We start from the raw sequence: 288,358 nt of genomic DNA on the forward strand, positions 1-288,358 counted from the left end.
GGAGTCTATAATGTTAGTATATATCATGAGTAAAATAAAACTGCTTATATTTTGTTGGGGCTTTAATTATCTCAGTAACTTGGCTGTGTCCTTCTTGACTGGCAGGATGGGGATCTCTAGGCAGCTGTGTCTCAGCCTGATGTATCTGGTGTGCAAAAAACCCTTTTGTTCTAAGTTAAACATCAAAAGGGAAGTTCTAGACTAAGCTTAATTTGCACAAGAAACAAAGCTATGTACCTAATTTCTGCCTTAACTAAGCAGTGTCTCCGTATGGATATTTACCTTAATTCAGGAGATCAGCAGTTGGTCTGAAATGCTTATGCTGTCTGCCATTTTGGCCTTGGATGCTTGAGAGTTATTTCAGATAAAATACACTGTTAGAAGTTCTTGGGGAAGTTATGAGAGCACATATGAAATTCATAGCAGGAAACAGCTGATATATTAATATATTAATAATTAATCTCCCTGAGATTTGACTTCCTCCAGAAGAATTCCTTGATTCTTCCAGGTACAGCTTTATCATAGTCGGCTGAATTCTTACTACATTGCTACAGCTTGTAGCAACAGGCCATTGTCAGTGCTATTGGCTAACCTCTAGAACTTGATACCAGGTATGAGTTGCTTCTTTTGGGGACATTGGAGGATGAAGTCATTTAGATTCCCCACGCCTTATAGGCTATTGCCTGTGCTCTTGGTTACCTACCAGAACTTGACAGCAAGACCATATTTCTGAAGATGTCATATGCTTGAGTCATAGAACATGGAGAAATCAAGCTGGTCTTCACTTGGAAATTTCATTCCTACTGACTGGCTTTTGTAGTGCTGCAAAGTGCTATGCATGCTATGGGAAGATTAAAAGCAATCACTATTCTTACCTATCTGTGAATAACACAAACTAAAATAATGGTTTGCCTGGCAAGACATGCCTGGTGATGCAATAGTGGCATGAATGTCATGGGAGTAACCAAACACTTTTTGAATGGATTTAAATCTTACTCCACAAAATAAAACCTATACCTGATACCATTATCAGGCCAAGAATCTGTGTCTAGAGTTATCATAGACCCTAGGGGAGAAACTACTTCTATTTTTTCTGACAAATGGATAGGGTATTAAACCAACTCCTAATGACTTATTATATCCTTAGATTAATACATCTCTTAACCCTCAACAAGGCTCAGGAGTCATTGTAGGAAAGGGGGTGGCCAGACTGTACGAGCATGGATGAATGACTACAGGGAAACAGTGCTTTCAGGGTGCAGCAGGGCAGCTGTACTTACGAATTCACACAGGTTGTGCCAATATGTATTTGATCCTTGCAAGCCCAAGCCAGACCAAATCTTAGCATGCTTTGGGGAGATGGGCATGAAGTTCCACCCCTAACTGAGGAGCTGTTGACAGCTGATAGCTGCTGGGAGAGGGAGAATAAGTTTTGCTTAAGCATGTAGCTCCCTGGGTGCTGACTGTACTTCAGTTGAAGGCCACACACCTGGGAATATGTAGGCAGCACAAATTGAACTTGATAGGTTAAAAGAGTTATTTTTTGAGATACCAAGTTGTATGAATAGGGAAGGGGGAGTGGATGGGGAGAAGCTGGGGGAGGGTCATGAATGTCGTACACATTGTACAAAATTCACAGATAATTAATAAAAAAACGAGGAAAAAAAAAAAAACCTCACCAGAATCCAAGTAATGGGAAGGAGGCTATAGTGAGAAGAGAGATGAGGCTTGTTCTGTGTCTTCCCTTAGGGGTTACCATGTGTGGATAAAGAGCCTGGAGCAGAGGTGTGCCAGGAGCCTGGCTGTCTGCTCCGTACAGAACAGGTTGATGGCTAGGGAGGGGATGAGAAGCGTGTGCACTTAGCTGGAGGGGAGGAGGAGGGTTGGAAGGAGCGCATGTGCTCAGCTTCCTCAGGTCTTTGTCTCCATCCATTGTTACTGCAATGTCATTCACTTCAACAGGAGCCTGGTGGCTTCCAGGAAGGCCAGTATGACAGACTTTGCAGAGCCCTAGCCTATAAGCCAGCAGGGTTTAGAATCCCTTTTCCTTTCTAACCTTTCCCTTAAAACTCCTGGGGCAATGCGGACCTGCCATGTGTCTACAAAGTCAGCTTTCTTCTTCCTGCCTATACCTAGGTTACCTAGTGACCTATGCTGGGATTTCCCCTGTTACTTTGTAGTTTCTCACCAAATATCCTTTCTAGAACTTTGCATTAGTAAATCAGTAGAACGCTGTGAGCATAGCTGACTGGCCACTCTAGTAGGAGCCTGGAAAACAGTTGTGCTGAAAGTAAGAGGATTGATGTAAAGCCAGCTCAAGAGATTTCAGAGGGGAACAGTATCAGCAACTGGGCTAGAGCCCATGCTTGTGATAATTTGGAAGAGAATCTGGTTGCCTTCTACCAGTATCCTAAGAACTTGACTGAGACTAAATAGAAAATTAATGGACTAGTTTTCTTGGCTACTTGGGCTGTCTTCAGGACAAGACTCTCCTCCCACACTACCCTTCTTACTGTGTTGGTTTCTAACATCATACATCTTCCTTTGCAAAAACCAACCTCATCAGATTCTTCACAGCAAGACCCTACTCTCTGGTACTTACTTTTGTGTTAGTTACTTTTCTGTTGCTATGCTAAAATGACATGTCCAAGATGGCTTATAAATGAAAAAGTTTACTTTGGCTTACCCTTCCAGAGGGATAAGAGCGTATCATGGTGTGGGGAAGCATGACAGCAGGCAGCTGGCGCAGGAAACTATGTAATCACATCTTCAACGACAAGCAGGAGACAAAAAACCAGAAGTAGCATGAGTCTATGACCTCTTAAAGCCCACGCCTAATGATGGACTTCCTTAGCAAGGCTATACCATCACCCCAGACAGTGCCAATCAACTGGTAACCATGTGTTCAGATACCCTACACTCTAACCACCACAGTGGAGGCTGTGATAAGAATATCCAGAAATACTTCTCTTCTCTTGAAACAAACAAACCAAAAAATAAATAAATAAATAAATAAATAAATAAATAAATAAATAAATAAATAAATAAAATGCAGTCATATGAGCCCATCCCAACTCTGAAGAAGTATAGGCATTTCCAGGGCATTGTGGGAACCTTTTTTTGGGCCATGAGTGACAAGGGATGATGCCCATGTGAGTGCATTCTTCCCATTTTGGCAGCTAATGGGGTTGTGAGAACTCCTCTTTACAAGTTCTTCCAAACTAAGAGAGCTGCCAAGATTTTTCAGCTCCTCTCCCACCGCCCACAGCTAACTCCTGCCAGGAAACAGCAGAGAAACCTATAAAGGCTATCCAGGGATCCCATGCACTTCCTACCAGCTAAGCCACAAGCCTGGTCCTCAGGTTTCAGCCTCCGTGGGTGGTGGCAGGGGTGGTTTTTTGGTTTTGTTTTGTTTTCTGCAGGATCCCTGAAGTCAGCTCTGGAAAACTGAAGACAGTGGTGCATTCAGAATGCTTCGGTGGATTTTTTTTTTTCTCACAGACAACTGGAACCTTGGGAGCCAAAGGAGATTGTGGAGCGGATGTGAGCAGATGGCCACTGAGGATAGCTGACCGGGTGGGCTAGAACACAGGCCAGGAACTGCCACCTGAGGATTGTGCTTGGGATGTCCAGATGATACGTGAGCAGCCACATAGGGAGCCTTGTTCTGTTGAAAATCATAAAGTTGAAAATGAAAAGAGATAAAGACATAAACACAGAAGAATATTTGTCTTTTGTGAAAAGGGTGACTTTTAAAGATTTATTCTCTTTTTTTTAATTATGTGTTTGTGTGTGGGTATGTACATTTAAGTTCAAGTGCCCAGAGGTCAGAGGCAACAGATCTCTTAGAGTTGGGACCTGAGAGCTGCCCAATGAGGACTCTAACTAATGTCTTCTGTAGGAGCAGAGTGTACTCTGGACTGCACAACCATCTCTCCAGCTCAAGTAGGACTTTTAAAAAAAATGATGTGATATTTTAAAAGTTAACTCTTCATTATAGACACTAGAAATAACATTTACAATGTATATAATGCATGTGCTTATAAAGTTAGATGTGACAATATTAAGTTTATAATGAACTTTTATAAGTCAGATAAAAGGCATGGGCACCCCAGTAGGAAAAAAGGCCATTAAAGTAACTAAGATGGGAGTGGGTGGAAGAAAGTGTATATTTAATTTTTATAATTTTTATGTTGTCTATAAAGTAACTGAAGTTTTACACAGAAAAGATGTTTATTCTCACTCAGAAAATGTACAAACCAAGACAAAGCAAAGAGGCTCCACCGAACAGGCACTATTTTAAAATTCTGGTGACAACAATTGGCAAGGAGGTGAAGAAGTGATACCTCTATATTTTTCTGGCAATCTGACAGAAGCTTCTTAAGTTATAACACTCCCACACCATTTTCCAAAGCCAACCCTCATCATAGAACCCCCAAGGCGGAAGATAGTAATTGTAATATTGTTTATAGTATTGCAAGTCTGGGAACAAACCGTCAACAGGGAGGCAATTGCTTTAGAGTATTTTATAATCACACTATGGAATATTTGGAAAGCATTACCCAGGATTTTGTGCTTTGTTGTTGTGGTTTTTTGAGGCAAGGTTTCTCTGTGTAGCCCTGGCTGTCCTGGAACTCGCTCTGTAGACCAGGTTGGCCTCAAGCTCACAGAGATCCACCTGCCTCTGCCTCCTGAGTGCACGGTATGTGGCTGATGTGTTTTGTGCTTCAATAGAGTTCTCCAAGATGTTTTGCTGAGGGAGAAGAATTATAAACAGAGTAACTATCTTTGTTATTGAATATGATCTAAGACCTTCTGTAGCTGAAGTTATCCTGTTCCTGCCCGGCTCCTGCAGCCCTGTGGCCGCTTGGACCCAAGTAAACACACAGAGGCTTATATTAATTAAAATTGTTTGGCCATTGGCTCAGGATAACTATTGACTAGCTCTCATACTTAAATTAACCCATAATTCTTATTTATGTTTAGCCACGTGGCTTGGTACCTTTTCCTAGTTCTGCCTTCACATCTTGCTTCTCATGGTGGTGGCTGGCAGTGTCTCCTGACTCAGCCTTCCTGTTCCCAGAATTTGCCTCTCTGCTTATCCCACCTATACCATACTTCCTGCCTGGCTACTGGCCAATCAGCATTTTATTTATCAACCAAATCAGAGCAACACATATTCACAGCATACAGAAAGACATCTCTAGCAACCTTCTATAATGATTTACTTTAAAAAATACAAAGATGTATTAATGTATAACTATATTGTATGAATCTAGATATTAAAGACTTTATATAAATATTGCAACACTTATAAAAAACTAGATGTGGGGAGAAAGAAGAGCCATTGCAATGTGGAGGGGATGGAGTGTGAGTGAGTGGGGCACTCCTGACACAGGCTACTCCCCTGAGACACGCAGAAGAACCTCTCTTGGAAAGAGTTCCCAGTGGGCTGTTGCTGGTCCTTTCAATCTGCAGAGACACCTCTCTTTGGTCACTGACAAATTAATTTCATAATTGAAGAAAAAGTCACTGTGGGTGCTATCTCATCCTGGATCTAAATGGAAGGACTGACTGCTAATGAGACAGGAAGGGACCGCAGGGATACCCTGGAGTGCCTGTGTCCTCAGCCCTTCCCCTTAGCCTTTATTGAGCACTCACTATGTGCCAATGACTGTTCTGGGCACCAGAAACAGTGACTAAAGTGATATAATCTGATATAATCTTTGATTCTAAGGTGCCTTTCATCACAGGGGAAAATGCACATAATAAAATTTTCAATATTAGTGTACACATGGGGGATACAGTTATGAAAGCTTTGTAAAGGACCACTATTCATTACACCCATTCAGACTGAGGGTGTCTCCAAAGAAAAGAGGAAGGCAAGACATTGCTAGCTTTGTTCCAGTGGAGTCTAACACAATTCTGACCCATTGCAGGTACTCAGAAGTATTCCTGGAGAGAAATAATAATGGGCTGACTGGATTAAAGCCCCCAGGAACAAGGTATGAACACGTAGTTTTAACCTGGCTGACATTCCAAAGGAGTATTTGAGAAAATGAAACCAAACAAAATAAAACAGAATGGACACTTGAAAGCTATGTTTGGAAAACAAGGAATTGTCACTTGTGGATGGGCACAAAAACATAAACACGCACCTCCCGAATAACCTCTCCACAGTTCTGTACTGAAGGTAAAGGTTATGCAGAAGTCAGATGGTCTGGGGCGAGCAGAGTGAAGGCGTTGTACACACTTTTGCCGTGGGTCCCAAAGGAATGTGACCTGTGCAGTAGAGGCTTCAGGCCACACCTCTGGGTCAGGATAGAGACTGGAGTGGGCTTCTCTGAAGTCATATCTACACAGGCTTCATCTTACACCATGGATGGATAGAATTCTGTCTTGAAAAAGAATGCTTAATGTGGGATATTTCATGTGTCATTTCCTCTATTGTCTATCAGTCAGACCAAATTACATGGACCTGCTCAATTCCTTGTCAGAGAAGTAAAATCCTCTTATATGACAAGAAGGGCAGGGAGAAAACTGGGTAAGGTGTTGTTCTAGAAGTATCTACTGGCAGTACAATTTTTTTTTGTTTAAAATACACTGTTTTCTTTTAAGGATATTAAAAAGCACCTTTGTCAGAGTACCAGGAAAATGGAAAGGAAAGCACAGAGATGCCCCAGGTACCCCTTGTCCCTACTCATGCACAGACTTCTTGACTATTGACATTCCCATCAGAGACGTATATCTGCTACAAGTACCTGAGCAGCATTGACACATAATCATCACCCAGAGCCCCTAGCTGATATCAGGGTTCATCCCTCAGACTGTGCGTTCTCTGTGTTTGGACAAGTGTATAATGGTGGACATTCACTGTTGCATTGCATGCAGCACAGCTGCCCTGCCCTCCCAATTATTTGTGCTCCATCTACACACCCCTTCCTCCCACTGACGTGATAATGGGTTGAGAATGGCTTCAGGACATGCTGTTTGAAATGTCCTCAAAATTATTCTGTTCAAATTCACTTTTAAAAACAAATTGCAGGGGCTGGAGAGATGCCCCAAAAGTTAAAAGCACTGTTGTTCTTGCAGAAGACCCAGGTTTTGTTTCCAGCACCTGCCTTTCAGCTCACAATCATCTGTAACTCCAGTTCCAGGGGATCAGATGTCCTCTGGCTGGGCACCGGTTACCCACATGGTACACATACATACACATTAGGCAAAACACTCATCTATAGAAAAAAAAAGATTAAAAATTCCAAGTCTCAATAATGATGGTGGTCTGTAGCAAGTACACTTAAACTTTATTTCCTAACTTCTAAAATGTGACACACTGAAACTTTAAGCCCCAGTAGCTAAGACTGAGATTAGTACTTTGTTCAAAGAAACATGATCCAAACAGAAATTCTATGCTATATCTGAATGTCATTTAAATGATGGAGTACATACACTCTTTTAAAATGTATTTCATTTCCCCCTAATTTCTTGCACATTAGGTAAAACAAAAATGCCTGTCTACACAGACTGAATATTTGTGTTTTTCCAAAATACTTGTTGAAGTCCTAATATCCCAAGTAATGATAAGTGAGAATGAAACTTTTGTGAAGTAAATGAGGTCATGATGGTGGACTCCTCAGGATGAGGTTAATGTCTTTGTAACAGGGGACAATAGAAAACATCTGCTCTCTCTCTCTTTTCCTAAGTCTGCACACAAACACAAAAGCTCTTGCAAATTGAAGAAGGGAATGTTCACCACTCAGTGAATTAGACAACACCTTGATTTTGGATGTTCGTCCCCAGCACTGAGAAAAATAGCTGCCGTGAGAACTGCCTGGTTGTTAAGGCAGCCCAAGTTGACTATGAAATTCCCACTTTCAAGGGTCTTTGTCATCTTATGTCTACCTGTTCTATTTTTGCTCATCTCAAGAACTTGGGCATTGTGCTCTCTACCCTCTTGATCCCTTTAGATGAATTCTTTTTCAGTGGTGGTTTAGTGTTAGAGACACTGCCCTTAGGACCTCACTCTGAGGAGAGAGAGACCAGAAGAGAAAATTAAGAATTTGAAGATAAGACACAGTAAGCTCTTATGTTTCAAAGTATAAGGTCTGTAGATAAACTCATCAAACCAGGGGAGATCTCTGATGGGAAGTAGGGAAGAGAGTTGAGATTCTGAGTTCAGCTGGAAGCCTTCTCCACTGTAGCCTGTCCACTTGCCAAATAGAACTGCCTGGGAGAGATAAGCAGGAACATCAAGGGAAGTCCTGGTCTCAGTCACCAGACCTGCAGGACCAGAAGAAGCTACGATGGAGTGTAAGCATCCAGGAGCCACCAGAAAAGGACTCACATGTCTGAACAGCTCTCCTTTGCCCCTCCTGCACACAGAACCACCTGAAACTGGTTAGAGTCAGAGGGATCTGAGGACTTCACTTTTCAACTACACAATGACTACACCCAAGTCCTACATCAACACTGCAAATATGTCAACTGAAAGCATATAGTCAATAACAATGTAAATCAAGCAAAGATATAACACCAGTTGTACAAATGCCAAAGGAGTAACAGAAGAAACACATGAAAAACAAGGTAACTACTCCTACAAAAAATGTGAATCCTACAATAACAGCGTCTAGTGAGAATGAATTAGGTGCAATCCCAGAGAAATCCAAAGAATGGTCAAAGAAATCAAAGAAGTGAGTTGAACGAAAGTAAAGTACATCCAAATTTGTGAAAGAAATCCAAACAGAAAGAAGTTGCTGATCAAGAACACAAATGATGGAATGAAATAAGAAAGTGGGGCAAGATATGAAAGAGGAATTCATTAGAGAGACAGAAATGCTCAAGGCAAACCAATCTAAAATTCAAAAAGTGAAAAACATGAGTCAAGTACATAAGCTCTGTGGAAAGTCTCACCAGTAGAAGAACTCAAGGAGGGACAGACTATGTAAGCTTGAAGAGAAGGTGGAGGAAACGGAACAATTAAATATGCGCAAGGATAAAATAATAAGAAGGTGCCAGTGGGAAGTACAGGAAGTAAGTGCCACACTGAGAAATGAAATCTCTGGATAACAAGCACAGAAGAAGGAAAAGAATTTAATTCTAGAAGCACAGAAAACATTTTCCCTCCCAAACAATTGTAGGGGAAAAATTTCTGGAGGATGAAAAGAAATGACACTCAGATACATGAGGCATTCAGAGTACCAAACAGACAAGACCAGATCATCAAGACCCTGCATCGTGTTACTTTTTAAGGCAGTGACTATTCAAGACATACAAAGTGAACTAAAAGCAGAAAGAAAGAAATATTAAGCCACATATGAAGGCAGGCCCAGCAAAATAATAGTGGATTATTCGGCTGAAGCTTTAAAAGCCAGGAGGTAGGACAGACATGCTTCAGGTTCTGAAAGGCAACAACCACCAACTTAGACTACTATACCCAGCAAAACTGTCTGTTATAGTTGAAGGAAAAATAAAAAATTTCCATGATAAGAACAAACTAAAGGAATTTATGATTCCTTTAGCCAAACCAGCTCTAAATCACTTAAACCATCTCTGTAGAAAAGAAATCAATGAAGTATGTTGAATCTTTCAGGATGAAGAGAAAAATAAACCCATTCATGAGGCCATGCAAAGCCACAAACCATGCCAGAGTCATAGGTTAAAAAAAGGAAGAGGGAAAAAACAAATACTACAAAATCAACAACATGGCAGGAATCAAAATATACCTTTCAATAATAGTTCTGAATATTAAGGATCTCAACTGCCCAGGGAAAAGGCACAGGCTAGTATACTGGATAAAAGAACATCAACTATTTGTTGCCTCCAAGAAATGTGCCTTACCACAAATGAGAGATACTACTTACGGTGAAATGATGGAAAATATACTTTTAAAAATGAATGTAAGAAGCAAGCTGAGGTCACTGTCCTAACATCTGACAAAACAGACTGCAAACCAAAACTAGAGAGAGAAGATGAAAGGACCATTTCAGACTGATTAAGGGAACAATGCCTGAGGAGGACATCACCATTCTAAACATATATGCTCCTAACACAGGTGCACTGAATTTTATTTTTTTAAATACTATTCAAGGTAAAGCCATAAATTAACTCCAGCATAATGGCAGTGGGAGATTTCAATATCCCACTCTCATGAACTGACACGTCTTCTTCCCAACAAAAAAAATAAATAAAAAGAGAAATATGCGAATTAAATGGTATCATAGATCAAACGGATTTTACAGAAATCTACAGAGCATAATTCATCCAAATACACGTTCTTCTCAGCAGCTCTTGGAATTTTCTTAAAAATGTGTGGCAAAAAGGCATTATCATTTTGTTTTGGGTGGCATTTTGATTGCTAGTAAGGTTGAACATATATCATAAGCATATTTTCCATTAATTATCCCTTAATAAACTGAAACTTTTAGTTGAGAGTGTTTGAACTTTTATTGTGGGTTCATTGGAATTCTTCACATTTTAGGATGCTAGCTGTTCACATATCTCAAAGTTTTTCCCCTCAGACACATCTTAACCTTTTTACTGTGTTTAGCTATTTTTTTTTTTTTTGTTACTTAGAAACTAAGAAAATTAGAAGGACAAGGTGGTAATCTTTTTTTTAATGACTTTGGAGTTTGTTGTTAGCCATTTAGAGAGAGCTTCTATCCTGAGATTAAAAGCAAGACCATGAATGTTCTACCCAATACTTCTTTTTGCTTTTGTTTGGTCTTCAGCCTATCTGGAATTTGTTTTTGAGTAACCTATGAAATAGGCTTCTAAATTTTAAATGTGTAGAAAATTTATCCAAAGCCATTTTTAGACAATCTCTTCTTCCTCTGGATATCTGGAAATACTGTTTTTTATTAGATGCTACATTCCCATGTATATGTGTCTGCTTCATAATTTGCATTTTTCTATTCATTATTTTTCTGACTACATTTGCATTACATAACTTTAATTATTAGTTGTATGGTGTATTTTTATAGCATTTCTATTTCTACTCAATTGTTTTCCAAATATTGTTGGCTATTATGGCAAATTTTCTGTTTTTGATTCCAAGTTCTAAAACTCATGTTTCCCAAAATAACCATTGAAAATTCCCTTTGAATAGCGTTGAATTTGTGTAATATTTAGGGATAATTGGGATCTTTATAATATTCTTTCACTTATGAATGCAATATACCTTTTCAAGTTTCTTTTACGCCTGATCAAACTTTTATAGCTTTTATGTTTCATTCTTGAAGTTTATGTGTGTATTTTAAAATTTTTGTCTTATTTTATTTTATGTGTCTGAGTTCTCTGCCTGCATGTATGTCTGCAGCACATATGTGTATGGTGTACACAGAAGCCAAAAGAGGGCTTTGCATGTTCTGGAACTGGGGCTACAGGTGGGTGTGGACTGCCTTGTGCGTGCTGGGAACCAAACCTAGGTTTTCTGGAGGAGAAACAAGTGCTCTTCACCACTGAGCCATTTCTCCAGCCTCTGCACATTATGTTTATTCTATCAACTTGGTTATTTAATGGTTATTTTATTTTAAAAGTATTTATTTTACCTGTGGGTATAAGATAACTATTTAGAAATTATGTTTGTTTAGGAAAATGTCAATAGTGAGTTCTCCTTAAGGTCCATGACCTTTCTAGCATGGGTAGTTGGCTAGGTTTACTGTACCAGGCATGAATTCCCCTCTATTGAATGGGACTTAAATCCAATTAGATAGCTGTTGGTTACCCTAAAAATGAAAATGCCACTATTGCACCACTGTGGGTGGTTGAGCATGCTGATCATTATTGTGGTTTGGAGGTGTGACAACAAGGTAGGACTAATGATTGCTATTCTACTTTCAAAGCTTGCATAGCACCTACAGATACTATGAAAACTAGTCCTCAGGGAGAAGCCTTCTAGATCACTTCTAGCTCAATTCTTCCAAGTCTGGTGTCTGAAGTGTGTGACATCTACAGCAATAGGGTCTTACTGTCAAGTTCTGGGAGGCAATAAAGGCTCACCCCTCATTAAAGAAACTCCTTTTTGTAGCACATGGAAACTATTATAGGACATGATTGGTCAAAATGCAGAGAATAACTAACCATGGCATGCCCAATTCCAATTGATACATCTACAACACAGTTCTGACACTTAAGGCTCAAGGGAAAATTGCAAAAGCGGGGGTGGAAAGATTGCAAGCCAGAGGACCAGCACACTTGTTGTGAGGCAGTACAGGCGTCACAGGGAAGCTGCTGCCGTGAAATCTCAATCATATGGTTGCTTACCGACCTGCATAAATGACACCCCCCACTAGTGTGCCATGGGGACGGAATAAGTTTCTCAAGTCCCCACTCCTAGATGAAGCCATCAATGGCTGCTGAGAGAGAGAACTGGTTTCTTCAGGCCAAGCTCCCTGACATGTTATCTATCCAATGTTAAGTGGTTATCTATAAACACTTGTATGTATACATATGTAACAATAATAATTCAAGAAGTAGAGGTCATGAATTTGAGAGGAAGTGAGAGAAGGCATGGGAGGAGTTGAAGAGGGAAGGGAGAAAGGGTGTAAATGACGTAAATACAATAATCATATGTTAAATTCTCAAAATAATAAAAATTAAATAAAGGTCCTCTGCAACACTATATGCTCTTATGTGCTCTTAGCTGCCAAGTCATCTCTTCAGTTTCTAGTTACTATTTGCAATGGAATTCCTTCCCACTATATTGTTTAGATTTGCCATTATCTAAACAATATAGGGAAAGCTGTTGATTACGTTTGCATGTGCTAGCCCTACTGATTCTTCTTCTTCGTTTGCATGTGCTAGCCCTACTGATTCTTCTTCTTCTTCTTCTTCTTCTTCTTCTTCTTCTTCTTCTTCTTCTTCTTCTTCTTCTTCTTCTCCTTCTCCTTCTCCTTCTCCTTCTCCTTCTCCTTCTCCTTCTCCTCCATCTCCTTCTCCTTCTTCCCCTTCCCCTTCCTCTCCTCCTCCTCCTCTTCATCCTCCTCTTCTTCCTCTTCCCCCTCCTCTTTTTCCTCCTGCTCCTCTTCCTCATTCTCCTTCTTCTTTTTCTTCTAAGCAAGTTCTTTCGGGGTGAACAATCTTTTCCTGTAAAGGGCCAGATAGAAATTAGTTTGGGCTTTGCAGGCCATAGGATCTCTTTTTTCAGTTACTGAACCCTGTTGTTGTAGTTAAAAAGCAGGACAGTCATTAAAACTATTTATACAACCAGGCTGCTGTCTGGATTTTGTCACACACATGTCTTTTGCTCACTATATTCTAAACATGCAAATACATGGTAATGTGTTTTTCTTGTTGCCAAAGTCCCACTTATCTATTATGTGGTGTGAAGTGTGTGTTAAAGACTCGTGTCTAGGGTGGTGTGATTGGGGTGGGGTGCATTCTTTTAGGGAGATTATGCTCCCTGCCTTTCTCCCTCTTACTCCCTTTTCTCACCCCACTTTCATTCCATCCTCTTTCTTTTATTCTCCTTTCCTTCCCCCTCTCTCTCCTTTATCCTTCTCCATCTTCTTTCTCCCTCCAGGCTGGATATTTCAGCTCTGCCATGATGTTCTACCTAATCAGGCACACAGCAGACAGACCACTTTTTCACTGTCCAAAGTGGCTCAAACCGCAAGCCAAGAAAGTACTGTTCTTTCGCCAAGTAATTTATCTTGGGTGTGGTTTTTTTTTTTTTTTTTTTGTGGTGACAGAAAGCTAAGCTGCTTAAACACCGAATGTCTGAACAGTTTCGAGTAGTTGAAATGGTAATCATGAATCCTGTCTGGTTCCTATACAAGGTGTCAGGTTTTTTGGCAGGCATATTTATCTACTTAAAAGATGCTGTCATCCATTCCTAAGTTATCAAGTCATTAAGTGTGATTGTGTTTTATGGAATGGTATGTGAGCATCTGCCAGTACCTTCCTAATCAACTGCCTTCTGTAAATAAGCAGAATGCCTGTTTCGAGCTTCCCTAAAGTTTCTGGAATAAATGATTCAACTTCCTGTATCTCATTTAGAAGACTACATCTATATCACCAAATGACTCTTTTTGCCATATTTCTTTCTTCCTTCCTTCCTTCCTTCCTTCCTTCCTTCCTCCCCCTCCCTCTCTCCTTCCTTTCTTTCTTTCTTTCTTTCTTTCTTTCTTTCTTTCTTTCTTTCTTTCTTTCTTTCTTTCTGCTATTTCTCTTTGTAGATTGAATTGGGAAAAACCTCATCTTTTTCTATATTCTAAAACACTTCAATAATATTATTTGAAACTTTACCAGGTCATATTTGGAGGGCTTAGTAGGCAAGCACATTTTCTGTGCAAATATAAGGACTTGAGTTCAAATCCTTAGCACCCAGGTAAAAAGCCAGGTGTGGCCACGTGCTTGTTACTCCAGTGCTGTGGAATGATGGAGACAAAAGCATTGCTGTGTCTTGTGGCTCTTATTGTAGGGAAAAGGGTCAGCCAAAGAAACCCACCCTGACCCTGAAAGAAGAACTAAAGAAATCCACCCTGACCCTGAGACCTGATTCCGTGAAAGGAACATTTTAGCCCTGAACCCAGAACCTATGAAACATGCCCTGATCCCAAAACCAGTGCCAAAGAAACACACTTTGTCCCTAGAATCAGAGCCAGTGAAAGAAACATGCCCTGGCCCTAAAATTAGAGCCAAAAGGCTAAAAAGGACCAGAGAAAGAAACACAGTTTGGCCCTAAAATCAGAGCCATCTCTGCCCCTGACCAACAAAACTAACCAATTCTTCAGCAAGAAAACTAACCAATCCCTGAGCAGAAAATTGCCCTGGAGAAACTCCACCTCTAAGAAGCCCTATATAAGCCCCTCTGCCTGCTCAGTTGTTGATTGTCCTTTCTCACTCTGGCAGAGGCAGCCACTCTCCTGGACTCCTCCTTCCCAAATAAATCTCTCTCTCAAAAGAGTCTTGGGTGAAGATCTTCATTTGCTGGTGCAGAGTAGACATCCTTGCTGAGATGTCCCTTAGGGGACTGAGCAGGAAAAATCATGCAGAGATGTTCCCTTAGTGGAGCTGAGCAAGGCAGAGCAGAAAAAAAGTACCAACTTTTCCCAGGAACCAGAGGATATTGCTACATTTCTGTAGGGGTTTTCCCTTTAGCAAAAGAAGCAACATCTTGGTCCGGAGAGAAGAAACAGAGCTCTGCTGGGAAGCCCCCTTAAGTGGGGGCAGAGCTCAGCTGTATTGGCTCTCTCTAGGAGAGGAGCAGGATTACTATATCCTGCGGGAAGACCATCTTCCACTGAATCCCAGCTTCAGGTATTGCCTGACTTCCTGACAAGTCAGGATACCTTTCCCTCCAGAGCTGAGCTGTCCTATTGTGACTCTAGGTATATCCTGGCTTCCTGACAAGTCAGGATACATTTCCCTCCAGAGCTGAGCTGTCCTTTTGTGACTCTAGGTATAGTCTGGCTTCCTGACAAGTCAGGATACCTTTCCCTCCAGAGCTGAGCTGTCCTATTGTGACTCTAGGTATAGTCTGACTTCCTGACAAGTCAGGATACCTTTCCCTCCAGAGCTGTAGCACTCACAATTATACTGGATCCAGTTTCAGTGAGAGACCATATCTCAAGGAAATAAAACATATAGTAATAAAGCAAGAGATCCAGTGGTGTCCTTTGGCCTCTGCACTCACACATAAGTACACACACACACCCACACACACACACACACACAAATACTTTCAAATAATAGTGAAAAGTTCCATCTAGTAGATAGTTCCAGTGATGGACCATGAAAGCCCCACCTACTTTCACAAATCACCTCATTCTGTTCTCGACTCTCAGAGCCTGTCTTGGGTCACTTCTTACATTTGCCCATGCAGGAACAGTTCAGCTGAGTGAGAACATGAGGGCATAGGAAGCTCTGTCGCAGCTTAAACTATCCCTGGTGGCCCCTCGTTCCTCTTCTGCTCGGGTTCAGTGAAGGCTGTTATACAGTGAAGGTAAAATGGGGGAGGGTTCTGGGAAAATGGAAACCTACAAGGCAATGGCCTCCATCAAAATACAAGCAGCAGTTAAGGAGTGGGCTCGTACAGTCTTGGAGAAGCAGGAGGATGGCTGTTCCTTCCTCAGCCACAACTGCTGCTTAGATCATTACTGCCTCGCTGCTCCAGGAAAGGACCTGTGTGTGTAGAATACTGAATGAGCCTTCTGCCCTGGAGACTTTATATTTTGGTGACCAGGCACCTTGGGCTGTACCACCTTCAGTTCCAAGCAGTGGGGACCCTTTTGTTCTCTACAAGACCTCTCCCATCCGTAAACTGCATCCTTCCCTGGGAGTGGGAAGCTGGAGTAAAGAATCAACCACCTGGCACCTGCCCATACTGTGTGAGTCATGATTGGTGGCTGGGACCTGGGGATTCCTATTAAAGCCTATAGGATACAGACCTCTAGACTCAGGGTACAGACTCAGTCGAGCCATACTTGAAAGATGAGAGCCGGACACTACAGACTCCACTTTTACTCTGGCTGCAGATACTCATGTAGTGTTCTGGGTCTGAAATGAGGAATACCTCTTGTTTGGGATCAGCGGGGGAAACTTCTGGGATTGGAATCACAGCCATGTTTCTGGTTCCTTTAGGACTTAGCGTCTAAGCTACCTAGCTGGTGACCAGATCTGGAGTTGGGAACACAAGACAGAAGCTGTGTCAGGATCTCAAGGCTTGGCCCAGATATCCACACAGGATTTGTGTCTCCAGGAACTTTCAGTGTCATTGATGAGCAACAGGATGGAGGGTCCCTAGGGTCACACAATAGCAATTAACAAATGGATGTCCACAGGGTCCTATCGCGTTGTATTCACCGTGAGACTGGGGTAAAGAGCTCATGTATTCTCACTGCTTCTTCCTCCAAGTTCGTCAGGGTTCTGATTTTCAAGGGACAGAAAGGCCTTGGTGGCTGGAGGGGGTTGAGGATATCGTGAAGGCCTGATCGTGGGGAGCACAGGGGCAAAGCATGTAGAGCAAGCTGTTCCTCTCTCCTATACTTTCATATGTGGGAATCTTCTTTTGTAAAGAGAGTTAAAGGTAAGGGATTATTGCCCCAAAGGCCAACTCTCTTTAGGCTGAAACTGCCTACACGTTGGCTGCAGGGAGATTTTGGTACCAGAGATTTAACCAGAGGTTAAGGTTGTGCACCTGGAATTGTAGTCGTGACTTTCACTTAAGGGGCAGAGAGAAGTCTAGGGCCCTAGAACATCCTACCTTTACATTGTTTGCTGTAAATTGTTCTTCTCTGTAGAGACGCTAAACTCTTTTATTCTAACACATTCAAGTGTGCTCTGGAGGCTTCCAGAGCTTTCTTTCCCAGAGGCCCACATGTAGAGGATGGGGATATAGCCAATCAGTAGGTGGAAGTCAGGAAGCAGGGAGAGTGGGAAAGCCCTACATTGGGTTCTAGGCCCAGAGCCAAGGCTGGGCAGCTCCTCATTTTCTTATTGTACACGGACCTAGCTGTCTTGGAGATCTCATTCTCCATGGACTAACCCCACACTTTTAAATGACTGATAGTGTCTAGAATGAAAAACACAGAGATAAATCAGTGGCTTCCCTGGAAATGATTCCCAGCGAGCCCTGATGGAGGGCTGTTGGAGCCCCAGAGCCCAGCTTCCTGTGCTCAGTCTTCCTGTGTAAAAGAAACAAGGTAGAGCATTGTGTGGGAACAGCTGCTGGAGGGAAAGTGGTGGAATGAAGTGCTTGGCTTATTCTCTGGAGTCAACCTACTGGAGAGTCAAGAACTTAAAGCCCCAGAGACCACTCAGTGGGCCGGGGACACTGACTTGGCAGCTGTCCCCAGCCAGCTGAGGAGCGAGCCTCCCCTTCATGCCCTGTGCTTGCCAACCTAGGTCCTCAGTGCTGCTCAGTCCTTGGGTCTGGGTTTCTGGAAGTGGTTCTCTTCCATGGCACAGTTCGTTTCATCGGTAGGATGCCTTTCCTTTTCCTTTGTTTTTGTGGTATGTCTACCCGTCGGTCAGGAATATGAAAGTCTGGAAAGGACCACATTGTATCTGAAGAGCTGCAAAAGAATCTAGGAAATGAGTCCAGTTGTACCAGGGATGTCTCTGAAGTGGCTTGTAGGTTTTATCCTACAGTTATTCGGCTACTACAGTAAGGGTGGGTATAATAAAGAGGGCGTATGTGTGGCGACAGGAGGGACATGGGAGTTTCATGCACTTTCTTTTCTATTTTGCTATGATTCTAAATCTTCTCTGAAAGTAAGGTTTATTATTTTTTTTTTTTAAAAAAGTTTTCAGTTGGGGTGGGGATACAGCTTATTTGAGGTCCACACAGCACCACAAAATCCGCAAGTTATAAAGTGAAAATAACTTTGAAAACAGGAAAAAGTCAGGAATGAATGTCTATAGTCAGATATGAATAATAACAGAAGCCAGCCCGACAGTGTTAAGAGAGAACGCAAAGTTATTAAGTTCTGAGGAACAGCAAACAATGAAGACGACACACTGGGTTTTCAATGCTTAGTGTACAATCAACATGTTCCAATCGACAGCATGTCAGAGACCCTGCTTTCCATTTGTACAGATACTGCTTCCATCGTTGTAGAACTTTACAAAGTTAAGATGCACCGTAGAAGAAGCTGTAGAGCGATGGCGTGAATGAAACGGACATGAAATGACTGCTGTCTGGTGTGAATCAGTCCTGTCATCACTTCTAGAAACCGTCATCGTATCCTGGGATGTCTTACTTCTACGCCATTGTAGTGTATAGCAACCATACTTTGTACCCAAATCAAGAGAGTGGAGAATTACATTTTCCAAATAAAAAGTGCATCGAAGACATACAAACCTAAATCCTTTGTTACATTTTTCTGATGTTGTTGGGGGTAATGACTCTTAGCAATTTTGTTGGTAATTCAGGCAAGACAGGCTTAGACCTCAGAGGATCACTGTGCATATGTACATGGCAGAAAAGTCTGGATTAGCTGCTTCAGTGTATTTGCGTGTGTGCGTGTGCATGTGTGTATGTGTGTGTGTGTGTTTCTTAATGCAAAATTCCTGTTCTTGGAACTTTATTCCTATGAAGGCCACCCAAGTATTTGCTAATTGTCTTAAAGTATGCCCTTTGCAGTCAAATTGTAGGTTGAGATTTTCACTTTGGGAAATGGAGGTTGGGGGGCTGCAGCAGGCTGGTGGGTTGCCAACGATGTTGGATGCACAAGCAGCCTAATACCTTTGCTTTACTGCCACCCATTCTGATTAGAGTTTGCTTTGGCAGCACAAAAATGGTGGTGGGGGTGTCTGTGCAACACTTCCTCTGCTTCTGTCCCATTGGCTAGCCACTTTACCCTCTAATACCTGGACAACTTCCGCGGGAATCCCGCCTAGGTTCCTGACACGACACCCCATCTCCCAGAAAGATACTGATAAGCAGGCTTAGGGGTCTCTGGGTCTGGACATCATCTGCCTCTGCAGAGTCACCTGCAAGTCTAGGGCTAATCCCTGAGCCTGTGATTTGTAGCCTTGTCTCTACATTAGAAGGGACCTAGGATTTTTGTAAGAAGTAAAAATTCCCAGGTTTTACCCCATGGAAATTCATATTTGATTACTCTTGGATATGGCTGAGTTTCAACAGTTTTAAAACCAACCTAGGCAATTTTATACTGCATGCCTGAGAAAGTCTTCTCTAGAGTGACCGTCTGCCCTTGATAGACTTCAAGAATATATTGAGTAACCCAAACAGCGTACATATTATTATGGCTTTCCAGACATGTCCTAGTACATAGTAGTAAGTGAATGACATTTGTAAATATAAAAACAAAATAATTGGCGTTAATGTCGTATCAGAATATGTAAACCAACAAAGTGTTGTGTTATCGAACCTCTTACGTTTACAAGGTCATGTTAGCAGATGATCTGAGAAGGACACACATTTAAATTCTTCTAGCAGTGATGAGCAGGCAGCAATTCCTGTGTGAACACTGGCTCAGAATCCACAGCTCCTGCTCAGACCAGCACAGCACTAAGTTTGTGTGCTTTCCATCTTTTCTGCCTGGAAGGATTCTGAGAGGACCCTCCTCCCATTCACTGTGGCAGTGACCCGCCCAGCTTAGCTCAGCAATGAGGCTGCATACTCATCTAAGAGAGAAGAGGCTTCTCCCCTCACCGCTGCTGAACCGTTTTTAAGCAAAGATTTCAATTTCAAATTTTGATTCTATTGCAGTTTTTCTAAAGCATACAGTTTTTTTAGTTAAAAAATGAGTTTCCTAAAAAAATATACTTTACAAAGTTCAGTGCTACATAAAAAAGAGAAAATACTGAAAAAAAGTTACAAAACTACATTTACATTTACAAATTCTATCTAAATGTGGCTTTAACAGTACAAAGATGTTTGTCTCTGGAATGGCAGGTGTGGCTGGGAAAAGGAGGCAGGGTTTCTGCTCAGTTAAGGTTTTACAGCCTCCAAGCAAGGAAATGTAAACAGATCATTATGTGACAATACAAATACATGCTTATCAAAAGAAAGTGGAGATTAAGCAAAATTTTAACATCTGCTTCTTGAGTGGGAACAGCTCATGCAGTGTGGGGGGTGGGAGGAGGTTGTTGGTTTTTATAACTTGTTTCTTAGATAACACAAAATGTCCCAGGACTTTAGTAAGATGTCCCAGAACTTTAGCAAGGCTCAGATTTAGATATTTGCCATTTTCAGGATGAAACAGGTTGTACTGAAAAAAAAAAAAAAAGAAAAAAAAGAAAGGAGGGGAGAGCTGGATTTTGGAAAGGCCACATTTGTGGCCAAGTCACAGGCAAAGTGGTGACTGCCAATTTTCCGTCCCATGTGCCAAGGAGTCTCTTCCCTACCCAGACTTTTATTCAGCTCTGACTTTGGCAGGGTAGAGACAGTGGCAGACGTGTAGACATGACGAAGGTGATGCAGATGAGGACTTCACCCCAGGCTCTCTTAGAATCAACAGTGGGGTGCGTCTCTGGGATTCTAACTGGATTAGACTGTAAGGTCTCGGGAAATCTTTCTAAGCTCTTCAGGGAATTCTCATTGGCAGTGAGGGTAGAAGTAGGTACATGAGCATCATGTACTGGCTTTGTCTAATACAAGTGCAACCGGAGGACCAAAATGAATGACTGCAGATGGGCAGCCATTAGTGAGGGCTGAGGGTCCTTTTCTCAAGTCTTCACTTTTTTCTACAACAGTGGTTCTTGAAACTTTGGTATTTATTGGATATCCTGGGGGTACTCTGAAAAGTCCATGGGCTTAAGAAGAATCAAACTGAAACTCTACTGGCTGGAAATGTCTCATGGTAGCATAGCTCAAGACCCAGTCCTTTAGCGCTTATACAGTCCAAGGCTCTTTTATGTCTGCAGTTTGGGGATGGGATGGGATTCTAAGGCACAAAACAGTGTTCAACAAATGCCTAAACTGTGTTATCATTAGCTAGAAATGCAATTTGGTCTCCCCCCACAACAGTCCTTCTATCTAGAAAGTTCATGGCAGCAGGATTAACAGAAAATCTAGGATTTAAGAGATTATCATTTCCCATCATGAGGTAAAAAGTAATTTTCATAGGGTATCATGATAGGGGCTCCTTGTAGATCATATGTATAATGTCCGTGCCCATTTTAAGTGTTAGTTCCATATATTTATTTTCCCCTGAACTACCCAAGAGCTAGGGTGGGGCCGGGGTATAGGGCAAGTTCATCTAAGATTGGATGGAGACAATTAGTAGGAAGATGTCCTGGGAGATATATGAGTCTGGTTATGTAACGGAAAAGTAAAGCCGAGATAGGCTGACGGGGATGTAACAGAATGATGGACCCAGGATGGTGCCTCCTCTCTCTGTACTTTATTTTACACCAATGGCTGTTAAGGTCCCTTTAAAGCAGTGGTTCTCAACCTTCCTAACGACCTTGAACACAATTCTTCATGTTGTGGTGACCCCCGAACATAAAATTATTTTCGTTGCTACTTATAATTGTAATTTTGCTACTGTTATGAATTGTAATGTAAATATCTGGGTTTTCTGATGTTCTTAGGTGACCCCTGTGAAAGAGTCATTTGACCACCCCCAGAGGGGTCATGACCCATAGGTTGAGAACCACTGCTTTAAAGGGTCTGCCTTGCAGCTCTCACAGCCCCGTGTCTCCCACACAGAAACAGTGAGGACACGTTGGCAAACAAAACCTTAACCCTGACAACAACTAAACTTTAGGCAGAATATTTAAATAAGAAGAAAAGCAATTTTGAATAGTTTTTGCTACTTTATTTTGTTATAAGAAAAGTGTTTCAAAGTACAAAAATACTAAGATTTCATTGCTACAGTTTGACTGGCTTTCTACTGCTTTCCCTCACCAATCACCTGCCCCGACAAGTGACAGGGTCATTTTGAATTCCAATTTTGAACAAACACCTGCCTAAATGTTTCCTCTGCATTCTCGGTGGATAAACGATCAATGCGACGTTTCCTGGCAATGGCTTGGAATTTCAATCTCCAGAAATGTTGCTTAATTTTCTAACTTCTTATTTTTGTAGATGACAGCCTGACATTGCCAGAAGTGGACAACAGTTAGGAAACTCAGAGGCTGCTGCAAGCCTCATGACCAGGCTTGACGGAGCAGCAGGATGACTGACTTGGCCTTGCACCCGACTTACTAGTAGAGTTCTCCGTCATTGCTCTCTCGGTTGAATTCTCTAAGGAAACATACTTTCCATTCCCTGATGTTTAAGACCTTTTTAATTTCAGAGGACAATGGGCAATATTATTTCCTTTGTGAACTTTCTAGATCGTCCCTGCTCTGTGCTCTTGGTGACTGGCTGATATAACGCACTTGGCATTCACTATTTTGCCTTATGGTTAGTGTTTATAAGTCCATTTCTACCCACCTCTTGATAAATGGGAAGGGATGGATACCAGGAGCATTAAAATATTGTTTTACCAAAGACAGCTCATTGGGCTGCAAGGATGAGCAAAATAAGAAGAAGCACTGAGACCTTGAGTAGCCGGAGGCACCGATGACAGTGGGGTTACTTGGGGGTGATTTCTTCCGAAAAGCATCCATGGAAGCATTGTCGTTACTTCCCAACTCAGGTTGCATGCTTGTGACCTGAGTCCCACTCGATTCTCAACATCCTTTCTCTTGGAACTTGCATATGGTGCTTACTACGGGCTGTCACTTATTACACAGTAGCCCAGATCATTTTCTCTCAAAGGGAAAGAAAATTTTGGTGGCAGCTTACCAGGGAGGAAAATATATCTCCAGTAAACGCTTATAAAAATGAACCAAAGATTATTCTCCACAAGGTGGTTTATACTAATTTTGAGGTCTAGAGGGGGTGAAGACAAAGCGGATTTGAAGAGCTGCATCACTTTTGTGGTCTCCTGATCCATGCCTCAACAGACACGATGCCGAGACTAAAATTTTGGGTTATATTCCTCTGAACTTTTGCATTGTCACCACATCTTGATTAAAGGCTTTTGGGTAGAACACTGATGGTTCAAATGTGGCATCATGGTTGTTCTTTGATAATACTGTTTTTTTTTTTTTTTTTTTTTTTTTTGCTGACTTTATGACATCAAGACGGGAAAGCATATTACAACTCAAAACAATGAAACGGAAAACATACAAGGAATTCTAAGAGTCAGAAAACACTGGTAAGTAAAGAGTGTGGCTTGAGTACCAGGGACATGTTTGTACAAAAGTAAGTCTGAGGGAAACTCTACCCCTTCATCCTTCTTCTCCCAGCCCCGCCCGGTGAGTAACAGAGTGGCTTATCCTATCGTACCAGCCATGGTTTCACGCTGTACACGTGTGGCCTGCTCAGGGCACGCAGGGCTTTTAGTGTAGTTAGTTGTCTTGCCACAGAAGTGTCTTGAAGCAGAGCTGGTGGAACCAACTGTCTGATCACAGTTGGCCCCAGGCAACTCTGTGTAATACATACCGCAAACAAGCTTCTTCCTTCTTGGAAGAACCCACGAATCAAATTGGTAAAGAAAATAAAAACCCAATGCAGGTCCCTATGCAGCAAATCTCCTTACGTGTGTTTTTTCCCCCATGCACCTCACCATGAGGTAAACTTCTGTTCCAATGGACAACATTCTTGATGGATGCCTTTTTTTTTTTTTTGTAGACTCTTCCCAGTTTGAAGATCAAAAAATGTACCTTCAACTTCCCAGAGTATGTCAGAGGAGGCACTCACGTCTTGGGTCAAAGGCAAAGCCCATCAAAGCTACAGTTTTAAGCCAGTCTGAGGGCCTGACGTTTGGCACAAGATGGGCATGGCTGTCGGGAATGGAGGTGCTGCCGCGGCTTGGTCCTGGGCTGCTGCAAAGTCTGGAAATTTTATAGCTGGTATGACATCCCTCCGCGTCAGGCTCCGATAAACTCGCTGCTCGGTGGTGCTGCCCGTAGGTATTCTGCATTTTCAGCTGTGGGACCCTTAAAGATGCCGTTTGGCTTGGCTTCCTGGGGAAAGAAGTCCTGTTGGTAATCGGGGTTGTCCAGGCTCATTTGGTGGCTGCCTTTTGGAGCCCAGAGGGCAGTGCTGGCAAAGCCACCGCTGACACAGGGAGGCTGGGCAGTGTTGAGATACTCAGGGTTGCCCACTGCATTGCTATGGGGATTTTGATAATGCAGGTCTCTGCCAGCAGCTGGATGCAGGGGCTGATTGTGATAGACAGGGTTCTGCACAGAGCCTGCTGGCCTTTTGGGGACAGATTGGTTTATATATTCTGAAAAGAAAAAGAAAGCACATGTGAATTAGTAAAGCTTCATCCCAAGATTCCCAAAGCAGAACTTCATGGCTCTGAAATTTCTGGGAACTCTGCAAACCTCTTCAGTGAGACAACTGACGTCAGAGGGCAAGGAAGTTCTGGGAGTACTATGGAGATGACCAATAAACTGTGATATTTTCTGTTCTTCTCAAAGCAATGTGCACATGTGGTTTTTTGCAAATTTAATGGAAGATGTGTAGGGTGTGTGTGAAAGAGAGAGAGAGAAAAGACACATATATCCATCTTTTGTATGTAGATGAATACATACATGGACACTTTCTCTACTCGCTTCCAACCCAACAAATCTGCAGAAAACCCAGCTGTAACTTGCCTTTGACACAGGCATGCTCACTTTCCCGTTTCTTTTTACTCCCTTCACCATATCTACAGATATGCCAGTCTCCACCTCTGGATGACTTGGAAAGAAACAACCGACTCGTGCCAGAGGAAATGAAGGCAGACGGCAAGGCCAATGACTATTTCCCGAGCAAGCTACTCACCAGGCACAGGGAGGAAAGTGTCGTCTATGCTGTCCTCATTTAAGGCACCAGTTGGGTCAGAGCTGTACCGCTGCAAGAAGCTGTCTTCCTTGAGACGACAGCTCTGCTGGAGAAAGAAGCCAGTGAGGATTACTCAGACTTTGTTATAGATTAACTCCACCTGTGGTCTCATTAAAATGCACATTCACGCTGGCTACGGTGGCATGTGCTTCTGACTTCAGAGCTCTAGAGGCTGAGACATGAGGATCATGAGTTCAAGGCCAGCTGGGCTACATAGACTCCATCACAAAAACAGACAAAGTAGACTGGATGGAGTCTGGGTCTGGGAAAGCTGATTTCTGACAAGCTGCAAAGTGATGCCTGTTCCATTGGGTTAGAGACCGGCAATGTCTTGATCAGTACATCTAACAGAATGTCCTGAAGGGATGGCGATGCCTTCTAATCTGTGTTGCATAATAAGGCCATCACATGCCACACGTGGCTACTGAACACTCGGGATGTGTGACGAGTTGAATTTTATATTTTATTTTATGCTATTTAAAACTGAATTAGTGGTGTGGTGGCTTCTGCACTGCACTTCATTATGTTCTGTGTGACTTGGAAGGCTCATGCCAACACTAGTGGCACCCCTACAGATCCTGCTGGTAGATCTGCTGGAGACCTGAACATCTTCATTTCTAACAGCTTTAGGGGATGCTGATGCAGTCTACCTGTGAACTACACTTCCTGTGGTCGTGCGATAAGTAATCACTTTGACGGCCTTAGGATTCCGGTCAAAGAAGCCATGGTGTGGAAAAGAATGTGCAGCAAGGCACGTCAGCAGATGTGGACAGAGATGGGCACTTTCCCTGTGTAACAGGACTTGGAAACCAGCTTATTTGATGCTGGTTTGTAACATGTTCATACATACCCCATTTCTGTTAATGCAAGCCACAGTGGAACTGTTGCTGTTTGCACTCTGGAAAAAAAAAAAAAAAAAAGAAAACAATGTTGCTCAGGTACACTGGTACATTCTCACCCATTTCTAGCAGATGCAGGAGGTAGGTCTCACTGAGTAGAAATATTTCAAGGTGTTTAATGTTTTGGATGGAAGCAAATTTTTTTTGGAGAGAAGATTTTTGTCTTGAATTACAGCTTTAGGAAAACTAGGCAACAAAATAAATAACTGTTGATTATGATGCTAGGTTCTGTTTTGTTAGAATTTACTTCTTTTTCTCCAAGTATAATCTAGAAAATGGCAATTAATCAATATAAACCATGGGAGGAGGGAGCGAGAGAGCGAGAGAGCGAGAGCGAGGGACAGAGAGAGAGAGAGAGAGAGAGAGAGAGAGAGAGAGAGAGAGAGAGAGCATACCAGAGAACTCAAGAGGGGAGTCCGAGATGTGGATGGGCTGCTGAAGAAGCCTTGCTGTGGGATCAGATACTCGTCAGCATCAACCACGTCTTCCATGTCCTCTTCATCCATCAGGGCTCGGTAAAAGTTGGAGTCTGTAGGGCTCGGCAAATGCATTCTTTCATCCCCCTGGGGCAGAGATTTTGAGACCATTAGAAAGGGCAACGGAGCTGCTCTTCTGCTTCCTGGCCACAGAGTGAGAGTCTCTATCAACAGGTGTCTGCAGGCTTGTCAGTTTAATTATCATGTGACCTCCGTGGCTCTCAGATACACGGCCCTTGGCATACTAACGTGTGGATGCTTTGCAAGGTAATAAAAGACACAAATCTGGTTCTGACAGCCTGCATATGAAAAACCGCTTAAGAGGAAGGAGAAGAAGAAGCAATGGGGGGACATTTACTGTCCTCTACACAATGTTACACAAGGAGTTTTGCATATATTATTTTACTGAAGCTTAAAATCCACAAAGTCAAATGATCTTGGTTTTGTTACTTCAGAAATAGATGAGGAAATGGGCTGATTGGTTGTACCAGGTGGCACAGGGATGAATACAGAGTCAAGGATGGAAGCCATGTAGGTTGCCAGTGAAGTCTCGCTTCTCTGTTTAGCCAAGCCAGGGCTCTAATGAGCCAAAATGTAAGATGACTGACATGTGAACCTGAGGAACAGGTTGGGTCCAGGTAGGACTGCTCAAATGACAGGGTGACTTTGGAGCTGGGTGGAACCCACCGCTTATCCCCATGTAGTTCAGAATCATTGTGTTGTAACTGAGGCAGCTCCAATACACAAAAGGATTTATTAACAAGAAAATGTCCCACAGGTTGTGTTGACCCAGCACAGTGGTATCAGAAACTGTTGGAAGGATTTTGACGATGGAAGTACAAACTGTAGCCCGGTACCTGGATAACAAGGTAGCGCTGGGGGTCTCGGGCCATTTTGGAGAATTCAACAATCAACTCCCGGAACTTTGGGCGGCTATCGGCATCTATCATCCAGCCTGAGAAAAGAATGAAGAAAAGTAGAGCAATTAGAGCCTGCAAGAAATGGTCAAGAGGGCGTCACTTAGAGAGAGCACTTATGCTACGAGCTTTCTAGGCAAATGAATGATGAAGACACAGAATCTTTGGGGCCGACTTCGCAACCTCGGCACAAGAGCTGACACTGGTTGGTTCTCAAAGTCCATGAGAAGTTGCTGTTGCCTTTAAGGGATCGAACCCAGGGACTTGTGCATCCATTCCCAGCCCTACACAATACCCTTAAGTCAGAGCAACAATAAGATACTTTCATGTTCTTACACCTGTTCTTCCTTAGTCATCATTGTTACACTGTGGTCTTCAATGACCACAGAGCAGTGCTGTGTAGCAGTCACTACAGGACTGCTCTGACTTCGGTGTGCCTCCACACTGTCATTGGCCCCACTTCATAGCCTTCCAGACTGGAAACCAGATTAAATTCAGAGAAATACCAAAGCCTTTTACAATCAGTTACCATCCATACACAAGACAAGGCTACATCCATGTCCTATTATTTATTTATTTTTCCCGTGCTGGGGACTGACCCTAGAGCCTCATAAAGCTATTACCTTCTGTGTGAAGATATATTTAGCAGCCACGTTGGTGCACGGGATTGCACAATGATCTAAATATAGATTCAGTGATGGGGAGGATAAACTGCGGACTTGAAATCACTGTGCCTCTTGGGGATTCACATTTATTTTGTTTCAACTGGATGTCAAACTATTTTAGGCCAAATTGCTATGTGACCTTAGACATATATCATGTAACCTTTCTGGGCCTCAGCTTCCTCAATCCAAACCAAAGCAGTGAGAAAAGATCAACTCTCTGGTCTAAAGTTCAGAGATACATTGTTATTTATATTAACCCAGCTGTGCTCTGGTTAGTTTGTGTCTACTTGAAATAAGCTAGAGTCATCTGGGAAGAGGAAACTTCAATTGAGGAAATGCCTCCATTAGATTGCCCTGTCAGCAAGTCCACGGGCCTTTTCTTGATTAATGAGTCATGTGGGAGGGTCCAGCCCACGGTAGGTGGTGCCACCCCTAGGCTGGTGGTTTTCAGGTGTGTAAGAAAGCAGGCTGAGGGAACCAGGGAGAGCAAGTCAGTAAGTAGCATTCTTCCATGGTCTCTGCTTCAGAACCTACTTCCGGGTTCCTGAGTTGAGCGCTTGCCCTGGCTTTCCTTGACGATGGACAGACAGTAGGCTGTTAAGCCTAATAAACACACTCCTCTCCAAGCTGCTTTTGGTCAGTGTTTTATCACCACAACAGAAAACAAACTGAGGGAGCCCGTGCCTCTGCCATATTCCTGTGCTATGCTTTGATGCCAAGGTTCTCACATGTGCAATGTTACTTTCAGAGCTGAGCACACTTGTGATTTGTGTGGAATAAGAGCACTGATCCAAATGCACACTCCTGTTGGGATTAAAATGATTAACTGCTATACTACAGGAGACCTCACGTAAACCCACTGTTTGAAAGGTTTAAGCCGGAGCAGAAATGTTGATTCCATCCAGTTCCCATGGTTACTCATCGTTAGGCATTTTGAAAACATTAAGTCTCTCTGGCAACAGGTCTCAAAATGTAAGGCAACTTTGTAAGGTCATTGGACAACTCAGAGAATAGAATACTTTGGAATAATGGATTATGAAAGACTTTAGTTTATTTGCTTGCAAATATGGGAAAATATGAGGTCAGGATGAGTCAAGCAAGTGATTCCTAAAGAATGTTTGCAGGAGGTGTTTATGACGTTTCTGGAATTGTGTGCCTGCCTTAAAGACTGATGATGTTTCTTCAGGGAAATGAAGGCCTTGTATATTTGGCTAAGAGTAGTTAAGTCCTTCCAGACCCATCTCCGTGAGTATGGATGGTCACCCCAGTCACTCACACTTGACCATGATCATGTAGACATCGATGGTGCAGATAGGTGGCTGTGGAAGGCGCTCTCCTTTCTCTAGGATGGACGAGATCTCACTTGCAGGGATTCCATCATAAGGCTTGGACCCAAAGGTCATCAGTTCCCACACAGTGACTCCTGAGCAGACAAAGCGGGCAAGGAAAGTTATTGCTTCATGAGTTAATGGGCAACACACCACTTAATCTTTAGTCATTGTTGTTGCTAAGTATTTAAAAACTTATGTTCCCATAGCCTTGAGCCATTGGTTTCACTACTGATACCTTTGGTTTGCCTATCAGGTAGGATAATACCTTCTGTTTCGTAGCATGGCTTCAAGGATCTAGTAAGGTCTTATACATAAAATGTTTAGCTTATTGTGAGGCATATAGCTGCTGACTGATAAGTGGAATGGTTCAGTAATAACCGTAAGATAAGGACAACTGTGGAGTAAGAGTTTGCCACAGAACAAGGTCCGTCCACTTACCCAGCTGTCCTGAGTGCCTTATACTCACAGTAGTGGACATAAGGACTGCACGAATATGGTTGTAAACTGCAAAGCATTTGACATAGAATGTTCTTTGTCCTAGAGCTAGTATAATCTGATATATCTGCTTCCATGGGAAATGTTCAGGGTAGCCTGAGTTTGTGCTTCTTGCTGATGACCACCCATGTCTGGGTCAGAATAAACTACCCCTGATTCCCTTTGAGGTTGTATTTCATAATGGCAGTATTTTCCAACCTTTCCATGAACGGCTGGGAGAAATTCAAGGACCAAGCACCAGACACAGCAACCAAGGGCATTACTGGTGAGGCCACAATAGGCTCAAGATAAGAGAAGAGCATGCAAGGCAGGCTTAGCAAGAGTGGCCGTCCTGTGCACAGGAAGCAGAGTCCTGTGCACGGCTATGCTGTGTTGAGAAGAACTGGGCCCTGGAGAGGTGGTTCTTTCTTGAGCAACAAGTAGCAACTGTTTTCCTGTTCTTATTTACTTCCTACAGTTATCCTCATGGGTCACCCTTGTCAAGCTGCTCTCTTTGACACGGAGATATTAAATCAAGTACCAGATGAAACAACCATCTTGGCCGTTTCATGAGAAAGCATCGTTTCTCTATCAGAAATGCTTCCCCCATGAAACCTCATTTGTTGTTTTTCCTTGGTTCCCTTCAAGTTCAAAGCAAGAGCTTACGTCTGTTTGACTTCTGTAGGCAGAGGCTTAGCCCACATCCTGGCCCTCTTCCCTCTACGACCTCCCTTGAAGCCTGAGTTCATGGCTGTCTCTATTGATACTTGATGTGGTAGTTAGGCTTCATTTCCTTTGTCAGATTCTCTTAGTGCAGTAGACAGACACAGCAACTCCATTATTAATGCTCACTGTCTTGAAAGGTAACACTTGCATGTCAGAGCACATAATGTCAATTAACAAATAATAAGAACCAGCTTAGCCCTAGTACAATTTCATTAGCGTCAGAGTTTTGACTCACCATAGCTCCAGACATCACTTTGGTGTGTATAAATTCGGTGTAAAATTGATTCCAAAGCCATCCATTTGATAGGTACCTTGGGACGATGGGAAATAAAGCAGCAAGAAGACTATTAGCTTATAGCTGAAAAATCTAGTCGCTCTAGGTGTAATTACAAATGACTAATGTGGAAAGCCAGTTGACCTCCCTGCCAGGCTTTGGGTTTTCCTCTCAGTAGGGGTTTTTAAATATCCCAGAGAGCAGATGGTCCCAGAGCCACTTCATGAAAGCTGTAGCTGAGAGCATTTTGGGAGATGGACTATTTTGCCGAACTAAGGCTGTGGTATTTCCCTGCAGCCCTAGCTCCCAGACTTTGGGTTATGTTTTCAATAACCAAGTTCATGGGGTTGATGGTGCTATTTAGGGCCATGCTGTCAGCATGACAAGAGGGCTGTAGCTGGGGATGGCTGGGGGTCATCTAGGGGGTCTGGCAGGGCTGTGCACTCCTCACTGCTGTGCTGAGGCCTTGAAGGAACTAAAAACAATACAGAGGGAAGATAGCCAGCCCCCTCACTACCAGTCCCCAGCGTGAGTCACACAGACTCACCGGAACTCCCAGAACAACACAGCTTATTCAATATGAGTCTCAAGAGAGGGTATTACTAAATTAGCTGTGATATTTCCCAGCTGGTCTTTTGAAGGGTGTTTTCCTCCTGGAGGAGGGAGTTGAACTCAACAGTTGCTAATGTCACCTGGAGTTGGGAGCTTGCTCTCTTTAGCCTCAGGGGTGGGGGGTGGGGGGTGGGAGGTGGGGGGCTGTCTCCCTCTTCACTACCTCTCCCACCAAACTCCATTCACAAGGTAGGACATGACCCTGACTAGACCCCAGGTCATGGTGGCAGCTCCTGTGACCTCACTCAGAATGTTTGACAAATGCTGCCCACAGCTGACAGGTAGGGGGATGGGTCTGGATGCCAGGGAGATGCTTCCTGATCTACTATTAGGTCCTTACTTTGCCTCCCTCTGCATGGTATTCTTTCTCTTCAGCACCAAGCAGTTTGGCCAACCCAAAATCTGTGATCTTGACATGCTGTGGTGTCTTCACCAGCACATTCCTAGCTGCCAAGTCACGGTGCACCAAGCGCCGATCTTCCAGGTAGTTCATGCCCTGAAACACAGAGGGCCCTGAAGTGAGAGAGTGGACCATCCAGAGGCTCCCCAGTGTCTTTTGAAGGTGGGTGCTCATGCACCTGAACTCAAGGTTAAGTCCGAAAGAATCCCTGGGCTGCTCCACACCAGGGGACATAGTGTTAGCCTTCATACTCTGTAACTCGAAGTTGGTAAACATTAGTAATTATCTGAATAAATAGGGGGTGGGATGGGGGTAGGTGGGGGAAGCGAGGGAAGAGGAGGGTGAGGGAAAAAGGGTTGGTATGTAAAAGGAAAGAAAATCTTTTTTTTTAATAATAAAAACTACACACACACACACACACACACACACACACACACACACACACACACACACGTAGAGGAGACCAGTGGTAGATAGAGTAAGACTCAAAGGTTGGGTGCAGACCTAAGGTGGCTGCTTCCCCTACAACTTGCTACCTGGAGCCTCTATGAGGCCTCAGGCATCAGCTCTCTCTTTATCTTAAGGGGGCTAGTGCAAATCTCACTAGACTATGGCAAAGCAGGGTTCCTTGGTGGATTTCAGGCATCCTTTTGTCATTTTCCTTGGGCTGTCTTCTGTGAATCACTACCAACAAAGAAGACTTTGCCCAGTGTTGAGTATGTTTTACAAGACACCATTCTTTACCACCTCCATGGCTGCTCCACAATTCTGCTGCAACTGGAATCACCGATACAATAGCAATAAAGAGGTAATGCTTGAAATGTAGTCGGCACACTGGTGCACAGTGAATTCCCAGAAACACTCCCTTTGAACTGCTGTCTTTGCTTAAACCTTCTGGCATCCCTGTCACAGGCAGTTTTCCTCCTGCTGGCTGACGGGCATCACGTTTGGCTTCTACTCCTTCTCTGGTGTGGGATCAGCTGAGCTGGGCTCCCCTGGAGTTTACCTTGATTTGGATACTAGCTTACCAGCAATGCCTTCTCTATGCAGGGCCAGGCTCGTCCGGAGGGACACGTGAGAAGGAGTCAAGTGTGCTGAAGTCTTGTGTGTTTTGTTCTACTCTCTCCTCTATTTGCAAATACACCTGTCCTCTCTGGCCAGGAGGGTGGGCTCCATCGCCTACTTCCTATCAGACTAATACTTTATGAACTCTCCTGTACAGAGCTGACCTAGAGCAAGGCTTGCTGAGGACACCCTGGAAATGTGAGACTTGAACCAACTCTTCTTGTCAAAGTGTTTTCATGATGGTGGATGCAACTCCACTTTAGTGCATTGTCAGAGTAGACCTATAGACAAGGATCATCCCCTAAACTTCTGGGCAAACTGCTTGTTTTTGCACAGATTCTCACATAAAAGATTATTGTTGACTTAGCCTATGAGAATGAAATAACGTTCTTTTTGAGCACAGAACCAGCCATCTCAAGAGAGTAGATTTCCAGGAGGCTGCTATCAAAACTCAGCTTTGAGTTGTATTTTGGAAACCCTTGATGTCTTTCTTTCCTCGGAAAATAAATCACTGTCCACATCTCTTGTGAACAAGAACTATCCCCCTCTCTATCATATTATTTAGGAAGTGCCTATGTATTTTAGATGCTGTTCAGGTTATGTGTTTCTTTTTGAAGATTTGCATGCTCAAGGAAATAAAAGTAAAGAGGAAACCGGCAGTGTCTTTTCTGGACTAGCACTTCCAAGTTAGAAATCACTGATGGGGAGCGAAAGGACAGGAAGGAGCAGAAGCCAGAGAAACAGTTCCAAACACGAGACTCCCTCTCTCTGCCCCTTTCTCTTGTGTGATGGCACTTCAGAGGGTGCTCCTTCCTCAGCTCCAGCCACCTCTCTGATTTATGGAACTGTAACTGTTCTGGTCTTTGGTGCCCTTGTGTCTTCTAAGAGTAAGGACTCTATATACTAAATATGATAAACTTTTCCCCACTAGAAAAGGGGGTGATAACACTTGGCCTTCTGCCTGGGTAGAATGTCCTCACTGGTTCTCCCCTCCACTCTCCCCCTTCCCTCTCTCTCCCTCCCTGCCCCCCTTTTCTTCTCTCCTCTCCCCTCATCCTTACCCTCTCACCCTTGCTATCTTCTATTACTGTCCAGCATGTCTTTCTTTCATTCATTCTTCACATTGGGAACTACTGTGGGGATGTTGCACAGGCTTAAAGTGACAAGTCTCTATGCAGAGGACCAGTCACCCTCTCTCTCCTTCTGCCTTTATCTAAAGCTTCTTGTCTTTTGTCCACTTATTAAATTCACAAGGAGATCTTGAGAGGGCATTTCAAACTCCACGCAACTACCTGTATTGACTTTTATTTCGCTGCTTTAAATGTTTAACAGAGACCCAGGTGTGGTGGTGCACTGCTGTAGTCAGATTTTCAGTGGTAGCTCCAGGAGGATTGGGGGATCAAGGCTACCCTTGAATCCAGTCTGGGCTCTATGAGACACTGTCTGAAACAACAATAAAATGCTCAACACAGATGTGGTTCATGGGACACATTTTGAGCATTTGTTAAACGACGAATAATTTAATGAATGACAGCAGCAATGCTAAGTACTGAGGATGTACCAGTGACCACCACAGTGCAGCAGCCTCTCTGTTTAGGTACCTACAGGGCCAACTTGTTAGAGACCTGGAGCAACCCGCTTCTCAGACAAGTTCTCAGTCTCCAGACACCATGGGGATTAATCCTAATTTCCCCTGCTGTGGCCTGTGAATGAAACTTGCTGGCTGGGCCAACACTGCTTGTGCTATCAAAATCAAAACAACAAAAATCTAGTACTTGGTGGTGTGTCAAGAACTCCCTGTCATTGTGCGAGCCTGATAAACCCATGGAGCCCTGCTGGCTCATCACACCCACAGGCTCAGGGCTTTCAAGGAGCATCATGGCTTTACTATAAACACAGGTTTCCTCAGAAAAGGCTTGGAAAAGCCAGAGGGGAGTGCCCACATGCTCTGAGGTACACAGCTCAGCAAGGGTCTTAAGTAAACTGGGGACAGAGAGATTAGATCCATTGTAGACACATGTCCATCCACTTCGCTCTGCCACACACTTTCAAGGCAGTTTGAGAGGCCATCTCAGAATCCAACAGGGTTATATTTTAACAGGTCACTAAAGATAAGAGCTGTGATATTGCTTATGAACTCTCAGAATCTAAACAGTAATATCAGCACTGGCTCCTGTAGGGCCCCTTGGGAGGCTCATTTCCTGATTCCTCTTACTTTAATTGAGCTTAACATATTTATTTTTGTTTAATTGCTATAGGACAGCGAGAATGGTTTTTGAAAAGCTGAAGTTAAGAAGGGAACTTAAGGAGCCACACTGGAACTTCTGTTGAAAAGGGCTGGCCTAGTTGTGTGTCTCACAGGGATATCAAAGGTCTTTCTGGCACGTTACCCTGCTGCAGAACAAGAAAGGGCTGAGAGTAGAGAGTGACATTTAAAGGCCAATTTCCCAAGGGTTGTACATCCCACATGTCTTGGGCAAAGTTCAGAGAGGCTAGAGCAGGATCCATTTCTGTTCTGCCCTAGAAATCCCGATAAGGATAATCCCAGACTTAGTGGCCCCCACACTTTCCTGTGCAAGGAGGGAGAGGAGCAGGGAGACAGCTGGGGAGTGTTTCTGTGCTCCAGCATCAAGTGCAGGACAAGAATGTCAACATACGAGCAAGTGTACATGCTGCTAAATGCTCACTCTATACCTGCTGGATTTTGGTGAACATGCTTTTTATGTTTATATTTTCAAGGGTTCAGCTTATGTTGACTGCTTATACTTAACTATAACTTTTTTCATGATGAAGGATGAAAGAAAAAAATTTAAAATAATTACAATAAAGCAAATATTTGGTCCTTCTAGTATGGGTACTGTTGTATTGTGCAGTTATTTATGAGGGGTGTGTGTGTGTGTGTTTTGAAGGCAAACGAATCTTATAAGCCCTTCCTTCTGTGGGCAGGAGCAGTGAGTGCCTTGCATCACTCTCCACTTTGGTGTTCTCTGTCACTGAGATGGGAGGTCCACCCAAATGGGAATGTGCAGTCCTGCCCTGAAGCCTGCAGAAGCCATGGTTGAGGGAGCAGATGTGAGTGGTAAAGACCAGCGTCCAGCTGGCACCGGAGTAGGAAGCTGCATATTTGATGGTATACAGAGCAAGTGGGAGCCTCTCTTCTCCCACACGTATCTGCGCAGACAGTAGCTCCTGTTTCAGCTCTTACCCACTCGCCTTCCCATCCTCTCCTCTCCTCTACGATGACAGAACTGCGTTGCTGTAGCTTTTCTTACAGGACTTTCGGCTTCCAAGGCTTCCATTAATTAGCCTGATAACCTACACTCCAAAAATATTAATTCACAGCTCCAGAAATAAACCATTCTTAATTTTTATTGTGGGAACCTAAAACCAAGACTGACTTAAATGTAGTTCGGTGCTCACAGAGTTGTGGTCTCCCATAAACGCCCATAAACCAGTCTTCCTGAGATTCCCTGCCTCAGACAGCGGTCTTGAATATTCCACAAAATCCTGGTCCTAGAACCGTGCACAGGTGTTGGAGTCAGTCAGATGTTTGTCTGAAAGTGCAAATCTGTGAGATCTCAATCCCAGTGACAAGCAAAGCTCTGGTGTCCAGAGTCTGGGGAAAGGACTAGCTCATGCAACTTTGTTTATTGTAGGGTTCTGCGATAATGTGTGCTCACATGAGTTAAGGGTACGGACAGGAGTGGTGTTTGCCAAGGTGAATGGATATTTCATGACCTTAACTTTGAAGTGATATAGTTTTGGGTTTATCAGTTTTATATTCCAAGAGGAATGTACATACTTAAGGAGCTCATTCTAGTAAGTGGAAGCTTGTGGTAAACTTTGAAGTGAGGTGGTTGGGAGACTCCCTAACCCTTCCTAACTTAGGTCTCCTGAGGCTCCTCAGGTTATATGTACAGAAGAGAATCATTTTTTGCCATAAATGGTAAGGAGAGTATAATTCTCTTACAGTCTCTCAATCCTCTACTGGTTTCTTCCCTAAACTGCCTCCCATCTCTCTCCATGTTTCTTCCCCTCCTTCCCCTCCATTTTCAAGCTTCTTAGCAGGTTAGCTCAGACAATGGACTTGTATAACCACCAATGTCTAGAAAACTTTTGAAGCTGGTCAATGCTTTTGTGGGTCAAGGAAGGTATTTGTGAGTCAATAGATCCTACTTTGAAATCCTAGGACTTGAGTTTGTGCTCAGCCACTAAATGTCTGGGAAGTTTTTCTTTGCTCTTGGAAAAGGAAAACTGTAATAATGAGATAAGTTGCCACTAATGCAGGAGCAAAGTTTTCTCCTGTGCACCCGGGAAAACATCATGCTCCTCCCCGTCAGGGGTGTACACTCCACCACTTGGCTGGTTCAATCCAGCACAGTAAGGTTTCCTTGTGAATTCCCGAGCAGGCATACCACAGGCAAAGAGTGAACTGCTCCAATCAAAATAATATACACAAGACTTCCAATCAAAATAATATACACAAAGTACAGCAGCACAACAGTGGCCCCAAATAAGAGGCAGAAATTATGATTAACATTATGTAGAAAACTATCTTAAGAGACAGTCAAACCTCAGAAACACTGGCAGCTCATGCTTGAACGGCACCCACACTATACAGATGCGGTCTGTGGTGGGCACTATCATGCTTTCAGAGGGGTGGTTTAGAAGTCACTCAAACTTCCGATGTGAATGTTAAGATAAAGGGGAGAGGGAGAAAAAAGACTCAAAACCAGACACAGGAAAACATGGGCTAGAAGATGCTACTTTCAAATAAAGTCAAAGTGATAGACATCTAGATCCAAGCAACACGTCAAGCTAGAGCTAGACTGACTTTGACCACTGCTGACCTTGTTTAGCCAGAGAGAAAAGAGAAGAAAGGAGGCAACAGTCAGCAGAAAATGTACTCTGGAACCCAAGGCAGGTGACGGGCTGACTGTTCTCTGCCTTACCATGTAAAAAGACAGGTGGCAGAACACATGAGTGCTCAGCAGCTGAAGAAGACTGAGCAGCTTGCCCAGCTTGCCCAACCCGTGAACACCAGAATCAAGATCTGAATTTACAGTTCACTGAAATGGTGAGCCTATTTTGGTTTGGGCGAAACTCACAGAGACTCTCTGTCTGTCAAGGCAAAAGGATGATATTATTATTACAGCTTGATTGGTCTACCTGCCAACCTTGAGAGAGAGAGAGAGAGAGAGAGAGAGAGAGAGAGAGAGAGAGAGAGAGAGAGAGAGAGAGAAAGAGTAAATGTGTGACAGGAATGGAATCCAGAGTCTTGCATATGTTAGGTAGGCATTCCACGCTGAGCTGTGCCCCATCCTTAAGAGGATTCACTTTTGTGGAACCTGAGATGCTAAGTCTCCTGGAACCTCTGGTGAACTGGGCATCAGAAGTAGTCATGCATGAGAAGCTCGCCCTAGGAAATGTAGGGTTCTGGTAGCCCTTCCCCATTCTGGGATTGAAGTTTGGGAAAGTGGTCACAAACTCAAGAATAAACCATGTCTTCTGAGTGATTGGCATGTAGGAATAAAGGAAGCAGAGTAAACTATGAGGCCGCTTGAAAAAGGAGAGCATCATGTCTCCCTCATGACGAGGGAATCTTGGAGGAAAATGCAAGGGAGAATTCCAGGGTTCAGGAGTGAGGACTTGGGTAGGTCTTCAGAAACCTTTCTATATCTAGTGAAAGTTGTTCTGGATTAGCTAGAGTTCAGCTACGAAGTAGGTGGAATAGTGTCCCCCCAAATTTCACATCTTTCTAGAACTACAGAATGGAACTTTATTTGGAAATAGGATTATGAAAATTTAATTACTTAAAGATCTTGAGGTGTACCAACCTGAATTTAAGATGAGCCCTAAGTCCAATGATTGGCACCTCTTTTCTGTGTATATTTATGGGTTGCAACTTGATGTGTCTGTGAGTGTTCCTGATATGGAGAAAATGAGACAAAGCTAAACAGCATAGCCATGACCTCATCTCTTTGTGGTGAGGGTACTGAAAATCTGCTCTCAGTGTTTTCAAGTCCAGTGATAGCACCTGCATGGGAAAATAAAGGGCACCTGGACAAAGAGACAGGGAAAAGCTAGACGAAGAGCACAGAGAGTTCAGTGAGGCTGGCAGAGGCTAAGGAGTGCTGAGGACCCCGGAGGCTCAGAGAAGCAAGCAATGAGCCTCCCAAGAGACTTTGAAGCCAGTGTCTCGCAGACATCCTGAGGTTGGACTGTTGGCTTCCAGAAATATGAGGGGATAAGCTTTGACTCTGATAAGACACCAAATCTGTAGGACTTCATCATGGTAGTACCAAGAAACAACTACATACGAGCAATAAGCATTTAGCAGCAACAGGAATCCACAGCAACTCAGGCACATGCGGCCCTATTTGAGGACTATTCTGTAACAGTCATTGCTTAACTCTGATATTCTGTGCAGAGCATCAAGACTGGACAACGGCAGCAGCTGAAACCCACGGTTAGACTAGCTGGAGAGGAGTGAGTAGTGAGTGATCCCGATTTTCCAGGTTGCAGCTGAGACATCTTCTCAGATGCCACAGGCATATAAAGAACACGCTGCGGTCTGGATCACTGGGGAGGGGGCTGATGTTTTCCCAGCATGGTCCAGAGTTTCACACTAAGAATCAGGCCTCATCCTATGCCACAGCTCTCAGAAAGAGGTGGTTTGGTCATGTCACATGTGCATGCATCTATGTGTCCGTAGAGATGGGTGAGGCAAGTTCAGCACACACCTTCCTACATGCCAGGAGCAACTGCCACCATGGGCAGAGCCTGTCGACGGGAAGAAATGGCCCAGATCCGGGAGCTCATTTGCCTCTGCTCCTGTGGTCCCTTGCACCTCCTTCAACAACTTAGTCAACTGTCTGAAGAGGATGGAAGTGATGACACGTACTTAGAGACCAGGCTTTACCACAAATTCCTTTAATTTAACCATGTAAAAATGTGCCATTACAGTGAGAAAATAAATCAAACTTTCCAAGTTTGGTGCCAAAATATGATGCAGGGCTGAGGTTGAGATGGGAGAAATTTGAGATGAAAGTCTGAGTCCTTCAGAGTGCCATGGGCAGTTAAATGTTTGGTCTATTTCTCTGTGCTCATCCTCAGCCCACGGGGGTGGAGGGGATTTGTGCTCCCTCAGCCGCTCTCTGGCTTTGGAATATTTCTGTGATGGGAGACACTGAAGTAGCCCTTCCATCGGCCTCTCCAGATATGCACATCAGGCTTTATGCTAGTCCTGGCTCTGCCAACATGTCCAAACCATCTCCATCTTTTTTTGTTTTTGTTTTTTGTTTTTTGTTTTTCGAGACAAGGTTTCTCTGTGTAGCTTTGCGCCTTTCCTGGAACTTACTTGGTAGCCCAGGCTGGCCTTGAACTCACAGAGATCCGCCTGGCTCTGCCTCCTGAGTGCTGGGATTAAAGGCGTGCGTCACCACTGCCAGGCTTTTATTTTTTTGGTTTTTAGAGACAGAGTTTCTCTGTGAAACAGTCCTGGAACTCACTCTGTAGACCAGGCTGGGCTCAAACTCACAGAGATTCCCCTCCCTCTGCCTCCTGAGTGCTGGGAATAGAGTAGTGTGCCACCACTGCCCAGCCATCTCCATCTTCTTAATCCTCCTTCTTCTGATCTCACCCTGTTTTGCTGACCTTACTATGAAGTCCCAACTGAATTAAACCACCATACTGTGCCACAAATCACAACAGTGTTCACCAAGAAGAACTCCAGAGAAAAAAGGACAACATCCAACAGCATCGAACCAGTACCAAGGTATGTGGGCATTGGTTCTGTGCCCAAGCCAAGCAACTGAACTTAATCTAAAATAAAGACACAAACATGCATACATCTTCTCAGTGAGCCCAGTTGCCCAGACTGCCTTTCCACGTGCTCTTACAAATGATCGCATCTTACAAATGGTCTCCTGGAAGACCAAGGCAGAGTACAGCAAGTCAAGGTGCCTTGTACTACACAGAAACATTGCTCCTGCCTCCCAAAGCAGCCACTGGCTCCTCGTGTACCCCAGTGGGCAGAGCTCCTCTTGTGCTCACCTTTGCGATCTGCACACACCAGTTGAGTAGGTACTGAGAGCCGATGTTGTCCTTGTGCTCTCGGACATAGTCCAGGAGGCAGCCATAGGGCATCAGCTGTGTGATGAGCTGGACGGTGGAGGTCAGGCAGATGCCCAGGAGGCGGCAGACATGGGGGTTGTCCACACTGGCCATCACATAGGCTTCCTACAAGGCAAGGACAACAGATGTATTATGATTGCTCCCTGGCAGCGGCCGATGGGAGAGACACATGGATCCCTTTCCAGGTAAAAAGGGATGATTTTGTTCTGAGTTTCAAAGTACATACTCTGTACACAGTGTCAGGGACATTTATGTGAGACTATGAAATACCGATATACTGTGGGATGTGGCCTCTCTTTAGGTGTTGTTGAAGGTCTGCTTGACAGGAAAAGACCCAAATAGAATATGCTATTAGTAAAAGCTTTGATGAAAGGGACCTGAGTCACCCTGATATTTCAGAGTTTAGGAAATGCTAGTATCTTCCTTGAGATGATCCTCCACCCTCCACCTCAAGGCTAATGATGATGCTGTTAGGCCTTTGTGGGGTCTGAGTCTGGATCTCAGGATGTCCTGGACAGTGACTTGCTCACTTCATGAGAAGCCCTGGTCACAGGTACTGTAGACACCCTATTTACAGGAGAGTTCTCTGGGCCATCAGGCAGTCTAGAGGAAGATCTCCCTTCTCAAAACAGCAGGCTTGATTCAGACTGAATGGTGGGAAAGCATTTGGGTCACGAAGCCTGCCCACAACAGCCCTGCAAAGATCATCTGGAGAAGTGCTCTCAGCATACGAGTTCCAGCCTCTGAAATGGATATTCATGCATATGAGACACTCATACACACGTTCACACATGCTCACATACGTACACTCACATACATACACTGAAACATCACACACACCCCCCCACACTCACACACGTATGCTGCAGTATATAAATCTGTTTTACATTCTCTTTCCATTGCCTAGCCTAAATTTAAACTGGAAAGTATATGGAAAAATTATTAGGCCGTGGGATTGCCAGTAAAGCACAAATCACGTCTCTCCTCTGGGTCTGGGAAGCTGTACAATCATAACAGCAAAGAAATCCTCTGGCTGGGCCTATTTTCTCAAGATGTGTTTGAGATTTGGGCACATATTGTATTCATTTTAGAGGGGGAGAAAAACCATCTGCAAATTGGAGCAGTTTGAGACGCTTAACTGCCATAGGCTGATGATGACTGGGACAGGAACAGAGCAGGGGTTGTGGGTGTCAGGCCACACAGAGCCTGGAACTTTGCCAGTTGGTCCTACTAAACTATGATAGACAAACAGAACTGGGCTGTCACTTCCTGCCCACACCCAGCACAATGGGAGTGTTGTGTAGTCGTGTGCGAACGTTCAAGTGAGCTTTGTTCTCCCCTGTTTATGTTGGAAGTGGGGAAGGTGCATTGTGACCCGCAGCAAATATACCTAGTATCCCACAACAATCTCCGAACCAGCTGCAAGCAGGCAGCACTCACAGGGGAGACCCTGGTGGCTTCTGTCCCAGGCTCACTGCAGGGCGGTCTGTCCCTGGGGCTTTGGTGACCCTGAAAAGCCATATTTGTTACGATTGCTGATATGGGTTTTGGATCCTTGCTTGCTGTTTCGCCCAACTCTGAATTATTTGTGTTATGAATGAGGGCAAAGGGTTCCAGGAGATGCTAAATTCCTGGAGAGGCATAAAAATGAGTGGTAGTGGATCAGTGAGCTGGTTCAGTGTGTAATGGTGCTTGCTGTGGAAGCCTGATGGCCTGTGATCCCTGGAGCCCTCAGCCTGTGTAGGGAGGTAAGGAGAGAATCAAGTTTACAAGTCATCTTTTGACCGCTGCACATGTGTCGTGAAACACACATCTCAGGGCAATCCCTTATCATGTACACTTGGATATGAGCTCATGAGTGTGCATGTGTGCCTCATACACACACACACACACACACACACACACACACACACACACATGCATGCACGCACACAAACACACAACTATTTTTAAGACAAGTGAAAGGGTAGGGATTCCTGACATTTAAACATGTTTACCAGTTAATTAAATCACTAAAAATCATATGACAGGGAGCTAGACCACAGGGTAACTGGAACCATTTACAAGCGCATGCCAGTATTTAAAAAGCACATTCGCTGTGGGCTGTTCTTGTGGCAATGTCGATTGATGTTCTACTAAGCCCCTGTTGAAATTGGCCTTAGAACCACAGGCCTTGCTTCCTTCAGCAGAAACCAGTTCCTCAGTGCCCTCGCCCCCACTGAGCCTGCCAGGAACAGCACATAGTCCTACACAGAAGACGTTCTGAGTGCCTGGCAAACCCAGCCTCGTGACAAGCAACCCAGAAGCCCTCAAGGTCATTGTCCACTAGCCACCATAGCCATGATGGCCGACACATGAGGAGAAAACCGACGAGAATGAAGGCAGAGGGAGAATGAGCAACAGAGAGAGGAAGGGGCAAAGGAGCAAGAGTGGGGAGGGGCCTTCAGATGGGGGTGCACTTGACTTTGATTCATTTACTGTAGTCACTTCCAAGCCCCCAAAAGCAGATCTCTTGCCTCCTTTCTGGGGCATAGCTATCATTCAGCATATTTCCAAACTTCAAACTGTCCTTATATTGTTACCTTATAAACATGGCTCAAGTCCACATTACTGGGTGTAATTTATTAGGGCATGCATAATGAATTAAAATGCTAACTAAGGAATCAAGGTTGGCTAAATGATTTTCCTTTTAACAAGTATAAGTGATGGACTGTAAGTAAAACGTCTTCTCAAGCCCCTGTCTGCTTCCCCCCCCCCCCCCCCCCCGGGTATATGAATAAGATTTGGCATTGATTCGCAAGCTTTAAAATGAAAGATGATTTTGCTTGACAAGTGTATTGCCAGCATGCATGACTTTCTATGACACTGCACTCGTGTGTCATCTTTCATAGGAATGGGCAGTGTGGGTTTCCCTTAGCTTCCCTCTCTTCTCTTCAACCTTCTGTCTCAGGATAAGAGTAGTTTTCAACATCTTATTGGAAGCCCTGACAGATACTGAAGTGGGCTCTATCCAGTTCCAAGACGGTCTCTTTGCATTAGCCTCTTCATAGTTGAGTTCAGCCTCTTCATGAGCTAAGAAGGTTAGGAGAAGTAGGAGAAAATTCAGTAGAATTCAAAGCAAGAAGATGCTCTCATGAACATCGTAAACGCTCCAGAAAGTAGCGGTCATCAACATAGGAGATGATGTGTCCATTAACTAGGAGGGGTTCAGAAGGTGGGGCAACAGTCTAGTAGGCTTCACGCTGTTGATCTCTGGCACCTTTAAAAAAAGCCATTGCAAAGACAAGCTAATTCAGCAAAGAAAAATGAATGCTCATTTCAGAAATTGTGATGTACTTCAGACCTCAGCTATAGAAATCTGAGCAGTTTGGGCCTCCATCCCCTCATCTGGAAAACCTGTGCTGGGGAGCATCCTTCGGTCACTATGGTAACACATGCTAAGAAATTAGCATCAAGACTGGCCCTGGGAAACGTATGGCAATTCTGAGCTTTCATTCTTCGGGGTGGAGGGGTAGAGTGATTCTTGGAGAGAACTGTACTTTATCAGGAAGGACGAGAAGAGATGAAAACTGAGTGTTTATGATGTGGTGATGAAAATTATTTAAAATCGAACATTGTGATGGCAGGAAGCAGAGCAGGTGCTTTCTGAGATCCAGAAACTGTGGGCAGCTCGACAGGAAAAGAAACTCACGTCAAGGATTTCCTTGTTGGCTTTTGGAGATGTGGCTTCTCTTAACTCCTTGATGGCCACAGGAATTTTGACTTTCTCACCTTCTGGAATCCAGAGACCCTGGGAAGAAGAAGAAAGCTGACGTTAACCCGAAATCATCATGCCAGGCATCTTGTTACCTTGTGAGATGGATGAGTTTTTTTATTAATGACTCCAGTCCTCAAGGCTCTGCATCGCAAAGCCCACAGTTCTGGGACTCATTATATCTTAGAGGCTCTTCACTACCAGGCTCTAAGAATCTGAATACTTCTTTGCATGAAAACAAACAAATACCACTCTATATCAGAGAAGCCTCTCTTTATGGCAAATGGAGACCATCACAGAAAACCACAACTGGATACAATACAGAGATCAACTGGGAATATTTCAGAGGAGGAGCCAGAAAGATTGTTAAAAGCCAGAATACCAGAGAGTCTGATGTGAAACAGTTTTTCCTAGAAATGGCTGCATAAACAAGTCAAGAACATTGCAATATCAGTGGACATGCTAAGATGGAAGGGTGAAAAACTCATGGGATTCCAGCCCCAGAAAAAGAGCCATAGGTGACTAATGCTTTCTGGGAGAAGGAGAATTAGTTCTCCCAGAGATGAGCCTCCTTATCAGTTGTCCAATGCAGAGAGGTCAGCTCTGAAACCGTATACACACAAACAACAAAAATGGACTTAGCCAGTTGTATTTATGTATTTGTGCATGTATATGCATATATACATATATGTGTATATTTAACAATAATAATGAAAAAGGAGCTATCAACTTGAGAGTAGGAGTCACGAGAGAGGGTTGATGAAGGATACCTGGGAGGGGCAGAGGAAGAAATGGGAGGGGAGAGAGTGATGTAATTATATTCCAGTTAATTATTTAAAACAAACATTCATATAAAACTTCCAAGGGGTTTAATGGCCCACATCTGTAATCCCGGTACTTGACACCATTGCAAGATGATTGAATTTAAGGTCAATCTGGGATACATAGTAAGAGCCTGTCTCAAACAAATCAGGACAAAGCAAAACAAAAAACTATGCTTGAGCTGGTTTGAATGAGAAATGTCCTGAGTGGTCTGTGATTTTTGAATCCTTGGTTCCCAGCTGCTGCCACTGTTTGGAGGATTGTAGGTAGGGCACCTTTTCTGGAGCAAGCACATCACTGCAGGTATGATACGAGATTAAAATTCTCACGCCATTTCCAGTTTGTTCTCACTGCTTTGTGCTTGCATTTGAAGATGTGAGCACTCATCTCCCTGTTCCTGCCACCAGACCTGTAGCCCACTGCCACGCTTCCCTGCCATTATGAACTCTAACCCTCTGGAACTGTAAGTTAAAATAAAGTCTGCTTTAAGTCACCTTGGTCATGGTGTTTTATCATAGCGATAGAGAAGCAACTAATAATACAGCTAATTATAAAGACAGTGTGGATCATTCTAACTGGAATCAGACATTATGAAAAAAATAGACCTAGAAGAAGTACATTGAGATGTCCATTATATGATTTATTCTGACAGTTCAAAAAAAGCAGCCCCTATGTCTCTACCTGCTACATTCCCAATGAGTGCCTCTATTGAGGGCAATGTCATCTATGAAAATGCTTTGGATCTCACAGTGCTAACAAAGAAAATTCCTTTCAATAACCGGGGGTAACACTGCAATTCCTACATCTTCAGCAAAACAGACAGATGTTGATAAAATCACCAAAATGCTGTGGCATCTGATTTACCCACACAGGGCTGAAGAGCATGGCAAACACTGGTTCCCAGGGCCTCATGCAGAACTGTCTCCAGGCATGTTACCTTATATACTGTGCCAAATGCTCCAGAACCCAGAACTTTGATCTTTTTGAATTCCGTTTCCTTCAAGATCCTCAGGAGGGCTTGGTTGGGAGCTTCTCCACTGGGTGTGAGAGGTTCCACAAGCTGTGAGGGAGAAGGAAGCAGACCTGAGATGCTCGCTCTGCATTCCACAATATGTGACATGGATAGTAGATGTACTCAGAGCAAGAGTGGCCAGCAGCTGACAGCATGTGGCCATGCCTTAGTACAAAGCACTCAACACACATGTTCAAAAGGAGAAATGCATACCTTTTCTTCAGGACTTAATAACACACAAGAGAAACCCAGATTCTCTGATACAGGTGTTTAACAAAGCAGCTGCATTTGAGGGCTGTACTTTCCATGTCTGTTTCTGTGTTTTAGTTGACATATAATAGCAAGAAAAATGTTATACCGTAACTGTTGGGGTCATTTCTGTTTATCAAGGACAATGGCTTCTAATGCAGTGCCAGACACAGGGCTAAAGGCTAATGGCTTAACACCCATTCTATAGAGAAGTCACAAAGGAGCAGCCACTTGTGTGGGTGGTGGCATTTTCCCTCCAAAACAACATCTCAATCATGGGGTCATCATAAGATTTCAATGTCTCTCTTCTTGATTACTTTCCTATATACACACACAGGAGCTACCCTTTAGGCAGGCATCAACTCGGCTTTGAATTTTGAAAGACAATGCCTAAAACACGAATGTTTTGTTGAATGGAGATATTGAAATATAACTAATTGTGTATAATTGGACATTTTTTTCCTGGTTCTTCCATCACAGCAAATAATTCATAGCGGCAATTATGTATATGCTATGGTTTGGGCAAATGTCTTCCAAAAACTCATGTGTTAAAAATGGACCATGATGCCATTAGGAAATAGTGGGGTCTTTATAAATGGGGGGGGGCATTAGCTCCCTTTCCCTGCCGTGTGGTGAGTTAATGTGCTCCAACACACACTCCTGCCCCAGGCCCAAAACAATGTTGCTAACCCTGACCTCTTAAAACCATGAGCCGAATTAAAATCTCCTCTTTATACATGGATCATCCTGAGTGTTTGTTACAGGGATAGCAAGCTAAAACAGTGTCTGCTCTATAAAATCCATGCTGCAAGTTCTCAAAGGGAGGCCTTCTCTGCTCTGCCGCAGCTGAGGGTCATGAGGACGGTACTGATCCAAAGGCAGCCAGCCTCACCACTCACCTCTGCCGCAGCTGAGGGTCATGAGGACGGTACTGATCCAAAGGCAGCCAGCCTCACCACTCACCTCTCTTTCCTGGAGCAGGCGGCGGAGAGTACGTTTTCGGACAATGTGGCGCCTTCGCATGAACAGGCCAATCCCAAGGGCCACCACCACTATGAAGAGGAGGCCACCCACAATCCCCGTGGCAATGGATGGGATCCTGGGCCTGGAATGAGGTTGAGAGACAAGAGAATGTAACGGCATTTCACCCATGTCCTGCACCTTTTGATACATAGATAACATTTAAAATGATCTCAGACGCTGGGATACTGTGTGACTTCTAGAGGGCAAAGGACTGGGGGCTGAGTTCCAAGACAGAGTTTCCAGCATTCTTAGCTTCTTTGCCCCAAGTCAGCTCCCTTTCCTGCATGTAAAAAGTTGAGGTCTCCATAGGGCCTGGCATTTGTGGCACACGCCTTTGAAACCAGCACTTGAGGCAGAGGCAGGCAGATTTCTGTGAGTTCAAGGCCAGCCTGGTCTTCATAGTGAGTTCCAGGACACCCAGGGCTACCTAAATAATGAGACCCTTTCTATAAATAAATAAATAAATGAATAGATAAATAAATAAAATAAAAAGATTGGGGTCTCTTTGAACTTCTTTCATAATGATAACTTTTTGTAATCTATTGATGAAGAAAATATATAATATAGAATTCAAAAACAATCCAGACATCAGTAAACTTTTTATTTTTTTTTATTTTTTTGAAAATTTCATACATGAGTACTGTATTTACATCATCGTTGCTTCTCCCATTTTCCCTCCAACTCCCCCCATGTCCCTCCATTCCCTCTCAAGTTCATTATTTCTTCTTTAATTGTTGACACACACACACACACACACACACACACACACACTCATATATAATACAACCAGCTGAGTCCAGTTAGTGTTGCTCATAGTCTCGTATGTTTATGCATTTAGGGATGGTCACAGAAACTGGATAACCTATGGGGACTTGTCTCTGGAGGGATTGATTCTCAGTGTCTTAGCAGCCACTAATTGTCTGTAGCTTTTTATCTAGGGCTGGGGCTTTGTGAGAGTCCACATCCATGTTGGCATGTCAGAGGCACTGTCATTGTGCAGGCCCTGTTTAGACAACTATATTTTTACAAATTCATGAGTGCAGCTTCCTTTCCTATATGGAAGACTCTCTCACAGCAGATATCCTGGTGCTCTGGTTCTTATAATCTTTCTGCTTGCTCTTCCATGATACTCCCTGGACCTGAGGTGTAGGGTTGTGTTGTATAAGTAAGCACTGCTTTTTATATAAATTTGCATCTTGTCCTTTCTAAGAGAACATATATATGATTGAAAAAAATACTAGATATTTTCCTGTGGCCGTGTTGGGAGAACTTCTAGACACATTGAGATCTCTCATAGGGTCCTCTACTTTTGTTATTATGCTCATGTGAACGAACTCAGTGGAAGTAAAAACTGATATGATTTAGACATAAAAAGTATCATTGTTGCTGTAAGTAATGCCCTGGCGAATCCTCAAACCCAGGAATGCATTCACTGCTCTGTCTCACCAAGACCAAATCTAACCTCAGAAAGATGAAAAATCAGAAGTTATGTCTTTAAGCTCACTAAGGATTATCTGAATTAATATTACTAACTCTGAATTTGGAATTTATTTTAAGGTTTATTTTTCATTTCTTTTATGGTGGTGCTAGGTTGAAAGTTTATTGTCCTTAAGAATCTACTTCAATTTGAGTTCCTGATAAATATATTCTTATTTTCAGGGAGACATGTTAATGAATAGCAAAGATTTGCTATCAGTGTTATTTACATATAGATAAGGTACCAAAGTCCTCACGGACCTGTCTTAATTGAACCAACTGTACATCATGAGATGTACATTTCCTTCTCAGGAAGTACAAGTCATCTCTGGAGCTATAGACTAAACCCCCCAACTAATAAAAATTAATGAGTTTTCACTCATTAATTAATTAATGTTCAATAAAAATGAACATTGGGATATACCAGGGATAATTTGTTTCAGAGCATGTATTAAATGAGAAGCCACAGTAGCAAAGGCAGGTAACTGGTTTAGAAGATAAACCAGTTAATAAAAATATGATTATAAAAAAATGGTCATTGTTTTCAAGGAGGGGATTGTATGGAAAACCATATAAGACCATCATGGAGGCTGCCTAGGAAGACGGGGGAGCTCTGTTGGGGCAGGAACCTTGGAAGCTCAGAAAGGAGATGGGATTCAGAAGGGTCTCATCACTGAGACAAGGCTTTATTTTATTTTACTGTTTCAGCTGATGGTAGAAGGGACCAACTACCATAGAAAGAAGCCAAGGAAAAGATGGTAAGGGAAGGGATATTTTAAACATGTCCACAACTGAGAGATAAGCTTGAGCACCAAGCAGGTATTTTTGTAGGCAGTCTCAATTCTTCACTAGATTCTGTTGGCTGATGATAATCACTTTCGCATGATGGCTCTGAATAGAAATTCATAATTTTACTTTTCTCAGGGTAACATTTCAGTTAATAGTGGAAACTGATCAGAAACAAAATGTTGAAAGAAGTTCATTGCCTTTGCTGGACAATATGATTCAAGAAGGAAGAAAAGGGAAAATGCCCCCAAGATGGACCTTTGCCATTTGACAAAAACAGTTATTCACACCATGATTGTGATATGACCACCTGGTCTACTTAGAAGAAAGAGGAGACCTTCAGAAAAGATAAGACTTAAGTGAAGCTGCTGTGTCCTCAAGTCGAGAAACAGATACATAGAATCGGTTGGTCCGAGTGTCAACTTCTTAGATAGTTGGCACTCGCATTTTCTATCATATATGCCCTCCACTGACCAACAAAATGGACACAGGGCAAGAAGGGAGAACTGGGGATGTGTGGCTGGCCCAGAGGATTTGGAAGAAACTGAAAGGTTGGAGGGAAATCAGAAACGGTTCCTGGTCATAGATCCAAAAAGTCTACCAGCTTCAAAGTCATGGTACATACCTTGTTGAACATCCTTGAAGACCTGGTCCAGCACATCTGCAGGAAAAAAAAAAACACTCATCTTTTTCATTCTACTTCATTGGCATTTGTTTGATAATTTTCCACATTAAGTCATAAAGCAATTGTGTTAGATTACTCTTTTATAGATATAAACACAGTGATCTCAAAATTGGGTAGTTACTAACATATTTTATACATTAATTCTGTTATATATAATAATTAATACATGTGTTTATTTAGGCAGAAGATTTTTTGAGTGGCATGATTGTTATAACCTTCATTAAAGCAGCCAGGTCATTAATGAAATATAACACAGTGTATAGTTGCCACACAGCTGGCACCAAATATCTGGATGGACAGGGGAGCAGTATGACAAAGACTGTATTTGGAGACTCCACCCTAAACACTGTCTCTATTACTCAGGACAAGAATTGGTTCTAATCTCTACCTTCTGCTTTTCTTGGATTTTGAGAGTTTGAATCTCTGAGTTCTTGCTGTCAGATAAAGCCGTGTGCAATGCCTTTGGCCCTTCATTCATAAAGCAAACTTTGCTGGCATTGCATCTATAAGCAGCAGGATACACCAGGAGGCCCGGTTGTTTCCTTCTAGACACACAAAAGATAGTCAAAGCAAGACAGGAAGCATTCTCTAGTGTCAGTTAGACTCTCCTTCAAACACGACGTCTGGTGGTCTGTTTACTGTTGAACGTTAAACACCGGGAGTCCATGCCTGCTGAGGGGATTGACAGTTTGGACAAGCTGCTGGGTTTCCTACAGCCCTTGAAAGCTACCCTGGACAATTGCCATTGACTGTCAACAAGAAGCTGAGATCAGTGAGCTCAGAGGGAAAGATAAACCAGTTCACATGTAACAGGATGACCTATGGGGACAGTGACAGTGCGGATGCTGCCGAAGGGAAGGACCGGGCCATCACAAGAGTAAGGGATCAGTGGGAAAGCGGACAACGTGTTCTCTTGTCCTCTGACTCTTGGTGGGAAGTCCAAGAGGTCATATCATCTCCTTCTGTATATTCTGTCTCCCCCTCTCTCTCTCTCTCTCTCTTTTTGGTTTTTCAAGACAGGGTTTCTCTGTGCAGCTTTGCGCCTGTCCTGGAACTCACTCTGTAGACCAGGCTGGCCTCGAACTCAAAGAGATCCGCCTGGCTCTGCCTCTCGAGTGCTGCGATTAAAGGCATGCACATCACCGCCAGGCTCAATTTCCCTCTTTCATTGCAAGAAATTTATTATTACAGTTGTAACAAATGCATTGGGACATACAACTAAAATGAGCAAATGCTTGTGGAATTTTGTTTATCAAGGTAAAAATGTCAAGAAAATACCTCTTTTTTAATATAAAAATAAAGTTCAATTTAAAGATGCATGTGCCCCAAGTGTCCCTACAAATGCTGAGGTGGCCACAGCCGTGGCTCTGGGAGTCACACAGGTTCCTTATGTGTAATCTAGCTTCTAACATGACTGGTTCATAAATTGTGAGGATTGCTGAGTGTATACATTTATATATATATATATATATAACACAAATATATATAACATTTATATATATATTTTTATATATATATATTTGAAAACTCTGATTCTGATCTTGTTACTGGGTGTAATCTGATTCCATTGTTAATTTATAGTATTCCAGCAAATCAAATGTATAGAATCAGAGCACTTCTGCTAATTCTAGTCAAATCAGCTTGAATTCATATTGTCACAGCTAAACAATCAAGCAGATTTTACAAAGGTGCTTTGGAGCAACATTTCAGGAAGAACTACTGTGTGTGTGTGTGTGTGTGTGTGTGTGTGTGTGTGTGTGTGTGTACATGTGCATTGATTGTGTGAAGCCTAGAAGTCAGCATCAGATGTTATTCCACAAACACAACTGCTCCTTTTTTTTCCTGAGTCAGAGTCTCTCAGTGAACTGAAGTTCACCAACCATTTGTCTAGAATCGATTGCCAGAAAGCCCCGGGGCTCTTCCTGCCTCTGTCTTTCCAGTACTGGGGTTACAGATGTGTACTGTCATTACTCCTGGCTTTTTCTTTTTCTTTTTCTTTTTCTTTTTCTTTTTCTTTTCTTTTTTTGGTTTTTTGAGACAGGGTTTCTCTATGTAGCTTTGCTCCTTTTCTGGAACTCACTTTGGAGACCAGGCTGGCCTCGAACTCACAGAGATCCACCTGCCTCTGCCTCCCGAGTGCTGGGATTAAAGGCGTGCACCACCACTGCCCGGCAACTCCTGGCTTTTTCTACATGGGTGCTGGGGATCAAACTAAGGTTCTCATGCTTGAATGAAAGGATGTTACTGATTGAGCCAACTCCCCAGGTCCTTCCCTACTCCCAGCCCATACCATCCCCATTCCAACCCTGTTTATACAGAGGGGGAAGAGGTGACAGTTTGGCAGTTGTACCCATCACTCTTTCCTATTGGCACATGCAGTGCCAAGGAACCAAGACTACCTGAGACAGACATCCTGCCAGGCAGCGTGATATTCTTACCAGTCTGAGATCTGCCCACTGGCACATGACTGCTGTCATCACAACCCCAGAGTTGAAACATCTTAGGGCCCTGGCTAGAATACAAGCCTATATAACCTACTGCCTAAAATTTGGTAGACATTTCCAGTGTACAAATTTTCATATGACTTTGCTACACTTACCCATAGGTACAGTTTGGATGGCAGAGGTGGCAGACGTTACCGGCATCTGCATACTTCCAGACCAGGGTGTTGTTCTCCCCCAGGATCCCAGCTGGGCAGGTCTTGACACAATGCGGACCATCAATGTAGTGGGCACACTTAATGCAATTGTCTGGCCCCTGAACCAAGGCACAGAAAAGGTTATGGACTTTTCATTGCCCTTTTAAAAGTGGAAATAACTTTCTACTTATAATATATACTGTGGGAAGACAGAAGCCAATAATATAGACATTATATTATTATTATTATTATTATTATTATTATTATTATTATTATTGTTATTGTTATTATTGAATATGTGCATGCACATCTGTGCACAACTGGTTTGCCTGGCGCTCCTAGAAGCCAAAAGAGGGCACCACATCCCCTGAAACTGGAGTTACAGGTGGCTGTGAGCTGCCATGTTGGTGCTGAGAATCAAACCTGGGTCCTCTAGAAGAGCAGTCAATGCTCTTGATCACTGAGGCATCTCTCCATTCCCCAGTGCAGAAGTTCTTAAAATATATGACAAGTTCCGTGATTAATTTTGCCCGCTATGCCAACGATAACTAGTACATTTTCCTGACTGTTCCTGAAACATATTTACTTTCCTTTAGTACGTTTCAAATAAATTAATTAATTATGTAATTACATGTATGTGTGGATGAAACTGTGGAGATGAGTGGACAGCCTGTGAGCGCTCTCCTTCCACCATGTGAGTTTCAGGGATGGAACTAAAGCCATCAGGCTTGGCAGCGAGGCCCTCCACCATCTCTCTGGCCCTCAGATACACTTTCTGCTAACTCTGATTAGCTATGCAAAACAATTTTATTTGTTAAGAAAGGATAGTTGTTGTTTCCCATTCTCAGCCATTCTAGTACAGCAAAGTTGTATAAAGCACATAAAGATATTCACAGAAAAAGCAAATGCATTATTATGTCCAAACATAAGCCACATTCTTCACTGTATTTTTAGAAGTATTTTAAGGTATTGTGGGCATAGTCCTTGTCAAAATCATCTTGATTGGTCTACATGTATTTTATATCCTTATCTTTCTTGCCTATCACATGTGAAGTTAAAATGAAGTGCTGAGGGAGGCCAGACTTTGACTTGCTGAGGCACATGGAGGAAAATCCCCCTTTGTGCTTCTCCAGAGAAAGGAAGGTGGCACATGGCGGTGCTGGCTGCAGAATGGACTGTGACTGTGCGGTGTTAGAGTCTGTCTATAAAACGTGGAATGTCCTTGTAAAATCCTCTGAAAGGAAGGCGGAGGGACTGCCTAGGCTGTGCGCTTCACACTTCCCCAGAGGACTGAAATAAAGCTGTTAGGCAAGCCTGTTTTCCCTTGGCTCCGCTAACGGTTCAGCTTTGTCTGCTCAGAAGCTGAACACACTCAAAGCCAGAGCAGCTGGAACCCTCCAGCAAAGCAGCAATTATTTCACTGTAGCAATGAAAATTCAGTCCAATGCCGTGTAAGCCTGTAGACCAAGGGCTCACTTTGTAACCAGTCGTGCTGACGGTCTAGCTTTCCTAACTCAGTTCTGTTACACTCTGCTTGATTGATGGACAACTTCTGAAACACATTTCAATGAGGAGATTTAGGTTCTGCTGCTGGAACTCACACTGAAACAGAGCCCCGACTATGCCCAGTATCAGTATTAACAGCATATTCATGTCAGAGCAACCTGAATTCCCACTTACATCCCTTATGAGTTTGCTACTGTGTATGTAGAAAAGCAACTGATTTAAAAAAAATTGCTGGTATTTCTTTAAAAAATAGTGTAACTTGAATTTGTTAATACTTTGGTGGTGTTCAACTAAAATGAGGAGGTGATGGCGGATGGTAGAAGCTGTGAAAGCTGCCTGGCAGTATCCAAGGCCAGTACAGGATGTCCTGTGGAACAGTGGGGGAATGGCCCTGGTGAAGTGAGTGGGGTACTGGACAGGCAGGTGGGAGGCACCTTTACTCGGCATAGCCACTTTAAGGAGCAGATCCTGAGCATCTCTTCCCTGGAAAGGGCTTGCACGGACGGCTTTCTCACTGGGGGTGGCTTGGATCATTGATGTTCCCGCTGCTGCTGCTGTGAAGGAGAGACAACTGAGCAGAGCTCCTTACCCGGCCTGTACAGGTGATGTTCATGTCCTGGGGCAGACATTCTGGATGGCACTGGATGCACTCGGATTTCTCCACAAACTCCCTTGGCTCCCTGGGAGAAGAACACAGTGAACTTTGAGTGCCATATCACAAGTGGCTGTGACTATTTCAAGTAACACAACTGACCTATCCCAGAAATTCGAAAGTGTCTTAAGGGCAAAGGGTCAGAATGTTGGCGCTGACCTGAAATATAATATGCTGAGGTCACTAACAGAACCTTAGGCCACCTCACAGACAGCTTCATTTCTAATCAGAGTGCTTTCCTGACATTTTCCTATAGGCATAGTTTTTGAATGTCAGGTAAGAAAGCCAAATATGAAAAATATCTTTATGAGCCACCCCTTCCCTCTAAGACCAAATTTGTGGACATTTAAGGTGGAAAAAAATGGTTACTAAGTAAGACTAAGGGATAGGAAAGGAATGTTCATGCTCGTTCACTTCTGGAGCCCTTCTGTGTCCTGCCTCTCCTGGTATTGCAACATCAGATACACTAATCCAGTAACAGACTCCTCGCAGGTGGCCTTTCCTTTGCCTACTTTTAGTAGTTCAAACTGAACTGGCAGCATCTAGAAAGAAGCAGTAGAGACGGAGTGATGGAAGAGGCCACGGAACAGCAGTGAAAGAGAGCCGCCATCAGGTTGGGCTGCAGAAGTAGCACATGGCCAGCTGCTTGGTGGGTGAAGAAGAGGCGCCTGAACAGGGGGAGGCAGAAGCAGAGAGGATGGAGAGCTGAGGCCGAAGGATGGATGACTGCACAGAGCAGGTCCTGCTTGCGGAAAGCGTTCCAGAGTACTGCCAAGATTTTAGAGCCAAGGGTCCCCAACATCCCGGGCCCAAGAACGGTAACAGTAACCACCATCAAGGATTGAGGAACCCATTACTCCATCCCCTCCTGAAGCTGCACCAACTGCACTATGGGAATCCCAGTGTTTTCGGCCTACACACATGCTGTAACTCCTTAGAGTCCCACACTGAAGGCCTAAGAACTCTAAGACTTGTAGAGCTGAGGGTCCCAGTAATCAAGTAACAGACAAGGGCTGGAACAGTAGAGGGTGCATGTGTACCTGTGCCCGCCTGCCTGTCGCCACTGCTCACTGCTGACAAACTGTGGAGTGTAACAAAGAAGCCAATGACCAGCACTGGAATCTTTCCCCTCGTCGCTCCACTGTTCCTATGTTGGCCGAACAAAGGGACCACAGCCAACTGACCAGCAGTGAAAAAGACCCACAGTGGCAATTTTCCAAGCTTTGTCTCTGTGTCACTTTGTCCCTGCACAAGGGTCCCGGCTTGAACAGTGGTGAGGCGATGCAGGGCGTCAGGCATCTCACACTAAGAGCCCTGGGCCTCTGGGTATGGTGAAGAGATTTCAAAGTGGAAAATACGAATGTCTGTTTGTAACAGGAAGGACTACGCTGGAGCTTCATATGTGACATTCAAACAGCAGTTGTAACAGTTGTCCTAAGCCCATTAAGAAATTCTTACACAATCAAAACCGTCTTTCCATCTAGTTCTGGAATATTTCTGGATACAAACTGTGGTCCACACCCTGTTAGCGAAACAGGATGGAAGATTTCCCAGCACTAACTGTAACTCATATGTCTCTTCTCCACCATAGCTTTCCCTAGTCCCTTCAATTAAAAAAATGCCCCTTTCTATCTTCCAATTTAATTTTCCAAGTAATTTATTTTAATCATTACCAGTATTCACTTAAACCTTTACACCAATATTGAAATTGTCATTGCATACATACATTGTACTATTAATTGATTACTATTAAATTAAGCAAATATATGAATTACTTCTTTGTCCCTGGTTGCATTAAAAATAATTTGCACCACTGAATGATCAGTGTGTGTGAGGGGTACATCAAACTGAAATTAATTAGGAAATATTCTGTGTTGATAAATTTTAATATAATGTGAAAAGTGGATTGAAAAGGCCAAATGCCCAAACTTTCTTGAATATATTAACCACTGTGTCTATTCAATACTGTCTCAAGAATTCTTGAGAAATTCTTGCAAAATGAAAATTTAAAGTATTTTCAGGAAAAGGGACATGATAGATTACCAGATGAACTGAACAATAATGAAAAACTTACTTGCTAATGTGATGAACTTTTTTTTTTAAAAAAAGAACATAAACAAAGATCATATCAAGAACAAGACAAAAAGAAAAAATTAACTTGGATAATAGCAAAGCTGTAAAAGCAGCATGGTGGCTTATTTCTTAGCTAGACAAAGGCTGAAAGGACAGTGTCTCACCCCTCCAGGATGTTGCACTTCTCCACGCACTCTCTGCCCCTGCTGACGTTCTGGCAGGAGACACAGTCCCTGGGTGAAGGGCCCCAGCAGCCTTCCGAGGAGCATAAAGGATTACAGACGTGGCCTGTGTCCTCTGAGAAGACAGTGAATCGTAGGGTCAGTTATAGAATAGTAACAGGAGGGATTAAAAGAGGTGACACCCTGCGGAGGGGCTGTGTGCTCTTCACAGACACAACGGGGTTCTGAAACGAGTAGGGTACCATGGCCTCTGTTCTCTGTGTTGCGCAGGGCAGCTTGGACCTGACTCTGGGGAGGCTTTGATGATGGATGTCACAGCTGACAGAAATGGCAGGAAAGGTTGTAGCTGCTTGCTGTGTGCTGGATACCATGCCAAGAGCTTCACATGAAGGATGCCGTGTCACTGAGGAGCACCGCGGTACTGGAATCATCACTATGTGTGAATGGGGAAGCCAAAGCCAAACGGGATTAAAATCAACAGGGCAAGTTCTCAAAGCCCAACTGGGCCAGAGGACATTTGGTACTTAGCGTCACCTCTGCCGGTGTTTAGAGTCCTGCCACAAATCCAGGGGCATTGGCCAGTTTCAAAAGCTAATTCAAGTTACTATTTTAAAACCAGAGTCGGGAATGTCACTGTGAAATGTCATATGTCCTTTGATGCATACGTGTGTTTACGTACTTGGCTATAGTGATCTAAGACCGAAGTGAACACAGAGCTACCTTTAGTTAAAATGTAGTATGATAAAGACCACCAACTTTGTGTTCTTTAAATTACAGATATTTAGTAGCCAAACCTCAGTGCATATATTACGTTACTCATTGATATGACCACACATCTAACAAGAAGCAGCTGAGGGAGGAAGGTTTTACTTTGTCCGTCACAGTGGCAGAAGCATGAGGCCAAGTATTAAAACACACAAGCCTTCTGGAAACATACTGAAGCCACTTTATCCCCCTCACTTCCCACCCCTGCTCCCAGACCACATAGGATTCTGAACATCTTATAATGCAAAATGTGTTCATTCCATCATCTTAAATCGTTCTAAAAATCTACGTTATCTTTTTATTTTGTGTTGAGGATGTGTATGTGCACGCCATCGTGTGTGTGTGTGTGTGTGTGTGTGTGTGTGTGTGTGTGTGTGTGTGTGTGTTTATGTGTGTGTATATGTGTGTGTGTGTGTGTGTGATCAGTTTGTGGGAGTTGGCTCTCTCCTTCCTCCCTATGAGTCCTGGGAACAGAACTCAGGTTGCCAGGCCTGGCAGTAATGCTCTTTTCTGCTGAGTCATCTCACTTGCCCTTGGTAATAAGTCTTTAACAGTATCAGTATTGCTCAAAGGTCTCAAGTCTATTTTTTCTTGAGACTCAAGGCAATCTCTTCACTGTTGGCCTCGGTGCAATCAGAAAGTAAATTACAAACTTCCCACCCACAATGACACATAGGAAACATTCCTATTTCAAAGAGGTGGGATGGGGGCACAGCAAAGAAAGAGGGAACCAGAGCAAGACTGAAAACCAGGAGAACTACCCAAGTTCTTGAGAGCCTGAGTAATTTCATCAGGTTTTCCAGATTCTGGAAATAAGGTGCTCTCAAGAACTTGGGTAGCTCTGCCCTGAGTCTGCCCCCCCTGCAGTGTGCAAAAGTTCCCCATTTGGCCTGCCCTATTCCAAGCCTGCAGCTTTTTTTTTCTTTATAGCAGACACCCCATCATACTGATATCTCTAAAGTCCTGGAGTGTCTTTATGGGTGTGCACGGTGGCCTCTCCAGGCCTCCTTTTAGGGACTTCAATCCTGCTTCATATCGGCCTGCTTGACTGGATTTCTGTCACCTTGGCACCGGCTTCCATGCCCCCTTCAATCTTGTATCTTTCATGTATACAAAACCAGTAGCATGTGGATGACGCTGCCCATTTCAGTGGCCAGCTGAAGATGGATGTAGCCTAGCCTCCAGAAGCAGGCAATCTCTTCAACAGAATTCTCAGTTTTGGCTCTCTTCTTTCAAATGAATGTACATCTCCAAGATGAACCCTTCGGTGGGTGGGGCCTGCCCTCAGTACCCTTCTCCTAGTGTCCCAGTGTAGAGGACAACGCATCCCTTTAAGGGCGCTCATCTCTTTGCAGTTAATGATTGCATTCTCAGCACCTGGCTTACTTGCAACTTTAAATTCTCTCCTTTCCCCACAGGACTGCACATTTTTCATATCCCTGTGTCCACTATTTGCTCCAGCACACTGTGGTCCTGGATAAGAGCAGTGAGCAGGAGCCACAGACCTCTTCAGCCTTCCTTCTAACAATAAATCCCCTCCAGAAACTATCTGCGCAGGTGAGTCGGGAGCAGCTACTTACTGCAGTCATTCTCTGCTCTGTTGTTCATGATTTTGGTTTTCTGGTTGGAAGTCCCAAAGAGTTTTTTCCAGTTTATTGTATTTGCATAGCACAAATTTTGGTTTCCAGAAATAATCACATCCCCATCACTTATTTCCTTGAGGGAGCGCAGTCCTAGTGATGTTATGTTCAGGCCAACAACCGCAAGAGAAAATTGACCACTAAATGGGGAGAAGAAAAATAGCGTTGTACATGATAGTGAAAACACCATGCTACCCTCAAATTTTGTTTTTATGGGCCACTTAGGTTTCCTGAAAAGTGTGTTCCAATTATTACTAGTCATTCTGTGAAAAACATGAATCACAACTTTCAAAAAATGCAAGTGGTTTTTTTGAGTTTCTTCAAGGAAAAGATGGTTTCTCATCCATTTATTATCTTTAGCCTTGGATATACTGGAGGCCTGAGTCAGTGGCCTCATGCCATTTCATTTACTATATTTGTAGTTTCCTAGAAACCAAGAACACCAAAATGTACTTTAAGCAAATTTGTCTGTCCGTCCATCTACCCATCTACCCATCTATCCATCTATCCAGTGTCATCTGGTCATGTTTATTGAGTGAATATCTGTGGTACCACTTGACAAATACGATATAGGTTAAATATGTGTCTCTTTTACTTGGGGAACCTGTCTGCAGGTGATATAATCATACAGGCAGATTTTTACTTGTTTGTTTTTGCATTCCTACCACAGTTTCCCCTCCTCCCAGCACTGCCCCCATCCACTCCTTCTCTCTTTCTCTTCAGAAAAGTGCAGGCCTCCCATGGATATCAGCCAGCCATGGTCTATCATGCTACAGTGAGACTAGGCACCTCCCCTCATATTAAGGCTGGATGAGGCAATCCAGTAGGAGGAAAGGGTCCCCAAAGCAGTCAATAGAGTCAGAAATAGCCCCTGTTCCCAATGTTAGGACTCCCACAAAAAGACCAGGCTACACAACTGTAACATATATGCAGAGTGCCTAGGTCAGTCCCATGCAGGATCCTTGGTTGTCAGTTTGGTCTCTGTGAGTCTCTATGGGACCAAGTTAGTTGATTCAGGCAGAGTTTTTTAAGTCCAGAGAAATGAATGCAGCTTTAGGGAACACTGTTAGTCAAGAATGGGAACTCAAGTAGCTCTATGAAGGAATGGTATAGAAGGATGACTTTCTTCAAGCCGTGATGTCTCATATCTGAGACCTGGAGAGCAGAGCCAAGTAAGGTACTACAAGGTCTGTTCCCAGTGGATGACTGGATTAAAGTTAACCAGACGAAAGGAAATGGAATCCCTAACCCCACTTGGAGGAACAAGATTATGCAGGATGTCTGCAAGTGTCCAGAGCTGGAAGAGGGGCCTGAGGATGGTGGGAAGTCAGAGCACAGGTTTAGGCCCCTGCTGGGGGAGTTTGGGTTGTCACAGGCAACTGACGGAAAAGCACATAGAAGCAGAGTGTATTTGTAGGAAGCTGCTTTGACACCAGCGTCAGGAATGGGTTGATTGAGACAGGACAAAAGGAGGAAAATGAAATTTAAGAGGTTAAATGACAAAGGTTTAAAGCATTATTTGGCAGCCCCCTCTTCCTGCTTACACTTCTCCCCATTTCCCTGACTCATGTACCCCCCCCCCCCCCCCGGGCCTGTTTCCAGAGAGGTCGGGGGTCCTGGGTAGGAGACCCACAACCACCATTTACTGGGAATTCTCCCCCAGCATAAGCCCAGAGAAGCCAAGGAGTCAGGGTCTGGCTGGGGTCTTTCCTGCAGGTCAAGTCCTAGCTTTTTGTGAGTCATACCAGGAACTAATGGTCATCCCAGAGCTTAAACCCTTAAAACTAAGCAGAAGGCTACAAGGCCGCCACTCAAAACGCCCGTGCTAAAGCTCATCCCTGTGCTGGCCCCAGCCAAAGAACATCCCTGAGAGTTTCAGAGCAAAGGCAGGAAGCAAGAGTAGCTGTGTGCTTAGCATCAGAAGTGTCTGACTAACGGAGTTTCTGGAAAGTGGTGTTACTCTGTATATATGGTGCTTTGACTGGTTAAATAGTCCGTGGTGCTGTGTGAGGTCAGTGGTCGTGAATTTCAGAAAAAGTTGTCATAATCAGAAAGTTTCCAAGGCAGTTTGAGCTACAGATTTCCAAATTTCCATCACCACAGATTTTAGGATTTCTCTTATTCTGTTAACGATCTCCTTTATCCCTCTCTCCTTCCCTCCCTTTCTCTCTGTCTCCCTGTCTCTGTCTGTCTGTCTGTCTGTGTCTCTCTCTGTGTGTGTATCATTTTTCTCACTCTGTGCACACATTTCCTTATCGTAGCTGCAAGAGTGGTCATTATAGGTACCCAAACCATTTCATGTTAAAACATTACTTAGGTCCCCTTGTGTGATAATGTTATATCATTCATTATCAACTGCATTATTATCAAATATTAGCCAAATGCAAATAAGGAGACATTCTATAAAACACCTGGTCATACTTTCCCAGAGTGTCAAGACAATGAAACTGGGCAAAGACATAGGAGCTAGGGAAGGTTGAAACACACTGAGAAGACATTAGAAGTCACTGCAATGTGGGATTCTGGAGAGGACAGGGAAAGAACAAATGCATTCACGGAAAATCTGGTGAACTCAGAATAAAGCATGTGGCCGATTGAACAGCGCTGTACAGTGTCAACATCTTTATCTCAGTCCTCATATTGACTCATGTAAGTGGTTTACATTCGGGGAAGCTGAGTGAGTGATCATCTTTGTACTGTTTCTGTACCCCTCCTTTACGGCCAATTTCAAAATAAAAAGCAAAAAGAATCTACCAGACTTTGGTTATGGCTGACTTACTGTTGCTTTGTTCTGCCACGTATTATTTCTAGGTTCTCAAAAGCATGGAGGTCTGTCCAGTTTTCAGGCCAAGCCTGAATCAGCAAAAACCCTAGAGGGAGGAAGAAAGGCTTAGACACATGGTGCTAGAAATTTCTTTGCTTTGTAGGAAGCATGTTCTAGGATTCACAGTATCTGGAGGACAGCGCCAGTAGATTCTCCTGTCCTCTCCAGTAAGGATGACAGTGTACGTACAGACACAAGTCCAGATGATATTTTTTTAAAAAATTGAAATCCTACTCTCTCCGTGGAACTTTGAATCCTGACTGCACCTCTCTCAACGCCCAGGCCAATGCCCAACCAGAAAGCTGACCATGTGCTCTGGCTCTGATACCCTTGAAGGATATCAGCTCATACACTTGATTCCTTCTCTGACTGTTTTCACGTTGCTGCTTACTTAGGTCTCATTTTAAATACTTTCCTCATTTAACTCTGATCTCCATATCAGTCTTGTTTTTCAGATCAAATGATCCCTTTTCAAAGATGAAGAAAATGGAGGGCAGGCGGGCAGTCAGTCGTGGATCCCAGACTCCCCAGTGGGCAATCGTTTGAAATCTAGTTTATGAAACCGAGACTCTGTACTGCGCGTCTTTATTCTCTCTGGAGTTTGGGGTTTGTGAGGAGGGTGGCCTGTCTGAGCTGGGAAGCACTGTTCCATGTGTTCACATGAAGTCTAGCATGGCTGCAGCCTTGGCTTAAAATGCTTTCAGCTTGCACCAAGGGAAACTGGAAGTTTACAAAGTCTCAAAGAATTAATCATCATGGTAGAACTTTAGACACCACATTTTTGTGCCAGGGAAGAAGCGGGGCATGTCTGACGGTTTCTGTAAAATTTAATTTGCTGTATATGCTCCCGGATACTCCAGCACGAACCTGTTATTTCCTTTACTGTTCTTAGAATATCTAGTTCTCGTGGGTCTAGAGGCGGAGTACGTGTGTAGGAATCCCTGAAACAAACAGCAACATGATTATTGATCATTCTCCATGCTTTAAAAAAAAAAAAAAAAAAAAAACCAGTAGATTTTGCTGCTCTCTGTCTAGGTCCCTCAGCTGTTACTTACCCCTTAAAGGCCACTGGCAGGATGTGAAGGTCCCCACTGATGGAAGTGCAGTATTTGAAGTGTTTGATGTTTGTAGCATTTATGGAGAGCGTGTCTTTAAATTCACCAATGCCTATGCCGTTACAAACTGTTAAGAGAGATAGTGGTTCCATTTACCTTTGATGAATTAAGAAGGCTGTACCTACACAGGCAGAAGCGTGAACCCCTGAGCCACACATTGTTAACTCATTCCACTCTGAGGGGGCCCTCCACGTGCCTGGACCCCTGGCAGACTTTGGTGTTCTGGTCACTGGAGTGGGGCTTGGGATTGTCCTTGTCACAGATCTCTGTTGGCATTGAATTCTCCCCGTTGTTTTCTACCTGGACTGAATCGAGTTACTCATTAAGTCATTGGCTCCTCCCCTTTCTGTCCAAGACAGTTCACCTACCTGGGCTGCAGGTGGCGCCTCTGTACCTGGTTCACGAGAACGTCCCCCACCTCTTCCACCTTTGTAACTTGGCCTTGCAAGTTTATCTTTTACTTTACAGACAAAAATGCACGTTTTCTTTTTCTTTTTTTAAATTAAAAAAGTAAGATGTGTTTGTTTGGAGGTGGACATAAGAGGCCAGCACAAAGGTCAATAAAAAGGCTTGTCCACACTGGTAGGCTCCTTACCTTTGCGACAGGGCCCGTCACACTTTTTACACTTGCGGGCGCCATCTTCTTCCACTTCGTAGTAGTCAGGACCACAGGCCCGGACACACGAGCCATGATCTGTCACCACATAGTTTCCTGAGGAAGAGGCAATGAAAAGAAGGTGTTGAAGGCCACAGCAGGTGCGCCTAACCTTCCGCAAACATCCTCATGTCCTGCTCCACATGGGCCACCGAGAAAGGTCCCTAATGGTTTGGTTGACTTTACTTTGAGGGGAGAGACTGATGGTTTCAACTAGAAAAGGAATCAAGCCTGAGTTTAATGATTTTCCTGATGGTAATGTGGAGGAACACAGGTATTTGATCACAGGCATGGGACAGCAGTGGGGGAACATCACCATGCATGCTCACTGACTGAAAGCCCCTCTTTGAACATTAGTGTCCTTGGTCAGATCTGTGTTTAGAGCTTACAGGTAAACTTGAGTACACAGGAGACACCCATTAATGCTTATCCGACAGACCGTGTCCCATTGAGGTGGCGATAGTGTGTTCTTTCCCACCCGCCGTGTGCTCCTTTGGTGGAACAGTGAGGGATCAGTTTGTTCTGCTTCCCAGACAGGTATCCCAATCTGTCTCTCCACCTCCCCTCATCTCTATGTAGTCCATCTCATTTAATACTTAGGATTATAGCACGTATTAGAAACCCTATGCTCCTGTTTTGAGTTTCCCAAACAGACCCTCAAAGATTTGGGCATTGATAGTATATCTGCGAGTCATGTGCTATTTTTATCTTAGGTTTTGAGTGTTTCCTGTGGATTTAAACCTCCGTTTACTAAATCTTCACACAAAGAGAGTATCTATGGCATGGCTGTGCTGAGTTTTCCTTCATCTTAGCTTTCATTTGCTTTGCAGTGGCTTAGTATTCTATTTGTCTTCTTCTTCTTCTTCTTCTTCTTCTTCTTCTTCTTCTTCTTCTTCTTCTTCTTCTTCTTCTTCTTCTCCTTCTCCTCCTCCTCCTCCTCCTCCTCCTTCTCCTTCTTCTCCTTCTCCTCCTCCTCCTTCTTCTTCCTCTTCTTCTCCTCCTTCTCCTTCTCTTCCTCCTCCTTCTTCTTCCTCTTCCTCCTCCTTCCTCTTCTTCTTCTCCTTCCTCTTCCTCCTCCTCCTTCCTCCTCCTTTTCTCCTCCTCCTTCTTCCTCTTTTTTTCCTAAATAGACTTTCATCACCTAAATCTAGGTAGGCAAAAATCTCACCCTCATAGTTTCTCTTTTACATTTTTTGTCTCAATTTTCTTTCTAGTAGTCATGATCAGTTTTACAGCTCTTTATCCATTGCCTCGCTTCCTCTGTTTGAGAGTGATCCATGTTGCCATTTCCCTGCAGGCCCCAGTAGGGAACAATCATACACAAACAAAGCCTGAACCCAAATGAGTAAATCAAAACAAAACTAAAACTACAGTACTCCAAGATTCTAACCTTAACCAGAAATTTTTCTACTCAAGAAGGTGGATCTGCTGCTCTCTCTAATTTAGGTCTGCTAAATACAAGAATAATACAGAGTCAAACATGATTGGCCCAGAGGGTCGTGATTCTGTGTTAGTCAGTTCCAGGACACCCCAAGTTACTATAGCTGGCCCTCAGTCTTAGCATGAAGCAATAGGTGCCTTTTCTTATGAAGTCTGGCCACCAGCCACACTAGGAGCAGCACTGGTGAAGCCCACCCTTGGAGGAGAGGAGCCCACATGCTGCAGGCTGTCTGCCTCTGTCCCTCAGCACTGAGCTGACTTCTCACCTTTGTATCTAGCTGGGCATGCACTAACTCACCCAGCAACAAGGCAAGCCCCCAAACTACCCAAGACTCCGGCGTAAGACCAACGGGGACATGGACAGTGGGGGTGAGTCAAAGGTGAGCAACTCACGGGGGCATTTCTTCACACAGGTGGCACCAAAGCTGTACTTCCCCTCAGGGTTGACATCCATCTGATACGTGGTGGGGTTGTAGAGCATCAGTGGTGGGCAGGTGTCTTTGCATGTGGCTTCGTCTCGGAACCTGTGGCAGACCTGTCACAGGAGGGACAACATGTCTGGTCAAGGATGTGGAGCCCAAACGAAAGGCCAGTGGCGCCCTCAGGGCTCATGTGTTCAATTAGAGAGGAAAAAAAGCCAGTAAGCCTTTCCAGGGGAGGCAGAAACACCTTCCTCTTGCAAGTAATAAGTGCTATTTGTAAGTATACTGACTGTCCCAGTTGCTATAATATAGGGTTGGTGGTTAGAAAAAACAAATACATCTCTATTGATTACAGGCAATGAAGAAATCTAAACATGACATGGTAAGAATGGTGTAGCACTATTTTTAAACCCAGGCTACACTGGGTTAGTCTTATAAAGAGCGCTTTAGAAAACATTTTAGAATTTATTGTTGAAGTGCAGGAATTGTAGCAGGAACGTTCCATGCAGAAAGTGCCAGGCCAAAGATGCTGGCTCTTACTAAGAACTCCATGTACAGCCTTTCCCCTAGGCTGCTCATTAGATCCAGTCCAGACTGCCCAAGCCAAAAAAAAAAAAAAAAAAAATCCCTGTGGCCAGCTCTGGTTTCTGGGACTTAAGAATCTTCTGTTTCCAGAAACCACAGAATATTCTAGACTCTAGCTTAGGATGAACTTCCTCTTCTGGAGCCTGACAGGGCCTTGCTTGGCTGTATACTAACCCCAGGAGTCACATTCACCTGCCCTGGTGCCTGCCAAACTTCACACTAGAACTTTGACCAGAGCTTCGGTCGTGACAGAGGAAACAACGCCAGGGGATGGTGTGGGATAGAGACGCAGCCTCAGAGGAAGTATGGTGGGCAAAGCACAACGGTGAGGCTAAGATGATTCCAATGCCCTACTGCCCAAAGGTCTGTGTAGCTGGCCACATCTCCGGGGGTCTTACAGAAGCTGCTCTCTGCATCTGTCACAATGCTGCTGCTGTTGGCCCGGACAGCACTTATTTACAGTGTGGCCCCACAGGAAGGCTCCTGTCATGGTGTGAGGGGAACAAATGCAGAGCCCTGCAGCCTACCTCCCCAATGCCTTACCAGACAGAGCCTTACCAGACAGTCGCTCTCTCGGGGCCCTGTACACCCAGCGGCACACTGGTTGTGGCAGCAGTCACTGGGGGACCTGCCACGGCAACGCCGGGAACATTGCTGGGCACAGATGATTTTGGTCACTGGAAAAGAAAGATCACCAATGAGCTGCATCTAAGCGGCGGCAACTCATGCTCTAGGGGTAAAGAGGAATACTTGCATGCAGTAGAAAGAAACAAATGGGGAGTCGGGTGGATTTCCTGACTGTGGAATAGGCTTCTAGGCGTCCCCATTCAGCCAAATTGAGTATGATCCCAGCCTCCCTCTTGGTATATTTTTCTTATCATTTATTTCAAATCACTTAGGAAAACTTATCAAAGCAAGTCTGATTAGGTCTTTCGAATAAGTAGATATTAGCTGGGAATTCTTGACAATACAGAAAGCACACAAGCCAGAAGAGCACCTGACCAGATGTAGTGTTTAAAGGAACGTAATAGTTGTGTCACAAAGACAACGAACTATGGTCAGTTTTGAAGCTGGCACACTCCTGGGTTCTTTGTGTGAACCAGCAACCACACTGGAGTCAATTTGACTTTTTTAAAAAGTAAGATTCACACATAAGCTCCCTGGAGAAACACTGTCAAACTTTTATATCGGTTGGTACTAGGAAAGGGGGTATGGGAGCAGGGAGCAGGGCATCTGCGTGACCTGGGAACTTGGGTAGCTGGCTTTTTGGCATTTTATGACAGGCTGAAGTATCCCGAATAGTCAGCCGTAGATAGCTGCGTGCAGTGAGGTTGGCAAGACCGACGGTCATGAAAGAGTTAACACCGGGTCCTTTGCCAAGCTCCTGTACTTGTCCAGTTACCAAAGGGCAGGAGAGGAGGGCCACACACCGTGTGGACTCTGCTCACAGGGGCGCGTTTCTCAGGCCCCAACGCTGTGTCCACTTACATTTCTGGCAGTTCTCTTCTCCTCCTCCCCAGCAACTTCCGTTGGGACAGCTCGGATCACATTTTTGGCCTGAAATAAAAATCTAGTAGTTAAATGTGTACTTCGATAAAAATGAACAAATGACGTGGAACCAATGATGCCTCTGCCGAGGTCCTAGAGAATGTTCTGGAAACAAGGAACAGTTTGGAAACTTTGTATTCGTGGTTGGCTCGGATGCTTTGTAGGATGAACTAAAAGACAGGAAGAACTTTGAGCCGTGGGCTGCTTTTGTTTGTGCTTCGGCTGTGGAAACTGAGAGAGAGTACTTCGTGACTTGTCACAGCCACACAAATGACAAATCTGAATGAATCCAGGGTCTGAGAGGTGCCACCTGCTTCCTGCTTCTCCAACCAGATTGGCTCTGTGTATACTCACTCACCTTGCTGTATCCATTCCCACCGACTGGTGTGCAATCACCAGTGGGTTTAGGGGTGTTAAACCACGGCTGGTAAATAAGCACCCTTCTCCTCCAAGCCACGGAGTCGTGTGGAGCATGCCACAGGAAGTGAACGTTCTTACTCTGTGAGTCACTTGGCCAATTACCTAAAATTTCAGTTCATAGTTGGCATGCTACTGTCTAGAGATCTTTGTAATTCATAAATTTTTATGTTTTTATACTTGGTCAATATCAAATTGCAGCTACAAAGGTTTTCAATCTCTTTCATTCTATTCTGCAATTAATCATACTGAGAAATGTGAGGATCAAAGTGTTAGCCAACAAGTTTGTTGAAAAGTTCTACGGAGCAGATTTATTTTTCTTGCCTTTGACTTTTGTGGTTCTGGATAGTTAACGTTTCCCTTAGGCTTTTAAAGACCACTCTACTTAGTTCTAAAGCCCTCTTTGGGGCAATCAGTTATCATATAATGTGACTTTATTTCACACGGAAGCTTATTTGATGGTGTCTGAATTTGGCTTTTCAACTTGCTATTATAATATTCATCCTCATGTTCCCTTCTAGGGCTTAAATATATATTAATATTTTATCACATATGCTTAGTACGTATTTGGAGTAGCTGATGAATTTATTCATTTTCTTTCATGTAAATCCACTCTCACAACCTCAAATTCTAAACTTTATCAACAATAATATACACTGGTCACAGTGGGCCGCCCTTTTGAATCTCAGATGCCTCATTTATATAACAGTTAAAGATCACCTCATAATACTGTTTTTGTTGTTGTGAAAGAGGAAACACAAACTTCTCCAAAGGATTGTGTGTCTGCAAAGCACTGGTCAGTGGAGGAGAGCGGAAGGTAGGAGACAGAGGAGACAGATTTCCGGTCTTCTATTATGTGTAACTCTTATGTCCTTACTTGATTTTTCACAACTCTGCTATGGCTCTGATTCTTTAGCTGTTTGTCCCTCAATCACTGTCATTACACAACAATTTATTGAATGATTTCTTACTTGAAATGCCACTCATTTGTGCAATTTTGATTTAGTTAGGCTTATTCTCATGACTAGTGCTACAGTTTGGATATATAATGACCCCTAGAGGCTCATATGTTAAAGGATTTGTGTCACAGAGAGATGATGGAAACTCTAAGAGATGGAACGAATGACTGCCCTGGCAAGATGTGTCCATGGGTGCAACAGGGACATGAGCGTGATGGGGGAAGCCAACCATTCTTTAGTAGGACTTATGATCCACCCCACAGGAGGAAACATGTGCCTGCTACTGTAAATCTGGCCAAGAACTCATGGCTGGGGATCCCCTAAGCCCTAGAAAGAACTTACTACTATTATTTTGCTAAACAGACATAGCATCCAACTTCCTTCAAAATACTTATCTCTATACCATAGAATAGCGCTCAGTCCTCATCAGAAAGACTTTTTCTTTGTGTAGTAAATGATGATTTCTACAAAGACTCATAATTGGTCAAAGTGCAGAGACTAAGTGTCTGTGGAGTCCTCAACCATAAATCAGACATCTGTGTCACACCTAAGGCTCTAGGAACATCACAGAAAAGAGGGTAGGAAGATTAAAGAGGCAGAGTTCAGGGAGGACTGCTGTGACACAGCATCTTCTGGATAAAACAGGGCTGCTGTACTCTCGACGTCACAGAAGCTGTGGCCACCTGCCCAAGAGCTGCAGAAGACCAAGCCAATCAACATTCCAGCATGGGTGGGGGACGGGACCATGAGAACCTATCCCTGGCTGCTGGGGGAGGCAGAGCCATATTTTCAGGGGTGTGGCCCCTGGTTGGTTAGGCATGCTCCAGAGGCTATCCCACCTCTGCATGTGTGTGCAGCACTAATTGTCTTCAGTGGGTTATTAAAAAGATATGAAGGTGGGAGGAAGGCATGGGAGCAGAGGAGGCAGAAGAATAGTAGAGGGGTCAAATACGATCACATTTCACTGTGTACGCATATGCAATTGTCAAGTAATAAATTCAAAACGCTGTATTAAAAAAAAAGAGGTGGAAGCATTGGAAGCTCAGTCATCGAAGTCAGTGTCTTTGAAGGGACAAGAGGATCCTGACCCCTTCTCTCCTTTCTTTCACACTGACAGTGCCACGAGGTGAGCATGGACGGTGGTTGGGGCTTCACAACAACACGGACAGACGCACAATGACAAAGATGACAGTTTTCCTAAGTTTTTCACCCTAACTATTTTAATCAATGCACCAATAAAGCAACTAAGCAAAAAAAAAAAAAAAAAAAAGAAAAGAAAAAAAAAAAGAAAAAAGAGTTTAGTTGATTTTTTTTAAGGATTCATGTAGGCTCCACTGGATGTCCAAACCCAACCCATATGTAGTGCAGTTGCAGGAAAAGGAGAATGGGAAATGGGGCCATGCCTTATCTTATACCGTGGAAAGATTAGCACTATTAAGAAGAAGAACTGGCTTGGTTGAGTTTGGTAAGTGAAAACATGACGTTCCAGAGTTTCCTACACAGTGTTAGTGAAGCTCACGGGTTTAGCCCCCCAAGCTTAGTTCTGCTCCTCTGCAAGGCCCTCATTTGTAGGGGGCTGCCGGAGGAGTGGGGCATGGATGAGTTGAGAGCATTCAGGAAAACATAGACAAATCTCCTTTCTGTGGTTCTGTGTATACACTGATGAGCAGAGCCCACAGGCTCAGGATGACCTGAGTGCCAGTGTGAGAATCAGGAACAAGGCAGAAACACACGTGACTGGTCAATGCCCATGAGGCAGAAGGAGAGACACCCTGTACCATGACTGCCCCTGCAACCTGTATCCTGGAGAAAGGTCTCTCTGTTCAGTGGCCTCACAAAAGCTCTGCCACCCTGAGAGTGATGGGTGTTGCCTTGTATGATGAAAATTTTCTTATCTTACTGTCTTGAATAAAACTCCTCTAATGGTAAGACCATTCGTTTACTTCTTATTTTTGTTGTATGCTGATTAATTTGATCTAAAGTTAACATTCTCTCTCCCACCCCAACACTGTCCACTTCAACCCCTCAGAGGATCCGAAGCTAATGGAAGGTGAATGACGCACTTACAGCTTCTCGGATGGTTCTGTAAGTCCATTGACATGTTGCTCAGAAAGTCATTGTGGACGATGTCCTTCCACTGGATAGTCTCCATGTAGCAGAGGATGGGGTTGTTGCTGAATCGCACAGCACCAGTCAGGATTTCTGCATGAATGGAACCACAGTAACCAAACTCTTTGACTCCTATTAACTCACAAAATGCACGCACTCATTTCTTTATATTGCTAATGTTCTACTTAATGTTTCCAGTGTGCAAATCTGAAGTCCCCAAGGTCAGCCCTAACAAAGATCTGCTAGGGATATATGAAGATATACTTCACAATGATAGGAAAGATGTAGGAGTTTTTAAGGATTGAGCTGTGGATTTTAGAAATGCAGAAGGGAGGAAGAGAAGGCCTATTCCGTATGTATGGCAGGAAGGACAGATAGATGTACAGTGACTTGTAGGTCTAGGGCTGTATCACGCAGACTGGAATGACTGGATGGTGTGGAGGGGCAGTCAGTGCAGAAGGACAAGGTGGAAGTCATAAGCATTTGCACTGTGAAGACCAGGACTGTCACCAGGTGACTGTCACCAGGTATACTCTCGGGTACCACTAGCGGATTTCCACTGAAGAAGGAAAGCGTGTGAGTGTGATATCAAATAAGAATTTTACGTGTGAAGAAGAAGCAAATAAGCACTAGTGATACAATGAGAGGACTTTACAAAGTCAGGGTTGAAAAAGTCAAACTTGTACAAAGGGAGAGGGCTACATTAGTAACATTAGACATAAACAGGGATGGAATAAATGTGTATACAAAATTTATGTATACAAAAAAAAGGATGCTTTGGTCTGCAAAGATGAATTTGACTTGTGGGCTTCTCCCCGAGAACTGAAATGCACAGATATGTCACAGCCAGGTCTAGAGGAGACAGGACTTGAGAATTGAGCTAGTTGATGTAGAGGTATTACCTCCAATGATCCTCAGCAAGATCCAAAGACTATCATTTAAATACGGGAAAAAGTCTGGAGAGATGGCTTACACTGCCCTTCTAGGGAACCTGAGTTTGGTTCCTAGCACCCATAGTGGGTGGTTCACAATTGCCTGTAACTCCAGTGCCAGTGCACCCAATGTTTTTGGCCTCCATGGGCACCTATACCTGTGTGCACACCCCACTTCCGCACCTATGTATATAATTAAAAGTGAAAATTAAACAATATATAAATGTGGAAAAGCCCAACTATAGATACAAAAGTGGTCTCCGCACTGCGCAGGCAGGGAATGGGAGCACCTGTCGGCACGGATTGCCGACGTGGAAAAGGAGGGGTTCCCTGGTGAAGCTTGCAGGGGCTGCTGGGTGACAAGGAGAGGGGATCTGCACATGTGCAGGAGCGGAGTTTAGAGGAAAGGGAAGCTGGAAGTGCTGGAGGCTTCCAGCAGACCAAGATGCAAAGCGGAACTGCAGATCTGGGGCAGGAGACAGTTTTCTCAACAGATGACAGGGGGTAAAAGAACTTTAAAAGGCAGGCAGGCAGGCCAGAAAGGGCTGAGATGTGGAGCGCTGCCTGGAAACTAGAGGTGACAGCAGTATGACAGAAAGAGACAAGAGGAGCTAGGAGTGTGAGGTCAAACCTAGCGACATAAGACAGGCACATTAAGGTCGCAGTGGCAACCACATGAAGAGACAGGGAGAGCCAACAATAGGTAACTATAATAATTACTTGAGGGTGGGGTTGGATTCAATAGCCTCCCCCTTCCAACTGAACAGAGCAAAGCAATGAGTAGAATGTCAAATCTATTGTTTTCATTTCAAAATCCAAGAAATTCTCAATTGTCGCAGTAGTCCTCTATTAAATAAGCGGGACCTGTACAACTATAAACTTGCATTAATTATAAAAATAGGGGTAGTCTGGGGTAGAGCATGCACACACGGGCACATACACACAACAACAACAACAACAACAACAACAACAACAGACTAGGAACTCAAGTAGCTGATGCATGCTTTGCCTGCAGTAACAGGGCTGATTTTATCAACACAGAGGGAGTGCGTTACCGAGTGTGTGTACTACATTTTTGACGCGAGGGCACTGAGATACAGAGAAAGACCTAGGTGAAGGAATATCTGCAGTGTCATTTAGCTGATGAGTGATGGAGCTGGGGCTGGATCACAGACAGCCTGGCTCCAGGAGCTAGACTCACACCCACTGGCTTCCTCACATGTATGAGGCAAGATAGGCAGAGCAAGGCACGCCGCAAGTACCGAACAGGCCACTTCATGCAATGTGTGTACGGGGGAGATGAGCGCTACCACAAATTCAGAAACATGCGTGGGTGCGCAGAGCAGTTAAAGTGGTGGGTGGGAATCTTGAAGGCAGTGTATAGGATGGTGAACCAGGGAGCTGGGGAAGGAAGTGTCTGGCTGGCTGCATGGCCACCTCCTAGCTCCACACACTGATAGGTTCCTACTCTCTGTACTCTTTCTTTTCATCCCGTCCCCTTCCCACTTCCCACTGCTTCCCCATCAGAACTGCAGGGCATGCAGAGATGACAGAACCAGGCAGAGGGTAAGGGGCTTTGGGAGAGTTATCTTATCGCCATGCCTTTATCTGTAAAATGACAGTGTACGGCACCTGCTCTTAAGGAAGGCTGTGGCATTAAGTGAGGTTACTGACTTGAGAAACAGTCCGTGAACTGGAGGAAGAATTGCTTCTCATCCTTTCAACCATCTTTTCCAGGTTCCTCAACCTTAAAACCTTCTCTTCTCTCCCCAACTTAAGCCTGAGTTTCCACATAACAATATTGAACTGCGTCTCAAACGTGACAGGATATTGAGTACATTAGACCCCTCTCCCATGAGTGGTTTTATTGTCTCTGGGTTCAACCGCTTTGGGTCCACTTTGGGAGAAATATCAAGTGACCAAATTCACAAGCTTTTGTTGCAGCACACTAACTGTTCTGTTATTTTTCACTGTTGTTGTTAATGTTTTGCTATACCTAATCAATGAACTGAATGATGAGAGGCATATAGATAGAGGAGAAAACATGGCATGTATGCCTTGGGATACTTGATGTTTCCGACATCCAATTTTGCCTAGGAATGTGTCTATGCAAGATGAGGGAGTGACTGCATGTCCTTTCTGCCTCTGGTCCAAGTTTACTTCTAACACAAACTCTCACTCACCAAGGTTGAGTACCCAGAGAACTTGGTCATTTATTACTATCTCTGGGTATTATTCCTCATCTATGGAAGAACTGATTTCTACTTGGCTGAAATCTCTTTCCATCTCATTACCTACTGTCTACATAACTGCTACCCACTGAATCCTGCAAACAGCATTCAGTACATGTGTTTGACAAACATGTCTTCTCTGAGTTAGAATTAACTGAAGTGACAGATTTGCCACATGCCGTCAGAATACCTCTCTGCCTTGGTGTCCCACCTCTTACCCTGTAAGTTCCGCATGGGCAGTTCTCTAAGGCCAGTTTTGTTTGTCCCATAGTTGGACAGGACAGCTAAGGCATAGGTGTTTTCATAGAGAGTGTTTCCCCTGATGATCTGCAGGTTCTCCAGAGGGATCTTCTCCACAGTGTTCAGGGCAATGAGCACATAGCCAGCCACCTCCTGGATGGTCTGAGAGGAAAAACAAAGCCTATTAAAGTGGGTCCAGGAGCACCATTGAACTTCACAATGACACATTCGTGTGGCAGAGAAATCTAAGACACACAGACAATTGCACTTGGGTAAAGGGTGTGGTAGGGTTTGCAAGGATTCTTTCACATTTGCATTTGAAGTTTGCATTAGAGAACAGCACATCATTTGACATGTTGCAATTCCCACTTTAACTAAAATGAAAGTGGAAGTGAACATAGTGAGATAATAAATCTCATGATTTCTTTTTTTTTTCTTTTTTTTTTTGGTTTTTCGAGACAGGGTTTCTCTGTGTAGCTTTGCGCCTTTCCTGGGACTCACTTGGTAGCCCAGGCTGGCCTCGAACTCACAGAGATCCGCCTGGCTCTGCCTCCCGAGTGCTGGGATTAAAGGTGTGCGCCACTACCGCCCGGCGAATCTCATGATTACTTGCGGAAGGAACAAGTGAGGGAGTAGGGGGAGAAAAAAACGAAAAAGAAGTAAAGGCAAAGTAAACCCAACCGAAGTCCGAGTATCAGCAAAGCAGACTTTGAAGCCTTCAGAGTTGGCTCCTAATGGCTCACTAGGAATATTTAGGAATTTTGTGAACCAGTTATAAGTTCCTGGTAGCTTGAAATCAGCTATGGTGTCAGTGCTGATGCCAAGTATATAGGTACACACCACAAGACAGTGCTCTTTAAAGTTATTGTTAGTACTATTTGAAAAGCTGGTGTGTCAACACTATCTGGCTGAGGCAATGGCCGACCATCAGTGTTAATGCCTATGAGGACTGGAACATCAGAAGTGTTTCTGTCCCATTTCCTTTTCCACAAATAACTTGACCTTAGCTGGCAGAGTGGACTTCTCATAACATTCACCCATAGTCCCTTGGACTTGTGGCTTCCATAAGATGAAGTATCCATGCCTCAAGCCAAATTCGGCTGAGGCTTCTCTTTGTTCGTGTTTCTTTCTATAGTGTTTGAGTAGGACAACCAAATTCAATGAACTAACCTTTAAGAAGGAAAGGTCATAATTTCTTTGCACGTAGGTAATTTCCAGGTTCCCAAGGACCACTTCACAGTTGTTGAACATCCTCTGCAGGCTCAGAAAATGGTCTTCAAAAGTGCCCAGTTGAGTGAGCCTGTTACTTGTGCCTTGGCAAACTAGAATAAAAGGGAAAGAGGTTTCTCAGAAGGTGCTGAGTAAGGTAGCAAACCACAACAAAACAATATTCGTCAGCTTTCTGAGCCACAGTGACTAACAATCATCTTTGATCAAAGCCACCACAACGCTGATGTGGTAAGAGATGTTTAAGTTTACACAGCTGTAATCCATAGTAAGACAAAACTCATCCCTGTGATACATGCAATCATGTGATATTAAGGATATAGAGAAAGTAAAGCATTAAAAATTCAAGGTGGGGGAGATGGACATTTTATAGAGTTTTTTTGTTATTGTTTGTTTTTTGTTTTTGTTTTTTCGAGACAGGGTTTCTCTGTGTAGCTTTGCACCTTTGCTGGAACTCACTCTGTAGCCCAGGCTGGCCTTGAACTCACAGAGATCCGCCTGGCTCTGCCTCCTGAGTGCTGGGATTAAAGGCATGTGCCACCACCGCCCGGCTTTCAGAGGTTTTGTATTAGTTACTTATCTTGTTTCTGGAGCAATACCAGACAAAAGTCCCTTAAGGAGGGAAGGGTTTATTTCAACTTACAGTTCTAGGGAAGACAGTCAACTATGGTGAAAAATGAACGGCAACCAAAGTGTGAAAGAGCTGGCCACATTGCACCCACAGTCAGGGGGCAGAGAGAGGTGAATACCACTCAGCTCTCTTTCTCCTTTTTATTGAGTTTGAGGACCCCATCCATGGAATGGTGCTGCACACCTACAGGATAGAACTTCCCACATCAATGAACCTAATCTAGACAATTGTTCACAGGTATGCCCAGATATCTGTTTCTATGGTGATTCTAAATCTTGTTAAATTGACCATCAAGATTAACCACAGTAGTCTCTAAAACAGGATAGAATTAAGAACGCTGTAGAGAAAGCTATCCATCAAATCCATGTGGATGATATAGTTGCAAGGTGAGTTAATAACAATGCAATGAACATTTTACTTCTCAGAAAATAAGTGTGCTACATTGTTGTATATATAAAGAGTCTCCAAAAACACAACACACAATAGGTAATGTTTTCTAACCACATATTCTGTATACCTAAAGTCAATGAAAACAATGGATTTTTAAAAGTCAACTGTTAGAAACTAAAAATACTCCTTAGAATAATCAAAGGAAAAAAATCAAAGTTCTGATTATAGAATACTCAAAGTTTTTTTTATCTTTTATTTATTTATTTTAGTGAAAAGACAACACTTTAAATCAGTAGGATAGTAAGAGACCAACATGCCCTTTTGTCTTTTTCACATTGTGTTAATACAACCAATACGGGTGTCCATATGTTTGCCCTGCATTCGCTGCCAATATACAGCGTGTCAAGACACAGACTTAAACCAAGAAAACATGCAAAACTTAGGGGCCCAAGTTAGACCACAGAAATGCACTCAGTAGTCTACATTTAGAAGCAAAGGAGAGGGTAATAAAATGATATTTACAACCTGGCTTTGGGGGAGACATGTTTAGGCAAGCAGAACAAAACAAAGAGGCTTGGAGCTTTTGAAGCAGGGAGCTTGTTAAAGGATAGACTTTGAACCAAAATTATCCTAAGAGTGAAGAAATATGGCCTGTGGGTTTAGACATTACATTTGGAACTGGCCAGATCCTTCTGTGTTGGCAAAGTTGCTCCCTTGACAGTCCCAGTAACCAGGGGACAGAACACAAAATAAGGCCAATGTCAACACAGTGGTACTTTCTTCAGGTACTTTTACAATGTGCATTACTGTTTTATAGGCTTCTTTGTTCCCTCCCCCTGGGTTGTTCCAAGAGCATCATCCGTCTGGCCTTGCATGATGGAGCCACAGTAAGCAACCTGCACATGTTCAGACACCACATAATCAACCCAAGGCATTTACAGACACTATGAAGCAATCTTCTCATCCTCTCTAACTATATGGGAATCTCTCTAGCCTCTTTTTTTCTCTAACTAATTCATCAGAAGCTAGGGCTGTCACATAGGAACTGTGCAGTTGACAGGTTCGGGTCCCGATCTCCTACCTGTAAAGACCGGGTAACTCCAAAATTCTTCCAAATAGGACTTTGACTTGACCCAATATGTCTGGTCTACTTTTAGCTAAGAGTGTGAGCTGCTCTGGTGTTCGCCTCCACTAGGAACAACTGTTTCATGCTTCTGTGCATACAGATTTTTAAGATGCCATCACAAATGCATGGGTAGGGGTTTGGCAATAATATGGCACCTTCCCATGGTCACATTGTTGAGTGGCAGTCACCTTTCCAAGTAAGAGACAGCACCCTTTGCTTTTAGTTCCTAATGATCAACCATGGCCCCAGTTACCACATGCATTCCCTTTGTTCTCTACATCCATATGGTATGCAGAACCCACTGCAGCTTGGACCCATTCAGAAGTCACTCTTCAGCACACAGAAATATATTTAATTATATTTAAATAATCAAGTACTTCAGCTTGCCAGTTTCTTTCAGTTGACATTAAGATTTTTCTTTATTATTAAGCTGATTAGTAAGTTTTGTTAAACAAAAGTCAAAATATTCATTTGAGATTAGTGTATTACAGAAACAATATATTTGTGTTTTATTCACCTATTCAAAATGCTAAACAAGCAATTGAAGTATTTATTTATGAATACTTATTAGGGTCTTTATTATCTTCAGTTAGGATAGATTACTTTCATATTCAGACAAAAAAGATGTTATGTTTGGAAGATAATAGAAGTATTATTCATTATTTGTATGAATATTAATTCACAGAACAATTTGGGACACAACTGAATAACTTATGTAAACAAATAAATTAAAATATATACCATAATTCCACTTTGGAAAACCTATTCTGAGGAAAAAGTCTAAAATTTTGAAACATCTACGCACAAGTTTATTACCTTTTAAATATGATACACAGAATTGCAAAGAAACCTAAACGCCCCTTGTTACACCCAATACTGTGTTTCAGAATAAGGAAGAAATTGATATTCTAGGTGATTCAATACAGTCAAGTCTCTGTTGATATATACAGGGTTAATTGCTCATTTTGAAATAAATCATTAATGATTTTGTTTATTTCAAGGCCTTCTCTCTCTTTATGTACCTAAGAGATGACAATATAAATGAAATTTAGGCTGAAGGTAAGAATAAATTGATATAGGGGCAGGAAGTATATCTTAGTAGAAAGACACATGGAAAAATCTCTGGGTTCAATCCAGAGTGCACGTGCACACAGACACACAGACACACAGACACACAGACAGAAAGACAAACACATACACACACACAGGCAGAGAGAGAGAGAGAGAGAGAGAGAGAGAGAGAGAGAGAGAGAGAGAGAGAGAGAAGCAATGGAAGCATTTGATCTAGGTTTCCTAATAGAAAGAAAATGTAATTTTGGCTCCATCTAAAGACCAAATAGTTCACCTTAAAATAATTACTTTTTGAGAAATGGTCTCACCATATAGCACTGGGTAGCCCTAAGCTCATAATGTAGACCAGCCTGGACTCAAATTCAAAGAAATCCATCTACCTCTGCCTGATTGGAGCATCTTAAATTTTAAACCCATGATGAAAAGTAAATGGAATGTCAATGACACAAATAAAATTCTTGAAATCAACAACTATAGTTTTAGCAATATTTTGGGTTTTGAGAACTAAACCCCAGTATTCCAAGCACTCTACCACTGAGCCTCTCCAACCTCTAGCAAGAAGGATTTCTGTGTTTATTTTATTAAACCAGACAGGCATTCTTGTGCCATCTCTTCCTCACTGTTTGTCCTTGAACTGGTTTCTTGAATCTGCTCTGCCTCAGAGATGAAAGATAGAGTGGTAAAAACAATATCGTCCTCCCAGAATTGCTGTGAAGATGGAGAAGTAAGTAAGAACATCCAGTCCTGCTTTATTGGAAGGATTACATTCCTTCACTACTGATAATGTGAGTGATGTGTGATACCAAATGCATCTAGGCAGATGTTAGGGCTTGGCCACTGCACACCACCCTGCGCTGGAGCTCCAGGCCTGTACAGTCACAGCTCGGCTGTCAGACACTGAACACAGCTGCTTTGGAGAATATTTATCACATCAGAGTATCAAAAGGAAAGCAAATGGAATACCTTGTGCTTTAAGAATTCTATGAAGCACAGTTTGGGACTGAATATTTAAGCTATCTATTCAAAGCGGACTCTCATATTATGTTAGGACTGTCTATGTGAAAACCAGACAACCAGAAGCACTTCAAGCTCCATACAGAAGCTAGGAATTTGGCTTCCATCTGGCACACCAGGGCAAGTGCTGCCAATCAAGAACAAAGGTTGTGCGCCCCGGGTCTTCAAGGCACTTAGCTTCTGGCCCTCAGACTGTATCAAGAGCACTTACAAATATATGTAAAAATGGAGGAATTACAATATTAACATCCTCAGGTCAGCTCTTCACTACACCCTATCACATTCTATTTCCATCCATCTGGTCCCTGGATATATTTTAAAATAAGGCAGAAACGTCAGTGAACTCCACGTTGACTCACAGCCGTATCCTGGGCACTTTACTGTGTTTACATCTGTTTTTGAGGAAACCTACATTAACTAGGAAATGAGTATAGCGAGGGCACACACTGAGACAATCTAAACTCCCGCCATGATCGAAAATGTCACTTCCTGAACCTTCCTTCCCAGGCAGGCTTGACTCACACCAGACACAAACAGACTTCTAGGATTTTCACGGCAGTGTGGTCTTGCCTACATTGGAGCGTCATAGGAATGGGACTCATGAAATGCTTCCCTTTAGCTGGGTTCATTCCACAGCCCAGCATTTTGGGGGATTAATCTTTGCTTTTGCGACAGATTCCAGGTAAGTACATTAAGAGGAGATATCTGTGCATTTTCTTAAGACACTGAGGACTGATTTGATGCCTGGTTATTCTTTCTCTTAAGGAAACTTTCACTTAACTGAAATTAAGAGAAATCTGCCTCTTTGTGCAGTGGTCCTGGGTTTACAGTAGACTCTGGCACTTTTATGCTAATATTGCATATACAGCTCTTCTTGCCCATGGTACTAATTAACACAGAGCATTAGACAAGCTTCTCCAGAGTCCTCCAAGTTCACCTGCATATTTTCAGAAGTGCCTAAATGAATTCATACTTGTTTTAACTTATTGTTATTCTCAGCTACCCAGTAATGACTGCCAAAGTTACGGGGTTCTTGGAAATGTCTCCCCATCACCTCTGAAATTGTCTCCGCTTCTGTCCTTGCCCTGTTTTCTATAGTGCAGTCTGCTTTAAAGCAGAGATCGCATCACACAAAGCCCGGGTCCAAACCATCGGAATGTTTCCTGGTATAATTAAGATGAGCGCAAGCTCCTCTCTGGGCTCATAAGCCTTGTAGTTCTGCCCCGTTAGCCACGTTTCTACTGGCTCTTTGGTCCAGGCACTCACCTTTAATTCCTCTCAAACCCACATAGCTCTTGCTGATTGGGCCGCCCCGAGCCCAGCACTGGACATCTTGGTCTCCATTTTAGCACTGTTGAATCTCCATTGGTGATTCAACAAACGTCCTTCAGAAGGGCCAGTCCTAACTCACTGTTACTTCCTGTCACACCATGCAAGCTTCTTTTCTTCCTATATTTATCATACTTAAAATGATTGCTTATGCATTTATTATCTACTTCTCCCTATATGTAAATATAAACCACATATTCAAAGCTGGGAGAAATAAAAATGCAGTTGTATGGAGCATATACATCTTTTCATCATTTTTTTTAATAAGGTAACAGTGCTTTCTACAGCATTTACACTGTGGTAGGTGTTATGTGAACTAGATAATGTTGGGATGACAACCTATAGATGGGCAGGTGTTTAAAGGTTATACATACATAATTACTACTTTTAATAAGGTAACTGAATCCGGGGAGTTGCTGGAACTCATCATCCAAGGATACTAGGGGATGAAAAAATACACATGGACACTCTTTGAATTGGCAGGAATGAAGTACACACGAAGGGTGGCATTCTATTTCTATTTTTGTTGTCAAAACAACGAGTGACCAAGTGGCCAAAGTCTCAGATGACACACATGGGTTTTTATATGTCCCATTTCCTTACGTCTGATGAGGGAGGAGCTGAGGATAAAGGATTCATTTGTAAAATGATAATCCTCTGACATTGACAGTCAATCACTGTAGGAGATCATTGTAGGATCTTTCTAACCCAGACGACACATTTCAGGAGCCTACAAGCTAGGGAACCATTTCCACAGTGTAAGGCTGAGAAGTTTAAGGAAATTGCAGATGAGATGGTATTTAAATAAGTCATGGTTTGAGGAAAAGAGTCTTGGAGACTTGCTAGAGATTTCTTCCCACCGGGTTGGGACTACTGTACTCTACTTGGAGATAACAGCTCTTCACATGGAGACAAAGAGGACCCAAACTGCAGGTGTTCTTATGTGTAAGGAAAATTTTAATTTTGGGTTTAGAGAAGACAGTTAAAATTTTCTCCGTAAAGACAATGTTATCAGGCTAATTTATGAAAGCTGAAATGATAGGAAAATAAAAAAAATTTTTGATTTGAGCCATAATGAAATAATTAGAAAACAGAAGCATTGGCATTTACTATGGGCCAAATCAAAGGTTTTAAGAAATGGGAAAAGTCTCACAATTATAAAGATTTGTCTTTATAAAGTGATCTTCCTCAGAGGTTCTCTTAGCTATTTTCTCTTTTATTACAACTGGGAACTTGTTTCCAGTTTGTAGGCATGTGAACATATGCATCAAGCTGCATTTGTATGGCAGCTTAGAAATAAAAGCAATGTAATCCTCAGAGAGAAGAGTCCTTTTATGCTTTTGATAGTTTGCTTTGTATGTTATAATAAATGTGTGGAGCTAACTATGGCAAGTTGTAGCATGATTACACAGTTTCAAACTCAAACAATCCAATTACATTAACAAGCAAAGCACATTAGAATAACATTTCTTATATTTTGAGCTGGGAAAGCCAACATCAAAACTAGTTTTTTATCCCCTGATTCTCCTCTGTAGCCTCTAAATAATTCTAAAACAAATCCAGGACTTCTGAAAACCACACTAATTAGAGTTAGAATTTCTTTGTACATTTTGTCCCACTTCCTTGGGAGGTAGATGAAATTTCTGAGTTACAGGAAGGACAGTTTTATGAGGGACAGAAGACTATGTTTCCAATGACATCATCAAATACCTTTCTATTAGTAAGACTGCCACAGTATCATCATATGTCATTCTCAGCCAGTTAACTCCTCTTAATATGCTAGCCAGGTAAAATGAGACCAGCTTTACCTATTTAACGGGTCAATTGTGAGTGTAATAAGAATGTGAACAGGGGGCTAGAGGTGGCTCAGTGGTTAAGAGCAATTGTTACTCTTCTAGAGGACTCCTGTTTGGTTTCCAGAAGCAGCATAGGAAGGCTTACAACTGAAATTACAACTGCCTGTAATTTCAGCTCCACGGAACTCGCTCTCCTCTGCCATTCTTCAAGATACACATGTATGCATATTTTAATTTAGAAAAATCTTAAAAAAGACTGTGAATGAAAAAGTGCTTTATAAATCATATTCCTCTCTAAATGTAGGCTATGTGCCTCACTGAGGCTTCACCATAACTACAACAGTTGTAATCATTTCTGCTTACATGGCTTCAATGATGCCAGCAAACTACTTCATCCTACTGTATCTTTAATGGACAATCTTTAGTCACAGGATAATCTATTCCACTATCCACAAGAAGTTGAATGGTAAACCAGCTATAAATTTGTCTTGTGATTGAACTATTAATTAATTCTATAAGAACCTGCTGGGGACCTGGCAACACATTGTCCTCGCAGGGAGTTTCCCCAGTTACCTACACTGATGGACAACAAATGCTCTCAACACAAATTCATAGAGTAAGGATCGTAGATTCACAGCAAACTAGAACTAAACATGGTTGGAGTACTCCTGCTGAATATTGAGAGCACTAAGAAGTGCAGGATGGAGAAAGTGTAAAAAGTCGATGATGTTGTGTTGCTGTGCTCAGCTTCTTAGAGCCTGTGTGAATGAGTGCTCCTCTCTGGCCTGAGTTCTATTCATTTAATCTCACTCCCGCTCACTCACTCACGATTAGGGCTGTTTCTTCACACAGAGGCATACTTCCTCGGTGAATACTATTTCCCTTCCTGAAGCCTGCCTCTCAGCCTTCTACTTCCACCCTTTGCCTCCATGGCATTTTCGATGAATGTGACCTATTTATTCAGAGCTTGCTGTTCTTGGAGTATTTCAGCCCACCAAGACTGGCAGCCTGGAGTCACAAACAACTGTAGTGTCTGTACTGTCCCCACACCTCACAGTATTCAAAGTCCTTCCTCCGAGTTCATGCAAGACCTCAAGGAAGCAGCTAACACTGCCAATCCCCTCCTATGGCTGAAATCTGAGGGACCCTTGAATACAAGACCTCAGGGAAAATCTAGAAACAGTATGGGTTAACACCCTACATTGGTTTCTTGCCACTATGGGAAGCTAGGACACTTGAAGGAATGGAGAGTTTGGATTAGTAAGTGCTAAGGGACACAAATGATTATCACAGAGCATAAGCTATAATAAGAACCAGTGTGAGAAAGATGGGAAATAAAGAATCTCCACAGACTGGGGCTAAAAATGATTGCAGGAAAATTGACTTTGAAACACGGCCAGCTTGGCTTCAAGAGAAATAGCTATTTACTGAACCTTAAGATGTCCTTTGTTACTAACTACCAGTCAGTCATCTATGACCTCTCTTCACTCTGTGCAGTAGAGGACTGGCCATCGGGAAGCACTTTGGAAGCATGAAAAGCTAGTGGTAGGCTGGAATTCAGCCTCACTATCCAATGTTGCCATGGTCTTGGTGCACTAGTCTGTATAACACTCTTTCATCAAGCGCTCTGTCAGGAGAGTTGACAGTTCCCACCGGGGTGTGGTGTCTCTTCCTTGACATGCTTCTGCCATCCATGTCATTCCCAGCAAGGCAATGTGAAAGAAAAGGGAGGCAGGTCTTCAAGAGCTCCTTACTCTAAGCACGTTCCCCACCCAACTCACATAAATTCTCTTTCATATCTTGCTCAGGTCTGATGACTCACTTCTTGATGACGAAGGCTGAGTAATATTTCCCACATAGAGCTGTTCACTTGCAGGTTGAACTATTCCTCTAGAATTCATGTGGCTGCCATATATGGCCAGCAATCATTATGACATGTGGGGCCAGCAGCCTGGAACAACACTGGAGCCAATTAGCCAAGTTTACCTTGCTCCGTTGTCTTTTCTGCAGGCTTCAGAGGTTGTTCTTTCTTCTGTTCATTCAGTCCTTCATTCACTGAGTTACAGTAAGGACAGTTTTATGAGAGACAGAAGAATGTGTTTCCAATGACGTCACCAAATACCTTTCTATTAGCAAGATTGCCACAGTATCATCACATGTCATCTCCAGCCAGTTAACGCCACTCAGTATCCTAACCGGGTGACATGAGACCAGTTTTACCTATTTCACAGCGTAATTGTGAGCGGTAATAATATCGTGAAGAGGGAGCTCAGTGGTGAAGAGCACTTGTTGCTCTTCCAGAGGACTCCAGTTCCCTGTGCTCACCTGGGGAGGCTTACAAATGCCTCTAACTACAACTCCAGGTTGTCCATTCTGTTTATTCTTTACTTCATCCACTGCACTACAGCATGTTCAATTGAGTAGTACAAAGACAGTTTCCAAGGATCAGAAATACTGACTCAAAGAATCCAATAATCCTTTTAGGAAACAACATGAAATGTGCAGTAGTTGGGAGACACCCCATAATGTGAAGCCATGATAAATGAACGGAATGAGTCAGGAAGAGGAGAAATAACCAAGCTCCAGTGACCAGAAAAGAACATCCCAACATCCCTTGGAAAGTAAATGAAAATGCAATGCTTCACATCAGATTGAAGTAATAAATGGTGAAGTGTCAGTGCTGAATCCAATGACCTTACCATCCCCAGTGCCACAGTTTGCCACCCTAAAAGGGGGCGGGGCTTCCATTTGTTTGCCTTTTCTCTGCATTTCTCTTCTCTGGATCATTGCCCACATTTTAACTTGGGGATACAGCTTATCTTTTCTGGATTACAGTCATCTATATGAATCATAAAGTCTTATGAAAAATCTTGGACAAGGCGTTCAATTTGTAAGGAAATAAAAGAATTGTGATCCAGAAAATGGGACTGGAAGTCAGTTTGGGGCAAATATTTATCTGCAGAGAGATTCTGGACTCGGTGAGCTGTTCATGTCCAGTTCTCACCACAAGATACTTTCCATGTTTTTTTTTCTATTTTTCAGAAACCATAGTATTTTTCAAAAACTCATATTTTTCAAAAATCAGATTTTAATTAATGCACTCTTATATATAAGGCCATTTCTATAAATACAGACACACACACATACACACTCACACTTATGCTAGTCTACGATGAGCACCCAGAAAACAATCTAAGAAACAAGTACATAGTTCCACTCACCACAGGAAATAAATAGAAAACCAAGCAACAACCAAAATCCTAAAAAGAATAGCAATCACTAAGACATCAGCAGAAGGCTGGGGTGTGGTGTGGCTCAGACACCAGCAGAAAGCTGATGTGTGGGTGTGGCTAAGACTTCACCAGAAGGCTGGTGTGTGGGTGTGGGGGTGTGCTTTTTTTTTTTTTTTTTTAAATCTGAAAACAAGCAGTCACCCTGCAGCTGTTCCCTCTTAACCTTGGCAGCTCTTGGCTATTCCACGATAGTCACTCTCCAGTCAAGTTTGGTGGGGGAATCTTCCAGAATGCTGCTCTTACAGAACCTAAGGGAAAGAGTTGGCAGGGGAGGCCTCAGAGGATTTGAACTTCCCGAAGGGAGGTTTCTTCTCCTGAGGACCAGATGCTGGGTTATTGGGACCTAAGGAGTGGTTAAAGGCAACAATGCTGAGGTGTAGAAGGAAACCAACTAGGAGTGGCTGGGGGAAGAAATCGGCTGAGGATGAAAGTATGTACGCAGACAGAGCTGTGGCGGAGAGCCAAGATGCACCACAAGTCTGGCTTCTCACTCTGCCTCTCAGGCTGGGACTGTCCATTGTACCATTGATACTTTAAAAAGGAAGAAAATCATCTTTAAACAAGTTGCTGGTCTGATCTCACCAGTGAGCAGAGTGGACAGCTTGCTGTTACTCAAGTTACAGAAACAAGACAGGTCTCAGAGCTACTTAAAATAGATAGGATGGTGTGTTTAAACATTTAAAAAAAAAATGTTTAAAGCAAAACGAGAGAGAAGAGGGTGAGGGATCTAAGCCCCTAGATGTTTGACTACAGAACCGTTTTAGCCAGACTTTTACTGACACTTGTCAGTGGTCACTAGACTTGGGGTGACATACATATCAGGACTAAAAGCCTGGTTCTACCTTTTCCCAGGTAACTTCCTAACCCCGTTCAGCCTCTCCTTTCATCTATTAAACAGGAACAAAAATTCCTATGGCTCTGGGAGGATTTGGTGAGATGGGAGAGTCCCCGGCAAAGCACACGTGACACACGGAAAACCCTTACTAAATCCTACTGTGACTTGAATCTGAATTAAATCTGGAGCGGAGCCCACGAGCATGAATTGCTTCCTTCCGTTCAAGCACTCTCAGAGGAGGCTGACCTTTCTACCCTGCTGCTCACACTGCTGGTGTGTGGCCTGCCCAAGAGCTAGGAGGTCGTGCCGCTGAGGGAGGGGTAGCTAATGCTGACCATAGCTAACTGCCCACCCGAATCACAGGGAAGGGACCATGGCTCAGTAGGAAGGTAACTGGGCCCAAATCTGGCCAGGAGGACTGTGTTGGGTCAGTTGTCAGTAAGAAAGTCAAACATACTATGAGCCTTGCAAAATTCTTTCACAAGGAGTCCCCTCTTGCCTCTTGGAATGTTTTCTCCTGTTGCTATTTCTCATTCAGTAAAGGGCCTTTCCTGACCCTTTGCGGTGGTTTTGTAAGTTGTTTAAAGGCTAGGCTCACAACAAAAAATAAGTTGATTTGGATTTGTGTGCTGTGTTTGCACATGTTTTTATTCAATTCTTCTCTGAAAATGAGCAACCTTTTCTTCACTCACTCCGGGTTCAGCTAAATGTCCCTTTGTTTCTTTCTTGAATGGGCTATCATAGGGTGTAGAGGAAAGTTCTGAGGGAGGCTCTCCTGGTGGGGAGGCCTGAGCTGTTTTCTCTTGTAGATCTGAAATCCAAAGCCCATTTTCAGGTTTCATGCACCAGAAAAAAACTGACTCAAAGATCAATAAAAACTTCCAGATTTTCTTACGAGCAGCCAAAGTCAAGCTCTGTCACAGAACAATCTGAACTTGGCTCAGGAAATTACTGCAATGGGCTGGCTGTTCCGTGGCTTCTAGGCTGTGGTCATGTTTCCATGGGGAATGCTATCAATGAAAAGTATGTGTTCTTAGGTGTCGCCATTTGTTATTAAATGGCCAAGTGTCTGGACACTTGAGGGTTTTTGCTGATCAAAACTGGCTTTCTACGATGCTCATCAAAGTCTACCAGAGGGAGTCTGTAGCATTATGTACGTAGTTCTAGAACAGGACCCAGCAAACTTTCTCTGAAAAGGCCACACAAAGTGCAGCTTTGCAGATTAGGTGGTCTCTACCCATGCCTCAGTTCTGCTGGAATGGCATTACAATACTCGTAAGCAATGATAAAATGGGTGCATAATTGGCTGTGTTCTAATGAAACTTTACTTGCAAAAGCAGGTAGAAGGATGGATACAAATTCTTGTGGTATTTTACCAGCTTGCTTTAAAAGAAGGCCTGCTAGGAAGCCAGAAAGTAGATAGTTAGATACTCTTGTTCCTGTACAGGCTAGAGATAACTCTGGTTACAGTGACAGATTTTCTAACAGCATGTTATAAGGAGTTTTCTTGGGACTAAGTTTTTATTTCATCACCATCTAAACAGAGTAACCACCACAAGATACAGGGTACTGAAAACTGGTACCCAGGTAGGAAAAAGCTGTGTGTTGGTATGAATGAGGTCTATGCTGGGCATCACTGCAGACTTAGATTTCACCCTACCCTAAGCACATCCAGTAATCCTGTATTCTAATAATGGAATGGATGAGTCTCTCTTGTATTACCATCTCTATGATATAGTTATTCCTTACATTGATCTGAAACTTGTTCTATTTTAACTTCCTTTGGCACAGCAAAAGTACAACTCATGCCTCTTCTGCCCACCTTCTGGCCCTTCAGGTATTTTCAGAGAATGCTTCTCACCACTGTTCTCACTCCAGTGCCTTCCTGTAGAGTGCCCTCCTTGCCAGGCCTCCCGGGAACCCCACATGTGTGGCTTCCCTGCCCATGAAGTTTGCAAGGCCTGTGTCTAGCCGCTTCTTCTGGTGTAGTTCTAGCTCCTCTGTGTGAGGTGTTGCCTGCAATCAGTGAGAAACTGGTATTTCACAACAGATCCTGTTTCTTTAAGGAGATAACACATCAGAGTGACTGGTGACATGGGCGTGTCGTCCCAGCTGCTCAGATGGCCGAGGCAGGATGATCACAAGCTCGAGGCCAGTTTAGATAAATCAGTGAGACACTGGGTCTATAGCTCAGTGGCAGAGGCTTGCTCAGCATGCAAGGCCCTAACTTTTATCCTCAGCATTGACGAGAAAGAGGGTAGGGTTGTTTATCAGCTCCAAGCTTAGACCAGGAAGCATTTTTCCTTGCTGTGTCTTCCTTGGGCTTTATTTAGTTCCTATCACAGCTTAAGAGCCTGTAAAAATCATCAGACAAGAAAATGCTTCATTTTCAATAATCATTGCTTCATTAACTTTGGAATACACTGTTACTTCATTATTAACTATTCTGTGCATGAGTACTTACAGACGTGCCCCAGTGAATCGCAAAGTACATTTCATTTCTTCTTTACACACACACACACACACACACACACACACACACACACACAAAGAATCCTGCCATCAACTTTTATGCTTTTGTTTTACTTACAGATAACTTTTGCGAATTTCTTTGTCATGTGTTCTTAAATGTCCTTCACATGTCCTTGAACTAGGCCGGCATTATCTACTGGTAAGAAACTATTTGATATCCTTTCCCTCAAGGGCAGTTACAGGCCAGTTGCAAGGAGACACCTCAGGTGTTCGTGAACACAGGAAGGATCAGGGAGGGCACTGTAAAGGGGAATTACAAGGCAGTTTCCAGGAAGTTCCACAATCAAAGTGGCTTCACCCAGGGACTGTGACAAGTCTAGAGACTCTGATAAATAAGTGAGGGGTGGGGGAGTGTGGAGTACGGAATGAGGTGGCCGAACCCTAGTTCTTGGAGCAAAACCATTACAAATGAAAGCAACTTACCCCATGGTATGTCTGAATACCAAACTGAGGCTCAGGGATCACTCCAGGAGAGAGGAAACCACTTCATCTGTTCTTGTGCCAACTCTTGTCTCCCTAGCTATCTTATTAAACCTGACAGCACATGTTGATGGAGATAAAGCTAGTGCTGGAATCATGGACTCTGGCATGTGCCTGCAAGGCCATTGCAGGATGGTGGTTTCCAGTGGCTGTTCAGTGGCGGGCAGGCAGAGGGCTTGTGGGATGGACATATTTCAATAAGCCCTAAAGCAAGTCTTGTTTTTCTTTTTAAGCTGACTGCCTGGAGACTGAAGCCAGAAACTGGAGAAGTGAACGACTCTAAGTGTGTACTTTATGTCTTAACTCAATTCGTCCTGAAGTTGTTTACTCTGGCCCACTCTCAAGCCTTTGCAGAGGGGGCGAGCGAGTGGAGGAAGGGGTCACTCCCAAGGGTGCCGTGAGTCCCTTCCAATGAACTACTTCTACGAGGCTGAATAACCACTCAAAGATGATTTTCCCAACTGAAGCCAAGAAAGTTTTCTACACAAGCATGTCTTTGTAATCTCAGTTAACTTTTACAATAATTTGTGCTGCTAGTTTAAAAACTACAGATGTTGTGTGGGTAGAGGCAAGGCTGAGGGTGGGAATGAGAGGATAAAGCAGTGAGGATCTAGGTGCCTCTCACACAGGAAACGTGGTAATGCTTCCTTCCATGGAAAAAGCACATCAAATTAATAAGAAATGCAGACAGTTAGTGGCCGTTTGGTTTGGGGAGGGTAGGCAAGATGCCCTCTCCTGCTCCTCCCCTGCCAAGGAGACCTAACCCTTGGTGAAGAGATTACCTGGAATTGCAACTCTATGTGTGGGAACAGCACAAAAAGTTAGGTGGCTGAACTCAGTCACTCATCATATACCACCTTGCTTTGTAAAAGAGACCAGAAACCCAAGTACCGTAGAAACATTAAGGTACACATGTCTCCTTAGTAGGTAAGTGATTTTCTCCAGGGAATGCCGTTAACCAGTGGGAACACACTTGTACATTCTCTGTAAGCCATTTGCTGTTTAGCTTTGATTTGAGGCTATTTGCCTGTGTACAGGTTTTACCGAATGTCTATTTTACAACTCTTTAATAAATTTTATATTCCAAATCTCACAATGCTTTCCATAGAGTGAATATCTGAACCATCTCCTTACAAAAGAAATAACATTTACAAAATGCTTTGTTGTCTAAGTTGCAAATAATCTTGACTTTAAAATGTCTGCCTAGGAGTTAAGGTAGTGAAAAAAATCGACCTAATAAGGAAACTGCTAGCATGTAAGAGCAGCCGTGAGGAGGGCTGACCACAACCAGCTCAGGAAACATCGTACAGTAACTCAGCAAGCATTCTGTGGGCGCTTTACCAGTATATAAGCACAGAGACTGGCTATGTGGTAGGGTGTGGTGTGTTAAAATGCATGGATTCCAGCTTCACATCACACCGTGTTATACGTAAAATGTGCCAGGTATGGTTAGTTGTGTGTGTCTATAATATTAGCACTCATGAGGTAGACAGGAGGATAATGGGATGATCAAGGACTTCAAGGTCAGGGTAGGGTGAGGGGAAATTCACTAAACACCAAGAAAAGTGGTAGGCTCAAGTAAGATATCACAACTGTCAATGCTATTTTAGTATTAGTGTATGCAAAGCAACATACAAGGTGTAAGGATACGGCAGTAGATGGGCCTGCTGCTGCTTCTGCACTTGTGAAGCTCCCTGTCCTGTGGAGCAGATACAAACAGCCACCAAGTCTTTGTTGATCTGATCCTGAACGGCAGCTAGGGTCACGTTGGAATGCTCGGAGAAAAGGACAACCCTCGACCTCCTCTGAGAGTTCTGGAAGGATTCCCTGAGGGAATGACCATTCCGCTGAGACGTAAAGACCAGTGGAACCTGGCCACATGTGGGAAGGGATGGGGATAGGAGGCTTTCCCGGCAGGAGCAGAGCAGGAGTAAAGAGGGCCATGGGTGTGAGCAGCCATATGGCAGGATGCCGTGATGGAAGCTAAGCTGGGGAGCAAGGGGAAGTGCCGGGCAGTTTCTAGCTAGAGGGTTTGTGAGAAAGCTGCTGGCAGATTTCCAACAAGGAATAATGTTCTCAGATTTGTGTTTTTAAAACATTTGCTGCTTACATCATAAAAATACTTACACATTCATTTTTTATGGAAACACTGTTTACAATAGCCAAGACACAGAAACAGCCTACATGTCCACCAAAGCATGAACAGATAAAGAACATTCAGGGCAGTGTATTTAGTAGCCAGGCATGGTGGTGAATGCCTTTAATCTTATCACTGAGAGGCAGAGGCAGGTAAATTTCTATGAATTCAAGGCCAATCTGGTCTACATAGTGAATTCTTGGACAGCCAGGATTATGAAGATAGAATCTGTCTCAAAAACAAAACAAAACAAAAACAACCCAAGCAAGAAAGAACAGTGTATACATGCATAATGAAGTTTGAAACAGCTATAAAGAAGAATGAAATTCTATTATTTACAGAAGTGTGGATGAAACTGGATATCATTACAATAATTTACCCTCAGAAAAAAGAATTTCATTTTTTTCATGAGCAGAATATAGATTTTATATGTACATACATATTCTACATTGTATACACATATGTATACACATATATAAACATAATAGTAGAAGAGCTATTATGTACAGGGAAGAAGAGAAGCAATGGGAGACAGGGCAAAAGAAGGGAAAAGGAAGTGAATTTACAAATTAAAATTATACATGTTTGAAAACATCACAATGACGCCCATTATTCTTCATGAAAATGAACATAAATGGGTTAATTAAAAACAACTGCTGTTTGGGGGGATCCTTGATAGCATCGGAGGTGGTCATTTCTGTCAAAGATTAGAGATGTTCTGAACTCTACCTCAGTTGAGTTGCAATCAAAAGGATATGATGAACAGCACCGTTATGTTAAAGCTAAAGTTTCCAGTGTTTGGGCTGGTGAGATGGCTCAGAAGCTAAGAATGCTGGTGATGTGTGCACTCCTGACACCCCGAGTAATCCGAGAACCCATCCAAGGTGGAAGGAGAGAAGAGACTGCATGAAGTTGACCTATGACCTCCACATGCAGACATGGAACACAGCCCCCTCCCCCATAATAATAATTACATAAAAATTTTAATTCTAAAAATCTGAAAACTTTAGAAGAGGTAGACAAGTTTTCAGTCTTGGCCAATGCTTCATGTAGTATCCAGGTTTGTGTTGAAATAATTCACTCAGTTACTTAGAGTAATTCAACTTCATGGTAAATTTTGGTAGAGATTTTAAAAATACTGATACTGATAAGATACATAGAAACAAAACCTTTAAATTTGAAGTAGCATGAAATAATGTGACATTTATGTTAGTAGTATGGAAGAAACATCACCAGGTCTGAACATTTAAAGACCGTCACTGATCTAGAACTAAGCTTTTCCTTATCATTTAAAATATATCTTTGTTGTCTATTCTAGCTCTCTTCCCTTTTATTTATATTTTTGGACACTCATACTGTACTACTTAGCCACACCCCTAGCCAATGTCTTTATGTACTTTCCCTAACTAGATTCTAAAGCCACACACACACACACACACACACACACACACACACACACACACACATACACAGAGTCAAACATATGGACACACACATGCATAGACATACATGGATGTATTCACATGGACAAATATGTACATGACTGCATACACACAACTTTCATTCTAAAAGTTGCCTCTGCACTCGAACTGAGCAGATAAGCATGCCAGTGGTATATTAAAGCTCTAAGCCTCCTTTTGTGACATTTCATGAGAGAGAAATGATGAAGATTCCAAGCTATTGTCCACAACCACATATGTCCACAAGTGCATTGGAAGACATCCTGCCGGGAGAGTCACTTCAAATGTGAAGACACCTTCCCACAGATGCTTTCCCAAACAGAGAGTAGATCAAGAACATTATGAAAAGAAGACATCTTTTCTAGGATAAACAGTCTCGAGTGGAGTTCTGAAGTATTTCTAGTTAAGTTTCTTTGTTTTTCTTTATAAACAAAATGATTACGTCATTTCTTATAAGTAAATACTGAAAAGGCATTTTGACTTGATTAAACAAATTCCTGTGCCTTATAGATCAACTCTTTTACTCCTTGGCTTTGACCATAATGCCAGCACAAGTCCAGGAATTATTCTGAAACTTCCTATGTCACAACAGTGTATTTTCCCCAATATGTAGCCACACATGCCATCTTTCCCAATCATGAAACTTGATGTATCAAGAGAAAATAGAGAAAACGTAGTGGGTCATTTCAATATCTTCTAGGTCAGCGGTTCTCAGCCTTCCTAATCTGCAACCCTTTAATACAGTTCCTCATGTTACGGTGACCCCAAACATAAAATCATATTCATTGCTACTTCATAACTGTAATTTTGCTCCTGTCATGAATAGTAATGTAAATATCTTATATGCAGGATATCTGATATATGACCCCTGTGAAAGGGTAGGTCAACCCCCAAAGGGGCCATGATCCACACGTTGAGAACCACCGTTCTAAAGCAATCCTATATCCAAATGTGAAAGGAGATCATTTCCCAGCATTATCAGGCTTTGCCAATCACAGATTAGCCTTGTCATCATTTGAAAATAGTCTACCACGTGGATTGCTTTAAAGAGATTTTGCATCAACGGCTATCCTATTGACCACTTCATCAGTACGTACATTGGCAGCCATTTACTGAACGTAATCCCCACACACATTCCCAGCACTGAGTGAACTCAAGTAAATGCAGGGACAATGAAACAAACCAGCAACTCTTCTACAGTGTGACAGATGCCATGATTGTGCGTGCTTGTGATGTAGACTTGAAGCTACAGTGACTGTTCAAACCACACCTTTTTACAAGACGACAGATAGCTCTTACTCAGGCTAGGGGCTGAGAGAAGCTTCCCAAAGGATTTTCAGGCTTGAGATGTACTGTGAAGAGTGATGCGGTGCCAGACAGAGGATCAGAGCCAGGGGATGGGAAGAAGAGGAAACAGAAAGAAAACTTAGAAAGGAGAGGCATGAGGGAGACCCAAACGCAGCTGCTAGGCGAGGGAAACTTCTAGTCCAGTTACAACAGCGTTTGTCAGAAATGAGACAGCACTGAAGGAAACAGGAAGGAAGCACAGCAGGAAGAGATTGGGTCTATCTCAGAGTCTCTGCAGCTGGGGAGGGGTTCTGAGATCGGGGTCTATGTCAGTCTCTGCTGCAGGGGAGGGGGTTCTACACTTATCTGGCAGCAGAGTGATTGTGTGTGTGTGTGTGTGTGTGTGTGTGTGTGTGTGTGTGTGTGTGTGTGTGTGTTTTCTCAACTGCCTTCAGCAACCTGGCGTGGACCCATCCCATTCCAGGTGTGGGCTGAGTGTGGCTGCTTTTATTACAGGAAGCCAGGAGACACAGATGACCTGAAACTTCCTCAGGTTGTAAAGACGAGGTGAGGTGCCAGAGATGGAAGATGAAAGCTCACATTATCCACAGGGAGGCTGCTGAGGACAAAGGAGCCAGGAGAAAGGCTGGACAGGTGGGAAGAAGGGAGTGTTGGGGAGATGTGGTACCGTATAGCCGGGCTTCTGGATACAGTCAGGGCTCAGGAGGCTCTACGAGAAGGATGCTGTGAGTTCACCAAGTTCTCTCTCATCACAAACGCTCCAGAAGTCACTTGCTATTTCCTTCAGACCAAGCCATCACCACACAGATGCTAAATACATTTATGCTGCTGAATTAAGGGCTGGTGAAAGCTGAAGCTTCATGCTTTTCTGCCCTGGGAAAAAAGTTCTAATATTAACTTCAGCTTGGCTGAAATTGCCCGGGAAAGTTTTGTAATCCCAAACAGACCAATTCCATTGTGGCATGCTGCGTTGCTAGACGTTGTTTAATAGACATCTTCCAAACAAGAATCAGTGGAGAGGAAGGAAGTACCAATGGCTGGCACTGGTTGGGAGAAGGATGGAAAGGAAGGCAGGCAGGCAGAAGATATGGCTTCAGGGTTACCAGACCAAGGAGTCTGACAGAACACAGCCCCTCAGTCCCTCCCTCCAATGTAAGGTGAAGATGTCTGAGACATTTCTCATGACCAAACAGGCATCTAAGAGGGGACACACAAGATGTCATGGAAACATGTGTCATCTGTCTGAGGAGCAGGGATATCCTCTTTGCTTCTCCTCCGTGGCCTCTGGAAGCACAGAAGGAATGGAAGGGGGGTGCTCCCAGGAGTCTGAAGAATGGTTTACTTTCTCTTTGCTTTCAGAATTTTAGCTCCAATTTAATTCTTGGCTGTAAACATGGAAGCTTTCAGAGGCTTGCATGATACGGAATTTTCAACGAGGACAACATGAAGAACTTTTGTTTCTATGTTAGAGATTTCATTACCCTGAACCATTTGAGACATTTCCCTGTGTTGTAACACTTGGATTTAGTTCATGGAATATTCCAGGCTCTCACAAGAAGATTCACTTATCTCTCTCTCTGGCCTGTAAACCAGGCCAGCAGAGTTCCAGCTCGCAACAAACAGGCAATTCACTGGACCAGAAATCATGTTATCTAATCTCCAAAGCATGACACCTGGTGAGTTTCTATGCTAAAACCTTACGGCTCATTCTCACCATCTGTTTTTTCTTTTTTAAAAGTAGTTTATTTACTTTCAAAAATTTCATTCATGTATCTTTTGATCATATCCACCCCTCACTTCCCTGACCCAAACTTTCCCTGGAACACCAGTCAACGTATATCCCTGCCAATCCCGTGTTTCATGTCCTCCCACCCCTCTCCTAGCACACTGAGTCCAATTAGTGCTGCCCATATGTATAAGAGTGTGGGGTCACTCACTGGCAAATGTGCAACTTACCAGAAGCCACATTCCCAAAGAAAAATAACTCTTCTTCCCCACAAAGCCCTCAACTGTCAATAGCTCCTCAGCTGGGGGTGGGACTTCACGGACCCTTTGCTTGTTGTTCTAAAATTCTGACAGGCTTGTTCTTATGTCAGTCTTGTGTAGGTAAGCACTGCTGCTGTGAGTTTGTGAGTGCCACACAGTCATGTCGTGTGCAGAAGACACACTTCCCGACTCTCCTCTGTATCCTCTGGCTCTTACACTCTCTCTTCCCTCCTCTGCTTCGATGTTCCTTGAGCCTTGGAGAGGGACACAGGTCGATGATGTAGATGTCCCATTTAGTGCCTGGCACTTGCTGTTACTCACTCTCGGTATATTAACCACCTATGACAAAAAGCTTCTCAGACTAAGGCTCAGAGTGACACAGGTCTTGGGTCAGGTCTGGTCTCTCTCTGACACTTCTGTTCACAAGTGATATTAGCAATGCTTTTAAGTCTGTAGTGACTGAGCCTTAGTGGGACATAGACAAGAAATGTGAAAGCAGTTCCGTCTGAGATGATGGATTCTTGTCCCCCAAGGATAGCGTAAGTGGAAACAGTGAGAAGGCAGGCGGCGGTGGTGTATCTAAACAGAACCAAGAGGAAACGGTAGGCCCGGGGTCTCTATAAAATACCCATGCCAATGTCCCTGTAGAGACTTCTAGCCATAGGCTCTTCCATTCTGAAGACATAAAGCTCTTACTCTCCCTTTTTCTGTGGCTTGGTCTTCTGTCTGACATTCAATTCTCTGTCTGTATTAGAGAATGAACTTGGCAATCCCCTAGACAGCCTAGACCTCCATTACATGTAGGTACCATGACCAGTGGAAAATAACTATAACAACAGTAATAATCATAGCAGCAGTAATAAGAGGCAATTCAGTGAGCACTCTTTACTGTAAGTGTTTTAAGATTTATCATTCATGTCGCACATTTAATGAGTTCATCATTGCTAGCATGTTAACAAGTCCTACATACATGCCAGGGTACTTATTGCTGGTGGTATGAAGAATCTTTGCTTTCAACGAGTTGATTGGCCAGAAATGAAGTCAGGCCTGAAATACTTCAGGCTAACTCTTCTCACAGGACCGCTCAGCTCATTAACTGCTGAAGGGAGAACACATGGATGCCTTTGCAAATGGGTCATCCACCACCACATTAAACATCCTCATTGTAATATGTTTTTCGTCTCTACGAAAGCACACAACCTCTGAATGAAACAATGGAAGTAATTATTTGCCAACTCAAGAGCAAGAGAGTTACTCCATTGTCATTGCTAAAACTGCTCAATATTCATGTAGTAAGTTGAGTTATTCATATGGAATATGAGGAAGTAAAGACTGATCACAAGCTGTTGGGGTCATCCATGCATAAATTGACAAGCTTGTGCGTGTACATGCGTGCATGTGTGCATATGGCAGTGTCCTCTGTGGCTTGGAGAATGTGCTGCTGTAGGAGTTGTCAGGGATTGCAGAAAATCATCTTGTCAGCAGTCAGGGAGGACAAAAAAACCACAACCATGTGACAGAAAAACAGAGGCCTACCTAGGTATGGCCTTGTGTTGCAAGCAGAAGGATTGTCAAGCTCTGATAGGCACATAAGTTACTGAGGATTTTGTTAAAATGTAGATTCTGAGGGACTCTTAGTTTCTGTAGTTTTCTGAATGATTCTAGGTGATGTTGATATAAGAGGAGTTGGAGGAAGTGGGGCAGCACGCCTTTGGCAACTCAGTCACATCCTCAAACAGGAGACGGCCTTTCAGAGATACTGACAAAGACAGATCAAGGAGATAGGAGAGCTGGGACAGGTCAAGACCCATGGACAAAGTAGATACAGACGGACAGTCATCTCAGAGGCTAATCAAGGTCAAGGTAAGATTACAAGATAAGGGTGTAGCTCCAGAGAGTCAAGGTGATTAAATTTCCGGGACACTCTCTCGATGTCTCAGTGGAGTAGGTAGAACAAAAATTCTGAACAAATTCAGACACTAAATAGGGCAAGATTCCAGAAATCTCTGCATTCAACTCATATTCTACTTTCCTGGCATGGAGCAGTTGTTGGGCACCTGCATCTTCAGGGCCAACAGTTTCTCCAAAAGTAGAATTGGAATCAGATACTTATGCCATATGCCATTGTCTCAAACAAGGGATGCCAGAAAATTCTGAATCTACAATCTCACTTTGTCAAGTCTCATAGAAAAGGGATTTTGTTTTTTACCACCAGACAAATTGTTTGTGGAGGAGAGTACTCAATATGTTATTAGAAAACTGTTCAATGGGACACTAATTTCAGGGTTGCAGTGTAACTATGTTACAGTGAGTGCCTAGCATATGTGAGACCCTGGATTCCATCTCCAGGACCAGAAACAGAACACATAAAACAAAGAAATGCAGACAAAAAGCACAGTTGGAGTATTCTTATCGGATTAGATGTAAAATTCAGATCTTATTGATACCATTCCCCCCGAAGATGAGTAGGGAGGGCCAGGGGTCTCAAACTTACTGAAACTCCATATTGACACCAATTCTTTTCTTCTTAAACTTTGAAGGTGAATGAAAGGGATTGTTAGAAATAAAAGAAGTTTTAAAATGTATTCTTTTCAGTTAACCCCTCCCTTTCTAACTTGACTCTTTTGAGTAAGGTAAACACATTTCCCTCTGGCTTGATGCTGTGAAAACATTTCCTGGAAGATTTGAGGTAACCTTTCGAGCAGCTGGTCATGTTTTAATCTGCCACTGGGCCCAATGCCTGCAAATCCTTTGTCTTCCCCTGGCCTGGGGGTTCTCCTGAGGACAGCAGATTTAGGCCTATTTCAACAGGGCAGCTCTATCCTGAGGCTCTGGGGATTGATTAAGTTGCCCTGTGATTGTACGTGGCCATTTCTGGAGGGCAGAGTAGAGTCCCCTCAGCTAGCACCTGGCAGCATCTCCTCAAATGCCTGAGGCAGGGTAGATGTTGAGGCACACTCACTTAACGACCAAACACAGCTCATGGCCAGGAGGGCACACAGTCCCAGATGGGCTCCCTGCTTTTCCTATTGGCTTTTACAAGGGTATCTCCAGTTATCTACTTAGCCTGCTCTGTTCTGGTTTTGTAGCTTCAAGCCTGAAAAAAAATAATTGCTTGTAAGAATTTGATGGAGAGAAAGAAAAGACACATTCCAACATTAACTTGGGCTAGAAACTTTAAAACCAACCATTCTGAGGTGAGAGTATAATAATAAAGCCACTACAAGAGGCTCTGACTACGTGGGATTTACAGGCATAGTCGGCCAAATGGTAGAAGTCAACCTAGTGCAACCTCTTCATTCTCTATGTTCAAGGCCCACTTCACACACATCATCTTTCAAAGTAACCTCAGAATCAAGGTTCTCATTACACTGAGTTTAAAAATTCTCTGTCTATAAAATCTAGCCTGGAAACTTTGGAACCCTCAAATGCCCACTTAATAAGGCTTCCTGAAGGCCAGTCTATGTCATCTAGAGTCACCAACCACAAACACACACATGTAAACCTTGTACAGCACTCTTGATGCTCTGGTAAGTGCTTCTTACAAAGTGCCCACAGTGAGCATGCAGATACCATGAACGCCATACTTCCAGAAACAAACCTTTTGTGGCTGCCTCTGCCCCACATTACAGAGGTCAGTGGGATAGGTCAGGACCACACTCCCTTGGGAGTTGGCCTGTCATCCAAATCAGTCTCCTCTGGGTGCCTGTTGCTTCGCTAGTGACAAATGTTCTCTTGGTGCTAGCAGCCAAGGCCAGAAGTCACTCATGTTGACAAGTTCCCTTGTTTGTTTTGTTTTTGTTGATCATCTAAACTATAAGGTGCCCACTGAATGGGCCTATCACATAGTAGGAGTTTTACCATAGAAAATGGGCCTACTTCCTTCCGGATGGTGTTGCGTCTTTCAGTGGGCACTACAGATGTTATCCTTCCACACACTAGTTCAGCAAACATTCATTATCTCAAAAGGCAGCAAGGGAACTTTCACACACATGCCCATTCCAGTTGACAAACCATTTTAATAAAAGAATACTCAAATTCCCCTTCAAGGATGAGAAACAGTTATTTATCTGTTTTTTTTTTTTTTTTTTTTTTTTTTTTGAGACAGGGTTTCTCTGTGTAGCCTTAGCTGTCCTGGAACTCACTTTGTTGACCAGGCTGGCCTCAAACTCACCAAGATTCACCTATCTCTGCCTCCCAAGTGCTGGGATTAAAAGCAAACACCACCACCACCCAGCTTATCTGGAATATTTTGGACTTTATTGTGAATAACTTGAAAATTCTCATCCCTTTACAGTAACTGCAATAGGTCAGAAATTATTATTTTTGTTATTGCTTACAAGTAGATTGATGCTTTGTTATTAAAAGCAAGAAATACTGTGCAAAGGTTGCTAGAATCAGACAGAGGACTCTGAGTTCTAGTTACTCCTAAACAGGCTACCTCTGGGATTCTCTGAAGAGCCAGTTTCCAGAAAAGAGAGAATTTAATCTTTACTCCATCATGTGATTTATAAAAGGATAAAGTGAGGGTTTAGATACAGTAAATAATTGAGTGAGCAAGGACAGAGGTGGTATTAAAAGCCTTCCATGTCTGACGCTAGGGCTGGTGCATGGCTTAGGGCTCCACCTTGACACTCTGGCATCACAAGTGGTTGTGCAAATGTAAGGTGGAAAACTTTGGTTGTAAGAATTTGAAGGAATACACTCATCAGAACAGGTAAACAAAGGAGTCAGCCATCAGCAGGTATAGAGAAAGCTTTAGTGCAACAGAAACTGCCAGATATCTCTCGTGAAATATAATTTGTCACGACAGCTTTAGAAAAGTTTCTGGTGGCATCTACCCACACTTGTAAAGCTGTCCTATGACCCAGCAATCCATTCCTGAGAAGCTGGCAGAAGCAACACAAAAGTGTACCAAGAACGCACATGACAACATACATAGACACGCAGCCACCAAAACAAAACAACAAAAACAAAAAACAAACAAAAACCAGGAAACAACAGCCAAATCTACTGGTGGATAAACAGATTTTCCTACGCATGATCCTACACTCTCTTACACTGGAGCTGTCCATCATGAGAACGAAAGCAACACAACCACATAGAACCATAGGAAAGCATTTCCATAGTCTGAGGGAAAGAAACCAGAAGCAAAGGAGAATGCACTGGATAGTTATTTTTCATTTATATAAAATTCCAAAGCAGGAGAACAGACTTCTATGAACATCAGGCGAGGGGTTATCCTACTCCTAAGAAAGCTCAAAGCGTGCTGGGGTTCTAATAGTGGCGCAAAGCATGCTGGGGTTCTAATAGTGGCTTTATCTCCCTGTCTGAACACTGTCTACAAAGAGCTGACTGGTTTAAAATGGTCATCAAACTGCCCAGCTTGCAGCTTGGCGGTTTTTGGATCACGGTCCAGTGGTGTATGTGCATGGGAAGGTACTAAGAGACCAACATTGGCCTCAGAACACTTTCCAGGCCTCCCCCCCGAAATGACCTGCAGAAGGTGAGTGGTTTTTGTTTGTTTGTTTGTTTTTGTTTATTTTTTTTTCCCAGAGAGCTGACAGGAGTGGATTAAGGACAACCAGGATCTCACTGGGCTGCAACAGAGCAGACATAAACCAGGCAGGGAAGCCTGGGTTCCACCAGAGCTCAGAGGTAGAGAACTCAGAAAATGCATGTCTTTCTGAAATGGATGCTGCTTATCTTCCTTTTCCCAGGAGAATTCTGCTTCCTTTAATCTAATTGAATTCTGTTTCCAGGTCACAAGCAGATCAGGTTATAACAACAAGCAGGAACCACCACTGCAAATTGAATACACGAGTAACTAATGCTTAGGAATATTTTTGTTTCCAACTGCAGACAGTTACGCAGTGTGGCTGTCGGTACGCCTCTTCCTACATGCGATCTGATGCCACTTAAAATGTAAAGCTCGAACAATCTGAATCCTGGAGGATTATAAAGCTTACAGATCCAAGTCTCCATTCCAGTTATGAAATCCAAGGGCAAACCAGCCTATCTGCTCAGTAGAAAGTCCTGGAAGGTTGATATATGAATGGAATCAGACAGGAGATGGAAGGGGCCATGGGAAGTGGGGATGTTATGGGAAAATTCTATGTAGATGAGGACTGGATCCTCAGAGCAGCAACCTGAGTGTGTACAGTGAACTAGGGAATGGAAATGTCAGCCTGATGCTCCAATAGCCCCTGTATCTCAAGAAGGCTTCTGAAGCCGGGTAGTGGTGGCTCACGCCTTTAATCCCAGCACTCGGGAGGCAGAGCCAGGTGGATCTCTGTGAGTTTGAGGCCAGCCTGGTCTACAGGGCGAGATCCAGGACAGGTACCAAAACTACACAGAGAAAGTCTGTCTCAAAAAAACAAAAAGAAGGCTTCTGAAAAACCCTCATGTTTTAGACTATGTGTCACTTTTCTATCCTGTGAACTGATTGTCAACCCAATATTTATAAAATAGCTCAAATACTAGGTGATGATAAATATAAATTCTTAAATGCAGTAAGGGGACAAAAGATATTTGTTAAACAGAAATCATAAAAATGCTGATCACTGAATATTTACTTTGGGTAGGCAATGTGCTTGGAGTATTTGCAATAATACTGACAGGTCCATATTTCAAAAACTAACAGTAGGCTGAAACAGATTGAGCTCATTAAGTATCTGGGATACTTTTATTATAACCTCACTCACATGAAGATTTGGTGATGTTTTAACTTAGGATATTATGTTAGATTAAATAAAAATTTCACGTGAACTTCACCATAATGCAAATAAATTGCTGCAGTGTTTCAATTACACTTCCTTCTCTCAAGATCTTATACAGGCTACAATGTATTTATAATTGTAATGATGAGAAATAATAAAGCACAAACACACGGATTAACACTTTGTTCATTGAATATGTTACTGAAGTAGATAAGAATGTATCCCCAGTCAAAGTTAATGGCTCCTTGTTACAAAAACATAGATTTCTAAGTTTTAAAGAAAATTACTAATTACACAATATAAAGTAATGTGCTAATAAAGCTATATAAAATAAGATAGTTATCCATCAAGTTATATAAAGTTAATAAATTAATAAAGTTAAGTGTAAGCATAAAATGTAAAGCTCTTAACACCAACATAAAATTAATTAAATATCTTTTAGAATATGAAGTGGGTGGGGATCATGCCTTTGTACATCTTTCTGCTATTGCAGAATGACACCACCTTTCTTTGTAAGTCCAGAAGGCTGTGTTAATGAGGACAGGAGCAGAAGGAACCACTGTTAGCATCTGTTTGGAAAGCATCTCTTTGCCTGGCTTCACACTAGAGTCACCTTGGGGAGTTTTCATATCAGAATGTTGAGCAGAGACACTGTCAGTGTGTGCTCCATACTCCCAGGGGACACCAGGGCTACTGCTATAGGGTGTGTAGCCTGTTCCCTAGAGGTCTGTGGCATCTGGGAGGCACCTGAATCCTCATCCAAGATAAATACCATTTTTTTTTTTTTAAATCCCAAAGGAGCCCACACACTGTCTTGCTGCTTATTAAATTACGTTGGGGACATTGTTAGAGCTAAATATCCATGAACGTTTTTAATTGAACTGAAGTTCACTTGCAGGCCAAGTTATCGATTGGATTGCTAAATGATGTTATTGGATCAAGCAGTGTACCCATCTGAAACTTCTAATGGCCTTTTCATTGTTGTTGCCCTGTCAACGAGGCCCACCAAAAAGACACCGAGAATGTGAAGAGAAGACCATCCATCTACTGGTCTATAAGGCAAACACATACAGTTCATCTGCAGCAAAGAATGCACTTTTAGAGGAAAAAACGAGACTAAGATCACTCTACCGTCAGTGCTGGGGCCTGCGGGAGGGGGTCTCGGATGCTTCCCATCGCAGACTCCCTTTGGTGTGAGATGACTCAGCTTGGAGATGGTTCCTGGGATTATTAAGGCCACGATGCATGATCGGGTTCTGCCGCGTCCTGGTCACTTTGCCTTGTCTCATTCGGTCACCACAGCAGTGATGTAAGCAGTGCGGCACCACTAGCATCGTGTCATTGTTAATTAAGTTGTTTAGGGAATGGATCCTTCTAACTCACTGAACTGTCTGTTTAACTGAGGGCAGAACCACAAACTCTCTTTCTAACCTGGCTTTCAAAAATCTTTCTCTGCCGTGTGAGAGTTATTGCTCTGCTGCCACCATAGCCCTCCCACTGACAACTGTGTCAGGGTCTACATACTACCCTCACCCACTCTTCACTCTCCAGAGTATAGCACAGGTCGCTCTAAGTTTATGAGGCTTCATTTTATCTTCTTTGACAACTATCTGGACCATCACGACAAAACTGACTCCTGTTTATAAATAATAAAATAATAATAAAAATATTATTATTTTGGACCTCACAATGTAGATCAGGCTGGCCTTGAACTCCCAGAGATCCTCCTGCCTCTGCTCCCAAGTGCTGGGATTAAAGGCATGTGCCAACACTGCCTGTCTTGATTCCTGTTTAGAAGGCATTTGAGGTTGTAGTTAGTCCAACTACAAGGCTGCATGCTGTCCTAGAATATACACAGCAGATAGGGATCCCGGCATCAACTCTTCCATGAATGACTTGGGTCCCTTAACAAATGTCACAGGGTTTTACAGTGTACATAAAGACTGTGAAGTTACCACATCTTAGTTGGTATACATTCCCATTGCTTCATATTTTGGGAGCTGCTAGGAAAAGTCATTTTCATGTGAGGGAGACAAGATAAATCCCTCACCCTCGGGGTCCCAGTTTGGACCAGCTACAGTTCCTTTTTCAGGCTTCCCTGGCCATCACAAAGGTACGCCAGGGCTCCATGGGTCTGACTCCGAGGCTATGTCTAGACAATGACAGGACACCTGGTTGAAAAGTGTCAACTCCCAACTCATCTGTGTTTGCCTCTAAGTTCCCGGTTAGAACCATAGGCCGAGCTGCACCCAGTCTCCATCCACCCCACCCCACCTGACTCAGTCACCTGCTTGTTCTGCTCTCGCCATGACCAAGACGTCTGTGACCTTCCTGCTGCCTGTCTTGGATGACTCATGCAGGCCATCAGGGACAACTGAACTTGGAAAGATCTCCATAAGGAGAAAACACCTGGCTGCAGCTATCCTAATGCTATGACTAAACCATCCGTAAAGCAGTGATGACACCCAGGTGAACCACTGGGAATCCTAGAAGGTTTCAGAGCATAACTGTGAAGTATTTTGCTGGTTTCACCTGGAAAATGCTTCGTAAGGGAAGCTTCCAGCCTCCAGCAGGAGGGCTGCTGCTGCCCTGCTGCCTAAAGACCCTGTGTTCATCAGCCAGGACATCTCAGATGAACCTGCAGAGCCCAGGTGTCCACATCCATTACACCCTGAGATCCAGTTCTGGCTTTATTTGGTGACAGCCTGAGATCTCAAATCCATCACTCAGCTTCTTTCAGATCTGTGTCCCTACCCCAATTCCTGCCCTCAGGTGACTCTCAACTGAATGAGGTAATGTGAGAAATGCTTGGCACAGAAGAACATGTCATAAGAGAATTTATCTCATCTCCTTCCTGTTTCCAAATGTCTCCTCTTCTTGGCATTACCCAGGTCCTCCTAAATATGCTATTTACCTGTCCTTTATCTGGTGGGTTGCCAACATAAAAGGACAGGTCTTTTCTAAAAAAGCTCCCCAACAAAGCATGTAAGGTACTTCTCAAGTTAATACTTGCCTGTGTTTGATCCTATCTTCTTTTAGGCAACTTAACTAAACTCACCCCCTCCTGAGATAAAAGCGGCTCACGTTTCCCATCAAGAATTCATTTCTATAGGATTATATCCAGTCTAGACAGTCACAATATTTTTAAGTCATATTTTGAGTGATTTAAAAATCTACGAACATATTCATCATTGCAAGTAGGCAGGGGGTAAAATGGGTCCTGCTCAGGAAACTGGACTCCACGGCTAATAAATAAAAGGTGTGAAGTTTCAAAAAAAAAAAAAAAAAGTAGGACTAGCAAGCCAGATGAAACCTGTCTACTTGGGCAGCTGCTCAAAACTGATTACTGTGGATTGCAAATCATATCCTGGTTGATTGAGCCCCAAACCACAAAATGTCTAAAGAATGAAGCAAAACACTTTAGTTCTAGTGCTGTGAGATGTGACTGGATGGGAGTTAAAGGACTCAGCCCCACCAGCCAAGCGAGAGCGAGCACACTGGGTACCCCCACCCAGCTGGCAAGATTGCTTGGGAAGAGTGCAGTCAGCTGTCTGCTAAGCATTCAGCGACTCCAAATCCAATTTCTATGGTTTCTGAATCAGTTCCTGGGATATAAATGGAAGAGGGAAAAAGCAACAATGACGCTTCCAAGAAAAAAAGCAGTTGCAGGTCTGGAACCCCCCCAAAACTCCACTCACTGGAGGAAGCTTTTCAGAAGGCACTTGAATCCCCTTCATCTCTGCACAGCGTCAATGGAAAATGAAATCACTCCCACCCTGGCTGGCATCATAATGCTTCTCCAGCTACTTCACACCTGGGCCCAAGATCTGCCAAGGGCCAGCTGGTCATGTGCAGTCTAGTGGATGACCGCCAGTGACAGGCAGAAGAAAGGGGAGCAGGCAGAAACCAGTCCGAAATAAAGTGTACAAAACAGTGTTTGAAATTCTACTTCTGGATAGGAGCAGGAAAGGGCAGGAAAACTCAGTAATTACGGGCCAGGGCGGCTACTTCAGCTTTGATTTCTACTCTCAGGGATGGTCTTAAATAGTCTTGGTTTGGGATACATGATAAGACAGTGATAAATAATTTAATATTAGTAAGACATGAGTTTCTAAAATCATTGAGGTTGGTGCAAATCAAAGTATTGGGTTGCTCCCAATCTCCACTCTCCTTCTGTGGCGGGACTACCCCACACTAAAGGAGGTGGTTTTGGAAGATAGAGCAGCCTTGGGTACAACAGTTCAAAAGAACACTTCTGTTGTGTTGTTCACTCAGATTCATAGAAATAACTACGTCCACAGGGATCCTCTCTCTCTCTCTCTCTCTCTCTCTCTCTCTCTCTCTCTCTCTGGGTCCATTCCTATTTATACAAACATACAAGAAGAGATCATGGATGTTATATCTAGACATTTATACCACAAAGTATATTCTGTGCAGTTTTAAAACAATGAGTTTCATGCCCCCCCCCCAAAAAAAAGAAAGAAAAACTTAAAAGGTTTTTTTTTTTTTGGAAATTCTCATAAGAATTTTAAGATTCTTTCTCTCCTGCCCCACAACAGTATCTTATACTTTTTTACTTCTACAATAAATGCTCCTATGTTCTGGTATTTTTACCCCAAGCCCCAAAGCACTTTCAGATTTGGCTATCTGAGAAATCAGGCTCAATGGAAAAGGGCTTTGGCCCAGGTACCGAATAGCTGATGTGCCCCACCCATCAGGACAGAGCTGGCTTCCCTCTTCCTTGCAAAGAAGTTCAGCTGAGAACTCTGTTGGTGCTCTTTGAAATGGAGGATGGTTTTATAGGTGTTTTTGTTTGCTAAAATGCCCCACAGGGCAGACTTCCATTGTCATAAAAGAAACACAATCCAAGACCCTCAAATTGTCAAGATTTGTCCCGGGAAACAAAAGTTCACACCTAAGCGCTGAGGGAGTATCTCTTTAAGGGCTGACATGAAATCAAGTCTTCCTGCAAAGGTAACATTCTGACTAACACTGACTCACATGGGAAAGACAGGAGGCCATTGAATCACTATGCCCCAACCTGCCCTGTCTTGCCTTCAATGTAGTCTCCGGCACAGGAGTTGCTTCCAGCCGGCAGTAGTATTGTTCTTCATAGAAGGCCCTTGATTTTTAATGTATTCATTTTAAGGATCACGAGGCTATATCTAAAAAGCAAAATCTACTTAAAGCCAGTTTGATGGGAACACATGCCAACACTGATAGAGCTTTGATTCCTCTCTCTCTCTCTAGATAAACATATATATATATATATATATATATATATATATATATATATATATATATATTCTAACAGGAAAGCATGCATATCAGTTTAACTACAGCGAGACTAGACGCTTAGGAAACTATAAGCACATGCAGGTACGCTTTGTTTGGATGACATCAGTATGTTTTGGGTGGAAAGATACTTAAACGACTTTGCAGATCTCATAATTTAAATTTTCTATTCACATTAGTATGTTCCCTTTCTAAGTTCCAAGGCATTGGATTTTATGGTCCAATAAGGCAGCCTATTCACCCATGTGGACCTTTGCTGTCTAGCCTACTAAATGTGATTTCTATTGCCTTCTTTCCAGCCAGTGTTTATCATGTTATTCTGTTTTATTATTATTTATATCCTACCATCTGCATTTCGGCCATCAACACTAGAATGCGAGCTTCAAGATCTTGCCACCTTCTGTCTCTATTGCCAAGGGCAAGTCTTACACATTTGAGATGCTTGCTACACATTGTAGTGGTCAAAGGCACTGCACTTCAAGTCAGATGCTTCCACTCACTCACCATATCTTATGCTAGCACTGGCTAAAACTGGACCCCAGAATGGAATGATAGCTCCACGAAAGTGTAAAGATGCATTCTCTCCACAGCTTCCTCCTTGTCTCTCTAGTCATAGCTTACGATCCACAGTTATTTCCACTGTTACTCACAAATCCCAAGCATGGCATCCTCTTCAGCTTAACTACACATCATCAGCTTCTCATAACACTTGGAGTTTTCACTTCCAAAGGTTATCCACAGAACCTGGCCTAATTATATAACCAAGCATAATCAGGGATGCTCATCCCAGCCTTTCATAGGAATACATCAAGTATCTAACAACAGACGCATAGTAGGCATGACATGCAGAGTAGGAGCCATCCACACACCAAAACACAGGGTAGCTATCGAAAGGGTTAGCTAGTCTCTATGTTTCAACAAGAAAATGGCACAAATTGTAATAAGAGATTAAAGAGAGAGATGAGGAAACTCCCATAATTTAATTCCGGATATCAGTTATCAGCTCTAAATTATGTAATTTTTGTTGACATTTTCATTAGACAAATATTCTTCTGCTATTTAATAGGAAAAAAATTGAGGTTCCGTGCCAATTTTGAGTTGTAGGATGTTAGGTTATATAGATTTTCACACTGTGTCATATTTTCCCAAGTTTTTAAGCTTCTAAGAATAAGCATGTACTTTGAATGTGAAAAAGTAAGCAAAACAGAAGTGGTCTCACTTTGTGGAAAGCAGATGAGGACAGCTTCCTGTTTTGGCCCCAGTCATCCTTCTATGAAACACTAGAGGAGTGTTCTGAAGTGCAGTATGGGTTTGCATTAGTTTGTGGGGTGGGAGGGAGTAGTTAACTATGGCCTTCTGTGAAGCTGCTATCTGCCCCCCACCCATGTCTCTCAAGCTTGCACATAACAGAATGGCTATAGATGGCATTTTTTTCTAACACAAATGGCTTTACAGGTGTCTTGGGTAGAAACTAAGACAAGAGCAGGACTGGAGATTTTTGCCTTTAGAATGAGTCACAGGGTAATGAAGACTCACATTTAGTTCTAATTTCATTGTTTAATTCCAACAATTTTAAAAGAATAGAATTTTTTTCATTTCATCTTTTGTGGATGAACACTCAAGAAGACATACAGATATTTCTAAGAAATCTAGTGGGAAACGGGGGAAAAAGATGATTTTCTGCACCATGGAGTGTTCATTAGCAGGCCTTTGTTTATTGACACTTTTATATGCAGTACAGCATCAGTTACATAGGATCTCATCATTTTTCTTAGTTTTCAAGCCATTTATTTTACAGGTAGGTCCATCTTTACTAGTTTGTACCAGGTAAGAGGGGGAAAAGAAGCGGACAACGCAGCATGAATGGACAATGTCTGTGTAAAAAGACATTCTGCTAAAAGCTGTCTTCCAATTGCAACCACAAATGCTCAAGCAGCAAATCTGTGACCTCATGAATTTGGAAGTCAAATGTTCTCTGAAGCAGAGGGAATCACTCCAGGACTCCATATGGCACAGTCTGGTGCTCTGTGGTGGAGACATCACAAACTGCTGGAAGATCTAAGTTCTACTGGTTCCTCAAACCCTGGTACCTTCTCATCATATTCTAATGTTGTTTTACTGCCAGTGGTTCACACAAAATTCATTAAGTCATGGAACTGAAATAATAAGCTGTTCATTGGTTTTGCTGTACAGGTGCTGCAGAACACAAAATGTGAAAGTGGTCCTGTGTCATCGACTAGCTGAGCTTCATGGGAATTTTTTTTTCCACTGCAGGAATGAGAGTTTATGATCAGTTTGCTTATCGTGTAGCTTGCATGGAAATAGGTAAAATATATATTACTAGTGTCAGAAAGAAAAAGTGGGGAGGAGGAAGGAGCAAAGGGCAGGGAAGAAGAGCGTTAATAGTCACAACGTGGACTGTTTGTGTAAATCATGATGTTTGAGTTTCAGTAACCACATGCTACTGACTGGGATTTTTATGAGCTCATATTTCTACATATATTCACATATTAAACATTGTTATGAAAACAAATTTAGGAACATTTGAGTCAAGAGTTGAAAATAATTTCATGATAAAAGGGTAATGTCTTGTTTGAAACTTCTAATATGCTCAGTAAATATCAATTTTAAAACAACCTGAATTTAGAGGCATCTATTTCTTTAAAAAGTAAAATGCATTTTCCCCAACATTTAGGTAGTATATGATAAACTAGCACACTATGATAGGATATAACAGCATTCCAGATTTTGGGTAAAATGGCTTAGAATGAAAGAGCATGTTTCAGTTTAATTCATTCATCAGACCCAGCCTCTTGGAAGAAATGATTATTTTGGTGCCAGGGAGATGGCTCATTGGGTATAAGCATTTGTCACACAGCCCAAAAAGACTTGAATTCCATCACAGAACATCCTGGGAACCCATATAAAAATCCAGATGTGATGCCACATCTGTAATCACAGCCCTCTCATGGTGAGATGAAAGTAAAACTTGAGAATTGGGAGGAAGCCCACAGGCCAGCTAGATGGGAGTGTGCATACAGAGGACACAGAAAGATTCTGTTTCAACAAGGTGGGAAATTAAAAACCAACTCCTGAAAGCTGTTCTCTGACCTGTACACATATACTGTGGCAAGAGCATGTGCAGACGCGCGCGCACACACACACGCACACGCAAAGCACATGCATACACACAAAACAAATAAGCGCGCGCGCACACACACACGCACACGCAAAGCACATGCATACACACAAACCAAATAAGCGCACACACACACACACACACACACACACACACACACGCAAAGCACATGCATACACACAAACCAAATAAGTAAAGAAAGAACAGAAATGCTTGTTTTCAACAGTTTCAGTTACTTTAAATCTTGACACAGAAGATTAAGTTTCTTTTAACTCTGTGATGGCAGAGCACACGCGTGCCTTCCCAGATTTACGGAAATGACAGAATCTAGATGAACAATTAATTAGACCCATTGATGTCCACGGAAAGTGGTCAATTTCACTCTAAGGAGCAAAGCTCTTTTCGAAGTGAGACAAAGGGAAATGACAGTGTAGGTCACTGGAGGCACGACCTGGACCTCCCAGAAAACAGCAGCTCGATGGTCTTGGTGAATCCTGACCTACATGACTTTGTGACTTTAGCTAGGGGTGACACTGGGGTGCATGTTGTCCCAAATATTATCAGGGGATTCTCGAGCATTTGTTTCTATGTTGTATTCTGCTAAATATATCCATGTAGCAAACAACATTTCTGTCAAGGCTGGGACACATACATGACAGAAACTGCATAAGATTATATGGCCTAGTGATATGGTAGCTGTTGTCGGACACTTTGTGATGTTCACGTAATGAAAAATATTGTGCCCTGGCTTTAAGTCATGCAGACTGCTTTACACACTTTAGGTTTGTAAACATCTTAGTATTACATGAGCACCAAGTGCTCAATTACTCATGCCTTTTGAACAGCCATGGATGTGACTTTCCAGTGGCATGTCTCACGTGCAGTCTGACTGTTCTTCAGCTTCGAGACCCACACATCCATCTTCTGGGCACTCAACACACTACCTCAAATAGCACCTTTACAAAACTCTTGAATTTTGTTGTTTCCCCAGAAGAATCCAGAAATACAAAGTGGTCAGCTCTTCTCATTTTTATGCTCAGAACGTTGATCCTTTCTTCTTGACATCCCATTTCCTCATCTTCAATTATGGCTTGTCTACGCAATAGATTTTTTTTCCCCCCCAAATAGCCAAATGTAGCTATGGCTAAATCTTAGCAGGTGTGAGACTCGGGCGTTCAATCTCAGCACTGACCAACAGCAATGAAAACAAAGTACATATTGAGAGCAACGTTTTACATAAGTAATCGTCAGGCAACTTGGGGCCATTAAAACCCGGAGGCTTTGCTGCTTTTTCTGCACAACCATTAATTATAACGGCATTTTATAATCCACTCTGGATGTCATCAAATCTTGACAGGCATATCTAATCTGTGATCCTCAGACCATGTACAGTCACATGTGGTCAAAGTTAGTAATGAATGCAGCCCAATACAAACTCCCTGAAAGCATTATGAGATTTGAGATTTTTTTTTCTTCTGTAACTCAACTGAGAGGTTCTTAAGTAGGCACTTTGTATATGATGGCATCCTTTTGCAGTGTTAAAAGTTTGGCTATGCCTGCTAAGGTAATACTGAGATGGTCAAAATTCACCAATGTTCCCTGAGTTTCTCAGCCATCCCCTGATTTGCTCACAAAACCTGCAGGAGGGTTTGCATGGAGGGTGTCAGGGAATAGTAGTGTCCACTGTGAGGTCAAAGAGCCTGGTTCTCTTTGATCATAAGTGACTATTGTGAGGTCAAAGAGCCTGGTTCTCTTTGATCATAAGTGACTATTTAATCAGAAAGTAGCAAAGGGAATCCTCTGTTAGAAGCAAAAAGCCATTGGAAAAAAAATGTGTACTGGTTGACAAACTCCTTAGAACAAATAAGACAAAAAGCAGCTGCAGATGAGCTCCGCAGTTTCATCACAAATGCTTGAGGCAATCAAGCCACAGCCTTGTCTGTTTCTCTGGATGTGCTTTTCCCGCTGTTTTTTTTAGTCACGAGCCACACCAATTTGTAGCATTTTTATGAGGGAGCCACATTATAATTGATCATTTGATCCGGAGACATGTGTTCTCAAAAAGGAAATCATCACTTAAAATAATAATGATAATTTAAAATAATACTTTGAGACAAATCATACTCAAGTCAAATTACACTAAAAAAATTCTAAAATCAGAATCAAACTTTCACTGTGTGTTTTATCTTGAATGAGATGTCACTGTAGTGTAAATTGTTCATATTTGCAAAAAAGGGCGGGCAGGATAGCTATTTAGCTATTAATATTACTGATACATTCTTTGCTGATGCAAAAGGCCAGATTAGACCAGATTAAAAACAGATAAATGTGGGTTTATTGGTTGTGGCTCCTGGGCCAGAGAATGGGGCCAGAGAAGCCGCACATCCATGCTAAGGCAGGGAGGTTTTATAGACCCTAGGGAAGGGGTGATGACGTGCTAGCCAGGAGCTGAGGTTGTGCCCAAGTATGGTCAAAAGCTGGGTCCGTGGGAAGGCATTTGGGTCCATTCCTTTGTTCATAGTTTTCTCAGTGGGGACTCAGTTGGAGGAAATAGGGCAGACAGGGTTTCCCACCTTGTACAAGAGGGAGCAGGGGTTCCAACCAATTTCCATCACTGACAAGTTTACTAGTTTACTTTTTCATTTGATTTAAACAACTTTCTCAGTGCAGCTGATCTGCGTTGTATCACATGAAGCCAAGGTACAAACAATGACTGACCATAGATCACTTTTCCTGATTGGTAGCCCACACTCACTTTACTGGAATGCAACAGGGAAAAAATTCAAGATCATTAAAATGCATTGCTCCCTCGGAGTTGCTGCTGCCATCTTTGCTTAGCCGGAGAGGGCACGTGATCTCACCGAGAGGTGAGGCAAATGAGGTGTGTGACACTGGCATTTCTTCATTAAGAAAATTCATCACCACTGACAAATTACGGGATAGTTACTAAAAACTATGTAGTAAGAGTCATAAACACCATTGGGATCGTTACAGTAACCCAAAAGACAGGCCCTAATTTTTTCAATTTATAGATGAAAAAAGTGAGGTTCAAGATAGTTCATTTACCACGGACATATCACCAACATGTGATGGGAATGGGATCCATTCAGCCTGTTTTAGAGTCCAATATAGATCGTGATATCCAGTGTCCAGGCAGTGGTAAATAGGTTGGAGCTCTGTGAACTAGGGTCTCCATTCAGGCAACTTATTTACTATGTGGCCTTGAAGTATTTAAGTGACATATTCTATGCCCCAGTTCCATTGTGGTAAACTAACTACATGCCTTTCTGTAAACCGGGTTCTTAATAAAAATTCGAAGTCCATAGAAAAATGTACACTTGCAACATGGTAAACATGTAACAACTGCTTTCTATTGTTGCTAGTCACAAGTGGTCTGCTCTACTCAACATTACACAAGTGTTTTTCTGAATAAGGACACACCCTGCCAGTGTGTGTTCTGTAAATTGGAGTTTTAGTAAGGTGAAGGTGTTTTTTTCCTTTTCTATTTTTTAACATGAGCATAGATACTCTACCCTTTGTGTATGAAAAAATAAAAACTAAACAATACAATGCAAGTAATGAGCTTTTGGTACAGAAAAAAATCTACGTTGTTTAGCCAGATAGTGCTTTGACTGGCTGAGCTCCCAGGAAAAGCAGAAATAGCTCCAGTCGAATTTTGGTGTCCAGTTAAGCTTGCTGAGTGAATGCTACTTTAAAGTAGCATTTTGGTTGCCCATTCTTCTGCTATAAAGACCAAAGAGGGGCCTGAGGGGGGAGACAAGCAGATGTATAGAGCCTGGGTGTAAGCTGGTTCAGGGTTCCTGGTGGGTAGCAAATCTACCTTGCCAAGGATGGGGAAAGGCTCATCTTTCCAGGTTCATCTTGGGGAGACAAGGGATAGTCCCAAGTGGAGTGGGGAATGAGGTGAAAGAAAGCAACATTCTGAATCCTGCGGAAGGGCCAGAGGAGTAGCATCCTTGCAAAATTGACCTAGATAGGAAGGATGGCGAAAAAAGGTTTTTCAGGGTCGTAGAGTGAGGCTATAATGTCAGTCAGGTGGGGCTTAATTATCAGATTAACATCTATGCCAGGCTTTAAGAAAACGTTCACCTGTGTAGCACAGCTCCCCACCTCCCCTGGGTGTTCCCCAAGCTTTTAGCTGCATGGAAAGGGAACAAGATGAATCAGAATTGCTGAACATTGTTCAACCTCAGGGAAGCCTACAATATGCAGAATGTTGTAGAATTGCTGACAGGCAAACTTGCTCCATCATCAAACAGGGTAAGCTTATGCAGATAAATATCTACCTGATGGAAAATAGAAAAAATATAAGCAGCCATTACAATTTGATGCTTATGCATTTAAAGACATGTTGGTTACTAGTATATCAAAGAAGCCCAGTGAATGCAAATTATTTTGTTTAATTGCTTCATTTTGAGGTGCCAATACAAAGATGGCAGGTCAATGTACTAGCTAAAGCCACCAGGATACATGGATGCATGTCTTCTAATTCAACTGCACTTTAAAAGGAAAACTGGAGGTTGAGAGTATGGGCCAGTGGTAGATTATTTCTCTAGCATGTCTGAGTTCCTGAGTTCTATCCCTAGGACCTGGGGGTGCAGATAAAGAAGGAAAAATGGAGGTGGCTGAACGGATTTCACGGATTGACTACAAGTTAAACCAAGTATGGTAGTAAGAAGTCTCACTTGCACACAGATGGAAAGGATTACGTGGTGCCACAGAAGTCTGCTTTGTTCCCTGTTTTCAACACGGTTCGGTAAATAAAATGATAGAAACAATGTCAAGAAGAAGCGTGTGGGGGCTGGATGACAAACGGAATCTCGGATGACCTCAGAAGTTAGAATGAAGAAGTGTTGATAAAATGGTGTTGATTTTAAAGGGGGTAGATGACAATTGCTTACTTAGTTCTCAACTCCACTAATACAGGTGTGGGGTGTGGTGGTAGATGGATGCGGGGTTATACGTATCCAATAACCCTGCTCTGAAGGCCAGGCACGTTTCCTAGCAGCCCTGGGACAACTTTTTAGAAAGGAGAGTATTGATCCTGTGGCTGCAGGGAGAATAAGGTTCAGTCTTGGAGAGAGAACAACTAGTTGTCTTCAGACTATGCAAGCAGCCAAAGGTGAGGTGGTGGCGGCGGTGAACCTATGTGCTGTAAGACTGCCAAAATAAAGGTGACAGAAAGACACAGATACCTTTAGCAAACAATGATCTTGGAAAAACGTCAGCTAGCATCATATCTGGTCACGGCAAGGTACCTGCCATTTAGAAGTATTCAAACAGACTTCAGGGCTTCCCGCCTCTTGGTCTCCCCACCCCCACACTCTGACAGCAATAATGATATGCATGAATTAAGACTCAGCTGCTACTGACGCCAAACTAGAGATGATTGGTGCAGTGTTAAGTACACTCTGGTGGCTGGCTTCCCCGAGCGGGATGGCAGTGGTGCTGAGTCCCCAGGGATGGAGTGTACAGATTACAGCGCGGCCTTGGAAGAAGTCAGTCCTCACACACACGGTGCTCTAGAGAGAGCGGAAGTGGAGGTCCCCTTTCATGGCCGTGCATAACCGCAGCTATGAGCACAATTACTCTGCAGTAAACAGCTGCGGTGACTCTAAAACAATTTAGACAACAGGAGGAAAGGCCGGAGGGAATTTCCTGCCAGTCTCCCTCTTTTCAGGGCCCGGACGCCCACCTCTAAGGCTGCACCCAATCCCGGAGGACCTGGCCCCAGTGATGTTTCCAAGATGTAACCCATATAACTGTTTACATAGAACAGCTGTCAGGGAGAGGTTGCCGTTGTGTGTATAACACAACTGTGACTGGAACAACCTTGTGACTATGAGCTCACGCTGTCCTCCAGGAAGCTACTGCCTGTGTGAAATACTTGACATAATGAAAATTGGAAAACTAGGTCAGCCAGCCCCTGGGGGCGGTTGAGGTGAGAGTGTTGGTGAGCTTCTAGCACTGTCCTCTTCCTGAGCATGATCAACTGTCTTGAGAAGGGATGTGGTGGAGACCCAAGGGCATCAGTAACTTCTCCTGAGGAGATTGCTTGAGAGATTCTTGAGAAGCTTTGGATGCTAGTCTCCGTTTGGATGGGTTACCAAGCATAACATGAAAATAGCGCTGTGAAAATGGTGCTTTTAAGCCCACAGTCCCAGAAAAAGTAGAAAGTAAATGTAGATTGTAAGCTGGGCACTGTGCACATGCATGTAGTCCCAGCTCCTCCAGAGGCTGAGGCAGGAGGATCATTTGATTCCAGGAGTTCCAGTCCCTTGAGAACAATATAACAATATCCTGTCTTGGGGCTGACAAGAAGGCTGAGGATAAATGTGATTGCTGTCAAGCGTGAGGTCCTGGCCCAGTGGTGGTGGTGCAAGCTTTTAAACCAAGCACTCAGGAGGCAGAGGTAGGCGGATCTTTGTGAGTTTGAGGTCAGCCTGGTCTACAGAGAGAGTACCACTACAGCTAGGATAGTTTCACAGAGAAATCCCCAAAAAGGAAAAAAAAAAATCCAAAAAACCAAAAATCAAAACACAAACAACAACAAAAACAGAGTAAGAACTTGAGCTTGATCCCTAAGATTTACATGATAGGAAAAGAAAATCAGTTCTTGAAAGTACTCAGACCACCTCACAGATGCTGTGACATGCTGCACACACAAACATACACAAACGCACATGCTATAGAACGTAATAAATAGATTAAAACAAAAATAAATAGAATGTAATTGTTAAACATTTCAAGGATTTTATCTCAAGAAAAGGAAGGAGAGACTTCAAGAGCAGGAATAACAGGTGATGTAAGATGACAGACACCTTGTCACACTTATGAGCATCCACGTATGGAACGCGTGCATTCTATTTCTGAGATTTGAAATTGAATTCATTGGCTTGTTTGAGGTTTCATTGGTAACATTAATGGGAATGGAGTTTTTGTTATTTATTTCTGAACTTCACATCTGGTCAAAGCAGGTTTCAGGAGGCACAAAGAAAGACTGTGAATTGCACATCCTGCTTTTGCGGGGATCATACCCTGAGAGAGGGCACACAGACCTGTCACCGGGAGGACGCTGTCTATCCACCTTGCGAGGACTTGTCAGTGAAGCTTGCAGCCTGGAGGGAAGAGGCTGGCCTTAGAGGAAAGGCACAGCTGTTCACACCTTGTACTCTGACAGGGGTTAAGTTGGCAACAGTGGAATCGCACTGTCCTGACTATTGATCTAAAACCAAATGAGTGTCCAGGGCTCCTTCCAACGACTCTGTGAATTCCTGCAGGCATCCGGGACTGAACATGCTGCTTAGCTATGCCAAGAGATTATTTTATCTCTCACAGAGCACGGCCCTCGCTATCATGGCTCACTATCGCTCCGACTTTCAACTCTCAGAGCCCAGTGGTAACGTTTAGTTCTTCAAAGAAGGTACCATGCACAACATCGCCCATGCTGTAGCCCAAAACAAAACAAGTCAGATGTGGCTGCTTGTCTCGATCCCAGCACCTGTTGAGCAATCAGAAATTTCTGTGTAATCTAATGAGACAAGGGGAACACACGAAGCTCAGTAGTGCTGTGGGAATGGGGTCATGATCCACCTAATGCCAGAGAGCAAACTGGCAAAGCTATGCTGAGAACACCGGATCCATGACGATGAGAGCAAGCAGCAGAAAGGAGACACAAGTATGGCAGAAGTGGATTCCCTTTTCCTTTTCGAAGCATGCAAACAGAGTTCACTAAGAGCCACCGGAACAGGCTCTGCCCTCTCTGTCATCCCCTGGGTGCTGGCTCCTCTGGCCACAGTGAGGCTGCCTGGGGCTTTTGTTTTATTGGTCACAGAGGAAATATGATGATCTGTGAGAGTGAGCATTGGAACTGCTTAGGAAACGGGCTCACAGATAACACTCACGTGCCTTAATAATGCACTTCCTGTCTCCACCGCTTTCTGACTCTTTTTAATAAGTAAAAACTCCGAGGCCTTGAATCCCCGAAGGCTGCCGCATGAAGGATGGGTTTGCCTGTGCTTGCTTGCTTTTAGTGATTAGTGATAATTTAATTATTTTATTTTTACATTGTTGGATGAACATGTTCTTTGCAATAAAATTAGGATGGTAGATAAGCAGGTAGAAACGAAAACATATAAAACAAACAATGATATCCAAATAGCATTTATAAATTCAGAATTCTTTCTATGCATACATGATAGATAGGCAGACTTATTCCCCAAAACTGGATTCCAGTAAACATCACTTCTGATGCTTGACTTTGTCAGCTGATCAGTATGTCTTAATGTTTTATTTTCTCTTTATTTTTTTGTGGTGTTGGCGATGGAATACAGATGCACACAGTGGGCAAGCATCCTACTCCTGAGTAACATCCCCAGTCTACATTTTATTTTAGTAAATGTTTGCCGATGAAATAACCTTTCCTAGATAATAGAGATATTTTGTTTTAAGGTGTTGTCATCATATATTGGTATGATCATACATTGATATGGTGAAACAGTTACTCATTGTTGCAAGGTTGTTATGCCAGAAATACTAAGTCAGCTCTTTCCCCAATACTGCCTGCTGAAGGCTACAGATTAACTAATAGTTAATAATAATAATTAATAACTAATAATTAACTGTAGTAAAGGAAACATGAGCAATGTAGGTATTAGGGGAAAAAATCAGAGTGCCCATTTTTGTTTCTGTTAAGGCTATGAACATTCGCATTTTTTTCCCTGAGGATATGCAACCAAAGGGATCCCTGGGGGGGGGGGAAAGATTCTTTATTCTATCAGCAACTGCACCACCACACAAAAGTGACTGTGAGGTCTGCAGTAAAAGAAACACACACAAACACACACACACACACACACACACACACACACACACACACACACACACACAGAGCCGGGTGGTGGTGGTGCAGGCCTTTAATCCCAGCACTCGGGAGGCAGAGCCAGGCGGATCTCTGCGAGTTCGAGGCCAGCCTGGTCCACAGAAGATCCAGGACAGGCACCAAAACTACACAGAGAAACCCTGTCTTGAAAAACCAAAAGAAAAAAAAAAAGAAACACACACACATACACACACACACATAGACAAACAGACACACACACACAGACACACACACACCAGTTACTTACTGTTGGAACGCATGATTAATTTGCTTAGTATATTTGAAACAGTTTTTCCAACTTTCTCCTGGGATAAGCACTCATTTTATAAGTATGAAAGGAATCACAGAATGAACGTCAAGTTTGTAAAGTGTGCAGACAGATCAAGAGTACCAAAGAGCAGGAGGCAAAAAAAGAGAGAAACAGTTTGTATGCTTAGGTGAACATGAAAAACCATTTCTTTTGCCACCAGTCAGATCACTCTGCAATAACTCACTGCTGGGCCAATCAGAAAACCCATCCCAGCCACCAGGTACTGGGCATATCAACTGGATCTGAGTCTGATTGATGTCTACTATTCTCCATGTGCTCTCCCCATGTACATGGAGGCAGATGTAGGGGTTATGGGCCCTGTGTTTAGCATACAAAATCCGATGCAAATTACATGTGGATATTTATAACAGGAAATAACAGCTTAAAAAGCCCTGCCAGGACACTGTGAGCTCCTCTGAAGGGGCTTTCATTTCCCCAGGCTTACAATAAACGGCTTGTCAATGTGGCACGGTTTGTTTACCTGCTTTCCCTTTGATATGTAGTTGAGTGCGTTGCCAATTTACTTTGTTTTATTATTTCCTATTAAAACAATGCTGGGAAAGACAAGTTCTGGTGGTGGGAGGGAGGGGCCGTCCCTCGACGTTATTCCTGCAGCAAGTACACAGCTGGGCCTCGCCTCTCCTCTCTGAGAAAGACTGGGCCTGGGGTCAGCTAGTATGGCACTGGAACTTTACATTCCAGACAGCATGCCTTAGGGAAGTGGTTGTCCAGGAGTGGCCCTTAGATTTGGGAAGTGGCGTAGAAATATTCCTTTTTTTTTTTTTTTTTTTTTGAACAACCGTTTACAGCATTCATGTTAAAATTCTCGAACCAGGGATTTAGGCTTAAGCATTGCAGTAGCCAAGAACGTAATCCACACAAGTGTTCACTACCAGATACATGGCAAAAGAAAATGAGGCGCATACAGAAGATGACCTGCGATTCAGCCACAAGAATGAGTGAAACCTGTCGTAATGAGGATGAACCTAGGGACATCACTTCAGTGCTCTAGGACACAGAGAGACACATACCTTATGATCTCATTGATTTGTGAAATCTAAAAAAGCAGTGATCTCACGGATAATGGATGGCTAGGGAGGGGAGTTAGGGGGGGAAATGGGGGAGGAGAGACTGGGCAGTGATTGGTTACAGTTGCAAGCCTGCACCAGCCCCCATATTTATTAATAACACACTGTATATTATAAAACAGCTGCAAGAGAAGACCCGGCATGTTCCACCAGAAAAGAGTGGCATGTGTGTGTGGTGCTGGATGTGATAATCACCCTGGTTTGATCATTACACAATGTACACATACATTGCACTCTATAAATTTTTACAGTTATTGTATCAACTTAAAAAAAGAAAGATGGAGGTGGAGGGAGGCAGATGGAAAGGGACAGGAAGAAAGGAAGAAAGCAGGAAGTGAGAACAGAGCCCAGTTACGTGGTCTGCAGTAAGGCACAATTCCCCTGGCTTAATTGTCCTAGCAAGTGACCAGAAGCCAGTATACATGCATATGCTGGCTTTCTGAGGAGTGGAGGGAAAACGTTTATATCACATTCATTCCATTCCATAGGCCGAATTACACTAGCTTGGGACAGGGAGGTGTTGGTCAATATCCAATGTAGGCAGAACCCCCCAAACGTCAGAAAGAAGTTGTGAAGAAAAGCCACAACCCTAGAGCTTCGCCCTGTCTCAGGTGGCTAGGGTCCTCACAAGCAACCTGGAGACCAGAGGCCACAAGGGACAGACACATTGTTACTAGAGAAAGCTGGGGAGAGGTTTCTGTTCCTGGGAGCCAATACATTTCCACGTCACAAGTGTGGAAAAGCAAGGTTAATGAAGAGTAGCTTGGCCTGGGAACACCTCATCACTCATAGCACATTGGAAAATGTTTTGATTTTCCTAGTCTAGCTTTCCTAGACAAAGCGTCGCATCTTCTTGGGAATAGCCCAGAGTAAAAGATGTAAGTTTTAAATAACAGCCGGCCTGATGCCTATTGTTTGCTGTTACTTCCATGAGGAAGCAGAGAAAGTAAACAGAGATCCCACAGGCAGACCATGTGATACCGTCACCGTGTTAAGTCCCAGTCCACTGCTGCTGTGGATTCAAGCATGAACACATGGATACACCCGGGCCTGTCCCACAGGACTCTAGATTATTAACGAATGCCCAAGGTAGAAACTGGACAATTAAAACTTTGAGGTATGCCAGTGAGTGAGAAAATTCCACATAAGGACAGGATGAGATGAGCAGGGGGAGTGAGAGCGAGAAGACCTGGGGACCCTGGGTGTTTAGTAGGTCTCAAACTGAGCTTACTTTTTTTCCACTGTTGAAGAACAGGAAGAAATGAGGATTTGCTTTCTCCCATTTAACGAGTGAACTCTATTTTACCTTAGTGTATGCTGTATGCTCCTGTGTAGATGTGTCTGTGTGCACATTATCCTTTCAGGCAGACGCTAATTCGTTCATTGTACAAATTAGGAAATGGAGGCTCCAGACCCCACTCCCACAACTGCCCTGTACCAGGAGATACGTGTGTAGCACAGCTCGTCTTCTTAGATGATGGAGCATAGCTCAGCATGTGCTCAACTGCTTCAGTGAATGAGTTCTCTCTAGTGTGCCCACATGTAAGACAGAATACCAAGGGTTGGTGGCATTGTTGGGCACGCGCTATGTAGCCACGTTCCTTCAGTCTTCAGAACAGTGCCAGCGTTTGCTCTGCTTACAGCAAAGGAGGTTGCATTTGAGAAGGGTCAAGGGACTTGAACTTGCAGCTAAAGAGGGCAAAATGTCTGCCATATTTTGTGGAGCCTGAAGCTTTCACAATGGAAGGTAAACACAGAGGGAGGTGATAGTAGATTATTGGATCAAAGTGCACTATATGAATGTATGAAATTTTCACTGAATTAATAATTTTTCTTTTTAAATCTGAATTCTGAGTTCATGGCCAGGAACCTGGCCTCAGGCACAAAAATGAAAGAGAAACTCAAAGGCCCAAGTCTCCTTAGCTGCTCAGTGTTCATGCCTGCCTTCAAAGACAACTCCCCACCTCTCTCTCTGTCTCGTCCTCCCTTGGTCCCTCTCTTTTTCCCTCACCTTCTCTCATTAGAAAAAACAAAACAAAACAAACAAACAAACAAAAAAAAAACCCCAGAGCTACAAAACACAGAGATAAGCCTGCCATTCTATACTACAGATGGAGTCATAACTATAACTAAGCACATATTTCAGTGTTCTGCTTTCTGCTTTCTTTGAGGAATCTAGTCAACTAAATCCTCTGGAACTTATTTCTTCATCCACTGTTAAGCCACTGAGCCAAGTGCTTTCAAGGAGAGACGAGGCACCGTGGACAGGGCCACACCATCTTTCCTTCAGGAAGCGGATCATTCTAAGTCACCAAGAGCATAAGACATTCCTAGCATGTCTACACACCCAAAGGCCCACAGACATCTAGGGAGATCATGCCATCCATTCTGGTGACTCAAGCCGTACATCACAGACTGTCTTGCACCTAGGAGAAAGTTGCTGAAAAACAAGAACAACAAGCCAGTGCCTTTCTTCCAGACCACCACAAGCTCATGGAAGCTAAGACAGAGCTCACGGGCTCCCCCCTGGAAATTCTCCAAGTTACTTTGAGCAGTTCACTCCAATCTTCCAAGGCTGATGAATTCCCATTGATATGAATCACGGTTTTACATGGCTGAAAATGCTTCTGCTAGATTCCTTTGGGCTTTTCTCATTTTCCAAAAATAATTGCTTTGCTTGCCAAAGAGTAGGATCTGCCCAGATCCTGTGAAATAAACCTCAGTAAAAATATAATCCCACAGCAATTAAGATGGACACAGAAACACACCGAAAGCACTACCTATTTCTTTTCACCTTCTTTTTCTCCAGACAGATCCAAGATGACCATACGAATGCAAAGCCTGAAAATCTGGAAGTGGCCATGATATAAGAACGATAAAAGGAAAGTGTTGGGGTGCTTCGGCACAAATCGCTGACCCTGTTTGAAGCACACACTCACTAGAAAGCCAAACCTTATGCATTCTTTACTCCTTCCTACTCTGTAACTTATGGTCTCCAGGGTAAGGATTCTCCCCAAAGTAGTGTACTCACTGTCCAAGTGAGTGGCGCATGGAAGCTTCCTGATGACTGCACATCCTCCTGGGATGTGCTATTCTCCCAAATGACTCCTCTGCAGCTGCGGATGCACCTACATAGATAGTTGCCTGCAACCCACTGCTCAGGAAGAGCTGACAGAGCAAACCACATGAGCCTGGCATCTGCACAAGGCAGCTGCCTCTTATGACTGGCTGAGCTCTCCCCTGAGGAGTAGGAGCTGGATGCTGGGGGAAGCCAATTCATTTTTCTCCTCATCAGTCAGTGGAAACTTGTTTCCACAGATTCATTTCCAAATGGAGGAATGTTATCACCAGATGTTACCCCTTCAGGATAAACATATTCTTCATAATAGGAAAACTGGACTTCATGGAGCCAGTCCTCAGCTCTGCAGAATAGGCTTTCCTTTTTATATGTCTGACATGAGTTGTATTGCAGGTTTTTGGTGGATAGACTTCCTGTCTCACACATGGTTTTGCTATCATCTGCAATAGAATTGATATTTTTACAAAGCCAGATGCTTCGGGTCCATTGGCACTCCTGCACCTCCATGGCCTGGACAACTCCCAGAGCTACCACAGCCTTCAAGACCAGATGGGGGAAATATAGCGCCCCTTTTCATCCCCACCCCCGCTCCCACCCCCAGGATGGCTAAGCACAGTACCACCTGGGAAAGATGTGCAGATAACCACGCTCATTTCTTCTACCCACTAAACTAAGAAAAAGAGACACCAGTCTCTTACTAAAAGGTTCTATCAAAATTAGACCTAGGGAAAAACACAGCATTTAAAAAATTACTTTGGTTTGTTATTATTATTATTATTATTATTATTATTATTATTAAGTCACAGATATGAATAGAGATGACTGTTTCCAAATAGTACATTTTACATCATGGAAGTCGAGGAGAAGTAGAGCAGATGTACAACACAGGAAGATGAAAAATGTCCCCTTTGGTTCCCATGAACTAGGACTCAAAGTTTCAGAAGAGCAGCTGGATGAAGGTATGAACTTGCTAGCATGTTCTTCTACGTGAATAATGGTATCTTGCCATTGAGGCAAGAAAATGGTCAGGCTAGTGATTCTGAACGCAAGTGGAGTTAAGAAGATACAACTCCAACAGAAACCAATCTCATTTTGAAAAACTTACACATACACACAAATACTTTATATTTTCAAACATAGAAAATGGAATCAAACAAAGAACAATGCAAATATCTGAGAATGACCATACTGGGAAAAGTTCGTTAGCATGCCTGATGCTAGCATGTGCGAGTTTACTTACAGGCGTCACTGGACCATTTAGCTCACCTCCTCTGTTTTAGAAAGTGGTTGAGGAAACTGAGAGACGGGCCAACTGACTAAAAGGGTGTCAAGATCTCCCTTTAGTTTAGACTCCTTTTTGTTTTTATGGTCTGGAGATCAAACCCAGGACCTCAAGTATGCTACCGCTGACCCACACCTCAGCTCCGAGACTGGACTCTTCTGATTGAAATAGTAAAGTCCAAGTGAGAGCATTGAGTGGATTCGGATGGGACACATAAAGTTAACCAATCAAGCGAACACTATACAGATGAACTATCAGATTTCAGACCTTCATACTGCCTGCTGGTTATTCTTAAAGTGCAGACACCAGAAGTCCGCCACATCTCTAATCTCAGACCTAATCTCCTAACAGACTAGTTTTCAGCAACATCATCAAAGCCACACTTATCATCTGCAAATTGCTGGAGATATTTTGCTGGTGTCTCCTTTCGGCGTGGCTGACACCACAACACAGCTATAATTACTCCAGCACAGGAATGACGTCTGTTGCCACTGTGCTCAGTGACATTTGATATTACAAGCTTGTTTTGACCTGTTACAAAGAGTATATAAACTCGATTCCTTCCACACTGGAGCTGTGTGTGATGATAAAAACACCTCCCTCCCAAACGCATCTGAATAATAATCGGGGGAAGGTGGTAGGAAATGCAAAGCAGAGAGAGCACTGGGCAGGGTCCGTCCAATTTACAAGCACAGGGCTCTCAGCTTAGATTTGATTTGCACGTAACGCGCACTCTGAAGTAACAAGACATTGGAGCCTGACTGAGGCACAGTTCAGCTGGGAGCTCTGCATGACACAGGGGCCACAGTGGCACAAATCCCAAGGACATAATTGAGCTTCACAGGGAGCCTCCTAATCTCACCTTCTAGTGCTTTCCCCAGCACTGGCCAAACTCAACATTCATTGAATCGTCAGTCCAAGTGAAAAAGAAAGATCTGGTGAATGATGTCTCATCCCTCAATATCGTGCTATATCAGACACACCTTCCTCTGCATTCTGGTTTTAGCACTGGGGGAAAGAGGAGCAGCACAGGGTAACAGGAGGCATAGTGTATGCTCTCACCAGAATTTTCTGAAGGAAAAAGATTGGAGTAGGGAATGGTAGAGTGGGCTAGTCATGATGCTTGAGAATTTCAAGGAAGGAAGGACCTTCTAAAGTGACTTATCCAAACTTTAATTTTACACACACTCAGGACACACACACACACACACACACACACACAGAGAGAGAGAGAGAGAGAGAGAGAGAGAGAGAGAGAGAGAGAGAGAGAGAGAGAGAGAGTCTAGCAAAGCAATGCATATCCTACGAATGTCCCGACTCTGTGGGCATCTCTCAGAGGCTGAGGCTCCAGCCTACAACCTGAGCCCACTGCAGTGCCGACACCTCCATAGCTCTTGCTTGCCACCACTCAGGGACAGACTTAAGAACATAGCTGGGCATTTTGTTACCCAGATAATGGAATTTTTGATCAACTCTCCTTGGCTCTATTCTGTAGCAGGCAATGAGAAAGAAGTATGTATGCTAAAGGAGGCTGGGATGGGGTCGGGGGCGGGGAGGGGGCACAGATAACCATCTGCCTCCTCTAGCTCTTCCTTTATCTCCCCTGTAGCTGCTACCAGTTCCTCAGCCCACACACCTTTTTCTGCATCAGGAACTACTATCACAAGGCCTTTCAAGATAGTCATTGTTATTTTTCCCATTCCTTAGTTCATAATAGACTGTTGCCGGTGAAGTATTTGTTTACATGGCTCTTCTTCTTGATTCTGCTGATGCTCTTAAAGCAGAAGGTTCACCTTGAGGGTTGAAGGCATCTTCAACCCCAATGTGCTGTTGTAGAAAGAGTAATGGTGTTTAAATTAGAGATAGGGTCTAAAGCATAGCCCTCATCATTTCCTAATTTGGGATCTTGGGCCACACATCATTTTAGGGACAGAATGTAGTTGCTTCTGAAGTCAGATGAAATCATACTCAAATGATAAACAGTGTCTCATACTGGGGAAAAATCATATATATTAAAAAAAAACCCTCATATTAAAAAAAGAATCTTATAGACCCAACTATGTTCTATGTTTTACAAAATTCTCAACTACAGTCTTTGAGTTTTTCAAAGTTAAAAGAACTTCTCCTGCATGTGTGAGTATTTCACCATTCACTGACCTCATGAACTACTCTTGCACAGGGCCCAAGTTCTAATCCCATAGCCATGTTCAGTGGCTCACAACCACCTGTAATCCAGCTCCAGGGGATCCAATGGCTTCTATGTGACATCTGCACTCACATATAGATAGATACCCATTCACACACAGACACACACAGAGAATTAAAAATAAAATCAGTCTGTAGAAAAGGTATATTTACCAACTTCTATTGGTTGCAAAAGGCTCAACATGGAAAGCTTACCACAGCTTGCATCTTGGGTTCCTGGGTGAAACTCTGGCCTTCAGCTTGGGTTTATTATGAGGGTTTTAAGAAACTAGATAATCTTTCAAGTTTCAGGAGTGGTAGTTTTTGTAAACTATGTACTTTTTATTATCTTAAGTGCTTTTGTGTTATTTCACCTTTTATTTAGCTCCTATACCTGGATCTTAAGTGCAGTTGAAATTTCAAGAAAAGCTATATATTGGACATTAAAGAAAGGCTGGCTATGTGGGCCCAAAGAACAGGGGCCGTGCAAGGGTTTCTTGGGTGTATAACCTGAGTTGGTCAGCACCTCCCTAGGCTGCCAGTTTTGTGTCTTAGAAGTCGCTAAACTTTCTTTTTTTTTTTTTTTTTGATTTTTCGAGACAGGGTTTCTCTGTGAGCTTTGCTCCTTTCCTGGATCCCACTCTCTAGACCAGGCTGGCCTCAAACTCACAAAGATCCACCTGCCTCTGCTTCCCAAGTGCTGGAATTAAAGGCGTGTGCCACCACTGCCTGGATAGCTAAAATTTCTTTTAAAGGTAGAATAAAGACATGACTACTGGAGCTGAAAATTTCTGTAGAGTCCCAGAAGTAATGTAAAGTAGTGAGTGTCATCAGAGGCAGCCAGGCTCACAGAGAACATCTAACTGGAAGCAATGCTCTGAGCAGCTCGAGGGTAGGAAATACAGAAGCCTGGAAGCCTGGAGACTTCAGGATTCTGCTAAGAAACACTGGGTCCAGTACATTGGAGAAAGGTGAGATGTGTGCTTAACTTTTAGATCACGGTTCAAATAGAATACATAAAAAGATGTTTGTGAGTCAGCTGTGCCTATGTGAACTGGACTAGATGAAGAGGACACAGGAAAAGGATGGTAATTTTTAAAGCATGATAATGGTATTGTGATTACATAGGAAAAAAATCAGTGTTGAGAGATGCATGATAAGAAGTATGTAGGATAAAATGGTACAATTTCTTCCATCTGATTAGCTTTCTAGTAGTTCAGAAATGCAAAGACAGATGTGCAGAAAGAAAAAAAATATGGTGATTTTGAGTCTAGATGCATATGACAGCATCTGTGAATAATTGAAAATTATAGCAGAATTAATTTAAAATTTTGTTTAATTAGCCCCTCCCCTTCTGGGTGTGCCTGGCATGCCCTTCTTAAGTGTGCACAGACGTTGGTACAAACAGGGCCACTTAAAGTGTTCAGTGCACCAGCTAAAAATCCCAGAACAATCTAAGTCCCTGTTAGTGACAGCTGTGTGGAAGATAAGGCAGCCATTATGTATAAAAGAAGCTGATTTATATGTACTGCAATCGGGAAAGTCTCAAAAGTGTCTAACAATGTGTATCATATGAACTCAAATTTGAATGAAATATATTTAAAGCCAAATCTATTTTTAATTTAAATATATATATATATATATATATATATATATATATATCAGGTTTTTTTGAGACAGGGTTTTTCTGCGTAGCTTTAGATCCTGTCCTGGATCTCATTCTGTAGACCAGACTGGCCTCAAACTCACAGAGATCGTCCTGCCTCTGCCTCCCGAGTGCTTAGATTAAAGGCGTATGCCACTGCCGCCTGGCAAAATATATTATCATGTAAAGTCCACAGAACAAAAATTTGGAAGGGTGTCTCCCTGATCCTGACAGTGTGGGCAGGAAACAAGGGGTCTAGGAAAGAGTTCCTTGGTTTTCTTTTGAGGGGGAGGAGGTTTCAAGACAGGGTTTCTCTATGCACAGTCCTGGCTGTCCTGGAACTCACTTTGTAGACCAGGCTGGCCTTGATCTCACAGAGATCTGCCTGCCTCTTGCCTCTTGAGTGCTGAGACTAAAGGGGTGTGCCACCTCCACGTGGCAAGTTCCTTGCCTTTTTCCCTCCCCCCCCCTTTTGCAATCGTCGAACTTTTAACAACGAGAGGATATTTTTATATCTTCTAATTAAAATATAGTCAAATAAATAAATAATAGAGACAGAAAATGCTAGCAGAGTGGGAGAACAAAAACAGAGGAACCAGGAAGGTAAGCCGGCCAATTTCCAGAGCAGGATGGCTTCACAGCCAAAGCGATCAGAGAGGGAGAAAGATGGATAACATTTTAGTTTCATTGCAAAGGACTTTCACTAAAAAAAAAAAAAAAAAAAAAAAAAAAAAAAAAAAAAAAGAAAGAAAGAAAGAAAGAAAGAAAGAAAGAAAAATAGAAACCATTGTCAGCAATGGGGTTGGTCACGTGACTAAATTCCATTAGCAGGAAGGAGGAGGCTCCCCCTGGTAATCACGGGCAAAGTCAAGATGACTGCAAAGGTCGTATGGCCCCTGGAACACCCCTGTAATTTGTATTGTAATGAACTATTACCTCAGCACAATCATGTGCCAGGCATTTAATTTACAAGTGCAGATGCCGGGCAGTTGACTTTAAAATTGCTCCGAAATTACCCTCATGTAATCTGAACAACTACAAGTGTGGCCAGGGCTTCATTAGAAGGGAGCTGTGCATGCAGGCCTGGGGACAGCAGACTGTGGCATATTTCGACTGGCTGTGCTTTGCGCATCTGTGTTCTGAAACTTCAGTGCTGGCCTCTGAACACGTCCATCCAGCTTTCCCTGACTGGACTGCAGACTCTTCCTGGGGTCTTCTGGACAAAGGGGTCTCCCCAACTTCCATTTCCTTGGGAGTTCTATTGTCTGTTTCCACTAAGGAAAGAGGCGCAAAAAGAAGGGAGTACACATTGCTTTCAGGGCTGAGGATGCTTCCATGAGCTGTGATTCAGGTCTGCCCTGGGCGAGAATGTGCCAGGGAGGCTGGCCTTAACTGGGTGCGTGCCTGTTCATCCGGATAAACCAAATTGGGAGGTTTCCAACCTGTCACACCACCACAAATGGCGTGTTAGAAAGCACAGGCTCTCATTTTTCCATCAAAGTTGGAGCTTAGTTTTGCTTCTAGGAATCACACATCCTTGGTGCCAACAAAACATTTTATACACGTTTTAAATGCTTGGCATGCTGGGCCAAGCTTTGGCCAGAGAAGGCTCCTGCTTTTGCTGGAGGATCATTTTTGCACAGTATCATAAGGTGAGAACGCACATCTCTGAGAACCGTCCTCCAACACTGTGGCCACGGTAGGTACCAGCACCACCAGGGACGTGCAGGTGCTCAGCACCTTTGCTGATGCCGGCCAGTTCTCCGAGAAATGCTGAGTTCAGTAAAGAGGCTGAGAGCACGTGCTCAGGCGGCAAGATTGAAAATAAAAATTGAAAACCTTTTAAGCCTTGCTCACAAGGTGGGTCTGGGTCCACGACACCCGCTCCGGGGTTTGTGGGGATAGTTTCCATCTGCGCACGCTCAGTGCCGACGGGTTGGAGGTGGGGTGGGGATAGGTGGTGTCCCAGGTCTCAGTTGCGCAGTGAAATAGTAAAAAAAAAAAAAAAAAAAAGCCTAAGTAAACTCTGGCCATCAGATAATGGGCCATTATAACTCTGGATGACTTCCTGAATGGTCTAAAGCATGGCTTTCTCATTTCCTGCCTGCAGGACAGAGAACTGTTCCGACAGCACTGTGTGCAAACGGACAGGGCGAGGGACAGGGAGAGGCGGGAACCGGCCGGAGCACCAGGGCCTGGAAGCCCAGACACCGGAGAAAGCCAGCCGCTGGCGGCCAGTCCCGCGCTTGCGCAGTCAGCGGTCCTACCTGCCGCGCAGCACCCCAGGGACAGCAGGACGAAGAAAACCAGGCGCGGGTGCGAGCTAGTAGAGGGAAGGGCGAGCCACGAAGCTGCCGCTCCCATTAAAACAGACAACTCTGCTATGCTTGGTGTTAGTCCAAGACCCTGCCAGGAAGGAGCTGGCTCACAGAGAAGCCACGGCTTCATTTTTTCCCATACTCAAGTGGTATGTCTTTCAAGGGCGCTTTTCCTCTAAGCCAGCAAAATCATCTCTCCCTCCTCCATCCTGCCTCTCCCCCTCTTCCTGTCCCTCTCCTTCCCTTTACGTCCCCCAACCCCTCTTTGGGGTTACCACAGACCTAGAGTAATCATAACCTTGTTAAATCTCCTCAGAGCGTCCGGCTGTGAGAATGCTCTGCTTTGGAGATCCCAGCCCACTAGGTCTGTGAGACGACTCGGAGTTTAACTTTCCTCAGCAATAAACTGAAGGTCAGCATGGGAACCAGGAGGCAATGAAAAAAAATAGATAATTCGTTTGAAAAAGTCTGTATTTCTGGGCCTGGTACACCTGATGCACCTGACACATAGCTACTGCGATGCTAGCAATAGCTTTTTAGATTATTTCTGAGACATCAGGGAGAAAATGATTATCGGCTCAGGGAAGGGATGCTCCCATCTACAGACTAAGGCAGCGACAAACAGGCATGGCTATTTGCTTAGTGGCCAGATGTGGAGCAGACTGTACATGACCTCAGTTTCTGCTTCTCCTGCCGTCTCGCTTGGGGTCATTAGGTCCTACTGCCTGATTTTTAAAAACAATGTGAGAACTGGATTATATAATTAATTAAAGCATTAATTAAATTAATTAATTAAAGTACTAGGTCAGTAGACAGTAGATAGCCACAGGAGGCATTGAGAGAAATGGCTCATCTGGAGAACCTGAACAGAAGGCAGCTGGTGGACACCAGAGGCCAGGATTTGCACCCAAAGCTAGCACACAATTGCTTTCCTTGGAAGGCCAAATTTCAATGCATCAAATTCCCACCCCAGAGCAGCCTTTCATATATCTGAGGACAGCTCTTACAGCATCCTTAGCGGTTTGCAGCTTAAATGTCTGTCAAGGCTCTTGTGCTAAAGGCTTTCCACTCTGTTCTGCTGTGCTCCTGGGAGGTGGGGCCTTATGGAAGGATGTTAGCTCATTAGTGGTGTTTCCCCACTTTTTTTTTTCCTGTTCTGTGGTTTTGCTTTATGGGCACCATGTTCATGGTTTCCGCCATTTGTACTTCCTCCCCAAAGGCCCAAAAGCAACAGAGCCAACTGAGCTGGGACAGAAATCTATGAAACTGAGAACCATTCCTTACCTTCCAGATGTCGATTTCCTTAGGTACAATTCCTCGGTGACAGAAAGCTGACACATGAGCTTCCTTAATTTTCTCACAGGTAAGCATCCCAGTCCTTCTTTACCTGTCCCTGGGACTTCTTCCTAGTGATTTCGCTGTCCTCTGACCACACAGCACAGCCTCAGAGCTTAACGCTACTAAATCGCAGAATCTGGTCCAGTTTCTCATCTCTGTATTATTTCAAAACTTTTTGACGCAAATTCGTAAGATAACACTCCCATGTTTAGGTAACACATAGAAGTCAAAGTTTTGAAAAATGTAGCTAAGGTCCTACATGAGTTAGTTTTGATTTAATGATGTTTATTCTGGTTATGATTGACTTGATCAGGTGAAAAATCGTGGTTGACCAAGGCCTCCTAGAAGGAGATACTTCCCATCAGAGAGAAACCTCTAAAAGCCAGATCTCATCCCTACAACCTCAAGAAGCTAGACTCTTCTAACTGCCAGAATGAGCGTAGTTCCAGATGAGAGCACACTTTGACCACAGCCTTGTGAGACCCCCAAAGACATTGAGAACCGAGGCTCCTCTTCGGTTGTACTTCCAACAAATCTTTTTGCCTTTATAACAATGGTCCTTTGTGTGCTTTTCTCACTTCACACTGACACAAGACACAGTTTCTCAGGCCGCTCCAGATTGCTGACATGGGGTAACTGCAGCAGTCCCTCCGGACTGTGGGAGGCCATGGGGGAGTGAGTCAGAATATCCAGAGAACACCGTTTCCTGGAGTTCAATGCTGGCTTGGTAAGGAAGACAGCCCAGCGTTTTTAATGCCTTTTAGAAATCAGCTCAGGCTGTCTTAACGACATTGGTGAAATCACCAGGGCTGATACCATCAAAAATCAGTCTTCAGAGGCGTACATAAACTTTGATGTGTTGTGAAGTGAAATATTTTAGTATTATGTGCACAAGTCTTGACTCTGGTACATGTTATTTGGAAAGAGGGTCTTTGAAGATATAGTCAAGTTACAATGGGGTCGCATTAGAAAAGGGTAGGCCCAGTGACTGGTGTTCTTACATGAAGAGGGGAGTGTGGACACAGATGCTCACATGGGCGAACACTGTGTGAGGACACAGAAACAAATAAGAGAATACCCTGTAAGACAGAGGCAGACAGAAGTGTGTTGTACCTACAGGGCAAGGAAAGCAAGTGCTCCTGGCAGCAGCAAACCCTGGAAAAGCATGACCCTCCCTTTTAGGTTTCAGAGAAAACATGGCCCCCATGACACATGGACTTTAGATTTTTGGATTGGAAACCTGGAGAGAACACACTTCGGTAGTTTGAGACCAGCAAATCTGTGGTACATGGCTGCGGCAGCTGTAGAGAATGGTATACTATAGTTGCCCAGAATCCTGCATGCATGCAAGGCATTTAAACAGGGTCTCAGACAGGAGCTGATGTGACATCCAGAGCACAAGAGGCTGGCAGCCTGGACGACGACCCTTCAAAGAAGCAGGGAAAGCAAATCCTCGTCCGAGTTCTTAGGTAACACACTAGGACACTGCACTGTTTTGCTTTGTGGGTGGCTTTGCAGCTAAGCCAGTTTTTAGATGCCACCAGCTGAGTTTAGCTTGGAATGAACTGCTCCTGGCCAGCAGTAGATGGGAGACAAAGACAGAAAGAAAACAAAGAGGCTTATGAAGAATTGTGAGGTAGTGTAGAGTGTAAACAGAAATGAAGAAATGAGAGTATTGAGACTGTACATCTCTACAGATGTTTTATGTTCACGACCTACCTTCCTGCTCCTTGAGACACCAAGAAAGATGGAAGTTCCTTCCAGCATCTCATATTGTAAAATTTCTACGACTGGCTTTTCCTTTTGTAACTTTGCATATTTGGGGGTTAATCTTGTATCCACTCATAGCCTCATTTTCATACTCTGGATGTATGAAAGGACCACGCTAAACTGGGATTTCACACTGTGAGTCTCAACCCAGCATTGTGTTATGAAATCTATACCATGAGTTGAGACGAGCATAATGTAAAGAAAGAAAAATAAGCAGAACAGAATAAAAGAACAGATAATATAAAATATCAGAGCAGTGCTGTCAATGTAGTATTATGTGCTAAAACTATGTAAAGCCATGAGTGTATGTGAAAATACTAAAAATCCTTTGTCAGAAAGTACTATGCAAGCTGTCAAAGGAGAAAAATTATCAATAGTCCTATCAGCTGTAAAGCTTGAGAACCACAACAACGACCAGACTGGCGAGATATCCCCAGTAGTGCAGTAATAGCACTGTATCTTAGGAGTAACCAGCAGTTGTCCAGTAGGTCATAAAGGGCACTCATTTTGAGGGAATTCATGTCTAGTAATGCCAATCTAAACAAGAACCTGTAGCTAGAGAGATAGCAGGCCCTAGAGGAGAACCTACTACCATCATGTGACTAAAGTGATCTAATCTCCAACTGCCTTTCAAATACTATCCTTACATCCATAGGTAAGTGCAGTTTTTACCCGTCATCACAGAAACTTCTTTTTGAAGTAGACAGAAGCTGTCAGAATGACCTACAACCTGTCAAAATGCCGAATAAAGGACAGTGGGGGAACCTGGCCCCAAGTGGGACATCCATAACACAGTAAGGCTCAGGGAACTTCCTGAAGGTGGGGGCAGAAAGATTTTAAAAGCCTGAATACCAGTTTTTCTTGGGTAGTACAGGAATGCTATGCCCATGAACTCTAAACAATATCTTGCCTTCATAATAGCAACAAGACCACAGCAGTCACAGACCAACATGGGAAGACTCCACCCTTACATGAAGACCTAAAGGCTTTCAAGGATGGGAGAATCAGTTGTTTGCTCTTTTAGGGACCAGATCAGTCCTAAGTGGTCAGCCTTATACACATGCAAATGAGGGCAACACTAACTGAATGCAGTAGATTATGTGTGCCTGTTTGTGTACATATCTATTTAACTATAGAAGAAGAGGGAATGAATTTGAAAGGGGATCGTGGGGGGACATGGGAAGAGTTGGGGGAGAGGGAAGAGTGGGGCAGGTGCAAATGCAGTGAACTCATGTATGAAATTCTCAAACGATTTTTTTTTTTATAAAAACATTTCTTAACTTGCTCAGGTTGAAAATTTTTGAAAGCCACTAAACTAGTGTTATCATAGGACCTTTTCCATCTCAGCTATTTTTGAACTGATGACTGGCTCCATGATACTTTACAGAATGAACTAGAACACACCGAGCATACTTTAAAGTGTAGAAGGCTTATAAATTAGAGAAAAAAACCCAAAAAACAAAACTAACAAACAAACAAACAAACAAAAAACACTGCTTCAAAATGGCCTCATAACCCACCCTCTTTCCATCAGGTGTTGGGAACTATGTGGACGGGGCCATTTCTAGGCCAAGGTAAGGGGGTGTACTCGAGATTAACTTTTGCCAGGGGAATATGGATGGGCGTCTTGCTTTACCAGCGGGAATAGCACACTTCAGAAGACACGCCCACTTCTATATAATTAAAGGTAGTTGGGGATAGGCCACCTTCCAGGTCCTAAGCTCTTTCACATTGCACTTTGGACCTGGCCTTTACCAGAAGTGGTCAGTGTACCCTGAAGAGGGGAAAGCTGAATCTAGTCTAGACAAGATTCCGTCATGCCAAAGACATGCATGAACAGGCCTGCCAAAGATGCTCATTGCTGTGCTCAGTAGACCATTCTCCTCCTGGCTCTGGGGTAGATGAAGAAGTAAACAGCACAGACTCCATCTTCTAAGGGGGTGGATCTTGTGTGCAGATGACATCAATAGATAACTTCCTTTGCTGCAATAGTCCACAATCAATAATCACTCTGTTAATCATTTCTACTCCCTGTACACACAGAGTCCTGCCAAGAACACATTTCAAATGCTTTCTGTTCAAAGCAAATTTGTTGTTTTGTATGAAGAAACATTTTTCTTGGGGAAATGTGGCAATCAGGCACACTTCTTAAACATCCAGGATCTGTGTTTGCCTTTATATCTTGCTGAATGCACATGAGTGTGTAGTGCCTATAGGAAGCTTCTTGTTTGTGAGGGCAGACCATTCAACCTCCTGACCAATGATTGATGTCACTAGGTCACTCCTGGGTCCTGGCTCAACAGAGAAGAATGGTCTGTAGTTCTTATTATATCCACGTCGTGGTGAATGATACTTTATCTGAGTTTATTTTATTTTTAATTGACAAATAAAACTGTTATATTTATGCTGTATAACTTGATATTTTGATATTTGCATACACTGTTGAATGGCTAGCTTGAGATAATTAACATATTCATTGCTTCACATATTTTCTTCTTGGAGTAATAAAAAAATGTCTATTCACTCCATTAGTAATTCTGAAGTCTGCACTACACTGTAATTAACTGTAGTCACTATGACTTGCCATTAGATCTCTTGAGAGCATTTCCTCCAACAAACTGCAACCTGGTTGCCTTTCCACAGCATCTCCTCAGCCCCTGGGGACCACTCTCCTATTGTCTGTCTCTATGAGTTCTGCTATTTTAGATTCTACACATAAGTGAGGTCATACTCTTCTGTATCCAGTCTACTGCAGGTGACATAATGTCCCCCAGCTCCACTTGTGATGGGATTTGACAGGGTTTCCTTCTTTTTTGGCTGACTAGCATTCCCTCTTGTATACACTCTCACCACAAGCAGAGACCTGTGCTTACTACAAACAAAGCTAAGAGGAGCCAAGCTCCCACTCAGTACAGCCGTCCAGTGTCTTATATTAAAACACAGACCTTTTCAGCAGACAGTACGGGAGCAACTGGACATCACAGGCAAAAGCCATGCACTGTGATGTAACCTCCTCAAAAATTAAAAAGGAAAGAACTGCAGACTTAAATCTAGAACACAAAACAAAAAACTTCTAGAAGATACTGTGAGAAAATCTTTGGGACCTGTTCACATGGAGAATTCTCAAACAGGACAGCAAAAAGCACAGTCCGTGAAAGAAAAACACGTTTGTGATGAATTCTTTTATCTGTCAAACAACTCTGTCAAAGAAGTTGAAAGTGAGCTATAGACTATTTGTAAGGAACAAGTCCAATAAAGGATTCACATGCAGAGTATAGAAAGAACCCTGACACACGTGTGCTCTGGCAGCATGCCTACATTCAGCTTTGCTGGAGGGAGGTCTTTGAGGTACACAGCATTTCTTTCTCACAAGCTGCTGGGTTGACTTCCTGTGTCTACTCAGGTTTTTGAGGTCCTATGAAAATAATTCCCAGTAAAAAGCAAGCAAGCAAGGCATGCTTCTTGCACACAAACTCAGAAGGCTGCTAAAATCTTCCACAATCAGCAAATGACAGTGCACGCTGTGGTTTGAAAGTCTCCGTCAAAATTTAATCCTCACTTTGAGGAATTAAAAGGTGACACCAGGCAGAACATTTAAGAGGTGACTGAGCCACAGGGTCTGACTTCAGGAGTGAGCTAATCTGTCTGGCTACCTTCAGAGCGGTTCTAGTACAGGAGCCCGCTTGCCTATCCCTTGGCTATGCCTCTTTCCATGTGACCCTCTGCACGGCCTTGGGGCTCTGCAGAGTCATAACCAGCATGAGGGTCCTCTCCAGATGTAGCTTCCTGACCTTCAGCCTCCCAAGCCTCTCTAACCTGGAGCTGAACAAAACCCTATTATTTATAAATCATCCAGACTGTGGTATTCAGTTATAGCAACAAAGACAGACTGTGACCATACAGTATTTTAAATGAGAAAATCAGCGGTAAATAAAATATTAAAATGTAAATGGTAAGAAGATTTAATGACTGTCTCAACCTTCCCTGGGACCCAGACTCTGGAAAAAAATCATACAAAGAGCACAGATCCTAGAAGAATGAACTAATGAGCAACTCCAACCTCTTCAGTTTCTTTTCCTAAACATTTCCTCCTGATTCAGAACACACAGTTCACCCCAGCAGCCACATTCTGACCATTTGTCATCTCTGCAGAGCCCACTCTGCAGGGCACATCTGGACAGAAGGTACATCTGCTCACCTGTCTCTAATGCAGGCTGAGACACAGCACCGCCCCTATGGCCTCTCTCACTGCTGACCTGCTCCCTCCCAGACTCTGCCTCCTCCTTGCCTCTCTGGATCCAACCTGTGCATTTCTCTTTTTCACCCAGCCCTTACTTAACCCGGGACTCCCTGGACAGCTTTCCAGAAAGTTGAGTTTTGATTCTCTTTATCCTTCTGAAACCTCCTAAATAAGTACTTTCTGCCATCCAGAAGAATGGAAAGAGCCTGTGGAGTAGTTCAGAGTCCAGGGCTCTGTTCTAATACGCTCTACAACAGAAATGAGTCCCAGGCGACCCGGGTGACATGAACGTGCTGATAAAGCAATGCAGCTTAGGACTTTCTTTGTTCATGCTATTGTTCCATTGCTCTAGAGCAGGGGCAGTGATGGTACAGAGACCCACGGCACGTGGGTCATCCAGTTCCATCTCAGCAGCACTCTCTCATCCATTAGATCACAGCCCCAAGCTGGGGCTCTGCTGCAATACCCAGGCTCTTACCAAGACTGACTCATCCACTCATGCTGGGCTGGAGAGGACATTACTTAATCCATTCATTAGCTGTAGGGTATATGTGGTACCAAAACTAATTGAAAATTTTTATAGATGAGTTTGTAAAACCCATTTCCCCCAGGCTGTCCAGAGCTGGAGGAGGAAGAGAGAAGTGTATAAACTTTCAGATGCTTAGGTATTTTAGCTGACTTGGCATAATTGACATATATTCCTTATCAAGTAATAAATGAACTAGAAAAGTTCTTCCCACCTCTGGAGACAGTGTCAGGCCTAAAAACATACTGTACAAGAAACTTTCTGGTGTGTACATGCTTTGGGGATGGATGGTATCTTGTACAAATGTTACCAGAAGACTAGTGGACAGAACTTTGCCACCTAACACTGGAGGAACACGTGTCCTCACTGCTACCACTTAGTATTTCCTTCTGTCCCCATATGCCTGTATGCAAATGTCAATGTATAAGATCCTATAAAAAATGGGAACAAGATAAATGCTCCCTGGTTTCCAGGGAGCCAAGAGTTCAGCCTCCCTATGACTCACACACATTATTCTCAACTCTTCTTGACTGCCATGTACTTTACCCCAAGAGCTCTGGCCATCTCCTCCCCCTTCTACACCCACAGTGTCACTGGGTCACTTCAGATAGTGCTTAACCGGAGAAACATTACAACTGTGCCAAGCTTTACTAGCTAAACAAAAGCAAGCCTGGTGGCGTCAGAGCCTGCTCTCCAATCCCAGCTCAGGACACAGCCTCCAGCTCTTTGCAGCTGCTTTAGGGTGGAAGACATAACCCTGCCTCCCACCAGCCACCTCTCCAGAGCATCTCTTCTAGTTAGCTTTCCACTAATTCCAGAAGAAGACGTCTTGCAGCCTGGCACAGCTCTCACACTTCCTGAGAATGCTGCTTCCCTGCTTTTCTAGCAGACCCAGATCGGTTAGTGTAAACAGCTGCCCCGTTCCAAGGTGTCCTGAGCTGTTCCACTTGAAAGTAAACATTTGTGCTATTTAATCACATCATAATTGTGGAGGAAGAACCAAATGAGAAAGTGTGAAACAAGGTGTGCAGAACAGGCACATGCACATCCTGTGGGAACACAAAACAGGCAACAGTGCATGCACACACGTTTCCTTGTGCTAACACAACACAGGCAACAGTGAATACATGCATGCTTCCCACCGAGAAACCAAGGGAAAGGCAGATTTTTTACTTTCCATGTAAATGGCATGACCAAGATAAGGTCAGTTGTAAGAAACTATCACCATTCCTGCTGTGTTATCTACTTATTTCCAAGAAAATAATTCCACAGCCTTAACTGATTTTTTTCCCTGAAATACTATTTAATGATTATCAAGGAATTTCTATGTTTCAGAGGCTCGATGCTTCGCCCATTTACATTTCCATTTGAGTAGCCTACACCGGACAACATTAGTCACTCAAATTGTCATATTTACCAAGACTTACCAAAGGTGAAGAGTTGACCCAAACATGCACTATAGAATCTTAATGATCTCACCTAAGCATCAAATGATTTTTCCAAGTCACTCGTTACTTATGCATGTAGCACACACCTGTTGGCATTATTGTTGAGTTTTTGATTCAGCTGTTATATGTTTTACCTCAGCAGTGACCTCAGTTTTCTAATTTCAAACAGAGGTGGTTCACATCCCCAGCTCTTTGCAGTCTCCTTCATTTTATCATTGTCTATTCTTCATACGTTTATTGACGACCTACAATACAATGGGCAGTGACAGGGAACAGGCATACATATGAAGATGCAAAGCTCATAAACAGTTTCTCAGAGCTCTGACATATGACATATTCAAGTGGGGACTGGATAATATGTGTAAAAATAATTCTTCATGAATGAAGAGCCCTATGAGCTACTCATAGCGTTCAACTGGGAACAACTATTTTGCCGGAGGCTTCTATGAGAAGCAAGGATCTTTTTCTTTTCTTCTTCTTTTTTCTTTTTTTGCAAAGAGCATTGAAAGATTCATTCAGATCTCTAATATCAACAAATTAAGTCACACTTATACCATAGAGCAGACATAGCTGCGTTCCTCCTGAATCTTGGGAGTACATCTTTTTTAACTTGATTATACCGAATATTTGAAGCCTACGTTCCTGTCATGAGTATTCTTAGGAGGCCAAGCACATTGCAGTGGTTAAAGTTGAGTGCAGGCCAGTTCAGTTATTTCTAAACAGATGAAGGGTGTGTGTGTGTGTGTGTGTGTGTGTGTGTGTGTGTGTGTGTGTGTGTGTTTGTGTGTTCATGTGTCTCTGTGTGTATGTCTGTGTGTCTATTTGTGTGTGTTTGCATGTGAAAATAGGCATACACAATGACAAAACTCAGAAAGGAGAATCTTTCAACATTAGTTGTTCCTAAAATCTGGGCCACATATTGTCCTAAAAATTTAAATCAAGGTTCGTAAGATTTTTGTCTGCCAAGGAAATCACCTTTTGCTGCTTTCACCCAGCCTTTACACTAACATCTTCATGTGTTGTGACTTGTTAAAGGAACTACAGGGCTTTCTGGGGTCTTAAGGGTATTTGCTCGACATTTGTTATCATTTCTATTGATTTGTTCAGTTATGGTGAAAATTTTATTTCAAACCAAAATTTTAGCAAGGTTAGTTGTGTGGAAAGTTCCTAACACTCTTGGATAGGATGGATCGTAATAAAAGCTCTTGGATAGGATGGATCGTAATAAAAACTTTTGGATAGGATGGATCGTAATAAAAACTTTTGGATAGGATGGATCGTAATACTTTTTAAGCTGATAAAATAATGCTAACAGAATGTTCAAAATGAACCACAGTGACACCTCAAATGAGATGTTTCCATACCAATCGTGCCATTCATAACTAATTGCTAATGGACAATGGCTAGGCTGGAAAAAACGGACAAGGACAATTAATTGAGTTAAATAAGCTTGGATATTTCCAGTTGAATGGAAATGCCCACTGAGTATGCTTGCTTATTTTGCAAAGAACTGTTATGTAGTTATAGATTGCATTCCCACCAACTGACAGCCAGCCCATCTAATTTAACACTCTTTTTAGCTCAGCAAATTCTGATTTGGAGCCTTGATGTGCATGAGTTTTTGTAGAATTGTATTTGCAAACCAACTGAAAAAAAAAAAATAGAGAGTTCCGATCCCAGAGAACATGGTGTAGCTCAGAGCTTGCCAGAGACAGCAGCTGTGATTGCCTGAGAGCTGCCTGGGCTCTTTTCTCACCAGTGTGGTAGAGTCGGCCTTCTGAGCAAACTTGTGACAGGAACTCAGGCTTCAGGTAGCCCAACGCCATCAAATCCAAAAGGATGCGTTCTTAAGATTTAGGAAGAACACAGCTATGTATAACCTCTGACGTAAGTATGGTTTAATCAGGGGGAAAATCAGATTAGCAAATTCATCCAGAATGAATTGCTTTACTGTTGTTTCTCAGTATATTCCACAGTGAATTTATTCTGAAATTAAATCTAAACTGTTTATAGTATAGAAGCCCTAATCTAAGAACTTGAGTCTCAGTGGTGATGTTTACAAGACAGTTGATAAAATGTCCTCCACAAAGGGAAGGCTCAGAGCAAAAGGTCATGCTCACAGGTGCTAAGAAGTGGGGTCCCTTGCCTATGCTAGAAAGAGGGCAAGAAGGGCACCCACTATTATCCAGCTAGCTGACACAGTCTCCTGATCTGTGGAGATACCAACTTTTGAACATTTGCTTATTTATTGTTTGTTTGTACTTGTATGTTGGGGGAGAAGCAGCGTGTGCATGTTGAGATCAGGACAACCTGTGGGAGGCCACTCCTTCTACCATGTGTGTCCTGGGTTTGAACCTTTTTCTTCTGAGTCATCTCTCCAGGCCCCTGTGGAGTTTGCAGAGAGTGTATTCTTTACACAGTTTTTAAGAGTTCTCTTAGCTCTTGCTTCTTCATGGTCAGTCTTTGGGGAAAGATGCAGAGTGGATCATGTGACCTGTTCCCCGAGGGCTGCTTTTTGGTGGTACCCACACACCTCTGCTTTCTGTTCAGCTACTGTTACCTGCTCTTTAAAACCTTGAAGCATTTGAAGAAGAGCATTTAGTGGCACTGGTAGAAGTTTTCTTTCTTGAAATTTCATTATTGGTTTCCCACTTATCTCATGGTTATAGCCAAAGGTTTCCAGAACAGAACTCTAAAATAACATGACTTTAATTTTGGGTAAAATTTCTGGATGAAAATACATTTTTTTAAAAATGACCTTCCCAGAAGAACTTTCTAGTTATTTGAATGATAGATTAGGCATTATTCCTTAACTAAACAAAATAATCTTGACATTGCAAGGTAATCTAGTTGGTTAGAAATTTCCTTTGATGTTAAAATATGTATTACAAACATTATATATTCCTTAATAATACTATACACACAAAAGCAGAAGGTATGTGGAGAGAGGGGAAGAAGATGTTTAAAACAATTAGGTGATTTTTAAGAATTCATATTACCCATAGAAATGCTTCTAGAAAGACCTCCCTGGCCTTTCATCGGGAGTGAAAGTGCAGAGCCGTGACTTACACATTTTGTTTCTATTTCATGACATGAGCTAACTAAGGAAGCCCCCTGTGAGCTAGTATTTGCTTCACACTTTGTCACAGCTTACAGTTTTGATCCCAAACGGCCAGACTTTAAAAGGAACAGGGGTATTAACTGCCCCAGGGTAAATGACCAGCCAGGAGGGGAATTAAAATGAAGTTGCAAAGCGAAACTGGTCCTCCAGAATTCCTTACTGGATCCAGAATGGACCTCACTGTCAAAACAGATGATGTGAAACATGACTCAGAGTCTGAGAAGGAGCGTGGGGTTGTGGGGCGGTCTTTCTTTCGATAGCGAAAATAGAAGGGGCCCATGTGAGACGGGGAATGACAGAGAGCAGGCTCGCTCGCACTCTTCCGGAAGAATTAGAAACCATAAATAAGCCAGCACCTAAGAGCCTGCGCCCATGCCTGAGGGCTCGGAGCAGCCCTGGAAGCATGCAGACTATGTGCCGTGTCCACAAGGGAAGGGCCAGCTTGAAGCATGCAGACTGTGCACAGCACCCATGAGAGAAGGGCAAACTTGGCTCAGCAAGGAGTTGATGATTGTTTAAGTTCTCCAGGCAAAGGTATAAACCATATTTTATTACATTTTACCATAAATTGGTTCATTTTAGGGGATGCAAGTCACTATGCAAAGTCTGAAGAGAAAAACTATATGTTATATTGTTTGATAAAGTAACGGAATAAATAACATGCTTGCTTAAAAAACACAAACCGCTGACAATATCCTAAGAAGTGTGAGTGTTTCCATGTAGTTAATAAGATCACGAAAGAGCAGGAATGGATTCAGATGGCTCAGTAAAGTACCTCGATTTTGTCTCTTGGATTCATCACAGAAAACAGAGGAAGATGTAGCTACAAATGTCCACAATGGCTAAGCTGGGCAATGTTACACAAATCCAAAGTTACGTTGTTGGCGTCTGGGCTTTGTAAAACAACGCCCCCTACTTTGACCCCTTAAGCGGCAGCATACCAAACAAAAGCTGCATTCAAAGTCATGTCAACAGATTTGGAATTTGTATAAACCAGGGATACCTTTGACACACTAATTGCAGAAGCATTTCGCACACACACACACACACACACACACACACACACACACACACGCCAACACCCCATGGTGAGGAATATTTGATTTGATTTTTTTCACAAAAATATCTCCTAATCCAGCATGTTGTGCCATCTTCCTTATCAAATCTCTCCCTTCCTGATCCCAGGTGTGTCTGCCCTGAAGAGATAGATCCCTTCAATATTCAAAAAAATCCTGGGTGGCTAAACAGTGAAACAGCAGGGGACAAAGCCTGTGATAGCCGGTATTTGTCATTCTTCAGTAGGAGAAATGATGATTGACTGAATGGTCGGGTAGCCAGAGGGTTGGCTTCCAGGAGCGATGGGATCCTGATCTGAGGGTAGTGACACATTCTGGCCTGATTATCAGAAAACCTCCCAGACCACGAGCTGAGCTGAGCTGTATTTAAAACTGAAAAAGGAACTTAAGAAGAAACAGTAAAAGCCCTTTTTGCGTGGTATTTTGGATACTGGGAAATGTACAAGAAAAAGCAGGTTCACTTGGTGATGTCACATGTTCTAGCACTGTGTGAGCCCCACTGTCATTCTATTAGATGTCACTTTAAGGACTTGAAAAGAGACAAGACAGTAAACTATTCAAAGCATTTGTTGATACTTATCTAAATATGGTTTAGTAACGGACTGATACAAGCAGTCATAAAGTGACTGGTGAAGCCATTCTTGCTTCTCCAAGTACGAACAGGCATCACATGAGACAGCATCAGGCTTTTGCAGGGAACAGATAAACTAAAGAAAAGAAAGTCACCCTCATCATCATTCAGGAGAGTGCCCAGACTTCAGAGTCACTGACAAACCTCATAGAGTCAAAATCCCCTAAAGTAAGAAATGTCATTAGGTCTGCGGTGCCAACCAGAAGGCAAAGGTGCAGGGCCTTCCAGGCACTTACTGTCCAATCCCTCAGCTACTAGCTGGGCAAGCTGGGGTGTTTTCTGCCTCATTTTTGTAACTACAGCTCATGTTCTTTTATCTGTGTATAATGAATGCTCCGAGACTCTAGCGTTTCACCTTGAATGGGTCAGGTAAGGACAAAGCCCGTCCAAATTTCCTTGAACATAAAGATTCAAATTGCTCTGCTAAGAGCTTCTGACCATAGACAGATGTAATATAAATTGAAAAGGAAGTTTGCATTTAAACTTTCTATATAATACACACACACACACACACATTTCATTTACTTCCTTGTGGGTCATATACAAAGTGAGAGCTCTCTATTCAGGGGCCTGGACATGGGCCTGGGGGTGTAACTCGGTGGTAACCAGTATGTGAAACCTAGTGGTCATCCCCAGCACCAAGGGAAGACAAAGATTCTGGCTGGAAATTTGGGGCGATGCGCATCTGTCACGGCAGTGTGTGCACAGGACACGTGCGCACGGGACACAACACTGGCCCCAGTGACTTCAGCAGGAGCGGGTTAGAACTGTCTGCTGTTCTCTAGCCAGCACTTTCTGACCCAGCCCAAGAGAAAAATCTGCAGCAACGCTGGCTCTCTTCTGTTTATGTTGCTAAGTTACTGAATATTTTGTCTTGCCTTGTCCAGAAAACTGTGGTAATTGTCTTCAAACAGATAAGCTGCATTCTGGAACACAGTTAATGTGCCCTAAATATGCTGAGATTACTTTTGTATGTTTTTTTTTCTCTCTCTCTCTCTTTCAAATACAGTTTGCAGAGAATGGTGATTCTCTACCAATTTGAAATGGATTTCAAACATCTTTGTGTTTAAGCAGAAACATGTCTGTCTAGGGTGTCTGTGAACTACAGGTGTTCATACACATACCCACGTGCTGCTCGTAGGCTTGTTGAGAAAGGAAGAGCATTTGGAGTCTGAAAAGGGAGAGGAAAGTGAGTAGGGAAGGGAAGGCAGGTTGGCCGCGCCATCAGTACAAGCTGGGCTTCGAGGCAGATAGTAAACATTTCTGTACTGCGGTAAGGCCAGGCTCTCTCCCCAACTCCTCTTCTTAAGCAAAATATGGGCAGTCCCTAGGTCAGAGTATCCTATTACTAGGACCTGTAATGCTCAAAGGCAGGAGTTAGGGAGGGGAACAGAGGCCACTCAGCATAGTTGTGGTACCACAGGCTATATCCAGCCCTTTGGATATTATGGAAATTAAGAAATGAGTGGGTAAAATACAGTTTAGGTAACACAAAGTTTAACATACATTCAAAATGATTGCTTTTCTCTTAGGCATAAAGGCTTAACAAAAAACTATGGAGTTTAGGAAATAAGTATATCCAGTCGTGTCTTTTATGAGTTTTCCCTCCACCACAGTCTAGTGGAACAGGAACGATGGGTTCCCGCCACCCCTCAGTCTCCTGCTTCCGAACAGTGATGCCAATGCCCTGAATTCCTTTCTACTACTTCCTAAGAAGTCGAGACCTGCCTACACACTATTTTCTCAGTGTCAGTTGAGAGCAAGAAGGAGATTGCAAGACACCCAAGGCCCAGCATGCCGATGGAGGCATCTCCCCCCCCCCCCCGCCCGCCAAGAGCTTTGGCACAGACCTCACCTGCTCTCAGCCACTCTACCCTCCTCTGTGATGTGTATACTCATGTTGCCATGGAATAAATCAAAACTTTATAAAATGGGGATTAAATGAGATCTTTCTCAGACCTGTCATCTGGATTCACTGCTCACTTTCTCTTGTCCTCTCCGGAGGACTGATTTGAGAGAGGAGATAATGCAAGAACACCTCCACAGAGAGAGCTGTAGCAGAACAGTGGGGGATCCAAGCCCTCCTGTGTGTGATTTCTTCTTTCATGTGTTAGCAGACCAGCTTCTGAAATCAGCATGGGCTGCGAACTATGCTGCTAAGAACAGTACCAGAAGACATTTGCAAAATCCCCTGAGCACATCTACATGTTCTCCTCTGCCAAAGGGAACCAGAGAACTGGAGTATACATCTCCTTCGATTCCAGCATCCCATGGTCCTTTAAAACCCTCTCTGTATTCTCTCTGTCTGTCCTTATACTCCAAATCTGGGAGGGAAATTAGATCAGCACTCTTAACACTTTGGTCCCCGTTCTACTCCAATCAAATCACCTTTAACAATGAATAACTTGGCTTTACTCTAAGCATTGGGGGTCTTATGAGGCAGGAGAAGAGCTCTAAATAGCCAAAAAGCAAACTGATATCAGGGGGACTCAAAATAGTGTGGCTCTATTTATCAAAACCGACGTCTGTCTAAGCAGAAATAAAGGAAAGTATTGTTCACGGAGAAGATAGGGGAAACTGGAGCTTTCGGTACTACAGAGGGCATGCACAGAGAAACGTCACAATGTTCAGAGAAAGGTGGAATAAGGCATGTGGCGGTGTTCTTCTTTTAAAACAAAAGAAACCTGTTTTTCTAGATGTGTTAGTGTTCATGAGCTTCTCAAGTATGATGCTTGAAAAAGCAGTGCAAACCAAATTACTCTCTGCCACAGCAAAGGACACAAACCACATTGCTCTCTGCCACAGCAAAGGACACAAACCACATTGCTCTCTGCCACAGCTAAGGAAACTCTAGGAGAGCTCTTGGTTTTTGGTGTGTTTATAAAAACTTCCCTGGAAGTGGGCCTCCTGAAAGTGAAGAGATATGACTGGGGGAGGGGAAAGCATGAGCAATGTCTTTCAAACTTTTTTTTACCTCAGAGGCCACAGACAGAAAACTGCTGGTGTGTCCCCAAAAGGACTCTAATTCTGAAAACTTCCAAAGCCTACTCAGGTAACCTCCTGGGTCAGCACAGCCTCCCCCTCTGTGTACAACAGCCCGTTTAAACTCCTGAAGACAATGACGGTACAGGGGATGTAATAAGAGTGTGACTTTCACACAAAGAAGGACATTTAGAAAGAAATTAGCTGCTGCATCCTCACTAGATTTACTTGCATTTCCTGAAATAAGCATTTCATTAAAAAAAATACATAATAAAAATTAAATTTACCACCCATCTCCTCGACAAATCTGGGAATGGAAGTCTCAAACTAGGTCTTAAGACTTGAGTCTCTTGATATTGCTGAAGGAATGGCAGCAAAAAGAAGAGTTCACTATCTAAAACAAATTTAGCAAAGGGACTTTATTAAAGAGACAGCAGTTTAAGGCAAGATCTCTTCACACCAAACAAAATGTCTTTCACTCCTTGTCCCTCGCCTCTTGACACAGCTGTAGGCAGCTGACGGTGGTGTGGATAAAGTCTTCTCATGCGGACTGTGTCTCTGTGGAGCTTTAGCCTAGCTTGTTCTTTGATGATAACGGAGCATGAAGTCCGCAGCTGGCTGACTAGCTCTGTGCCTTAGATACAGACAGTCTCTGCTTCGACCTTGTTCTGGGTCTCACTGTGTTGTACCTACAGGAAACCTTGGCTAATCTGGAGCTGCTTGCAATAACCAGCCAAGGAGAATGCCGTGCTCAAGCAAGCCTAAGGCAGCAGGAAATACGGCTTGAACAAAAGTCAACAGGGCTGCTGTTGACATTTTTGTACCTTATTTTGAGACTTATGCTTAGTTTTCAGGAAAAAAATTAATCTGAAGAATAAAGGAGATGAGAAATGCATTTTAGAGTGTTGTTTATTGGTAATTTTTTATATGATAGAGATTATGGGTATTTTAAACAGAAAGGCAAACACCATAATGACCATTGCCCTTTTCACTGAGGGGGGCAATGAGAGATTGTATTTATACTAGCCTCACAGCTCCCACAACAGTAACTATGGGGGATGGTGGCTGTGTAGATTTAAATGTCATAATTGGTACACCCTGTATATATCAAGGCATTGCCTTGAATGTATACATTCTTATTTATCATTGAAATATTTTTAGATAGTAATTTCCCTTAGAAAAAAAAAGCTTTTTTTTCTGTAACTGAATATAGTATCAATGTCCTATGCGCTTAAAAAGATTGTGACAGACATTTTGTTGATGTTTTGAGGCAGTCTCACGGCAGAGTACAGACTGGCTGGCTTGGAACTACGTAGCACAGGCTATCCTTAAATGCAGGACCCTCCTGTCTCAGCCTCTCCAGGGTTAGGATTCCAAACACGTGCTACCAGAATGGGTCGAAGACAGTACATGTTTTGTTATATACGTGTGACCACAATTCAGAATGTAGAATGCTTTTAAAGCTTTTTAAAAAAAGAGAAAAACAGGATGAGGGGTTCTCACCTCAGGTTTTCATTCATCAACCGTGAGCTTCTCAGAAACCTGAGGTGGCCATTTTCCTCCCCTGTTAATGATTCTCCTTTCTGCAGTCTACTTACTCCAGAGGGATGAAATGCTAAAGTGAGCAAACTTAGAAATCATGTCTCCATGGGTTCTGTCCCCACATGATCAGCCTTAAAAGGATCTCAGGAAACAATAGCTGCATCCCACATTGATAATCACCTTGGAGAGCTTTCTCCAATTTTCATCATTTAATTTTAAGACCACCGATTGTCTTTGTGTCTTTGTGTTGAGAAGCAGCATGTATGTGTCTCGCTGCAACCCAAGGTGGAAAGAATTTAGTGTTGTCTTAACAGCAATAGAAGACCACAGCTTTTCAACTGTCCCCTTTTAACCCAGCAAACCAAACTGATAGTAAAATGAAATGCTTTTATGACACTGGACAAGTAAAATGAAATGCCTTTATGACACTGGACACACGGGAGGTAATCTATTGCTGTGAGCTATAAACTGGTTAGTTTGTGGCCGTCTTGGTTTTACATCTCATTGACTTGGAAACTAGACTTGTGTGGTGCAGGTGGATGGCCTTCCTTATCTGGGAAGCATTCAATATCTCAAGTGCACTTGTCTTCTCCTTTGTCCATAACAACTGGCCAAAGCACATCTCAAAAAAAATACATTTATTTTTATTTAGTAAGTCTGAAAATAATAGAAGACACAGTGAGGGACCGATGTGATATCTAATGCCACAACATTGGGGACACAGTAGTAATTCTTCAGTGTCAGGTCGATGGTTACTTTAGGCACAGAATTTACAAGTGTTACCTGATAGGGACAATCCTACTGGCTGAAGAGTAGAGTCCTGAGCAAAAGAAAGAGGGCAAGAAAGATTACAGATGTACTTGATATGGCAGCTCCAACTACATCCATGGAGACATTTCTACCCACTTACCCAGATCCCTCAGCAGTAGACTTTTGTCATGAGTCACTGCTGGGGGAAATTTTTACACCCAAACAATCTACAGCCTTTTGGAGTTTGTCTTTTTCGGAAGACATTGAGCCAGGTGTCACAATGCCCCGCCCCCCGCCCTGCCCCCGTGAAGCTGTAAAGAGGAGCAAGAGCAAAGGCATGTGTCACAGAAAATAGTTCTGTCATGATGAAGGCTGTGCGACTCAGCTTCCTTTGGTTAGAGGCTGTGACTTACTGTGTGTCCCAGTGTTTTCTGCCTGGCCATGCATATCAGAAGGGAAGGCAAACACCCAGTCTTCCCTAAGGAAGACTAATCCATCTCTCTCATCCTCTCAACACACTCTGGAATGCTTCCTGTGGTGTGTTCTCCACCAGAAATGTTCTGTTCACCATGCCATTTACTCTGCCAAACTCAAGTGACTGTCTCATTCTGTTGGAACCATGATTCTTTAATCAATGCTTCCAAAACAGGGAACAGTTAGATTTTTAATGACTTTTGAACTCATGTTTTGTGAGTAAACTCTTTATATTAAGAGTTTATATAAAATATAACCAGTTTTTTTTTTTAAGGATGCAAATGTGTTAGTATCCACTCAGATACGGAGTGAGTGAGTATTTCATCTGGACTTAAAAATTAGAGGCTTGGAAGCCATTAACTCTTTAGTATCACCTAGTGCAACTCACTGACCCAGGGATTTTCCACATGACTCATGAGTCTCTAGCAAATTTACTTGTAGGCTACTTCTTTCTCCCTTGACAGTAATTTACTTTCTAAGTATTTGTACATTAAAACCCAGAATGCCACAGGATTCTCCAGGAAGACTAAGAAATTCCAGTTACATTCTCGAGAAAGTATGGGGAAATCCCTTATCAGACCCTTCCACTTATCAGGGACTTGAAATTAGCAAAAAAAAAAAAAAAAAAAAAAAAAAAAAGTCACTTTCCCACCAACTGAGGTGGACACCTGCAAGCCTGGGGGAATGTTTATTGAGATGAATACTTTCACTCCATGCCTGAGGCTTCATTAGATGTGGCTGCTGTATGGCTCACAAGGTGAACCTTTCCCGAGAGGCTGCAGGAGGTTACCTTGCTGAGCGATGGTGGAACATGCTATCTCCTGGGCTATGGTTTGGGAATTACTTGCTGTTACATGAATGACAAGAATTATTCAATTTTCATCTACTTTCTGTCTCCTTCATCCCCTGATGTTTTTCTTTTGTACTCTGGTGTTGGAATTTCTGTAAGTCTGAAGTCTGAGACCACTGGAAGAAAAAAAAAAATCGGAGATGTTAAGTAGCTTTTGTCTTGTTCTGTAATCACCTCACTGTCTCCTCCTGAAACTCCAAGGTATTTTTCAACTCCCGTGGAAAGTGAGTGTGCAGGTCACTCATTATTTACACAAAAGGTGAGCACTGATTATGAGTTCACAGGGCACAGTAAGGAAACAAGGGCATTCATGCTGCAGAACCCCGTTTAAACTCAAGTTTACCAATGTCTGTGTGTGTTTCTTCATGTACTTCATGAGTGGGAAAAATGGATTCTGAAAAGACACGGGGCTTTCTCTGGCCATGTGTCCACCATAACAAAGCGAACCAGGATGCCCTGTGAAAATCATACATATCTAGATCAGTGAAATTGAAGCAAATGCCCTGTTAAATTACTTTCCATGGGTGCACAAGACAGTAAAGTTTACGTAACTGGTGTCCTGGTGGGAAAGGACATGGCACAAGTATTACAAATTAAAATTCTGTCTCTTTGACTAACATGACCCAAGAATCATATTGAGCATTCATCTGTGGGAGACACATTATTCTTTCTGCATAGGATAAAAAGGCATCTGTTTGGCTAGTAAATGACAAGATTTGATACAATTTTTCCTATTAGAACTTTGCTACCCAAGAGCTGCCTGTGGAGGTGAAAGGCCAATACAAAGGTGTCCTATCAAAAGTTGCTGGGCTGTTAGCTTTATTTTCAGTTTAAGGGAAAACCATGTGGAATTTAGAATCCAGGGTGCTCCTCCTATCTGGAGGTACAGGGTCTGCCACCTCCTTTGTCTCCATGGGTAACTCTTCTTGGTAAATTACTCCCTCTTCTCACTAAACAGGTCCAGTACTGAGATAAGCTATTTTCTCTCAGGCTGATTTCATGGTGGCTGTATCTCAGCAGGCTGTGACTTTTGTGTATGTTTATGGTAAAAACACTTCAGGGAGATCTCATGGGAATAAGGCTGTTTTCTTAAGTGCAGATTTGGTATTGACTTAAAAATCTCATTTTGGCTCATTATATTTCTTCCCCCACACCTGGCCTTTTCATCTCATTCCCCCACAATTCTACCACTGTCCAGAAAATTCTCTATCATTTCAATCACATCAGCACATGTGGCCCCATCTGAACGATGGAGCAGAATGAAATAAAAGCCTAGAACCAAATGACTTTCCCAGGGAAGAGGATTCAGACAGGAAACTCGGGGGAGAGAAAATGAACCAAAAGGCAGAAAAATATGGAAATTACAAGGGGTTAGTGGAGCCACGGTAATGAGGGTCAGCCGTTCTTGGTTTCGGGCATAGATTTCTTCATTTCTCTTATTTTTTTGTAACCTGACCACCCCATCTGTTACTTTGATTTTATCTAGAATGGAGAGACTGGAAATGCTGTGTGGTGTGGTAGAGCAAACAGCCGATGGAAACTTCCAACCCTGGGCTTCAACAGGCAGCTTTTGAGTTGGTTCAGATATTACTTCATATTTCTAGTCCTCCAAGGCTTTCTCTCTGTTTAAAGAGGTCATGATGCCTCTCTCAAAGCTAACTTCAAGCACTAAAATGGGGGAAACAGGGCCCACCGCACGATGCCTGGTGTGAGACAAGCATTCAGAGTGGGTTGAGTTCATCATCTAGTTGGATATCAAGGGCACCACAAACTCTACTGAAAGCACAATTCTGAGTTGAAAGCACAGCTTCCCGTTTGAAGTTAGCCTTTCAGAAATTCCACCAGTCAATTTCTGATATTTCAAAGAGTTGGGGCAAGAAAGGAGGCACCTGGGAATCCAGATCAAGCTCCTTCCATGTAGAACAGTAATGGGAAAGTACGGTAACATATGGGTCTCTGCCTGCTTATCAAGCATGACACCAGCGTCACGAGTACAATGGAAGTGAACACTCAAAATTGCATTTGAAAAGGCAGGGCACGCTTTTCCATGCAAACGATAGATGATGAAAGAGAAAAAATACTATTATGCAAGTGAATGAGAAGCAGTTAATTAGTCTTCAAAGTATTTCAAAGGCTCTGATCTTAATTAAAGGGTTAAAAGATGACAGTATGGATGTGAGGCCTTCTTGTTTCTCTACTGTTCAGCCCTTTCACGCCTGAGTATTAGTCTAATTTTAGTTTATACAAATACAAACGTGATGATTCCCCAAGCCCTGGTGTGTCTGGAGGACTTTGCAGGCTTCAAAATCTTACTCTAAACTCTTCTTTTTTCTCTTGTCTTTTCCAGATCAAGCTCTTCCAGGTTCTGGAGAACTTTTTAGCTCCTCCTCCAGGGTCATCATCACTGGAGGGCTAACACCAGCGTTTGAAGGCCGGGGGCAAGCAGAAGCTTCTCTTCAGCTGCAGTTTAGGTGGCTACACACTGAGCACTTGGAACTTTAATCCTCGCCTGATAGTTCTCCCCACGCACTGGCACTCAGGATTCTTTAGCAGGTTCATTCTGAGTGCTGCACAATGATGTTAAGTGAATTATATTCTCTCTGGCAGATTAAGGACATTAGGTGATAGCTGACTTGACTTCTTCCATATTTTGGCTAAATTTCATTTCTCTCAGTTGCAATAATCCATATATAGACAATGAAATTCCAGAGACATGTTAATCTTTATATTGTTTTTTACATTTGTACTTTTTTGTTAAACTTTATTGGGAGGAGCGCATGTGCCACATCATGCATGCAGAGGTCAGAGGACAACTTGTGGGAGTCAATTGTCTCTTTCCACCATGGATGAGTTCCCAGGATCTACTCGGGTTGTTAGCCTTGGTGATAAGTGCCTTTACCTACTGAGCCATCTTGCTAGTAGTCATTTAGACATCAAATATGGTCATTTAGACATAAAATATCCTCTAAGACCCTCATCTTGGGGAGGGAAAAGCTTGATTCACACACAGCATATCCTATGAAATAACATTCACGTAATCAACATAAAAAGATACAGACTATGCAAGAAGGGACTAAAGGAGAGGGCTAGATTAAACTGGTATTGACGTTCTGTAGTTGAAATTTCACAATGATCGAAGAAAATTGTACTGATAAAGACACAACTCAGCTATGTACATTGAAACATAGGAAGCAGCTGAAAACAGTAAGAAGGAAAGCTATCTGCTTGGACAATTTCCTTTATCGTGGGTGGGCTAGTTGCTCAAGTCCCTGCAACCTCCCCAGAACTGGGTCCCAAAGGCAGAACTGTAACACATACCTTACATAAACAGCAGAATTCACATCTCTAAAAGACACGTAACCTCCCACACCTTAGAGAAGCTTACATAACTTAGGGAAGAATAAAAGGAATAAAATCCATATAACTGTCCCTAAGTAGTTCACTTAATGGCTATCTTGCTTTCTAACACAAATATTTCCAGTGGAAATGGGATTATCAAGAGCCAAGTGGGTTTAGCTACTTAGGATAAGTAAGACTGATGTGTGACAGAATTAAAGTACAGTAAATGAGTCGTGTGTGAGTGATAAAGCAAAGGCTTCAAGGGCCCCAACTCTGTATTATCAAACCGCACTCAAAAATCTGACCCCTGGTCTCTCTGAGACACGCAGCATCCAGAGTTCTAAATGTCTACTCCTTTCACAAGGGACTGACGCCATTACACTGGTGAAAAGCTCACATGATCATCCGAATTCTACTGTCTGACAGAGACCCATCCTGCGCATCACCATCTACAGCTCCCAAAACACAAGGTGAGAAGTTATTAAGATGATTTCCTCAAACCAAGACAAAATAATCAGAAACCAGTTGTGGCTCAACTCATGGACAGATATTTACTAGACGGTGAGTTTTTGAACTTGTTGGAATTCACAAAAATGGAAGAAGAGATGCTAAGAAATGGTTGATTCAATTGTTTCTTGCCTCATTCCAATTCCAGGAAAAAAATATGGGCCCTTGAAAATACCATCATTAAGCAGGGCGTGGTGGAGCACACTTTTAATCACACCACTTGGGAAGCAGAAGCAGGCAGTTCTCTGAGATCCAAGTCTATCCTGGTCTACAGAAAGAGTTCCAGAATAGCCCGAGCTCCACAGAAAAACCGTGTCTCTAAAAACCAAGTAACTAAAGTAGGTAAAAGAAAGAAAGAAAATACTATTATTCTGTGAAACTCAAAAATTTACCAGTAATTTCACTTTTTGAATTAGGCCCAAAGAATACAATCCAAAAGAGAAGTATAATTTTGCGCAAAACTTTTAAGTACCACTGAAAGCAGGAATACCAGGAAACCATACAATCCAGTCCAAGAATGGTTGAACAAACTGGAATACATTAATGAAACTATCACATGGATTTCCTGGGCCATTCAGTGGCTGAAAGCATATAAACAGTACACTTAATGAAAAATGGAATAGAGTGACTGACCTTAATAAGAATTACATTGTTGTCTTGGTGGCAGAGATTCTTAGAATCACCTGCAGCCTTTCCTCAAGTAGCATGGCATGATTTAGCACCCAACAAGTACTCAGCACCCACAGGGAGACCACTGGGCCATTTGTTCCCTCACTCAGCACGCATGGAGGGAGCCTTGGGTTTCTGTTTGTTTCCAGCCTGACCTCCACACAGACCTCACCTGGCTGGGATACATCCAATGTTCATTTGGCACATCTCTGGGGGAAATGAAGGTAAACCATGTAATGAGATCTCTGAATTCCCTTTCCTCACTGTGTGGCATTTCCCTCCCAGAAGGTTTCTCCCAGACCCTGGAGGCAGGAGTCTGCCTCATCCTTGACAGCATAGTGATGTTTTACAGGCCACAGGGGACTGAGGAAAGGCATGGTGACATATCTTACTCCATCCTGTTTTATATCAGAAAATCAAGTGTCTGGAGTGTTAAATAAAATAACTTGACCAACTTTAAGGAAATGGTGTTTGAGGAGATAGGCATGTGTGCCTTGATTTGAATATTACACATAGTCTAGATGTTTTAAAAACATCTCCTGGAACTCCATAAATGTGTATAATTTTTATGTACCATTAAAAGTATAAATAAATGACTCAGTCAAAACATGGAACGTGGCTGGTGAAACTGCATATTTTTGAAGTGTCAGTTGATGGTGATGTCAAACAGAGCATTATAAGGAACCTGAAAAACTCATTTCAATCCTATTCTAACCAAAACTCCTAGCATTTATGTGTTGCTGTGGAATGGTGGGCGGGGTTCTATTTAACAGGATTGCCAAGAAAGCCAAGCTATAGACAAGAAGAGGTTAGGAAGGTGGATGCTTCAAAACCCCGAACCTTGTTGCAGTCCAGGTACCAGTATCAAGCTCAAATTCCTGAGAATGCATTCTCCTTCATGGAAAGGGGTTACTAAGGGCCCATCTCAACTTTGCTTAAACACTTCCAGCATGACGCAGTCGCCGCTCTGAACAGTGCATTCCATGTTCGGACTGTTCAGCTGTTTATAACATTCTTTCTTAAGTTGATCCAAAATTTGCCTCCCTCTGAACTTCAGGCCATTCATCTTAGCTCTTTACTCTGGAGCCAGAGAGCAAATCCACTTCCTTCTCTATCTCACAGAATCTGCAGTATTGGAGGGCAGCTGTTATACCACTACACATCTGTCCTTTGTGCCTTGGGCTTCTCTGCACAGGTTTTTCTCTTCTTCTCTTGAGCTACATTCCACTTCACAAACTTCAGCTCACCATGGTCCCTTTAAAAATGTGCCCCAAGTTACACTGTGCTCTACACACAATCTGAGCAGCACAAGGCTTGGTTGTATAATTAATTTCTGAATTTAAGACACTACGCTTTTATTAATAGACTCCAACATCCGCACTCCTCTGTTGTTGGCTCATATTGAAACTGCATCCAACCTAAACACCTGGGTCTTTTTCACACTTATGTAATCGGTGTTTTTCATTCCACCAGTCACTCAACAAATATTGCCTCCAAGAAAATTATTTCCACACTAAAATCTGACAAGTTTCCATAGATGATTGAGAGACAAATAGACCAAGTAAACACAAGGAATTTTGACCTACAGTTGAACCGAAATTTTATTTCTCTGTGAATTTGAAAGCTATATAATTTACTAGTGAGTTGTTTTTAGCGCAACTAGATCCAATAGTAAGTGAACTGGGAGCACAAAAGAGAAATGAGGCGAAATTGTATCACGTTTCCGTTCAGAGGGGCACATGGAGAGTTCATGAATACTTGATCCTGACCATCAACAGCTTGATAATCAGTGGAAACAAAATCTTGAGGTTAGCCTGTGAGTCTGAAGATGTCATATTTAGAAATTATGTAAATAGTGTTTACAGTTGTTTTCCGACTAAGCCAAAAGTGCCTCTTGGCTTTAAAACAACTTTGATACGACTTAGAATGACCTAGGAAGAGAGTCTCACTGGGGATTGTCGGTATTAGGCTGGCCTATGGGCATGTCTGTGGGGGACTGTCTTATTAATTGACGTGGGAGAACCCAGCACACTATGGAGAGCACCACCCTAGGTAAGGGGTCCTGAGCTGTGGAGAACTGGAGCTGAGCACAGGCAGGAAAGCAGCATGCATGCCTTCTTTTCTTTCTGTACTTTCTGTAAATGTGATAGGACCAGCTGCTGCAAGTCCCTGTTACCTTGACTTCCTCAGATGGTGAACTGTAACCTGGAATTATGAGCCAAATAAACCCTTTTCCTCCAAAGCTGCTTTTTGCTACACTATTGTTATTATTAATTATTATTATTACATCAACAGAAATTAAACTAAAACACAAAAGTAGAAGGTCCTCAGTTTTCTCAGTACCATATATATGTAAACATAGAAATACTCCATTGAATATAAATACCCCCCACACTCATGGATTTTCCAGAAAGTTCCTGAGCTACCAAAATTGCCACATGTAGCCTTTACAAGGGAAACATCTTTAGGTTTCAACAAGGTGATGTCGTTTTATTCTTTACTAATTAGATCTTTTTCTTTCACAGTTTCATGAACATACACAACATATTCTTTCATTCCCCCACTCCTACTCCTGTCAACTGTCCTGGTTCGTTCTACATCTCCCTTTCCCACACTAATGTCTTGGTTTTGTGACCCACGGAGTTTAACAGGATCATCTGTGTTCACCACAGGGGCTTGGTGACCGCTGACAGCAGTGACTTTTCACCTTCCAGGATCGATCAGAAGCCCATAGTTCGGCAGGGAGGGGTAGGGCCCAGCGAGCCCCTCCCCCTTTTATGACTGATTGTTGATAGGGCCACTGCGTATAGCCACAAGTGCCGTAAGTTTACCACCGCAATGACTGTGTTCTGCCCACATGTCTCTTTGCAGCCCTTCTCTCTGTCTTCTAAAGATGCTTTTGTTCCTCTGGGGAATTACTGGTTAAGAATCAGAGCTTTAACTCATCTTTTGCTTGACTTGTTATTGAATCAGTTAATTATAGAACCAATGCAAGTCCTCGGCTAGACAGAACTCAGGGAATCTGCCAAGCCAAGGCTTTTTCACACAATGAGAAGAGGGCCTGGGGAATCATTCTTCTGTCACCCTGCACCACGTCTGTACTCAGGCTGGGCACCCTGGTGAGCACGGAAAGCGGATGAAACACCAGACACTGGCCTCGCACAGGGGAAAACAGACGGAGGAGAGGAAGCACAGGGGAGCAAAAAAAAAAACCTGACTCCAAATGAAGAGCTCCCAAACGAAGTTCCACATAGATGACGTTGGTCCTGTTGTCTGAGGCAGGGGTTTGGGTGGGAAAGAAGAGAGAAAGGTGAGAAGGGAAGTTAGGAGGCAGACGTCAGTTCAAAGACGGGCTCATACGTCACGTGTTTATAATAATAAGGTTCAAAGGCACCATTGTACATATTATGTGTTTCACAGCCATAGAAAGCAGTTCACACTAAGTTATCATTGCAGTTACAGACATGTATACTGATTGCAGACATGTTCAGTTTTTAACTCCATAAAAGCAGTAACCTGAGCAATTTAAGTAGCTAATAACATGCTAGGAATGGAATTTAATTGACATTTTATAACATGGAGAGCTTTGTAAAGGTATCTATAAGGTCTCATACCAAAGCACTTCTCACAGAATCGTAGCTTTTGGGGTCCTCTTGAGACTATTTTAAGGCTCAGGGTACAATTCCAAAGTATAGCCAGGGTGGAGAAGAACTGCTTTGGAGACTGCTCTGGCTGTCCTGGTGAAAAGCCCTAGGTAGCAGCAAGGGAGGCAGAGGATAGTCACACCCCTTTTCCTGGAGCTGAGGGAGGGACCTCAGATAGCTGGAAAAGCAGGCACTTGGAGGGAGGCCATGGAGGGTGTGGCCTGGGTGTACCCTGAACAAGAGGAACACTGCCTGAGTGCTGCATGTGCACAGCTTGAAAATGTGCAAACAGGTTTAGCAGGCTCTTCAAACAGCAGAGAAGAGGCCTGAGCAAGTGCCCTGCCTCCTTGGGTCCCAGGCAGCCTTTAACTGTGAATGTGGAGCTCTCCGCCTCAAGTACAGGGTCCTCCCTTTCGCAAGCAAGTCTCTCACAATCCCACTTGCTGCAGAGCTGAGGGTCAGAAGAACTGTCTCACTGAACCAGATACAGGACTGCCATGTACCTGCTTGGAGCCTTTCCAAAGAGAACCTGAGAGGCCCTGGTTAGAGAATCTGCGCAAAATGGGGAACCTTTAGTCAACTCCAATTTCCAGAAATGAGGTGGGGACAGGGCTTAACAAACAAAACTGGGCGGCTAGGGAGGCAGACATGGCTAGCATCTCCCATGCTCCACAACCTTTAATACGCATGGGGAAGAGGAAGAGAAGGAAGCTGTCTTTTCCTGCAAGTTAGAGAAATCAATACTCTGTCTTAGGTATTGAGGGAATAGATTTTCACTACCCCCGTCCCCCAAGAATCAGATGAGACTGCCTGAGTCAAAATCAGTTCACGTGATTGGGCTCACATCTTTAATCCAAGTACTTGGGAAACAGAAACAGTTGGGTCTCTAAGTTCCAGGCTAGCCAAGGGTACATGGTGAGATCTTGTCTCAAAAACAAAAACAAAACCTCAAAATACAACCTCCCACAAACTCCAATAACAACAAAAACCCAAAACAATATCCACCCCTGCAAACAAACAAACAACTCTGCTTCATTGTAAAGCAGATCCCAGGAGGTTAAAAAGGGAAGGGAGAGGAAGGAGGATGGGAAGAGGGAGGAGAGGAGGAGAGAGGAGGGGGAGGGGTTAGGAAAGTTATATAGGAAAGAAAGTGTTTTAGTTCATCAAAACTAGTTCAGTCCCTCAAAAAAAAAGAAAAAAAAAAAAGGCTGAGAATCAGATTTCCTCCCAGGGAAGCCTCACCCCAAAGAGGAGAAACTGGCCTGGCCTACCAAGAGTGCTTTGAATTCTCAGTTTTCCAACCTTCACATTTTAATTACAACCTTTTATTTTTTTGGCCCTGGCCAGGGCTCTCAGGCAGTTACACAATGTTCATATCTCCCAGGTCTACAAGAAGAGGGCTAGTTCTGGACGGATCCTTGGAGCTCCCAGCGTGCAGGGCCTTCCGTGCACTGGGTGGATCCTATGCTCTGTTTTTCTACCTTACCCAAGACAACTGTTTTGCTTTTTAGGGGAAATCAGCGTCCGTTTAGAGGGCCTTTGAAAGGGGTACTATTCTGTAGTCGATTTGTAAAAATCGAGAGAACAGAAAACATGACAGTCAAAACTGGAAAGTCAGAGAAACCCTGTCTCAAAAAAAACAACAACAACAACAAAAAAAAACTGGAAAGCATGGAAGCCAAAAGACACCCAGTTACAGAATGATTGTCATTTGTCCCAGGAAACTCTGAAGCATAACGTGCCTGTAGGCCAGTCACTATCCTTTGGACTGTGTTCACAAATTGGTTTGGCCAACAGCTATTCTAGCTATATCCTTTGTCTTTTTTTTTTCTCAAGATATATCATTCCTTTCCAGTGGTTAAGGATGTCTCCCAGCCCCTGGCTCAGAAATCATACTGTGAGGTCTTATTTATTCAAACATGGAGTTGTAACACTGAAGCATATCAAGGAGCCACAGGGATTTTCCTTAAATAAGCAGAACACACATGAAACTGGTAATAATTAAAATAGTCTGCCCTGAAGAATGTGCAGTGGGTTGCATTTTCTCTCCAACCGAGGAAAGCAAATATTCCTCCAAGAATCAGCAAGCTACAATAACAATCTTTTCTCCAAAATCACAACTGTAATGTGTTTGGAGGCTGCTCTTTCCCGACGCGTAGGGAGGGAGGGGAGCTTTGGTGCTGAGAATCAAGTCCTTTTCTGTTTTCTTCTGCCCTTTACAACTTTGTCTGAGATCATGGAGAACAGCACTGCTCAGTGAAGCAGTAATATCAGCAAGAGGAGTCAAGACCTGTGTGAGCTCTAGCCTTTTCCTGTACAGATCCTCCACCCTCTCGGCCTCATGGTAGTGACTCAGAGCTCCTGGGACACCCCACCAGGAATGGGAAGGCTCCCTTCCTTCACCTGGATCTGGTTCCTTCCCCATTTTCCTCCACCAGGCCCCAACCCACCTCTCCTGGCCCTGGCTCCTCCTGCACAGGGTCATGGATCCTTCTCCTCCTTTTCCACATTCCAGCAGAAGCATGCTGAGACACTACCTAAGCCCGAAGGACAGTTCTGCCTGCTAAGAACTATAATGAGAACAGGACCTTAAATTCTGACTCTGTTTGTCCTTTGTTGGTGGGTTTTGGGAAAAGAAATTTCATTTGTGAATGAGGAAATATAGTTTCCCAGATGGGGAGACTGGATTCTCATGCTGATAGGGGCAGCCAAGGCTCCATCTGGGAGGAAATGCAAGGCCTGACTATGAGCAAGGAACAAGAAGACCAGCGTCAAGGGGCAGGTGGGAGGCCTGGCAGGAGAGAAGAGAGCAGGGACGGCTTCTAACGCACAGGTCTGGAAGCTGTTCACATTCAGGGGAGAAGCTAAGCAGGGAATTGCCTAGGTCGGGGTTTTGAAGGAGAAAGCCTGTACCCGTGGGCTGTGGCAATATGGCAGCAGTAGAAACAGACTTGAGGAAGGAGAGGTCAAAGAACAAACAAACTGGAGGAAAAACCCTGAAATTTTACTCTGTCTTAAGAAGGAAGGAAATTCCAACACCGGCTACAACCTGGATAAAAACTGAGACTGCTAAGTGAAACAAGCCATTCACAAAAAAGAAAAAAACAAACCTGTATAGTACTGTGTGTATGAGGAGGGTTCTAGAAGTCAGTGGTGGTGACGGCTACACAGTGATGTGGATAGACTTCATGCCACTACATTTCATGTTACATGGACTTCACTTAACTAAAAATAATTTTAAAAGGAGAGAATAGCTGGGGAGAGGAGTTTGCCAGTGAGACTCCAATCTAAGGGCAGGATGAGGGGCAGAGTCTTTATTCCACCCCGCCCCCCCAAGACAGTTTTTTCTCTGTGTGGCCCTGGCTGTCCTGGAACTCACTATGTAGATGAGGCTGGCCTTGAACTCAGACAGCTACCTGTCTCTGCCTCTTCTCCCAGCTGAGGGGCAGAGGGGCATGTCTTGAAACAGTCTGAAAGTCAATGTACGGGCAGATGTGTAGTCTCAGTAATGACCACCAGATTCTATACCCGGAGCTATTCTTACAAAATGTATTCTCTGTGCAACCTGTAAGCAAAGGATATCTGTTCCTCTGATCATGCCGAGACGCAGTACAGATTTTTCTTGGATTTATCACTTCATAAATAATATAGCATAACCAGTCCTCTACTGACCTGTGGCTGAGCAGAGCTGGGCCAGAAGTCCCCACAGTATTACACTGATCACAGGCCTCCCTCAGTAGCCCCTGGAAGGACCACAGGGAACAAGCATGAGTGAAAAGAGTAAGAAGCAGGTGGATCCTGGCTGGGAGCTAAGGTGGAGAAGGAGAAAGCGAAGGCCCCTAAACAGGGAACACCTAATCTCCAAGTGTCAAAAATGAATTACTGAAGTATCACATTTCACGCTCTATGGATGCTTACTGGCTGATATAAGCAAACGTTCTGCATGAAAAAGCCACCTAGCCCAAGGCACAGTAGAAAAGCAAGGGCTACTAAGTCTCTGAGACTCATACTTGTGCTGAAATAATGAAGAATGGGGTGGTTTGGAAAGAAAACGCACTAGGACGAGAGAAGGGCATCTTTCCGGTTATTCTCAGATTCTATTTTTGTACTTCCTACCGGAGGTTTTCAAGAGCAAGCTTGCCACAGAGAAAACCATGAGCACTGTTCGTTCATCTAGTCTACAAACAGGATATAATCATTGACAATGTGGATGTAATTCATTTTTGCACTAATGTGTGTAAGAGTCTTGTAACTTTGCATTGCCTCAGTAACGTGGAGTGCTTCCTGTTGAGGATGCGTACTGAGGGTGTATAGAACTTCTCTTTATTTTCAAGGAGTGGAAATATTACTTAAGAATAGGCTTAGGGAGTTCAAAGCGTTTGTGTTTCCATTTACTGAAGTGCAGCTTCTCCATGAGGCTATTCTTAGTGAGATTTCAGCTGGATGGATCTGTCATCCTTTTACAACCCTAGGGGTTCTAAGCTGTTTAAATTCTTAGTCATTCAAAGGAAGAAAGTGTCTTCTGGGTTCTTTCATTGCTTTTAATCCTTGTTTAAAGTTTGACTCCATTATCCACTCATGCCATGGACCACGGCACGTAACAGTAGTAGTGTCTGTACTGAGATGCATGGCTAACCCGTCCCATGATCCCAACAGCCAAACAGTACTGTACCAAGGCCACACAGCCAGTAAGACACAGCCTCAGTGCGAGCCTAGGACAACACAGAGCTGCCTCTGAATACTCCACCCACTGGCTCACATGAGCATGTTAATTAAAAAACAAATAGACAAACCCCACCTAAAAGTATCATGGAATTCCTGCCATGCTAAACTAGATGCATACTTGTATCCCCAAGGTGAAGAGTGGTGATATATATACAAGGTCACTCAAAGGCCACAGGACAGTCCCAGCTGTGTTTATCTAATCTTCACAAACATCTCCAGTGCTTGTAACTCTGTAAGGCCCACATCCCACACAAGCCCATGGTTCTGGCCAAGGCCTTTCCACAGAATGCAATATACACCTGCCACTTACTAGTACACCTTGTCCCAGCACAAGGTACGAGGCAAAACAAACAAAAAAACAACTTAATTAAACCCATCATTATTGATTGAAAAGCCAGGGGCTGGACTGGAGCTTGGAGTATGTTTTTTTGGTAATCATTTCTGTTACCAAAAAACCAAAACAAGATACCCAAAGACAATATCCTCTTAAGGTAGTTATTTGATGTCAATAAACATGATAAACATACACTAGTGCAATGATATACAGTGCACTTACAAAATATCCACTAGAGAAGGTGAAAATGATGAAATTAAAAACTCAAGAAGAAATTAGTATGTTGTGTTCTTCAAGGAAATATTTCCTTAGCTTATTATGCATATGTTGGGAATTTTTATTTGATTATTTTCTAACTATGACTGAAATGATAGAGCACATAGATTTATTTGGTCTTAATGTTAATATTTTAAAAGGAAAAGTGTGAACCAAGTACATACAATGTATTTTCCACTTAAAAGTTTTTTAATTTTTTTCATTTTGTCTATTCATTTATGTGTGTGTGTGTGTGTGTGTGTGTGTGTTATACATGTGCTTGATGTATGCCCAGGCAGGTGCAGCTGTGCCCCAGTATGCAGGTGCATGCAGAAACCACAGCAGGTTTTGGGTGTTTTTCTTTCTCACTCTCTACCTTATCACGATGACACAGGGGCTCACACTAAACTGGAAACTCTCCGTTTTGGTTATATTCATGGACCCAGGAACTCTCTGCATATCTGTTTTCCTCCTCACCCCCATGACGGGATCACAGGCATGTGCAGCCTTGATTGAATATTTTAAGTGGACACTAGGGATTTGGACTCACATCCCCACTCTGGCACAGTAAGCGCTCCTACCCACTGAGCCATCTCCCAACCTCTTCTTTCTGTCTGTGTTCTTATTGCCTCACGACTTGGTTAAAATGAACCTATCATTTGCAACTTTTCTAAGTTGTCTTAATTGTTTGCAGGAAGACTAGTTACAAATAAATACAAATAAAGTCAGCTCTTCTACAATTATGTTAGATATCTAAATGAGGCATTTAATTTTTCTAATATCACTGAATACACTAAGAATAAGTGTAGTTTTATTAAAAACATAGCAAGTACATTTTTTTCTCCCTTATGTATTTTATGTTTGTCTATGCTGTGCTAAGGATCAAATCCAAGATGCAATGAGTGTTAGGAAAATTCTCTAATGCTAAGCTATGCCCTCAGCTTTTGATATAAAAAATATTTAATTTTTTAGAGATGTATATTATAATGTAATTACATCATTTTCCCCCTCCAAGCCCTCCAATATATCTCCCTTTGCTCTCTTTCAAATCCATGTCATCTTTAAAAATATTAATACATATTCCTTATATATTTTATATAACACACACACACATATATATATATATATATATATACACACTATATATTCCTAAGTACATAAATACCACCTTTTCAGTCTGTATGTTACTTGAATAAATGTGTTTTCAGGGCTGATCATTTGGTATTGGATAATCACGTGGTGTGCTCTTCCCTGAGGAAGACCATTTCTCCTGCACTTAGCATTCCTTAGTTGCCTGTGGTTCTTCGTCTAAGGTTGAACAAGGACAGCACCTTATTGAACAATAGACATGTTAACATGGAGGGCGAAAGCTCAGGAGGCCTCAACCCTGGTTATCTGAGCCTGCTTCCCATTCACGACTACCCTCTGCTCTTGGAAACCATGCCAGCTTTCTAAAGAAGTATATGTATCAACAATCTCTTCCAGCGACGGCAACCGACAAAGTTATCATACAAGGATTTCAGAAGGAATGTTTTAACCTCCTTGCCCCTAAAGAACAGGTGAATGAACCCATTTTTGAGAGTTTCTGAAGTGATGTTCTATAGGCTGGTGCAGACAGGAGTATCTACTGGGTGTTTTGAGAAAGCTTTCTATGTAACTGTGGGTATGAAGAAGATTAGTTGGGCTGCTCTGTTGTAGGACTTGGAATCTTTTTATCTCCTGATGCTTGGAATGGTACACAGGGCCTGGCTCATAGTAGGTGAGTGCCTTTTCCCTGAGCTCTTTTCAGAATCTGTAATAAGAAATGAACAATGTGTTAGTCACCAGTGGTTTGCTTTCCAAGTGTTAGGCCACCGGCTGCTTCCTTTTCAAGAACATCTGTCTACACGGTCATGGGCCTAAGAAGCTGAGCTGGGAATCATTGATCTAAGATGCATCAAGCCAAACACTGTCCTGTAGAATAAATCCCAATGTCAAAAGGCATAGCCCAGGGACACATTCACTGGTCCCCTCTGTAGGCTTTCAGAAGGATAGGTCATTAGATATCAGTTGATTTTGGGAAATGAATAATGATTAAATATTACATCCCTTGGCCAAGAACAGAGAGTCAGAAAGCAAAAGGAAATTATATTAACCTAGACACTTACTCTTTTCCCTCTGTTAATGCCAATCTGTTATAGAAATAAAGCCTAACATGTAAAAGATTCAGGCCCAGAGGCCAGCAGCAGGAAGCAGAGGAGACAGGAGATGTGTGACATCTAACAAACAGCATATTTCTGGGACCCTCATGACAAATATTCCAATATCATAGTTGGCATTTTGCTCCCCAGTAGAAATGTAAGGTGAGTCATGCGTGTAGCTTGAGAGTTTCTAGCAGCCACAATAGTAAACAGGCAAAAAGTAGCAGATGGCGCTAATTTTTATTCTACGTTATTAGCTCAGTTACTCCCCATAATTTCCATTTCAACTATGTAAGGCATTTAAACATTCTTCTTGCCAGGCACAGGAGCACACACCTTCAATCTTAGCAGCATTCACGAAGCAGACAGGAGGGCCAGCCTGATCTGTATAGTGAGTTGTAGGCCAGTCAAGCTACATATTGAGTCCCTGTTTTAAAACCCGCCCCCCATTTTTTATTTCAGTGGTGGGAATACTTAGCAGCACTTCACAAATACTAGCCAGGAGTTCTACTACTGAGTCACACATAGTCCCTAGACTTACAGCACAAATTAATTTGAACTAACCACACTTCAGTGCCCCAAAGCCAGCACATGTGGTTCCTGGCCTCTGCCATCTTAGGCTTCAGTGACCCAGAAACCACACAGCAGCAACAATAAACAGTCACTGTTTATAAGCAGTTCTTGTATGCCTGGCCCTCTCTGTACAACCTCCATGAATCCTCCAGGCCTGGAATGCAGTTGTCTTGGCATTTGACAGGTGAAATTATGGCGCAAGAATGTTTAACATGTCGCTGTCAGAAGACACAGCCATTAAGCTGTGCAGCAGACACTGGGGTTCCAGGAACCTGCTGTCAACAAAGTTGGGCATCCTCCTTTCAGCCCACCTTCAACAGAGGTAGAAGACACACAGCTATCACAGACAGGCAATTTCTTTTTACAGGGTAACGAAACTGAGGTCTTCTATTGGGAAAACATATACAAGCTCAAGAGAAGTCCAGTCAGATATTTAGTGAGAGAGAGTCACATTAAATTTGATCGAGATTTATCTAATTATTCTTAGCTTGGTGGCTAATACTTATTAATATATACACAGGATCAGTTATATTAAATTTATATTGTTAGAGCAATAGCTGACACTATATGACAAGCAAATATAGCAAGTCTTTGTGACGTCAAACATTCTAAGATATTTACTTTGCTGTATGTATGTGGTGTGTTCAGATGTAAGCATGTATGTGCTAGTGTGCATACACACATGTGCATGTGTGAGTCAGAAGTTAGCTTGGGAGGTTATTCTTCGAGAATAGGCCAGCTTGTTTCTCTGAGACCGAGTCTCACTCTCTCATCTTGGAAACCACCAAGTAGGCAAGGCTAGCTGGCCAGTGAGCCGCAGGGATCTGCCGGTCTCTGCCTCCACAGCACTGGGATAACGGAGGTAAATGAGCACTCTGGGCTTTCTCTGTGAGTGCTAGGGATTGAACTCAGGTCGTCCTTCTCATGTGGCAAGCAAGCACTTTACTAACTGAGTTGTCCCTCAAGTCCCCCATTTTCAAACTAGCGGTTATGTGGGAAATCTAATCCCATAACTTATTGATGGTTTTCATTTTCCAAACTGGGGATGATGTAGATGCTGTGGTACTTCAAACTTAAGCAGTGCTGGAGAGGATCTAGGAAAACTGGTCACAGCTGATTGTGGTAATAAACGCTGATAGGAAATGCCGAAGAGGCAGAAGCAGAAGAATTGTGAGTTTGAGGGCAGCCGAGGCTACACATTTTGGGGGCAAGAAGGCAGATAAAAGCAAATCTCTGGAGCTCGCTGTCAATCAGTGAGTTCTGGGTTCAGTGAGACCCTGATCTTTTGGGAACACTTATGTGTGGACTCATCAACACACATGTGCATGTTTGTGAGTATACACACACACACACACACACACACACACACACACACACACACACATACACACACGGACATGCAATACTCACATTTTTTTAAAGGTGACCACAGAACTACACAGAGTGCCACACCAGCTGCACAGCTCATTTGCGTGTCTGAAGGAGGTACACAGGTTATGATGCCAAGTGGATCATGGGGGCCAGTCTTTCCCCTTCAGCAGTTACAGACCCTCCATGGACATCCATTAAAGAAGAAAGCTGGACAAGAATCCCACCTCACTCATTCACTCCACAGATTTTCCTGTGCACCCACTGCACACCAGCTCCTGTTACCAGCACACATGCCACTGAGGTTGAGAAATTAGTGCTTCATGTTACGTGGGAGCTATGGGGTGGAGGAGCAAGCGTCACTGAAGTCAAGCTCAGAGGCAGATTTGCTTTTCAAGGTGGCCTCTACTTCCACCAGGACCTTCGGTCATCTGTTCTGCTCAAACACTAAGGGAACACCCAACAGGTGTGCAGCAGCTCTGTTCCGGGACTCTGGCAACCCCTCCATGCATGACCAAAGGCAGGGTGACTGTCCAGAAAGCTGCCGGGGCGGGTTAGCCCGCCCCCACCCATGTTTGGAGTGACCTTTGCCTGGCAGAGAACTTGGCTTTCTTTTTGTACGCCATGCGCATAAACATCATTGTTTTAAAGTGCTACGAAGCAGAGACAGGGGGCAAAGCGCTGTTCACTTGTGTAACACCAAATCTACTTTCACCCTTGGGCAGGCTGCTACCGATTTCAGAGTGGAGCAGCTGCCCTCTCTGAGAAAAAGCTGGCCTCAAACCAGCTGTTTTTTTTTTTTTTTTTTTTCCTGGCTCAGAGACTGGTACTCTGGAATATTTCGTTACTCAGTAGTGCCCTTGAATTGCCAGAAAAGGGGGACAAATAAAAGGAAGAAGAGAAGCACGTATTTTAGGCTTCATTTGTGTTATTATTGTTATTTTTTTTACAGCAGTGCAGGAGCTAATCTCCAACTTTGGGGCCCGACTGCCTCTCCATAAGCGAGTTTCTGGGTGGGTATAATTACGGTATCCTCACATGGCCCTTGCTTTCACTTGGTAAGCTTTCAGGTGGAACAAGCCGGTGCAGGTGGAGGTGGAATGTTGGCCGGAGTGCAGCGGAGCAGGAATGCCAAGCTATGCACTGGCTGTGGGACTTCTGGGCACATGCAGAGCCCAGCAAGGGAATGATTAATTGCAAAGCAGCAGCAGCAGCAGCAGCAGCAGCAGTAGCAGCAGGGATGAAGCCCAGAGCCCTACTCAATCATTATGTTAGAGAAGATGGGAAAACACGCCCTGAGTATGGCCGGCTTAGCAACAGGGGAGCTAACCATCCACAAGACTGACTTTTGGGCTAGGACCATTCCTGGGGGGGTGGGAGGGGGCATGTCCTACTCATTGAAGAATATTCCTCAGCATCCTTAGGTTCTATCTTCTAAATGCTAGAAACATGGCTCAGTATGACTTCAAAAGCTTTCTTAAGATGTTACCAACTATCTTCCGGGGTGGGGATGGGCAAAAGGATTACCTAGTTGATAACTATTGAACCATGCCTCCATGTTCCTAAAGTGTATTATCCTGAGTCACACCTCAAATCCTACATTACATTTTCAGTCCTAACTTGGATAATACCTTGGAAGTAGATAGCCAGTAAGTGTGAAAGATAGGGGCCATTTCAGTTGGAGGAGGTGTTAGAGATGAAAAGGAAGTAACATCGGCTGTTATCAGTGTTGAGTGACCACATCGGTGACTTTTACAACTCATGGCTAGATGAGTATGTTCTTCATGGTCCATCTTGAGATACGCTTAGTTCCAAGGGGAATCAAAGTCAAAGCTATTCTTTAATGGAATATTTATAGTTTATCTTGGTTATAATCTTTTATCATGTACTTATAGTCAAGTTATCATATTTCATGCAAAAGTGGTTTTCTTTCCACTGCTAAGGGGACCTTGAAGTTCATATACTCCTCTGCTCTCCTACCAGTTAATGCAATTAAAATCCATAAAACAAGATTACTTCTATAAATGATGGTGATTACTCCAGAAAGTGCTCAGGCTTTTCTAACTGAAGAGGTTTACCCTGACTGTCTGAAGTTATAATATGCATTTCCTGGATAGTAATTCAATTGTAACTCAACTATTACTTCCTTAAAATTACCTTTAAACTCATAGACTTCAAAAATGATTTCTCTGAAAAGTATGCCTACGTAGACACTTGCCACGCTCCCATGTGTTCAGAAAAGGCCTTGCATGGGCTTATCTTCTAGGTAGTACAAAATGAGTGTACTGAAGGTCAATGAGAAAATTTATGAGATGCTGTTATTGTAATCTAGATGTGTGTCGGTCTACATTACATCATTGCTCATCAGTAAACAAAGGTGAGTTAGGATTTCAGAAGTTTATTTGAGACAAATACTTAAATGTGTTAAATATATACAATAAGTATATTCATCTGGTGTCTACTCTGTGCAAAGCAGACACAGTGCTGGGAGTTTTGAGCTGACATCATGAGTCTCAGACTCACCCCAGAATTTATATGTTACTTTTGCCTGCTGTTGTAGCTTACATGCATCACTGTTAACCTTAATCAATAATGAGGATACAGACTCATTTGTCTGAGTCCTCTACTGAAGTGAATGGTCCAGTTTGATCTTTTTAACCTGGAGAAAGTCCACCAAGTTGTCAACTTCCTTTCATTGTCACACAGACACTTCCAAATATAACTTCTCATGCAACTGCCTTTATTCCTACATGAATCACAGATGTTTTCTACGTGGACATAATAAACACCACCTGGTAAATTTGTGAAGTTTAGAGTAGAATTCTAAATGTTCCAATGGCCTCTCATTTATTTAGCAGTGTAAAATATATACAAAGGTTAAAATTTCCTCAGGCCCCCATAAACAAGATCATGTAAATATCTACTCCTATTTAATGATAACCTGAGGTTTTTCTGGGGACATACATGTCACCCCAAAAACACAGTAGTTCCAAAAAATTAAGTTGCCACTGAAAAACAAATACAGAGAAAATCTCTCTGCTGTTATTTAGTAAGCCACTGATTTAGAGTAAGAAATGAGGCTAGGAGCGCACATTGTAATATTTGAGACCAGATCTAAGATGGTAGTAATGAAAGAAATAGCATGCAAAGACCTAATTCACCTGTTTCGTATTTACCAAAATTTATGTTTCACGGGGGAGGAAAAAGCTTCAGAAGAATTACACAATCACACATGTCTCCCAACTCCACCTTTTTCTTATTAACTATCTCTGAACTATAGATGTGGGTGTAAGGATTAGTACTACTTTGAAGAAATGCAGCACATGTGTAGCCTCAGTTTTTGAAAGTTTGTAAGCAGTTTAGTTTAGCACACAGAGACGTAACCCACTTTTTACAATTCCTGGAAGCAGGAGGAAGAGATTTCCTGACCTCCACATGGTCAGGCTCCCTGCAGTAAACCCAGATAACCCTGCAATGAAACATGCCAATGAGCAATGTTCCTTGCTTGAAGAGGGTATAATGTACACAGCATTGAGCATGCAGGGGAGTCTAAATTTATAATGCACTGTCATACATGAGTGAAGAGAATAGTGTGTGTGTGTGTGTGTGTGTGTGTGTGTGTGTGTGTGTGTTTTGCGGGGAAGAACTTAATATTTTTACAAAGAGAAGTGGGGGGAAGAGGATATTCCAAGAGGACCCCATTTCTCTCCCGGATTCTCTTTCTTTTCCAATAGCTTAGACACAATTTCATATCTGCTTGTCTGTTCAGGATCATAGTTCATGGATGTGTTTGTCAGTTTTTATTACTCTAACAAATAGCAAATACATTCATCTTACTCAAAGAAAAGGCTTAGTCTCACTGGATTCAAGTCTCACTTTCAGAAATGGAATATAATGAATGAATTCTGGGTTTTAAACATCTTTAGGGACAGAGATTATACTTTCTATGTAACCCATGATTAAAAGTGTAACAGTGTGCAGGAAGAATTTAATGCATGCTGACTGAGTAAACCATCCTGAAAAATGAAATATATGTATGTACTAGGTGCTTCCAAATTTATTAAAGTAAACTATCCCTGCTTCTTTTCTAAGAGAAAACTGGCTCATAGTTTTAAATGTCCTAGTCCATGATCTTGTAGGGATGACAGACAATGAGGGTGGGGAGTATGTCTTAAAGGAAAGCCTCTCACTTTATGTCTGAGGGTACACATAAACAAACAAACTACCAAGGAGGGTGCAGAGGGACATCTTTCCTCCCAAGTCCGCCAATGACTTAAAGACTTCCCATAGGGATACACCTGATCATGGGCTTCCTTCCAGATTTCCCTTCCCATCTTTCCTCCCAGAGTCTCCTGCTTTCAGAATCATGGAATTCTCTCCATAGTCTCAAATCCTTTCCCAGACCTCTGGAATCGACCCTTCTAAGAGTTACACAGAGAATAAGCTGGAAGTGCTGAACCACGAACTGTATTTGGGAAGTCCTAAGGGTGCAGAGACTTGGAGAAATGGAAGGTGTCATACTTCCTCCAAGTTGCCTCCATGTCTCATCTGTCTTTCACTGTGTGCAAGTATTTTCCTTAAAATCAGCATTCACATTGGACACACCCTCCCAGGAAAGAACACACAGCTTTTCTTCTTTTCTTTCTTTCTCTTTTTCCCCAAGTGTGAATTAAATCTGAGGAGATAAGCTGCTCCACCAATAAAGACAAGCTTTGCTGTAAATGTAAATTGCAGTAACAATAAGATGGCTGAACATTCATACCAAATTGAAAAGATCCAAAAAGCTTTGAGTTCCAATATGATGCTCAAAAAGTTTTAGATCTCAAAGCATTTTAGACTTGAGATTTTTCTTGGGATTGAAATTGTTCAATTGGTGATGTCTAAGCAAATATCTCACCTTTCAAAAACTCCAAAATCCAAAAATGCTCTGGTTCTGAGCAACTCAGATAAGGGACACTCAACTGTAACTGAAATTAAACACCCTGAAACTATTAAGCTTACAGTAAACAATATTGATGTCAACAGAAAACTGTCGAAGAGCACACTGATTTTCAGCACTGATTTGGTTCTATCTGAATATAGAAACTCGAAGCTTGTCTACTGTGTTGCCTTTATCAAGCAATCAAAAAGGGAAATGAGGCTGTGCTCTCATGATTATTCAAATAAGACAAAATGTGTCACAGGCCGTGTGGGAACTGCAAGGTGTTATGCAGAGCAAAGGTATGGGTAATATCTCTATACACACTTAGCAAATCCACGCAGGCCTCTTACAACTCCCTTTTTCCTCAGTGCTGAGGCATTCACAAACCACACTGGACTCAAGTCTCACTTTCAGAAATGGAATATAAGGAATGACGTCTGGATTTTAACTTCTTTAGGGACAGAGATTCCCATGTAACCCATAGTTAAAAGTAACACTATGCAGGAAGAATTTAATGTATGCTCATTGAGTAAACCATCCTAAAAAACAAAATATATGTATAAGGTTCTTCCAAAATTTATTAAAATAAGCTATTCCTGCTGTTAGAGCAACAGAATAAATGGTTTCAGGGTATGATAGGTGTAAGAATTAGGGCTCCGAAGGCTGGGCAGACACAGAAACTCAGGAAGCTGCCTGAGGATTGACAGGATGCAATGGCTTTACTCTGTGAATTGTCAGCTTTCTTGCCCCCCACAGAACTGATGTTCTCACTCACTTTCATGTGTCTATCTGAATGTGGTTCCCCTGAATATAGAAGCTGAAGCTGGGCAGGAACAGATGAAGAGGGGAGCTGTGGGTCCCTGTAAGAGGACAGTTTCTCTGCAGTTTCTGTAGTTGCCAAGCGTCTGAGAGAATACGAGGCTTCCTCTGGTGCAATTTAAACACAGGATGTTACTCTGTTGCTAGCTTATGTCAGACTCTATCTGTGTATAATTGGAAATGAGCTGGTATAAATTGCAGTGGCAATAAGAGGAGTATCATTTTGAGTTCAAGAGATCTTGGAACTCTTTATCTCATAAGAAAGAGCAGGTTCATTGCCTTGACTCTGATGCCCAATGCTTTATATGAGATTATGAACTTTCAGACAGCACTGTGGTGTGTCCAATAGTTTTTCATTCTTTTTTATGAGTGGGGGAGGGCACTGTGCCATGGCATGTGTGTGGGGTGTCTAAGGACAACTCTATATAGCTGGTTCTCTTCTTCCGCCTTTACATGGCTCTGGAGGCTGAACTCAGGCTCTAGGCTGGTAAGGTAAATGGTTTATATGATGAATCATTCCCCTGGCCACCCTCTAGCTATCTTGTCTACCAGGTGATTGTGCACACAGGGGTAGCAGACAGAGTCTTGAAATAAAAAATTTTTTTACAGTGTAATATCCTTGTAGAAAAGAACACACAGAAAAATGTGTGGCTTTGGAAATGTTTCAGCAAATTCATATATCTGTGTACACAGCTCCTAAATCAAGACACATGACATCACCAGCTGTCCAAAGACCCTCACCTAGCACACCTTGAAGTAAGGACACAAACCAATCAAGCAGTGCAGGAAGAGCAGGCTGGCACATGGTCCACTTGTGATGTGAGGAGAATATAAACTTAGCACATGTATGTAATGCAGCACAAGGAATACAAAGTTTGTTCAGTTTACCAGTTCTCCTCCCCATCTCCCTGTCTGCCTGCCCCATGTCCTCTTCACTCCTCTCCTCACGCCTCCATGGCCTCAAGTATTGCAGACCATAAACTTTTCCTTACAAAACTTCTATATAGTATTGTGAAAGACATGGTTCCCATGCTATCACGTTTCTAGCCAATAAAAACAGCAAGCTTCTGGCCTGGGTTAACAATAGGCAAAGATATCAACATAAAGGTACACAAATTTCTACTAAGATGGTCCCATCGGGAGAGGACAGAAGATGACACAGAATCTCATGAAGAGTTTTCACAAGTCATTCTTTAAATGTCTAGAATTCCAATACTCAGGAAGCTGAGGAGGATCACAAGTTTAAGGCCAGTTGGGCTATATAATAGTACCCTATCTCAAACAAGACAAAAGAGCAACCAGAGGTATTGTTATCCCTCAAAACTATGATTCATAGTCATATAAATTCATCTTTATTGTTTTCAGAATGATTTCCTAAAACCTACAAAAGCAAGCTTAAGTTCTCCACTAAAAAAAAAAAATTGAGGGTCTTGTAGAGATGTCTCCAAGCTTAAGAGTAAGAGCAGCTCTTCCGGAGGACACAGCTTCTATTCTCAGAACCCACGTGGAAGCTTATGGTCATCTGTAACTCCAGTCCTGTAGGATCCAACACCCTCTTCTGGCCTCTCCTGACATGGCACACATGTGGTACACAGACATACATTTGGGCAAAACATATACATAAAATAAAAACAAACATCGAGGCAAATAAAAAATAATCTAAAAAATAAGATTTAAGTTCAAAATATTAAGTTTGAACACAATGTGGCTTGAGAGTGAACAACTTAAAGCTTACAAACACGACCTAGAGTACATAGAAGTGACCACCATATTCCCTCATTCCTAATCATACCTTTTGGCTCCCTTTCTAAAAATTCAAAGGTAATATGTTTACTACAAATTTAACACTGGAAAAAGAAGTTTTGCTACCCAAAACTAACATGTTAAACTTAATTGCACTTCCTTTTGTGACATAGAAATTTCCAAATAGAACAAAGACTTCCACGTATTTGACCCCCCACTCACCTGCCCACCTGGCTGTTACAACTCTAAAAATATCACAGACAGTGGGGACTAACCAGTGCAAAGGATAGACTACCCTTCTCCGCATGTGCAAACCACACAGCGAATAAATCTTTACACAGCTTAAAGCGGTTAAGCTGCTGGCACTGTCCATGGGGTGTTACTATCAGCTTTGAGCTGTTAACTTGTCCATTTTTGCCGTTTCTTGCTACAAAACAATTTATTTTTACTCACAGACTTAAGACAGCACTAAAAGTAACATTATATGGTGCTGGTAGCAAAGAAGTCCCCATCATACCTTAATCTATCACTAGTCTGTACATCGAATGCAAGCCTGGTGCCCACGGGGGCCAGAAGAGGGCATCAGATTCTCTAGTTCTGGAGTTAACAGGGCTTTGGGAGTCACAATGTGAGTGCTGGGAATTGAATACCGGTCCTGTGCAAAAGCAAGCAATGCTCTTAACTGCTGAGTTATCTCCATAGACCCAAACCGTAATTTTTGAGGTTCTATGTAGCATCTGCAATCCTTTTCATTATGAATGAGGTAAAGAGACAGGCCATCTAGGTGAGTTTGAGAACAGACCCAGATGAAAGCAGCTCTCCTGGGGGATGAGGAGGGAGAGGCTCAAAACTTCCTACACAGGAAGTGCTGAGTGGCCTCAAAGGTCTGTGTATTCATGGGTTGCAGTCTTCAGAGTGGCGCTGTTGGGAGATCATGGATCTTTTATGAGGTGGAGCCCAGTGGAAGGGATTTTAGGAAAGTGGGGATGCACCTTCAAAGGAGACCGTCTTAGGGTCTCTACTGCTGTGAAAAGACACGATGACCACGGCAACTCTTATAAAGAAAACATTAATTGGAGTGGCTTGCTTACAGTTTCAGAGGTTCAGTCCACTATCATCATGATGGGGAGCATGGCGGCATGCAGGCAGATGTGGTGCTGAAGCAGTAGCTGAGAGTCCTATATCTTGTAGGCAACAGGAAGTTGACTGACTGTCACACTGAGTGAAGCTTGAGAAAAAGACCTCAAAGCCTGCCCCCACACTGACAGACACACTTTCTCCAACAAGACCACACCTCTTCCAACAAGGCCACACCTCCTAATAGTGCCACTGCCTTTGGGGGCCATTTTCTTTTAAGCCACCACAGAGACTGGGAGGCCCCGGTTTCTTCCTTTTTCTTTTCACTTCTTTGTCATGTGATCAGCAGCTCTGCTCTGCCACGTGCTCCCCACCATGGTGTGCTGCCTCACTACAAGCCCAACACAACAGAGATAACTGATTGTAAGCTGGAACCTCCAAGCCTTATGTCCAAACAAATCTTTTATCGTTCTAAGTTAATTACCTCAGCTATTGGTTATGCTGATAAAAAAAAATGATATGGACAAAGGTGGTTGTAAATACACTAAACACAGCCTGAGCCACTAGTGAAGTCCAGATCAAATAGTGCAGGGAAGAGGAATAGAAATCTTGTCTCTCTTGAGGAAGCTGGAGCACTGCTGTATATGCTAGGCATGAAGGCAGCACTTGTTTGCTTCCCTCCGTGTGAGGTGAAGATGGTTCAGGGGACTGTGAAGAGCCAAAGGCTGTGCACCTGGAAAATCATATGGCTGTCATAGCCACATCTGCGTTGGCGACAGTGGGAGAGAAGGGATGAGCAATAGAAGGGAAGTGGTGTTTCCTGTCACTCGTGGTGAAGTCTCACCTGGAGAACTGCACAGGACAGGCCATCTGGGCTGTATAGGGAAGGAAATGAGGGTGCTTAAAAAGCTAGCCCTGTACTATACAAGAAATTAGCAAGCAAAACATTGTCGGGAAGACTAAGACCCACCACAGAAGGGACGACAAGACGTGGTGGATGTGCTCTGAGAGTCTTATAATGGGGCCAAGGGTCAGTCACCAAAGTGCTGAGGGCGGAATGGAGTTGAACCCGTCTCCTGTCCCAGTCTCAGTAAGTCTCTGAGGATGCAACCATAGGGCAGTCATCCGGGTCAGATGTATGGAGCTGCTGAGCTCTCTAGGGCTACCTTTTGCAGTCCGATGACTTTGAGTCAGAGAGGTGACACTGTCCAACCCCAGATACCTCAACTATAACAGGGATCACAAAACAGCCACAATGAGGGTCCCAGACTGAGTCCAGCACTCCCTAGAGTAACAGTAATGAACATATGGAAAGCGCTTTGTCCATGAACAAACCATTTATCTATTCCCTGTGGTTCCTGCATTCTACAAGGTGAATAAATGGAGACCCACACAGGTTGACCACCTGGGCCAACGTCACTCTGCACATGTAGTCCTGGTAGTGTGGCACCAGAGTCACCCCCATCTGTTACTATGGCACTTCCCTGTACATCTGGAAAGTGAAGGTCAATAAAATTCTTATTAAGAGGCCTCCACCTCCCAAAAAAGCCATATCATAGACAGTATATTTTGGCACAAGCGTTGTTTAGAGTATTCATAGTTTAGTTCCATGTGTACATTCACTATTTGTACTTACAAAAAAAATTAACATTCAATAGATGCTTGACATAGTAAGCTGTCATTTTTTTTTCTAGAATGAAAAAAGACATTCATCGATGCTAGTGAGGATCACTCCTAGCATGGCTTATTGAATGCATTTGCTAGGCTATTGTAATGGTTTTTATATGGGGAATAATTTATAGACATGGTCATTTTATGTCAAATTTAGAGTCAAGGCAAGTTTCCAAACACCTGTCTAGGAACTCTGAACTCCACACAAGTGGTTTCTTTTGACCTCTGGCCTGGTGAGTGCCCTTTATCCCACAAATGTAGTACATTCTGGCTATGTAAATGTCCCTAGTATGCTTTCCCTCTGCAGAGTCAGGAAACTCCTGGCTGTTTTCGCCTTTATCAGTAAGTGATAAAACCATTCTATTTCACAACTAGAACATACAGAAGCAGACACAGGTTCTGTAAGAGAAGCAGTTCTGGGCAAGCCGGCAGGCATCTGGGACAAACAGATGACCAGATGCGTTTGCTGTAGAACAATAATAGTGATTATAATGATAGAGCATTAGATAGCCAGAGTCCAGACAGAGGTGCAAAGCTAGCTTTATCAGTCATGAGCACAAATGGCCACTTACCCCAGATTGGAGTGTGTGTTGTATATCTGTGTCATAGTTCTTATTTGCCCCACAAGTTAGAAGCAATCCAGAGCATATCAAGACTCTGCTTATTATATAAGACAGCCCAGAAATCTGTGCAGGTGACACTCAGAGAGTGGAGAAAACTTTCTCATGTGCAGACACACTTGTTTCCTTGGAGACCCATTGTACCTGAACCCAGCTATGCGAAGCTGTTTCCTTGAGCAGACACTGACTTAATGATTTAATTGTTCTATCTGTTAAGGATGACGCCACTAAGTTGGCATGTTTGACGTCGCTTTTCCAAATGTCTGGGTATTAATTAACTACTATCTGCTCTGTTTAAGGGTACTCTTAACTGATCTGGGGGCCTTCCCTGGCTTAGCAGCACTTCCTGGAGTGTGTGTGTTGAGTGCCAGGAGGCCAGCACTCCTGCCAGTGCGTTACATGCACTCAGAAGTTCCCTTTTAATAAAAACTCGCATTTAAATTCTGTGCAGAAGTCACTGCCCACGAAAGGTCTGCTAGGCTGCAAAGTGCATTCTGCATGGTTGAGCTCCCCACCATCACAGCTCACCCGTGGCTACTGCTGCACCCTACCTCCTGGCTCGTCATCTGGACGAGTGAGTGTAAGCCGCAGAAGAAACAAATGTCTAATCTCCTCTCAAAATAAGGTTTGAGGAATTCTAAACTTTCTCTGTTCTAAAGAGGAGTTTTAAAAACATACACGAAACTCAAAAAAAAAAAAAATCCGAGAGAAAGACTACACAGTTACCAACTCACCTTCCCTTTCGTCCTGACTTTCACTGTCTGCTTTAGCATGCACCAAATCTTGGGTGTATGCCTTTAAATAATGACTACCCTCCTTAGATTGTCTATATGTCTTATATTTTTACACCTGAGCAACATTATGAATATTTAGTGGCTATTGCCACACCTATTGCCCAAAAAAACTAAAGTTCTCTTAAAGCCAAGAGTTTAAGGACAATAGTGTGCCATGGGAAAGAGTGGACTCAGATCGTCACCCATCTGGGACCTTTCTCACTCAACTGCCTCTCCCCTGAGTCAGGCATATTATTAGGTTTGTGTTCAAAAAGGTGAAATCGAGGTGAAAACCCGAGGGACTCGAACTGACCATTGATGGCATTCCTCTTCGCCAAACTGCCCAGCTTTCTGCTCTGCCTTGGCTGGGCAAACTTTTGTTGACTGAAGAAAAACTGGCATACGTTTTGGCAGGTAACTTCCGCATCACTTCCAAAGCCCAATTATTAAAGCTGCCTTGCAACCAACATGCCTGCTCATTGAAAACATTTGTATATTCAAGGTGTTCATTATCTCCGGGTTGAAGAATCAACCTATCTTCCCAGTGACACTGTCTCAACCGACCATGTAGGATAACAACCAAAGATCCATTGCTCAACTGACACCCGGGACTTTCCCCTGTTTCACGTGACAGTCGTGAAACATGAACGTGCTCTGCAGGAATTTCTGCTGGAGCCCTAAAAAGTTTCCACTGTGAGGAATAAGCTGTGACAAAATGTTCCTTCCTTCTCAGTGAAGGAAAATAACGCTGTGCTTAGAAATGTCTTTGGGAAAAGGTACCTCCCAATCCGAGAGTGATCTACTCACGTCACAGTCCACATTCCATTCATTCAACCAACACAGTTCCTCTGGGTGAATAATTTGTTGGGTATAACAATTTCTCCTTCAAAGTTGATGCTCACAAGTCTTGTCCCACATAGAATAGTTTTGATAAAGGGTATTATGTAGAGAAAAACCATCCTTGGTGTGTGTGTGTGTGTGTGTGTGTGTGTGTGTGTGTGTGTGTGCAATTTGTTGTCTTGTTTCAGAATAGCTGTTTCAAAATCTACTGAGTTTAAGTGTGTGTGTTTTTCTTTAAATTATAGAAATGACCCAATGACCCCCCATAGACCCAGCAGCTGAATGACCACATGTTGCTACAGGCATTGCTGACCATCCCAACAGCTGAATCAGCTGCTTTGATCCTCATTTTTCTTGCAAGTATTTTTAAGCCTGTCAAACTGACAGCAGCTATGATCCAACAGAAAAAAAAACAACAACAACCATATTTCTAAAGTAAATCTTGGGCCAGCAGGATGGCTTAGAGATGGTTGCTACTGAGCCTGAAAACCTGGGTTCAATCCCTAGGATCCACGTGGTGGAAGGAGACAGCTGATTCCCACAAACTGTCTTCTGATTTCCACACTCAGGCAGTGGCAAACACACTACAACACACACACACACACACACACACACACACACACACACACACACAGAGTAAATAAACGGTGTAACTTGAATAAAAAAGAAATTAAATATTTTCAAAGCTCACAAATATATTGCCCTATATATTATGAAATGAGCAGTTATAACACACTATGTAGAACAATGAAGTATAAGAAAATGCTTCAGAACAAAAGGAGAGCAAAAACAAGCACAGAACTGTGCGGAAATTGCAAGCGGGCATGAAGTGTAAGTAGAAATGGGGCACAGTTTTGAAGAATACCTTGTGTCGCTTTCTTGACTCGAATACAGAACGGAAAGTGATAGGCTGTACCAACAGCTCAAACACAGTGATGACTCTAAGGCGGAGGAAGGAAAAGTCTTAGGAGGCAGCACAACCGAGTGTGAAAAGCACCAAGACACTGACCCAAGTCTCAGCCTTAAGTGTGAGTTCTTCACTTTCAAATGAGCACAGCTACCTGTTTTATGGGATTGTCAGGGGGCGGAAAGAGAGGAGTGCTCAGTCAAAACCGTGCTATAGGAATGCAAGGTGTTCTTAGTATGACATCAATATTCAGCATCTAAATTACAGGCCAGCACACTTACTATTGACATATTTAAGTACGTGTCTTGCCTCCACGTGGATTGGCTTTTAATTTCACGGAGGTTTTCAGCTGCAGGGAGTTCCAGGAACTCCTGGTTTTGTTACGTTGTGGAAATTCAAACTGAGAGAAGTTCCAGGTAGTGTTCTCTTTCCCGTACAGAGGCACCACTTTTCAAAGAATGAAATATAAGTATAATGCATACTTGTATAAAAAAATACTTTTGAACACTGAATTTGACAGTAACTTTCAAAATTTTGCTAGTTAGTTTTTCAGTCATTTGTCATAATTTTTCAGCAGCAGTCATCTGTTAAAATCTTCCTTTGCAGTTGCTAATTCATAACAGATTTCCAACGAGAGAGAGAGAGAAAGAGAAATGAAAAGGAACGGAAGGAGGAGGAGAGGGGAAAGAGGGATGTAAAAATGGAAGAAAGCATGAAGGCAGTATGCTAGTCTCATAAATACGTTCCACACATACAGTTAATTAAAAATCAGAAAATTTTCAGGAAATCTCAGAGCTTAATAAAGTAATAAGTATATTGAAGGATTTCTGATACTCTATTAATGATATTACAAATCAAAGCCAATAGAAAGATGTGGGATGCATCATATTTTAGAATTTTAACGTTAGTAAATCACCTTTAAAGCCAAAAGAGAATTATTCTCCAATGGCTACAATTTGCTTTCCTGTAAGTCACCTGAACTTAATCAAAAGTTGATGAGATTAGGCTCCCTGTGGACTTATTTTCTGTGTGAAAAAGACAGGGGACTGAGGACTACGGTTCAACAGGTAAGAGTGCTTCCTGTGCAAGCAAGAGGATCTGAGTTCAAGTCCCCATCATCCAAAAAATAGCCAAGCATGGTTGCACACAATTGTAACCCCAGTACTGGAGGGTAGAGGGAGGTCTATCCCAGGAGCCTTCTCATCAGCCAGCCTCACCGAAATGACGAGCTTCTGGTGAGAAACCTTGTACCAAGGAAAGTTCCCCTCTGGCCTCTGCATACACATGGGCATGAATACCTACTTTCATAGTTAAGTGCATGCAACACACACATATAAAGCACATACCACATATAGCACATAACACACATGGCACATAACACACACATATGCACACACGCACACACACACACACACACACACACACACACACACACACGTGGAAAGAAGAGAGAGAATGGATGATAGGGAAATGGTTATACAAGCGTAAGGCCCTGGGTTTGATCCCCAGAACCTACAGAAAAATGCATGGTTGTAGTGGTATGTGCTTGTAACCCCAGCACTACAGAGGTGGAGACAAAGGGATCGCTGCTGCTTGCTGGCCAGCTAGCCTAACCTAATTTGCTACCCCAAGACCAAGGGTGGATGCTAGATGGCTCCTGAGGGGTAATAGCAAAGATGTCTCCTACTTCCCTGTGCATGCACACACAAATGCACACACATACAAATGAATACACATACATTTGTATATACATATACACACACTACACACATACAAAAGGAAACTATTTAAAATGCTTATTATTGCTTATCTTTCTTTCTTTTTTCTTTTTTTCTTTTTTCTTTTTTTTTTTTTTTTTTTTTGGTTTTTTTGAGACAGGGTTTCTCTGTGTAGCTTTGCGCCTTTCCTGGAACTCACTTGGTAGTCCAGGCTGGCCTCGAACTCACAGAGATCCTCCTGGCTCTGCCTCCCGAGTGCTGGGATTAAAGGCGTGCACCACCACCGCCCAGCGTTGCTTATCTTTCTAATGCTATACTAAAATATAATTTACGTAAGAAAATCTAGTTGAGGCATTAGACTTTACGAGTTAGTACTACACACATAATAAAAGGGCTCCTCTAAATGACTGTGCTCAGCACAATTTTAAGCACATACAGTGGCTGTTAGGGTATGAGAATAAACCAGGCAATGAGTGTATAAGTTGAGAAAGTTAAGTGTGATTAAATTAAATCTCCCCACAGCTTGTAAGCATTCAGTATTTTCCTTTAAACAAAAAACCAAAACAGGTTTTGACATCTGAAACATTCTTTTTAAAAAACTTTTGAACTCCTTCAAAGTGATGTGAAATGCTCAGGAACACCTGTTCTTAAGGACTTACACAAATTCAATAAATGATTCTTTTAGTTTTTTTTAATTTTTGAGATTATAATATAATTACAATCTTCTCCCTTCTCTCTCCCCTTCAAACCCTCCCACTTCCCCTCTCTCTTTCAAAATCAAAGCCTCTATTTTTATTCATTGTTATTGCATGCATATATGTATACACACATATTCCTAATATTCAAGACACTAAAATATTGAAAAATTTATGACTATAGGCAAAGAAACCACACCATTAGGTTTGCCACACACAAATCACGTTTTGTCATTCATTGAGATCATACACAGTGCATCAGTGTTATCCCAAAGTGGAATACAGGAGAGGAGCATTTGAAATAGTCTTAGTAATAGTATGTGAAGCAATGCAGCTGCTAAAGCAGTTATGACATCACCCAGCCAGTGCATGCACGCTCATTTTAACAGTAAAATGGCCTGGTATCACATTTCTACCTTCAAAATAAAATCCTTTACAAATTCTCTTGAAACACCTGCAAAGTAGACAGAGATCCTTGGTTACATTCCCTCTTACACACAGGCAAAGTGCCCAAGCAAATAAGGCCAGCAGCCATACTTTTCCTTATTTGTTATGAATCTACCTCTTTGTTCTGAATAATTGTCCAAATAAACAGGTGAGTGTGTACAACAAATGCATCTTCCAATTCACAAGGAGCAATAGCTAAATTTGGGAGACTTTTTGGGGGCTCATTGTGATTCAATATGGATTTATTGTGCCTACAATTAAGGAGACTGACTCTGATTTCTGTAACAAGAGTTTCATAACACATGTAAAGTCATTATTTTGTTTATTCATAGCAAGGTTTAGGGGAGAATGTTGTTGCATGGAACACTTTAAAGGCTCCCAACTACAACCTAGAGATTCTAATTAGTTCTTCATATTTTCTTGTTACTTTTTTTAAAAAATAATAGCATTTATTGTAAAATGTAAATTGTGTCACTTCTCACTTTACTTTTGACAAAATAGTGTTCTTTAAAGTGCTTTAGGAAGGTATAAATTTCTAGCACTCACCATATTGGACTTCAGGGTTACAGAAGGCTAGGAAAGGTGGGCTGCTGGGAGGTGCTAGGGTTACAAGAGTGTCTACACTCTTCCTCTTTTGTTTGAGATCAGCAGAAATCTTGTAGAGACTCAGTCAAACTATGTCTTTTTTGAGAAACCGTTCCTATCTGTCGTGTGGGCAGAATTAGGCCGTCTCCTTTGTGTGCTCTAATGGAAATCTCAAATCACATCTGTTGTTAAACACTGCCCTGCAGGGCACTGTGCACACATACCTTCCCCAGCTCAACCAAGGTGTAAGTCCTCTGTAAGGGAGCACCATTCCCCCCTTCCTCAGGTGTATCCCAAATAACACGAGATGTGCTTGTGGAAATGGCTGTGCTCACATCCTGGCATGCTTGGGAACCTCTTAGAAGGCTTTTTGTTTGTTTGTTTTGAGACAGGATTTCTCTATATAACAGCTCCGGCTGTCCTGGAACTCACTTTGTAGACCAGGGTGGCCTCGAACTCACAGAGATCCCGAGTGCTGGGATTAAAGGTGTGTGTGCCACCACTGCCCAGCATTAGAAGGCTTTTTGATTTGATTATTATTGTATAAAACAGTGATTTGATGCTAACTTAAGATGTGGGGATCTGCATTGGAGGGTGTGCAGCAATTTATAAACATTATGACAATAACAGAAACCATTAAGATAACCTTTAAACTCATAATGCCTGGCACATCTAAGGCGAGCAATAAACATTCACTGAATCTAGAAAGGAGATCCCTGAAGCCTGGAGTTTCAGTGGGACTTTCCACCTAACCCAGACCTCAGACCTCGAATGCAAACACTGACTTCCTAGCTATCAATACAGGCCTGGGCTTCCCAAGACCCAGTTCTCTGAGAGAGAGAAAGAAGGCCTTCACTTGAGAAGTCAACTGAATTCCACTTTTTTTCTCTTTAACATAACCCAGCCTTCCGAATGCCAGTGTCTTCACAGACAACACCAGGGCAGGCTGATGATGTCTACAAGGCTCTCTAGTTGATCATCCCTGCTGTCCTTACTGCTCTGCACACAGGGTCTCTTCCAGAGAGGTGCCTTCCCCTGCCATGGTACAGGAGAAGCTTGCTCAGAAAGACCAAGTCAATCCTTGGCCCTGATTTTGATTTAGTGACTGCATTGCCCCCGTTAAAGTTAATCCAGGAGACCACAGCAGCCCTGAACAGGAGAGAAGGCCACTGAACCAGTAGACAGGAAATCATCCTTATCAGCCTATTTCCTGGTCCCTTTTCTCCTAGCCTCAAACCTGAGTCATTTACACAACTAACCTAGCCTGGCACTCCTACAATGAGGCAGTGGAGTTTGGAGGTGAAAGGAACTTGGATCTTGGCATCATTTCTTGATAGCTGTGGGGAAAATCACCACACTTGTCTGCATGGTGCATAGGTTCTCCCATATAGATGATGAGAGTTGTCACTCGTCACATGTGATGTAAGGATAGTGGACGCAGTGTCAAAACGTCTTCTGCTCTGAGCACAAGCAAAGATGATACCATAGACTGGAGGGAAGGGTAAGCCCCAACCTCACTTAAGGGAGCCAGTCTGGAACAAAACCAACAAATTAAGCAAACAAATCCTTTATCAGCAGGTTGCAGAGTGTCTCAGGTTTTCAGTAATCTGCCCTTTAGAACTTAAGCCTTTTTATGTTACTTTAACAGATGAACTGTTACTTTTACTACTATATCCAGAAGCATTTGGTTTTTAAAATACCATCCAAACAGGTGAAAAAAGTGGCATTTCTGTTTTACCCAGAAACAAATCTGAAACCACTAATAGTGTTCAAAACAGTAACACTGAAGAGCTGGGCGCAGTGCTGAAGTGAGAAAGTGATGTTCTACCGGGCCTCTAAGAGGGTAATTGAAACTTAGGAGCCAGAGTCCCTCCTGTGGGCAGGGACAGATGCCACCCAACTGAGAGTACCCTAGAGTTAGCTGTGCACAGCTACTGGCTGTCACAGGCAGGGGGAGGGGAGCCCTTCTGCTAAGGAAGGTAGGAGAAAAGCTTCGCACTGATCCACCAGTGAAAAAAGCTAACCCTGATTACTGACATCACCCCTGCTTTTTTCCTGAACCCCAAGATTGCCCAGACTCCTGAGAGCCCAAAGCAGCTCTAAGGATTGGCATGTAGGCTTCCTGGAGATGTTACCAGTCTTTCCTCGATGGCCGCGACTCTCAAACCAAACGCTCCAAAAGTTTTTAAAACTAATTCTCACGACAGGCCAGTGCAATCTGAGTGTACGGAGTGGGGGCTGAACACTGGAGGAAGGGGGAGTAGTTTGTTTTGCTTGTTTGATGTTTAATCCCAAATGATTTCATTGTGTAGTTAAGTTTGGGAAACTGAGTCTTACACCCCCTCCAACAGAGGCGCCCTCAGCACCAACCCCCAACTCCAACTTGGATGCCGATGACATCAACAGCAAGCGCAGACCTGACTCTTGGAACCCGAGCGGCTGGATTTTGAAATTGTGCAATTAAACCTTCTGAGGCATGTTTCTCGTGTCAAGTGGGTTTATGGTCGGGTAGTCATGAAGCCAGACTTGTCATGTTCCGTCTGGACAGTTGGCACATGTGATCCAAGGACATCAATCCGTTTCTTTTTAATTAGGGGTTATATTTTGGTTGGCCCGATATCAATCACTTCATAAGGGAAAAAAAAAAATTAAAAGAAAAATCCTAAGAGGAAAAGTCTCAGATAGCAAGGAGAAAGTTTGCTGCTGTGGGCTTCATTTTGAAACACCAAGGGTGAAGCACTCACAAGCCCCAGCTGTCACAGGGCCCTCAGCCATACCACTGCAAAGCCAAGAGATGCTGCTACCCATGCCCAAGTCCTCACCTCTGGGAAAGGGCAAACTTCGGGGATCCCAGGGAAGCAGCCACCCAGCGAGACTAGCTCCAGTCTGGCAGGGAGCCCTGGTCCCCAACCAGTGCACCTAGCCTGGCAGGTCCCTGGCGTACTGTACTGTGTGACCAAGAGGCGGGACCGACCCACCTCACCGCCCCCCCTCCCCCGCCTCCCCGTGCGCCCTCTTTTTTTGCTAGCGAAGAAGCGAATCACCACCAACACACCATTCTCTCCTAGGGGTCCCAGGTGGTTAGTCACAGAGACGTCGCCCACACTTCCAGGTCATTGCTGCAGCTCCACACCCTCGAAAGGGCACGCAGGAATCTGCGAAACCCTTTGAGACTCCGGCCGCCAGGCTCTAAGAGAACCGGGGCTGAGTAGAGAGGTGCGGGAGGGCGCGCTCAAGAAACCGCCTGTCTCAGAGATCCCAGCCTTGACTGGAGCGCGCTGGTTCTTCCTCCAGTCCCTAAACTCTGGGACTGTGCGGGTGGGACTTGCTCGCCCCGCGAACGGACCTGGGGTCTCTCTAGCTCGCTCTGACAGTACTGGGCGCACGTGCGCCGATGCCAGGCGCTGCCCCGCACCACGTTTCCGCTCCCGGACGCCTACTGAGCGCAGAAAAGTGAGACAACTAAGTTGGGAGCGGTCGAGAGCCCCGGAGCGCACAGCGGCGGTTCCCACGCTATGCTGGCAGCCCCTCTTGTTCCCAACCCGGTCTCCCTTCCTTCGGCCGCCCCAGTTTCGCCCATTCCAGACACGAAACGTCCAGTTCCTCCCACGGTCCCAGCCGATCCTCTGGGAGACAGCAGAGGAGGGGCGGGCGGCTGGATCGCAGAGTCCCGCACCGACGGCCAGGGCTCGGCGAGCGCTCTCCGCAGGGGGTGCGGGCCAGCGGGACACGCCCTTACCTTTCTTTTCCTCCAGGGCCCCACCTGCGGCGCAGAGCGAGGCCAGTAGCAACAGCAGCGCGGTTCCCGTGGTCCCCGAGGGTCCCATCTCTGCCCAGGAGAGGCTGGTTTCGGCTCTCCGGGATTAATCCGAGACAGACGGAGTTCCACGGTCTGCGCGGTGACTGCGTACGCAACGACGCGACCCGGACTCAGGCGCGCGTCCAGGTGACCCGGCTTCGGCGGTCTGGGAGGCCGTGTCCTCTGGGACACGTTCCAGACGCCCTGGCCCGGGACGAGCGCACTGTGCAGGAAGCAAAGGAAGGCTGCTGCGCGCTGCGCTGGGGCTGCCCAGACGTCTAGCTCGCGCGGGTCGGGACGTGGGGAGGCTGGGCGGGAGGAGGAGGGACTAGAAAGAGGAGGAGGGATAGGGAGGAGCGAGGAGGAGGAGAATGGCAGGAGAGAGGAAGCACTCGCCGTGAGGATCGAAAGCAGGCAGTGACCGGAAGGTGGTGGTGGATGGCCTTGGCCGCCACCCGACCAGGCTCTGGGGCGAGTCCCTGCGGCGTGCGGCAGGGCGGCGGGTGGCCTTTGGGGTTAATTTCTGAGTGGGGACTCCTTTCCGCTGTGTTTCAGGATCTAGGCAGTCCAGCCAAATCTGTGTCAGGGTTTTTCCCCCTCCCTCTGTCTGTCCCACCTTCTTCCTTCCTTTCTTTCTTCCTTCCCTTCTTTCTTCTAATTTACTGAGCAACTCCGAACCACCTCGGGTACAAACTAGCCTGATCCCTAGAGCACAGGTTGGAAAATGACACATATTCTCCGTAATTCCTCCTGGACAGCGGGATCTTAGCAGGGTCAGGCTGGCTTGGCAGGCAGAGAGGGGGGTGCCAGATGTCTGAAGTGGCACTCAGAAGTCCGAGAGTCCTTCAGATCCCATCAAGAACCCTCCACAGCTTCTGAAAGGAGGGCAGCCAACTCCCAGGGCCTCAGCAAATGTTTGGGAATGCAATGAGTGTTGAGGAGCGAAGACATGGCGTTTTCTACACCAGGAACCAGTCAGGAGTGCTTGGAAAGCAAAGCGGTGTGTGTGTGCATGAGGCGAATTCCTTCGCAGAAGCAAAGACTTGACACAAACAACAATTGACGTATCGTTAGAGCAGTTAGCTATGACTCGAGCTAGCCATGCCACATACTAGCAGGCAAATTGCCAGGTATAAGTTCTCCTAGAATTTGGCCAACAGAAATGATACTTCCCTGAACTGCAGGAATGTCAACTAAATTGCTTCAGCAAAAACCAACTAATGTCACTGCTTCTTAACTATCTAGGAAACGTCCCCTACTCCCATTCAACAGCCAGAATCCCTCCGGTCTTCGCAAAATCCCTTGGTCCCCTAATTTAGGCCCTTTTAGGTCTCCTGATTAACAGCAGTCACTGCTAACCAGTGGAGTTCAGGCCAGCCCTTTTCATGCAGCTAAAAGGGAGGTGCTCCCAACTTTCTTTCCCACCCAGCAAAGAAAGGGCTGCTGCCCAAGTTTTGCAGCTGGCATCCTGAATGGGGGCATTTCACCCAGCCTGTGCAGAGCCCCTCTTTATACCCTGAAACCTTCATTGTGAAGTAGAGCAGGGTTCCTTAAACTTTTCCCACCTGCAACCGTTTTTCGTAGTTTTTGTGTGACCTTGGGTAGGGATTTAGATAAAATAGGTGTGCAAACCAAACATCTCCTAATGATAGATCATAGTGTAATGTGAAGATAATTCTTTGCATACATATAACTTTACCACTTATTAAAGATTAAATCAAATGTGCATGCTAATGCAATGGATTTGTTTATTGTTACACAAAAATTAGACCTTGACTGAATAATGGATGCTGCAGGACATAGAGCATCTGCAACATTGTTCAGAGTTAATTTAATATTGGTTACAGTCCTCAATGCATAAAATGGAAAAAGTATATTTAGGGCCATCCTGGAAATTCCAAATCCCAAGCTAAAATTCAGTTACCATTCTTAAATGAAACTCAAGACATTGATTTTAAAAATCAAACATTCAAACACGGTACAATCCAAACATATCCATTTGAAGCTCATATATGCTAAAGGATGATGGTGGGAGAATATTAAGAGTTTTTGTTTTCTGTATTATAACATTATTCTTCTGCAAGAGCCTACAACTGTATGTCAAGTAAAACTTCTACGATCCACACTATATGATAGTCTTGCATCTGCACTGAGTTTTTGAGCAGCATTTCTTGGTACTCTATGCCGTAACAGCATGCACAGAGCGAGGTGTGCATGATGTGTGTATAGAAGCAAGACTTCAGTGAAGTGTCATGGTGCACCACTGAGGAGCACTGCCAGAAACCCCATTGCAGTCACTGTGTGTTTTGAATTTTTGAATTAAGTTTTTGTCATAGCAATTCAGAAACCCTTTACTGTTGCCAAACATTTTACACCTTCCTCCCAGAGGCACACACTGGGGGGTGGTACTCATGGGTTTGTTTTCAGCTACATGTTCCAATAATTTGGGTCAGTTTTAAAAGTAGCACAATTATAAGGGGGAAATGATAGAAAAGCAAACAAGAAACCACAGAGCACAGCATGAAGACCGAAATGAGTTTGAAAAAAATCTGCAGACAATGGAGTCTTGCATCCTCACTTAGAGAGGACCACAAATCTGGCTTGAAATCGTATTTCCTATCAAGGAGTCTAATAAGTGGGACAAGTCATAATGGGCAGATAATGAAACAGAAACAATAGTTGCAATAGATTCTTAAGAATACGTAGAAATTTCTTCCATGCACCCCTAAAGGAGGATTGTTTCTCAAGACTTGAGGATTCTCTCTGTGTCAGCTCTATGAAGCAACAAACTTCATGAAACTGTTGGTTAGAATGTCCCTCGGTGTGACCTAATCGCTATCCAGCCCCTAGAAACAAAGCTCCTTCGAGGCCATCAGGAAGGGGGCAGTGGCACTTGGAAGTTACAGAGCACAAAGCTAGGACGCCTTCTGTGGAATGAGCTTCCCTTTAGGACAAGTACACGCAGTATGGAATCTCCCAGAACTTCCCCTTAGAACACGTACATGCACCATGGAATCGTCTGAGCCTTACTTATGAAGAGTAATATTATGATGAATTTTTACTTGTTGGCAAGTCCTGGAATTATTGATGCTTATGTTAAGTAAAGGTGGTCTGGGCAGGCTGGCAGAAATGACTTCTAGAAAGAACAGAGGAGCCTTGCACAGCCAGAGTTTTGCACATAGGCTCTGTGAGAGTAACCCAAGCCGTTACCCAGGTGAAGTACTCTCTGTTGACACATCATCCGGGAATGACAACAGCAGTCTAGAATGCTGGACTGTAGTGAGCTGTCAGCATATCTGCTGACCCTTAAGCTAACTTACATTTTTGTTTTCCTCTTTTTTTTTTGGGGGGGGGGGTTGAGACAGGGTTTCTCTGTGTAGCTTTGCGCCTTTCCTGGAACTCACTTGGTAGCCCAGGCTGGCCTCAAACTCACAGAGATCCGCCTGGCTCTGCCTCCCGAGTGCTGGGATTAAAGGCGTGCGCCACCACTGCCCGGCCTGTTTTCCTCTTTTAATGTCAGGATGACACTTGGTTCAGAAAGGATAAAGAACTCTCTGAGTCCTAAGATCTGCTTGCTGATGTGTGATCCAAACACATTCTTTATTGCCTCTTCTAAACCTGAGCTGAATATTGGCTTCAGGACTCCAGATTCTATTTCATCGCATCTCCAAATATTTTTAGATCAAGTGCAACCAAAATTTTTGCTCGGCCAAGGAAAAAAATTCTGAATAAAGTCCAGACATGACATACTAGCATGCATATGCTAGGATCAGTTTCCACAACAAATCTCTCCAGTGTGCCCATCTTTACATCGCAAGCTGTTCATTCTCTGCCAGATACACTAGGCAAGCAATTTTTTTTTTTTGATGAGTGGCTAAATTAGAAGCTTTTGAGTGGGGTGTATTGAATAGGAGTTTAATCTTCCCTAAGAGTAACATGGAATTGAATTTCCCCAGTTCATACATTCCATGGGAGGAAAGAAAGGTTGGGTGAAGACAGGCAAAGACGTGAAGGTATGAGGATCTCCAGTATTTTTGTTCTCCTTCTTGTTTTGGGAATTGATGTTTTCATTTTTATTAGTTGAGAATTTTGTACAAAGTATTTAACTCGCGCTCACCTTCTGCCTCTGCTACTTGCCGATCCCATCCTCATTTCCCAACCCACCCAACTTTGTGTCCTTTTTAATTTGTTTCAAGTACAATTTGTGCCATCCATATACTCTTGGATGCATGGCCTTCATTGGTCAACCCACCAGGACTTACTTCCCCTGAAGAAAACTTACTTCCCCTGTCCCAGAAGCTATCAGTTCCTCCCCTAGGGGTGAGACTTTGAGTCCACCTCCCTGACCCATGTTAGAATTTTGGCTGGCTTGAGTCTGGGCTGATCTTGTACATCCTGTCTCAAGTGCTCAGACTTTATATGTGCATCTGTCCTGCCGTGTCCAGATGACAATGTTTCCTTTTAGCCATCCAAGGTCTCTGGCTCTTCAAATCTTTCTGCCTCTTCCGCAATGATCCATGAGCCTTGGGCTTCTAATATTTTAAATTACATCTTAGCTGGTTCCTATTTTCTTTTTCTTTCTTCCTTTTTTTCAGCCTTAGGAAGAAAAGTGAGGGGTTCACAAAATGCTGGCAACTCTTCAAAATCCCTCTGTGTACCCACACATAATTGGAGGGAAACAAAAGAGAGGAGCAGATGTCAACATTTACAAACATCTTAGAACTCATATTCTGGACTTATGTCACAGTAGAATGAACTGAACCCAGAGTATGATGTGTTTCTCTAGAGTGTTTTCACACAGGAACAGTAAGTGTTAAGGGAGATTGTGATTCAAATTCTAAAAATTATGAAAAAATGTGCTCTTCTAAAATGGGTTTCCATTTAAAGGTGTATGCATATAATAGCTCTTACAGATGTATTCAAAGGAGACCCAAAAATCTGATAACAATTTTGCATCAAGAGAGCTGTTGGCTATTAAGGGTTGGAAGGGGAGTTATTTTTCCATCGTTTGTCCCTTTCCACACTTAGAATTTTGTCCTACGAATACTTAGGCCTGCTCCTGTATGACATCACTACCCTCAGCTGGTCCCTGCTGATATTTACTGGCCCTAGGATATCAGGCTCTCCTGCTGTTTTGGGCCATGTATCCATTTTTGGGGTGTCATTTGACTCTGAGTGGCCACCCCATGGGAGAAAATGCTGACACAAACTTCCAAAGTGCTTTCCCTCATCACTAAGATCCAGGAGTGGAGAGTTTCATGAAGCTTCAAAAGACAGAGTCGTCCCTCTGTCCTCACAATAGTTGGCATCTTTTAGAACCATCCGTCAGAGAAGTGGGGTTGAGAGGCAAACCCCTCCCCTCGGATCTGGCACAGAGAGGAGGACACAGGGAAGTGCAGCTCACAAGGGAACCAGTACACTGATAGGAACCCCTACATGGAATTGACACATGCTAGAGTCTTAGTGTGGAGATGCCTATGAGGTACAAACTTCATGGGGACCCACTTTGGGGAAAGTGCCAGGGATGACACATTGAGGTGAACTGTACATTTAGGAGATCTACCAGATCCTCCCAGAGAAAGCCTAGAGGCAATCATACTGTCCTTCTGCTTGGGGAAGGTTATCAGAGGCACAGCCTATAAGAGCTTTTAACAGACCTTAACATAGCTGAAGGAAAGGAATAGATAACTCTATCTTCCTCCAGGTGTCTTGGGTGAGGGTGAGGACCTAAGAATCATATTTGAAGTTCACAGTCTAGAGGCATCAGCTCACTAAAGAACTGAGACCTATGCTATAGGATCCTTATCTCCCCACCCTGCGCTGTTACCTAGTAAAAGCCTTGTTTCTATATTTCCTTTTATCCACATACATCATTTCTACCCTTCAACAAAAACTTACAATATATCTATCTCAGCCAGTGTTCTATTGCTGTGAAGAAACACCATGACCAAAGCAGCACTTATAAAAGAAAGCATTTAATTGGGGACTTGCTTACAGTTTCAGAGGTTTAGTCCATTGTCATCACGGCAAGAGCATGGTGGCAGGCAGGTATGGTGCTAGCACAGCAGCTGAGAACTACTACATCCTGACCCACAAACACAGAGAGAAACTCTGGGCTTGGCATGGGCTTTGAAATCTCACCACCAGTGAGATTTCACCCCCAGGAAAATACTTCCTCCAACAAGGCCACACCTCCTAATCCTTTCAAATACTGCCATCCCCTGGTGACCAAACATTCAAATTTATGAACCTGTGGGGACCATTCTCATTCAAATCACCACAGTATCCTAAAAGTCAAAAGACATAATTTGAAGAGAATGGACAAATACCAAAGCCAGAGTTGGGACTACTAGCATGAAAAAACCAGGTGGAATGCTGCCCCCTGGTAGTCTCAGTGACTTGGGAGGATGAGAAAGAAGGAGAGCTTGAGCACAGAACTTCAGTGTTAGCCTGGGTAACAAAGGGCCTAAGTGTCTTTTGAATGAACATGGTAAGAGCGCTGGAGTGATTAGATCAGAATTTTATAAATAAACAAACAAAAAGTACCACCATGATAAATGCACTACAGCTTTACTTTTAATGGAAAAATGTAGACAGGCACACAAGAGTAAATGGATAATGTAAACTGAGATATACAAAAACAATGAATGGTTAAAAAAAAGCTAGAGATTAGGGAAAAATAAACCTGTAGGTGAAATGAAACAAAGAACAAAAAGTCATCAATGACCTGAGAGGACTAGTATGTATGAAGAAGGAATCTGTAACTTGAGGATAAGTCAATAGACACAACCAAAAATGAAAAAACAAAGTAAAAAGACTAAGGAGTTGGGGGAAAAACCAGAGAAACATATTGAAGAACTATGGAACATCTACAAAAGATGTAATATGTGATGTAGATATGAGAAAAGAAACAGAAACAGAACCAATACTTAAAGTAATAGTGGCTGAGATTTGCTCCAAATTAATGTCTGACACCAAACCACAAATTTGAGCAAGATTAGAAAACACCCAGTAGGATAAATGCTCAAGCCACACTAACAGCTCTCACATAGGCACACTATGTAGACTCTTCATAAGTCTAGGGCAATACAAGGCTATGAAGCCATTATGGAGAGTAACCTTATCTATGAAAGAGTGATGAAGACACTATTTCTATAAAAGATAAGAATCACATCTCCAACCAAGTAGGTGAAAGATCTTTACAAGAAAAATTTAAGACAACTGAAAAAAGAAATTGAAGGACACTAGATAATGAAAAGACCATCCATGCTCCTGTACTGGCAGAATTAATATTGTGAAGATGACTATTCTATCAAAAGCCATTTCTAGATTCAATGCAATTCCCATTAAATTCCCACAGAACCATGTGAGGTGGGGAAGTTCCTAAAAGTTCTATGGAAACAAAAGACCAGGCAGGCATGGTCAAAGCAACTCAGAGCAGAAAGGACACAGGCAGTGGTATCACATTACCTGACTTCAAACTATGCTACACTACTTTGTCTACAGTGGCAGAGACAGATTGATACTGGCACAATAAAGACACACAGACCAACATAACATACTAGAGGACCCAGAGATAAAACCATCCAGCTATGAACATATAATCTTTAACAAAACATCAGAAACATGCACTGGAAAACAAAACAAAACAACAACAACAACAACATCAACAACAACAAACTCGACCTTTTCAGCAAATGGTTCTGGCAGATGTTGATAGCCATCTGCAGAAGAATTAAATCAGATCCACGTGTCTCACTCTGGACAAAAGTCAATTCAAAATGGCTTAATTAAAGTACTTAATTAAAAACCTGAGACTGATATGGGAACACACTCAGGATAAAAGTATCTGCAAACATTTCTGAATAGAACCCCAATAACAAAAGAAGATGCTCAAGAGTTGAAGAATGGGATTGCAGGAGTTAAAAATCTTTGCACAGTGAAAGAAACTGTTAGTGGAGCAGACAGCTTACGGAATGGGAGAAAATGTTTGGCCGCTCTTCTTCAAATAAGGGGTTAACATGGAGACTACATAAAGAACTGTAGCAATTCAAAGCAAAAACTGCCAATAAATAAGTGGGCCAATGAACTGAACAGAGGATTCTCAAATACAAAATCAAATGGCCAACAAGTATTTTTTATTAAAGTATTCAACCTCCTAAGCCATCGAGGAAACACAAATTAAAAACTGCTTGGAGATTCCGTCTCATTCCATTATCAAGAAAACAAATGAAAGTAAGGGTTTGGAAGAAAAGGAATCCTTACTCATGGTTGGTGGGAGTGTGAACTGGTGCAGAAACTATAGAAATTAGTGGGGGGGAGGGTTCTCAAAAAACTGAAATTAGAATCATCATATGACTCAGGTGTACCACTGGTGGGCATAAACCCAAAGATTCTACCGTCTACCGCAGAGATCCCAGCACATCCCTGCTTGTTGCTGTTCTTTCACAATAGCAAGAAAATGGAATCATCTTAGGTCTCTATAAGCTAACACACAGACACTGGAAACATGGTGCATAAGCCCAGTGGAACTTTATTGTCGTAAAGAAAAAGGAAACTATGAAATCTACAAGAAAAAGGATGAGCTGGAAGATGTATTCAGTGGGCTAATGCCGACTTAAGAAGACAAACACCATGTGTTCTTCCCCAGGTGTAGGTGCTGACTGTGATGGTTGCTGTTGGCAACCTAAGAGAATCCAGAATCCCCTTGGGAGACGAACCTCTGAGCACACAGGTGTGGGGTTATCTAGGTCTGGTTAGCCTCTAGGCATGACTGTTGGAACTTATCTTGACCGGCTTAAATGGAGTGGGAAGATCTGTTCATTGAGGGCAGACCCATTCTCTGGGTCAGTCCCCGAGGGCATAAAAAGGAGAAAGTGAGCTGAACTCCTAACATTCATCACTGCTTCCTGACTGTGGCTGCCTTGAGAGCTTGTCTTCTTGACTTCCCTGCCTTGATGGAAAGTACCTTCAGCTGTGGCTCAAAATAAATCTTTCCCCCCTTACTTTTGTCAGAGTATTTTATCAAAGCAACAGGAAAGTAACTGCGACACTAGAATCTAGTTGATAAGTACGTGTGTTTAAGAAGGAGTGTGAGTAGAAAGCAGAAAACTGGAAAGGGATCCATGAAAAGTGGAAAAAAGCAGCTTTATGACAATAGAAAATGTGATAGGAAGGTGATGGGGGAATACTGGAGGCCAAGGGATAGCAAAGAAGAGCAGCGGTAGAGAGATGGGGGGAGGGGCTAAAAAGGAGAACAACATGGACGTATCAACAGATGCGGATAAAGCGCTGACAAAATTTTACATCTATTTGTGATGAAAATTCTCAGCAAACGAAGAACAAAAGGGGATTACCCTCAACTTGATAGAGACTACCTACAAAAATACCTGTGATTAGCATCAAACCTCAATATATGCCCGCTAGACACAGACAGAAGGCAAGGTTGTATTTCATCATGGGTTTCAACATTTTATTGTAAGTCTTAATTTATTCGATGGCTCAATGATAAATAAAATGTAGATGATGTGAAGGAAGACAGAAAACTGACCCCGTTCTGAGGTAATGTGAACATCTATGTAGAAAACCTGCCTGTTTTGCCTCCCCTTAAAAACCTGACAACCAAACAAAAGAGCAAATCTCCTGTAACTAACAGGCAGTTACTGCAAGGCTGAAAGAGGGCAGAAGGTTAGTGGAGAGATGTCAATTTTTTCCCTAAAACCAGCAAGGAACAAGAGGAACGCAAAGTGAAAAGTCATTGCTATGTATACTATCATCCCCTCAAAAATGAAATGCTTGGTATGGGTCTGATACAATGTGTGCAAACTCTATTCATAAGAAAAACTATAAATTTTGATGAGCAATATCAAAGAAGAGATAAGTAAATGGAGAAAAAGTTCAGCTTTTCTTGGAAGACCATTGTTGTTAAGTTGCTAACCCTACCTAACTGCATCTCCTGATCAAAGGGACACCACCACAACCCCACCAAGTTATTGCATGGATAATAACAATATGATTGAGAAATTTGTATGAGGAGGCTGAAGACCCCAAATAGCCACCACTGAGCACTGTACTGAAGGAAAAGACAAGCTAAAGCACAGCAACTGCCTGACTTCAAAGTGTAATACCAAGCTATAACAATCCAAAGCCAGGACAAAGGGGCCCTAGAAAATTATAGATCAATATACAAATAAAGCACTATAACCAGACAGAGAAGAGTAAGTACAAACAACATTTTTGACCAAGGAACAAAAGTTATTCACTGGGGCAACACATCTGTCTTTTCCACAGATGTTAGAAGAATGAGATGTTTACAAGTAAAAAATGTGAATAAAAAGAGTGCAGACATTAATGGCTCTAAAAAAATTAATTCAGTATGCACCATACATCTGAACGTAAAACCACAAGTCTTCTGAAAAATAATATAGAAGAAATTTAGGTGACCTTAAGCATGAGATGGTATTTCAGATATAATACTAAAACTGCCAATGAAATAATTAACTGATAAGTTGGGGTTGACTGAAATTGAAAACTTTTGCTACAAGAAAGGTACTGTTGAGAGTAAGCAAAGGAAGCCACAAACTAGGAGAAAGTATCTGCCAAAGATCCCCTTGATGAACTGCGATCTAAATTCTCAGAAGTTAACAGTAACAGGGCCACCGAGAACACTCAGAGGGTAAGGGAACTTGAGGCATGATGGCCTAAGAAGATCCCCAGAAAACACACAGAAGTGAAAGGTGAGAACTGCAAGAAATTGTCCTCTAATCTATACAAGTACAATGTGACATACATGTGCCCCCTCCGGTCATACACATGCCAACACATTCATGATAGCAATAATAATAAAGTAAAAAAGTTTAGCCGAAGTCCTCAACAGATACCCCACAAAGGAAAATATATGTATATAGATATTACAAATGACCAAATCAATCAGATGTCATTAGGAAATTATAAACCAATACAATGAGATCCACTACATACCTGCTAAAGTGGTCAAAGTCTAAAGCATGGTTAACACTAATGTGGTGAAAATGTGGGAAAAAAATCTCATTCACTGATTGTGGGAATGCAAAGTGGAACAGCCTCTGCAGAAGAAAGTTTATTAAATGTTTACAAAACTAGACACACTCTACCCATAAGACCTAACAATTGCTATCCTTGATATTTACCCAAATGAGCTGAAAACTTACACCCACATGCAAATGTATGCTCATGAGAGATTCATTTATAATAGACCAACCTTGAAACAACCTAAGTTTCCTCCTGTAAGTTAGTAAATAAATAAACCTTGATTCAAGCAGAAAATGAAACAATATTATACATTAAAAAGGAATGAGATGAGCCGGGCAGTGGTGGCCCACACCTTTAATCCCAGCATTCAGGAGACAGAGGCAAGATCTCTGTGAGTTCGAGGACAGCCTAGTCTACAGTGTGAGTTCCAGGAAAGGTGCAAAGCTACACAGAGAAATCCTGTTTCAAAAAACAGAACAAAACAAAACAAAACAAAATAAAAATGAATGAGATGGTAAACTATGGAAACACACGGTGGAAACTTAAGTGCATATTCCTCTGCAAAACCAGCCATTTTGCAAAATTTATATATTTTATGATTGCAGTTCTATATTATTCAGGAAAAAGCAAAAGCACCAGGACAGTAAAAAAATCTCACTGGTTAGCAGTGAAAAGGAGAAGGAAATAATTAATAGGTGAAGCACAAAGGTTTTTTAGGTCAGCAGGATGATCCTGTGAGGTACCCCAGTGATGAATATATTTGTTTTATATTTGTAAGTATCTGCAGAGTCTACAAGACAAAGAGTAAAGCAAAATAAGATACAGACATTGGAAGAGAACAATATGTCAATGCCGATTAATTGTTTGTAAGGGACACTCTATTCTGGGCAAAGCTCAACACTGGAGCAGGCTGTGTGATAGGAACTCACTCTACTCTTTGCACAGTTTTCTATGAATCTAAAACTGCTCTAAAGGTTATTAATCTATGTATAGTGGGGCCTGCTTATAATTTCAGATTGCAAGATGAGTGTTAGGTTTGAAACAAGCCTGGTCTGCATAGTAAGTTCTGGATAGCCTGGCCTACATTGAAGATCTCTTCTGAAAAGAAACTTTATTTGGAGCAAAAGTGATTGATTACATTTCCGCATGCCAGTATTTAGCATTGCTGATGTGTTAATTTCTTTGTTAGGGGTGTAGGAATTTTCTGAGTCCTGCACAATGCTTTCCCCTTAGTAAAGATTTTACAACAGCATTTTAGGGACTATGGGATATGTTCACTCTTATTTCAGGGGTAGTTCTGCTTACAGACACTAGCCTAGAGGCCAAAATGAGTGGCCTGTCAGTTGAGTTCTGGATACATATGTGGTTTGAGGCTCCTCACTCAAGTTTTATCAGTTGAATTAAAAAGAAATTAAGAAACTAAAAAGTTTTTTAAATGTGGATTTTGTATTTCTCCTGAAAACTGAAGTTGGTTGCTGCTTTCACTCAAGATGGCTGTCAGTTGGACACCAACAAGTCTTGTCCATGGGGTCTGCATGTCTGATAACAGATGTACCACCCAGATAAGTAGTACTACTGCAGCTGGACAGGTGTATATCATCTCTGTTTCTCCTCCTTGGGTTTTCTTTTTTCTGTATTTGCATGTATGTACACATATATGCTTCTTGATAAAACTTGACTCAGGGCTCTTAGCATGCTGTACACTGCATTGTATCTCATGCTGGATGTCTCATCATAGTGGCTAATTTCAAATATGGAATAAAATAAGAGCAGAAAGGTTTATTTCAGCTTATAATGTTGCCTAATCTTACTATGACTGAAAATCTTACAGCCATAAACTTTTCAAAAACGTATTGAATTCACTGGGAAGGTGCAGGTGTGGTCCTGTGAAATGAATAAAGGACTACCTATGAGCTCATAGATTATAGCCTGATCATGAGCTGGCTTTGGAGGAAGCATAAGTAAGAAATACTTATGAGAAGACTGGATGACATAGACTTGCTTACCCTAAAAATCAACAACTTTTGTCTGGTTCCACTGTCTATGAACTGTCATAAATGGTAGAATGAATGTATGTGTTTGTTTGTTTGTGACAGTGTCTCTTGAACATGTTGTGTAGTTGAGGATGACCTTGAACCCATGATCTCCTTACCTTGCCTTTACCTCCCAGATATTGAGGTTACCATCATTAGTTACCACTACCAACTTGAATGGGTGTGTTAATCAGGCTTTGTTACTGTGATAAAATGTCTAACATCATCAACTTACAAGGAAAAAAAGCTTATTTTGGCTCACAGTTTAAAAAGTTTCACTCCATGGCCACTTGGCCCTGTTGCTTTGGGCCTGTGGTGTTACAGTATATTGTAGCTGAAGTTTTCTCCAGTCCTGCCTGGCCCATGGTCAGGACAAATCTCTCTCACCCGCCAGTCCTGCAGCCGCTCAGACCCAACCGAGTAAACACACAGAGACTTACATTGCTTACAAACTTATGGCCATGGCAGGCTTCTTCGTTATCTAGTTCTTCTATCTTAAATTAACCCATTTCTATTATCTTATACTTTGCCATGTGGCTTGTGGCTTACCAGTACTTTGCATCCTGCTCCTCATTGTGGCGGCTGGCAGCATCTCCTACTCTCCGCCTTTCTGTTACCCCAATTCTCCTCTCTGCTTGTCCCGCCTATACTTCCTGCCTGGCTACTGGCCAATCAGTGTTTTATTTATCAATCAATCATAGCAATACGTTCACAGCATAGAGAACATCCCACAACAGTATATATCAGTGGAAGGTGTGGAGAGAGGGTTTTTTTTTTAACTTCATAACATCTAGAAAGCAAAGAGAGAGAAGAAAGGAGATTAAGACCTAGCATCTCCTACAGGGAATAACCCAACAACTTGACTTTCTCTCACTGAACTCACCTTCTTCCTAATGATCTTACCTCCTTCCAGTAGGCTGGGGGACATTTCTCTAAACCACAGTGGAGGGCTTATTATAATACAGCTAAGGGGCTGCTTTCAAGCCTTTTAGTATGGATGATTTAATTGTTTTATTCACTGAAATTCTGTCTTACCTCATGTGATAAAGGTCACATAGCAAAGCACTCCTTCATGCTCATTCTTCTAGGCAGGGATCCAGGGCACTTCACAAACTGAGGGTGTTGTGGGTTTGGAGTTTGTTCTGTTGTTTCCCACAAGCAATATAGACATTTTCATCTGTATAAAATAATCACTTTTGAGAGGCGATTTCTGCAAGTTAGTCTCAAAACGGCATTTTAGATGGTGAAAGATCTACAAAGGCAAGAGTCCTACAGAATAAAGTAAACAAGTTCGGAGAAATCCAAATCACAAGTCAAATAAGCTACATATTTCTGCAATTGATTGGAATTTGTTTTTCACCAAAGCTAAAATGAAAGATCTGCAGAAATTCTTACAGTTGTTCCTCTATGGCTTGTAGAAAACAACAAGGAAACCAAAGAAATCCACAACACCCTCAGCTTGTGAAGTGCCCTGAGTTCCTGTCTAGAAGAAGGAGGAGAGGGAGCTCTTTGCTCTTGTTACACGAGGCAAGACAGAACTGCAATGCTTAAAATAATTAAATCATCATCCTAAACAACTCCAAGGCATCCTTTAGCTGTATCATAATAGGCACTCTACTATGGCTTGCAACTAAGCTTTGAGGCTTGTGTAAAGTGGGCATCAGGTCAAAAAGAGCCTCCCAGAAGGACATTTCACCAAGGGTAAGGTAAGCAGCAGCAGATGAGGGCTCCAGGAAGAGAGGAAGGGAATATCACTGCTGTTTAATTAATAAAGGTAAATAGGGGAACATTCCGGGATGCTGGGTATTTCAGTAAAGTTCAAAGTTATAACAAATTGTACTTGAGACTCAACTGTGTTTGAAGTGGGTAGTGGTGGACACATTCCAAACTCTGCCCTTACAGAACTCATGCTGGCTGCACTTGTTATGTTATTTTATTTTGTTACATTCTTTCACTCTCCCTCCCTACTCTTGTCATGTGTATGATGTATATACAGGCATGTATACCTCTGTGTACAAGGAGTGTCAGAGGACAACTTGTGGAACTTGGTTCTCTTCTTCACCATGTGGGTGTTGAGGGTTGAACTCAGACATCAGGCTTGACAGTAAGCATCTCTAAACAATTCTGCATACACAAGTAGAATAAGAGAATCTTGCTGTGGAGTCTAATGCATTAGGTCTCGCCTTCTATTAGTCTTCGTGGTCTGCCATGAGCAATGGAAACAAAATTAATCACCATGTTTCTTAAAAGAAGAACTTTTGGCCTCCCAATGGCACAATTTAGTGAAAACGACTTCTCTCTGAGATTTCTAATTATGGACTTCGAAGATCACACTGTTCCTTCAGAGGAACAGCTCTGAGAGGAGATGCTCTGCTCACTGATTACAGTACTTACTGTGCAGTCATGAGAACTGGAATTTGGATCTCCAGCACCCACAAAAAGGTACAGAGTACAGAGGATGGGGTGGGGGTAGAGTGGATGTAAGATCGGTGGATCCCTGGGAACTGCTGACAAGCCAGCCTAGCCCAGATAACCAGCCTCAGGTACAGGGACCAAGGCCAACAGCTCAAAAAATAAAGTTAAGACCTATAGAGGAAGATGCTCAGAGTTGACCTTTGGTCTCCTCGCGCGCGCACACACACACACACACAGCTGTACACATATGTAACCCTCCCACCATCCACCCCCTCCGCGGAACTGCTATTTGTTGTAGCAGCTGCAAGGAGAAAACAAGGTCAACAACAGTCCAAATGTGGGCTGGCATCCATGGTCCACGTTCACGCCTTCTGCAGATGGACATGCTAATAGGGATCTTGCTGTGTGCACTAGAAACTTGCACATTTGGTGCTGGCTAGAGAGCCTTGCACAGCCAGTGCCTTGGCACAATAGCTCCTCAGTTGCTTTTCTTTTCTTTAAGGATGGCTTTGAATCCTATTTCCCTTCCTGTGGAGTGGCTACAGGAGCCACCTCTGATTCTGCTTTTGGGATCCCAGGGACTCTGGAGCTTCACAGCGGGTGTGGAGGTGAATCTTCCCTTGTGAGGCTTAGGTATATTTGAGAACAGGAAAGATTGCTTACTGAAATGAAAATTAGGCAAAGACTAGAGGCAGATAATCCAGGAAAACCCTAAGGGCCTCCTACCCTCTAGCATTTGGCCCAGACAAATGTGAGTTTTCATTTGAGAGGGCTTTACCTGAGACTCTTGGCAAGAAAGCTGGTCTAGTTTTTTAAGCCTCTGTGCCTTGGGATGTGGGGCTTAATGAACCAGCTAGTTCTGATTTGGCCTGGTTGATTGTGTGACCCATTGTGATTTTCCTAGTGAGATTTGATTTGTATGCATTGTTTTAATGGCTTTCCCATCCAGCCTCTTTCTTAAGAAACACTTGGTTTCTTTTACATCTGCTTTTGAATGAAGGATGCAAATCAGAACTAGTGAGAGAGGGTTGTGTTTTCTCCCATTTTAGTGGGATGGCAGAAGTAGTATTGGAGGCTTCCCTTTTCATTTTCTGAGAGTTGGGGATGTTTGTGAAAATCACTTTTCAAAACAGTCCTTGGATTTCTTACTCTCTATTGCCCAGCACAAGCCACACAGGAGAGGTCAGGGAGGTTTCCAAGGAGGTCAGCTGAATGTCCCCCTCAGCTGACCCCTCTTCACAAACAGTTTTTTGGCTCCCATTTGCAGGTAAGCAAAATGCATGTGGCCAGCTCTCAGCACAGCTTTCTATCCAGGAGGGAGCCTGGGGGTATCAACTAGGTCTCATCTAGTCCTGGGTCATTGTCCCTCGACTGCTACTGGGGTTGTCACATTGGCTATCCTTGATGCTTGTGGTGTTCGTGAAGACGTGGCTTTTATATGAGAGGGACTACACACCAGTGTCCTTCCCAGCCACCAAATGGAAGTCATTCTAGAAGCGTGTGAAGGGGACAGCCTGGGCTTTTTGACATGGTCTCAAGAAGCCTCCCTGGAAGTGCCACATGGTGACCTGGATGTGCCACATGGTAGCCTGGATGCTCCAGCCCCACAGTCTGTTGGAACAGATGGTTCTTTGGTCAGCTTGAATTATACTGAAGAGTACCCACATCTTCCAGAAGAGGTGAACATCCTACAGATACCCCTGAGGAGAAGGAAAGCCTTCCCTGGTCCTGGTGGTTCTCATATGGCAAGCTCTAAGATGGGGAAGCAGTGGTATTTTTATGTCACCTAGCCTTGGAGACCTAGTGACCATGTCTATATTATGTGAAATGCTACAGTGCCAACTCCAAAGGCCAGTGCCTGTTAGTATTGGGTCTTCCACAGCACCACAGGCACCTTGGGTAGAGGACAGCAAGCCAGCAGAGAGCTGCCAGAAAGGCAGAGGATTAGGTTTCCTGGGGGAACTCCAGCAGCTGCCTGCTTTGAGAACTTTTGTTTTCTTGGTCTCTAGGATTCTTATGCAGAGATATTGCCTGACCTGGTGGGGGTAGGGGTGGGGAGGTAGGGTGGGAGGTGGGGGGTGGGGGTAGGGGGTGGGGGATATTATGATTAGTTTTAAAGCACCCCAGGTGGTTCCACCATCTTGATAGCAGGTCTTAGTGTCGTTATTTTGGGGTGTTGGTTTTTAAGACAAAGCCACACTCTAAGCCCAGGCTGGGATTACAGGAGTGAGCGGCACATCCAGCTTCTATAGCAGCTAACACATAGAAGCTACTAATGTGGCATTTCGAGTTGGTACTTCCATACTTCCCTGGTCACCTTTCAAGCCAACTGTGAACGCCCACTGTTACTCCTTGTGCCTGCCATGGCCCATGAAACTCTGAAGAAGAGGCATTCACTTGCTTCATACCTGGGTTAGGGTTAGAGAGGAGTGAGCGGAGGTGATCTTTCCCTAGTTCTGCCTTACATGAAGTGGACTTCCGGGTTCTATCTTTTTACCATCTGGGTCTCTGGGGTCAAAAATCAGGTTCTCAGGCATAGCAGTGGATACCATTATTTGCTGAGTCAGCTTTCTGGACCAAGGTTATTTTGATCAGTAACTGGATAATGAATGATACTCTTCACTGAGATGAAAAAAAAAATAGGAACAGTAGAGGATTGGAAGAGGTAAGCCAGTTGTCTCAGTTTGGGCCTGCCATGCTTGAGACAGCTTTCGACTTCCACATGGAGCTACAGAGTAATTAGGTAGATATGTGATCTTGGGCCTCAGGGAAGAAATGTGCAAGGAACAGATAAAAATTGGGCTCATAGATATCTAACTATAATTTAAAGTCTGGAGGTTGAGTAAGAGCTGGAATGAGCTAGAAGAGTGTATAAACAGCCCAAAGGAGAGACTAGCCTTGCGCCCTATGGCCCTATGAGGTGAAAAGTTGGGAACTGAAGAGGAAGCAGCAAGCCTCAACCTCAGCTGTCAGGAACCTCTGCCCTAAAGGCAAGTGGGAGAACTGTTTTGCTCTGAAAGCAAGGCTCACCACCTTAAAAGCTGCAGATAGATAAGTAGACTCCTGGCAATGGAATGCTACTATTTTCTTATCAGATGCCTCACTGGAGTAGGGAGGTAAGAGATTGGAATGGGACTGTGTCGGAATTTTGCTCTATTTGTAGAAACATTTATAAAGCATTAATGGCTTCAAAACATTCTCTCTATACACATACATTTATTATATTGTAGAGACTGTAGTGTATTGATTGTATCATCTTATATCTCTACATTCAGAAAACTCTCTTTGCATTTTGTCTTCCTTTTACTGTACACTTCATAGGCTGACAAAAGTTGGAATTCTCAGTCTAGGGACTTGAGAGGCACCTCTGGAAGGATGGAGGAGCAGGGCTTCTTCCTGACTGTGGAAGAGAGTGAAAGGAATGGCTGGGTGGGAAACCTCTAGCAGCAAGCAAAATGTGAAGGAGCAGATGAGGGAGGAAGGGAAGAGGTACGGCTTGGCCTCCAGGGAGGGTCATGTCCCCTTTGCAAAGGCCTTAGCTTCCACTCGACTCTACCCACTTATTTTTACTGATTTAACTTTAAAATGTAAATAATTAATACACTCATTTGGTCCAGGAAAAAAAAGGAATTTAAAATGTATGTGGTGAAAAGTCCCACCCACCAAGGCTGATTGCTTTTCTAGCCATTTCCAAATGACTTGTCACCTTCATGTGGTTCTTCCAGGTCAGTCTTCACAGCTACAGGGTTTCTTCTAGACGTCACACACGCATCCAGGGGCTCAATTCCCATCGGGGCTTCAGGATGTCTCATTTTATTTTCTCCCCTGAAATAGTTCATTTATATAATATATATTATATAAATGTATTATATATAAATATAATATACAAATATATAAGTAAATGGTATATATATATACATACACACACACACACACACACACACACACACACACACACACACATATATATATATATGATTATTTTCCTAGTTACCTAGTTAAGGATGCAAAGAATATTTCCAAATAAAATCAAATGAATAAGATTTAGTATCACTTCTAAGCACTTGCAAACATCACCTGAGTGTTTTGTTTCTGATTTTTAAAATAATTTTATTTCTATTCTCTTTATGATCTGGACTTTTAAACTGAGATTGGGATGTATTGTATGAGAGAAGAATAAAAAAAAAAGGTCTGCACTTTTAAAAATTTAAAATTTAGACAGAGAGTCTGCAGTGTAATTCATGCTTAGCCTGAGAGGCCCTGGTTTGTTCCCAGCACCAGAAAAAGAGAAAAAAATATCAAAACATGCTCTAATAAAATTCAGGTATTAAGTGATTTTTACGTGTGTTTCATTTACATTTCCCTATAGTTTACTGTTATTCTTTGTTCATATATTTACTACCCAATAACTTAAGGTATTGGTTATTCCTTTTATTTATTTAGTGGGTGGGGGATCACTATCTTTTTTAAAATTTATTTTTATTTTTGAGACAGGGTTTCTCTGTGATAAAGCTCTGGCTGTCCTGGAACTCACTACGTAGACCAGGATGGCCTTGAACTCACAGAGATCTGCCTGTCTCTTCCTCCCGAGTTCTGGGATTAAAGGTGTATACCACCATGGCCTGTCAGGGATCAGTATTTTACACACACTAGGAAAGCATTGTTCTATAGAGCTACAGCCCAGCCCTGAGGTATCATTCACACATCGCCACCTCTGTTTAGTGTGAATAATTCTGTACAGCTGACATTCTGAATGCCTGCAAAATAAACACCACAATCAAAGTTCATGTGAAGTATTGTCATCACCCACAATAGTTTTTTCCATGCTCTAAGAGTTCCCAGCGCTTGGCTCTTGACCCCACACAACTACTGATTTACTTTCTGTCATGAATTAGTATTTTCTAGAGTTATAAAGAAGTACATATTCAAAAAAGTATCATACACCATGTGATATTTTGTGTATGAATTGAGATTCATCTACATTGCTGCCTTTACTAGTAATTTATTGTTTTTTTATTGCCATATAGTATGGCTAAACCACCCTTTGTTTACCCATTTACCAGTGCTGGACATTGGATAGTTTCCAGTTTGGGGTTATTCTAATTATCAACAAAGTTGCCACGAACATGCACATACAAGCCTTTGTGTGGAGACATGTTGTTATTTCTCTTGGATAAATACTCAGGAGTCAACTTAATGAGTCATAGAGTAAACACAAGCTCAACTGCTTCCTGCTGGTCTGCTCCTGCCCTCACACTGCAGCATCTAGGGAGGAGGACCAACTACCAATGAGTAGGTCATGAGTTCAGGGTGAGGCAGGCTTTACTTAGGCAGCTGATTAGAGAGCTAACAGGTCTCAAAACATGCAAACTCTGCTGCTATACCTACCTGTCTTGTCTACAACATAGTATGCCAAGCCTGGGAATTGGAGTGAGATTATGATGGACACATACTTACCTAAACAATGTTTAATCTTACCAAACTCTAAAAACAGCTTATCAGTAATTTTTATTAGCATTCAGGCTTTGAATAATCTGCTTGGTTTAGATATTACAGCAGTTGACATCAGAGGCAGACAGTTTAGAGATGGTGAATGCCCACTGTTTCTCTGCATGGCTATACTTTGCTAGCAAGGAAATGGGGATGCTACTGAGCAGAAGTCACCTCAATTGACTGGAACAGTGACTCTTTTGCCTACATCCTATTCAACATTAAAAATGCAATGCTAACCAGTAAACTAAAATTGGGAGATGCTGGATAGATACACTTTCTCAGACTTTTCCAAAATCACAGGTAGTCTAAATATGAATGGAATTGCATAGCTTTTTTTCTTGGAAACATTCTAACAAAATCACTCCTTTTTCTTAGTGTTACTATAAGTTAAAATCAGTGATAGCAGAACTAAAATGTAATTAAGCACAAAGGCACACAAATATACTAATTAATAACCTAACAGCACCTCTAATATTTGTAGTTAACTAGATCTAAAAATGAATTTTTGCATTCCAAGTAAATGTTATCACACACACATGCACACACACAAAAACCAAACCCCCAAACCAAAAACCATGTGTCATCTAACCAACATGAAAAAACACAAAGAAGGCTGTCAATACAGTGCAGGGGTGGGCACATACCTAGTATGTCTGGCATGTGTAAGACCCTAGGTTATACACAGATAGACGCAGACATACATGAAAGAGTAAAGAGTAAATTCCATGTGAAGAACTCCAAAAGACGGAGGCAGAACCATGGTTCGGGAGTTGAGGGTGCACACCTCTCTTGCGGAAGACTTCAGCTCTGTTTCCACCCCCTGAGCCAGGCAGCTCACAAATGACCTGTACTCCAGCTCCAGTGGATCTGCCACTCATGTGCACACCCACACATGCTTAATTTAAAATAATAAAAATTAACTTTTAAATAAAAAGACAAACTATAAAGGTCAAGACAGCAGAGAAAGAACAAAAGATCAAAATATAATTGTGTGTGACAGTAAAAAGACCCCAAAGCTCTCTGAATATGTAAGTATGAATTTGTAACTCATGCATGAAACAATTTTATTTATTTTTTCTTTCTAGGACATCAGAGAAGAAAACATTTGTATGATTACTTTTTTGGTCATCACATGGATACATTCAACATGCACACACATTCATACATGCATACACATGCTTGCATGGGTACATACACACACATGCACACACACACACACACACACACACACACACACACTTAATGGCCAGTGAAATATTATGGTGACTTTGAAAACTGTTCCTTTTGCTAGTAAATTTAGGAATGCCTGTGAATATGGAAAAGACCTAAGAACATGTAAAAGTGTCTACACAGAGACCTAGAGCCTACTCCTAGAACAACAGTTTACTTTGTAACAGTTGTCCAACTGCCACATTCCCAAACACACACACACACACACACACACACACACACACACACACACACACACACAAAATGCACAAAATCACCAGGCCTTAACATCTGCCATTGTAATCTCCCAGGAAGACACATCATTCCTGTCTGGATGAGAAACTGGCATGCATGCTGAGTGATGACCTCACTTCCAGTCCCACAAGACGGCGCAGAGATGCTTCAGCAACAGACACGACCAGAATGTAAACAAAACTTGGCAGGCTCAGGAAGCTACTAAGAGTTAAAAGACTACCACGGTCCCTTCCCCACTTACATAAACAGTAACAGTTGTGGAGGAGAAGGGATTTTCCAATCAGTTGAGCTGCCTGCAGGTTGTGGCGCAATGATGCAATTCGACTCAAGTCTAGCTTAGTGGACAAATGTGTTTATTCAGCTTACTTACAGAAGGATGGGTGAAGGTTTTCTTAGAGAAGCTGCCTTGACTCAACGAAATCTGCACCATTAAAAAAAAAAAAACCCAAGCCGGGCGGTGGTGGCGCACGCCTTTAATCCCAGCACTCGGGAGGCAGAGCCAGGCGGATCTCTGTGAGTTCGAGGCCAGCCTGGGCTACCAAGTGAGTCCCAGTAAAGGCGCAAAGCTACACAGAGAAACCCTGTCTCGAAGAAAGAAAAAAAAAAAAAACAAAAAAAAAAACAAAACAAAAAAAAACCCAGTCCGTGATGACTCGGAGAACTGCAACCTTGCTGAGGTCCCTGTGAGCATCAGGGACTGGAAGACAGTAAAGGAAGCACAGACATAAAACGGAGCATGAAGACGGTGGTGGTTGATTCCCATCCACTGGGCCCAATAGTCTGAGTTTACAGGGAAGTTTTTTTTTCCCCCTTGTTTTTGAGTGAAATGACAAGTGGTTTAATAGAATGTTTCACGGCATCTTTCCGAGTTGCTAACACAGTTTATAGAGCAAGAACACTGTTTCAGTGCAAATGGGCTTTGGCAAGATCCTGGTCCCCGTGGGCCAGGTACCTCACGCCTGGGTGTTGCTGACACGGCAGTGGTGCTGTACTGTAGTAGTGTGGGCTGAGCAGGGCCACAGTGGTGTAGTGGCGATGGCCAGAGTCATTGGCTGTGAAAACCACCTCTGCGTATTCATGGAACGGGAAATGCAGAGGGCCTTCCAGTAGGATTTGGAGTCCAGTTCTACTCTATGAACTCATCTGTGGTGACCGTGCAGTTCTCCAGATTCAGCGGTCTTTTGAAGGGGTTGACTCAGCAGGGGCCTCAGGACTAGTGTGGGGCTTTAGTGGCTCTGATGCATCCTATGGTGGGCTATTATCTGTATGATGTAGGTAAGGCGCCGGCAGTTCTGAATGGTTTACACCAATGTGTAAATTAGTTTTAATATTCTTTAACAACCAAGAGAGGATGAGGGGAAGGTAAAACAGGCAGATCTGTCTAGGTTGCTGGAAGAAGATGGAATTCCTTTGGAAAAGTTAACAGAAAGCTGAATGTTGTAGGAGTGAGCTTCTAGAAGGCTAGAAAGCCCAAGAAATGGTTGCCAGGAGACATAAGTTAGTGGTGGCAAACCCATGCCCTATAGGCTTCATGGAGTCTAGGACAGCTATGAACACAGCTCAGCAGAAAATTGCAAACTCACTTAGAGCAAGATTTACTTTTATGGATTTTAAAATTTCTTGACTGTGTGGCTCTCCAGCCTAACTGTATAGATGACCATGCTGTGTTGCGATGTCATGCCAAATAAATGTCTGTATGTTCTTGCTATGTGTATCATGTGTGGAGTATTTGTGTTACTGTGTGGTGGGGCTTCCACTGCATTATCTGCCAAGTGACAAAAGCCAAGTTGACACCATCAGACATGTGCTCTGGGTGACTTGGCAAGTCAAACAGTGTTTAATAATCGTCAAAACGACCGTCATAAACAATAGGCATTCAGTGTTATTTAGAAGATGTGAGTATTCGTGCCTATTCCTCGTGCATTGCTGTGCTTTACAGTCACTTTGCACTGTAATGGCAGATGAAATGAGAAAGGGGCCAAATCTTGCTATTTTCCCATCAGTTCATTCTCATGATAAAGGTATAGGCCTTTTCTTCCTTTTCTTCTATCATTATCATTATTTATTTTTGTTCACACATGGTTTCTACAACAGAAACCCTAAAAAATGCTGGATGAAGAAGATTGTTCAGTGTGAAATAATAGACATCTACATTTTTGTCAAAGCCAATAGGCACTCTGCTTAACCTCTAGGAAATTTATGAAGATTTTTCCAAGATCATGGTCTGAAAAGGCACAATTTGCAAACACGTGCTGCCAAGTTTAGTGACCATCAAGGCTTGTGTTAGACAAAGAAAACAGAGAAAGTGGAAACTTGTCTACCCTCTCAACAATGATTTATTTCTTAAAAGTTACGGACATATTTATTCGTAAAAGCTAATCATGTGGTAGCATAATTAGTGATAAAAAAAGTCAGAATCATTTATTGTCAGTTTTCAAAGGCAAATTTGATCAAGTCTTTTTACTAGACTTGTGGATGTCTTATCTTCTCAGAGATTAATGTACCTCACTTCAAGGTCACCTTATTCATGTCCTCGATTTTTTAAAAACAAATTTATTTATTTTACATCCCTGCCACAGTTTGCCTTCCCAACCACAAACTCCTCCTTGGTTCTGTTCAGGAACAGGGCATATCAAGTTGCAGTAAGACTAAGCATCTCCCCTTAATACAAGGCTGGTCAAGGCGACCCAGCACGAGGAGTAGGATCCCAAAAGCCAGTAACAGAGTCAGAGACAGCCCCCGTTCGCACTCTTAGGAGTTCCACAAGAGGACCAGGCTACACAACTGTAACACATATGCAGAATGCCTAGGTCAGTTCCAGGCAGGCTCCCCAGATGTCCGTTAAGTCTTTGTGAGTCCCTATGAGCTCAGGTTACTTGATTCTGTGAGTTTTCTTGTGTCCTTACCTCTCTGGCTCCTATAATCTTTTCTTCTCTTCTGCAGGATTCCTCAAACTTCACCTAATGTTTGGTTGTGGGTCTGCATCTGTTTCCATCAGTGCTGCATGAAGCTTCTCTGATGACAATTGGGTAAGGCACCAAGAGATGGCCAGTTCAGGTTACTTATCTGCTATTGCTAGGAGTCTAAGCTGGGGTCTTCTTTGTAGATTCCTGGAAGATGCCCTTGCGCCAGGTTTTTACCTGACCCCAGAATGTGTCGTCACCTCCCCCTGCTTTTCAGTAGTCTCTTTCAGTACTCGCCCACTCCTTCCCCCCCTCAACCTGATCACTCATGTTCCCATCCCCACCCACCCTCAGTCCGCTCATGAAATCTCTTCTATTTCCCCTTCTCAGGGGAATCTGGATGTCCCCTCATGAACCCTCCTTGTTACCTAGCATATCTGAGGCTGTGGATAGTAGCATGATTATCCTTTATTATAGCTAATATCCACTTATGAGTGAGTACATACCATTTTTGTCTTTCTCAGTCTGGGTTACCTCACTCAAGATAATTTTTTTTCTAGTTCTATCCATTTGCCTACAAATTTCCTGGTGTCTTTGTTTTTAACAGCTTAGTAATACTAGATTGTGTAAATGTACTACATTTTCTTTATCCATTCCTCAGTTGAAAGACGTCTAGGTTGTTTCCAGGTTCTGGTTATTATAAATAAAGCTGCTGTGAACATAGTTGAGCAAGTGTCCTTGTGGTATGATTGGGCATCCTTTGGGTATATGCCCAAGAGTGGTATAACTGGGTCTTGTGGTAGGTTGATTACTAGTTTTCTGAGAAACTGCCATACTGACTTCCAAAGTGGCTATACAAGTTTGTAATCCCGCCAGCAATGGAGGAGTGTTCCTCTTGCTCCACATCCTCTCCACCATGAGTTGTCCCTTTTATTTTTGATCTTAGCCATTCTGACAGGAGTAAGATGGAATTTCAGGGTGGTTTTGATTTGCATCTCCCTGGAGGCTAAGGATATTGAATATCTCCTTAAGTGTTTCTTGCCTATTTGAGATTCTTCTGTTGAGAATTCTGTTTAGATCTGTACCATATTTTTTAGTTGGATTATTTGATTTGTTGATATTTAGTGTTTTGAGTTCTTTATATATTTCTGAAATCAGCTCTCTGTTGGATGTGGGGTTGGTGAAGAACTTTTCCCATTCTGTAGGCTGCCATTTTATCCTATAGATGATGTCCTTTGCCCTACAGAAACTTTTCAGTTTCATGAGGTCCCATTTACTAATTGTCGATTTTAGTGCCTGTGCTATTGGTGTTCTGTTAAGGAAGTTGTCTCCTGTGTCAATGCATTTGAGATTATTTCTCACTTTCTCTTCTGTCAGATTCAGTGTACCTGGATTTGTGTTGAGGTCTTTGATCCACTTGGACTTGAGTTTTGTGCATGGTGATAGATAGGGATTGATTTGCATTCTTCTCCATGTCAACAACATCCAGTTAGACCAGCACCATTTGTTGAAGATACTTTTCCATTGTATAATTTTAGCTGCTTTGTCAAATATCAGGTGTCCATAGGTGTGTGGATATGCATCTTGGTCTTCTATTTGATTCCATAGATCCACCTGTCTCTTTTTGTGCCAATACTATGTGGTTTTTATTACTATAGCTCTGTAGTAGATCTTGAAATAAGGGATCGTGATACTTCTGAAAGTTCTTTTATTCTACAGGATTGTTTAAGCTATCCTGGGTTTTTTGTTTTTCCATATGAAATTGAGTATTATTCTTTTAAAGTCTGTAAGGAATTGTGTTGGGATTTTGATGGGAATTGCATTGAATCTGTAGAATTCTTTTGGTAGGATGTCCATTATTACTATGTTAACTCTACTGATCCAGGAGCATGGGAGATTTTTTCATCTTCTGATATCTTCTTTGATTTCTTTCTTCGAAGACTTGAAGTTCTTGTCATACAGATCTTTCACTTGCTTGGTTAGAGTTACAATAAGATATTTAATATTATTTGAAGCTATATTGTAAAGAGTGTTGATTTTCTGATTTCTTTCTCAGCCCATTTACCATTTGTATATAGGAGGGCTACTGATTTTTTTAATCTTGTATCCTGCCACATGATTAAAGGTGTTTATTAGCTGTAGGAGTACCCAGGTAGAGTTTTGGGGGTCAGTTGTGTATAGTATCATATTATCTGCAAATAATGATACTTTGATTTCTTCTTTTCCCATTTGTATCCCCTTGATGATCTCCTTTAGTTGTCTTGTTGCTCTAGCTAGAACTTCAAGTACTATATTGAATAGGTATGGAGAGAGTGGACAACCTTGTTTTGTTCCTGATTTTAGTGGAATTGCTTTAAGTTTCTCTCCAATTAACTTGATGTTGATTATCCGCTTGATATATATTGCTTTTTTCATGTTTAGGTACATTCCTTGTATCCCTGATCTCTCCAAGACTTTTATCATGAAAGGGTGTTGGATTTTGTCAAAGGCTTTTTCAGCATCTAACAAGTTGATCATTTTTTTTCTGTTCAGTGTATTTATATGGTGAAATATATTGGCAGATTTTCATATGTTGAACCATCCCTATATCTCTGTTTATATCCACAGACTAGTTATCAGCCTTTGCCAGAGAAGTGTGAATAACTTTGAAGTGCTAAGGAAGAGGGACTCTTCAGTGCTCAGCCTCAACAGGACATGTAAGTCCCCTCCTCCAAGTTTCAGGAAAGAGGGAGCAGAAAGAAGGCAAAAGGCAGAGGAAGGGAGGGGTGTTGTGGAATGTTGCATTCTGGGCATGGCATGACTATCACACTCATGAGCTCCCAGCAACTGTGTTTACTGGCACTGGACTTGCACAAGTCTGAGCTGGTCAACAGGTCAACATTCCATCCTGGACGGAGGAGGAGATCATGAGGCCTCCACCCCTAGGTGAGGAACTATGGTGATTATGGAAGGGAAAGTCATTTATCTTTGGTGGTGTTGCTGTTGACAAGTTGCCCAAGCTACAGTAAGTAACTCCTAACCCATGCTCATGCAAGGACACTTAAACTCAGTGGAGGAAGAAACAAGAACAGAAAACAAACATGAAATTATGGTAGAAGTTGTGGAGAAGGGTTTAAGCAGATGACAGAGAGAGACAGTGATGAGAGAATGTGTTTGTGTCTGTGTGTGTGACTTCATGCATAAATTAACAAAACTTATTATCTCCATGTATAAAACTGTTAAGGAATAAAATAAATAAATGAATAAGCCATGAAGTAGGAAGCAACCTTGTTGGAAATGAAAAGGGGTCTCAGAGGAAGAGAACTGGGGATGAGGGCAGCGGAGGTAAGTATGATCAAAAAGCATTACATACACGTGAAGTTGTCAAAGAATTAAGCAAAAAAGAATTGTGGAGTTAGAGGAAAGTAAGTAGAAAATTGACTCAGAACTTGAATTTTGAGTGGATGAATGAAAGCATTATTTAAAGTAATTCAACAGTATATTCTTACTTAGTAATAAAGTCATGGGGGTGTCAAGAAAGGTATTAGTAAAATTGAATATATTTCTTGTTAGTGTGTGTGTGTGGTGCATGCATGTGTGTGCACAGGTGCTCTTGTACACAGAGGGTACATGTGGATGTCAGAAGTTGACTCTCAGATGTCTTTCTCAATCCTCCACCTTATTTCTGAGACAAGGTCTCTTGCTGAACCATGATCTTACAAGTGCCCAGCATCTACCTTTCTCAGGTGCTCCTCACCCTCAGCATGAAGATAATAGGCACATGCCACCGTGCCCCAATTTTTTTGTGGGCACTAGGAATCCAAACTCAGGTCTTCATTCCTCTGTAGCAAGGATTTTACCCAGTGAGCTCTGCCTTAACCCAAGTCTGAAATATTTTAATCATATGTGATTAACCTGGAAGGGACAACAGAAATATGTATTTTATATAAGCCATTTGTATTGACTTTCTTGTAAGTTGGAAACTTATTACTCAGTGTTTTGATAATTTTATTAATGAGTGCTTTATGTAGGTGCTAGATTAAATATTCAGTCCCAGTTTTACTACAGTTTGTTGCCTACAATGTAATCAAATATTCTCCTTAGTAAGTGTAAAAGAGTTACTCAAGCATTGATTTCTATTGTCTCAAGTAATAAGTCCTAAGCATGTAGGATGTGGTTGCGACTCTTTCATTTGAAATAAAACAAATCCCAGAACTCCAATTGGCTTGAGTCAAATAGGGAAAATTCACAGAGTGAAGTACTGAAGAGCTGGGAGTGAATGAAGGCAGAAAAGCCCACACATGGGGGACCTGAAAAATAGTTAATATTTCTCTAGAGAAATAAAAATGTTTTCTTTTAATTTCAAATGGTTATGAAAAATCAAAAAGAGGGTACTGATAAAGGCATATGAAAATCATTGGTATTTCTATATTTTATTGTTCTTAAATTAAGTTTGTTTGAATGTAGCCATGTTCACCAATTAACACATTATCGTGACTACTTTTGAACTTGTGATAATGAAGGTGAGAAGTCACAGCAGAGACAGAATGACCCACAAAATCTGAAATTTTTACTGGGTGGTTCTTTATAGAAAAGATCTCGGTCCCCATCCTAAGTGTGCAATGGTGCCACACCTATTGTGTCTACTGGTATCATCTCATTTCCACACTATGGCTTCTCTGTGTGTTGTTCCATGTTCATCTTGTGGAGGCAGCAAGCCGTCACACATGTATTTCATGTCTGCTAAGCTGAGAACAGAAGAAGGAGACATTCTATTTCCCACTTAGTGGGAAGGGTTAGTACTGAGTCCTATTGACCTACTTGGCAACCATTAGTGTGTAGATGAATTTCTAAAGGTCTTATTAATTAAAAAAATCATGGAGCCAGGTATAGGGGTGAAAACCTGAGAGATCAGGGAAATAGGGAAGGCCACAGCTAACCTTACCTCACCAACTCTGCAGTTTCCAAATTCAAGATACTTCCTGTCTACCCATGCCTATATGCCTTGCTGTTCTGCCATCTGATTTGCTCTCTCTGTCCAGCTACATCACTTCCTCTTCCTGCCCAACTCTGTCACTTCTTGTTTGTTTGTACAGACCTCCATGGTTAGCTAGTGTTGGAATTTATGGTGTGTGTCACCACACCTGACTCTGTTTCCAGTGTGGCCTTGAACTCACAGAGATCCAGATAGATCCCTGCCTGCCAAGTGATAGGATTAAAGGCATGTGCTACCATTCCCTGACATCTTTGTTTACTTATAATGGCTGACTTTTCCTCTGATCTCCAGGTAAGCTTTATTTATTAAAGCACAAATAAAATATCACCACATTAGTGCCTGCAGTCATCACTCTGATTGATCATAGCTCCCCAGAGAAATAGAATCAGCATATATGTAGTAATAGATGGGTATGTAGATAGGTAGGTATGTAGGTAGGTAGATAGATGAGAGATAGATAGATAGATAGATAGATAGATAGATAGATAGATAGATGATAAATCAATCAATAGTTAGTTAGCTAGCTAGCTAGATGGATAGAAGGGAGGTGATTTATTCTGGGAATTGCCCTACATGATTTGAAGGCTGAGGAATCTCATGGCAGGTTGTGACATCAGTGACATTTCTCATTGCTGTGACCAAAGTGCTGACAAGTACATCTTAAGGAAAGAAAGCTTTATTTTGGTTCATAGTTTGAAGGGATATATTCCATCATGATGGGAGGACATGTCAGTTAGAGTACAAGGTGGTCGGTCATATTGCACCCACAGTCAGGAAACAGAAAGAGATGAATGCTGGTGTTTATGTTTGTGTTTGTCCATTTTTCTTTTTAACCCATCTGGCATGTTTTATCCAGCCCATGGCATAATGCCATCTACTCTCAAGTTGTATCTTCCTTCCTCAGTTACACTTCTCTAGAAAACCCACACAGACATGTCCAGAAGTGTGTCTCCTAAGTGATTACTCCAAATCCAGTCAAGTTGACAGTGATTAACCATTATGGACTATCAACACCTTAGAGCCCCTGGGATGTAAGATGGTCTACTCCAGGGCCACCAGGACCAGAAAGCTAATTGTGTACCTCTCAGCCCAAGGATAAAAGGCCTGAGAACCTGGAGATCACAGTAATGCTGTGGAATCCAGAGGAAGAGAATGTCCCAGCTCAGAACATAGACATATTCAGTTTTCCTTGTTTTTTTTTTTCCTCCATAGGGCTCCAGCTGATGGATAGTGGCTACTCACATTAAACCCATTGAGTCCATTGATTCATATAAATATGTATCAGAAGCACCCTCATGAGCATACTCCTCAAATAATTCTTTGCCCAGTTTCTAAGTATTTCCTAGTTCAGTCAACTTGATATTTAGAAATAACCTTCACATGAGTTTGTAGTAGGCTTTTTTGGACCACCAGCCCCAAAATCATGACATGTAGACTTATAATTAATTATGAATTCTCAGCCTTAGCTTAGGCTTGTTTCTAGCTAGCTTTTTAAAACTTAAATTAACCAATTTCTATTAATCTATGTGCTGCCCCAAGACTCCTTTACCTCATATATGTGCTGTCCACCCTGATTTCCTGCCTCCTCCCTGTCTGTCTGTCTGGCCCTCACCTGGCTGGCCCCCAGCTGGCTGGCTCCTTCTGGCTGGCTGGCTCCCATTTTCTCACTGCCCACCAGTCCTGCCTAACCCTCCTCTGCCTAGCTATTGGCTGTTCAGCTTTTTATTAGATCAATCAGGTGCCTTAGGAAGGCAAGGTAAAATAGCAACACATCTTTACGTAGTTAAACAAATGCAGCATAAACCAATGCAGCAATCTTTACATAGTTAAACAAATATTCTATTCCACAGCATAAAGTGATACTGTGCTCTGACTATCCAGGTCCTAGGAGCTTGAGGTGGGTCAATCTCACTGCAATGTCACAAGTGAATGAATGAGTTTGATGAGTTAGTATTTGAATACTGTTACCCAAAGAAGAATTGTTGGATATAAATCAATTCACAAAATCTTAGTCCATTGGGAATGATATTTAGGCCTTACTGACATCTCATCAGAGAAAAAGAAGCTAGTGGCAGGAACAGAGACAGTCTTAAGAATTGATCAAGTTCTGTCAAATCTATGAAAGGTTGTTTCTGTACAGACTTGTCATTTTAGCTGAATTAAACACCTATTTTGCCCAGTTTAAAAGCATTACAAATTTCTATCATGGAAATAAATCTTAAGTTCTGAGTTAGAGGGCCATTACAAAATAATATGATTTGCCCCAAGCAGCAAATACCACAATACTCAGCCTCATGAAGACAAAGAAATGAAAGAATGCAATAATTCTTTGGCACATAAATAAACGATACACATTGTCAATAGATAGCACTCATATCACCTTAAACCAAGACACCATCTGCTTCTGCTTGACTCATCAGTTATGTATGCTCCCAAGCTCCCTGCTTCTTTCCTTCATTCCTTCTTTTGACAAGTACTCATGAATTGGCTATGTGCAATACACTGTACTTGCTGCTGAGATTAAATGATGAATAATTTCCAAAGCGCTTGTCTTCTTACAGTTTATAGGTCACTGAGAAAGCAAAACATTAATCAAACTCTAAAAGCATATCAGCATCCATGACTAATGGGTCCATGACTAATGGACCAGTGACTTATGGGGATCAGACTATCTGTATGTATTTCAGGGGGCCAGAAATCCATTGAATAGAATCTACCTTGAGTTGAAATAAAGTGTTAACAAAGTTCAGAATGGTGGTAGAGACCATGAAGAACAGTGTAGAACACATTAAAGCACTGAAGATAGTGGGACCCCAAGTTAAGGTTAGTGATTGAACCTAGACATGCAGAATTGGTATAGATTGAGATGGATCTATAAATCAAAGGTTAAGTCAGGTTTTCCAGGAAAATGTAGATGATGTTAAAACCTGGAGCTTTAGAGTCTAATTGGTAGGATAATATAGTCAGAGTAGAATTTTAAAGAGATGTCTTTAGTGACAACATGGGGAATGTATTTGGGAATGTATCAGAGGCCCCAAGGGTGGAAGTAGAGAGAACAATTGGGAGTGGTCCTAAAAAATATTTAAAAATAGTTTCTCCAAATAAGATGTTAGAAGAGAGAGGTAGACATGGGCAGAGCCTAGTCTCCTCAGACATTAAAAATGATAGGTTTATAGATAAAGTTTGAGGGAGACAGTGATAAGTATGCATACCATTCCTAACTTTACTCAAGTGAGTGGACATGCTCATCTTTTAATATTGAGACAACCAGAAAAAAAAATCAGGGCTTAAAATGTGGCTTAGTGGTTTCAATACTTGAGGCCCTAGGTTTTATCCCTTAGCACCATGGTCAAACAAAAACATGAATCCCATGATGATTTCAATTTATGTAGTTTAGAGTTTGGTATATTTGATTAGCAATGCCAAATAGACAGTTGGAAAATCAAGTCTTATGTACAGGAATGTAATGTGGGATGGGGCATTGTAATTAGAAGTTTCCTGTCCTGACTTCCTGCTCCCAAATATCTGGCAGCTGCTTCCCAAATTACCACACAAAGGCTTATATTAATTATAAATGATCAGTCGATAGCTCAGGCTTATTACTAACTAGCTGTTACACTTAAATTAACCCATAATTCTTATCTATGTTTAGTCATGTGGCTTGGTACCTTTTCTCAGTATGACATTCTCATCTTGCTTCTCTGTGTTTGCCTGTGACTCTCTGACTCCACTCTTCCTCTTCCCAGCATTCTCCTAGTCTGGCTCTCTTTCTGCCAATCTCTTCACTCTCTTCCTGCTCAATCTCTCCTGCCCAGCCATCAGTAAATCAGCTTTTTATTATCAAATGAGAGTAATAGATATTCATAGTGTAGAAAAGAATTGTTCCATGGCAGGACATAACATCTAAAAGTCTTCCAACTGTCAACAGTATTTAAAGTCATGGAAATTAGTGAGTTTATCAAGAGAAAGTGGGAGAGAGATGAGAGGACAACAGGAAAGAAGGGAGGAAGCTTCAGACAAGGTAGTCTTACCTTAATATTGAAAAAAAAAACCCACATTTACCACTGAGGTGAGGATGATGAGGTGGCAAAGAGATTGAGATGGAGCAGCAGATAGGGAAGAGGAAGACTTGCAGAAAGTGTGGCCAGGGAGGCCAAGGATAAACAATGATTCACAAAGGAGGAAATGGTCAGACAGCCAAATGCTACTGGGATGTGAGGCAAGACAATGACCAAATGCCACTCATGGGATTTGGAGATGCCAAAGTCATTGATGACCTTAGTGAGAACTGTTTGGGAAAGTTTGGAGGTGGCAGCTAGATTTCAGTGGGCTGAAGCGTGACTCAGATCCTGTTTTCAGGGACTCTTGCCTTTTGATTCTGCCTTTTTATGATTTCTGTCTGCCTTTTGAACCTGGTCTATTTGTCTTGAGTCTCAGACGTTTGACTCAGCCCCAGTCAACAAGGCCTTCCTCCTATCTTAATTAGACCCTTTAGACTTCAAGTCTTATTTCTGGACAATGTAGTATTCCAGATAATGCATGAGTTATTCCTCAAATGAAGATAATTGAAGCTTTATTCATCAAAGCAATGCAATACAGACCTCAGGCTTGCAGCAGGTTTTACCACTAATTGCATCAAACGGAAAGTTACTTAACCGGCATCTTTATCCATTCAGTGAGGACTGATCATACCTTCTTTGCCATGTTATTGTGAGGATTTGTTCTCCTTATACACGATAACCTTCAATAAGTGGTTATCTTCTCCCACCTGTGCAGTTTTTCCAGGAAATAAACATCCTTCTGCCGTCTGTCTTTGGATCATCTCTAAATTTAAAGAAATGTTTCCAAAGTGGTATGTGATAATAAATGCTTCTCTGGTTGTATTTCCTCATTTGCCCAACATTTATTTCTCAAACCTCTTTTATGTGGTGATCACAGAATTAGGAATAGACAGTCAATAGTGAGCCAGGGCTCCCTGCTAAATGGAGTTCATAATCTAGTGTAAGAGACAGACACCCATAATATGATTACAAAATAGCAGGAAGTATTTGGGGGGAACTAAAAGTCTTTTGAGAAACAGAGAATGTTCAAATGAAGCTGTATTAAATTAGATTTGCACTGTAAGTCACCATGGGGCATGCAGGAAGAAAACAAAGACATTCCTCCTCTTTCCTGACATTTGCTGACAGTCTCAGTCTAGGAAAAAAAGAGGGGGTTCCTTTAAGAAGCTATGGAGTGTGCTGCTGTGTCATTCCTGGAGGAAATCCACATCTAGGTAGCTATGGGATAATGACCCTCAGAGTTTTTCTTTCTTTCGCTATCAGGTGACTGAGTCAACCATCTATCTTTTAAACACGATTTCTAATCTATTTGTGTACTGACAAATCTTATAGTCATGCTGGATAGAATTACATAAAGATGAAAATGAATTGCTTTGGATGAGGCCTCTCCCAAGAATCACACACATAGAGTCCAAGTCTGAACTTTGTACCAGCTCATTACATTTCTTAGAGAAAAGTATGGCTCATGGGTTCTTGACCAAGTTCTGGACAAGTGAGGGTCTAATTGAAAAGACCTTAGGGCAGATGGGGTTTTGCTCTACAAACCTAAGCTATCACAGCACACATTGGCTTTGTTAAACTAGGTGACCAGTTGAGTCCAGGAAGAACTGTCGTGTGCACAGGATTAACTGCAAACCTGGGAGAACACTGGACAAACATATGGACTGGTCTCTATCTGATTTTGTGGCTTTCTATCTCTCCACTGATGGCTGCCACCTCTCCCAGGTCATGAGGTATCCTCCCCTCATTAGGAGCCCTATCTTCTGTTCCTCTGTACAGAGAGCCTGGCTTAGGAGGAATGTTTGTAGTAAAAGGAAATAGTGTTACCTACTGGGGCAAGAACATGGCTACTGAGTAAGAGCTGTTTAAGAAACCCAAAGGTGTTGTCCATTTATTAGACCTTGAACTGACAAGGCATACAGGAGTGGGAGTAGGAGACCGTTTTTATGGCAACTTCTATCCCTTGGTCTATACATTTTCAACAGAATTAATCTTCTTATGCCAGGAGAATGTGATGAGGGAGAATTGGGTGAAAAAAAAAGGATATCCTTTAAATTATCTTCTGTCCTCCATAACAATTGAGCATTATTGTTTCTTTGACTCATCATTATGATAGCTCCCATGCAGCAGAATTCTTTCTTGTCTTTAAGGATTGTGTTCTCTGCTTTGAAAACATGTCTTACTTTAGATTATTTGGAGGTAGGGATTACTGGAATGACAGAGGACCAAAGGCTTAATCAGGTTTAGAAATGACCTTTATTCTTGCTATCAAAAGCCCTTCTTTGCCATATAGTAGACTCAAAGACTGTGTCTGTCCTTAGAAAATGAAGAGCTCATCCTCAAAGAAGGCTCAAGAGAGCTACAGGATATGTTTGTATTGATCTGTCAGAGACTATGCATGGATTCAAGACAGACAAGGATAGAATATTCACATAGTGAGTGCTTCATTTCTTTTTACAGGTTTCAAAAGCTAGCTACCTTAAGAACTAAGGCAGTGTGTGAGGGGCTGGGAGAGCTCCAGAACTCCTCCCACACCAGCTACTAAATTTAGTGACAAATGATGGACAGGGAATGTGTGTTGTGGAAAGCCCTACAGATCAATCAGCAAGCCCAGTTAACTACGTGACTATGTAACCAACATAAACCAAGAGTGCCTTGATAGAACAATGAGGTTGCAATCTAACAACCATTATAGATTCTTTCAGTTTGAAAATGCTAATTTTGTGGATAAGTGTGGTATTTCAAGGCCTGTCTGCTGTGGACCTAGAGAAGTCCTAAAATATATTTGATTGATTCACATAAGGTTGCTGAAGTCAGTACCTTGAGAAAGAGTTTCACTTCCCACTGTTGGTGAGCTATGTTAGAGGTGGGGTACCAGATGGCCTCATGGAAATGTCCCATGGCTGACTTTGTTACTGCTGTGACATCTACTGGTGAGAGAGTGGGGCTTCATACATTATAATAATATGAAGGACATCAAAAGCTGACACCATCCTTGCACTCAGGGAAGAAATGCACTCTGAAAATCTCAGCTGTATTCCAACGGTAGAACTAAGAGGTTCTTTTTCCTATTTTGTACTTTCATTTTTTTAAAATGATTACTTACTATTTTATATTTAGTAGTGCAAGTATATTCATTGAAAATACTTTATACTACAGCACAAAGTAAATTTCTCTTAGGTATCAATAATCATAGCAGCAAAATTATTATAACATACTAGCCATTTTATTTACTATTAAGAAAAACAACCCTTATCACCAAATTTTTGCATTAGATATTTAAATTTCATGCCCAAGTTTATTTGTTTATTTCTTTTTCTTTTTCTTTCTTTTTTCTTTTTTTTTTTGGTTTTTCAAGACAGGGTTTCTCTGTGTAGCTTTGCGCCTTTCCTGGAACTCACTTGGTAGCCCAGGCTAGCCTTGAACTCAGAGAGATCCGCCTGGCTCTGCCTCCCCAGTGCTGGGATTAAAGGCGTGCGCCACCACCGCCCGGCTGCCCAAGTTTATTTTTAACAGAAAAATCTGAGGCAAAAGCAGAATTCAATTTTGTAATCTTTTTTGGGGGGGAGGATGGGTGGGTCCTTTTTAAAAGATTTGTCTACTTTATGTGTTTGCGCATGTGTGTGTGTGTGCATGAGTGTATGTGCACTACATGTGTACAGGTGGTCAGAAGAGGATTTTGGATCCCCTGAGGATGAACTACAGGTGGTTGTAAACTGCCTGATGTGGGTGCTGGGAACTTGCCTGGGTCCTCGGCAGAAGCAGCAAATGTTCTTTATCCCTGAGCCTTCTCTCCAGCCACAGTCTTTCATTTCAGTCTTCTAAGAAATATTTTGATTTGGGTAGTAGCTTTCAAATTCTAGACCATAGTGTTAACAGAGGGAGAAAATTGAAATTTTTTTTTAACAGTATTTAAGAAATCCTGGCATGTTGAAAGAGAAATACTTCATATTGGGAAACTTCAGCAATTAAAATAGTTTGGTAGAATTAAGGTATTGAATATTCCATGTTTTAGTATCTTCATTTATTTGGAGAAGAAATTGGAAAACAACAACAATAATAACAACAAAACCCCAAAGGCTCAGTTCTTTCTAGCAATGAAGGTATTGCTGAATCCTCAGTTTGGTTTGAAGGTCCTCAGCAGTTTGCAGCATTTACATTGGTTCCTGTTCAACACTTGTCTCATTGGAAATTTCAAACACTATTCCAGTTATTCTATTCTTAGCTCTTACCCTTTTTCCTGTCCCTACCCTCTACTAAAAGTTGAAGATTGGTATTCATCTCACATTTTCCACTGCACGATGATGCCCTCAGAGACCTTCTTGCTTCTGGCTTTTCCGCAGGGAATGATTTTTCACCTTTCGAGGAGGAATGTATTGAAACAATCTCTGCCTTCAGCTGAGTGACAGAAACAATAAGCACTGCCTTTCTAGAAAGACAGGGACTATTTTTTTAAACCAGCAGTACTGTTTGATGCCTCCTGGTGGAAGCTCCCTTGATGTGACCTGTTAGCAAGATGGTCCATCACCCTTTCACAGTGTCTCTCACACCCTCTTAACAGTTGCAGCTGGTCACAAAACAGTGACATTTATCCTGCAATTTAGTGGTCTCCATTTGCTCCCAGCAGCAGAGATCTCCAAAAGTATCTCTTTTATCAAATGTTCTAATGAGAAAGCCAAGCTGCTTCTGTTATTTGGAACGTGATAGTGCGGTGTGCTTTTTCAGGCACTCTGACTAACTTCTTATGTTTCCTATTGTAGTCTTGATGCTTAGAGTCCTTATGCCACCTCAAATGGCAGCCCTTAGCCCAGTTTCGGCAAACCTCCATGATAAGAACCTTCATACTAATGTCTTTCAAAGAACACAATTTGTTTATTCATTTTCCATTCAGTTAATAATTTTTCAAAAAATGTTAGACTCTGTTAGAGGTTAGGTGTTTCCAAAGGAATTTAAACTATTTATATTACATATTGTTCCCTGTGGATTTTTTGTTCCCATATGTACATTCTTATACATTTTCTAGGTTACCATAGCCTTATAGGTATTATTAAAATCAAGAACTCTTTCAGCTTTGTTCTCTTAATATTTATTATTGTTGTTGTTGTTGGCAGAATCTCACTCTGTACCCCAGGTTGGCCTGTATCTTATCATGTAGCCCAGGCTAGCCTTGAAATCAAGGCAGTTCTCCTGCTTAGGCTTCCCACATGCTGGTGTTATAGGCATGCACAACTGTCTTAGTTAGGGATTCTATTGTTGCAATAAAACAACATGACTAGAAGCAAGTTGAAGCAGAAGGGATTTATTCATAATTAAAGGAAGTCAGGACAGGAACCTGAGCAGGGCAGGAACCTGGAGGCAGGAGCTGATGCGGAGGCCATGGAAGGGTGCTTCTTACTGGCTTGCTTTTTACGGCTTGCTCAGCCTGCCTTTTTATAGAACCCAGGACCACTAGCCCAGGGATGGTCCCACCCACAAGGGGCTTGGCCCTTCCTCATCAAACACCTACTAAGGAAATGCCTTACAGGCCTCTCTATGACCCAATCTTATGGAGACATTTTCTTAATTAAGAAAGAGGAGTTTCCCTCCTCTCAGATGACTTTAGCTTATGTCAAGTTGACATAAAACTAGTCAGCACAACCACCTTGTTCTCATTCTTTTTTAACAATAGTTTTTCTATTTTAGGTCTTTTGTATTTCCATATTAGAATTCATATACACTTTAGAATGGATTTCTAATACATACAAAAAGGTCTGGTGGGTACTATATTGAATTTAAATGTGAATATTTAAATCATGAAAAATAAAAATTGGTGGAATCTTTGTGCGATGGATGATTTATATTAAAAGCAGAGTGAAACAAAAGAGGAAGATTGGTTAGGGAATAGCAGAAATGTGTTCAGACAAAATGTGAAGTGCAGAAGGGGCAGAGACTAATTCTCTTTCGGACATCCTCTCTATCTGGCAGGAGAAGACCACGGTCAGCCCTTCTTTTGGAATGAAGTGGAGGTAGAAGATGACAGCTGTGTGTACAGGATAAAGTATGGGTAGCCAGAAGTACTGCTGGTACTGGGAGAATAAATAAGTTTCTAAGGGTAGGGTATTTGCAGGGCCTAAAATTAGAGAAAAGTCAGGGCTTTTGCTGTCTTAGACATTGTAGATTTTTTTCTAAAAGATATATTTATGCCTATATATGCATCATGTGTGTGCCTGGTGCTTGTGGAGGCCAGCAGAGGTGTTGGTTCACTTGGAGCTTGAATTATGGATGGTTGTGATCTCAGCACATGGGTGCTGAGAACTGAACCCTGGCCCTTTGCAAGAGCAGTACAGACTCTTAACCACTGAGCCATCTCTCCACTTCCCAGCACTCCTTGATAAAGAATTTGTATGTGTTCTATGGGAACATGGCATATTTACTCTTAAAGCGAGTCTAGAACAATGAATTCCCTGTCAGTGTCGAGCGTGAATAGACAAGAAGGGCTACCGGAAGTGAGTGCATATTGTTGGTATTCAAGCACTCTTACAGCCTTGGACAGTCTAGGGATGACAGCCCGGGTAGCACCACATGCTCGTAGAGGAGCAGGTCTAAGTTCTGTGACTTCAGAGGAAGAGTAGTGGCAGTACAGTCCCAGGAAACAGCAGTGGAGGTCATTGGGGACACCCAAAGATTGCATCCGGGTAATACAGGTTTGTTTCTGAGCCTATCTAAGATGCCTCCGCTGCAATCTGCCTGATTATTCAGATACGAATGAATGAGCATTGATATATAAGTACCTGATATGACACCTGAAATAATGATCGGTCTCCATCGCATTTCATGATTATGTTGTCAGACACTTGGGGGAAATGTTATGTTTTGTTCCAAGACTTGGACATATGTAAATGAAGTGTCTCTTGAAAGGGGGTTCATTTCCTCCTGAAAAAGAAAGTGAAATCTGAAAGGGACAAAAACATCTTCCCAGCACCAAGGAGCAGCACATGCTGGTCTCCTGAACTGACAATCTCTGCATCAAAATGCCCAGTTCTCCACTACCAGCTGACAAGTTGCTATTGATTTTTGTTGGGTACTCACAAAATTAAAATCTTGTTTTCTTAGTGAACAAAGATAGTAAATTCCTATACTAGTATTTGAATAAAAACATGGCTTCCAATAACTGGTTTCTATAATGTGAGATGGGTTCCTGATTCTTCCCCAGCGCAGTTTTTAAAAACGATAAAATAATAAAAACAAAACAAACACAATGGGAGCATGTGAGTTCTACAAACCAGATAAAGACTTTCCATACACACATGAGGAATCACATGAGAGTTTCATAAACACCACTCAGCAATGTGACACATATTCTGAGTTAAGTACTCAACAGACATTATCACATCTGGTTTTCAAAAAAGACATTTCCTTTATGTGGTATGTGGTACAGCTTTTCAATGATATATTGCTTGTAGACAATTAACTTGTAAAGTGGTTCAGCTTCATTGTTATGAAAATTAGCGTTAAGTTGTCACATGTGCTGTTCCAGATGCTTGAGAAACTAGAAACAAATTCAGGCCCCACCAGTAGGCAGCTTATGACCAGAGACTGTGTCTAGCTTATATGTCATAGTAATCTGTTGAGCAAAGAAACATCAGTGAAATTAGAAAACTTCTTGGCATAGTGACAATCTAGTAGAAATGTATTGGTATTCTTTAAAAACCCTTTTGTCAGTTTTATATATGCATATAATGTATTCTGTCCATATGCAGCCTAATTACCTCTTACCCCTTCTCTGGCGGCCTCCTTCTTTTCAGTAGTCTCTCTCTCTCTCTCTCTCTCTCTCTCTCTCTCTCTCTCTCTCTCTCTCTCTCTCTCTCTCTGTTTCTCTGTTTGACTACACAGTGGCTGTTTAGTACAATATTATAGTCAGTTCTACCCTCCAGCTGTGATATCCCCAGTCATAGATTTTTGACCAGATTTATAGTAGCAGGCATAAAGCAAGCCTTAAATTCATTCAGAAAGCTGGTGGTTACCTCACAAACACTCATGTCAGTATTGCATCAGCGGACACATGTTTTTGGACAGGTTGATATTGTGTCATGTGGTATCCAAAGCTGGGGAAAACCTTGATAAATTCCTCCTGCTCAACAGCCTGCATGGTGCCTTCTGGAACTATGAACCTGAAACAGTAAGGAGGAAACTTCTACTTTAGTTCAGCTTGGGTTTATGGGTTGTCCCCACAGTGTGTGATATCTTCAGCAATTGGTCTTACCATTTACTTCCACCAGACAATCAAGAATAATAGTGTAATACTTTGTTTTCTGTGGTTGTGACAAAACACCACGACCCATAACTTATAGTTCCTTAGGGATAAGAGTCCTCCAGAGGGGATGCATGGCAGCAGGAAGGCATGGTGACCAGAGCAAGAAGCTGAGAGCTCACATCTTCAAACACAACAATGAAACAGAAAGCAGACTGGAAGCGCTGAGAGGCTCTAAGTTCTCCAGCCTGCCTCCCAGTGACATACAACATTTAAAAGGCCATGCCTTTTAAACTTCCCCAAACAGTGAAACCAACTGGGAACTAAGTATTCTAATACTGGAGTCTAGAGAGGACATTTCTCATTTAAACCACCACAAATAGCAATAGCTTCTATTGTTTTGGGAGTCTCTGGAGTCTCCATGGCTAAATCACAGGGAAGTATCCCACATCTGGCACTGAAATTGATATTAAAAACAAGACATAGCAAAATAAACAAAACAAAACAAAACAACTATAGCTCTTGGGAACAGCAATGTCCATCCATGCAAGATACCTCTATTATAATTAAAATTCTTTTATTGTTATTGTTGTTATATGTTTTTGGATAGCTTATAAAGTAGCAAACTCTTGTATTGATTTTTCCATATATTCTAACTTTTGGTAGATCCTTTCACCAAACCTTGCCTTCCCCTCCATCCCCCCACACTTATCTCTGTTTAAACAATTCCACAGCCATCACTTCCCTTTCTACATTTGTAGTGCATATATTTTACTATCCTCCCCTAAAACTTCTTCCCCACTACTTGGATCCCATGGATATTCTTGCTTCTTGGTCTCTATAGACGCTGTAATTTAAACATAGAAACATAGAATTTCAAAGTTAAAATTCATATATGAGCAAGAACATGTGGTATTTCTCTTTCTGGCTTTGGGTTACCCTCACTTAGTTTAGTATTTTCCACTATCATCCATTTTCTGGCAAAATTCACAGTTTCAATTTTCTTTTCTGCTGAATAGAATCCCACTGAGTCATGTACCAACTTTTGGCAATTCATCATTGATGAAAGTCTAGGCTGATTCCATTTCTTAGCCGTTGTGTAAATAGTAGCAATATTCACGGTCAGGTACTTCTGTGGTAGGGAGTTCTTGGAGCATATGCCCAGGAGTGGTATATCTGGGTCATCCTCAGTTCTATCTTTAGCTTTTTGAGAAATGTCCACACTGATTTCTATAATGACTTAGGTGGTCTGGAGAAACAGCAAGTGCTCTTAACCATAGAATAATTTCCAGCCCTGGAGGAGAATTTTATTACTGCTTTAATCACATTGCGTGCTATAGGCCAATCTAAACTTTTATCTCTTCTTACTTGGGGAGGTCACATACATCTAGGAACTCACTTATTTCTTGTGGATTTTCCAGTTTCATGTGCTATGTTTTTAAGCTATATTTTTATGGCTTTCTAAGGTTCTCTGGTATCTGTTATGATGTTTTCCATTTTTGTATGTAATTTTAATTTGGGTATTATATCTCTTTCTTTTGGCTAGTTCAACTAAGGGTTTGCCAATCTTATTACCATTTCAAAGAACCAAATTTAGTTTAATTGATTCTTGTTACTTTTTCCCCCATTTCTATACCATTGACTTCTGCCCCATTCTTCAATATTTTTTACCATCTACTATTTGGGTATTTGGTTTGTTCTTATATTTACCTAAGTCCTTAATGTGCATCAGTAAGTTATTTATTTGAGATTGCTCTGATATTTTTTAACATAGGCACTTAAAGCTACAAGCCCCACTCTTAGGACTTCTTTCACTGTGTCTGACAGCTTTTGGCATATTGTATTTAGATTTTTCATTCATGTTCAATTTTTAAAATTTCTTTTATTATTTCTTCAATGATATAGTCATCATTATGTAGGTATGTTGTTTAATCTCCATGAGTTCATGTATTGTTTTGTTGTTTTTCTTAGTGTTAATTTCCAACTTTATTATGTGACACAAAAAATTACTTTAATTTTCCTGTATTTGTTGAGACTGCCTTTGTATGTAAATATGAGATCTATTTTAGAGTAAGTCACATGGGTTGCTGAGAAGAATGTGCTTTCTGTAGTATTTGAACTCGATATCCTGCCACTGTGTATTGGGCACATTTGCATTTATGATGTCTCTTGACTCCAATGTTTCTCTGTTTATTTTTGTTTGTATGACCTGCCTGTTATTGTGCTGTGATTAATCTATGACTTTATATCCAGTAGTATTTCTTTTATCAAGTTGGCAGCACTTGTGTCCTGTGCATATGTTTAGACTTGTCATTTCCTTTTCATGGATTGTTTCTTTAATTAGTATGAAGTGGCCTTCTTCATCTCTTCTGACTAATTCTAGATTAATCCTGTTTTGTTCACTATTAGAAAAGAAAAACCTGCTTGCTTCCTGCTTCCATCTTCTTGTAATATCTTTGCTCATTATTTCATCCTAAGGTAGTGTCTGTCTTTGACACTGAGATTTATTTCTGTGTCTTTTAGTTGGGCAATCGATACCATTAATTTTTACTCTTATTGAAATGTCTGTTATAATTCCTGCCATTTTCTGGATTTGTCAGTGTTTGTTGTTTTCTTTTACTTAATAAACTGTTGGTCTCCCCACCATACCTGTTGGCATGCTTGTCTTCTTAATCTACAGTGTTCCTTCCAATACCATCTGTAGAGCTATCTTAATGGCCATGAATTCTCTTTTCGCATTTTTACCACAGAAAGCTTTTATTTTTTTCTTCAATTTTGATAGGTAGATTTGCTGGGTAGAATTGTTGCTGGTCGTGGTCTTTTGAAACTTGAAATACATCTTTCCAAGCCCTCTGACTTTTAGAGTTTCTGTTGAAAACTCAAGTGTTATTTTGATGGCCTGCTTTTGCTTGTGGTTTTTTGATGATGTCTTGAAGCTTTCAGCAGCTTTTTTTGTTTTGTATATTCATCATTTTGACTCATATGACACAAAGAGTTTCAGATCTGTTTTTGTCTCTTTGACGTTCTGGATGTCTCTTGTACGTAGATGGGCATCTCTTTCTCTAGACTTGGAAACATGTCTTCTGATTTTATTGAAAATAATTTCTATGCTGTTGACATGGAATTCTTCTTCTTCCATGTATATAATTAATAGACTTGATCTTTTCATGGTGTGCTTAAGATCTTACACATTGTATTCACTCATTTTTTTGAATTTACTAGTTTGATTGAATGACCAAATTTCTCTTCTTGTCCTCAAGCGCTGATGTCTGTCTTCCACGTGACTCACCTTTTTCTACTGAGCTTCTTTATTTGCATAACTGAAATTTCTATTCAAGTTTCACTTCTGTTTGGCTTTTCTTCAACATTCTTACCATTTTGTTGAATTCTAACTTCATTTCCTAAATTTACTCCTTTCTCTGCTTGAGGTTCTTTTGGAATTCATTGAGGAGGTTATTCCTATCATCCTTAAATTCATTATGGAGTCTATTCATATTCCCTTTGGAATGTTTGAACTTATTTATAATTGTCCTTTGAATTCTTTGTCTGTAGTTTCATCTAAGTTGCTTTGATTGGGGACCATTGCTTTGGAGTTGTTGATTTCTCAACGAGATATGTATCTTAGTTTTTCATATTCCTTCTGCTTCACAATGGTCCTTGTATATATGGAGTTCCTTCATTTGTTTAGACTTTTGTGTTAGTTTCTAGTCAATCCACACTGAGGGGGTATTTGAATTGGACTTACCTGGATTAGAGGGTTCAAGCTCTGTTAAGTGATGCTGGGAGTTCCATATTGGGAATGATTGCTGCTGAATTGTGTGCAGGACGGCAAGGTGATTCTGGCTTGGCTAACTCATTTGTGTGTGAAAGTAAGTTCACAGCTAGGGATGGCCAGGGTCTGGGGTTACAGGTCTGTGACTCCAGATAGATGCCAAAGGCACTCTGAGTTTACTTAGGAGACAGTGGAGAGGTGAAGTCATAGGTCCATGATTTCAGTCAGGTGACAGCATGAGTCTGGGTTCTATGAGGAAGCAGGAACCTTGGAATAGGTGAGGAGCCTGTGATCATAGGCTCGTGACCTTTATCAGGTGCTGGAGTTGGTTGGAGTTTGCACAGGCCGTGGTGGAGCCTGTGGATAGGCATATTGACATACAGTTACCACTTCTTTTTTCTTATAACTCACAGGCTTCTTTTAGTATTCACTATTTAACCAACAGATATCTAGAGACTGGTGGAGTCTTTTAATATCCCAGTCTCATTAGAACTAAACCACAGAAGCAGATGTGGTGTTAGATGTTGGTGATCATGGTCCAGAAAGAAGATCTGAACATTCCTCAGACAGACAAGCTCAGAGGAGCAGAACTCCAGGGGTTGTTCCCATTTGAGGCTGGATTCATTGGTAGTGGTTTTTCATGAGTTCTAGCAATTATTCAGCATCTTTTCTCAGATGCCCTCACCTCTTTCTTTCTGCTCTTACTCATGAGTGATACAAGTGATGGAGGCAATTTCCAACCTAAAGAGCTGTTTCTAACACAAACAGTGATCAATATAAAACATACAAGGTTTGCTTACAAAGATGAGATCAACTCCATGGACCTATTTCTGTTTAGATTGTGAGGCTGGCTTCCTGAAACTGGAAGTGCTTACGCCAGAACTGAGTGACCATATGTCAGGAGAGCTAGGGTTATGTATGCCATTTGACTGATGCATGCCCAACTCCATGATTTTATGACAGCCAATTATGTTATTACATAATTCCACCTTGTAAATAGATGATGACATGCACACTCAACTGTGCAAATATTAGACATTGATTCAATAGAAGATTGTTCACACAAGAGTTTTCAGTGTGGCACCAAGTTCAGGGTGAAAATATCAATTATATATTCAGAAGTTAAAATAAGTGGATAGATTAATATCTGCCACTTTCAGGATTGGGGAAATTTACCACTAACTATGGAAAGCAAACATCTGTAAGTGCTTTCAAATTTTAGGTATCAGTGAAAAGAAGGTATCTTACCAGCCTCATGCAGTGTTTGGTTTTAGCTTCATGTCTTGCACTCAAGTACAAAGAAAATGGATGTTGAAATGATAAATGTGAACCCTTTGAGTAAGGTTCTATTTACTAAAACTCTCTTTTGTGAATATAAATACCTTGGCCTCCACATCAACACTCTCCACTCACAGTTTCCCACCTTTCACAAACCCCTGTCAATAAATTATCAAAAGGAACCACAGTGGTTTTTACATTGGAAAGTCTGACCTGCGACAGATTTTACCATCTTAGGCTCTTACCCACCCAGGACTTGTAAAATTACAAGAAATGAGTGTTTTAAAAAACAATCTCATAAATGCCTCGTCAGTCCTGGGCAGCCTCTGCTCCATCTAAAGTGAAGCAGTGTTAGCTGCTGCTTTTCTGGGATCTGGGGACTTTAACCCGCTTTCCAAGCCTCTGTATAGCTGACAAGCTCCTTAAGTCAGACACTGCTCTTTTAATGGAACCTTGTTTGTCTGTTTTTATTTCTTTTTAATCACTGTTTAGGATAAAATATGCATATTTTAACTGGGTCATGAGACAGTAGGTTCGAATGCGGCTCTTCATACACTTTTTCTGTGGGCTTCCTGCCTTTCCTTCCACTTCTGCAGCCCTCCATGCATATGCTATTCCAGGCCTATTAGTCTCCCTCTCTACTTTTGTTATAATCTACTATGCACCATCCCTTAAAATGTCCTCCCCCAAAAAAAGATGCCTTGCTAGTTGCTTGGCTTCTGATTGTGCTATAAGGTAAATAGAAGACAAAAGATTTGAAGCTAGAATCCACACATGAGAAAGAGCATGCTGTGTTTGCCCTTCTGGCCCTTGGTTACCTCATTACCTCACCGAGCGTAACTTTTTCCAGTTCCACCCATTTACCTGTATATTTCATGACTTCATTTTTCTTTACAGCTGAGTAAATGTTCCATTACATATACATATCATATTTTTCTTGCCCAATTAATCTTTTGGGCATCTAGATTGATTCTATTTCCTAATTATTGTGAACTGAGCCACAAGAAACATAGATGTGCTAATATCTCTGTAGTAGGATATAAAGTCCATTTGGAGTGTGATTAGCTGGGGCATATGGCGGGGTATGAGAGTTTCCTTTTTGCCATATCTACACCACCATTTGTATTCAGGATGAAAGCCATTCTGACTGGGTTGAGATGGAATTATAAAGTAGTTTTAGTCTGCATTTCCCTTATGACTAAGGATTCTAAGCGCCTTTTCCAGTATTTACTACTGATTTGTATTTCTTCTTTTGGGAATTTTCCATTCAGTTCTGTAGACTATTTAAGTCTTAAGTAATATTTTTAATTCTTTGTAAGTTCCATACATCCATACAATGTATATTTTGATCATATCTATCCACCACTGCCTCTTTTCAATTCACCCTAGTGCCCTGTGCATTTTGTACTCCATTTTTAAAAATTGAGTTATTGTCTCAATATATGGTTTTGAGGTTTATTTTTGTGTATGCGTTCTAGACACCAATTCTGTGCCAAATGGACAGCTGTAAAACATTGGTATTCCCACCCTGGGGTCTTCTTAGTCACCTGCTCCACCGTTTCCTTTGCTGTTCAAAAGCTGTGCCTGTACATGGAAGAGTACTCCCTACTTTTTCCTCTAGCAGTTTCAGGGTATCAAGTTCTTAAGTTGAGGACCTCAATTTGTCCAGAGTTGAGTTTTGTGCAGTGGAAGAAGTAAGATTCTAGTTTCATTTTTTTTTTGAATGCTGAAATGCAGTTTTCTCAGCAAACTCAGTTAAAGGTGCTTTCTTTTCTCCAATGTGTATTTTTGGCATCCTTGTCAAAAATCATGTTATTCTAGTTAAGTGGACATGTATGTAGGTCATCAGTTCTATTCCATTGATTTCAATGTCTGTTTTGGCTCCAGTACCATGTTTTTTTATTACTATGTTTCTGTAGTAAAATTTGAAATGAAGTTTGTTGAGTCTTCCCACAGCTTTTGTTTTGCCCATCATTACTTTGGCTCTTCTTGGTCTTTCATGCCTCTATATACCTTTGATCAGAATTGCTTCAGATCTTTACATTGCTTTTGGTAGGATCACCATTTTCACAAGATCATTTCTTCTAATCCATGAGCATGGAAGGCCTATTGATTCCTAGTGTCTTCTTCAAGTTTTTCCTTCAGTGTCTTAATGTTTTACTGTAGAGGTCTTGTTTCATTTATTAGGCTCATTCCCAGGTTTGTTTGTATGTAGCTACTGTGAGTGGAATTGTATCCCTCATTTATCTTTCACTCTGTCATTGGTATGAAGAAAAACTACAGATTTTTGTATAATTAATTTTCTATTCTTCCACTTTTCTGAATTTACAAGCTCTAAGAGTTCTTTGGTAAAATCCTTGGGTATCTTCTGTATAGAATCATATAATCTACAAATAAGAATACTTTTACTCATTATTTCCTATTTGTGCCCCTTTTATTTTCTTCTCTTATTCTATTGCTCTGGCTAGGACTTGAATCACTATATTGGATAGAAGTGGAAAGAATGGACATCCTTGTGAGTCTATTGTGACCTAATACAGAAAAATGAGGGAATAAAAGGAAGTAAAGACTCATCATGAGTAGATGATGATAATAGATGAATAAAAAATGCAACAATAATGATAACAGGCAAGCAGATTTTAAAAAAAAGACCACCTTAGGTTTAGACAGGGGTCTTGTCCAATGTCATAGGCAGAAGCTTTCCACTGTCCATTGCCATCTCTTTGAAGGTCTAGGTCAGCCAAGCACTTTCAGAGATAGTTTGCTCTGGAAGACCTGATAGCTATGAGTTTGGTGTCTCCTTTGCATTCTCTTGGAGAGAGATTCTGTATTTCTTAATCATTTATAAAATGTTAGCCTATAGATGACTCTTGGGTATTTTTCTCATTTGGTTTTCCCTCATATTTCTAGAGAGGTTTTTCTCTAATATCTCCTCTAATATGTGAAACTTCACAGCTTGGAATCATGAAGAAAGAAGATGTGGGGAGGCAATGAGTATAGTATGAGTCATTTGTGGTATTTTTCCAATAAGCAGGTATATAATATTGGGCATGAACTTTCTAGATATATGGGTCTTCTAGTCATTCCCTCTTGGGGAAATGGCCAAAGTGTCTCCAAGAGAGTGGACTGTATGTCCATAACTGCAAATGGAAGTATCTTTATCTAAGGGACAGGTAGGGCTCCTGATTGCTTTAATAACTTTAATTTATGGATTTTCTTGATTCTTTAAAGTCTTCCCCAAGGACAGAGCAGGTTTTTTTCAGTAAAGAGTACCACCTTGCAGAGATTAAAGTAACTACTTCTATAAAGTATATTCTTTAGTCAGTTGATATAAAAGTAAGAATGATCCAGGTTTGAAGGACAAAATCTAATCATTAGGTAAGCTTTTCAGTAAATAAATATCCTAACCATTACAAAATAAACATTCAATAACTACAGTAAAAAAAATAAGAGATCTCATAGAGTGTAAAAGCTAAATAAATTTCATATGAAGGTATTACAAGGGCCCCAGAGGCTCAGATTCTTGGACCTTGGCCATACCCATCTTGCTGTTTTTCTAGGATCACTGTTGACAGAGGACATAAGACCTGAAAGTGACCTTTTTCACCTCTAAATTTCCCCACCAGTGCTGATTTAAGGAACTAGCCAAGTTGTTACAAGCCAACTGCTGTGGAGAGCTTTGAGAACGTCACACTAAATCATCTGGTGTCACCAAACAGCAGTCTTGACAGCCTTAGACTTTACCAAGTTACAGACGTAGCCAGATTCATTCCATTTTCCTTTTCAAAACAAGAGGCTACACACAAATGTTTTCTAATCACCTCCTAGAATCCTCCCAGAGACTGGTACTCTGAGGAACGAGACCAACTGAAGTGAAGAAAGCATTTGGGGTGATGGTCACCCAGGCACTTCCTTCAATTTCTGTCTCTGTAAGAAGGATGCTCCATCGCAAAGCTTCTTAGCATGCTGCCCACACTACACTGAGCTCCTATCATAGGTGGTGGTGGGGATTCTTTTGTTTTTAGCACATTTTAAATTATGGATCAACTCCAACCAGGCCTTTCACCAGTATATGTGTTTGCTCTCTGGTTTTTAAATGGCAGAGAAAGTCCAGTAAGTGTAGTATGACTTGAGTATGGGCGCATTTCACTTCAGGTGAAGGATCTTATTCTAAAGGAGAGCTACAGTTTTTGAAGGCATATTTTGCTTGATAACTTTCAGCTTCAGTTTTGCGTTATTATCCATCAACAAAGAACACAGCCTGAGTTTTCAGGAGGGGCTTCTAACACACGGAACAAGGCAGAGTCACGGCTCACTGAGTCATAGCACAGCTCCCCTGTTAGGTGTAAGGAGTAAAGCAGGGGCATGCTACAGGATGCTGCAGCCAAACAGGATGAAGCGGAGCAGAGGAGGGGCTAATCAGCAGATTGGTAAGTGTGTGCTCTAGTCAGCAGTCCTTGAAGAATGTAAAGTCTGGTCCGGAGATGAGCACTAGTCAGTGGGAATATCAGAAAGTATTGCAGTGGCAGCTTTTGTCCTAAGACAAAGGCATTATATGCCTTGCCACTGGGTTAGGAGCAACACTGTAGTTAGCATGGGGATTTGCACAGTTTCCACAAAATTGAATTGAAACTCTAAAGCCTTATCAGATCTCTTATGCACAGATGCAGCTCTTTGTAGCTGGGTATGCAGGAACACATTTGTGATCTCAGTTCTCAGGAGGGTAGCAAGTTTGAGGGCAGCCTGAGCTATACAGTGGAACCCTGTCTCAAGCAATAACCCCCAATGACAAAACAATGATGGCAAACAGAAAAAGGAGTACTAAGGTTAGAAGGCAGGTGAAAAGCTCCACAGAGAAAGCCAGCTCAGGCCTGGGCTCCGCCTGAACACTTGCCCGGTTCCCGAGGAGGTGCTGCCGCTGTGGGAGTGCTGGACACTCGTTGTCTGTCCTATCCAGGAAATCTAGAAAGCTTTTCAACGGTTATTTCGTTAATGGATAACTTTATGCAGCCTGAAGTCTATCAGCAGACAATGTTTTACCCTCTTCTGATAAGTTATGCCCTCAATAATGAATTGTGTACTTGAAAAATTGTTTATGTTTTAAGCCTTTACGTCTTTTCCTGATAAAGTTGAGCACAGGTGGATAAAATTCTTTGTCACGGATTTCTTTGGTCCCTGAGCAAAAGAGCCAGTCATCTACAGTTTGTTAGAAAAACTGAAGTCCAAGAGAAATCAAGTCTGGACAGAGTCTTGTCCTTCCTAGGTGAAGAAAAGAAGGTGAGGCATTCTGGGAAAATCCAAAGAGATCATTTTGGTAGAGCAAATAGCTTTAAGAGGGACAAGTGACAAAACATAATTTGAGTCACAGGTACAAAAAACCAAGGGGCAGCAGTTTTGTTGCTGGCTCTAAAATCTTGGATGAGGTGATGCAGTATAGTAGCCCATTTAGTTTCTTTCTGGGCAAAGCAGGAGTATTGGAAGGATTGGTGCAGGCTCTGAGCAGACCTGAGACTGAAGGATTGGTGCCTTCTGTTGCTGCTCACTGATGGTTTGGTACAGCTAGTAGAACTACTACTGTAGAGTTTGCTCCAGGTGTTTTGCCTATTGCAGTGGAATTTTCAACTCAGAGTTGAAATGATTTCCTTGTTTGGGGAGTGTGTCAAAGAGTTCAAAGAGAACTACATTCAGAACACACATAATCTGGTTACAAATACAGGACTCTTTGGGGACCTCAAAACAATAGTCCCACTGGAAAACGTTCTGCATTTCCATTTGAAGGGTAAACCCCTCCCTATTTGATTTTCAGTGTTATCACACAGAGGGAAGGGGCATTTTATAAGTCAGAGGCTCAAAGGTCATCACTAAGGGCTGAGAGAGGGAAGTTATTTGAGATGCCATCTGCCTGTATGTTAGACTGACTTTGAGGAAGACATTGGACCAAAGTGGCAGATTTTAACATAGAAAGTGTAGTCCCCTGTCTGCTAGGGACCTATGAGTGACTGTCTTATGGAGATGGAGAGTTACCACTTCAAGTGATTCTAATGGCATTAACTCACCTTGATGGTCTCATTGGTTAGAATTAAGGGATTTCTCACTGTCTTGTCTCTCATTTGCAAGGATCCAAGATAGTTGGGAGGTGAAAGGGTCAACCAGCTGACCTCAAGACTATAAGTTTACTTTGGGTTCTGTTTTGTTTTTATTCTAAAAACACTTTCAAAATATTCTGTCAAGTTGTTGCCGTTCAATAAAGTCTACTTCTCATTATGATTTCTATTTTTGAAGGAATTATCTCATTTCAGTCTTTATTACATTCACAAAACAAGTTGAAAGTTCTAATGTTAAGCCTTTTAAAAACATCCAAATGTCAGAGGAAGAACTTTCTTAATAACCCTGGAATTTTCCTCTGACTTCATCTTGCTTGTCTTGTTTGTTTGTTTGTATAACAGAATTACAGCCCAGTTAATTTTTATTAGAAATGATTCAGATCTGGGTTTTAGGTGATGCTGATTACTTTCATAGTTCTCTTTTGATTTTCTTATTTTGGAAAGATTGCTCTGAGGATCTTTTCTGGGTCGGCTTATTTAGTTTCTGGCCTAAAGTACTCTGAGTATCTCATGATGTAAAGATACACATACTATATAACTCTGGGTTCTGGGCTCCTAAAAGAATTCTGAATTGGAGTATTAGGAGATGGCTCAATGAATATACCTTGACAGCCTGAGTTCATGTAAAAAGCAAGATGTGGTAACACACATAATAATAACAAAGCACACAATAATCCCAGTGTGCCCTTACTAAGAGATGAGAGTAGAGACTGAGAACTGGAAGCTTGCAGACCATCTAGTCTTGCATATTAAGCAGTGAACAACTGAAACCTCATCTCAAACAAAGTGAAAAGGAAAGATCAACATCGTAGGTCTTATGTCTAGCAGTAACTTTTTTGGTTCTGATAATGATAGCGGTAATGGGTTTCATCTTTTGGACAGGGCTTTATATCCTACCAGGAAGTGGTTGGTTACTTCTATAATATATGTGCCACTATTGTACTGGTGAGCATGTCTTGTCAGAGTGGTCAATTAGAACTTTTAAAAAATGTATGAACAGAACCTGGGGGAGATATGGGACATCATGAGAAGACAACAATCAAATAATGCCAACAGAAGAAGAAGAATACTATAGTGAAGGCATAGATAGTATTTCAACAAAACCATATAAGAAAATTTCCTAAGCCTAGAGAAAGAGGTTCTCATCCAGGTATGTGTGATTGATTCCTCTACTTTATCTTCTGGTGACAAATCTTTGTTTCCTATGTGATCTATTCTGCTTGTTAGATGGTCCACTGGGGTTTTTACTTGGCTTAATGAGTTTTTCATTTCTTTCATACTTTCATTTTGGCATTTCTTCAACAATTTCATGTCTAATGAATTTTAATATCTTAGATTGATTTTTATTTCAGTCAACTTTACTTTTTTTTCCTAACTTTTGAGTTCTTTGAGCATAGTTGTAATCATTCTTTTGAAGTCTTTGTCTGGCAGATCTTCTAGGTTGTGTTCACTAGGGTTCATTGAGAATAGCCACTTCTGAACTACCTCTCAACCTAGACTCTTGAAAGTGGTCATTGATACTTTGTTGACTTCCCTGCCTGCCTCTTGCGTTTTTCTAAAAGCAAGTAATTTGGACAAAGGAAAGTCAATTTGTTCTTCTTCAATGCTTAATAGTCTCAGCTAAAAGGACAGAGTAACAGTGAAAGACAAGAATCACTTTGGGGAAACAAGTAGAATTGGCTAATAGCCTGAGATCTTGATTCTCCTTTGTAGCTGTCAGCATGAACTTTCAAATTCAATTTAAAATTTTTTTTCAAAGGATGAGATATACGTAATCAGACAGTTCTAGTAAAGATGCTATTTCTTTGATCCTTGTCTTAAGTCTGGTTCTACAAGATGGTTCCTATTGCCTGAGGGTATAAATTGTTTTAAAGCATTTATTACATTTTCTTCAGAAAAAAACCATAATTTTACCTATGGGGTAATTACCTTCTCCTGGGACAGTAGAATGTTTATTCCAAGGATTAGATGCATAATATACTCCTGTACTTTTCAATATGTTGTCTATCCATGTGAGTGTATTTGTATATAAATCTAAGCAGTTTACAACTATTTGCTTTTACTTTAATGCTTTTTAAAACAGCAATAGGTTTCTCATGGTTCGTATCTTAGCCAAGCCTCTGCAAGATACAAATCTAAACATTTGGGCAACAATGATCATAAAAAAAAAAAATGTTTTCGAGGCTTACAAAGAAACCTTAAGGCTACACATCACCATGTGTTATATGAAATCATAGTAGTGTCTTTGGGACAATTATTCATCTCTGGTCTTTTAATTTTAAATAAAGATAAAATAGTTGGGGGGGGGTATTTGTTAAATGATTAGTTTCTTTACCATAAGGGTAAACAAGGGGCTCACAAAGATAAAGTAAAAATGCCAAAACTTTATTCTTTGTTTTTTTTTCCTCTCAAGACAGGGTTTCTCTGTGTGGTTTTGGTGCCTGTTGTGGAACTCACTCTGTAGACCAGGCTGGCCTTGAACTCACAGAGGTCTGCCTGGCTCTGCCTCCCAAGTGCTGAGAATAAAGGCATGCGCTACTAACACCTGGCCAAAACTTTATTCTTAAACCTCATAAACCTAATAAGAAATAAACACTTTTAAAAACTAAACAATTTCAAAGTAATTGTTATAATAACATAACTTTCTCTCACTCTCTCACACTCTTTCTTTCTCTCTGTCTCTCTGTTTCTCTCTGTCTTGCTGTTCTCTCTCTCTCTCTCTCTCTCTCTCTCTCTCTCTCTCTCTCTCTCTCTTCATTTTTTGAGACAGGGTTTGTATGTGTAACAGCCCTAGCTGTCCTGGAACTCATTTTGTAGATCAGGCTGGCTTCAAACTCAGAAATCCACCTGCCTCTGCCTTACAATTTCTGGGATCAAAGGTATGTGCCACCATGTGCAATGGTTTAAATCTTTAAAAATAATTAACTTAAATTTTAAAATATTTTTTATTTTTGAGATTATAATACAATTACATCATTTCCCTCATGCCCCTCTCTTTCTTCCAAGCCTTCCCACATACACCTCCACATAGCCCTCCTTGGTCTCTTTCAAATTAATGGCCTTTTTTCATTAATTGTTATACACACACACACAATGTATACATACACACATATATAATATATACAGAAATACACACACACATAAATACACTCTGTTCAGTATGTAAAATGTTATTTGTATGTATGTTTTCAGGGCTGACCATTTGTTATTGAATAACCAATTGGTGTGCTCTCCTTCCCCAGAGAAGACTGATGGGGATGTCTTTCTGTATGCTGTGAATGTGTTGCTCTGATTGATTGATAAATAAAACACTGATTAGCCAGTAGCCAGGCAGGAAGTATAGTATAGGCGGGGTAAGCAGAGAGGAGAATTCTGGGAGGAGGAAGGCTGAGTCAGGAGATGCTGCCAGCCACCGTGACCATGAGAAGCAAGATATAAGGATACCAGTAAGCCACAAGCCATGTGGCAAGGTATAGATTTATAGAAATGGGTTAATTTAAGATATAAGAACTGGATAGCAAGAAGCCTGAGCCATTAGGCCAAACAGTTTAAATAATATAAGCATCTGTGTGTTTATTTGGGTCTGAGTGGCAGTGGGCCCAGGTAGGACTGGAGATAACTCCAACTACAGAAGACTATTTCTCCTACTCTCAAAATTCCTTGGTTGCCTGTAGTTTTTTATGTAAAATTGAGGCCAGCCACAGACTCCAAACTCTATCCATATTAGCATGTCTATTATTGTTTCCTTTGTTCAGTCCAATTTAAGACAGTCATGCTGGTGAAATTTTATGGGTATAGCTTCTGACATTACTAGAAGACACAGTCTCATAGCAAACTCTTAGTTCCCTGTAGTTGTTTTGTTTTTACTCTTTTACTCTTTGCTCTTTGGGGACCCACCCCCCAGCTCCCAAATAAATCACATGCAATGTTTTATTCTTACTTATAAATACACAGCCTTTGCTTGGCTTGTTTCTTGCCAGCTTTTCTTTATTATTTAAAATTTTTTTATTCATTTTACACACCAACCATAGATACCCCTCTAATCCCTCCTCCTGCTTCCCCCAGCCTCAATCCCTTGACACACCCCCCCATTCTCTCCTCCAAAAGGGTAAGGCCTACCATGGGAGGTCACCAAAGCCTTGCACATTCAGTTGAGGAAGGAACCCCTGCATCAAGGCTTAGGAAGATATCCCACCATAGGTAATGGGCTCTAAAAAGCCAGCTCATGCACCAGGGCTGGATCCTGATCCCACTGCCTCTCAAACAGACCAAGCTACACAACTGTCTCCCATATGCAGAGGGCCTAGTCTGTCCAGTCCCATGCAGGTTCCACAGTTGTCAGTCTAAAGTTCATGAGTTCCCACAAAAATGGTTCAGTTGTCTCTGTAGATCTCCCCATCCTGATCTTGATCCTGCCCCCGCCCCACTCATATAATCCCTCTTCCTTCTCTTCTACTGGACTCCTGGAGCTTAGCCTGGTGCTTGGTTGTAGATCTCTGCATCTACTTCCATCAGTTATTGCATGAAGGGTCTATGATGACAGTAAGGGTTTTCACCAATCTCATTACCAGGGTAGGCCTGTTTAGACATCCTCTCCACTATTGCTAGTAGTCTAATCTGGGGTCATCCTTGTCGATTCCTGGGAATTTCCTTAGCACCCCTTACTCCATAATGTCCTCCTCTATCAAGGTATCTCTTTCATTGCTCTCCCACTCCTTCTCTCCCGCAGCTTGACCATTCCATTTCCTCACGTTCTCATACCCTATCCCCTCCCCTTTATTGCCCCCTATTCCCAGTTTACTCATGAAGATCTCATCTATTTCCCATTCCCAAGGTGATCCATGCATCCCTCTTAGGGTTCTCCTTGCTAGCTAGCTTCTCTAGAGCTGTGGGTTATAATCTTGTTATCCTTTGCTTTACCTCTAGTATCCACTTATGAGTGAGTGCATACCATGTTTGTCTTTCTGAGTCTGGGTTACCTTACTCAGGATGATATTTTCTAGTTCTATCCATTTCCCTGCAAATTTCATGATGTCATTGGTTTTTTTTTTTTTTTACAGCTGAGTAATAATTAATTGTGTATATGTACCACATTTTCTTGATTCATTATTTGGTTGAGGGGCATCTAGGTTACTTCCAGGTTCTGGCTGTTATGAATATTGCTGCTATGAACATAGTTGAGCAAGTGTCCTTGTGGTATGATTGAGCAGCCCTTGGGTATATGCCCAAGAGTGGTATCACTGGGTCTTGAGGTAGATTGTTTACCAGTTTTTTGAGAAGTCGCCATACTGATTCCCAAAGTGGCTATACATGTTTGTACTCCACCAACAGTGGAGGAGTGTTCCCATTGTTCCACATCCTCTTCAACATAAGCTGTCATCAGTGTTTTTGATCATAGCCATTCTGACAAGTGTAAGATGATATCTCAGAGTCGTCTATGATTCGCATTTTCCTGATGACTAAGGATGTTGAGCAATTTCTTAAATGTCTTTTGGCCATTTGAGATTCTTCTGTTGAGAATTCTCTGTTTAGATGTGTAGCCCATTGTTTATTGGATTGTTTGATGTTTTGCTGTCTAGTTTCTTGAGTTCTTTATATATTTTGGAGATCAGCCCTTTGTCAGATGTGGGGTTGGTGAAGATATTTTTTTACATTCTGTAGGCTGTTGTTTTGTCTTATTTACTGTGTCCTTTGCCTTACAGAAGCTTCTCAGTTTCAGAAGGTCCCATTTATTAATTGTTGCTCTCAGTGCCTGTGCTACTGGTGTTATATTTAGGAAGTGGTCTCCTATGTTAATGAAGTCTAGGCTACTTCCTACTTTCTCTTCTGTCAGGTTCAGTGTAGCTGAATTTATGTTGAGGTCTTTGATCCACATGGACTTGAGTTTTGTGCTTGGCGATAGATATGGATCTATTTGTAATCTTCTACATGTTGACATCCAGTTATGCCAGCACCATTTGTTGAAGATGCTTTCTTTTTTTCATTGTACAATTTTAGCTTCTTTGTCAAAAATCAGGTGTTCATAGGTGTGCGGATTAATGTCAGGGTCTTCAATTCAATTCCATTGGTCCACGTGTCGGTTTTTATGCCAGTACCAAGCTGTTTTTATTACTATAGCTCTATAGTAGTGCTTGAGGTCAGGGATCATGATGCTTCCAGAGGTTGCTTTATTATACAGAATTCTTTTAGCTATCCTGGGGTTTTGTTTTTCCCATATGAGTTTAGGTATTGTTCTTTCCAAGTCTGTGAAGAAATGTGTTGAGATTTTGATGGGAATTGCATTGAATCTGTAGATTGCCTTTGGTAAGATTGCCATTTTTAACTATGTTAATCCTACCTATCTATGAGCATGGGAGATCTTCAGAGACTTAAAGTTCTTGTCATACAATTCTTTCACTTGTTTGGTTAGAGTTACTCTAAAGTATTTTATATTATTTGTGGCTATTGTAAAGGGTGATGTTTCTAAGATTTCCTCCTTGGCCTGTTTATCATTTGTATATAGAAGAGCTACTGATTTTTTTTTAGTTAATCTTGAATCTTGCCACATTACTAAAAGTGTTTATCAGTTGTAGGAGTTCTCTGGTAGAATTTTTGGAGTCACTTATGTATACTATCATATCATATGCAAATAGTGAAAGTTTGACTTCTTCCTTTCCAATTTATATCCCCTTGATCTCTTTTTGTTGTCTTATTGCTCCAGCTAGAACTTTGAGTATTATATTGAATACATATGGAGAGAGTGGACAGCCTTGTCTTGTTCCTGATTTTAGTGGAATCGCTTTGAGTTTCTCTCCATGTAATTTGATGTTGGCTATTGGCTTGCTGTAAATTGCCTTTATTATGTTTAGGTATGTTCCTTGTATTCCTGATCTCCCCAAGACCTTTATCATGAGGGGTTGCTGGATTTTTGTCAAAGGCTTTTTCAGCATCTAATGAAATGATCATGTGGTTTTTTTCTTTCAGTTTGTTTATATGATCTATTACATTGACAGATTTTCACATGTTGAACCATCCCTGCATCTCTGGGATGAAGCCTACTTGATCATGGTGGATGAGTTTTTTGATGTTTTCTTGGATTTGGTTTGCCAGTAAGTATTTTATTCAGTATTTTTCATCAATGTTCATGAGGGAGATTTGTCTCTAATTTTCTTTCTTTGTTGTATCTTGTGCAGTTTGAGTATCAGGGAAGCTGTAGCCTCATAAAACGAGGTTTTGCCATCTTTTCTTAAATTATCCTGATTACATTTTGCCTCTGGGATTTTAACTTTCTCCATTTATGTATATCTTTTCTTTCCTTCTGATTCCATGTTGGGCTGTGTGGCTATGTGGCTGGAGAGTTCTCCTCTCCTCCTCCTCTGGCTCCTAGATCCTCCTCCCAGATTTCTCCACCTATTTATTCTTTCTGCCTGCCAGCCTTGCTGATCCTTTATCCTGCATTTCTGTTGGCCATTCAGCTCTTTATTAGACAAATCAGGTGTTTCAGACAGGTAAAGTAACACAGCTTCAAAGAGTTAAACAAATGCAACATAAAATAATACAACACATCTTTGCATCATTAAACAAATATTCCATAGCATAAACAAATGCAACACATAATTTTTTTCCAAGACAGGGTTTCTCTGTGTAGTTTTGGTGCTTGTCCTGGACCTCACTCTGCAGACCAGGCTTGGAACTCACAGAGATCCACCTGGCTCTGTCTCCCGAGTGGTGGGATCAAAGGCATGTATCACCACTGCCTGACAGTGTAACACATCTTTTTTTTAAAATTTTTTTATTTTTATTTTGCAATACAATTCAGTTCTACATATCAGCCACGAATTTCCTTGTTCTCCCCCCTCCCACCCCCCTCACCTTCCCCCCAGCCCACCCCCCATTCCCACCTCCTCCAGGGCAAAGCCTCCCCCGTGGACTGAGATTAACCTGGTAGACTCAGTCCAGGTAGGTCCAGTCCCCTCCTCCCAGGCCGAGCCAAGCGATCCTGCATAGGCCCCAGGTTTCAAACAGCCAACTCATGCAATGAGCACAGGACCCGCTCCCACTGCCTGGATGCCTCCCAAACAGATCAAGCCAATCAACTGTCTCACCCATTCAGAGGGCCTGATCCAGTTGGTGACCCCTCAGCCATTGGTTCATAGTTCATGTGTTTCCATTTGTTTGGCTATTTGTCCCTGTGTTTTATCCAACCTTGGTCTCAACAATTCTCAGTCATATAAACCCTCCTCATTCTCGCTAATTGGACTCCCAGAGATCCACCTGGGGCCTAGCCATGGATCTCTGCATCCAGATCCCTCAGTAGTTGGATGGGGTTTCTAGCACAACAATTAGGGTGTTTAGCCATCCCATCACCAGAGTAGGTCAGTTCGGGCTGTATCTGGACCATTGCCAGCAGTCTGTTGTGGGGGTATCTTTGTGGATTTCTGTGGGCCTCTCTAACACTTTGTTTCTTCCTATTCTCATGTGGTCTTCATTTACCATGGCCTCTTATTCCTTGTTCTCCCTCCCTGCTGTTGATCCAGCTGGGATCTCCCGCTCCCCCAAGCTCTCTTTCCCTCCACCCTCGCCCTTCACTACCCCCACTCATGTCCAGGCTGTTCATGTAGATCTCTTCCAGTTCTCTGTCATTGGGCGATCCCCGTGTCTTTCTTGGGGTCCTGTTTTCCAGGTAGCCTCCATGGTGATGTGAGTAGCAGTCCAGTCATCTTTGTTCCACATCTAATATTCTCCTATGAGTGAGTACATACCATGTTTGTCTTTCTGAGTCTGGGTTACCTCACTCAGGATGACTTTTTCTAGATCCATCCATTTGCCTGCAAACCTCATGATGTCATTGTTTTTCTCTGCTGAGTAGTATTCCATTGTGTATATGTACCACATTTTATTTATCCATTCTTCAGTTGAAGGGCATCTAGGTTGTTTCCATGTTCTGGCTATTACAAACAATGCTGATATGAACATAGCTGAACAAGTGCTCTTGTGGTGTGGTTGAACATTCCTTGGGTATATGCCCAAGAGTGGTATAGCTGGATCTTGGGGGAGATGGATTCCCAATTTTCTAAGAAAGTGCCATATTGATTTCCGAAGTGGTTGTACAAGCTTGCTCCTGAACGCGCCCGATCTCGTCTGTAACACATCTTAAAATAATATTCCACAACAGTTCCTCTGATTCTTAGAATTTTTTCACCCCTTCTTCTGAAATAGTTGCTGAGCCTGGGAGATGTATCCTTGAAACTTGGCTTTATTCTACATTTTTATTGGTTGTGGTTTACTTTAATGTTCTATGTCTGTTGCAAAAATGTTCTCTTGATGAGGGGTAAGAACTACACTTCTACGTAGATATAAGGATGAATATTTACAATGTAGTTGGGGATTATGCTGGTTTAGTAAAGTGGCAGTTGGAGGGTCTCCTGCAAGATCCATGATTTTACTAGCCCTAGGTATTTGGCTGGGTTTCCAGTTGCAGACATGATTTTCTTCTTGTTGAGCAGGTCTTGAGTTCAATTAGAGAGCTGTTGGTTACTACCAAGGTATTACCATGGTGGTTGTTGTTGTGGTTCATAGGTATCATAGCTGGCTATGTCTGTTGACTGTTTTCCTCCTTTGGAAGTTTTCATGACATTTTTTGATATCAAGAAAACTAGTTCTCAGGGAGGGGACTTTCAGGTCAGTTCCAGCTCATGGTCCTCTAGGCCCTGCATCAGAAGTACATGGTGTCTTCAGCTGTAAGGACTTACCTACCACATGTGGGGAGCAAAATAAGAGTAGTAACAGCAGCCTTAATGTTTTAGGAGTATCTTGGATGACTCTGAGCAACAACTCAAAAGAGGGATTCTCATGCCTGGTGTTGTGGTTTTTGCTAGATGATCTTTGGCACCTGGAGGGAGCATTGTTTAGCCCAGATGAGGAAATTTCACTTAAACTATGTAAGTATGTTTATACACTGATTTATGTGTACTATAGGTCTTTTAGGTTGATAGTTAATAGAATGATTGGCTATTACTTCTCCAGACACCTTTATTGTTTTTTAAGCCCTCTTTTCTCATTTTTCTGTATTTCTGTCTTCCTCCCTTCTCTTAGAGTCCCCCGTTTTCCCATTCTTCCCTTGCATCACTTGTACCCTGCTTCTACTACCCATGAACCACAGAATTGGTCCCTTTTTTAGTTTCTTGGCTTCTGTAGTTAGTCCAGGGTATGTACTCACATCTAAAAGTTTGGAACCAGGAGTCTCAGATGAGAGAGAACACGCAATGTTTGTCTTTCTGGATCTGGGTTACCTTACTCCATATGATCTTTTCTAGTTGCATCTATTTACTTGAAAAGTTCATGATTCCATTTTTCTTTTTGGCTAAATAGTCTTCTGTAGAGTATAAAAAATACTCTTCACTATCCATCTGTAAGTTGAAGGAAATTTAGGTCATCTACATTTCCTAGCTATTTTGTCTAGAGCAGCAATGAACATGGCTGAACATCTGCGGAGTAGGGTTTCAAGTGCTTTGGGGATTTGCCAACAAGTGGTATAACTGGGTCATATGGTAGACAAATTTTTCAGCTTTTTGAGAATTATCCACATGATTTCCATAGTGGTACAACAATTTTCAATCCCAGAAACAATGAATGAGTGTTCCCTTTTCCTGCATCTCAACTAGCGTTTGCTGTTGGTCATTTTGTTGATTGTTGCCATTCTGACTTAGGTAAGATAAAATTTCCAAGTTGTTTTGATTTGCATTTCCCTAATTTCTAGGAATGGTCAATATTTTGTTGAGGTATGTCTTATCTTTGGAGAACTCTCTGTTCATGTTCCAGGCCCAATTTTTTAAGGGTCATTTATTCTTTTGACTATTTTTTGAGTTGATTGTTTCTTTAGCTGTGAGAATCTTTTTAGTTTTATGGAAGTCCCATTTGCCAATTCTTGGTCTTAATTCTAGGGCAAATGTAGTCCTAGTCAGAAAATCATTTCCTACACCCTTATCATATAGCACACTGTCTATTCTATGTTCTCTTCTAGCAGTTTCAGTGTTGTAGCTTTCACATTTAGACCTTTGATCCATTCAGAGATAGTTTTTGTGCAAGACAATAGATATGGGTCCACTACCATTCTTCTGCACATGGACATCCAGGTTCTCAGCATTATTTCTTGAAGATGCTATATTTTCTATAGCATATGTTTTTGGCATCTTTGTCAAATACTGTGTCTGAAGTTACATGTACTCAAGTTTGGGTCTTTGATTTGGTTCTACTGGTCTATGTCTTAGTTAGGCTTTTTATTGCTGTGAAGAGACACCTTGACCACAGCAACCCTTATAAAGGAAAAAAATTAATTGGGGTGGCTTACATTTACATTTTGAGAGGTTTAGTCCATTGTCATCATGGTGCAACATGGTGGTGTGCAGGCAGATATGGTTCTCAAGAAGGAGCCGAGAGTTCTACACCTTTACCTGCAGGCAACAGAAAGTGGTCTGAACTAGGTGTAGCTTGAGCATAGGAGACTTCAAGGCCTGCCCCCACAGAGACACACTTTCTCCAACAAGGCCGTACTTTCTAATAGTACAACCTCCCCTATGAACTTATGGGAGCCAATTATATTCAAACTACCATGGTCAACATGTTTGTTTTTGTGCCAGTATCGTGTTGTTTATATTACTATGGTTTTGTAATATATCTTGAGCTCTAGAATGGTAATAGCTCCAACATCATTCTTTTTGTGCAGGATTATTTTGGCTATCCAGAGTGTATTGTGGTTCCATATGAATTTTAGGATTTTTTTTTCTGTTTCTGTGGAGAATGACATGGAGCTTTTGATTGAGATTGCACTGAATCTGTAAACTAGATTTTGGTAAAATTGTCATTTTCACCATATTAATTCTACCAGTCCCAAAGCATGAGATGTCTTTCCATTTTCTAGTGTCTTTCTCTTTTTTTCTTCAGCGGTTTCAAGTTTTCATTGTAAAGGTTTGCAACCTCCTTGGTTAGTTTTATTCCTAGATATTTTGTTTTATTTGAGAGAATATTATAAATAGGAGTGTGTCCATCATCTCTTTGTCTGTACATATGTTACTGGTCTAAAGAAAAGCTATTGATCAGCAATCATGGAGCCTGCATGCTAGTTTAGTTTAGGGTGTTTGTGGGACTCCTAACAGTGGGAGTTGGGGTGTCTGAGTCTTTTGCCTACTTTCAGGACCCTTTTACTTCTGCTGGACTGCCTGGTGTTCATCCTTGATATGAGGGTTTGTGCCCAGTTTTATTGCATCTTGTTATGTTGTGTTCAGTTGATATCCCTGGGAGGCCTGCTCTTTTCTAAAAGGAAATGGAGAAGCAGTGGATCTGGGGCAGGATGAAGTGGGGGGACTGGGAGGAGTGGAGGGAGGGGAGGCCGCAGTCAAGATGCATTGTGTGAGAAAAGAATAAATAAAAAATAAGAAAAAGAAAAGCTATTGATTCATGCACATTCATTCTATATCCTGCCACATTGGTGAATTTATCATTTCTAGAAGTTTACTGGTAGAATTTTTGGATCTCTGATGTATAATAACATGTCATCTATAAATAGGGATAGTTTAACTTCTTTTCCTAATCGTATCCATTTATTTTTTTCTTGCCTTTTCCTCCAGATACTGCTTCAAGCGCAATATTTAAAATGAGTATGGAAAGTGAATAGCCCTGTCTTATTCCTGATTTCAGTCAGATTGTTTCATTTTTTTCCCATTTAGGATGATGTTGGTTCTGAGTTCCTCATATATAACTTTTATTATTTTGAGGTATGCTTACTCTAGTCCTACATTCTCTTTTTATCATAAAGGAGGCATATTGGATTTTATCAAATGCGTTTTCTCCATCTTTTTGGATAACCATGAGAATTTCATCTTTAAGTTTCTTTATATGATTTATTACATTTATTGACTTGCATATGTTTAATCCTCCCTACATTATAGGGATTGAAGCCAACTTGTTCCTGGTGTATAATCTTTTTGATGTACGTCTCCACTCTGTTTGCAAGTATTTTAGGGAACATTTTTGAATCTATGTTCATCAGGGATGGTGGTCTGTATTTTTCTTTTTCTCTTCCTCCTCCTTCTCTTTTTCTTTATGTTGTTGCTTTTTCTTTACCTGGTTTTGATATTAGAGTGATATTGGCTTCATAAACATAGTTTGAGAGGGCTCCTTCTCATTCTTTCTTTTTTTGAACAATTCAAGAAGGATCGACAATTGATCTTTTTTGAATGTGTAGTAGAAGTCTGCTGTGAATCCATCTGTCATTATTGTTAGTATATGCCCCCCTACTAGAGCTAAACTGAGTCCTCTAGTAGGCTCCAGGGTCTGTCCAAGTCACCTTGTACCTGAGGCTACCTACCACAGACTTTTTACAAATTGCAAAGAGTCCCTTTCTCTAGTGTGGATTAAAGGTGAAGTTCACATGGCTCTGAATTTACCCTATCATTGCAGTTATATGCCAAAATTGCAAGAAAAAAAATCTGAAGACAAACAGTTATCATAACAGGGGCAACAACATCTGCTTTTAAAATGTAGCCTGTTATACAATCTTGAATTTCAAACTTTCCCATTCCTCCCTGAACAGCCATCTTTAGAGGCATCATGAGGGGCAAATCTTACCAGAAGGCAGGAGGTTGTGCCTCAGCAGATCAACTTGTCAAGCTTGTTTCTATGACCTCCCTTTGCTGTTCTCCTAACACTAGCATGCCATGGAATCTTACCCTAGCACATACCTCTTGGTGTCACTGCATTGTCTCCATTCTCTAGTACCTTCCTTCAGAGACTGCTCTTCTCTGGAGGGGGCTGCATTTGTTAGTGCCTCAATTTTATTTCATTGATGTTCCACAAATAATCTGCAATATTATTAATTTATTACTATTTTTGTCTTGCCAAATATATTTTTAGAATTAATTATGAATCCACAAATAAAAAGTGTATTTATCATATATAACATGTAAATTTCATATATATACTTTGTGAAGTAGCCAAATATGTCAATTAGTTTTACGTTACTATAACAAAATATCTGGGATAACCAGCTTAAAAGGAACAAACAGTTATTTTGACTTAGAGCTTTGCAAATGTTTGTCTCTTTGTTGATCCTGTTGCTTTTGGACCTTTCCTAAAGCAGAATACCATGATAGGAACACATGAAAGTTGCTCATTTTGTGGTGGTCAAGAAACAATCAGGACTGAGGAAGAATTTGAGGTCCTAGAACCTTTTAAAGTGTGCAAGACCAATGACCAAGGACCTCCTACCAGGCCCTTGCTCCTAAAGTTTCCACCTTAGAGATAAACTCTGAACAAATGGTCCTTTGGGATCACTGATCCATATCAGAGAACTAAATCAAGCTGCTAAGCATAAGGTTTTCTTAAAATGCTTATTTTTTATGATAACAATACTTAAAGTTTGCACCATAGTTTTAAAGACTATAGCACTATAACTAACTGTAGTCACCAGGTGATATAACAGAGTTCCTGAACTTATTTTTAGTGGCTAATGCTACATTCTCTGACAAACATGCCTCCATTCATTCCACTTCCATTCTGTAAGAGTTCAGCTTTTCAATAGACTCCACCTGAGGAAGATTAATTTGCTTCTAGTGTCTACTTAACTATCAGATTATGCATGCTTCAGGTTGAGACTTGTAACTGATCCACAGATCATGAGGCTATAGCAAGATTATTAACCATACAGGCAAAATACTGATCATAAACAAAATGGGTAACTTAAAATGTTATTAGTTTATTTAAGAAATGTATCTGTTACATAATGAAAATAAAACGAGAGCTTAAAGTTTACCCACTGCGTAGCTAAAATGCTACTGTTCTTTCCTACTTTGATGGAATTACTATGCTCTAGGAGCCACAGAGGGCTATAGCATTACATCTTTAGGATGGATATTGATTTCTGGAAACCACTGAATAGACTCAACTGCTGCTGTGTACACAATCTCAAAAAAAAATTTACCATTGGCACTGTGGCTTTTCTTGGGCCACTAATTTATTGACTTTTTGGCTTTCAATCTGAGTAAACATATTTAGAGATGTTTACCTTGTGCCCACAAACAGAGGATGATTCTCTTACACATGATATGCCTCAACATATTTAAGCCTTGAGATCATGGGCCATGGGATAATATTTGCTCAGATACATATGTGAACTATGGACACATAGCTGGAATAGTTGGCATCTGTTTGCACATTCCATGGACACGCTCAGGTGTGTAATGACCTGTTCTGTTACAACAGTTTGAAGTAGAATGTTCTACTTAATTTAGAATAATCTCAAACAATAACAAGCACAAGTTTCTAATGAACTTGAAGTTTTCTCTGGACTCCCCAATTAGCTACTTAATGTCAGGCTCCCCTCTTCACAATAATGAAGAAGATAGAATCAGGGTTATAGAGGAGTGATCATTGAAGTACTCTTTCCTGGGGCTATGCTTGAATGTCACTTGGAATTCAGGTGCTTGCCCGAGACTTGGCACCCCTGACTTGGAAGAGAAAGACTGAAAGAAGAATGCTTGATTTACTCCATTCCAAAACTTGACAGGCAACCAGTAAAGAAACAGCTTTGTTAATTTTTAAACAGTATTTTGAGCAATCTTGTTAATATGCAATCCGTGAATCCCAAGGACAGCATGTAAACACTTCAGTTGTTTGTGATTATTAATGTTTTACTCACAACTTTAATATCTCATGTAGTAACTGCTTTTTACAGAACTGATGCTGAGCTGGGCAATTTACAAGTTTCCTCTCATTGAATCCTCATGGCAGCCTTGGGACACCATTATTTCCATCTGTATTAGAGGAACTGATTACCTTGCCTTTGTAAGCAGAAGCCCCAGCAAATTCTGGAATTAGCACATGCTGTGGCTCTAATTTCAAACATGGCCCTTAGATCCCATAGTCCATCCACAACTTACAGCACACAGTGATAATGATCAAGAGAAAACTTTGAAGTTAAAACATATGTCCAGGCACATCAGCACTGAAGTTCATACACTTATAAGGCTGATCCTGCTGTCTCTTTTTCAGCTCTGTTCATTGATCTGTCTCATGAGACCTTACATGGTAAAAGTACACTAAAGTATACCTGTTAGTTTTTTGTTGCTATGATAAAATGTCCAATAGAGTCAGTCTATGGGTAGGAAGAATTTATCTTAATTTACAGTTTCAGAATCTGGGCTCCATAGTCACTTGTCCCAGTTGCCTTTGGGCCTGTGATGAGACAGAGCATCACTGTGGGTAGTGCACAAGAAAGGGGTCTATTTATCTAATGGTGACTATGGAGCAAATAGAGAGAGATGAAGGGATTGGGAACCGAAAGTCCTCTCCACAGACATACTCTCAATGATATAATTAGATACCACTAACCTCTATCTCCTAATAGTTTTATTACCTCATAATAGTGGCATAAGGCTTCTGAGGGACACTTGAAATCTAATGGGTATACTGTAGTTGCATATCCATGGAAGCTGTTCATAAACTAGAATGATGGTTAATATTCCAGCTCTGGAGGAAAAATCTTAGCTTCCAAGGACAGATGGAGTTAGATCCATAGTAGCTCAGAACACAACACTGATGACTCATAGAATCCATTGTTCATCCTTTCTTTCCCAAAGGAAGAATATTAAATTTAAAGATAAGATGGATCTTTACTGGGCTTGGGAGATGGCTCAGTTGATAAAGCACATATGGCACAAGTGTGGGAATTGGAGTTCAGATCCCCAGGTAAATGCTAGGCAGATATGTCAGGTGCCTATAATGCCAGCATCTGGGAAACAGATGGGACCGTCTAGAGTAAGCTGTCTTCCTAGTCTGATTTATATGCTCTGGGTTCAACTAAAGACCCTGCCTTAATAAACAAAGTGGAGAGTGATTGTGGAAGATCTGTGGGAGGCCAGCTTCTACCTTTTGAAGAATTCTTATGAGAGAGGGATAAGAAAATATTAGATGGAAAGAGAGACCTACTTGATGAGAAGAAGCACAGAAATACAGGATAGCTTCAGGAGGAATTCTTATGAGAGAGGGATAAGAAAATATTAGATGGAAAGAGAGACCTAGTTGATGAGAAGAAGCACAGAAACACAGGATAGCTTCAGGAGGTCCTGGATCACTACCCAACTGCCTTTTCCATTTATTCAAAAGGATTTTTATAACAATGCCAAGGGGGCAGGGCAAAAGACCTCCCCCTTCCAGGATTAAAGCACACTATACAGACCTATCCAAATACTTGGTAACCACACCTGTGGTTAAATTATCCCCTTATGCAGCCCTGCTGGGTAAAGTAAGTTCAGATTCTCCAACCCTGAGTAAGTACTCACTAGGAAACCTCTGTAGATCTCCATAGCCCCCACTTCTTAATATTTTAAATGGCCCTTCAGACCCCTCAGATAGACTGTACCTGTCTTAGGTTGTCTTCTTCTTCACTAATCAGCCTTACCCTTCATTGAGATACACTTTCCATCAAGTGTACTCTGCCTTAGGTTGACAGCTAACAAGAAGGACTTACCCCTCTCTGACTACCAGCCTCTAGCAGGGGAAGGTACAGAGCTTAACTCTATGCAGCTCTGAATCAGGTTCCCACTAAGATCTTTCAAGTAACTGGAACAACCACAGCAATCCTTATGGCTACCACACCTCCCAGTAAAGGAGTAGAGGATGACCAAGATGGAATGTCCTTTTTGAATGGGTCTAAAATGTCTATAGCAGCCTCAGCTGCACCACGTCCTTTTAAAAATCAAACTCTTGATGCAACTGCATCAAAATCATTCAGTAAACTCCTGATACAATCACCTCACAAGTAAAGACTCCCTTGGCATCACCAAACTATGGTTCATCAATATCAACAGGTTAACATAATTCTAGCATGAATATTACTATACAAATTACAATTCTTACAAACTTACATCCAAAAGTAAACTCTCAATAGGAATATTTATACTTTACAAACTTTAGCAAACATCAAAAAGCATTTTCTTGACAGACCTATACAAAACATAGGGTACATTAACACAAGTTAATGTTAATCCACTCAAGGGACAAGAAAATATTTTTATAAAAAACTAAATAGGAATGTTAACTCCCCCCCTTCTTTATAATTTTTTAGGCCGCATCTTGAGCTTGGTTAGAAAAAAACCCAAACTTCTCAATTTTTACCCCAAACCAGTTCCATCCATTCCTATATAACAGTTCCATAAACATTTACATTTTGCACAGTTTGTGAATCACCACAGTTAATAAAGCATATATGCATACACAAAACAGTTCATAAGTCATCACAGTTGATAGAGTATATAGGTGAAATCAAAATTGTCCTACTTCTGAGGTTTGCAAAAGTTCAAAAGGGTAGTTCTAATACCAGTCCCAAAATTCAACTGACAGCCCAAGATCAGGGCCCGGCTTGTCAGCCACCCTAAAGTCTTTGTATAACAGTCCAAGTTGTAATAACTCTTAGACAAACAGTTCCAAATATGAAGAATCCTATTACCAAACTATTGCAGTTCCACTGAATGCAACAATTCAACTCATTCCAAACAAGCGTCTCTGAAGCCTCATTCTCAGCCACAGAGGCAATTTCAGTTAGCTTTCCCCTAGGCGAAAACTGCTCCAGGGTAAAAGCTGCTAGCTGGCTGGGGCAGAGTCCTTTCAAAAGAGTCCTTCTTATAGCCACCAAATGGAAACTGCAAGGCCTTTTTTTTTTTTTTTTTTACAGTCCCAGTCTTTCTGTGCCTCCTATAATAGGCACATCTGCCAAAGACCCCTGCATCCCGAGACTAGAGGGCTTTCAATCACCTCATGCCACATGGGCTCGAGGTTCCTGGCACTGCTACAAGCCATGGCTTTCAGCAACCCTGGCTCTGGGAGGAAACCCAGCCACTATAAGCTGTGGCTTTCTCGGGTCCCATTCCTGCTCCACCAGTGACTTTTGCACCCCTGTGTGCTGCCTTGTTTGCACGGCCAAATGCCTCTTAAGACTCCTCCACAGCTCTGGCTCACTGGGAGCTCAGGCTACTCCTGGCTTCCAGCGTGTCTCAGTCATTCAATCTGGAGCTCTGCTGCTGCACACTGCTGCTAGGGACTCAGACCCCGCTCCAGTCACTGGGGTCTGAGGCCTCTGCTACACTCTCCAAGCTGCTGCCACTATTGGCCATTTGCCTCGCCCTTGGCATATCTGCTCCCCTTGTCACCACAGCTTCTACTCAGCAGAAAGCTTGCAGAACCCTGCTGCTTGCACTGGCTTGCTCAGTACCTGTGATGCTAAGAGTCTCAGTCACCGAGGCCTGGCTGGGGCAGCCCTGGCTCCTGCTGCTGCTTTCTGCATCCCAGGTCCCTTCTGTGCTCAGGAAAAAAAAAAACAAAACTACTCTTACCCTAAGTGACTTTCTTATTAAACCTCCACTGTAACCCTAGACCCAAAGCTTAAATCCCTCAATCTTCATCAAAACTTTTTTACAGCTTTAGAGAAACAGAAAAACATAGACTTAGATAGAGAGAGATACTCGCTGCAGCCTAACTTTTACTACTTGCTTCAGCTTAACTTTAGCCACTCTCATGGCTAAAGTTTTACTCATGAAGAATAGAATACTACCACATAACCTTAATTCATAACCAGACATGTCCCCCTGCTTCCACAGTGCCCCTTCCCTCTCTTATCCTTTGTACCTAAGTCCCACATTCTGGCACTATCTGTGGGAGGCCAACTCCCACCTTCTGAAGGGTTCTTAGGTGGAGGAGAGAGGAATAAGAAATGATAGATAGATGGAGAGAACTAGCTGACAAGAAGAAAGATAGAAACACAGGACAGGTCCTGGATCACTAGCCAATGGACTTTTCTGTTTACTCAAAGGGTTTTTTAAAATATGTCAAGGGGTGGGGCAAAAGACTTCCCCTCTTGCAAGATCAAAGCACACCACACAGCCAAGTATAGACCCTTCCAAACACCTGGTAGCCACACCTGTGGTCAAATCATCCCCTTATGGAGGCCTGCTGGGTAAAGCAAGCTCAGATTCTTGGACTCTGAGTAAGTTCTTACTATGAAACATCTGTGGGTCTCCACAAAGACCCAATACACTTAATATCAGCTTTTGGCCCACACATGTACACCCACACATACGAAAACATGCATAGTCATGTAGATACACCACATGCAAAATATTGAGAAAAATCTTTGTAAAAGATTGCTGAATCTATTTTTCTTTAACTAGTGATCCAGATAAAGGAGCCTATTGTAGTTTTAAACAACTAATAGATTAATTGGTGTTTCTAAGTGGGGAAATGAAAATACTTGGAATAGATAATACACATGGTTGTTTAATATTATAAATGTGATTAGTGGCATGAACTCCACACTCCAAAATAACTGACCAAGTGAGCTGATGAAATACCCCAAAACTCAGTACTCATGAGTTTGAGTCATAATTGTGAATTAAAGAACAGCCTGGTCTACACAGTGAGACCCTGTCTCTAAAATATAACAAGGCAAAAAACCAAAAAAAAAAAAAAACAAAAAACAAAACAAAAAAAACCACCCACCAAATTTGAAATGGTAATTTTACCACAATTATGGGTTAATAATAGCAATCTCTTCACAATATCATTCTAGTAAAAGCAAAAGAGGATGGTAAGATGTGATTTGGTGCCACACAGGGGTATCTAAAATAAACTGGAAGGTCATCATGGAGGAAAATGGGAGGTCTGGGTATAAGGAAGCTAACTGAGTGAATGCCCTATACTTCAAAAGAGAGAAGCATACAGCAGTTGAAGTCCTTTAGGTTAACCTGCACTAAAGTTTCATAAAGACAGGGGAGTGTTTTCATGCCATGAGAATGCAGCAAGATCAGGGCTTTGGTGCAGCACAACTGGTCTCCAACTTGTAGGCTGGAATGAATGCTGCAGAGCTAAGTAAAGAAGCAAGGGCACAAATAATGAGCATCCAGGATACAGTTGCAAAATCAGCATTTGCCAAGGGAAAGCCAATACCTGCATAGAGTATGTGAGGATAGATAGACTACTATGGGGAAATGCCAGGACAGCTTCTGTCTGTGAATGTGCTCAGGAGTTCCAAATATGCACCTATAGGCCAGTGTTCATGAATGATATCTGGATGTGACATTATTCTCCAGAGTCAAGGCTGAGCAACTAATCAGCACAGAGGAACCTAGGAACTGAGCTGAGGTTTCAGTTCCAGTGAGTTTGGGATCCTATTGTCTCCTGGAACCAGGGAGAAGATTTATCACCACATGACCCTGTGAAGGGAGAGTCATGTTTTAGAGACATTTGGGGGGACACCAGGCAGTAGCCTTTAGGCACAGGGACTTGTGTAGCATTCTTGAAAGAGGGTAGTTCCTGCCATCAGCAAATGAAAAGATTGAACTGAATTGAGTTCCTAGTTGATTAGGTGTTTTTCCATGAACCACTTTTCTCCCTTGTCTGGAGATCATGGGAGAAGAGACATGCCTCTGCTTTGCATATCTTCTCCCCAGCAGTTTATGCGAGAGGTGCATGTTTCATGATGTTTTCTGGCTCAGCACCTCTCAGGAAGACAGTCACCAAGATCACATTAAATTTGTGTAGTAGAAACAGAAAGTTAATGAGAGAAACTAAGAAGTATTTAAACATCAATATTTAAAGGAGACACCTAGTAAAAGTTCAGGTAGCTGAGAATGTGGGTGTAAGAAGCCTTGGAAGAGAAAAACCGTGATCAAGTTAGCTCTCAGAAGGTCATGACTAACCAAGTTATAACTCATAAAAACACACTATTTATTACAGTTCTTTAAATATTGAGCATGTAATTCATGGCATATATGCAATATAAACATCTCCTCTGTGTTTATTTTCTTTCTTGCAATTTGTATCTTTTGACAAATAGATTTTTCTATTTTTCATAATCCAATTTGTTAATTTCCCTTTTCAAGGCTATTGAGTTTTGTGTCCTGTTGAAGAAACCTGTCTTTTTTTTTTTTTTAATTTTTTAAAGATGACTCTAGTATCTCTCTTTTTGGTTTCATCTTCTGATCTATTATCTCTCTCCGTGTGTGTGTGTGTGTGTGTGCGTGTGTGTGTGTGTGTGTATTTACAAGAGAAATGATCCAAGATAGTTTTTTCTCACAGAATCCTACACTGTGTACTATTATTACTTGGAGGATTCTTTAGGTCTCTTTCTGGACTCTATCTGCTACAATGACCAGTTTGTCTTTCCTTACACCATACAATGCATTTGGATATGTGGATATGTGGATATGTGGATATGTGCATGTGTGCATGCGTGCAGGGGCCAGAGGTCAAATCTTGCTTTTTGAGCCAGGATCTTTCATGGGCTGGTGCTTGCTGACTTGGCTAAGCAGGCCCGCCAGTGAGCCCGGGGAATCTCCCTGGCTCTGCCTCCTCAGCACTGGGAGTGCACACATGATCCATCATACCTAGTTTTTTCTTTTGTTTTTTCAAGACAAGGTTTCACCATGTAGCTCTGGCTCTCCTGAAACTGACTATGTAGACCAGGCTGGCTTCAAACTCACAAAGATCTGCCTGCCTCTGCCTCCCAACTGCTGGGATTAAAGGTATATGCCACCATGCCCATTGAATACCTGTCATTTTAACGTGGATTCTGGGGACCAAACTCAGCTCATTGTGTTTGTCTGGAAAATACTTTATGAAAAGCTATGCCCCAGGCCCTAGCGTCTATAGTTTTATGATAGGTCTCAACAGCTGGGGTTTGAAGTGATTGGGCATTGTTTTCATTTTTCATAACTGCCTCATTTCTTCTTTATCCTGTGTATTTTCAGACAAGTTTTTAGAATCAGCTGGTTAATTTCAACACCCCCCCCACCGAAATCGCTGGTATACTAAAGGGAATTAAACTAAATCTGGAGAAAAATCAAAATATTGATAATACTGTAGCTTTAAGACAATAAATGTGAAATATTTCCCTGCTTGTATGTTCTTTATTTTATAGCAAGAAGATTTTATAGTTTTCTCTCTACTGTGCTAGATTTGTTCCTAGATTTGGTATTTTTTCAATGCTTTTGTAAGTGATTTACTGTTGTAATTATCATCTGCTTGCTATTGTATAGAAACACAATTCCTTTTCTCCTTCCTGTCCCTCCATAGTTGGCTGAATCTGTAACTGTGGAACCTGTAGATACAGATTGCCAAGTATATTCTTATTTATTTAGAACTTAAAATATAATGTGAGAAATGTAGTCTCCATTTTATGGAGCTTAAGAGAAAACCAAAAACAAACCAAGACCCCCAATGGCTTTAGTGTAAGCTGGGTGAGTTCAATTTGGTAAGAAGCTGCAGTAGGCCTGCACCTTTCTCTCCAAGGCTTGTTCCACGAAGAAAAAATTCCTAGAGATTAGACTTCAAAATATTTACTTATTAATTGTTTTTAACGTGTGTGTCAGAGTGCACGTATGTCAGAGGCCAGAGGAGAACTTTGTGAGTTCTCGCCTTCCACTCTCATGCGCAGGTGGTCAGGCTTGCATCCCTGTGGTCAGGCTTGCATCACTGTGAGGCAAGCATCTTCGAGTGCTGAGCCCTCTTGGCAGCCCCAAGTTTTTCTTCAACCTAGAATTCTTACTTTCCTGCTACCTTACTCCTCCACCACACAATGACTTTTCAGCGGGCAGTATTTGAACTGCTAATCAGAGGACCTGAAACTCACCCAATCCCCTGTGCCTCACACGCTGGGCTACCTGCCAGTGCTCCACACTCTGACACTTCTTGGCAGGGACTTTAGTATTCATTATCTGGGTCACCGTAGATTGCTCTCTTCCATGAAACACCCTCCCTCCTCGAATGCTCTATTGGTGCCCTTCAGGTGGCTCATGTCATCTGTGGTCACAGTTGGGGTTGTCTAGACGTATTCCCACTCAGGAGTTCCTCATGGAAGAGTTAGTATGCATTTTTTTTCCAGTCCTCATTTGTACTTAGAAAGGACAACCTAACATGGCTATTTCTGCTTTCTTAATCTTTCTTCAAGGAAACAGAAATGTAGGAAAGCATTAATAAGACTGAATGTCACCATCTTTAATAAGATAACAGACCCAGGTACCAAACATCAGTAGCTGTTAATATCAAGGAATGGGCCGTAAACAGACATCTTGTGCCTAATGGTAGAAAAACATGTCTGGGTTGTCTATGGATTTTCTTGTTGAAAGAATAAACTCGACATTGATAAAATATATAGGCATAGTGCACAGTTCATAGGAACTACAAAGGGAAGTGCATCACTTGGGCACAGTCAGCAAATGGAAAGTGTGTTAAACTTGGGAAAAACATGAACTTTAAATTGGGGCAAGCAAGGATTCCTATATTCTCCTGCAAGGTGCAGTTCCCTGAGGTTCTCATCCTAAAACGGTGGATTAGGTAAGTGACTGTATGTGTTATTTATGCACGTTGTGCTGATCTCTGTGTTTTGGTATAGGGGTTCATTTCCTTGCCAGTTAGTTTGCAAATCCAATCTTCAATGCCAGAGACCACCTGCAGGACAGGTGGCCTGTCTATGAAGTTATTGTGTCCTAGCACTGTATCAACTGTTCCTTTTGTGAGTCTGTTCAGATCCTCACTGAATAGTTTCTATGATCCAGTGCTGTTTTAGAAACTGGAGGTAGAAGACCCAATAAGACATCTCCATAAGAAACTGGATGTAGTTTACATCAGTGGCTCCCAAAGGCCGGCATGTCGAATGCTTGGTCCCCGTTCACAGTAAATGGTCAGTGATGGGACCCTTAAGAGGCGGCACCTAATAGGAAGAAGGGAGGACTTTAAGGGGCATATTCTTGCAGAGGATATTGTGATCCTTATCCCTCCTACTCCTCTTTCTTCCATGAGACAAGCCATTAACTCTGCCATTCCCCCTTACTGTGATGCACTGCCACACCCCAGGCCCCACAGCAAGACATCTGAAACGGAAAGAAACTGAGCCTTTTCTCCAAAGAAGTTGAGTGTCTCAGATCTTTTATCAGTATAGGAAGTTTTATATTTTGACTCCTGAACCTGTACCTGAGGAAACAAGAACACTCCAAAATGTCCAAGTGTGTGAGGCAAAAGTGAAGCCAGGAAAGGGAATCGGCGAGGAGATTATGGTTTGCAAACTGTCACATGCATCTGAACAGCACATACAGCTGAAGAAGCAATATTCAAGAAAAGACATGAATGAGTTGATGTGATGATTCACATGCCTGTGTGAGAGAAGAAAATTTCAGGCAGAGAGATTTCTGCAGCTGCCAGAAAATCAACTTCCATACGTAGTTGCTGAAGAGGTCTTGCACGCATACTTGCTGAAGAAGTCTTGATGTGTTCTTGCTGAAGAGGTTTGAGGACCAGAAAAGAGGCCAGAATGGCCAAAGAGGAGAGAACAGGACAGAGGCAATTGCAAATAAAATAAAATGACCTAACCCTGGCAAGACCACATGGGCCGCAGAGAAAGCAGACTTGGGTTTTGCTTTTAATCTGTTTCAAATCCATTGAGGTACCTTGAACAAGTATCCAATCCCACTGGTAACTTGAACCTAACAGTTTTGTCCTGGGATGCTATGTGGGGAAGAGGTAATAGAGGAAGAAACCAGAAACCATTCAGTTAGGGGAGTCTGTTAACAGCTCACAGCAGAGATGTCAATAGCCCAAGGGCAGGGTGATGGTAGTCATGGTAGGAAGTGGCTGGATTCTGAAATATACCTAAGGCAAGGTAGACATAGTCACAAAGGACTAATGAAAGTGTGAGATAAAAGAAGGGAAGGATGGGATGATCTGTCAGCATGCTAGCACACAGTAAATGACCAATATGTGTTTATTGGAGCAAGTAAATAGTATGTTCTGATATATTCTTCACTAAATTGAAATATCTTTGTAGTCTGTGGTCATATGCATTATATGACTTTATACCCCTTCACCATACACATTAAGAACCCACCAAATATCTCTTCCATAACGGAATACTCATGTTAGCCAGAAAAGAAGGGGAAGAGAGCTGCTTTAGGAGTACAGGGACTGCCAGCTGCTTTGAGTCCCTGCTTCTAACACTGATCAGCTTCTTCATCTGTGTCATTAAGACGTATCTCTAGTTCCTAAACCTACTCAGCTTATGACAGACACACATTCCAGCCACGAAGCTCATGGTACTTACTCACAAGCTGGAAGTATATTTCAGACACATTTGGAGAGTTGATGTATACAATAAGAGCAAATTAAGTTCAGTGGGAAATTGGGACCACAGCAGATGCTCTGCTTTTTGTAGGTTGCCAAGAGTTCAACCAAGAGGAAAAAAGAGCACGGCCATTGTCTTCTGAGAAACAAAGATGAATCTTGCCCAAAGTGAAGAATAGGCAGAGCTCTGATTCTTAAAGTCTCATTGAAACGCCCCTGTGTGTGGTGAGTACAGATGAAGGGCTGAGTGGGAATGGCAGGATTCTAACCTGACCTACTAAGGCTTGTCTGGGATACCAGCTGCTGGGGTTGACTGGAGTCCAAAGAGTTGGACTGAGAGAAAAGGAAATCCCAGGGGCCAGGACTGGCCTTTTAATTTTTTTTTTTATTTCTGCATCTTAGAACAGCAGAACTCACAATTGGCATGTTCTGCAGTTTCCTTGTGTGCTGCTTCTTGTTCTTCAGCTCTGTGGCAAATGCAGCGTCCTTCAGGCTTTCTGCTAACTGACTGTGGTTACCCCAGAGTCAACTCTTACAACGGGGTATCTCCCTTTTCAAATTTTAGGCATCAAAAATTTCCTTCTACACACAGCAAATATGTCAGCGCAGGGTATAAATACTATTTTTAAAATTACTGGCATGACTTAGAAAAAATACTTTATGCATACAACTGCCACATACAACCATACCACAATCAAAATAATAGTTATGGAATCACCTCCCAAATCTACATATATGACACAAGATTGCGCACACAAGCTCTTGTAATTTTACAGGAAGTTTGAGACTATTTTCAATGGATTTAGTCTAGGGAGAAGAAAACACAACTAATCTGGTTCACTTTGTCCAAGATGACTTAGTAATTTAGAATGTAGTAGAGTATTTGGCTATTCATTCATTTCTATTAAGATTAATTTAATATCAAGGAAAATGACCTTGGTACATGTGAACATCAATTTTAAATTCTGGTGCCTATGAATGAGTTTTGAGTCAGTTTCATGTTGAATTTCATTCATAGAGCTCCAAGTTTTGTTTATTTTGCTTGATTCTTTATTTTGACACATCAAAGATGCAAAGGCCTAGAGATTTGTTGATCAATGTGGGGCTCTTTATATTAAAAAAATAGTTTATGTATATGAAACTAAGAAATTTGAGCTAGTGTCTAGGGATGAAAACATGACAGGGATTTTGTAAGTGTGGGATAGTGATGAACAAGATGTTGAATTTCAAAAAGGCAAGAGAAAATTTGAACATGAAAGAACTGTGGGGAGAAGAGCAATAGAAATCAAAAGGAGTGAGAGGGACGAGAAACACTCAAGGGTCTGCGGAAGTTGTGAACACTGGTACTGATGAATTCTGAAGTATAAAGAGAATGAGAAGAGGAGGTGAGGCAAAAAATAAGCTTCCTAGAAAAATGAAATTCTAAACAGGGTGGTCAATGGACTACTTAGGTAGATAAAAATATAATGAGAATTAAGAGAGGAATTCTGTAATAAACATAAAATAATCAAATGTTATAAATATTAACTTAATACATTTAAGATGTAGACTGGCAAAGTGTAGTGAAAGGAAGTGTAAGCTATCCAGTTTTACTATCTTTTAAAGGCTAAATAAACAATTTTTTTTGTTTTTTTTAATTAGCACATATTATTGCATATGAGTTTCAAGTATATGATGTGCTTTGACCATACACTTTTAAAAGCTAACAATAGTAAATTGGAGTTATGATCAGAATTCATAAAATAAAAAGTATTCAAGAAACAATTGTAATGTGAAGATGAATATAACATGGACATTATGTGGGGGTGCTGATCCTGGTTTCCTTGAAAAGAGCAATTCAAATTAGTAAAAGTAATCAATCCTGAGTAATTTCCTGATGCAGAGAATGAAATGAGAAGATCTAGTGAACTCTCAATACATTCTGAATCTCAGCTTATTTTATTATAATAATATTATAGTTCATTTATTTTCTCAGGACTGATGAATAATTCCATGGTTATATAATACAAGAATACAAGCTAAAACTGAATGCAGGATCATGGGAAAGCTACCTACTAACTTTTTTCCATGATTTTTTTTTTTTTTGCAAATAAAGATTATTTCAACATTTAATGATTTTTAAATACTGGAGAAATCAGCAATTATAGCAAGGGTGCAGACTGTAGAGTGGATATACAGAAACCAATTGTTTTCCTGAACATCAACAAACATGTGGATTTGGAATTAAAAAATATAAAAAAATAACAAATTTAGGTGGGTAAGGAGATGGGAGTATCTAGGGGGAGTTGGGGAAAGGTAAGGAACATGATCAAAATATATTATATGAAAATTTTTAATAAAAAGGAAAAAAGCTTAAATAAATAATATTTACATTTGAAACTTCCACATGGGGTTCTTAGGTACAAATATATCATGATTGATAGAAGATCTGTATGAAAAATCCCACAAAACTCTGATAAAATAAAAAATTAAATAAATGAATAAAAGCTATTCCAAGTTCATGGAGAAGAATGCTCACTGTTGTCTACATGTATTGTGGAATATTATTTTAAGATGTGTTATATTTGTTTATGCTATGGAACATTTATTTTAATGATACAAAGATGTGTTGCATTCTTTTACATTGTATTTGTTTAACTCTATTAAGCTGTATTACTTTGTCTGTCTAAAAACCCTGGTTGGTCTAATAAAGAACTTAATGGCCATTAGCAAGGCAGGAGAAAAGATAGGTGGGGCTGGCAGACAGAGAGAATAAATAGAAAGAGAAATCTGGGAAGAAGAAAGAGCAAGGACAAGGAGAGGAGGATGCTAGGGGCCAGCCACCAAGCCAGCCATAGAGTAAGAATGGAAGTAAGATATACAGAAATAAGAAAAAGAAAAAGCCCAGAGGCAAAAGGTAGACAAGACAATTTAAGTTAAGAAAAGCTCATTAGAAATAAGCCAAACTAAGGTCAGACATTCTTAAGTAAGAATAAGACTGTGTAGTTATTTGAGAACTGGTTGGTGGGCCCCTCAAAGAGCCAAAGAATAAAAACAACAAAATACATATCAGCTTTTCCTAAGCTTTATCTATAGATTCAATGCAAACACAATAAAGTCATAGAAAACTGCCATGTAGACAGTAAAACAGATGTTTCTGAACTTCATAAAGAAAAGAAAAAATTCCACAGCAGTCAAAGCTGTACTAAAAGAGAACAAAGACACAGAATTGATATGCTTGTGACTTTTTATAGAAGTACATTAAGTCAATAATATTGGTGAAATAATGGACAAATAAATACATCAACATGATAGAATGCAGATAATCCTAGTCTTAAGGATTTTTTTTTTGTTTATTTGTTTGGTTTTGCCTTGATAAAACACTATGTCCAAAAGCAACTTGGGGAGGAAAGTGTTATTTTTTGCATTGGAGCATTGTCAGTCTTAATTTGTACAGGTATCCCATGATGGCCATAACTTCTAAAAATTTGTGATTACAAAATCATCCTTTTCAGAACTCAAAGCCATTGCCCATTGAAGTCCTGAATATGTATCTATGGTGTTGTGTATATATTTTAATTTTCCAAATTCTTCAAAATAAAACACACCCATCTATCAAATTTCATTTCTTTGAGTACTCTTTGGGTTACTTCCCGAAGGTAGTGAGGTTTGGTTGTATAAAGGACAAGTAGGACATTTCCATATAGTTTCCTTGGCTTGTTGCCAAGTGATGAAAAAATCTTCTTTCAAACATTTGCTATTGAAATGGTGGTTTTTTTTTGAATTTCTGAGGCCTTCAGCATATTTTTTACCAATAGTTGATCAATTTCATCATTACTTTGTGCTAGAGGGCCTGGGAGACCTGTAAGGAATCTGGTGTGTGTTTTATATATAAGGGATGATTTCTTATTCCTGATTATTTCTTCTAATTGTATAATTAACAAAGTTAATTCTGACCTATAAGAAATAAATTCAGCAGTTTCAGTGTGTAAAACAAGTCTTTCTGCATACTGAGAGTCAGTACCTATGTTAAAAGGTTTTGTAAAATCTATCAATACCATGAGAATAGCATATAATTCTGACTTTTGGACAGAATCATAAGGGCTTTGAATCACTTTGCTTAAATTTCCTGATTTATAACCTGCCTTTCCTAATTTGTTTGCATCAGTACAGAATACAGGGGCTCCAGAAATTGGTGTTCCCCATACAATATGAGGAAGAATCCAATCAGTTCAATTTATAAATTGAATTCTCTTGCTTTTGGGACATTTGTTGTTAATCTCTCCCAAAAAATTACTACAAGCTCTTTGCCAATGTTCATTTTCTGTCCATAATGATTCAATTTCAGGATTAATTAAAGATACTACAATTTCTGCTTGGTCTATTTGTGCTAATTGATGAAATCTCAATTTTCCTTTTAGAATCAACCCAGAGACCTTTTCCACATAAGTTTTTAATTTTTCACTCTGTTTATTTGGTAGAAATAAACATTCCAATTTAATATCTTCCCTCTGCATTAAAATCCCTGTAGGAGAATGCATAGAGGGCAAAATAATCAGAATGCAATCAAGCTTTGGATCAAAATGATCCACGTGTGCATCCTGTAATTTCTTTTCCACCAAAGTCAATTCTCTCTCAGCTTCAGCTGACAGTTCTCTTGGACTATTTAAGTCCTTGTCACCTTTTAAAGTTTGGAACAAATTATTCAGTTCTGAAATTGTTATTCCAGTAGTGGGCTGTAGATGGGCAATGTCTCCTAGCAATTTCTGAAAATCATTAAGAGTCCATAATTTATCTCTCCTAATTTGCACCTTTTGGGGTCTAATTTTTGGAGACCAATTTTATATCTTAAATAATTAATAGAATCTCCTCTTTGTATTTTTTTCAGAAGCAATTTGTAATCCCCAACAAGGCTAATTTTTCTTTATGTCTTCATTCTTTCTAAAGTATCTACATTTGAATCAGATAATTGTCCACATAATGGTAATCTATAGGTTGAGGAAAGTGCTTATATATCATTTCCAATGGCTATCATACCAAATATTGGTACAGGGTGGGGCTATTTAATATTCCCTGTGAGAGAACCTTCCTTTGATATCTCTTAACAGGCTGAGAACTATTATAAGTAGGCACCATGAAGGCAAATATTTCTCTGCTGTGGGATGTTCTGTATGGCAAATGTGTTGCTAATTAGTCAATAAATAAAACACTGATTGGCCATTGGCTAGGCAGGAAGTGTAGGCAGGACAAGGAGGAAAATAAAGCTGGGAAGTGGAAGGCTGAGTCAGAGAGACACTGCCAGCCGCCACCATGACAACCAGCATGTTAAGATGCCGGTAAGCCACGAGCCATGTGGCAAGGCATAGATTAATGGAAATGGATTAATTTAAGCTGTAAGAACAGTTAGCAAGAAGCCTGCCACGGCCATACAGTTTGTAAGCAATATAAGTCTCTGTGTTTGCTTGGTTGGGTCTGAGTGGCTGTGGGACTGGTGGGTGATAGAGATTTATCCTGACTGTGGGCTAGGCAGGAAAACTCTAGCTACATTTCTCTTCTTTTTCTTGTGAAGGTATAGTGAAGAAACAATCTTTTAAATCAATAACTATAAGAAGCCATCCTTTAGGTAACAGAAAAGGCAAAAAAAATTGCATGCTGTAGAGAGCCCATTGGCTGAGTCACCTTATTAACAGCTTTTAGATCTGTTACCATTCTCCATTTTCCAGCTTTCTTTTTAATAACAAATGTACAAGAATCCCAAATGCTGGTTGATTCTTCAATATGCTGAGCATTTAGCTGCTCCTGTAGGTGATGTTCTAAGGCCTGTAATTTCTTTGGTGTTAAAGGCAATTGCTCAACTCATACAGATTTGGCTGTTAACCATTTTAAAGGTAGGACTGTTGGGGTCTTTGAAAGTTTAGCAGCTGTTGCACCCTGTTCTTGTACAAACCGAAGAGTCATTGATTGTTCTTTATAATACCTTCTAATATTTTTCCCAGAAACATATGTTAATTTATTATTTGTTCCCGAGATTGGAGAAAGTTAATCTGAGTATTCTATTGCTGTAACAAATCATGTGTCCATAAATTCATTGTTATGTTAGCCAAATATGACTTTAATTTTCCTCTCTGTCTTTCTGGCCCTATACATTCGACCCATCTCACACTCTGTTTTACCTGAGATAATGTTTCAGTCCCTAAAAGCTGACCATTTACCTCCTGAATAGGCCAATTTGAACTGCAAGATTCTGGTTCAATTATTGTTACATCCACACCTATACCTACAAGACCTTCAATGACAACATCATTTATTTGTATTTTAAATTTTGGTCTTTGTTCATTTATAGAAGTTTGCCAAAATATTTGTTTTTTATTTTCTCATGAATTTTTCTTCTCTCTTTTATAGCTGTTCTATCATTCATAACAGCATGTTTTATTCTGTTGTTGTTGCTGGGTTTTTTTTTTTTGTTGTTGTTGTTTGCTTTTTTTTTTTTTTACAATAGGCATTAGGTTCCATAATTACTCTGGTGAAATTTTGTTTGTGCTGAAAAGTGATTTTATTTGTATGTTAATAAATAAAGCTTGCCTGGAGATCAGAGGTCATAGTGAGCCAGGAACAGTAGTCAGGCAGTGGTGACCCATGCCCTTAATCCAATCATATGGCAGGTAGAGTCTCTGGGTGGTCAAGGACACAGCCAAGCATGGTGACCTGAGCCTTTAATCCCAGTACCAACCATAGAGACCTGGAGGTCTGTATAGACAGGCAGTGATGAGGAAGTCATGTGGTTGGGTTTAGTGCCAATGAGAAGGCAGAACAGAAAGGCAATAAAAACACAAGTTAGGCAGGAAGAAACTCTCTCCTCTGGGGAAGTGACAGCAGTGAGTTGGTAAGATAAGGTAGTCGTGACTCTCTGATATCTTTGGCTATTTACCTCTGTATTTGGCTCTGTGTTTCTTATTTACTAAGACTGTTTAGAATTTCACCTACAACTTTTCTCCATAATGACAGGAAACAACTGAACCAAATTTGACATGGGGGCCTGTGAGAGGCCCCTCAAGGCATTTCCTGATGACAAAGGGTTACTTTGACTGTCCCTTGTTGATCTACATTCATTAGTCCAATGTCTGCTTTTGCCATATCGTCTGTGTACTCCAGAAGGGAGGTGTGTTCTGTCTGGGTTATTCTCAGAAAAAAAAAATGTTTTTAGGAAAGCCCTGTTTACAATCCCTTTTTAGGTGACCTTGTTTACCACAATTTAAACACTTGACATTTTGATTTTCCTTCAAACCTCTGGAAATCACCTCTCCTATCCAAGCATCATCATGACTATGAGATTCAATGTTGACTATATCTCGGATCCATTCCTCTGTGAGTACTGATCTTGGCTTTAATGACCTAAATACCCTTTTGCATTGTGCATTAGCATTTAGAAAAAAGCCAAAGATTCAATTATTGTTTATCTAGCTTCTAAATTTGGTATCATTCTATTTACTGATGAGGTCAATCTTTGTAATAAATCATTGAAGGTTTCTTTTGGGTCCTGTATAACTTTAGTAAATGACTCAGTTTTCTTTCCCACTTCTTCAATTTTGTGCCAAGCATCTATAGCTGCTGCATGGCATAGAACCATGGTATGGTCATTATATAGAGATTAGCATAATCTCCTTCTCCAAGATGTTGGTCTTGGGAGATTTCGAAACCTCTAGCCCTACTTAATTGTTCAATGGTCTTAGCCTCATCTTTCTACCAGGTCCTCCACTGTAACTGAGAAACAGGCTCCAAGACTGTTGTAACCAAGTCTTGAGGGATAATTCTATTACAAGTTGACCATGAGTTTAACATCTGTTTCACAAAAGGTGAATGCATGCCATATGAGACTATCACTTCCTTGAATTTCCTTAAATTTAATATTTCCACAGGACCCCATTCAGCTCTTACACAGCCTTGGGGATATCTATCATTTGGCAATTGCTATAAGGGTACAGGAGAAATTGAAGTTGTTTGTTTGAAAACTGTTGTCTAGTCCTCTATAACCTTATAATGCAGTACTGAGATTGGTTCTCTTTTAAATTCCTCCATCTAGGTCTGAATATCTCTATGATCTGTTTTAACAAGTTTTTCTAAAACTTGTATCATGGCACTCATATTAACCAACTTTTTTAGTGATGAAACAAAAATGATAAAACTGATACTGTTTATAATTGTCATTACATAAATCCCATCTCAATTAATTATCCTCTCATTTAATTGTTCCATTTTCAAACCATGCAGCATATTATCATACAGAGACCTAACTCCTTCCATTGTAATAATGTTTCCCATTTTTTAACATGGGAAAAAACTCTCTCTTTTAACTAACTCCTCCCTTTAAGAATTCCCAATTGTCTCACCAAATCTGCCAACAATGGTGATTCAGATGATGGTGAAGTATGAGGCTGACTGCTGCTGCGTAGAACAGTAGAAGCCCAAGCAGGTATCAAGGCAGCTACCTAGTATGGCAGCAATCTGAAGAGGGGGTACAGAGAAAGCCCACAAGCCACAAGGAAAGGGAACCCACTGTCTGAAAAACAGACACAGGGGATCATGTGCAGCACATGCAACAGGAACTGCCTAAAAGCAGAGCTGGCTGGTAGTGAGGGCCTAACCCCAGCAGCAGCAGCCTATTGAGCCCACATGCCTGTGGAGTTTGTTGCAGAGAGGCTGCAATAGAAAAAAAAAATCCCAAACTTGCTCAGTGGCTTAGTGAAAAAAGAAGAAAACCTAGGCAGAGAGGTTGTGACACACACCCCAGCCCCATCCTCCGCTGCGTGCAGCGCTATGTGCCGGAGGCTGCAAAGTCACAGGCAAGCGGCTTTTTCATGAATTTGTCCCCCAAAGTTGGACACCAGATGTAGTGTGAATTTTAATTGGTCTTAATAATAAAAAACCTGGAGTCAGAAATCAGTATAAATGCTGAAAGATCAGAGAAGTAAAGGAACAACCACTGTCACCTCTTACCTCCATGACTCCTCAACTCCTCAGACCGAAAAGGGGGGCCAGCTCCTGTCTCCACCCACCTTATATTCCTCTCCCGCTTAGCCATATCACTTCCTGTCTGTCTGTACAGACCTCCAGACCTCCATGGTTAACTAGTGGCTAGCTCCAACCTCTGATCTTTAGGTAAGCTTTATTTGTTAGAGCACAAACAAAATATCACCACACTAAAACTATAATACCAAACTGACACTACTGTTGTGGGGTAACCAACCACTCTCTGATCCGATCTGAGGCCCATTCAAGAGGAAGGAATTTATGTCTGTCCTGTAACTTTATTAAAAACAAACAAATGAAACAAAAACAAAAACTATAAAAACATGTTTGGAAAGTCCAGGGTCCCAGGAGTGAACTTAGTCCTTTTGTTTGGTTAAACTGACATGGAGCCAAACTGGTTTGTGTTTGTAAACATAGACAGATTTTGCTCTCAGACTTAATCAGGGAAGCTTCTTATTGCACTGAACACTGATGAATTCAGAGCCTTATAGCTGTTCAAGATGCTGAGGATATGTGACATTTGAGTGATCGAACCTAAATAGGACATTTATACCATCCCCGCCTCCAAGGTTCAGGGAACATCTTGAAAGAGGGGCAAAAAGAATGTGAGACCCAGAAGATATGGAGAAGCACTGTGAAATGCTATCTTTAGAGTATGACATGGCTATGGTCTCACAGAACCTGTGGTTGCCTGCACTGAGCCTCCATAAGACTGGACCCATCTACAGTTAATCACTGACTGGGGACTCATGGGGCCCTTCTAAACCATTGACTGATCTCCTGAGGGAAGTACAAGTCATTGTCTTTAGTTGTGGTCATCACTGGTGAGCCTACCTGGCTCCAGTAGATAGTCATGGTAGCACAGACAGCCCTGGTTGAACTCAGTCACAAAACAAAAGGGTATAAATATCAGAAAGGGACTTGTAGGAAGGAACAGCAGATGACCAGGGTGGAAGGGCAGTAAGAGCAGTTTCTATGACTAAAGGCTGGGAGCTGCACCAACCTATAGGAATAATCATAAACATTTAGAAGGCAGTTTAAATATATGTTAATTGAACAAAACATAGTAAATGACCACATAGGGCATGTGTGCTATTGCTTTTGATCAGGTTTACAGTGCCAGGAATGTATTCCCTCCCACAAACAGGCCTCAGAGGCGACAAGAAAGGAATTCATTCCCCCGAGAACAGATGGGACATTACCACACCTGCGGACATATTTTGGCTGGAAGGTGAGTAGAGTAGCATGCAGGATGCACAGCTGGGTTAGGTTGTTGAAGAGTTTCCTCTCCAAACTGCTAGCATGGCGCCTCCCATCACTATGAATGCTAGTGAGAGGGGGGAGCTTCTAACTCTAGTTTCTTTCTTGATGCTTGTGCTAGCTGGTTTCCACGTGATTGCTGAGTATTTGTTCTCTAAAGTGATATCAACTCAAATCTGCTGCTCTTAGTTGGTGGTTGAGATGCAGGGATCTTATGCTCTGTACATTAGATCTTTGTCTGAGTTTGATTTTTATGATGTTTGCCTGGAGTGCTGGTTAGTCTTTTGTCAAGGTGACACAAACGTAGACGTATTTGGCATTATATGGCATCAGCTGGGGAATTGCCTCCATCAGATTGATTATGGAATATCTTCTGGGGATACGTTTTTGGTTAACACTGTTCCTCTTTTCAAAATTAGGCACGGAAAGCAATGGGTTTCCCTTCCAGCACTGTTTTACCTGAAGCACATGAATTATTATCACTTACATTGTTTTTAACTTGTGTGTTTGTGTGTTTATGATGTGCGTATGTGTGTTAACACAGGCACACACACATCACAGTGTGTGGAGGTCGGAGGACAGCTTCAGGCCCTAGACTTGCATTGTGTTTGAGGCTGAGTCTCTTGATGTTTTATGCGTCTTTTGCTGGGCTAGCTGACCCATAGGCTTCTGTGACTTGCCTTTCTCCCATAGGAGCACAGGGGTTACAGACACACTTTACACTGCTCTAACAGCTTTTGGTGCATTCTGAGGGTTCAAATTCAGTTCCCCATCCTTGCCTGGTGAAGTGTTTACTCACAGAACTGTCTCCCTAGCCCTTAAAGCCCATATATTTTACCAAGTTGTGTCTTTATTGGAAATCTATTTCAAAATGGCTTCAAATTTTCTCTTTTGATTTCTTTGACTGTTTATAACATGTTTGTGCACAGATCTCTTTAAATTTATTTCTGAAAGTCTTGTTCAGTGTTCATATTTATGTGTTACACAATCATTTTAAATGTTTGAGGGCATTATTTATTCATATTTTTTCTTTCTGCATCTTTTTCTGAGGTCCTTTGTGTTTATATTGGTATACCACATGGTAAGTTACAGTTGCTTGATGCTTCATTAATTTTTATTCGTTCCTTTCATTCTTTCAATTAGGTCATTTCCTTTTACATATAATGTTATTTCTGGCATATTCAAAGTGATTTTGTTTATTCAAAGAACAGAACTTTAGGGTTTCTGTAATTTGCCACTTTGTTGACATCACTCACTAACTCATTTTTTATTCTAAAATAAATATATTTAATCATAAATGTTTAGTGACATAGTTTAGTACATGAGTAGACTCATTGGTACAAAGGCACACAGGCACACACACATGAAGTCTTGGTATTTAAGTATTAATCAGTAGAACTAATGGTAATTTCTAACACAATCAATGCAGATAATTGAAATATCTTGTCAAAACTAGTGAACTAGAGTCATAATGATATACGCTCAGCACTTAAACAGTTTTATGTGCTTTTCCTTTGCCCACTCCAGAGTGGTTCTTGCTAAAGACATAGGTCTAAGATGTAAGTATGAGGTCCTATAGGATGAGCTAAGTTTCAAACCCCTGACCTCTATTGAGACTTGGCCTTTATTTCCTACTGTTATGACCCGGAGCAAGACAGTTGTGAACATACACAAATACATACCACATACCACATACATAACACAAACACACACACATTACACACATGCACACGCGCACACACATACCACTCATACATACATACATACATACCACACACACACACACCCCACAAACACATACACACACACTATATACACATACATACCAAACACACACACAGATACAGACACACACACACAGACACACACACACACACACACACACACACACACACACACACACACAAAGTATGAACAGTAGTTACGGAAATCCTGAAGCAAGAAAATAGAAAAGGAGCTCTAATCTGATTTTGAGCTCTAACATCAAGCCTATTACTTACAGCTGTCAACTCAGTTTGAAATTTTCCAAGAAAGGAATTAATTACCTAGAGACAGAGAAACCTAACATTAGACACCTTTCTTTACTTTCTCACGCTGCCCCCAGCCTCCTGTTCCAACTCATTCAGAGATCATATTTAACATTGTTTTCTATTCAGTATTCTGTCTTAGGTGCTGAAACAGGGGACTGAATTTACCAATTTTACCTTTCCTTTGACGGAATTTGGCATAAGCCCAACTGTTGTGAGCAATAAAATTCACAGATTTTAGGGAAAGCCCGTGCCTGGACTCGTGTTAGAACATGCAGCCACACCTTACATAGGGCTGCCTATTCTAAGCATACACAAGACATGGCACACAGTGTTGACCTCAACTATAACCATGAGTCATAGGCTCTCAGATCCTTTTTTGTCTCATTAATGTCTACTTCTCATAATGTCTCTGTGACCTAACGCTTCTCACCTTTCTTTTTATAAAAATTACTTTCGGGAAGATGAGAACTAGCTGTCCACACAAGAATTGAAGGAAAAAGTTGTAAGAAGCATTCTCTCAATACATTTTAAATTTCAACAGGAAGAATGCTTTAAGGTAAAGATGAAATTTCCCAGTCAACTTGATGTGCAAGTCTGGCAGGCCAGACAAATGTATCCACCCTATAACCCTAGCTAGCACTCAGATACTTTCCTGCTTATATGAGGCCCCCTGTAACTGATAGCTCAGAAAGAGCCCCTCCCCCTCCCACATGCTCCTCTTAAAGACCAACATATGACTTGACATCTGTCTACTCATCAAGAGAAAGATTACATTCATCCCTACTTCAATGTAGAATACACACACACACACACACACACACACACACACACACACACAGTATCATATTTTTTGATAAGCACCGTTTAACCCTTACCTTAATTGGATATTATTTCAGTTCTAATAAGATCATTTCCATAAGAACAGGTTATCTTCTGAAGTAATTAGCTCCCTGTGATACAATCACCTCCCCTTCAGTCATTTCTCTGAATTCTTTGAGTTAACTCTTATTTGACCTCATCTCTTTCTAGTATTGGGTTTAGATCCTAGATCTTACTTAGACCATATTTCTTTCCTATCTGAAAACCATGATAAACCAGTACTGGTTTATAGTTACTGAAATGAGCAGTGTTAGTATAATTTGTATCTTCAATGCTATCCTGTACTTATTTTTCTACTTTTAACCTATAATATAGCTCAAAATCTTTACAGCATTCACTTTTCTTTATTCTGAAATATTTTTTTTTCTGTGAAATTTTTATTTTCAGATAAAGGGCATCTGGTTTGGAATCTTGACCATTACTTGGCTACAAATACATTAAAAAACACTTTTATTGATTCTTTGTGGATTTTACATAGTGCATTCCAGTCTCACTCATCTCCCTGTCTCCTCTCAGCCACCCTCTGCCCTTGCAACCTTCACCCCCAATCAAAACCAAATTTAAAAGAAAAACCCAACAAAACAAAGAAAATACACAAAACAAGACAAACAAAATAAGAAGAATCTCATCGTGGAGACTGTAGTGTGGCCGGTTGAGTCACATAGTTTACCCCTTAGTCCGTTCATCTTTACTTGCAAGTGTTCATTGCCACAGTCACTGGTCTGGCTCCAGGCCTCTGGTGTCTGCTACACCGCAGATAACGGGCTCTCACTGGGCTCCTCTTGGATATCCTGTTGTTGTCCTGTGTTGTGGAGATCCTGCTGTTTTGGATCTGTAGATTCCCCTTCACCTGCTCCAATAGTTCATAGATTGGGTAGATTTTAGGTGAGCCCGCTCCTTGCTGCAGACTGCACTAGGTGAGCTTGCCCAGGCAGTGCTGGACAGCTCACCTGGGTAGTGAAGTACAGGGAAAGCTGGTGGGCTGACCAACCCAGCTACCACCCAGGCCCAGAACCAGGACTGTAAGTTGGCCCACCACAAATACATTTTTTTACATTGTTGCTGATTTTATCCTCCTTTCCTTCCAGTTTAGAGAATTGTGTCTCACACCTAACACTAGCAGCTATTCTTTGACCCAATACATTCACTTTTGTAGGTTTAATCAACCCCTTCATTTTTTTTTTTTTTTTTTTTTTTTTTTTGGTTTTTTCAAGACAGGATTTCTCTGTGTGTAGCTTTGCACCTTTCCTGGAACTCACTCTGTAGACCAGGCTGGCCTTGAACTCACAGAGATCTGCCTGGCTCTGTCTCCCGAGTTCTGGGATTAAAGGCATGCGCTACCACCGCCCGGCTAACCCTTTTATTCTTGTGTGCCTCAGTTTCCCTAGATATAATGTTTGCACTGATATAATGTTTACTTTAAGGGCTTATCCAGCAATTCTGTCAGCTCTGTTATTCCAAGGTATATTTTTATCCTGATTTCCTGTCTAGTGGGTCATTCCTTCCTGCCTTTCTTCCCTCCCTCGATACCTCCATTCCTTCCTCCTTTCCTTCTTTTCCTCCTCTTTTTTTTGTGCACAGTATGAATGGTAAAAGCCACAAATGTTTGATTTTCTTTTAAAGAGTCCTGGGTTTTGTTTCGACAGGCACTTATTTTCTTTTGGATCAATCAGATTCTTTCAAGACTAATAGGTTCTGTTAGAGAAAGTTTAGAGTAACTGTCCTGGGTGGGGGACTTGGCATTTCTGAGCATTTCCTAGA

The 288,358-nt window shown here is 42.1% G+C and overlaps 1 protein-coding gene across 3 annotated transcripts; it reads right to left on the minus strand.

Moving 5' to 3' along the window:
- Positions 1-22,217: 22,217 nt before the first annotated feature.
- On the minus strand, positions 22,218-193,816 carry Egfr (epidermal growth factor receptor). Of its 3 annotated transcripts, none has more exons than XM_059275420.1 (28): positions 193,486-193,816; positions 77,183-77,334; positions 75,991-76,174; positions 72,568-72,702; positions 69,065-69,133; positions 68,135-68,253; positions 66,963-67,104; positions 65,070-65,186; positions 64,415-64,541; positions 64,227-64,300; positions 63,315-63,405; positions 60,476-60,675; positions 58,113-58,245; positions 55,813-55,903; positions 53,679-53,836; positions 51,020-51,055; positions 48,073-48,214; positions 46,786-46,908; positions 44,964-45,062; positions 41,192-41,377; positions 32,012-32,167; positions 31,021-31,096; positions 29,531-29,677; positions 27,530-27,627; positions 26,592-26,759; positions 26,148-26,195; positions 25,238-25,340; positions 22,218-24,695 (listed from the first exon to the last, which is right to left on the minus strand). In XM_059275420.1, the coding sequence occupies exons 1-28, from the start codon at positions 193,571-193,573 to the stop codon at positions 24,334-24,336; spliced, it is 3,624 nt and encodes a 1,207-aa protein (XP_059131403.1). In that variant the 5' UTR covers positions 193,574-193,816; the 3' UTR covers positions 22,218-24,333. The 3 variants fall into 3 exon arrangements, with proteins under 3 accessions (XP_059131403.1, XP_059131402.1, XP_059131404.1); XM_059275419.1 differs by having other exon boundaries at positions 25,238-25,343; XM_059275421.1 differs by lacking the exons at positions 22,218-24,695; positions 25,238-25,340; positions 26,148-26,195; ... (7 more) ...; positions 46,786-46,908; positions 48,073-48,214 and adding an exon at positions 50,264-50,499.
- Between the last annotated feature and the right edge of the window lie 94,542 nt (positions 193,817-288,358).

The sequence above is a fragment of the Peromyscus eremicus genome, chromosome 10 (assembly GCF_949786415.1).
Source record: "Peromyscus eremicus chromosome 10, PerEre_H2_v1, whole genome shotgun sequence".
NCBI classification, from domain to species: Eukaryota; Metazoa; Chordata; class Mammalia; order Rodentia; family Cricetidae; genus Peromyscus; species Peromyscus eremicus.

Excerpts from the sequence above, each read along its gene's own strand:
- Egfr (XM_059275419.1), bottom strand. The coding sequence starts at position 193,573 with ATGGGACCCTCGGGGACCACGGGAACCGCGCTGCTGTTGCTACTGGCC. Across the intron at positions 65,187-66,962 it reads CTGTGTGAAGAAATGCCCCC|GAAACTATGTGGTGACAGAT; the intron begins GTGAGTTGCTCA and ends CCTCTTCCTCAG. Across the intron at positions 26,196-26,591 it reads CTCCCCTCTTGAGTTCTCTG|AGTGCAAACAGCAACAGTTC; the intron begins GTATGCTCTCTC and ends TTTTTTTTCCAG.